The sequence below is a fragment of the Sardina pilchardus genome, chromosome 4 (genome assembly GCF_963854185.1).
Source record: "Sardina pilchardus chromosome 4, fSarPil1.1, whole genome shotgun sequence".
In the NCBI taxonomy this organism is placed as follows: domain Eukaryota; kingdom Metazoa; phylum Chordata; class Actinopteri; order Clupeiformes; family Clupeidae; genus Sardina; species Sardina pilchardus.
In genome coordinates this window covers 31,949,883-32,235,030 of record NC_084997.1, presented here as the reverse complement: position 1 = coordinate 32,235,030, position 285,148 = coordinate 31,949,883, and the positions used below count along the sequence as shown (strand labels likewise).

Below are 285,148 nucleotides of genomic sequence, written 5' to 3'. Positions count from 1 at the left end.
TGTTGCGCGCACACACACACACACACGCACACACATATTTGTGACCGTTCCACCCGCTCGCTCTCACACACACACAGACGCACTTCAACATAATTGCATAAACACTCACAAACATATTTTCATGGCTGTGGCCCCACCCTGCTTGACTGGAAGTTAATGGCACACACAAATCTACTGTGACTGCAGGCTCATATACGTGCATTTGGTCTCATAAAATGTGTCAAAATGTTTCCTCTTCTTGGACAAAACACTGAGCCACAAAGAAGACTCTACAACTACACACACACACACACACACACACATACCACTGAAACTGCAATAATGCAACCATTCATTTTCCTGTTCTTCTATGTTTAGAGATTGACAGAGAGAGACGTGTGTTTGTGTGTGTGTGTGTGTGTGTGTGTGTAGTTGTAGAGTTTTCTTTGTGGCTCAGTGTTTTGTCCAAGATGTGTGTGTGTGTGTGTGTGTGTGCGTGCATGCATGCATCCATGTGTGTGGCAAGGCTATGTCCTACTGAACTAACATGCTCTATAGCAGCATGTTCTTGGCCGCGGACTAAAGCAATATGTATCCATGTCCACAGTAGTGTAAGGATGACAAGGCTGGAAATACCAAGTGAAAGCCATGCTGCACACACAGAGGGATGTTTTGCCAATGTGTCACAATGGATGAGATCTCGATGGAAGATCTAACGTGTGTGTGTGTGTGTGTGAGCGTGCGCGCGTAACATATGGTGTGTATATTTGTGTGAGTGCGCATGTGTGTGTGTGTGTGTGTGTGTGTGTGTGTGTCTGACAGAGAGAGATACAGAAAGTATGTGTGTGAGAGCAGGATGGTAGTGTTATTGTTGCAATCATAATGGAAGTGATTCTGACATGTAACACTACCCAGACCAAGCTGTGTCACAAGACACAATATAAAGTGACAGAGCACAGGATTTGTATGTGTGTGTGTGTGTGTGTGTGTGTGTGTGTCTACATGTGTGTGCACTCTCTTTAACCAGACAAAGCTGCAGAGCTGACATTAATTTCCTGCCGAGGGGCTTCAGTGTGTCAGAGGAAGGACCAGGGAATGTTGATGTTTTTAGCACCATGCAGGCTCACCAGATAGCCGAGGAAAGGGCCCAGGGAATGCTGGTGTATTTACCGCCAGCCTAGTCAGATATTCCAGCAAGGGACCAGGGAATGCTGGTGTATTTAGCCGCAGGCTAGTCAGATATCCCAGGAAGGGACCAGGGAATGCTGGTGTATTTAGTGGCAGGCTAGTCAGATATCCGAGGAAAGGGACCAGTGAGGGAATGTTGAAGTTTTCAGCACCGGGCTCGTCAGATATCCAAGGATGGACTGAGAACAACTAAGTGGCTTGAACACTCGGACTGAAGTTGAGCCTTTTTGCTGGGCTCCAGTAAGGGTGCATGTCCAAACCCACTGTGGGAGTTTGCATGGCAGGTTATCTGTACGTCTGCATGGGTCAAGAACCAGCCATTATGTCATGTTTAGCATAGCAGTAGTTCTAGACCCAACCTGAATACTAGCTAGGCCTACTTGTGTTATGGGTGTCAATTAATTGTCAGTCGGATAGATGATGGTGTCTGGGTTTAAGTTTGATTCAGCTTTCCAGGTTATTTAAATGTACTTGACACTGAACTGTATTCTGTGAAATTTCAACATTAACTGGAGCTGACAATTTTGTGTCAGTGTGATTAAACAGCCGTGACTGGTCGCAGCCTTCAGAGCGGAGGTGAAGACGTGTGCAAGCGGCGTGGGAGGAATACTAGGCCTTCTGATCTGGATTGCGCTGGTTTGGCCCAAAGTCACAGGCAGTGGGAACGCATGTTGCAATCTCCTGGCTATTCCCTAAAGAAAAATGGTCTCGTAATCACTGACTGATGAAAATGCTGTATAAACAAACACGGGATCGTTTACTGGTGCTGGTGTTCCCGGGAGTAATGCGAGAGAGTCAGTTTCGGGAATATCAGGTGCATGTTTGCATCATTTGTTGCAAGACACGCAGAACGTGCCTTTCATCCAGTCTTACTGTACTCACAGACTTCCACCTGAGAGTTTCGGTTTCTGGAAACATCCACGTCTATGGACGGCAAAAAAAAGCCACATCAGAGGAGGAAAATGATTAATGAGTTTTCATAGCTGTTTCTTGGAGCCAGGCCTCTTAATGAGGGGATTCTAGAATCTTCCGGCTTCCAGAATGCAATTAGGACTGAGAAAAAAAGGGTTTGCTGTTTTTGTGTGGGTTTGATCTAATGTCCCGTGCGCCACAAGTGATGCGCTTCCTCGGCCCCTGTCCGAGCTCCACGGGTCACAGAGGGGGCGGGGACGAGCGGTCGTCACGGGAGCGGCCGTGGAGTCTCCGAGGCCCTTTTCTTTCCCAGGTCCTCTCACAAAGAGACGCAGACACAACGGGGAGAACCTGGGAGGCTTTCAAATGTGCTCCTCGCCTACTCTCTCACTGTTGATTTTTTCACTCTTTCTTTCTCTCTCTCTCTCTCTCTCTCTCTCTCTCTCTCTCTTTCTAACTATCTCTCTCACTCTCTCTCCCTCATGCAGATACAAATATACACACACATTACACCCACACACACACACACACACACACACACACATACACACACACATACACACAATGAAATATCAGCTCATCATACAGTACCTATTATACATCTCTTCCTTTCTCTTTCTGTTTTTTTTCTTTCCCTGCTCTTTCTCTAATTCCCCCCTTTTCCCTCTCTCATTCAGACCCAGACACACACTCTCTCCATCTCTCTCCCTCTTCTTCCCTTTCTCTCCCTCCTCTTTCTGTGACAACTTCTCTCTCTCTTTCTCTCTCCATCTCGCTCTGTCTTTGCACACCCATTCTTTTCTCTCTCCCTCTCTCTCTCTATCCCTCCTTTCCTCCCTCTCTCTCTCTATCCCTCCCTTTCTCTCTCCCCACATCTTTAGATGCGGTGGTCAAGTTCTGGACACATGTAAGAAGCCAAAAACTGTTTCCAGATTTGTACGGCCGGCCTCATGCACTCACTCCTCGAGCTCCAAGGTGGCCCTCTCTCCCTTTCTTTCTTTCTTTCTTTCTTTCTTTCTTTCTTTCTTTCTGTCTCTTCTGTTCTTCTCCCCCCTTTTTCTTTTCTTTTGTTATTGTTCTCCCCCTTCTTGGTTATTAGAGCTGGTTAGCCTGTCATTATGGGCCTGAATTGGAGCCCAGCCACCACACTCATCAACGTGGGCCTGCTCTTGTCATTACAGCCTCGTCTCTACACACACACACACACACACACACACACACACAGATACCTACACACCGCACTCATCAACATGGGCCTGCTCTTGTCATTACAGTCTCGTCTCTGGTGTGGTCTGCAAGTGAGTGGCCCTACAGTCCAGCTCTCTCTCTCTCTCACACACACACACACACACACACACATATACACTCACCTACACATACACATACACACTAGCATACATAAAGACACATGCTTTTATGCACACCTGCACAAACTTCACATGTACAGTATGCATTCGAATAAGTACATACACATACAGTCTGTGCATGTGCAACACACACATGCAGAGACACACATTCATCAAAGACAACAGACAGTTACAGATGATTGTGCACACTTGCATACACACACACACACACACACACACACACAGAGGCACTCCAATACAGACACATTGTATCACACACACACACACACACACACACGCTCCAATACAGACACATTGTATCACACACACTTTGATACTGAAGTGTACATGTTTAAGCTCAAACAGGAAAGGACATCTACTGTACACAAACAATCACACATCTACTGCCCAACAAGAAAGAGAGAAACAACAAGCATGCACTATACACACATGTGCACAAGCAAAGGCAGAAAAAGTCTCTCTCACACACAAACACACACACACACACACACACACACACACACACACACGTGAGGCTTTAGCTCCGCATTGAAGCTCCAAATTCTTGTTAAAAATTCAGTCGGGTCATGACATCCATAAAAAAAGAACCCACTCCACTCCCCTGGACCCTTTTATCCGCACAGGCGGCCCGACACAGAACTCAGAACTCCAGCCGGTTCCACGTGGACTGAAATGAGTCCTGCCACCCCGGAGAACCACGGAACCATGGAACCAGGGAACCAGGGTGTTTGGGGGGCCAAGATCTGGGAGTGACTGGGAAGGATGGTGCCACGGGATGCATGTTGTGTCTCCCCCTTTGCAAGTGTGTGTGTGTGAGTGTGTGTGTGTGTGTGTGTGTGTGTGTGTGTGTGTGTGTGTGTATGTGAGTGTGAGTATGTGTGTGCAAGTATGTGTATGTGTGTGTGCAAGTATGTGCTTGTGTGTGTGTGTGTGTGTGTGTGTTTGTGAGAGTGTGTGCGTGTTCATTGTGTGTGTGTGTGTGTGAGGTACATGAATGGCACTGGTTGTTGAACTCAGTGGTGAGGACAGGCCGCTACACTCAGGATGAATAATTGAGGATGGGAGAGGGCACAGGCAGAGGCAGGGTTGGGCGGAGGAGCAGGCAGAGGAGCGGGTGGTGGAGGAGCGGGTGGAGGAGGAGCAGGTGGAGGAAGAGCGGGCGGAGGAGCAGGCAGAGGAGGAGCAGGTGAAGGAGGAGCAGGTGAAGGAGGAGCGGGTAGAGGAGCGGGCGGAGGAGGAGCAGGTGAAGGAGGAACGGGTGGAGGAGGAGCGGGTGGAGGAGGAGCGGGTGGAGGAGGAGCAGGTGGTGGAGGAGCGGGTGGAGGAAGAGCAGGTGGTGGAGGAGGAGCGGGTGAAGGAGGAGCAGGTGGAGGAGGAGCGGGTGGAGGAGCGGGTGGAGGAGGAGCAGCTGAAGGAGGAGCGGGTGGAGGAAGACCGGGTGGAGGAGGAGTGGGTGGAGGAGGAGTGGGTGGAGGAGGAGCGGGTGGTGGAGGAGCGGGCGGAGGAGGAGCGGGTGGAGGAAGAGCGGGTGGAGGAGGAACGGGTGGAGGAGCAGGCAGGCAGATTGGCGCTATGCCGCCTCTCGGCTCACTGCTGCCGCGCTGCTCAGTTGCACTGTGGGGAGTCCAGACCTGCTCCTGAGAGCTGTCTGTCTCTCTCTCTTTCACTCACTACTGCTCTCTCTCTCTCTCTTGCACTCACTACTGCTCTCTCTCTCAAATTCAAATTCAAATTCAAAGGTAGCTTTATTGGCATGACTCATTAAAGCAGTGTTGCCAAAGCAGACATATAACAATACAAACAGATACAATATCTGTTTGGAAACAATCAACACATAAAAATTAAGAAAGAAAAGAAAAAAGAAACTTACTAAATACTACTAGGTTTATACTACTGCTCTCTCTCTCTCTCTTGCACTCACTACTGCTCTCTCTCCCTCACCTCTATGAAGGGTCAAAGTAACAATAATTAAATATAAAGTAAATTACAAAGTAAAATGTCATGTAAGTCATATCAACAAGTATCAAATTTAAATATATCAACGATTATTAAATGTAATCTAATTTAAAGTTTAAATCAATGTCATTTGAATTTTGAATTACATTAAACTTTAAATCAATTGAATAAGAAGTTGAATTAATTTGAAGTCATATATCACATTTACATTTGCCTGTTGTTCTCATTTTGAATAAGACTTAAAATTTCAGCCTCATGCAATTCCGTGCGCCACCATTTAATTCGAACGCCTTTACTTCAGACTTTGGACTTTGGTACTTCAAGGTTGTACTGTCACCTGTCAATCATGCTATGTCCCCCGCCCCCCGCCCATCCACTGAATCTGAGTCGATTTATCAGTTCTTTAGTAATAGTTTCCCCCACTTCATCACCATCACTAGAGCCTTCGTCCTTCGTCTGACGCTGGGTTTCCACAGAGCATGTCACCATGCGAGATCTTCTACTGTCTTTGCGCGAAATACGCCTGCTAAAATTTCACCCAGGGGGTGTTGTCCAGTTGTCACACACCTAGCGTTTCGGCTCAGTGGTCAACAGGTTAGCTTAGTGTTTAGTGGTTAGCTTAGTGTTTAGTTAGCTAGACAGTCCAGTGCTTCAGATTACATTCAGGGGTTTATTTAGCCCAAGTATGTTCAAGTGGCATACACACAAAATTCCGTTTGAGTGTTTTCATGTTGACAACAATTCATAATTTACAGAAACACCACAGTTCATATCAGCGTGCTAACTATCTAGTCGCCTAGCTTGTTATGTGTTTTCAATTGGTTATAATGGGTCAACAAGCTAACAAGCTAACAAGCTAACCTTCAATGATAGTGTGTCCTGAACATTTGTTTAGCATATAAACAATAAACCGTATCAAAATAAGCCATTAAAAGTGGTCAAGAAACCTTTATTCACATTTAATATTTCCAGTTACGACCTCCGGAGCCACCGCCATTGATTTGTTTTTTTTGTTACTCCCACCTCTGTGTACAGTGTACAACGTGGTGATAATTTCGCCCGGAGTGAGTGAGTCTTCCTAAAGACCTGATAAATCAACTCAGATTCAGTGGATGGGCGGGGGGCGGGGGACATAGCATGATTGACAGGTAACAGTACAACCTTGAAGTACCAAAGTCCAAAGTTTGAAGTAAAGGCGTTCGAATTAAATGGTGGCGCACGGAATTGCATGAGGCTGAAATTTTAAGTCTCATTCAAAATGAGAACAACAGGGAAATGTAAATGTAATGTATGACTTCAAATTAATTCAACTTCTTATTCAATTGATTTAAAGTTTAATGTAATTCAAAATTCAAATGACATTGATTTAAACTTTAAATTAGATTACATTTAATAATCGTTGATATATTTAAATTTGATACTTGGTGATATGACTTACATGACATTTTACTTTGTAATTTACTTTATATTTAATTATTGTTACTTTGACCCTTCATACACCTCTCTCACTCTCTTTTTTTCTCTCTATATCTCTCTCTCACTCACCTCTCTCTTGCTCTCTACATCTCTCTCTCCCTCACCTCTCTCTTTTACTCTTTTTTCTCTCTACATATCTCTCTTCTTCTTCTTCTTTTTCCCTTTCCTTTCTTCCTCTTACTTACATTTAAAAGGAAAAAAAGCATACACTTGGCTGTAGTCTCTCTCTTTCCTCCCTCTCACTTTTTCCTTACATTTCTCTCTCCCTCACCTTTCTTTCTCTCTTCTTTCTCTCTATGTCTTTCTCTCTCATGTTCTCCTTACATTTCTCTCCCTCAATTCAATTCAATTAGCTTTATTGGCATCTCTCTCTTTCTTCATCTCTCCCTTGTTCTCACTGCATCTCTTTCATTGCCAACCGCTCCCTCTCTTTCTTTTCCTCCCTACCTCTCTCTCTATCTCACTACATGACTCACTGAATTCTCTCCATCTCTGTCTCCCTCTGCCTTTCAATCCCTTCAGCTTTCTGTCTTTCTCACTTTTCCTCTATCATTCTTTCCCTTGTCTTTCTTTCTATTCCCCACTTCATATTTCTTTCTGTACATGTATTATACTCTCTCTCTCTCTCTCTCTCTCTCTCTCTCTCTCTACCCCCCTTTCTCACTCTACATCCCTCTCTTGTCTATAAATCTTAAAAGCTTTCTCTCCCATTTTTCTTTCATTCTCTCTGTCTATTCTCCATTTCCTCTCTTTATCTCTCTACTCATCTCTTATCACCGATTTTGACTCCTTGAACATCTCCATCTTTGGTTTCCCTGAGAGCGGAGCCTTGCTCGTTTCTGGCCCAGGTCTGACCCAAATCAGTGCCCGAGTTGGCTGCTTCTATTCAGGCTTGACAGATCCACTCACCCCCTCTGGGCACAATTTGATTGGAGCCTCCCGCGACTTTCAAGAGCGCAGAAGTATGTGCTTTATGGCCTAAGTGTGACCCAAGTTTTATGGGCATCCATGTGTTTTTTTTTTCCAGCGCTGAAAACTACACTATCTTAGTGGCTTTACTGACAGGAATTTCCTGTCCGTGTTACGGAGTAGGAGTCATAATGACATCGTTAACCAAAAGCCTCGACTTTGGAAATACACAGATATTGCCGAGACCACAAACTATTTAGTGGAATAAACTAAAATTACTTGTGTTTGTTTGAGAGGATTCTTCTCACTTCAACCGAATACTTCCCTCCGCAATTCCCTCCCCACCGTCTTTTAAGAGCCGTACGCGGTTTTGAATTGGGTCTCCCTTTATTCCAGTAAATGAGGATAGAAATGCTCCGCTGGCGTCTCCTACTGAGCACAACGCACTACTGTTAATTCCACCAATGAGCCGTGTTGAGTGGCTGTCCCGTCTTTTCACAACTCGCATATGTTTTTTTTTTTTTTTTACAATGACCGACCGGTGCTCGCGGAGATGTCCAAGAGGACAACGCAGCTTTTGGTCTTATCAATTTATGACACAATGACATGCTTGGATGTAGGACTTGAAAGACACTTGCCGCGGGACAGGTGTTAATTGCCTTAAAGCCTAGACGGCTTGTAGTGTATTCAGATTTATCAGATGACTTGTGAATGCAATCTAATGTAGCTCTTAACTCCTTTTCACGTAGAGATTTAATTATATCTCAGTTGTGGGTAATTGTGCGTAACGGGAAAATAACATAATTATCCATCTGCGGCCGGCTAATCATGTGGAATTCCTACTTCTTAACGCCACATAATTAAACCAGATTTGAAAGCAAAACTTCCCAACCGAAAGCGCAAAGGCTGTGTGGTGTGTTGAAATAGCATCAAACAGAAGTTATGTTGCGCGTCATTGATGTGATATAGCCTGCGTGTTTATTTTATGAACTGAGGCGACCTGAAATAAATGTGTTTCAGATGCTGTGTTTGAGAATATCAGACAAAAAAAACTTACCCAGGTATATTCCGTCCATGTGTCCACATCTCTTCTTGGTCACGTTAAAGTCCACGTAGAAAAGCACAACCGGGTGTCCGAAACTTTCTCCGGGACTTGGGTCCAGTACAAGCACGGCATCATGAGTGGCTGCGCCGGTGAATAACTCTTGACTTCGTTTTCCGTCCTTCAGAGCAGAACCTACGGAGTAAGTGTTCTGTTTGGGCGCTGGAACCTCAACGGAGTAGGAATCAGGCAGGATCGCCAAGACTTTTTCCGAGTTGGACTCGGACACATAAACGGCCACGGAGCTTAGGTGGAGGTGAGACAATCGTTTGCACTCACTCTCCGACAAAGACACTCGCCGGCACAGGTTCAGCTTCAAGTACTGAAAGCCAGTCTTGACCCAGCGATCCAGCCGGCTGAACTTCACTTCAGACCCTCGATATTCCCCAAAGAATAAGGCGAACCCCAGGAGAGACACGCAAACCCACTGAATCTTCATGCTTTGGCTGTCCAAGAAATCTCGAGCGCCAGAGGCCAGCACAGCTTTTCCCTCCTTAATATTAGATTAGCCCACTTTGTAAAAAGGTTACACAAAAGCTACCCTTTTTTCCCCCAGCAAGTGAGAACAGTGTCAAAGTTTGTGTTTAAGCCGTTAGCCTGCAAACTCTCCGCGGGACGCTGCGTCGACCGTTTCGGGATGTCTTATCAAGTTGGAGAGATGCGGCTCTCTCTTCATTAGAGGGACTTCAAAGGGGTCAGGCTCGCATCCAGATGGAGGATAATCTGCAACAGTGACTCCATCCCACAGGCACCGACATGCCAGCGAGCGCGGGAGGGGGACGGAGGGAGGGGGAGGGAGGGGGAGGGGGGGGGGGGCGGGCGGGCGAAGGGCCAGTGGGGATAAACGAGGGTGGGGGGGGTGTCTAAAGAGGAGAGAGGGCAGGGAGGGGGGACTAGAGTGTGACGTGCAAGGGCCGGACTACCTGTTTTTACCTCTCTGCAGCGCGTGCTTCACCTAGAGGTCGCCCGCTGGTGGCTATGACTGCGCGCGCCGTACAAGGGGCCACATGGGGAGCCGCACGCTCTCCAGTCAGTGACGCTTGAGCACACGTCGGCCAGGATGGCTCCGTTTCCTGTTAAGCAGTCATTCATTCTGCACTTTAACATATTTATTGCCAATCTAATGGAAATAGTCGTGAAGTTTTTTTTAAAGGACAACTAAAGTCGAGGATATGTCGACTAATTGTCTCCAGAGCAGTAAGTGGGACATTTCCTACACGCGTTCCTGAAGTGCGCCTCTCTTGATCAGGCCTGCCAGAGGGATTGCAAAATAAAGTGGAATTTTCTTTTTCTTTTTTTAAATAGTGCGGGTTGTGTTTGATCCTCGTGGCAAGGCTTGCATGTTGTAGCCTATTCTCTCCACGACCATGATCGGAATTAAATGAATAAAAGTATTTTGAGCTGTGCATGCTCAAGGCACTATTTCAGCCCAGCGACTGTTGAGCTTTTCAAGAGAAGAATTTCTGCGATTAGCTTATCAAATGGCTCCATCAACTACTCGTACCACGAGCACAATAAAACCAAACCATGTTTAGTAAGAATTTATAAATAGCTCTTTTCTACTGCTCCGGACCATTCCGACTATTGACACAGTTGACCACCAGAGGGCGGTATTTGTAGATATTTGTAAACGCAATTATTTACATGTACAGTTTTTTTGCCTATTGCTTACTCGCTTTTTGCATAACTTGGCTCATTTTGTCCAAACTCTACATACAGCCAGAGCCAATAAGACATAGCACTTGGAGATAAATAACTCATATTTTTGCTAAAATGACACTGCATCAAACTTAACAATCCTTTCTAAAAATGTCATTATTGCAACAAACCACAAGCACCGAATGACTCTATCAAATAAACAGCAACACATTGATGTGCTTTGTACAACTCTGCAGTCTTTGTGTTTCTGTTTTTATTGTCATTTTCTCAGAGTAATCAGCTGACATTTTTGCAACAAAAGTGTTTACAAAAAACAAACATTCTTACCGAATGAAGAAAAAATATAATCACAGTAATCAATGCGATACTGTGAGTGAATGCACTCTAAACAATAAAAAAAAAAAGCAACAAAACAAAAGTGAAAAGAAAAAACAATTACAGGAGAAAATGCTATTGAGTGTGTCGGGGGTGGGGCGTTATGGATCCTGCCTTCAGTTCAGATCTGGCCACAAGTCCTTGTCATGTTAGACAATAGGGAAAATATGCAATATCCCAAAATGCCATATCCACCCTTGAAATGACCCCTGCTCAATGTCTCTGCATGTTCCCTCCATTGCTTGCAAAAGAAGCATGCAGGTATGAGGCTGGTTGTTAAACGTTTCAGTGGCACACTAAAGCTATATTCGATAGGCTTTGTAAATGGGAAGTAAAGGGACAATTACATAACCCTGTCAATGTAGAAGTACACACTTACAGATACAACTTACAGAGGCTTTTAAGGCAGTTTCTCGGATCATCTGACCCAGACAGTTCCATTGAGTATTTTAGCTAGTTCAGATTTAAAACTACTCCTGGACAGAATAGAGATGATTTAATTTTTGGAGCTGACAGGTGCAGAATGCTGTATTAATCATGTTGGATGCTGTAGTTCAACATATGTCCACATGAAGGCGTAAGAGTTCTATTTTCCCTGCTCCCACTAGGTTTAACTGTTCAGACACATTTAAAAAAAACTGTTTTTCAAAACTGTACACACAAAACCTCAAATTGCTCACACAAAATGCAAAAGTCCTCAAACCTCCAACAAAATGACACACAACATTCAAAATATCATCAACACATCTCTAAAGCATCTTTATCATTCGCCTCACTTTTGTCATAACATGACATTTTGATTCATGTACATACTGTTGCTGTCTTTCATGGGCGTATATGTATATTTCATGAAGTAAGTAATATTGAACCCAAAAACAAATTACTTTTCCCAAATAATTTGCTGTTTTTAATGCAGTTTTCTACAGCCAACAAGACAAAAGGAAGCAAAATACAGTTAGACGTATATATTCATAAGCCTTTAAATCATTTGAACTGCAGAAACAAACAGGTGCATCCCTAAGGCATTTCCGGGGCAAAGAAAACAACATTGAGTTGGTAACTCAATGTTACGATGAAAAACACGTTACGATGTAAAGCCAAGGTCTTGTAGAACATTGCACTTGTGTGTCAATGATGAGTCAAAATGTTGCTTTCTGTGCATGCAGCAATTTGCTCTTGCACTTCACGACCTTCATAATGCCCAGAGGTCAGGTCATAGAGGTCAGGTCATGACCTCTAAATCAGGGCACGTAATGCATCAAAGGACCAGCTCCATCTCTGAGGGTTCTGCAAGCCAGGAAGTGTGCACAGGAAAATCAACTAACATCCAAGCCCCTGGATCATTGAGCCCTATGGGAACAAGATTAGAACAGTCAGTTTTAACATCACTAGTTCAGAGAAACATATAATCCAATAAATACCAGGATTCAACATGCAATACAATCAATGTAATAGAAAAGTCTAAAGACCATGTGGGCCTCACCTTGTACCACGCCCACACTTTCATGGGTGACACCTTTGTTTCCCCAATTGCATGTTGGATTTTTAACAGAAGCCTTCACTCGGACTCTGTCCCCCACCTTGAATCCTGTAAAAGGAAGAGAAGTTGTAACTGCCATTCATTATTATTCTACCATTTTTAAACTTATCCATGACATAAATAAATAATATTATTTTACATTATAACATCTTATACCACACACTGATTTGAATATGATTACTACAACTATAGGGGAGTATAGAGAAACATACGTTTATTTTAGTTGTTTTGATCAAGATTCAAATATTAATATAAAGTATTGTGGTAAAATAATAAAATAACTGAATCATGGATGTGGGGGACATCATATACATTTTCCTCCCCGTGCTGCACATGGGTGGTCAGGTCACATGACCAGCTGCCATGTCTCATAGTGTTGTGATTGGTGGACCCATAGCCTCAGGTTCAGCTCTCTGATTGGACGACACCAGCACACCTCAGAGCCAGGCTGGGAGTCCAGCTCAGGGTAGTGGGTGTAGTCATGGAGATAATGGAGGTCACTAGCGTAGTGCTGTACGGTGTACAAACCTCTCTCTGGGCTCAGGGCAGTGGGTAGTCATGGAGATAATGGAGGTCACTAGCGTAGTGCTGTATGGAGTACAAACCTCTCTCTGGGACGACACTTTTTTGATGGGGACGTGTGGGTTCACTAGTCTGATGGGAGTCATGGCTTGTAGCTTTGTGATCTGTGAGTAATAAGAAAACATATATGATCTGATCATAATGAAAACTTTTCTATTGGCATTTGCATGTACAGTAAGAGAACAAGGGCCATTTCTATTTACAGTAATGCATATATTATAACAACCAGGGGCATTTCTCAATGGCAAGTGTACTTGTCTTAGGCATGAAACGAATGCCAACATAATCTAAATAAAACAGACAACACCGTAAAGGTATTGAAATATGGAGAACAAAACAGTTTCACACAGATGACACAACATCTCAGGGGCATCTCACCTGCATTTAACCTCAACACCATGTGTTCTATCTCTTTAAGGGCCGGCCTCTTAATATCAGTTGAGAGATGTGGAGTGAAAGTTACACTGGAACGGATCTTTGATACAGATGAAGTGCAGCAGGCATCAAAGCTCTATGGAGATACACACACATCATCAACATAAGAATGCACTCAGTTTCTGGAATAGTGAACATGCCCTCTAGAATCTTCTAGCCTAGAGCTATCTAGAAGTAAGATAATGTATGTAATCATACAAGAAGTCTAGGGGTTCTAGCCCACATTAATCACCAAAAATCAAACAAGACCTTGCTAATTGTACTGAATTGTCATTTTAGGACATGGTCACTCACACTAGAACACTGAGCAATTTCAATGTAATATTACAGTCACAGAGTTTATCGTTCCTCTTACATCTTGCTAACTCAAACAGCCTGACATTGTAATGTTACCTACAAACACCTACAAAATGACTTCAGTGTTGGTGGCTTTACCTGGAGGAAATCAACAGGATCCTCTTTCTGTAGAAGTTTCTCCATGTCAGCATCTCTGCTCTTCAGTTTAGTGATCTCCAGCTCCAGCTGCTCCAGGAGTCCTTCAGCTCGACTCACCTCTGCTCTCTCCTGAGCTCTGATCGACTCGGTCACCTCAGAGCGCTTTTGCTCCATGAAGCTGATCAGCTCAGTGAACATCCTCTCAGAGTCCTCAACAGCTTCCTGTGCAGAGGCCTGATGGAAGATATAAAGGTCATACCAGCCTGACTTGGTTTCTTCGTCCATACAGTATCTAATTGCATTATCAAAGTGAAATGACTAAACAGCTCTTGTAAACCTATGAATAAACAAATAAAACAGTAGTGTTCAATAAACAAGAGCCATGTTGAACAGTAGGCCTCATTCCCAACAAACCTCACACTTTATCTCTGGAAGATGAATGCCTGACTTGGTTTTTCTTTGTCCGTATCAAGTTAAATTACTTAACAGCACAAAATAACAAATCAGTAAATCCATGTGTAACAGTAATGTGTAACGTGTTAGCAGTAAATAAACATGAGCCATGTTGAGCAGTAATAACCTTTAGCGTTAGCAGTAAATAAACATGAGCCATGTTGAGCAGTAATGACCTTTAGCGTTAGCAGTAAATACACATGAGCCATGTTGAGCAGTAATGACCTTTAGCGTTAGCAGGGCCTGATGGACCTCATGCAGCTCCTTCATTCTCTGCTGGATCTGTGTCTGGTTCTCCACCTTCGTCTCCAGCAACTTCTTCTATGGAGAGATGCATACACACCAATGTAGCTAATTATATTCCAAGCATTCATGATAAGTCATGGTTAATTTTCTGGAGACGTCAACCATAAAGTTCCATACGTATAATAAAAACAGAATCAAATGAACAATGTGTTGTTGCTAATGTCAACTGTAGGGGTGATCGGGGTTGCTTGTCACATTGACACACAGACTATCTTAATGGCACTTTGGTAAAATGTTGATATCAAACTGTTAGCCTTTGATAGCTCACTCATTTGGACCTGCAATTTTGCTGATCAGACACAAAACATTGAGATGAGGAGACAGTTTCAGTTCATGGGTCAGAGAAAATTTTCATGTTGGTGTTGTTTTTGTATTGAGAGCTTATTAGTCATTTAAAAACAAAACACTCATTAAAAAGCCAAAAGTAGGAGCTTTCTTTTGAGTCATCTTTTAGTTATCACGTTAAAGCCATGTGGCAGCTAGCTTCACATGTTTGTCAAGAAGTCAGTTGGGGATGGTTGTCTCATAGCTCGCGGGGTTAGTTGTCACCATTAGAAATTATTCTTTTTTATTATTATTTTGATGAATTTGTCTTTTCATTATTCTGCCTTGTGTGTTTATAAACCATACATACCTATTATGTACTTAACTTTTAAACTTTTTTTAAATTACTGCCATTTTATGCTTTTATTACAGTGCATGAAAATGTTCTTCCGAGGCAACTTCTTCTTATTCCTCTTCTTCTAACACGTTTAATACAGCTTCAACCGTTTGAACAGTTTCAACGTAGCAACTGATTGCACCTGTGGCCTATCAATTGCTTTCTGCTCAACTAGGCCAGCTCTCTCCATTCTACAAGGATATAAGGCACATTCCATCTAACTTTCTATCCATTCATCTTATCTACATTATGGGTACCTCTCATTTGGTCTTGTATGCACACTCCCTTCCTTCCTTGATTCTCGTCCTCACTGATCTAGATTAAGAATGATGGGGCTGCAACAATGGGATAGTCTATCCATTGTTAGTTATCAGTGGGAACGCCCCCTCGAGGATCAAGCATCGAGGATCGAGGAGAGATGTTGAGAGGCACCCTATGTGTTTTAACTATAAATGTTTGCATTTTCATGCACTAGTAATTCCTTGGAATTGCTTTCTAGTTTTGATTACTTTTGTTCAAACTCTTTGTTCAAAGCACATTGAATGACCCCTGTGCTTGAAATGTGCTATATAAACAAACTTGACTTGACTTGACTAACCTGCCTCTCGGTCCGTTCTGCTACAGCTGAGACCGTTTTATGTCCACTGTGGTCATCCATTGAACACAACAAACAGATTAACTTCTGGTCAGTGCGACAAAACACCTCAATGATCCTGTCATGCTGAGAGCAGATCTTCTCCTGTAGCTGTGAGGTGGCGTTCACCAGCTTGTGCTTGCTAAAGCGAGGCCCTTCATAGTGAGGCTGAATATGAACTTCACAATAGGAAACCAGGCATGTTAGACACGACTTGATGGCTTTATGTTTTCTCCCAGTGCAGGAATCACACTCCACATCATCTGGTCCGGCATAGGAAGGAGCCTTAACATCAGACTGCAGTTCAGTCTTCTTCAGCTTCTCTATAACTTCAGTCAGCATTGTGTTTCTGCGTAGAACAGGCCTTGGGGTGAAGGTCTCTCTGCACTGGGGGCAGCTGTAAACACCCTTCTGGTCTTCTTGATCCCAGCAGCCTGTAATGCAGTTCAAACAGAAACTGTGTCCACAGGCAACAGTCACCGGGTCCTTCAGCAGATCCAGACAAACACAACAGCTGAACTCATCCTGAGACACGGGAATAAAGGCCATTTTACCCTCTCACACAGACACACACCTGATCTATCTACCTGTAAAGGGGAACTTGGGGAAGGTTTCATTTCACTGGAAGTAGGCATGTGACTTCCTTGTTCTGTGTGGACCCACCTCTTAAAGGCACAGAGTTAACTTCTCTCATTTGGTCGATCACTGTAATAGATACATCATTATTTTACCATGTATATTTGCGCTGACTGTCTACAATAAATGAAAAACAAGTTACCAAAAAAAAGGGACAGAGCACAATTACAAAAGCTCTCTAATCTATTCAATCTTGATCTAGTTCAGGAATCTCTTTTCCATCACCACACATTCACAGTAAACCCAGTAAACAAGTCAGAGGACATCTACATAATAATATAAATATAAAGTCATTGTCTAAATAATGATATAAATGCATCTCATCTTGCCTTAAGGAACCTATAGCCCATGGCAACATGTCCAGCATTGTTGGGCTTAAGGGTTAATTCCAAAGAACAGGTTCATAAACCTATCTAGTTATCTTCGTGATGACTGTGTTGTGGAGGTTACAGTAGTTTGTTCCAGAGTTCAAAGTCAGCATGGTTAGTTATTATGGGAGGAGCACACGAGGAGCAATGAAGACAACTAATTGACTGGTGCAAATGTATTCAATTTACAGACTCAGTGGTCTAACTGTTTAGTCTATGTATGTTACTGCATATTGCCTACAGTCTTTGAAATGTCACGGTTCTCACAGCTGGAAAGTTATTGGCCAAACAAGACGCAACACCTGAATGTAGTGAAGTGGATCCTGTAGTTCCGCATGTGTCCACATGGAGGTGTAAGTGTTATCATTTTGTTCCCACTGTATTATCAGAAGTAGCCGCCCTACAGTACACACACAACAATCCTCTCCCTGGTGTGCACACTTCTCAGTGTTTCCTATACTCTTAACTCTTAACTCCAAGTCTAGTCAAAGTTGTTTTAAAAACAACACTACCAAACCACAACCAAAGTGCTGTAAGCTATACAATTGAATGTTTAGAAACCTGATAGGCAAGCAGGTGATCAGGCATCAAACATGTGTAAAGACGCTAGTAAAGATCACAGTCCAAACACACACGAGCAGGAGGAGCTGTAGAACAGCAGCAGTGAAAGCAGTGAGAGCTCGTAGTATACAGTACTGTAGTAGAAAGAGCTTGTAGTATACAGTATTGTAGTAGAAAGAGCTCGTAGTATACAGTATCGTAGTAGAAAGAGCTCGTAGTATACAGTATTGTGGTAGAAAGAGCTCGTAGTATACAGTATTGTGGTAGAAAGAGCTCGTAGTATACAGTATCGTGGTAGAAAGAGCCCGTAGTATACAGTATCGTAGTAGAAAGAGCCCGTAGTATACAGTATTGTGGTAGAAAGAGCTCGTAGTATACAGTATTGTAGTAGAAAGAGCTCGTATATACAGTATCGTAGTAGAAAGAGCTCGTAGTATACAGTATCGTAGTAGAAAGAGCTCGTAGTATACAGTATTGTAGTAGAAAGTAATCAACATGAAAAAGAAAATATGAGATAATAATCTCAGTTTAAGGCATACATGCAGTCTAAACGTGCATAAATTGGACAAAAGTGGTTGCCTCTTCCTCGAGGGCAGATCTTTCATTATCTGCCATCCAAAAATGTCATCACACTACCACAATCACCTCATAAACATGATATATCATTTTGATCACGTAGTAGCCATCCACCCACCTCCTAGATATTTATATTTCAAACCATTCAATACTAATTTGCATTTATTACATACAGGTGGTTCACATTACTCTTGTCATGTTGTATCTATTCAATTCTATTCTATTCTGTGCATCAACTTGTCATTTGCTCTCTCCAGGTCATGACTTTATTATAAAGGTCATGTGACCTCTTGTCATGAGTGAGGACTATTCTGATGTGACCTCTTGTCATGAGTGAGGACTATTCTGATGTGACCTCTTGTCATGAGTGAGGGCTATTCTGATGTGACCTCTTGAGTGAGTGAGGTGTATTCATGCTGGGGCAGACAGGTTGTAGGCATATTAGAAATATCCTGTGGAGTAGCAGAACATGACAAGAAATGCTATTATTTGAGAGCACCCGAAAAGAGGAGACAATAAGAGAAAAAAATGTATATCAATATTGAGTCCTCCTTGGATGCAAGTGCAGGTTTGTTTATTGGCAGTTTATTGAACTACAAATATGGCTTTCACACTGAAACCAGCAGGGTCACAGTTGAACACAAAGGCACTGAGAGCAACACCAACAGCCCCAAGGCTACCTGCACAGGGGATCCCATTGGAGGGCATATAAAGGTGAGCTCATGAGTCTTTCACTGTGCTTCAGGTGGGGACCTACATCAGCAGGTGAACCAACAGGAGATCAGTAATCTGGACACACCAATGAGCTGATGTGGACTGGGAGCGCCATGTGATGTCACTGCGAACGGCATGTGATGTCACTGGGAACGGCATGTGATGTCACTGGGAACGGCATGTGATGTCACTGGGAACAGCATGTAATGCTGTCGTGAAACTCCATCATAAAGTTTCTTGAAAAATGGTCAAAAACTGAACAGTTCACTAGCTGCATGCCAACAAACCTGCTATCAAAAAAAACGATTGCTGACTGTTGCCAGAATTTGGTTTCCCTCCTCAGGACAAAGCTACTGAGTGGAGAGCCTGGGTAGCTAATGTAAACGATGGGTGTGTCAAAATCAGTAATGAACCTGCATCATGTTGCACTTCACAACCTTCATGAAGCCCAGAGGTCAGGTCATGACCTCTAAATCAGGGCATGTGAGGCATCAGAGGACCAGCTCCAACTCTGAGGCTAGTGCTATCCAGGAAGTGCTCTCAGGAAAATTAACTACATTGAACGAAGTACCGAGCATACATGTATCTATGGAAACAGGAGAGAACACACAGTCAGTTTTAACAACATTAGTTCATAGTAACGTATAGACACCAATAAATACCAGTGTTCAACATGCATTACACTCAGTCATGCATGAGGGCTTCAGAGACAAATCTAAACACCACGAGGGCCTCACCTGTTATCACACCCACACTGCTGTGAGTGACGTTTCTCCCGCCACTCTTTGGAATTTTAACAGAAGCCTTCAATCGGACTCTGTCCCCCACTCTGAAGCCTGCAGGAGAAGGAGAATGCAATGCAATGAGAAGGAGCTGAAGTGGTCACCCCTGACCAGCTCAGAACAAGATCTCTGCTCAGAAGCTTATCGATAAACATGATCATACTTCATTAATTAGCATTTGCCCTGGTTAAATGTATAATTAATATTATTTAGAGATAAAGGGGAAATGTTAAACTACACAAATTGATTGATAAAACATAACTATTACAGTTGATTATTAGAGGAATACAGAGAAACAAACATGTATTTTCAATTATTAAATAACATTATTAGTTTTATTTCTACAGTAGTTATGTCGATCTAGATTCAAATATTAAAAGACTAAAATAGCAGACATGTTCAGAAATGTTATGGTATTATAAACGAAACAGAATCATGGGTGTGGAGGACGCCATACAATTCTTCCTCCCCATGTTGCACATGGATGGTCAGGTCACATGACCAGCTGCCATGTTTCACAGTGTTGTGATTGGTGGACCCACAGCCTCAGGTTCAGCTCTCTGATTGGACGACACCAGCACACCTCAGAGCCAGACTGGGAATCCAGCTCAGGGTAGTGGGTGTAGTCATGGAGATAATGGAGGTCACTACCTCAGTGCTGTATGGTGTACAAACCTCTCTCTGGGATGACACTTTTTTGATGGGGACGTGTGGGTTCACTAGTCTGATGGGAGTCATGGCTTGTAGCTTTGTGATCTGTGAGAAATAAGAAAATATGATCTGATCATAATTAAATCTTTTCTATTGACATTTGCATGTAAGAGAACAAGGGCCATTTCTATTTACAGTAATGCATATATTATAACAACCAGGGGCATTTCTCAGTGGCAAGTGTACTTGTCTTAGGCATGAGATGAATCCCAACATAATCTAAATAAAACAGACAACACGGTAAAGGTATTGAAATATGGAGAACAAAACAGTTTCACACAGATGACACAACCACCTTGAGGCATCTCACCTGAATTTAACCTCAACACCATGTGTTCTATCTCTTTAAGGGCCGGCCTCTTAATATCAGTTGAGGAGAGATGTGGAGTGAACGTTACACTGGAACGGATCTTTGATACAGATGAAGTGCAGCAGGCATCAAAGCTCTATGGAGATACACACACATCATCAACATACGAATGCACTCAGTTTCTGGAATAGTGAACATGCCCTCTAGAATCTTCTAGCCTAGAGCTATCTAGAAGTAAGATAATGTATGTAATCATACAAGAAGTCTAGGGGGTCTAGCCCACATTAATGAGGGAGATCACCAAAAATCAAACAAGACCTTGCTAATTGTACTGAATTGTCATTTTAGGACCTGGTCACTCACACTAGAACACTGAGCAATTTCAATGTAATATTACAGTCACAGAGTTTATCGTTCCTCTTATAGCTTGCTAACTCAAACAGACTAACATTGTAATGTTACCTAAAAACGCCTACAAAGTGACTGCAGGGTTGGTGGCTTTACCTGGAGGAAATCAACAGGATCCTCTTTCTGTAGCAGTTTCTCCATCTCAGCATCTCTGCTCTTCAGTTTAGTGATCTCCAGCTCCAGCTGCTCCAGGAGTCCTTCAGCTCGACTCACCTCTGCCCTCTCCTGAGCTCTGATCGACTCGGTCACCTCAGAGTGCTTTTGCTCCATGAAGCTGATCAGCTCAGTGAACATCCTCTCAGAGTCCTCAACAGCTTCCTGTGCAGAGGCCTGGTGGGAGATATAGGGTCATACCAGCTTGACCTGGTTTCTACGTCCACATCTAATTGCATTATCAAAGTAAAATGACTAAACAGCTCTCGTAAACCAATAAATAAACAAACAGATAGTAATGTTCAACTAGAAATGCAATTCCAAGGAATTACCAGTGCATGAAAATGCCAAAAATTAAATGTACAATATAATTTGTAGTTAACACAAATAATATAAAAAAAGAGAGATGGGGTAAAACTGAGCGAATGAGGATTGACCACTGATCTATAAATAGGTAATTGAGATTGTTAGGTGTTGCTAAGACATGGTTGCTAGGTTGACGTGGTTTAATAAATGTTGATAGGCAGATAGTTTAATAGACATAGTTTAAGGGCTGTGTAGAGGTAGACAGTTTAATGGATGTTGATAAGACAGATAGTTTAATGAATGTTGATAGACAAATAGTTTTATGGATGTATAGGAAGATTAATGGATGTTGATAGGAGGACAGTTTAATGAAGGAATACATAGTTGGAAGTAAATGGATGGAGAGAAAGTGGAAATGGAAAGTTGAATTGAATGGAAAGTGGTCTTTGTTAACATTACTAGGGTGATTGCGATGATTTCTATATTGTTGCAAGGGTAATTGAGATAGCTGTTAGGTTTATCATAGGGTATTCATAGTGGTTACTCTGCTATGTAGGTTGCTAAATTAGGTGGAGGTTCCTAGGTGGTAATTGAATCAGACATGAGTGTTGATAAACAGAAGGACAATTTCCAAACTGATCATATATAGATAACACACCAGCATGGAGCTCTTGAACAGTCCAAAGGCAAACTAGGCTTAGTTTATTTTATAACCTACTGTAACATCGATATTATGTTGTGATATGAAGTCATGCATTTATGGTTAAACCATGAATGGTTGTTTTTTTTTGCTACAATAAACTCTGCAATTTAGGATGAGAGCACGAGGGATCACAGCAAGAGATAATTTGAGTAGACAATATGCGTGGATAAATTTACTTTTTTAGAAATGGTGAAATCTTCAGAGGTCATTCTTTTACTGTCTATCATGCAGGCTCACATTGCCTACGTTAAACATCATAATTGTATTGCATTATCGTGACTGTAGAAGAGCTAGGGTGTGCATTGCACACAAAAATCACAGTTAGGCGACGCCGACGTTATTGGCTGAATGATTAGGTCTATATTTTTCAAATTGATAAAATATTCAACGGTCATTTCGGCAGGCTGTGTAGCCGAATTACATTGATATCATATTGTGATATCCTCTTTATTGTGTGTGATGTTACGTGAGTTCCTGAAATAGTTGTGTCCATGGCTCTGGTTGTGTCCCTTTAAGGGGAACTTAGGGGTGGAGTTTTAGGTACGTGTGTTTGCGTGTGTTTGTTTGAGCAGGTCGGAGTCGGAGAGTGAAGGAGTTGGACTGAGAGGTCTGTTAAATGCTCTGTTAAAAGCGTGAGTTGTGGCTAAGACAGCAACTCGGTTGTGATATAAGCTACTTGGTTGATAAATAAAGCACTGGAAATTTCCCTCAAGTGTGACAAAGTGTCTGAAGTATTACAATATTCATCCTGGCTGTAGCCTAACTTTAGATGAAGCAGGCTATGAGTTTCACAATAGGCTATTAACGGTGGTAAACATTTAAATGGTATGCCTAATCGCCTGCCAAAAGACGGGGATCAACACCGGGAGTTGACATTGATTCAGTGAAGACATTGATTCATATGCCAGATGTGCTGCCAGATGTGGACTTATAATGGCAGAAACAAGCTCGGACCAGTCCAAGTTGTTTGTTGCCTACATAGCCTGCTAGTTAGCGAGACAGTCTAGTGCTTCAGATTATATCCAGTGGTTTATCTAGCCCAAGTATGTTCAGGTGGCATACACAACAATCCGTTTGAATGTTTTTATGTTGACAACAAGTCATGTTCTACAGAAACACGATAGTAGTTCATTTCAGTGGGCTAGCGATTTAGTTGCTATGTGTTTTCAATAGGTTAATGGGTCAACAAGCTAACAAGCTATCTCTACCGTTAGAGAGCTTACGTTAACCTACAATGATCTGTGTGTCCTGAACACATTTATGTCGCATATAAACAATAAACCGTATAAAAAATAAACCATTAAAGGTGGTCAAGAAACCTTAATTCACATTTAATATTTCCAGTTACAAGCCCCAAGGTCGCCGCCATTGTTTTCTGATTTTTTTTGTTACTCCCGCCTCTGTGTACAACGCAGGCTTCTGATTTGCTCTGAGTGGTTCACATTTGCATAAAGATTCTATGATGTCATGATCACAATGTTAAGTCTATGGGGAAATTTTAATAGTTTTTATTTAATAGTTCAAAAAGTATAAAAGTTACAAAGTTGAAAAGTCATACCAACCCGATCCATTAGAAGACCTACGTTACAGAGTTTGAATGAAGTTTCTAAGTTAAACGGTTGAAGAGAAATTGCTTGCAGAAAAAGTGGTAAGCGGAATAATAATAACTAGAAATGCAATTCCAAGGAATTACCAGTGCATGAAAATGCAAAAAAATGTAGATATGGCTACTAAGGTGTAGCTAGGGTAAACATGGTGGTTGCATAGTTTAAAGAGAGTTGATAGTGTTAAGGTAGACATTTTAAAGCTTAAACATTCCTGTTCTAACTTAACTAATAATTTCTAACAGGTATTCTAAAATGTTAACTATGCTAACAATGCTAACCAGGTTGATAAGTTAACTTAGCTGATGATTTCTAGCAGTAATGCTAAAAAATGCTAACTATGTTAACTATGCTAACCACGTTGATTAGCTAACTTAGCTAATCATTTTAGCAGTTGTGCTAAAAATGCTAACTATGTTAACAATGCTAACTATGCTAACAATGCTAACCAGGTTGATGAGCTAACTTAGCTAATCATTTTTAGCAGTTATGCTAAAAATGCTAACTATGTTAACAATGCTAACTGTGCTAACCATGCTAACAATGCTAACTTGCTAGTGAGGACTTTTATTTTGAAACAGTAGTTGCTAGGGTATCCATGGTGCCCACTATCAAGAATAAAGAAGTTACTGTAGTATAATCATGTTGGTTGCTATGGAAACTGTCAAAAACGCTTAATTTTAATGGTTGCTATGTTGGTTGCTAGGTACATGGAGGATTCATTTAGTTGACTGGAGGCATAGTTGATGATAAATGACAGTTGGAATGGTTGAACAGTTAAATAGTTGAGTAGTTTCAGTGGTTAAATGATTTAATAGTGTATTATTGCAGTGAGGACTTTTATTTTGAAACAGTTGTGGACAGAGGAAACAGTTAACAGGATATGTAGTCTTCACAGAGAGATTGTATGCTTAAAGCCTGAGAGAGAGAGGGCTGCTGCAGGTGGGGCTGGCCACCTGGCATAAGATTCTAATTGCTCAACGACCCGATTGTGATGTCATAGAGGCCAATGTTAAGTCTATGGGGAAATTTTTAATAGTTTTTAATTTATAGTTCAAAAAGTATAAAAGTTACAAAGTTGAAAAGTCATAGCAACCCGATCCATTAGAATACCTACGTTACAAAGTTTGAATGAAGTTTCTAAGTTAAACGGTTGAAGAGAAATTGCGGTTAGAAAAAGCTGTCAGCGGAATAATAATAAAGAAAACTAGAAATGCAATTCCAAGGAATTACCAGTGCATGAAAATGCAAAAAAATGTAGATATGGCTACTAAGGTGTAGCTAGGGTAAACATGGTGGTTGCATAGTTTAAAGAGAGTTGATAGTGTTAAGGTAGACATTTTAAAGCTTAAACATTCCTGTTCTAACTTAACTAATAATTTCTAACAGGTATTCTAAAATGTTAACTATGCTAACAATGCTAACCAGGTTGATAAGTTAACTTAGCTGATGATTTCTAGCAGTAATGCTAAAAAATGCTAACTATGCTAACATTGCTAACTATGTTAACTATGCTAACCACGTTGATTAGCTAACTTAGCTAATCATTTTAGCAGTTGTGCTAAAAATGCTAACTATGTTAACAATGCTAACTATGCTAACAATGCTAACCAGGTTGATGAGCTAACTTAGCTAATCATTTTTAGCAGTTATGCTAAAATTGCTAACTATGTTAACAATGCTAACTGTGCTAACCATGCTAACAATGCTAACTTGCTAGTGAGGACTTTTATTTTGAAACAGTAGTTGCTAGGGTATCCATGGTGCCCACTATCAAGAATAAAGAAGTTACTGTAGTATAATCATGTTGGTTGCTATGGAAACTGTCAAAAACGCTTAATTTTAATGGTTGCTATGTTGGTTGCTAGGTACATGGAGGATTCATTTAGTTGACTGGAGGCATAGTTGATGATAAATGACAGTTGGAATGGTTGAACAGTTAAATAGTTGAGTAGTTTCAGTGGTTAAATGATTTAATAGTGTATTATTGCAGTGAGGACTTTTATTTTGAAACGGTTGTGGACAGAGGAAACAGTTAACAGGATATGTAGTCTTCACAGAGAGATTGTATGCTTAAAGCCTGAGAGAGAGAGGGCTGCTGCAGGTGGGGCTGGCCACCTGGCATAAGATTCTAATTGCTCAACGACCCGATTGTGATGTCATAGAGGCCAATGTTAAGTCTATGGGGAAATTTTTAATAGTTTTTAATTTATAGTTCAAAAAGTATAAAAGTTACAAAGTTGAAAAGTCATAGCAACCCGATCCATTAGAATACCTACGTTACAAAGTTTGAATGAAGTTTCTAAGTTAAACGGTTGAAGAGAAATTGCGGTTAGAAAAAGCTGTCAGCGGAATAATAATAAAGAAAACTAGAAATGCAATTCCAAGGAATTACCAGTGCATGAAAATGCAAAAAAATTTAGATATGGCTACTAAGGTGCAGCTAGGGTAAACATGGTGGTTGCATAGTTTAAAGAGAGTTGATGGTGTTAAGGTAGACATTTTAAAGCTTAAACATTCCTGTCCTAACTTAACTAATGATTTCTAACATGTATTCTAAAATGTTGACTATGCTAACAATGATAACCAGGTTGATAAGTTAACTTAGCTGATGATTTCCAGCAGTAATGCTAAAAATGTTAACTATGCTAACAATGCTAACCATGTTGATTAGCTAACTTAGCTAATCATTTTAGCAGATGTGCTAAAAATGCTAACTATGCTAACAGTGCTAACCAGGTTGATTAGCTAACTTAGCTAATCATTTTTAGCAGTTATGCTAAAAATGTTAACTATGCTAACTATGCTAACAATGCTAACTTGCTAGTGAGGACTTTTATTTTGAAACAGTAGTTGCTAGGGTATCCATGGTGCCCACTATCAGGAATAAAGAAGTTACTGTAGTATAATCATGTTGGTTGCTATGGAAACTGTCAAAAACGCTTAGTTTTAATGGTTGCTATGTTGGTTGCTAGGTACATGGAGGTTTCATTTAGTTGACTGGAGGCATAGTTGATGATAACTGACAGTTGGAATGGTTGAACAGTTAAATAGTTGAGTAGTTTCAGTGGTTAAATGATTTAATAGTGTATTATTGCAGTGAGGACTTTTATTTTGAAACAGTTGTGGAAAGAGGAAACAGTTAACAGGATATGTAGTCTTCACAGAGCTATTGTATGCTTAAAGCCTGAGAGAGAGAGGGCTGCTGCAGGTGGGGCTGGCCACCTGGCATAAGATTCTAATTGCTCAACGACCCGATTGTGATGTCATAGAGGCCAATGTTAAGTCTATGGGGAAATTTTGAATAGTTTTTATTTAATAGTTCAAAAAGTATAAAAGTTACAAAGTTGAAAAGTCATAGCAACCCGATCCATTAGAATACCTACGTTACAAAGTTTGAATGAAGTTTCTAAGTTAAACGGTTGAAGAGAAATTGCGGTTAGAAAAAGTGGTAAGCGGAATAATAATAACTATAAGAAGCCTAGGAAGAACAGTACAGTGCATTTGCATGCACTGTAATAATAAGAAGACTAGGAAGAACAGTACAGTGCATTTTCATGCACTGTAATAATAAGAAGACTAGGAAGAACAGTACAGTGCATTTTCATGCACTGTAATAAGAGGAATAAGAAGTCTAGGAATAACAGTACAGTGCATTTTCATGCACTGTAATAAACAAGAGCCATGTTAAACAGTAGGCCTAATTCCCAACAAACGTCACAGTTCATCTTTGGGAAGATGAATGCCTGACTTGGTTTCTCTTTGTGCGTATCAAGTTAAATGACTTAACAGCACAAACAAAAAATAGTTAATCCATGTGTAGCAGTAAATAAACATGAGCCATGTTGATCAGTAATGACCTTTAGCGTTAGCAGTAAATAAACATGAGCCATGTTGAGCAGTAGTGACCTTTAGCGTTAGCAGTAAATAAACATGAGTCATGTTGAGCAGTAGTGACCTTTAGCGTTAGCAGGGCCTGATGGACGTCTTGCAGCTCCTTCTCTCTCTGCTGGATCTGTGTCTGGTTCACCACCTTCGTCTTGGACAACTTTTTCTATAAGCAGATGTAGACAGACTGACACAATATGGTACATTGTGTAGGCTATTCATAATTTAAGGGTCCTATAGAATGGATGAATTGAGTATTGCACTGTGTTCTCTGATGTTAAAATAGTATATATTCAACTTTGATTTTAAAAAATGAACTCAATTGCAAGTTTACAAGACTAATTAAAACCATATATTTAGGCTAGGTATTGAAATGGTCTATTTGACTAAATGGCGCCCTCTTTGGCAACCCCAATTGAACTTCAATGGCTTTGCGAGGTCTGACATCACAAGCAAGCAGTTTTGCTGAATCGCCCATTTTTTAGTGTCTATTTCTAAGTTCAAGATTTCCATATGAAGGAGGGCACCACCATGTCTCATGTTCATGATAGCTCTTTGTTTATGCACAACCTCTCATAATTCATGAAAACCAAGAAAAAAAATATTTCCATTCTAGGTCACCTTTAAGTCATGGTTAACTGTCTGGAAGCCATAAAGTCAAATGTGAAGTGTATTTTACGTTACTCTTTGGCTTTATCTGTTTATCACTTGGGCATCTAATAATAATAATAATAATAATGATAATAATAACAATAATTAGTTCACAAAGAAAATGTATGTCCTTAAAGGTTGGATATTTATACCTTTTTTATTTAAGGCATTGAGAAGATCAATTTCCAAAAGATGATTTTATATTCTTCTTTTTAGTCAACTTTAGCATGTGTTCTCACTGTATTTATTTTGTGCGACGAAAGCACACCCATCCCATTACTGTGTCTGAGAGGGGGAAGAGTGAGTGAATATGAGAAAGGCAGAGATACACTTACCTGTTTGTCAGTCCGTTCTGCTATAGCTGAGACAGTTTTATGCCCATTGTGGTTGTCCATAGAACACATAATACAGATTAACTGCTGGTCTGTGCGACAAAACACCTCAATGATCCTGTTGTGCTGAGAGCAGATCTTCTCCTGTAGCTGTGAGGTGGCGTTCACCAGCTGATGCCTGGTTAGTCCAGGCACTTCATAGTGAGGCTGAATGTGGACTTCACAATAGGAAACCAGGCATGTTAGACACGACTTGATGGCTTTATGTTTTCCCCCAGTGCAAAAGTCACACTCCACATCACCTGGTCCAGCGTAGGAAGGAGCCTTAACATCAGACTGCAGTTCAGTCTTCTTCAGCTTCTCTATCACTTCAGTCAGCATTGTGCTTCTGCGTAGAACAGGCCTTGGGGTGAAGGTCTCTCTGCACTGGGGGCAGCTGTAAACACCCTTCTGGTCTTCTTGATCCCAGCAGCCTGTAATGCAGCTCAAACAGAAACTGTGTCCACAGGTAACAGTCACCGGGTCCTTCAGCAGATCCAGGCAAACACAACAGCTGAACTCATCCTGAGACACAGGAATAAAGGCCATTTTACTCTCTCACACAGACACACACACACACTGTAGGAACTATCTGAACGATCTACCTGTAAAGGGGAAGGTTTCATTTCATTGGAAGTGGGCATGTGACTTCCTTGTTCTGTGTGGACCCACCTCTTAAAGGCACAGAGTTAATTTCTCTCATTTGGTCGATCACTGTAATAGATATGTCATTATTTTACCATGTATATCTGCGCTGACTGTCTACAATAAATGAAAAACAAGTTACCAAAAAAAAGACATAGAGAACAATTACAAAAGCTCTCTAATCTATTCAATCTTGATCTAGTTCAGGAGTCGCTTCTCCATCACCACACATTCACAGTAAACCCAGTAAACAGGTCAGAGGACATCTACATAATAATATAAATATAAAGTAATTGTCTAAATAATGATACAAATGCATCTCATCTTGCCTTAAGGAACCTATAGCCCACGGCAACATGTCCAGCATTGTTGGGCTTAAGGGTTAATTCCAAAGAACAGGTTCATAAACCTATCTAGTTATCCTCGTGATGACTGTGTTGTGGAGGTTAGTTTGCTCCAGAGTTCAAAGTCAGCATGTTAATATGGGAGGAGCAGACAAGGAGCAATGAAGACAACTAACTGACTGGTGCAAATGTATTCAATTTACAGACTCAGTGGTCCAACTGTTTAGTCTAAGTATGTTACTGCATATTGCCAACAGTCTTTGAAATGTCACGGTTCTCACAGCAGGAAAGTTATTGGCCAAACAAGACACAACACCTGTATGTAGTGAAGTGGATCCTGTAGTTCCGCATGTGTCCACATGGAGGTGTAAGAGTTACAGTAATAATTTTGTTACCACTTATCAGAAGTAGCCTACAGTACACACACAACGGCCCTCTCCCTGGTGTGCACTCTTCTCAGTGTTTCCTATAATCTTATCTCTTAACTCCAGGTCTAGTCAAAGTTGTTTTAAAAACAACACAGTTGACCAAAGTGCTGTAGGCTACAACTGAACGTTTAGAAACCTGATAGGCAAGCAGGTGATCAGGCATCACACATTTGTAAAGACGCTAGTAAAGATCACAGTCCAAACACACAACAGCAGGAGGAGCTGTAGAGCAACAGCAGTGAAAGCAGTGAGAGCTCATATACAGTATCGTAGTAGAAAGACTGCGTATGCAGTCTAAACCCTGCATAAATGGACAAAAGTGGTTGCTTCTTCCTCGAGTGCAAATCTTTCATGATCTGCCATCCAAAAATTTCATCACACTACCACAATCACCTCATAAACAATTGATACATAATGATACATTATTTTGATCACATGGTAGCCATCCACCCACCTCCTGTAGATATTGATATTTCAAATGTTGCATTATTCAAAAGCAACTGAATAGAGAGAACAGAATAACAGAAAAAAGAAATCAGAATTGAATCTTCCTTGTTGGATGCAAGTGCAGGTTTTGTTTATTGACAGTTTGTGGTAGAAATGTTGGATCCCTCACTATCAAAATGTTATACAATAGAAGTTTAATACCAAGTTCCTATGTATTCAATTCTAATCTGCATTTATACAGGTTGCTCTTGTCATGTTGTATCTATTCTATTCTAATCCATTCTACTCTATTCTATTCTGAGAATCAACTGTATGCTCTCTCCAGGTCATAACTTTAAAGGTCATGTGACCTCTTGTCATCAGTGAGGGGTATTCTGATGTGACCTCTTGTCATGAGTGAGGGGTATTCTGATGTGACCTCTTGTCATCAGTGAGGGGTATTCTGATGTGACCTCTTGTCATGAGTGAGGGCTATTCTGATGTGACCTCTTGTCATGAGTGAGGGCTATTCTGATGTGACCTCTTGTCATGAGTGAGGGCTATTCTGATGTGACCTATTGTCATGAGTGAGGGCTATTCTGATGTGACCTCTTGTCATGACTGAGGACTATTCTGATGTGACCTCTTGTCATGAGAGGACTATTCTGACCTCTTGTCATGAGTGAGGGGTATTCTGATGTGACCTCTTGTCATGAGTGAGGGGTATTCTGATGTGACCTTTTGTCATGAGTGAGGGCTATTCTGATGTGACCTCTTGTCATGAGTGAGGACTACTCTGATGTGACCTCTTGTCATGAGTGAGGGGTATTCTGATATGACCTCTTGTCATGAGTGAGGGCTATTCTGATGTGACCTCTTGTCACGAGTGAGGACTATTCTGATGTGACCTCTTGTCATGAGTGAGGGATATTCTGATGTGACCTCTTGTCATGAGAAGACTATTCTGACCTCTTGTCATGAGTGAGGACTATTCTGATGTGACCTCTTGACATGAGTGAGGACTACTCTGATGTGACCTCTTGTCACGAGTGAGGACTATTCTGATGTGACCTCTTGTCATGAGTGAGGGGTATTCTGATATGACCTCTTGTCATGAGTGAGGGCTATTCTGATGTGACCTCTTGTCATGAGTTAGGGATATTCTGATGTGACCTCTTGTCATGAGAAGACTATTCTGACCTCTTGTCATGAGTGAGGACTATTCTGATGTGACCTCTTGACATGAGTGAGGACTACTCTGATGTGACCTCTTGTCATGAGTGAGGACTATTCTGATGTGACCTTTTGTCATGAGTGAGGGGTATCAGAGCCCCTTTAGGGAGAGCCGGTCCACTTCCTATTAACTCCATTGTACCGGATTGTTCATGCAATCTGTTGAAATTCCGCTAGGGGCGTTGCCGAGCAAGTGATAAATGAATTGTGGTCTATGGGGCTAAGCGGCTAGAACTCGTTTTTTTCACAGTTGACAACTTCATTTCTTAATGTACATTGTCGTAGTAGCTACCTGAGTATAGGTTTTCCACTGGAAATGAAATAAAAAGTCACTCATGTCCTTTCTGCTTTTCATAGGATGGGCCGTTTTCCCTGTAACATGCTAGCATTTAGCTCATGGATGCTCGCGACAATCGCGACCGATTACGACCGTCGTGAAGCTGAACCTTCTTTTAGGTCTATGGCCGTAAAGTGGTTCGCTTGTGTCACGTGACATGAAAACTTTGAAAGGGTTTTTAGGAATAACAACACATATTGAAAATTGTATTGGTCAGCTGATTGTCAAGTCAAGTTATCCTGCATCGCATGCATTAATGCAATTTTAGGAGAAAAAATTATATAACGAGAAATGTGGTACTGGGGGGTTCAGCTCCATTGCTACCCATTCATTCATCACTTGCTCGCGATCGCCCTCTAGTTGCAGTACCATGCGGAAGTATTTCGCTAGTGGTCCTTCTCCCCTTATTAGACATTCTCTGGGGGTATTCTGATGTGACCTCTTGTCATGAGTGAGGGGTGTTCTGATGTGACCTCTTGTCATGAGTGAGGGCTATTCTGATGTGACCTCTTGTCATGAGTGAGGACTATTCTGATATGACCTCTTGTCATGAGTGAGGACTATTCTGATGTGACCTCTTGTCATGAGTGAGGACTATTCTGATGTGACCTCTTGTCATGAGTGAGGGGTATTCTGATGTGACCTCTTGTCATGAGTGAGGTGTATTCATGCTGGGGCAGACAAGTTGTAGGCATATTAGAAATATCCTGTGGAGTAGCAGAACATGACAATAAATGCTATTATTTGAGAGCACCCGAAGAGAGGAGACAATAAGAGAAAAACAAATCAGTTTTGAGTCCTCCTTGGATGCAAGTGCAGGTTTGTTTATTGGCAGTTTATTGAACTACAAATATGGCTTTCAAACCAGCAGGGGCACAGTTGAACACAAAGGCACTGAGAGCAACACCAACAGCCCCAAGGCTACCTGCACAGGGGATCCCATTGGAGGGCATATAAAGGTGAGCTCATGAGTCTTTCAGTGTGCTTCAGGTGGGGACACACATCAGCAGGTGAACCAACAGGAGATCAGTAATCTGGACACACCAATGAGCTGATGTGGACTGGGGACGGTATGTGATGTCACTGGGAACGACATGTGATGTCACTGGGAACGACATGTGATGTCACTGGGAACATGATGCTGTCGTAAAACTCCATCATAAAGTTAATTGAAAAATGGTCAAAAACTGAACAGCTCAATAGCTGCATGCCAACAAACAGAACGATTGCTGACTGTTGCCAGAATTTGGTTTCCCTCCTCAGGACAAAGCTACTGAGTGGAGAGCCTGGGTGGCTAATGTAAACGATGGGTGTGTCAAAATCAGTAATGAACCTGCATCATGTTGCACTTCACGACTTTCATAAAGCCCAGAGGTCAGGTCATGACCTCTAAATTAGGGCATGTGAGGCATCAGAGGACCAGCTCCAAGTCTGAGGCTCGTGCCCACCAGGAAGTGCACTCAGTAAAGTCAACTAACAGGCCATTAGAAATCCCCCAAAAACCGATCTCTATGGGAACAGGAGAGAACACAAAGTCAGTTTTAACATCATTAGTTCATAGTAACGTACAGAAACAAATAAATACCAGGGTTCAACGTGCAATACACTCAGTCATGCATGAGGGCTTCAGAGACAAATCTAAACACCACAAGGGCCTCACCTGTTATCACACCCACACTGCTGTGAGTGACGTTTCTCCAGCCGTTCCATGGAGTTCCAACAGAAGCCTTCACTCGGACTCTGTCCCCAACCCTGAAGCCTGCAGGAGAAGGAGAATGCAATGCAATGAGAAGGAGCTGAAGTGGTCACCCCTGACCAGCTCAGAACAATATCTCTGCTCAGAAGCTTATCGATAAACATGATCGTACTTCATTAATAAGCATTTTACTCTGGTTAAATGTATAATTAATATTATTTAGAGATAAAGAAAACATTTTAAACGACACAAATTGATTGATAAAATATGACTATTACAGTTGATTATTAGAGGAATACAGAGAAACAAACATTTATTTTCAATTATTAAATGATGACACTACTTATTTTGCTTCATTTCTACAGTAGTTGTGTCAGTCTAGATTCAAATATTAAAAGACTAAAATAGCAGACATGTTCAGAAGTGTTATGGTACTATAAACGAAAGAGAATCATGGGTGTGGAGGCCATCGTATAAATCTTCCTCCTCGTGTTGCACATGGATGGTCAGGTCACATGACCAGCTGCCATGTCTCAGAGTGTTGTGATTGGTGGACCCACAGCCTCAGGTTCAGCTCTCTGATTGGACGACACCAGCACACCTCAGAGCCAAGCTGGGAGTCCAGCTCAGGGCAGTGGGTGTAGTCATGGAGATAATGGAGGTCACTATCTTACAGGGGAGCTACACCAGACGTGTAACTGAAGCGTTCCGTTCGCAACGCGTAAAATCCATTTTAGAAGATGGGTCTATTTTTTCGAATGTACGCGCCACTGTTGCGTCTGGTGTAGCTACTTCCTTTGACTACAGTGATAATTAACTGCTGCGACCGGCTGCAATACGCGTCTCGAACGGAACGCTTCAGTTACGCGTCTGGTGTAGCTCCCCTGTTAGTGCTGCATGGTGTACAAACCTCTCTCTGGGACGACACTTTTTTGATGGGGACGTGTGGGTTCACTAGTCTGATGGGAGTCATGGCTTGTAGCTTTGTGGTCTGTGAGTAATAAGAAAACATATATGTGACCATTCAAAGCGAAATCAGTCGTTTTGCGCACAACGTTATTTTGAGAAAATCAACAATAACAAACTTCCGGGTTAAAATGTTGAATTTCACGTTTTCGCATAATTCGACTGTATACAGTCTACAGTTTCATATCGTGAACGCATTTCACGGAAAAACATACGTTTTGACTGTTAAACCCGGCGAAGATTCAACACATTTACTGTCATTCCCGTTGTGCACGCGCCGCTTAAAAAGGTGATTTCTCCTCTTCTGGCATATTGTGACAGGAGAACCATGTCAACTTTGGATGCTGTTATCTTAGCGATAGTTTGTGTAATACCCTCGATATACATATCGTTGGAAAGCTTAGTTTATGGCCGTTCACGTGAGCACAATAACTTAATTTAATACATTTTACCGAAACGACTGGTTACGCTTTACAGGGTCACATATGATCATAATGAAAACGTTTCTATTGACATTTGCATGTACAGTAAGAGAACAAGGGCCAATTCTATTTACTGTAAATGCATATATTAGAACAACCAGGGGCATTTCTCAATGGCAAGTGTACTTGTCTTAGGCATGAGATGAATGCCAACATAATTCAAATAAAACAGACAACACTGTAAAGGTATTGAAAAATGGAGAACAAAACTGTTTCACACAGATGACACAACCACTTTGAGGCATCTCACCTGCATTTAACCTCAACACCTTGTGTTCTATCTCTTTAAGGGCCGGCCTCTTAATATCAGTTGAGGAGAGATGTGGAGTGAAAGTTACACTGGAACGGATCTTTGACACAGATGAAGTGCAGCAGGCATCAAAGCTCTATGGAGATACACACACATCATCAACATACTAATGCACTCAGTTTCTGGAATAGTGAACATGCCCTCTAGAATCTTCTAGCCTAGAGCTATCTAGAAGTAAGATAATGTATGTAATCATACAAGAAGTCTAGGGGTTCTAGCCCACATTAATGAGGGAGATCACCACAAATCAAACAAGACCTTGCTAATTGAATTGTAATTTTAGTACATGGTCACTCACACTAGAACACCGAGCAGTTTCAATGTAATGTTACAGTCACAGAGTTTATCATTCCTCTTACAGCTTGCTGACTCAAACAGCCTAACATTGTAATATTACTTACAAACACCTACAAAATGACATCAGCGTTGGTGATTTTACCTGGAGGAAATCAATATGATCTTCTTTATGTAGAAGTTTCTCCATGTCAGCATCTCTGCTCTTCAGTTTAGTGATCTCCAGCTCCAGCTGCTCCAGGAGTCCTTCAGCTCGACTCACCTCTGCCCTCTCCTGAGCTCTGATCGACTCGGTCACCTCAGAGCGCTTTTGCTCCATGAAGCTGATCAGCTCAGTGAACATCCTCTCAGAGTCCTCAACAGCTTCTTGTGCAGAGGCCTGGTGGGAGATGTAAAGGTCATACCAGCTTGACTTGGTTTCTTCGTCCACATCTAATTGTATTATCAAAGTGAAATGACTAAGCAGCTCTCGTAAACCAATGAATAAACAAACAGACAGTAATGTTCAATAAACAAGAGCCATGTTGAACAGTAGGCCTCATTCCAAACAAACAGTTTATCTTTGGGAAGATGAATGCCTGACTTGCTTTCGCTTTGTCCATATCAAGTTAAATGACTTAACAGCACACAATAACAAACAGTACACCCATCTGTAACAGTAAACAAACATGAGCCATGTTGAGCAGTAATGACCTTTAGCGTTAGCAGGGCCTGATGGACCTCTTGCAGCTCCTTCTCTCTCTGCTGGATCTGTGTCCGGTTCTCCACCTTCGTCTCCAGCAACTTGTTCTATGGAGAGATCAACACACACCAATGTACTGTAGCTAATTATATTCTGAGCATTCATGATGAATCATGGCTAACTTTCTGGAGACGTCAACCATAAAGTTCCATATACGTATAAGGAAACCACAGAATCAAATGAACAATATGTTGTGGCTGTGTCAAGTGTATTATAACTCTCTGGCTATATCGGTTTAACACCTGAGTATATAACACTTAATAATGATGATGCTACTACTACTACTACTACTAATAATAATAATAATAATAATACACTTAATAATGATGATGCTACTACTACTACTAATAATAATAATAATAATAATAATAATAATATATCGGATGACATCAGGCCCCAACTGTTTTAAATGTAGACTTGAGTCCAAACTGTTCTGTGGATGCCTTTCGCCAACTGATCAAATGCACTCCCTGTTATCACTCAGTTACACATTATGAATTTGTCTTTTGATTATTACGTGGTGTGCTTTATGTTTTTAAGAGTTTTGCATTTTACGTAATCTTATCTATTTATTATTATACTTCACTTTTCAAGCTATTTTTAACTATTGCCATTTTAAGCTTTTATTTATGATTACTCTTTGCTTTTGTCTATAAAGTACATTGATTGACCCTTGTCCTTGAAATGTGCTATATAAACAAACTTGACTTGACTTGACTAACCTGCCTCTCAGTCCGTTCTGCTACAGCTGAGACAGTTTTATGTCCACTGTGGTCATCCATTGAACACAACATACAGATTAACTGCTGGTCAGTGCGACAAAACACTTCAATGATCCTGTCATGCTGAGAGCAGATCTTCTCCTGTAGCTGTGAGGTGGCATTCACCAGCTTGTGCTTGCTAAAGCGAGGCCCTTCATAGTGAGGCTGAATGTGAGCTTCACAATAGGAAACCAGGCATGTTAGACATGACTTGATGGCTTTATGTTTTCTCCCAGTGCAGAAATCACACTCCACATCATCTGGTCCGGCATAGGAAGGAACCTTAACATCAGACTGCAGTTCAGTCTTCTTCAGCTTCTCTATAACTTCAGTCAGCATTGTGTTTCTACCCAGCACAGGCCTTGACGAGAAAGTCTTTCTGCACTGTGGGCAGCTGTAAACACCCTTCTGGTCTTCTTGATCCCAGCAGCCTGTAATGCAGTTCAAACAGAAACTGTGTCCGCAGGGAACAGTCACCGGATCCTTCAGCAGATCCAGACAAACACAACAGCTGAACTCATCCTGAGACACGGGAATAAAGGCCATTTTACCCTCTCATACAGACACATGCATGAACTATCTACCTGTAAAGTTGGGAAGGTTTCATTTCACTGGAAGTAGGTGTGTGACTTCCTTGTTCTGTGTGGACCCACCTCTTAAAGGCACAGAGTTATTTTCTTTCATTTGGTCGATGATTCTTGAGATTAGGGACAAAAGTGCTTTTGAAAAGTGACCAACAAAAAATCTATACTACATTAATTTGAACTGGCTATCTTCATAAACACATGTCTCATCTAACATACCATGAAAAGACACAGGTTTTTTATTAAACCATTTTTTATAAAAAGTGACATTTACTCACTTAGGGACTTAGCATTTGTCAACTCCGTCAGACACATGAAAATATGTTGTTGTGTGTGTTTGATCAATTGAACAACACTGTTAAGTTTTTATGTGTGTAGAAATGGTGTGCCTTAGCAAGGTTTAGTGAAAATTTGCATTGCATACACTTTTAATATAATTTTACATTGTTTTGAAGTGAGGCTTTTTAAATTATCTTAATTTAGTTGACTATTTTTTCATTTTTAATATATACAGTCAGTGGTTTTGTGCACACAAGACACTGATGCATGTAGATACATTGGTGTTTTAATGTATGAACGCACTCAATTGAAAAAAAGAAGCATACATTTTTTTATATAAATGAAAAACCTCCATCTTACGGTGTTGACACACAATTGACGGTGTTGACAAACTAATCGAGAATCGAACTAATTAAAGATATTTACCTAGTTTTGACATGGCAAAGGGAGAGAGTATCAAGGGAAAGGGTATCTACAGGGCCTCAGGCAGGTAAGTTCTTTGATTTGCTTCTATTTCTTTCAGCAAGTAAGTAAATACATAGATAGAGTTTTATCGGCCATTTCTGTCTTCAATGTAGAGCCAAGTAGATATTTTTATATAATAGTTATATAATAGTGATGGGCAAGCTACTTAGAAGATAGTGAGCTAAGCTACCAGTTACTCTATAGTAAATGCAAGGTAAGTTATAACTTTCGCAAAAGTAGTGTACTACATCAGAAACTACGGAATTTATGTAATTTACAGAAGCTATGTAATTTACAAAACAATGAACATTAACCAATAAAGCTTCACACAAAGTTAGTCACCTAGCCAACATAATCAGCATAACAAATACAGTAACTTAATTACCTTAATTTTCACATGTGGGCTATAACATATATTCAGTTCAAAAACGATAACCAAAACCAATTTGAGAAAAACAGGCTCCACATAATAGTGAAGAGAAGGTAGGGCCTACTGAGAGAGTGTGCATATGTCGCCCACGGAGAGTGTGCATATGTAGCCCAAATTAGATTTTGTCATTTCTTAAGTTTGCAGGATAAACGGCAAACTAACTTTTTACTACAAGTCAAGCTTTTAACTCTAAGCTTCACCTCTTGATTATCCTAGTTACATTCTACTTGGCTGAAATGTTGGTGCTATATCTAAAAGTACAATTCAGTTTATCTTTACCATGAGCAAGTTAAAACGAATGCAACCAATTTTGACAGCCTATTTCATAGACTTTACTCAACAAAACCACTACCACCAACATCTTAGTACATCAAGTACAATTTTGTTGCTTCATCTCTGGCTTGGAAAATTAGTTTGTCTTTCAAGTTTATACAGAATATACTGTAGCCTAAATGATACATTTATGGGTGGCCAGAAAGAAGCTCTACTGTGAGCTCCACAGATGCTCTGGAAAATGTAGCTTCTGTAAAAGCTACTGCACTACACAGTAAAACAAAATAGCTAATCTATTGAAAAACAATCTGCTTCAGAAAATAGTTACGCCATCAAGCTACTGAGAAATGTAATTAAGCTAGTAGCTTCGCTACAAGTAGTGAAGCTACTGCCCATCACTGATAGTTTGTCTAACCTGCGGGACTTGGGTATTGGACAAGAGATGATGAACATGCCTATGCTCTATGAAGTCCATAACATCAGGGGCTATGACATATCAGGAGCTCCTTGGTCTGGCTTGCTTGGAGGGTCCAAGCTGTCCCCGTCAGTTTCAGAGTCTTTTACTGGACAGAAACAGACATCTCTCCTCCCATATTTAGGGTGAAAATTGGCCTGTAGAAGGCTGGACACAGTTTTCTGTGAATATCTTGAGAACTGCAGGGCCTAGGGGTCATGTCAACCCATTCCATAACCACTCATTTGATGTTTAGCGCCACCTAGTCAAAACTGCATGAAATTTGAAGTGTAGGATCTTGATGACACCCTCTGAATGTATGCCAAATTTTCTGTCATTTGGTTCATGGGGGACCATACAATAAATTCATATACGTACATTTAGTCACTATGCACACGCATACACACACACACACACACACACACACACACATAAAGATACATGCACACACATGCAGGCACACACACGCACACACACTTACAGACAGGCAGACACACACAAACATAAACACACACAAACACAGACAAGCAGACACACACACACACATGCACATACATACATACACACACACACAGGTACGCACACACTCACAAACATGCACGTACACCCACACACACACAAACGCACGCACAGACACACATGTACACACAGACACACACACATATGCACATAAATACATACACACAGGTACGCACACACTCACAAACATGCATGTACACACACACACACACACGCTTAAAAACAAAGACACACACATCAACTCACATACAGTACATACACACAGGTACGCACGCACTCACAAACATGCATGTACACACACACACAAGCATAAACACAAAGACACACACATACACACACAGTAGACAGGCAGGCGTACGAACGCACACACAGACCTGCACGCACACACACACACACGTAAACACGCTCTCGCACGCATGCACAAACACACCCGGTTGCGCACACACACACACACACACACACACACCATTACCCACACACACTCATAAGTGAACATACACACACACACACAGACACAAAACACACACAAATGCAGGTAAGCAGACACACACACACACACACACACACACATCCAATTACCCCCGCCACACACACACATACACACAAGTGAAAACTCACGTACAGAGAAGCACACATACACAAAAGCAAGCACACACACACACACATTTATACATAAAAGTTGCAGTAGGGGATGGAGTAGGAGATGGAAACAAATTGACAAGTATGATTTATTTTTGCGGAGAGATTGTGCAGGACTGAGTGGTGGTCATATTGTGTACCGCGATGCGGTACATCTAGTTAAAGTTATTATTTGGCATTTGGGTATATTAGATATTTCTGAAGTCAATCAACATGCATACTTTTCAGTATTATCATGTTTTGCAGTTGTTATACGTTACTTAATGAGTATTTGGGAGCACTTTTCCACTCCATCAGCTTACATGTCAACACCGTCAGACAAAATATCTGACAGAGTTGACGCCTGATGGAGTTGAAAAAACAACATGTTTTTTTTTACTTACTCATGTGTAGTAGATGGTAGCCGTTTTGATTTTCCCCAGTTGCTAGCTGCCACTAAACTAAACCAAAATACCAACTTTTATTTCAAACTTCTTGATTGAATTCATCCCTACTTTGAAGACAGAGTTGACACAAAAAAGCTGTGACCGCAAGGTTTTCAACTTGTTTGCTGAATATTTACATTTTTTAAAAACTAGCGAGACCATGTGTTGGACTGCTGCATCCATCAACAGAAAGAAGTCTAAGGGGGTCCTCAGGGTTAAAGCTGACCAAAATATGCCTGATTTATTTTAAATTTGAAAAATATCTGACGGAGTTGACATAAATTGAGGACAGATTTTGAAAGGCTGTTGTTAATGTATAAATAATGCAATGTTCACTTCAAGTATTTTGTGATATTTTACTAAGTCATCCAATTAACCTCATAGTCATAATTGTGCATTCTGGGCATTTTAAACACTTTATTTTTGTAGTTTGATTCTGTCACCTTTACGGAGGACGAGTTCATTTACATGGGCTTTCATAGTACAGTGCCAGTATTTTATGAATTTACTATGAAATAATATAAATATATACAAAACTAAGGGTCTAAACATACACAAATCTTTCATATCTATCTTTTAAAGCCTTTTTAAATTAAATTATTTATTGTTTTTTAAGGAAAATTGCAACATTTTGATGGGGGACGTCTTTTGTCCCTTATCTCAAGAATCAGTGATATACGTCATTATCTTACCACACATATCTGCGCTGACTGTCTACAATAAATAAAAAAATAAGGGGAAAAAAAAGGCATAGACCATAATTACAAAAACTCTAATCCATTCAATCTTGATCTATTTCAGGAATCTCTTTTCCATCACCACACATTCACAGTAAACCCAGTAAACAAGTCAGAGGATACATAATAATATAAATATAAAGTCATTGTCTAAATTATGATATAAATGCATCTCATCTTGCCTAAAGGAACCTGTAGCCCATGACAACATGCCCAGCGTTGTTGGGCTTAAGCGTTAATTCCAAAGAACAGGTTTTTAAACCAGTCTAGCTATCCTCATGATGACTCATGGTTGTGTGTTGTGGAGGTTAGTTTGTTCCAGAGTTCAAGTCAGCTTGGAAAGAGCACACGAGGAGCAATGAAGACCACTAACTGACTGGTGCAAATGTATTCAGTTTACAGACTCAGTGGTCTAACTGTTTAGTCTATGTATGTTACTGCATATAGCCTACAGTCTTTGAAATGTCACTGTTCTCACAGCAGGAAAGTTATTGGCCAAACAAGACAACATCTGAATAGAGAGCCGAAGTCACGCCCTTCTACTTCCGGTCTATGGGACCTATTTTACGATTTTTTATGCATGGGAGTCAATGGAGAGATAACAATTATTTTTTGGTCCCGTTCGAGTTGGACCGTGCATTTCACATATGATGTGTGGGAATTTAAAAGATAATTTTTCACATTAATAAAGTTATGTTTTTCATTAGACTTTAAAAGTTATCTAAGTTTTGTGCGAATCCGTTCAGTGGACTACATTTCTCGTCTCAAACGATGCACGTCACCAACTGAGCCACCAACTAGCAAACGAGAGGCTGGCTAGTTAGCTAGCTATTATGCTAGTTAACGGTTACATCTTGCTGCCAGCTAAGTCACTTAACAGTAGTGTCTGTACAGTCTATGAATGAAATACAACTTATCTGATGTGTTTAATCCTCTGACTCATGATATTTTCATCGGCAAGGGGGAAGCTCAAATAAGACCTGTTGCTGGCGCCCGTGGCTGTGAATTGGTCTAACGTCACTAACGCGACTGATGTGTTTGTAGTCATTGGAAACACGACCTTTCACAATGTTGTAATTCACTAGTTATGACATACTTTTCAAATGTCTTTACATGAAAAATTGTCATTAAAATTGACAAACATCATATGGGTAATTCAAGGCACAAGACAATCGGGACCAGAAAATAATTTATATTTCTCCATTGACTGCCATTGAAAAAAAATCCAAAGATAGGTCCCATGGAGGCAATCGGAAGGGGCGGGACTTCGGCTCTCTATGTAGTAAAGTGGATCCTGTAGTTCCGCATGTGTCCACATGGAGGTGTAAGAGTTATCATTTTGTTCCCACTGTATTATCAGAAGTAGCCTACAGTACACACACAACAGTCCTCTCCCTGGTGTGCACACTTCTCAGTGTTTCTTATTCTCTTAACTCTTAACTCCAAGTCTAGGCAAAGTTGTTTTAAAAACAACCCCAGCAAGCAAGCCCGCGCGGGCCCCTTGTAGGCTCACTGTGGGCTGCCGCTGGGGCCCCTAGCGGGCTGCCCACGGTGGGCCCCTGAGGGCTTGCTCATCGGCAAAGCGCTGGGCCCGCAGTGCTGGCCCCGCAGGGGCAGCCCTCACTTAGCCCTAATAGCCCTAACTAGGCCCGCACAGGCCCCTATGGGCTGCCCTCATCTAGCCCTAAGCCCTCTCTAGGCCCACGCTCAAAAGCGTGGGCCCTGTAATGGCCACGCATGGGCAGCCCACATTGCCCTCTCTAGGCCCATACTCAGCATTGTTATTGTTTTTCCCCTCCATGTTCGTATTTTATTTCTTTTAAAGTTTATTCATTCATCTTTGTTTAACACATTGAACTGCCTCTGTGTATGAAATGTGCTATATAAGTAAACTTGCCTTGCATAACTGTTAAAAAGAAAATTACAATAGTCCAGAATTCAAAGAAATGTAAGTTTATTGTGTTAATATACACACTATATCTCTAAACATTTAATATGAAAATCACCTGAGACAAGTATTAGCTTTAAAATATAAATAAATACATATGAAACCTTCAATATTAAATCACTTTAATGGTCATGAAATATATACAGTGCCCTCCATAAGTATTTGAACATATGCTAAAGTTGCCTAAAAAGAGGAAAATAAAATCATCTTTTGGAAATTGATCTTAAAGGGATATTCCGCCATTTTTGGAAATACGCTCATTTTCCACCTCCCCTCGAGCAAAACAATCGATATTTACCTTGTTCCCGTTCATCCAGCCATTCTGTGAGTCTGGCGATACAACTTTTAGCTTCAGCCTAGCATAGATCATTGAATCGGATTAGACCATTAGCTTCTCGCCTGCTACAGGGCCGGCCCTAGCCCATTGGCTGCCCAATAGGCCAGTCAATCTAGTGTTTGACCCATGACTAATTGCAATAGTAATCATTCCAAGATTTTTGTGATCCCTAGGTATATCTAATTAACATATACAAAATCTACCCATTTATATTTAGTGGAACATACTTTTTTCAAGGTCAAAGGTAGCAATTTCCAATGCATTTTGCCATTGGGATTTACTAGTGAAATGGGTAAAATTTGAAACTATAGATATCAAATTGAAACTTTCACAGTTGTTTACTCACATTATGACAAAGATTTTTTGTATTGCAAATAGTCTGAAATGTGATGTTTAGATATGCAAATGAGACCAGTTTTACCTAAATATGCAATAATTTGCATATATTTCTAGAAAACTAAATCTGAACAATAGGTACAGTCAGCTTCAAAATAATTGCTGCATTTTGCTACTATATTGGATACCAAAAGCCTATGCAAAGGGAATATTAGATATTACTTCATATCACCTCAGAAATGAGGAAATCAAGTCAAGCCAAAATCAATGCGTTTCAATGGAAGTACATTATACAAATGATTGTCAATGATATGGTATGATGGAAGTATCTCAGTGCATGCAACTCACTTGATATGTTGTCTAAAGGTCAATATCTTCCTTATGTGACTTGGCATGCATTGAGATACTTCCATCATACCATATCATTGACAATCATTTGTTCTATAATGTACTTCCATTGAAACGCATTGATTTTGACTTGACTTGATTTCCTCATTTCTGAGGTGATATGAAGTAATATCTAATATTCCCTTTGCATAGGCTTTTGGTATCCAATATAGAAGCAAAATGCAGCAATTATTTTGAAGCTGACTGTACCTATTGCTCAGATTTAGTTTTCTAGAAATATATGCAAATTATTGCATATTTAGGTAAAACTGGTCTCATTTGCATATATAAACATCACATTTCAGAAAACTTGCAATACAAAAAATATTAGCCTTAAAGGGATAGTTCGGATTTTAAGACACGAAGTTGTATGGGTTCCCTGTCAGCAACGTAGTGCATCAGCACTGACTTACCCCCGACAGCGTCCTGTGAGCCGAGATCCAGCCGGTTTTTGATCGTTTTTGATGCCGGACTATTTTCTTCAGCAAGTTTCTGGGGTCACGAAAGTAAAGTGTTTTTCTTCTCAAAACCATATGCGTTCAACAGAGTGATATATTTGCACCACAAAAACGTTGTCCAGCTGTCAGTAGCGCGCAGTGATAGGAATCGCGAAAATAAGTAAGTGATAACGAGGTTTGAATTTTTCCTGGACAACGTTTTTGTGGTGCAAATATATCACTCTGTTGAACGCATATGGTTTTGAGAAGAAAAACACTTTACTTTCGTGACCCCAGAAACTTGCCGGACTACTTTCTTCAGCATCAAAAACGATCTAAAACCGGCTGGATCTCGGCTCACAGGACGCTGTCGGGGGTAAGTCAGTGCTGATGCACTACGTTGCTGACAGGGAACCCATACAACTTCGTGTCTTAAAATCCGAACTATCCCTTTAATGTGAGTAAACAACTGTGAAAGTTTCAATTTGATATCTATAGTTTAACATTTTACTCATTTCACCTGTAGTAAATCCCAATAGCAAAATGCATGGGAAATTGCTACCTTTGACCTTGAATAAAAGTATGTTCCACTAAATATAAATGGGTAGATTTTTAATATGTGATGCAGGAGGGTTTAAGGATCAATAAAAAGTATGAACCATTACTATTGCAATTAGTTTAAGTTTTGGCCCTTTTTTGAGCTAGATTGACTGGCCTATTACAGTAAAGGAGATTCAATAAGTCAAAACACAAGAGGGTCATTCCACGTCAAATCAACCAGAGCGCACGCACTTGCGTCTCAAAAAAATCTGAAAAAAAAATACCATTTGTACCTATGTTACCCAGGAGACACTCTGTAAAATGTTTTTGTGCTAAGATCAATACTTTCCAAGTTAGACAGTTTTACGGGGGGAGGGGGGTGTCAATTTTGCTCTGCCTCTTTTGTTTGTCAAAGTTCATAAGCTCATTGCTCAAGAACTAGAATTTGTAGGAGGCTCAAATTTTGGAGGCTGGTGCATAAATTGGAATAGCATGCAGTAAAATCACCACGAGTGGTCTGGATCATCCTGGATGGTCATAGCAGTCCCTCAAAGTTGATCAACATTTTATTGGAGTTCTTGGCTGGGCTCTGTTTAGACTTACAGAATACATATTTTTACTCAACATAGGCTGTTGATTTTTTCCCCCTTTTTGAGATCAGTAGAAACACTCTCAGAAAAAGAAGAAAGAAATTCCATCAGGGACTGAACAGCAGACCTCACAAGTTTGAAAAATAATGTTGGATCTCATATTCAGAGCACCCTAACACTTGGTGGGAATATACAACGATTTTTTAAATATTTTGTTCTTTAATCTGCATTACCTCTTCTTTTTAAAAACACCAATTTGACTTGTCTTATGCAAATGTTTCTTTTTCATTTCCCACCCTGAGCATGGACAAAATGCAAAATGCAATCTGTGACAATGAGATCCGAAAGTGTCCTGATTTGACACGGAATCAACCATGTGTTAAATTCTCATGAGGCAGACAGCCCCACATCATCACATACCCTTCACTTAACCTAAAGATTGGTATGGTGCTTCTTTTTTTTTTTTTTTTCAATTAGCCTACTACCTGGTTTGATTTGCATTGAGCTCAATGAGCATGAAACCAGCTAATAGACCAACTGAAAAAACACCATGCCAATCTCTAGGGATGGTGAAGGGTATGTAAGGATGTGGGGTTATTTTAATTGCAAAGGCCAAGGGAACTTTTTTAGGGTGCATAGTATCCTGGATCCATGAAATAATAAAAACCTGCCTGCCTCTATGGGAATTTAACACATAGGGGTTCAAATACTTATGACGCCTGTATTTTAAGGAAAACATTTATCTATTTACGATACATTATTCATTAACATGTGTCCTTAAATGTTGGATATTTCCTCATTTTTGTATTTACAGTAAGACATTAAGATCAATTTCCAAAAGATGATTTTATATTCCTCTTTATACTCAACTTTAGCATGTGTTCAAATACTTATGGAGGGCACTGTATATGAAATGAATAAATAAATAAATAACAAAGGTATAACATGTGTTCCCCCCAGCAATAACAAATAACAAATACAGTACACCTCCGCAATACATTTGTTACATTTGCCCCCCCCCCCCCCCCCCTTAGCTCACGTTAGCATCAGGGTTTCTGTTTTGCTGTAGTAACCTCTGCCGTCGTCCGCCACCCTGGTCTCTCGCGTTTCGTAGCCATGACTTAATTTCTTTTTCAACATTAGATGCCTGTGGCATCTCACCAACAAATCCAACTCTCCTCACAGCATCTGAATGGGTGTTAAAAAATAGCAACGCTTTACTTGAGGTTTTCGACAGAGTGACATGAACCTGTCACTAACATGACACATCATCATGAACATGTAATAACACTTGATGACATTACATTGGCATTACATGGTTTCTACATTCTTATACTACTTTTATAGTAAGCACCACTGGGGTCGTTATCTGCACGTTGGAGGAACATCATTCCACTGTCAACTGGACAACTACAGAATTTCTTGATGGTTTCAAGTTGTATTCATTTATTTATTTTTAAATCATGTACTCCTGTCCTGCAGAATGTCAGAGCAGTATTCCAAGCCATTTTCATAAAATTATGAAATATATCTAAAGGCAAATTTGGCTGTCTATGTTAAAAGAGAATGCCGGTGTAGCTATAGACTATTCTGGAAAATGAACAAAGACTGCATATGCATAATAATTTGGAATGCAGTTTGCCGGGGAGCAGAATTTCAAGCAGACGTTCAGGCAGGCCGGAGAAGACCGCCTCCTAGTTGTAGCTAAATAGCCAAATCGCTGTTTTAAACCACAGAAAGGCTCAAAGTCAGCCTGATTACCATTGACTTTCAAAGGCTCTGCGAGACTTTAGTCTGACCAAGGGCCTGTGCTAACACGGTTTCTCCAGAGCCCCTTTAGGGAGAGCCGGTCCACTTCCTATTAACTCCATTGTACCGGATTGTTCATGCAATCTGTTGAAATTCCGCTAGGGGCGTTGCCGAGCAAGTGATACATGAATTGTGGTCTATGGGGCTAAGCGGCTAGAACTCGTTTTTTTCACAGTTGACAACTTCATTTCCTAATGTACATTGTCGTAGTAGCTACCTGAGTATAGGTTTTCCACTGGAAATGAAATAAAAAGTCACTCATGTCCTTTCTGCTTTTCATAGGATGGGCCGTTTTCCCTGTAACATGCTAGCATTTAGCTCATGGATGCTCGCGACAATCGCGACCGATTACGACCGTCGTGAAGCTGAACCTTCTTTTAGGTGTATGGCCGTAAAGTGGTTCGCTTGTGTCACGTGACATGAAAACTTTGAAAGGGTTTTTAGGAATAACAACACATATTGAAAATTGTATTGGTCAGCTGATTGTCAAGTCAAGTTATCCTGCATCGCATGCATTAATGCAATTTCAGGAGAAAAAATTATATAACGAGAAATGTGGTACTGGGGGGTTCAGCTCCATTGCTACCCATTAATTCATCACTTGCTCGCGATCGCCCTCTAGTTGCAGTACCATGCGGAAGTATTTCGCTAGTGGTCCTTCTCCCCTTATTAGACATTCTCTGGTTTCTCCAAGCGCTGGTTGACCCACCTCCTTTAAGTGCCTCGATTTGCTACTGGTCGATGTCAGAAAGCGGTTTGCCGAGTTTAAACCAACAACAACACTCTTTCCTCTGCCTTGAACACGCCTCTACCCAGAGCCACTGCTCAAAGTTGATTGGTTCTCGACCAAAGGGGACAGTTCCGCAGATTTCGGGAACTCAGAAATCCTTCCCGATTAGCAGTTGACCAGACCAGCGACAGCAAAAGCCGAAGGTGTTACGTCACTGGGACGGCGTGCCAGGCTAGCTCAAAGTAGTCCCACTCTTCGTTGACAGTATAATGACATTTCCAACATTTAAAAAGAGGGCTGAGGCAAAACAACGTATAATCACGTTTTAACACACCTGGGGCCTCATGTACAAAGCTTGCGTACGCACAAAAATGCTGCGTACTCTAAGTCTCACGCTCACGTCCGGATGTACAAAGACTGACTTGAATGTGAGAATGTGCGGTCCTCCACGCAAGCTTCATGCCTGGCGTACGCACATTTCCAGTGTGTATCGTCAGTTGGCGACACATAGAGGCAATGCAGCGCAACAACATTAGTTGATCACGAATCAAGGCCTTTATTTGCACAGCATATTAAAAATAGCACTTCGAAATAGGCATATGTTTCTAGATAATTGGCCATGCAACATGCGTTAATAGTACCAAACTATGCAACAGCCTATATCTGCAATTAAAACTGTAGTCTTATCAGAGGATATCAAGAATTAGGTAGCCTAATGTGAAACGTATAGAGATAATGCCTATATTTAGTTCCATACATGATTATTCTCTTGCTTATCAAACATTTCAGATTTCGAAGAGCTTTCCTTCCTCGAAATCTGTGATGAATGTGGTCGGCTTCACGCATATGTCCATGTCTAAAACATTTTCCGGGTGTTTTAACATATTTCCGACAGTTTTCAGTAAAACAAAAAACAAATGGGACAAGATGATCCGTGTGAATAGCTTAGTGCGAATTGAAGCAATTTCCCTGACTGACTGCATAGGCTACTTTGACTTTCCTCGAGTAAGCATTCACATTATTGTTGTAACACTTGTGCAAAATATAGGAATATGATCCAGAAATCGTCGTGGCAAAGCGTGGATAAACTTACTATGGGTGCGCGATGCGTGTTCTTACTCGGACACGTGTGATTTAATTACCTTTTAATTATTGCAGTTATTTTGTAATGCTTGAAATGCCCAACAAACCGCGTTATGTGAACCTTGTCACTTGCAGACTGACCAATGAATCTGCCACGGTCTCTGACCCTTGTAGCCACTGCCACGCTCTGCCTCTACTGTTTTTTTTTGTTATTAATTACAGATGATAAAGACGTAGGCTACTGTCTTTACCATGTTGTCTGATAAGAGCACTTCTACCTCGCAATCGCTGGTAATAAACGTTTAATACTTTTTCGATTTGATTATATAAATTATTACATTTTGTAGCAGGTTCAAGAACGGATGGATCCACAAATGATTTTTTTCTCTTATTAATATCGTGGGATAAGGCGTTTTGCCTTCGCGGAGGTCTGAGTTTTCGAGTGGCCTTCTAGTTAGCATATTAAAATGAGTGTGATTGAGGGAGGAGAGGGGGTGGAGTATAATGCTCATGCATGTGCGCTTAATTTCACGTTATTTGGGATGTACAAAGGAAAGCTGCGTGGATTGCTGCGTACGCATGGTTTCATACATCTGAATTTTTTTGTGCGTACGCTTCTTTCCAGATTTTCGCGTACGCAATGTTGTAGTAAGAATTCCATGCAAGTCTTTGTACATGAGGCCCCAGATCTCTCATTTACTCAAGAATTTAGAAAATTAAATAATAATAATAAAAATAATACCACCGAATGACAAGGTGTATAAGGTATACAAGAAATACACTATATTGGCAAAAGCATTCGCTCACCTGTCTTGACTCACATATGAACTTCGGTCACATCCCATCCTTAAAGGAATATTCCGCCATTTTTGGAAATATTTTCCACCTCCCCTTGAGCAAAACGATCGATATTTCCCTTTTTCCCGTTCATCCAGCCATTCTGTGAGTCTGGCGATACAACTTTTAGCTTCAGCCTGGCATAGATCATTGAATCGGATTAGACCATTCGCTTCTCGCCTGCTAGCATCATGCTTAAAAGTAACTAAGATTTCCGGTAATTTTCCCATTTAAAACGTGTCTCTTCTCAAGTTAGAGTGCAATAAGACCAACTGAAAATGAAACCTGGCATTTTTCTAGGCTGATTTGACATGGAACTACACTCTCATCTGGAGTAATAATCAAGGGAAGTTGCAAACGTACCATGGGCACAGTGATATCACGCACTACTACTGCTTGTTGCCTATGGGGACTATTTTCAGATATCACTGCGCCCATGGTACGTTTGCAACTTCCCTTGATTATTACGCCAGATGAGAGTGTAGTTCCATGTAGTTCCAAGCTATGCTAGGCTGAAGCTAAAAGTTGTATCGCCAGACTCACAGAATGGCTGGATGAACGGGAAAAAGGTAAATATTAATTGTTTTGCTCGAGGGGAGGTGAAAAATTAGCTTATTTCCAAAAATGGTGGAATATCCCTTTAATCCATAGGGTTTATGATGACATCAGTCCACCCTTTGCAGTTATAACAGCTTCAACTGTTCTGTGAAGTCTTCCCATAAGGTTAGGAGTGTGTTTCTGGGATTTGTTGACCATTCTTTCAGAAGTGCATTTGTGAGGTCACACATTGATGTTGGATGAGGTGACTGGCTCTCAGTATTCATCCTAATTCATCCCAAAGGTGTTCTATTGGGTTGAGGTCAGAACTTTATGCAGGCCAGTCAAGTTTATCCACACCAAACTCTGTCATCCATGTATTTATGGACCTTGCACTGGTGCACAGACATGTTGGAACAAGTAGTGGCCATCCCCAAATTTCCCACAAAGTTAGGAGCATGGAATTGTCCAAAATCTCTTGGTTAATGCTGAAGCATTCAGAGTTCCTTTCACTGGAACTAAGGGACCAAGCCCAGCTCAGGGACGGCCCCTTCCTGTTCCAACATGACTGTGCATCAGTGCACAAAGCAAGGTCCATAAAGATAGATAGATAGATAAAGGCATGAATGACAGAGTTTGGTGGGGATGAACTTGACTGTCCTGCACAGAGTCCTGACCTCAACCCGATAGAACACTTTTGGGATGAATTAATGTGGATACTGAGAGCCAGTCGCCTCGTCCAACATCAGTGTGTGACCTCACAAATGTGCCACTGAAAGAATTGTCAAAAAATCCCAGAAACACACACCTAAACTTTGTGGAAAGTCTAAGAGTTGAAGCTGTTATAGCTGCAAAGAGTGGACTGACATCATAATAAACCCTATGGATTAAGGATGGGATGTGACTGAAGTTCATATGTGAGTCAAGACAGGTGAGCGTCAGGGTCCGGTTCGCCCTGTCGGTCCTTATTTTCCCGATAATGACCAGCGTTCTATACATTATCCCTTACGTATATACAGCAGTGAAAATAAGTATTGTACATGACACATTTTTTTTCAACAGTTATGTCTGACTGGACTACTGACATGAAATGTATTAACTTAAAAAAATCTACACAAGTAAAGAAATCAGAACTTTAAACACCCAAGTAACGATTACCGGTGTAACGGTAAACAATGATTAAAAATGTTGACGATAACAATTACCGCTTTCATTTCAAATATCATAATTATCACGGTTGATTACCACGGTGTGGAAACTGTGTGTTTAATCTTTCCCAGCTTTACCCAAGGCTGCTTTTGACATAGGCCTGGTAGGCCACAATGAAACAAAACTAGCATTTACCAGGCATTTCCTGAAAAGGCATGTAGACTCTTCCCTGAAGAAAAGCGGCAGTCCTTCCAGGGCTATCCTTCTCCTATGTGCTGTGATATCTGCCACCTGCACATACTGTAGATGGAGATACAGAAAGAATGACAATATTTGACACAATTCCCAATTGTTGTTTAATTTAGCTATAGACTGCATCAGTTACAGGAAATTCCCCACGGGAAATTTGTTGGTTTAGGTTGAGATGGTCACTGTACTATCAGCAGGAAAAAGAACAAGAACACTTGGTACAACATATACTAAATAGCAGACCAACTGCTAAAGTATTACAAAGCCATTGTAATTTTTACTCTTAATTCATACATGATGCAGTTTACAGCCTATGCTTGTGGACAGCCGTGGCCTACTGGTTAGGGCTTCGAGCTTGTGACCGGAGGGTTGCGGTTCCATCCCCGACCAGTCCACGGCTGAAGTGCCCTTGAGCAAGGCACCTAACCCACCTCGCTGTGCTATGTGTGTTCACTAATTCGGTTAAATTGGGTTAAATACAGAGAACGAATTTCCCTCACAGGATCAAAAAAGGATATATACTTATATACTTCATGAGACTCAATTACAGCATACAGTTGTGGGTTCTGTTCTGTTTATGCCGATGAAACGGCAGTAAGTCTAGAGGGGAAAAATTGGGCATACACTGACTGCCAAATACCTGACTTGTGTTGAATGATGATGGCTCGGTGATGCAATATGGCATCTTTGCTTCCTCTGGAAAACATGCAGCATGTGTAGGGGAAGATGGATTCATTAAAATACTTAGGGAGTCCTAAGAGAGGATTGGAGGCCATTGCCCATTAGGAATGAGCTAAGATGCATTTGCAACAGGTTAAAACACATATGTACTCTTCCAAATATGAAAGACACTTGTTATGAAGGTGTTGAATAAGTGTGAGACTGCACTAGTTCTTTTTTGGTGTCAACTTGTGTCAAATTGAGAGAAAACACTTGTTGAGCTATTTAAATTGTGCTGGTTTGATTTGCTTACTGAAAACATTGAAAGTATATGAATTTTGTAACATTTGCAGATAACCTGATCAAATGTTCCTGTTCTATTGCCTATGCACTTGACCATGACCAGATATTTCCTTTAAGCTTATAAACAATGTGCAAAAAATACATAGATAGACAAATAGATATACACAGACATGCAGAGAAATACATTAATACTTGCCTCATCATTGAGAAACAGAGCAGGCCATATTTGACTAATTTCTCTGATATGGGAATCAACCTCCACAACATCTTGATGGCAAAGAGAAAGGTGGACTGCATCACTCTAGGACTGAGACAAGAGGACAACTTATATTTCTGTAATCGAGTAAAAGTATAAACAACTGAAAGTATATCAATGTTGCATTCGGCTATTGCCACAAATGTAGCCCATCGTCGGTCGTTCCTCTGTTCAAATAGCAAGTTCGACTGCAGAGCTGAACACTGTCCCAGATAAAAGTATTCCAAATGCTTCAAAAGGTAATCATCAACAAAGTTATCCCTCAAACAACATGTAACCTGCGTGCGGTCCAGTCCTGCACACTCCGTGCTTGATCCCGTCAACCACATAGTGGCAGTTGTCACTGACTAGCACGACCATATATGGCTCTATTGATGTCTAATAACGTTCAACACAGTTACCTTACGTTACCAGATGGTAGCTAGCATACAAAGCTACAGAAACGCCTCCGTTGTTGCATGAGTGAATGTTTTAGGAACAACATGTTCATTAGGGAAACAGTCAGTGACAAAAGATTAAATCTTACCACAACATATCAAGCTAGTATTAACATTAGTTGAGTTGTATAAAGAGTTGAGTTATGGCTAACAACTAGACATAGCTAACTATGGCTAGTTATTAACAGAATTTGGCTAGTCAAATGATTATTTCTTAATCATAATTAATCAACACGACACGGAATGTTCAAGACTGTCATTTAAAACAATGAATACTGTATAGTTTGATTAAATGTTTTACTTACGTTTAAGTATGTAGTCGTTCGTTTTCGAAAGATAGTTTCAAATGTTGTTTGTCTGTGTGAAGTCTGCCAAATCCCTGGCCGAATCAAGCGCACGTGAAATCCCATTGATAAACAAAATGCGCATGCGCCAATTTCATGTGTCTGCAGCAGATTTTTGCACTGATAAAGTAATCAAATGTTGAAGTAGTCAACTGAATTCTACAAGTTTGCAACAAGAAATTACAAAAAATATAATGTAAGTGTTTTTTCCACCTTAGTTCACCACGTCTTTCTGATTATTTGAGATAATTACTTACAAACCTTATTTGTCAAAACAAATGGCAAGGATTTTGTGAAGGATCTTTACTTAGACCCCTTTAAGAATCATTTTATCAGACTTGAAATTTGGTAGATTAAAGTGCATATTGTGCCTATAATCCTATATTGAAAAATAAGGCATTTTCAAAGATGAATGAATGTTACCACCATAGATTACAAACCATTTTCATCTTAACAACAATCTTCCTTGTCATTCTTAAAAGTCCTTTAGGTTTACATAAACAGTCTTCATGAGGAAAATGGTATGATTTACAAGCATTTCTTTTAAATAAATAAAACACATACTATACATTTGAAGGGGGAACATATACCTGGCGGCCAGCACCATTCAATAGACAGGTAGACACAAACCAATCAATACACAAAACAAGACAGACACCAAGCTATATTAGCTTTGCTATATTAGCTTACAAAAATTTAGTTTGTAGATACATTGTTTTTGTGCTACAGATAGCTACAGATACTGTAAGTCCCTGAATTCTGGTTCCAGGTATTTTGAACTATTCTTCCATCCAAAATGTCTCCAGTTTATTCACATTTGATGACTACTGAGCATGGATAGTCTACTGTACTTCAAATCAACCTATACATTGAGTATAATATATTGAGTAATCTCATTGGTTAAATTTGACTAATATATTAGTACCATATGGAAACAACCTACCATTGACTTTGTTTAATTATAACCAATATACTATGGTTATTGCCTGTGCTTACACAAAGAAGCCATGAACATTAAAAAAGGTATTTATTTATCTACGTTGTAAAAGCAACCATATATCTTGTACAGTTTACATAACTTCTCATTAACTCATTCCAAACATCACTATACAAATTCAAATGTGTCTGAAAGAAGAACATTGTACGTAGGCCTATCATTATTTCATGGTCATTTTTTGACCTGGTTTAAACTCAACTTAGACTCTTTATGCAGGTGAGTAAAACATAAAACACTACCATTTAAAGCAGCCACAATGTGCTAATATGCTTAAGAAAATACTTGCATAATAGGTGACCAACAGTAAATATACCTTCCCATGAATATTTGACAATGTTCGCAATCGAGAACAAAATGTTTATTGCTTTCAACTAAGCTTACGTTGTGCTTAAGAACAACATAAGAACATTCATGTTTGGTTTCACACCATAGTGAATGGAGAGGAGAATATATTGTCTTTGGTGTGGTGTAATGAATCATGCAGCAATATTTTGGAGAAACATCCATCTTTTATGGATGAAATGACGTGTGAAGAAGAATATCCTTTATAGGACAATAAAGACTCTATATCTCCAAAAACACTCAGCAATCTTACAATGGTTTGTTATAACATCAGAAAATTAGACACACAGCCTTACAACTGGGTGGAATAATGTGTGCCATTAAAAAGGCAAGAGTCTAAAAAGACACCAAAGTTCACTCTGGCAGAAAGCCAGCATATTGTTAATGTTCGGGACAGGCTTGTGCAAAATACTAGCCTAGAAATCTAGACGCCCCTAGCGGCAGCAAATCTAATTGGCTGCCCGGGTCAGTCTAGGAACTCTAGCTTGGGAGCTGGGCATTGGCAGAATCACCAGACTAATCACATCGTGTACAGTCGATGGGCGGGCTTAACATAATAGACCTCTGAAGTTCGCCTACAAAAAAGCTGGCATCTTTAAAATTCGGTATCTGCCGATTTTTCCTATGGGAAAATAACATGGGAATTTTGAATTATCGCACCTGTTAAACTCTCGCGGGGACGATAAAGTCTTAAATGCAGACGTTTTCCTGAACACACTTTTGTCCTCTGCCTTCTTGTGCATACTGTGATCTCCGGTAGGCCTACGTGAAGTCAGCACACTTTCATTTTTGCTACCCCAGAGCTAACTTAATGGCAAGTTGCATCGCAAGTTAGCTCTGGGGTAGCAAAAATCAAAGTCTGCCGCCTTCGTGTACCGGAGATCACAGATTCCTATCGAAGGCAGAGGACAAAAGTGTGTTCAGGAAAACACCTGCATTTCCGATTTTGTCATCCCCGCGAGTTTAACAGGTGTGATAATTCCAAATCCCCATGTTAATTAACCATAGGACAAATCGTCAGATACCGTAACTCCTTATATGGGCAAAGATGGTAGCTTTTTTTGTGGGCAAACTTCAGAGGTCTATAGACCTCTGAAGTTCGCCTACAAAAAGGATCCAAAGCTGCCATCTTTGCCCATATAAGGAGATCCGGGAGTTAATTGAAGCTAACTGCCTATGGCAAGTTGCATTGTAAGTTAGCTCTGGGGTAGCAAAGATCAAACTGTGCCGTCTTCACCTACCGAAGATCACAGTATCCACTAGATGTCAGTGGACAAAACTGTGTAGCGAAAAACGTCTGCATTTCCAATGTCATCATCACCGCGAGAGTTTAACAGGTGCGATAATTGAAAAAACCCATGTTATTTTCCTATAGAAAAAATCTCAAGATACCGGATCTCCTTATTTGGGCAAAGATGGTGGCTTTTTTGTAGGCGAACTTCAGAGGTCTATGGTGACTGACATGCGACCAGAAGTTGCAACGGTTACACATCATGCTACTTTAAAACAAGAAGATGATTCGTTTAGCGTTATCCTATTGCGTGGAGAAGGAATTTGAAAGACAACTGTTTATCCCACCCCTCCGATTGAGTCCTGCCTAGGGTTATCTTGATGTGGGTCTGGCTGGTCAGGCTTAGCCTGATTGCCATCGACTTTCAAGGCTCTGCGAGACTTTAGTCTGACTAAGAGCATGTGCTAAACAGTTTCTCCAAGCGCTTGGTAGACCCGCCTCCTTTAAGTGCCTCGATTTGTTACTGGTCAATGTCAATGTCATGTTTGCCGAGTTTAAATCAATAACAACTCTGCCTTGAACACGCCTCTACCCAGAGCCGTTGGAGCTGCTCAAAGTTGATTGGTTCTCGACCAGAGGGGGCAGTTACGCAGTTTTGCGGAATTCAGAAATCCTCCCCGATGAGCAGTTGGCCAGACCAAAGCCATCGATATCTCAAAGTTGCGACAGCCGTTGACTTCCATCTTAAAGCCAGATTAGAGCGGTCACGTGGTTAGTGGGTAGACTCAGTAGTTCCCTCGGTCCCTGGTTTACTACGGGATTGACAGCAGCGATCGCATTAATATTTACGGTAAATACTCGATGAAAATTACTGTAAACTGCATTTCCACATACATATATATTACTCAATGAAAATGCATTATTATGCACACGACTATAAGTCATGTAGAAAAGTCTTAATATAACACCTGAGATATTCATCCATTCTCAATGGAATAGTTCCCGGATGTGCCGCCATTGTTTGTACACGGGAGTCAATGGTAGTGTCGCAACTTTGAGATATCGATGGCTTTGGGCCAGACCAGCGACAGCAACGCCGAAGGTGTTAGGCTACGTCACTGGGAGGGCGTGCAAGGCTAGGTCAGGCTAGCACAATTCAGAATTGAATTGAGAATGACTTATAAATTCCAATTCAATTCTTGAGTTTGAATATGAATTGAGGTCAAAAACAGGATGTAGAATTACAATTCAAATTTAATACAGGAAGTAGAATTTAATTCAATGAAAGTCATGTACATAATTTAAGGAGTTTCCTGTTGGGCTTTTTCCAGTAGGACTAATAGCCTGTTTGATTTGCATTGAGCTCAATGAGCATCAAACAGGCTAATAGGCCTACTGGAAAAAGGACCATGCCAATCTCTAGCTATGGTGAAGGGTATGTGATGATGTGGTTTAATGTTTACTCATTTTTTTTATTATTTTTTGGTTATCAGTAGACAATGGCCCTTATTTATCAACAGAGCGTAGAAACCAGTGTATATATCTGAGCGCAGAAATCATCTTACGACGGGGCTCACGCGTGATTCATCAAACTTTCGTATCACTCCAATTCCAGCGTAAGAATAAACGTGTGTTGATAAATGTGGCGGCTGGAAACAAGGTGATATTTAAATATCACACCCCTGTATTATGCTCGTTTTAATGGCCTCGCCCCTAGAATTTGCGATATGAAGGTGCATTATATGTCCAAAAGAGATCATCATGATCTCGAGCCACAGTGACGTCCAGCTAAACCTTGTTAATTTTAACAGCTAGAAGCTGTCATGAAGGAAGGCGGAAAACTAGAGCGATTTAAGTGCAACAGACTTTATTTTCGCAGAGAGAACACATCATACATACATTCATTACAAAACCTTACGACACTGAAATTTGCCCTTTGAAAATAATTTAAAATATATAATTCATGAATGTTGCGTTTGCCAAAGAGAATATAATCATCTCCTATATGGCTATCCTAAGCCATAAAATGTGTCAATATAATATGCTACATTACAGCAAATAGGCTGCACATGTACAGGAAAGGTGTTATGTCCGAGATAGTCCATCAATTCAGCACGGTGCTATGCTGCCTGAAACTTGCGTACGCGAGTTCAGGCTAGATGTGAGATTTGAGCGTTTAGCACCGATCACGTTTACATTGATAAATGCTGTAGCCTACTTTGCGTGGAAACAAGCGTACGCTGGTTTTACGCCTGTTTTTGGTCGTACGCACGTTTCATAAATGAGGGCCATTGTTAGGCTAATTCACTATCTCAAGACTCGTCATGGATATAACACGTTTTTTTTACAGTCTATGGTGTGTGTGTGTGTGTGTGTGTGTGTCGGTACGCAAGCTGAGTCAGTAGCCTATAAGTTAGCATCTTTGAGGTTGCAATGCAACTTCCCATTGCCAACCAACTAAGTTGCTAACAGGTTAGCAAATATGGTTTTGGGAAAAGGATTCAGACACTTTCAAGAACAACCAGACAGACGACATCTGGGTTGCCAACTCTCACGCTCCCGCCGTGACACTCACGATTTCAGCATCAATCTCACGCTCTCACGCAGACACAAGAAATGTCACGCCAAAATCCATTCTTCTTTTTCTTCAACCCGTTCATAATCAGTTGGTGACTAGACCACAGCAGATCATAGCCTATTGTAGACAGAAGACGAACTTAAGGCATGTATAGGCTATAGGCTCTTTAGATCAATAGCAGGTATAGGTATAATATCTGTCTACAACGTTCTCAGCGCAGAGAAATTATTTGCGGCGGGCAAAGTGCAAAATGCGCACCATTCGTTTCTGTCGGATTGCTCACGAAGTTCACACTGATATGAATGACACTTGACAGAGCGCAATCTTTCTGATGGCAGTTAATGCAATTAATGCAATTAATGAAGCCATTCAGTAGCCTATTCCAGTTTTTAAATTGCAATAGGCCTACATTTCTACTTGTTCTCCAACTTCAGGCAGTAGGCACTGACAGTAACAAAGTTATGTCCGCTTTGTTAACTTGACAGCGAGCGAAGATATTCTATTCTGTCAAAAGTAGGGCCACTGCTGATGAGCTATTCAACATTCTCAACAATTACCCTAGTCTACCTGGCAGAACATGACATCAAATGGGAAAGCTGTGAGGGACTCGGATGGCGCACATACGATAGCAGGTAAAAGAAATGGCCTGCAGACCGTGATAGAGGGGGTAGCGCCCGATGCGCAACGGACGGACTGTTTCATTCAGGGAAGCGCTCGCGTCAGGGCCTGACCTGACCTGACTGAAATTTTGAACGAGGTTGTGCTTCATTTAGCCTATAACACAATGGTAGCCTATAGTTGGCCCTATTTCTGTAATTTTGGAAATCATCTTTCTTGAAGCAAGGATTAACACCTTGTCAATGACAAAAACTGACGATATTGGTCATTGATTTAGATTTTTATTTTCTCTATTTCTGAACTGATATTTAGGCCTATCTGTAGCCTAACTGTTACTGAGGTATATTTAGCAAGTGACGTTATGTCAATAAATTTGACAATTTTGAGCTTGACCTAGGCTACTACTTTTTTAGAGTGATGATGATGGACAGGTGGGGGTCGAGAAAGCCCCCTTGATCAAAGTGGGGAATTGTGCTGATACCTTTTGCAACCCCCCCCCCCCCCCCCTAACTTCACAAAATCTCACTCCAGCCAACCACCCAAAGTTGGCAACCCTGCATCTCTGCCTCCTCACCAAAGGCAGTTGAAAGTTGCTGCATCACTTGGTGAGGGAGGGCTGCTGATATTGAGACTTGAGGTGACCGTATCGGTCACCCCGATATCCCCTTCCCCAACAACACACGTGACTGTTTGTAGGCCTTTTTTGTTTCCAGAAAAGGTACATGTTATGCTACCTTGGGGCTAAAGCTCGATCAAAGTACATGCCAAAATGTGAAGGCCACCTTAGAAAACAAAAATAGCCCCCAACCATTAGGCTATCCCTTTTTCTGACATTGGCTTTCAACTAATACAGATAGCCTAAGTAGACTATTCAACCAAAAACATTGATTGATGAATAACCAATTGATTGATTATGAGTAACATCTTGGTTAAAACCAGAATGTCTAATAAGGGACGGGCTCTGGTTAAAACAACCAATGCTGGCTTTACCAATGATATTAGTATTTGAACAATCTGTTTTTAGAGTGTAGAGTAATATCAGGGACAGAATATCAAAATATTCACTGAACGATGCATACTGTATTTTGTTTTTGGTTTGCAATGCCTTTGTACATTGGTTGGTCAAAAAAAAAAAAAAAAAATCCTATGAGTGAGGGCTGCCCACAAAAAACCTGCATGGGCCCAATGGTACAAAAGTTCCTCTGGGCCAGAATGGGCTAGCCCACACTGGGCCAGCAGGGGCTTTCTGGGGGCAATCAGCTAATTGTGGGCTGCCCAAAGAGAGCCCACAGAGAGCCCAAAGGTTTGGTCCTGACCTGGGCAAGCCCACGCTGGCCCTGCATGGGTTTGTATGGGTTTGGCCCTAGCCCACACTACCCGAAGAAATACCGCATGGGCCCCATATGGGCCCCGCAAGGGCGTGTTTGCTGGGACACTACCAAAGTGCTGTAGGCTACAATTGAATGTTTAGAGACCTGAGAGGCAAGCAGGTGATCAGGCATCACACATGTGTAAAGACGCTAGTAAAGATCACAGTCCAAACACACCAGAGCAGAAGGAGCTATAGAGCAGCAGCAGTGAAAGCAGTAAGAGCTCGTAGTATACAGTATTGCAGTAGAAAGAGCTCGTAGTATACAGTATCGTAGTAGAAAGAGCTCGTAGTATACAGTATTGTAGTAGAAAGAGCTCGTAGTATACAGTACTGTAGTAGAAAGAGCTCGTAGTATACAGTATTGTAGTAGAAAGAGCTCGTAGTATACAGTATCATAGTAGAAAGTAATCAACATGAAAAAGAAAAGATGAGATAATAATCCAAGCTTAAGGCATACATGCAGTCTAAACACGCATAAATGGACAAAAGTGGTTGCTTCTTCCTCGAGTGCAAATCTTTCATTATCTGCCATCCAAAAATGTCCTCACAATACCACATTCACCTCATAAACACCATGATACATTATTTTGATCACAGAGTAGCCATCCACTCACCTCCTGTAGATATTTATATTTCAAATGTTGCATTATTCGAGAGCAACCGAGAACAGAATAAGAGAAAACGACCAGAATTGAATCTTCCTTGTTGGATGCAAGTGCAGGTTTTGTTTATTGACAGTTTGTGGTAGAAATGTTGGATCCCTCACTAACAAAACATTATAGAAGTTTAATACCAAGTTCCTATGTATTCAATACTAATCTGCATTTATACAGGTTGCTCTTGTCATGTTGTATCTATTCTATTCTATTCTGTGAATCAGCTTTTCATATGCTCTCTCCAGGTCATGACTTATATAAAGGTTTTATAAAGGTCATGTGACCTCTTGTCATGAGTGAGGACTATTCTGATGTGACCTCTTGTCATGAGTGAGGTATTCTGATGTGACCTCTTGTCATGACTGAGGGGTATTCTGATGTGACCTCTTGGGTGAGGGCTATTCTGATGTGACCTCTTGTGTTGAGTGAGGGCTATTCTGATGTGACCTCTTGTCATGAGTGAGGGGTATTCTGATGTGACCTCTTGTCTTGAGTGAGGGCTATTCTGATGTGACCTCTTGTCATGAGTGAGGACTATTCTGATGTGACCTCTTGTCTTGAGTGAGGGGTATTCTGATGTGACCTCATGAGTGAGGGCTATTCTGATGTGACCTCTTGTCTTGAGTGAGGGCTATTCTGATGTGACCTCTTGTCATGAGTAGGGATGTAACGATACACTCAACTCACGACTCGATATGGATCACGATTTTTTGTTCACGATACGATTTTATCACAATTTTTTTTTTATATTGATGCTGTTTGAAGAGGTTGCTCCAAAGAAAATCAAATTGCACCACTCCCTCTCCTTCCAAAGTATTACCTCCTACACCTCTCCTCTTAAAATAAATGGCAGGCCCTACTCTGCCCTGCAAAGCAAAAAGGCAGTAACTATGCAGAGTGCAAACTGAAAAAAAAAAAAAACATTTTAAAGTTATGCTGTTGCTTAGCCTTATGGTTGTAGTTAATGTAGCAGTTATTGGAGGTTTATTTTTTTTTTTACTTTACATTAGCTTATTTTTGGTACTCAATCTTCATAACAACTTTAATGTCATGAAAATTATAATAACTAATTTTCGACCAAAAATGCAGTTACTGCCTTTCTGCTTTGTAGGGCAGCACTGTTATATGCTACATCATTATAGTTGTTCAAGTGCACACACTAAATGGAGAGCTAGGATTAAAATTCAGACTGTGCCTTTAAATAGGCAACTTTTTCCATCTATCAGCACAATATGCTACAGTAAGCCATTTCCACTAAAAAAAATCAGCTCAATATTATGTGCAAGACTGATGTTTACCAAGCATGCAAACGTGTTAATCTCTTAGCACTATCGTCATACGTTTTCTCATAGTGAGATGGCTATCCCGACATATGTTCTGATTTACATGGGGCGCACGGAGGTGAACGGCGGGACAAACGCGAAATGACAAGGTGTTAACTAAACAATTGAGTAGACCTAAGGTCGACAGGCTTTGTGGTTAAAACGATGAAAACCAGTAGGTTAGTCTGTCACAGCTAACTTCGTTCAAGCACAGTATCTTAGACTAGTTTACACGCGCAGAAATTAAAAGTCAATATCAGCATCACAAGATTGCTGTCATTATCGGAAAATCCAGACACGTCAAACTGGACGCGAACGCGTGGCAAAAACAAAACAACTTAATAAATGATGTCTTTTTCAAACCTTGAAAACACCACATTAAAATCCAAGCATTTTCAAGGATTTCAAGCACCCATACGGACCCTGACACACTCTAGTTCAAAGTTGTTGCATACCGTCGTCTTCCCTCGTTCTGTGCCCTGTACCTAGTGACATAAGTCACGTGACTCATCGCGATTCATTTTTTCTATCAACCGGTGCGAATCGTCACGCATTTGTATCGATTTTTATTCGTGTCACGATGCATCGTTACATCCCTAGTCATGAGTGAGGACTATTCTGATGTGACCTCTTGTCATGAGTGAGGGGTATTCTGATGTGACCTCTTGTCATGAGTGAGGACTATTCTGATGTGACCTCTTGTCATGAGTGAGGTGTATTCATGCTGGGGCAGACAAGTTGTAGACATATTAGAAATATCCTGTGGAGTAGCAGAACATGACAAGAAATGCTATTATTTGAGAGCACCCGAAGAGAGGAGACAATAAGAGAAAAACAAATCAGTTTTGAGTCCTCCTTGGATGCAAGTGCAGGTTTGTTTATTGGCAGTTTATTGAACTACAAATATGGCTTTCACACTGAAACCAGCAGGGGCACAGTTGAACACAAAGGCACTGAGAGCAACACCAACAGCCCCAAGGCTACCTGCACAGGGGATCCCATTGGAGGGCATATAAAGGTGAGCTCATGAGTCTTTCAGTGTGCTTCAGGTGGGGACCTAGAAAAAATAATAGAATATATACTTTTTTGATCCCATGAGGGAAATTCAGTTCTCTGCATTTAACCCAATTTAAACAAATTAGTGAACACACAGCACACAGTGAACACACAGTGAGGTGATCACACAACCCAGAGCAGTGAGCTGCCTGCCCAACCAGCGGCGCTCAAGGAGCAGTGAGGGGTTAGGTGCCTTGCTCAAGGGCACTTCAGCCGTGGACTGGTCAGGGATCGAACCGGCAACCTAGGCCACGGCTGCCCAACCAGTAGGCCACGGCTGTAGGTGGGGACTTACATCAGCAGGTGAACCAACAGGAGATCGGTAATCTGGACACACCAATGAGCTGATGTCACTGGGAGCGGCATGTGATGTCACTGGGAACAGTATGTAATGCTGTCGTAAAACTCCATCATAAAGTTTCTTGAAAAATGGTCAAAAACTGTACAGCTCACTAGCTGCATGGCAACAAACCTGCTATCAAAAACACAATTGCTGACTGTTGCCAGAATTTGGTTTCCCTCCTCAGGACAAAGCTACTGAGTGGAGAGCCTGGGTAGTTAATGTAAACGATGGGTGTGTCAAAATCAGTAATGAACCTGCATCATGTTGCACTTCACGACCTTCATGAAGCCCAGAGGTCAGGTCATGACCTCTAAATCAGGGCATGTGAGGGATCAGAGGACCAGCTCCAACTCTGAGGCTGGTGCCCCCCAGGAAGTACACTCAGGAAACTTAACTACAATACACCAAACACTGATGTCTATGGGAACAGGAGAGAACACAAAGTCAGTTTTAATATCATTAGTTCATAATAACGTATAGAAACCACTAATAAATACCAGAATTCAACATGCATTACAATCAGTCATGCATGAGAACTTCAGAGACAAATCTCAACACCACGAGGGCCTCACCTGTTATCACACCCACACTGCTGTGAGTGACGTTTCTCCAGCCCCACTGTGGAGTTCTAACAGAAGCCTTCACTCGGACTCTGTCCCCCACCCTGAAGCCTGCAGGAGAAGGAGAATGTAATGCAATGAGAAGGAGCTGAAGTGGTCACCCCTCACCAGCTCAGGACAATATCTCTGCTCAGAAGCTTATCGATAAACATGATCATACTTCATTAATTAGCATTTGCCCTGGTTAAACATATAATTAATATTATTTAGAGATGAAGGAGAAATATTAAACTACACGAATTGATTGATAAAATATGACTATTACAGTTAATTATTAGAGGAATACAGAGAAACAAACATTTATTTTCAATTATTAAATGACATTTATTTTGTTTTATTTCTACATTAGTTATGTCAGTCTAGATTCAAATAATAAAAGACTAAAATAGCAAAGACATGTTTAGAAGTGTCATGGTATCATAAACAAAACAGAATCATGTCTGTGGGGGACGCCATGTAAATCTTCCTCCCCGTGTTACACATGGATGTACAGGTCACATGACCAGCTGCCATGTCTCACAGTGTTGTGATTGGTGGACCCACAGCCTCAGGTTCAGCTCTCTGATTGGACGAAACAGCACACCTCAGAGCCAGACTGGGAATCCAGCTCAGGGTAGTGGGTGTAGTCATGGAGATAATGGAGGTCACTACCTAGGTGCTGTATGGTGTACAAACCTCTCTCTTGGACGACACTTTTTTGATGGGGACGTGTGGGTTCACTAGTCTGATGGGAGTCAATGCTTGTAGCTTTGTGATCTGTGAGTAATAAAGAAACATATATATGATCATAATGAAAACTTTTCTATTGACAGTACAGTAAGAGAACAAGGGCCAATTCTATTTACAGTAATGCATATATTAGAACAACCAGGGGCATTTCTCAGTGGCAAGTGTACTTGTCTTAGGCATGAAATGAATGCCAATGTAATCAAAATAAAACAGACAACACTGTAAAGGTATTGAAATATGGAAAACAAAACTGTTTCACACAGATGACACAACCACCTTGAGGAATCTCACCTGAATTTAACCTCAACACCATGTGTTCTATCTCTTTAAGGGCCGGCCTCTTAATATCAGTTGAGGAGAGATGTGGAGTGAAAGTTACACTGGAACAAATCTTTGACACAGATGAAGTGCAGCAGGCATCAAAGCTCTATGGAGATACACACACGTCATCAACATACTAATGCACTCACTTTCTGGAATAGTGAACATGCCCTCTAGAATCTTCTAGCCTAGAGCTATCTAGAAGTAAGATAATGTATGTAATCATACAAGAAGTCTAGGGGTTCTAGCCCACATTAATGAGGGAGATTACCAAAAATCATTGCTAATTGTACTGAATTGTCATTTTAGGACATGGTCACTCACACTAGAACACTGAGCAATTTCAATGTAATGTTACAGTCACAGAGTTTATCGTTCATCTTACAGCTTGCTAACTCAAACAGCCTAACATTGTAATGTTACCTACAAACACCTACAAATTAACTTCAGTGTTGGTGATTTTACCTGGAGGAAATCAATATGATCTTCTGTCTGTTGAAGTTTCTCCATGTCAGCATCTCTGCTCTTCAGTTTAGTGATCTCCAGCTCCAGCTGCTCCAGGAGTCCTTCAGCTCGACTCACCTCTGCCCTCTCCTGAGCTCTGATCGACTCGGTCACCTCAGAGCGTTTTTGCTCCATGAAGCTGATCAGCTCAGTGAACATCCTCTCAGAATCCTCAACAGCTTCCTGTGCAGAGGTCTGGTAGTAGGAGATATAAAGGTCATACCAGCTTGACTTGGTTTCTTCATCCAAATCTAATTGCATTATCAAAGTAAAATGACTAAACAGCTCTCGCAAACCAATAAATAAACAAACAAACAGTAATGTTCAATGAACAAGAGCCATGTTGAACAGTAGGCCTCATTCCAAACAAACAGTTTATCTTTGGGAAGATGAATGCCTGACTTGCTTTCTCTTTGTCCATATCAAGTTAAATGACTTAGCAGCACACAATAACAAACAGTACACCCATCTGTAACAGTAAACAAACATGAGCCATGTTGAGCAGTAATGACCTTTAGCGTTAGCAGTAAATAAACATGAGTCATGTTGAGCAGTAATGACCTTTAGCGTTAGCAGGGCCTGATGGACCTCATGCAGCTCCTTCACTCTCTGCTGGATCTGTGTCCGGTTCTCCACCTTCGTCTCCAGCAACTTGTTCTATGGAGAGATCAACACACACCAATGTACTGTAGCTAATTATATTCTGAGCATTCATGATGAATCATGGCTAACTTTCTGGAGACGTCAACCATAAAGTTCCATATACGTATAAGGAAACCACAGAATCAAATGAACAATATGTTGTGGCTGTGTCAAGTGTATTATAACTCTCTGGCTATATCAGTTTAACACCTGAGTATATAACACTTAATAATGATGATGCTACTACTACTAATAATAATAATATAATAATAAGTGGTTGACGTTAGGCCGAAAAAAAGTTTTTGAAAAAAAATTCAGATATTATGCATGGAAATCACTTAAGGCTGGCTTACATTGCACGATTTTGGTCTGTTTTAACAGTCGGCGACTAAATTTCCACAATCGGGCGGAAATCTTGGGAGTTGTACTGAAATCGCAGCGCGCTCCCGTCATCTAAATTGTTTAGTGTAAGGTGCCAATCTTAGCTGTTTTAAGTCCGTCGGAGTCAGTCTTTTTCTAGTTTTGCCGTTACGACAATATCAAACATGTTTGATATTATCGGAAGTCTTTTCAGTCGTGGCTCATGCAAATAGTGACGTGAACATTAAAAACCAATAGTAACCTTGCGCGAAAATGAAACAGGAAGGGGCAAAATAGGCGACAGCTGTAGCCTTTATGATTATTTGTTATTTCATTTCTTATAATTTATTAGTCGGCTGTTCTACGTGACAGAACAACTCTATACTGGATGTTTGCATGCGTGGTGGACGATGTGCGGGATGCCTCTTCGGGTTTAACTGGGTAACCTATTCCTACGCACCTGTCCCCACAAAAGAGGTGTGTAAAAGCGTTTTGTAAACCCTCTATAGTATAACCATTTATATCACCATTGATATACTTAGTATTACTGTAAGTCATATTAAGTATTAATAACACACTCTATTTCTCTTCCCTTTCCCCTATACCTCACCTGTGAGGTAAACCATCACCAGCCATCAACCATCTCTGTGCCTGTCCCTCATCACACCTGAAGTCACATCCCTCTGACTGCCCTACCATCGCCATTGCCTTCGCCATCCCTATGACTGCCCTAACATCGCCTGCTGTGGTTCCCTGCCCGAATCTTTGGCCCTCGGATCCCAGCGACCCATCACCTTCAGAAATAACTAATGGATTACTAATGGACAATTTATTCCCTACACTGGACTATTTGAACTTTCATTGTCATTGTAACTTTCAAACTACAAATGACTGTACTGTAACTGACCCAAGGCAGATGGGTTGGGCCCTTGAGTCGTGGGTCTGTCTGAGGTTTCTTCCTATACGTATCTCCAATTCTAGGGAGTTTTTCCTTGCCCCTGTTACTCATGGGCTCTCTTTGAATGTCTAACACTCTGTAAAGCGCCTTGAGACATGTGTAATGTATTGGCGCTCTATAAGCGACATTAAATTGAAATTGAAATTGAAATATATCTGTTAGTGATGTCACACATCAAACAATGCTGCAGAAACGCGAAAAAATTACTTTGATATGAGTAGGCTATCATGTGATTTCCTGTGAATGATGACGTGTAGCCTATTGCACGATGGAAATAATTTGAAGGAATCTAGCAGCAGTCTTGTAAATAGTGACCCACAGTCTTTGCAAAATCCTAATCTGAGACTGGCCTGTGACTAAAAACTCAATGAATTGTCTCTAGATGTGAGAGGGTCTGAGACTGTAGTTTTTCAAAAATCTTTTCCAAATCTTTGCAAAGTCTGGCAATGTAAGGTAGGCTTTAGTTATGTTGTACTGACTCTCCCATTCCCAAAATATGTATGATCTTTTAGAATTTGTATTGGAATTCATATTTATTCACTAATGTCTTGTGTTAGTGACTAAAATTATCATATGGTGTGACATGAAAGTTATTGTGTGTAAAACTATGATGGGGTATATATTTTTTTATGTGAGTCAGTGTATCATAATCTTCTATCTTTACTTCATCAAGATCTAGCATTTCCTTGTGGAAATGTATTATATTTTACAGTATATTTATTCATCAATACACAAAGTAAGGCATTTGTCCCTAATCTTTCAATAAACTTCATATTAATTTGGACATATCTTGATACAAAAGAAATGAAATGCATACAATGTTTGCTGACCCTATTTCCTATCTGTTACATTCAGATTTGTATGATTTAGACTCCGAAAGCCTTTTTATTTTCATAATTTCTTGATGTTTCTTGATGTCACACCAAATGATATGGTGTCACACCATATGATAAATTACACCAAATAACAATCTGTTAACGCAAAAATGTGAATATATGCATTTCACAAACAATAAATCACAGTTTAAGACAAATATATCACATAAAGGATCACTGTTAAAAACTCAGAACTTTGTAAAACAGAATTCCACCAGATATTGTATAGCACTTGGGTAATAGGTGCCACATATTAAATAATAAATGTTAACAAAATGTTAAATATGTTAAAATATGTATAACACTAAACTATTAATTAAACATATGTTTGAAAAAAACATTATTTATGTAGGAAAATACAGATTATATCATATAGTGTGACAAATAAATCATATGGTGTGACAGCAAAACCCCATCACACCATATGATATGGGGTCACTCCATATGAGGTTTCATGCACTTAGCAGAACAATGAGTCTTGAGGCTACATGCTAGGACCAAAATCATATGCTCACTTTAACATGGTAACATAGATGTAAAGGTAATTTTGACCAAAAAACTATTTACTTTTGAAATTTTCCTGAAAAATGGGTCACACCAAAAGACAGCGAAAAGTGGAACTGAGATAGGAGTGCTGGAAATACTTGATTTATTGAAAGAAATATGAGAGATAACTCAACACGTAAACTTTCAATGTCCTTCTGAGAAGTTATTATACTTCCTGAATGAGGAAGGACCCCCTATCCCTAAAGGTCTCCACACAATTGCACATTTAAAAAACATAATTTAGGGTCACACCATATGATATTGATTTTTGGGACAAAATGTTTTTGTTTATGGCTTGTTCAAAAATATTATACCTGGACTTTAAACACTACAGACTTACAAGTAGACATCTTTAGTATTCATTGTATTTAAGTAATGGGAAAATATATTAATTAGATTTTTTTTTTATTAAAAATCAAACTTTATGAAATGGGCTCGGGACAGTCACGCCATATGAGCTTTTCCTGGTTTGGCTGAAAATTTTGAGAAATAGGAATATGACTGGCATGAATGGTCCATATGTTCATATAAAGGAGGTTTTTCTGAACAATAAAACCACATTTATTTGCAGATTAGACATTTCTTTACTTCAGTTTGACACTCTGGACCAAAAAAAGGCCATGTCATGTCAACCACCCACATACACTTAATAATGATGATGCTACTACTACTACTACTAATAATAATAATAATAATAATAATATATTGGATGACATCAGGCCCCAACTGTTTTAAATGTAGACTTGAGTCCAAACTGTTCTGTGGATGCCTTTTGCCAACTGATCAAATGCACTCCCTGTTATTACTCAGTTACACATTATGAATTTGTCTTTTGATTATTACGTGGTGTGCTTTATGTTTTTAAGAGTTTTGCATTTTACGTAATCTTATCTATTTATTATTATACTTCACTTTTCAAGCTATTTTTAACTATTGCCATTTTCAGCTTTTATTTATGATAACTCTTTGCTTTTGTCTATAAAGTACATTGATTGACCCCTGTCCTTGAAATGTGCTATATAAATAAACCTGACTTGACTTGACTAACCTGCCTCTCGGTCCGTTCTGCTACAGCTGAGACAGTTTTATGTCCACTGTGGTCATCCATTGAACACAACAAACAGATTAACTTCTGGTCAGTGCGACAAAACACCTCAATGATCCTGTCATGCTGAGAGCAGATCTTCTCCTGTAGCTGTGAGGTGGCGTTCACCAGCTTGTGCTTGCTAAAGCGAGGCACTTCATAGTGAGGCTGAATGTGAACTTCACAATAGGAAACCAGGCATGTTAGACACGACTTGATGGCTTTATGTTTCCTCCCAGAGCAGAAATCACACTCCACATCGTCTGGTCCGGCATAGGAAGGAGCCTTAACATCAGACTGCAGTTCAGTCTTCTTCAGCTTCTCTATAACTTCAGTCAGCATTGTGTTTCTGCGTAGAACAGGCCTCGGAGTGAAGGTCTCTCTGCACTGGGGGCAGCTGTAAACACCCTTCTGGTCTTCTTGATCCCAGCAGCCTGTAATGCAGCTCGAACAGAAACTGTGTCCACAGCTAACAGTCACCGGGTCCTTCAGCAGATCCAAACAAACACAACAGCTGAACTCATCTTGAGACACGGGAATAAAGGCCATTTTACCCTCTCACACAGACACACACCTGAACTATCAGCCTGTGAAGTTGGGAAGGTTTCATTTCACTGGAAGTAGGCATGTGACTTCCTTGTTCTGTGTGGACCCACCTCTTAAAGGCACAGAGTTATTTTCTTTCATTTGGTCGCTCACTGTAATAGACACGTCATTATCTTACCACGTATATCTGTGCTGACTGTCTACAATGAATAAAAAAATAAGTAAAAAAAAAAAATACAGAGCACAATTACAGAAGCTCTAATCTATTCAATCTTGATCTATTTCAGGAATCTCTTTTCCATCACCACACATTCACAGTAAACCCAGTAAACAAGTCAGAGGAATCTACATAATGATGTAAATATAAAGTCATTGTCTAAATAATGATATAAATGCATCTCATCTTGCCTTAAGGAACCTATAGCCCATGGTAACATGTCCAGCATGGTTGGGCTTAAGGGTTAATTCCAAAGAACAGGTTCATAAACCTATCTAGTTATCTTCGTGATGACTTTGTTGTGGAGGTTAGTTTGCTCCAGAGTTCAAAGTCAGCATGGTTAGTTATTATGGGAGGAGCACACGAGGAGCAATGAAGACCACTAACTGACTAGTGTAAAGGCATTCAGTTTACAGACTCAGTGGTCTAACTGTTTACTCTATGTATGTTACTGCATATAGCCTACAGTCTTTGAGATGTCACGGTTCTCTCACAGTTGGAAAGTTATTGGCCAAACAAGACACAACACCTGAATGTAGTAAGGTGGATCCTGTAGTTCCGCATGTGTCCACATGGAGATGTAACTGTGTGTTCACACCGCGGGCGACTTGAGCTTCCAAAGATTCCGGAAGTCATTCATTTTCAATGGAAGCCAGCTTCTCTCAGCTGCCATCAGCGACCAATCCGTCGGCGTCGCGTTTTGGGCGTCTTGAGCGACCAGAGAAAGTTGAAAGTGGTTTAACTTTATGGTAATGAGCTATGACGCGGTTCAGCGACCAAACGACTTTCAACGAACATAGAATGCTACTACGTAAGAGCGGCCAGGAGCGGCCAAAGCTTCCCAGCTTCCCACGGCGTCCTTTACAGGGCGTCCTGAGCGATTTTGGAAGCTCAAGTCGCTCTTGGTCTGAACACACAGTAAGAGTTATAATTTTGTTCCCACTGTATTATCAGAAGTAGCCGCCCTACAGTACACACACAACAATCCTCTCCCTGGTGTGCACACTTCTCAGTGTTCCCTATACTCTTAACTCTTAACTCCAAGTCTAGACAAAGTTGTTTTAAAAACAACACTACCAAACCACTACCAAAGTGCTGTAAGCTATACAATTGAATGTTTAGAAACCTGAGAGGCAAGCAGGTGATCAGGCATCAAACATGTGTAAAGACACTAGTAAAGATCACAGTCCAAACACACAAGAGCAGGAGGAGCTGTAGAGCAGCAGCAGTGAAAGCAGTGAGAGCTCGTAGTATACAGTATTGTAGTAGAAAGAGCTCGTAGTATACAGTATTGTAGTAGAAAGAGCTCGTAGTATACAGTATCGCAGTAGAAAGAGCTCATAGTATACAGTATCGTAGTAGAAAGAGCTCGTAGTATACAGTATCGCAGTAGAAAGAGCTCGTAGTATACAGTATCGTAGTAGAAAGAGCTCGTAGTATACAGTATTGTAGTAGAAAGAGCTCGTAGTATACAGTATTGTAGTAGAAAGTAATCAACATCAAAAAGAGAAGATGAGATAATAATCCAAGTTTAAGGCGTACAGTCTAAACATGCATAAATGGACAAAAGTGGTTGCCTCTTCCTCGAGTGCAAATCTTTCATCATCTACCATGCAAAAATGTTATCATTTTTTTATTACAATTAAAATGATTATGATCACATAGTACCCATCCACTCACCTCCAGTAGATATTTATATTCAAATTTTGCATTTTTCGAGAGCAGAGAGAGAGAGCAGAATAAGAGAAAAAAGATCAGAATTGAATATTCCTTGGTGGATGCAAGTGCAAGTTTTGTTTATTGACAGTTTGTGGTAGAAATGTTGGATCCTTCACCAACAAAACATTATAGAAGTTTAATACCAAGTTCTTAAGTATTCAATACTAATCTGCATTTATTACATACAGGTGGTTCATATTACTCTTGTCATGTTGTATCTATTCTATCCTATTCTGTGCATCAACTTGTCATTTTCTCTCTCCAGGTCATGACTTTACTCATGACCTCTTGTCATGAGTGAGGGCTATTCTGATGTGACTTCTTGTCATGATTGAAGTATTCTGATGTGACCTCTTGTCATGAGTGAGAGCTGTTCTGATGTGACCTCTTGTCATGAGTGAGGGCTATTCTGAAGTGACCTCTTGTCATGAGTGAGGACTATTCTGATGTGACCTCTTGTCATGAGTGAGGGGTATTCTGAAGTGACCTCTTGTCATGAGAGGGCTATTCTGATGTGACCTCTTGTCATGAGTGAGGGCTATTCTGATGTGACCTCTTGTCATGATTGAGGTATTCTGATTTGATCTCTTGTCATGAGTGAGGGCTGTTCTGATGTGACCTCTTGTCATGAGTGAGGGGTGTTCTGATGTGACCTCTTGTCATGAGTGAGGTGTATTCATGCTGGGGCAGACAAGTTGTAGGCATATTAGAAATATCCTGTGGAGTAGCAGAACATGACAAGAAATGCTATTATTTGAGAGCACCCGAAGAGAGGAGACAAGAAGGGAAAAAAATGTATATCAATATTGAGTCCTCCTTGGATGCAAGTGCAAGTTTGTTTATTGGCAGTTTATTGAACTACAAATATGGCTTTCAAACTGAAACCAGCAGGGGCACAGTTGAACACAAAGGCACTGAGAGCAACACCAACAGCCCCAAGGCTACCTGCACAGGGGATCCCATTGGAGGGCATATAAAGGTGAGCTCATGAGTCTTTCAGTGTGCTTCAGGTGGGGACCTACATCAGCAGGTGAACCAACAGGAGATCAGTAATCTGGACACATCAATGAGCTGATGTGGACTGGGAGTGCCATGTGATGTCACTGGGAACGGCATGTGATGTCACTGGGAACAGTATGTAATGCTGTCGTAAAACTCCATCATAAAGTTTCTTGAAAAATGGTCAAAAACTGTACAACTTACTAGCTGCATGGCAACAAACCTGCTATCAAAAAACGATTGCTGACTGTTGCCAGAATTTGTTTTCCCTCCTCAGGACAAAGCTACTGAGTGGAGAGCCTGGGTAGCTAATGTAAACGATGGGTGTGTCAAAATCAGTAATGAACCTGCATCATGTTGCACTTCACAACCTTCATGAAGCCCAGAGGTCAGGTCATGACCTCTAAATCATGGCATGTGAGGCATCAGAGGACCAGCTCCAACTCTGAGGCTAGTGCTATCCAGGAAGTGCTCTCAGGGAAATTAACTACATTGAACGAAGTACCGAGCATACATGTATCTATGGAAACAGGAGAGAACACACAGTCAGTTTTAACAACATTAGTTCATAGTAACGTATAGACACCAATAAATACCAGTGTTCAACATGCATTACACTCAGTCATGCATGAGGGCTTCAGAGACAAATCTCAACACCAAAAGGGCTTCACCTGTTATCACACCCACACTTCTGTGAGTGACGTTTCTCCCGCCACTCTTTGGAATTTCAAAAGAAGCCTTCAATCGGACTCTGTCCCCCACTCTGAAGCCTGCAGGAGAAGGAGAATGCAATGCAATGAGAAGGAGCTGAAGTGGTCACCCCTGACCAGCTCAGAACAAGATCTCTGCTCAGAAGCTTATCGATAAACATGATCATACTTCATTAATTAGCATTTGCCCTGGTTAAATGTATAATTAATATTATTTAGAGATAAAGGGGAAATGTTAAACTACACAAATTGATTGATAAAACATAACTATTACAGTTGATTATTAGAGGAATACAGAGAAACAAACATGTATTTTCAATTATTAAATAACATTATTAGTTTTATTTCTACAGTAGTTATGTCGATCTAGATTCAAATATTAAAAGACTAAAATAGCAGACATGTTCAGAAATGTTATGGTATTATAAACGAAACAGAATCATGGGTGTGGAGGACGCCATACAATTCTTCCTCCCCATGTTGCACATGGATGGTCAGGTCACATGACCAGCTGCCATGTTTCACAGTGTTGTGATTGGTGGACCCACAGCCTCAGGTTCAGCTCTCTGATTGGACGACACCAGCACACCTCAGAGCCAGACTGGGAATCCAGCTCAGGGTAGTGGGTGTAGTCATGGAGATAATGGAGGTCACTACCTCAGTGCTGTATGGTGTACAAACCTCTCTCTGGGACGACACTTTTTTGATGGGGACGTGTGGGTTCACTAGTCTGATGGGAGTCATGGCTTGTAGCTTTGTGATCTGTGAGAAATAAGAAAATATGATCTGATCATAATGAAATCTTTTCTATTGACATTTGCATGTAAGAGAACAAGGGCCATTTCTATTTACAGTAATGCATATATTATAACAACCAGGGGCATTTCTCAGTGGCAAGTGTACTTGTCTTAGGCATGAGATGAATCCCAACATAATCTAAATAAAACAGACAACACGGTAAAGGTATTGAAATATGGAGAACAAAACAGTTTCACACAGATGACACAACCACCTTGAGGCATCTCACCTGAATTTAACCTCAACACCATGTGTTCTATCTCTTTAAGGGCCGGCCTCTTAATATCAGTTGAGGAGAGATGTGGAGTGAAAGTTACACTGGAACGGATCTTTGATACAGATGAAGTGCAGCAGGCATCAAAGCTCTATGGAGATACACACACATCATCAACATACGAATGCACTCAGTTTCTGGAATAGTGAACATGCCCTCTAGAATCTTCTAGCCTAGAGCTATCTAGAAGTAAGATAATGTATGTAATCATACAAGAAGTCTAGGGGGTCTAGCCCACATTAATGAGGGAGATCACCAAAAATCAAACAAGACCTTGCTAATTGTACTGAATTGTCATTTTAGGACCTGGTCACTCACACTAGAACACTGAGCAATTTCAATGTAATATTACAGTCACAGAGTTTATCGTTCCTCTTATAGCTTGCTAACTCAAACAGACTAACATTGTAATGTTACCTAAAAACGCATACAAAGTGACTGCAGGGTTGGTGGCTTTACCTGGAGGAAATCAACAGGATCCTCTTTCTGTAGCAGTTTCTCCATCTCAGCATCTCTGCTCTTCAGTTTAGTGATCTCCAGCTCCAGCTGCTCCAGGAGTCCTTCAGCTCGACTCACCTCTGCCCTCTCCTGAGCTCTGATCGACTCGGTCACCTCAGAGTGCTTTTGCTCCATGAAGCTGATCAGCTCAGTGAACATCCTCTCAGAGTCCTCAACAGCTTCCTGTGCAGAGGCCTGGTGGGAGATATAGGGTCATACCAGCTTGACCTGGTTTCTACGTCCACATCTAATTGCATTATCAAAGTAAAATGACTAAACAGCTCTCGTAAACCAATAAATAAACAAACAGATAGTAATGTTCAATAAACAAGAGCCATGTTAAACAGTAGGCCTAATTCCCAACAAACGTCACAGTTCATCTTTGGGAAGATGAATGCCTGACTTGGTTTCTCTTTGTGCGTATCAAGTTAAATGACTTAACAGCACAAACAAAAAATAGTTAATCCATGTGTAGCAGTAAATAAACATGAGCCATGTTGATCAGTAATGACCTTTAGCGTTAGCAGTAAATAAACATGAGCCATGTTGAGCAGTAGTGACCTTTAGCGTTAGCAGTAAATAAACATGAGTCATGTTGAGCAGTAGTGACCTTTAGCGTTAGCAGGGCCTGATGGACGTCTTGCAGCTCCTTCTCTCTCTGCTGGATCTGTGTCTGGTTCACCACCTTCGTCTTGGACAACTTTTTCTATAAGCAGATGTAGACAGACTGACACAATATGGTACATTGTGTAGGCTATTCATAATTTAAGGGTCCTATAGAATGGATGAATTGAGTATTGCACTGTGTTCTCTGATGTTAAAATAGTATATATTCAACTTTGATTTTAAAAAATTAACTCAATTGCAAGTTTACAAGACTAATTAAAACCATATATTTAGGCTAGGTATTGAAATGGTCTATTTGACTAAATGGCGCCCTCTTTGGCAACCCCAATTGAACTTCAATGGCTTTGCGAGGTCTGACATCACAAGCAAGCAGTTTTGCTGAATCGCCCATTTTTTAGTGTCTATTTCTAAGTTCAAGATTTCCATATGAAGGAGGGCACCACCATGTCTCATGTTCATGATAGCTCTTTGTTTATGCACAACCTCTCATAATTCATGAAAACCAAGAAAAAAAATATTTCCATTCTAGGTCACCTTTAAGTCATGGTTAACTGTCTGGAAGCCATAAAGTCAAATGTGAAGTGTATTTTACGTTACTCTTTGGCTTTATCTGTTTATCACTTGGGCATCTAATAATAATAATAATAATAATAATAATAATAATAATGATAATAATAACAATAATTAGTTCACAAAGAAAATGTATGTCCTTAAAGGTTGGATATTTATACCTTTTTTATTTAAGGCATTGAGAAGATCAATTTCCAAAAGATGATTTTATATTCTTCTTTTTAGTCAACTTTAGCATGTGTTCTCACTGTATTTATTTTGTGCGACGAAAGCACACCCATCCCATTACTGTGTCTGAGAGGGGGAAGAGTGAGTGAATATGAGAAAGGCAGAGATACACTTACCTGTTTCTCAGTCCGTTCTGCTATAGCTGAGACAGTTTTATGCCCGTTGTGGTTGTCCATAGAACACATAATACAGATTAACTGCTGGTCTGTGCGACAAAACACCTCAATGATCCTGTTGTGCTGAGAGCAGATCTTCTCCTGTAGCTGTGAGGTGGCGTTCACCAGCTGATGCCTGGTTAGTCCAGGCACTTCATAGTGAGGCTGAATGTGGACTTCACAATAGGAAACCAGGCATGTTAGACACGACTTGATGGCTTTATGTTTTCCCCCAGTGCAAAAGTCACACTCCACATCACCTGGTCCAGCGTAGGAAGGAGCCTTAACATCAGACTGCAGTTCAGTCTTCTTCAGCTTCTCTATCACTTCAGTCAGCATTGTGCTTCTGCGTAGAACAGGCCTTGGGGTGAAGGTCTCTCTGCACTGGGGGCAGCTGTAAACACCCTTCTGGTCTTCTTGATCCCAGCAGCCTGTAATGCAGCTCAAACAGAAACTGTGTCCACAGGTAACAGTCACCGGGTCCTTCAGCAGATCCAGGCAAACACAACAGCTGAACTCATCCTGAGACACAGGAATAAAGGCCATTTTACTCTCTCACACAGACACACACACACACTGTAGGAACTATCTGAACTATCTACCTGTAAAGGGGAAGGTTTCATTTCATTGGAAGTGGGCATGTGACTTCCTTGTTCTGTGTGGACCCACCTCTTAAAGGCACAGAGTTAATTTCTCTCATTTGGTCGATCACTGTAATAGATATGTCATTATTTTACCATGTATATCTGCGCTGACTGTCTACAATAAATGAAAAACAAGTTACCAAAAAAAAGACATAGGGAACAATTACAAAAGCTCTCTAATCTATTCAATCTTGATCTAGTTCAGGAGTCGCTTCTCCATCACCACACATTCACAGTAAACCCAGTAAACAGGTCAGAGGACATCTACATAATAATATAAATATAAAGTAATTGTCTAAATAATGATACAAATGCATCTCATCTTGCCTTAAGGAACCTATAGCCCATGGCAACATGTCCAGCATTGTTGGGCTTAAGGGTTAATTCCAAAGAACAGGTTCATAAACCTATCTAGTTATCCTCGTGATGACTGTGTTGTGGAGGTTAGTTTGCTCCAGAGTTCAAAGTCAGCATGTTAATATGGGAGGAGCAGACAAGGAGCAATGAAGACAACTAACTGACTGGTGCAAATGTATTCAATTTACAGACTCAGTGGTCCAACTGTTTAGTCTAAGTATGTTACTGCATATTGCCAACAGTCTTTGAAATGTCACGGTTCTCACAGCAGGAAAGTTATTGGCCAAACAAGACACAACACCTGTATGTAGTGAAGTGGATCCTGTAGGTCCGCATGTGTCCACATGGAGGTGTAAGAGTTACAGTAATAATTTTGTTACCACTTATCAGAAGTAGCCTACAGTACACACACAACGGCCCTCTCCCTGGTGTGCACTCTTCTCAGTGTTTCCTATAATCTTATCTCTTAACTCCAGGTCTAGTCAAAGTTGTTTTAAAAACAACACAGTTGACCAAAGTGCTGTAGGCTACAACTGAACGTTTAGAAACCTGATAGGCAAGCAGGTGATCAGGCATCACACATTTGTAAAGACGCTAGTAAAGATCACAGTCCAAACACACAACAGCAGGAGGAGCTGTAGAGCAACAGCAGTGAAAGCAGTGAGAGCTCATATACAGTATCGTAGTAGAAAGACTGCGTATGCAGTCTAAACCCTGCATAAATGGACAAAAGTGGTTGCTTCTTCCTCGAGTGCAAATCTTTCATGATCTGCCATCCAAAAATTTCATCACACTACCACAATCACCTCATAAACAATTGATACATAATGATACATTATTTTGATCACATGGTAGCCATCCACCCACCTCCTGTAGATATTGATATTTCAAATGTTGCATTATTCAAAAGCAACTGAATAGAGAGAACAGAATAACAGAAAAAAGAAATCAGAATTGAATCTTCCTTGTTGGATGCAAGTGCAGGTTTTGTTTATTGACAGTTTGTGGTAGAAATGTTGGATCCCTCACTATCAAAATGTTATACAATAGAAGTTTAATACCAAGTTCCTATGTATTCAATTCTAATCTGCATTTATACAGGTTGCTCTTGTCATGTTGTATCTATTCTATTCTAATCCATTCTACTCTATTCTATTCTGAGAATCAACTGTATGCTCTCTCCAGGTCATAACTTTAAAGGTCATGTGACCTCTTGTCATCAGTGAGGGGTATTCTGATGTGACCTCTTGTCATGAGTGAGGGGTATTCTGATGTGACCTCTTGTCATCAGTGAGGGGTATTCTGATGTGACCTCTTGTCATGAGTGAGGGCTATTCTGATGTGACCTCTTGTCATGAGTGAGGGCTATTCTGATGTGACCTCTTGTCATGAGTGAGGGCTATTCTGATGTGACCTATTGTCATGAGTGAGGGCTATTCTAATGTGACCTCTTGTCATGACTGAGGACTATTCTGATGTGACCTCTTGTCATGAGAGGACTATTCTGACCTCTTGTCATGAGTGAGGGGTATTCTGATGTGACCTCTTGTCATGAGTGAGGGGTATTCTGATGTGACCTTTTGTCATGAGTGAGGGCTATTCTGATGTGACCTCTTGTCATGAGTGAGGACTACTCTGATGTGACCTCTTGTCATGAGTGAGGGGTATTCTGATATGACCTCTTGTCATGAGTGAGGGCTATTCTGATGTGACCTCTTGTCACGAGTGAGGACTATTCTGATGTGACCTCTTGTCATGAGTGAGGGATATTCTGATGTGACCTCTTGTCATGAGAAGACTATTCTGACCTCTTGTCATGAGTGAGGACTATTCTGATGTGACCTCTTGACATGAGTGAGGACTACTCTGATGTGACCTCTTGTCACGAGTGAGGACTATTCTGATGTGACCTCTTGTCATGAGTGAGGGGTATTCTGATATGACCTCTTGTCATGAGTGAGGGCTATTCTGATGTGACCTCTTGTCATGAGTTAGGGATATTCTGATGTGACCTCTTGTCATGAGAAGACTATTCTGACCTCTTGTCATGAGTGAGGACTATTCTGATGTGACCTCTTGACATGAGTGAGGACTACTCTGATGTGACCTCTTGTCATGAGTGAGGACTATTCTGATGTGACCTTTTGTCATGAGTGAGGGGTATCAGAGCCCCTTTAGGGAGAGCCGGTCCACTTCCTATTAACTCCATTGTACCGGATTGTTCATGCAATCTGTTGAAATTCCGCTAGGGGCGTTGCCGAGCAAGTGATAAATGAATTGTGGTCTATGGGGCTAAGCGGCTAGAACTCGTTTTTTTCACAGTTGACAACTTCATTTCTTAATGTACATTGTCGTAGTAGCTACCTGAGTATAGGTTTTCCACTGGAAATGAAATAAAAAGTCACTCATGTCCTTTCTGCTTTTCATAGGATGGGCCGTTTTCCCTGTAACATGCTAGCATTTAGCTCATGGATGCTCGCGACAATCGCGACCGATTACGACCGTCGTGAAGCTGAACCTTCTTTTAGGTCTATGGCCGTAAAGTGGTTCGCTTGTGTCACGTGACATGAAAACTTTGAAAGGGTTTTTAGGAATAACAACACATATTGAAAATTGTATTGGTCAGCTGATTGTCAAGTCAAGTTATCCTGCATCGCATGCATTAATGCAATTTTAGGAGAAAAAATTATATAACGAGAAATGTGGTACTGGGGGGTTCAGCTCCATTGCTACCCATTCATTCATCACTTGCTCGCGATCGCCCTCTAGTTGCAGTACCATGCGGAAGTATTTCGCTAGTGGTCCTTCTCCCCTTATTAGACATTCTCTGGGGGTATTCTGATGCGACCTCTTGTCATGAGTGAGGGGTGTTCTGATGTGACCTCTTGTCATGAGTGAGGGCTATTCTGATGTGACCTCTTGTCATGAGTGAGGACTATTCTGATATGACCTCTTGTCATGAGTGAGGACTATTCTGATGTGACCTCTTGTCATGAGTGAGGACTATTCTGATGTGACCTCTTGTCATGAGTGAGGGGTATTCTGATGTGACCTCTTGTCATGAGTGAGGTGTATTCATGCTGGGGCAGACAAGTTGTAGGCATATTAGAAATATCCTGTGAAGTAGCAGAACATGACAATATGCTATTATTTGAGAGCACCCGAAGAGAGGAGACAATAAGAGAAAAAAATGTATATCAATATTGAGTCCTCCTTGGATGCAAGTGCAGGTTTGTTTATTGGCAGTTTATTGAACTACAAATATGGCTTTCAAACTGAAACCAGCAGGGGCACAGTTGAACACAAAGGCACTGAGAGCAACACCAACAGCCCCAAGGCTACCTGCACAGGGGATCCCATTGGAGGGCATATAAAGGTGAGCTCATGAGTCTTTCAGTGTGCTTCAGGTGGGGACCTACATCAGCAGGTGAACCAACAGGAGATCAGTAATCTGGACACACCAATGATGTGGACTGGGAGCGCCATGTGATGTCACTGGGACCGGCAAGTGATGTCACTGTGAACAGCATGTACAGTAATGCTGTCGTAAAACTCCATCAGAAAGTTTCTTGAAAAATGGTCAAAAACTGTACAGCTCACTAGCTGCATAGCAACAAACCTGTTATCAAAAAACGATTGCTGACTGTTACCAGAATTTGGTTTCCCTCCTCAGGACAAAGCTACTGAGTGGAGAGCCTAGCTAATGTAAACAATGGGTGTGTTAAAATCAGTAATGAACCTGCATCATCTTGCACTTCATGACCTTCATAAAGCCCAGAGGTCAGGTCATGACCTCTAAATCAGGGCATGTGAGACATCAGAGGACCAGCTCCAACTCTGAGGGTAGTGCCCACCAGGAAGTGCACTCAGGAAAGTCAACTACATTCCAAGAAGCATAGATCACTATGGGAACAGGAGAGAACACAAAGTCAGTTTTAACATCATTAGTTCATAGTAACGTATAGAAACCACTAAATAAATACCAGAATTTAACATGCATTACACTCAGTCATGCAAAACGGCTTCAGAGACAAATATAAACCCCATGAGGGCCTCACTTCTTATCACACCCACACTGCTGTGAGTGACGTTTCTCCAGCCACAATTTGGAGTTCCAACAGAAACCTTCACTCGGACTCTGTCCCCAACCTTGAACTCTGTGACAGGAGAAGGAGCAGAAGCTGTTAAACCCGACCAGCTCAGAGCAACATCACTGCTCGAATACTGATTGATAGTCATGGAGATAATGGAGGTCACTAGCTCAGTGCTGTATGGTGTACAAACCTCTCTCTGGGACGACCACCCTGAACCCTGTGACAGGAGAAGGAGCAGAAGCTGTTAAACCCGACCAGCTCAGAGCAACATCACTGCTCGAATACTGATTGATAGTCATGGAGATAATGGAGGTCACTACCTCAGTGCTGTATGGTGTACAAACCTCTCTCTGGGACGACACTTTTTTGATGGGGACGTGTGGGTTCACTAGTCTGATGGGAGTCACGGCTTGTAACTTTGTGATCTGTGAGTAAGAAAGAACTTTGTAAGAGAACAAGGGACATTTCTATTTACAGTAATGCATATATTAGAACAACCAGGGGCATTTCTCAATGGCAAGTGTACTTGTCTTAAGCATGAAATGAATGCCAACATAATCTAAATAAAACAGACAACACTGTAAAGGTATTGAAATATGGAGAACAAAACGGTTTCAAACAGATGACACAACCACCTTGAGGCATCTCACCTGAATTTAACCTCAACACCTTTTGTTCTATCTCTTTAAGGGCCGGCCTCTTAATATCAGTTGAGGAGAGATGTGGAGTGAAAGTTACACTGGAACGAATCTTTGATACAGATGAAGTGCAGCAGGCATCAAAGCTCTATGGAGACACACACACATCATCAACATAAGAATGCACTCAGTTTCTAGAATAGTGAACATGCCCTCTAGAATCTTCTAGCATAGAGCTATCTAGAAGTAAGATAATGTATGTAATCATACAAGAAGTCTAGGGGTTCTAGCCCACATTAATGAGGGAGATTACCAAAATTCAAACAAGACCTTGCTAATTGTACTGAATTGTCATTTTAGGACATGGTCACTCACACTAGAACACTGAGCAGTTTCAATGTAATGTTAGTCACAGAGTTTATCGTTCCTCTTACAGCTTGCTAACTCAAACAGCTTAACATTGTAATGTTACTTACAAACACCTACAAAGTAACTTCAGTGTTGGTGATTTTACCTGGAGGAAATCAATATGATCTTCTGTGTGTAGAAGTTTCTCCATGTCAGCATCTCTGCTCTTCAGTTTAGTGATCTCCAGCTCCAGCTGCTCCAGGAGTCCTTCAGCTCGACTCACCTCTGCCCTCTCCTGAGCTCTGATCGACTCAGTCACCTCAGAGCGCTTCTGCTCCATGAAGCTGATCAGCTCAGTGAACATCCTCTCAGAGTCCTCAACAGCTTCCTGTGCTGAGGCCTGGTGGGAGATGTAAAGGTCATACCAGCTTGACCTTGTTTCTTCGTCTATATCTAATTGCATTATCAAAGTAAAATGACTAAACAGCTCTCGTAAACCAATAAATAAACAAACAGATAGTAATGTTCAATAAACAAGAGCCATGTTAAACAGTAGGCCTCATTCCCAACAAACGTCACAGTTTATCTTTGGGAAGATGAATGCCTGACTTGGTTTCTCTTTGCGCGTATCAAGTTAAATGACTTAACAGCACAAACAAAAATTTTTTAATCCATGTGTAGCAGTAAATAAACATGAGCCATGTTGAACAGTAATGACCTTTAGCGTGAGCAGGGCCTGATGCACCTCTTGCCGCTCCTTGTCTCTCTGCTGGATCTGTGTCTGGTTCTCCCCCTTCGTCTTGGACAACTTTTTCTATAAGCAGATATGTAGACAGACCGACACAATATGGTACATTGTGTAGGCTATTCATAATTTAAGTCACGGTTAACTGTCTGGAAGCCATAAAATCAAATGTGAAGTGTATTTTACAACTCTTTGGCTTTATCTGTTTATCACTTGGGCATATAATAATAATAATAATAATAATAATAATAATAATAATAATGATAATAATGATGATAATAACAATAATTAGTTCACAAAGAAAATGAATGTCCTTAAAGGTTGGATATTTACCTTTTTTACATTGAGAAGATCAATTTCCAAAAGATGATTTTATATTCTTCTTTTTAGTCAACTTTAGCATGTGTTCTCACTGTATTTATTTTGTGCGACAAAAGCACACCCATCCCATTTTACTGTGTCTGGGAGGGGGAAGAGTGAGTAAATATGAGAGAGACAGAGATACACTTACCTGTTTCTCAGTCCGTTCTGCTATAGCTGAGACAGTTTTATGCCCGTTGTGGTTGTCCATAGAACACATCATACAGATTAACTGCTGGTCTGTGCGACAAAACACCTCAATGATCCTGTCATGCTGAGAGCAGATCCTCTCCTGTAGTTGTGAGGTGGCATTCACCAGCTTGTGCTTGCTTAAACGAGGCACTTCATAGTGAGGCTGAATATGAGCTTCACAATAGGAGACCAGACATGTTAGACACGACTTGATGGCTTTATGTTTTCTCCCAGTGCAGAAATCACACTCCACATCGTCTGGTCCGGCATAGGAAGGAGCCTTAACATCAGTCTGAGGTTCAGTCTTCTTCAGCTTCTCTACAACTTCAGTCAGCATTGTGTTTCTACCCAGCACAGGCCTTGACGAGAAAGTCTTTCTGCACTGGGGGCAGCTGTAAACACCCTTCTGGTCTTCTTGATCCCAGCAGCCTGTAATGCAGTTCAAACAGAAACTGTGTCCGCAGGGAACAGTCACAGGGTCCTTCAGTAGATCCAGGCAAACACAACAGCTGAACTCATCCTGAGACACGGGAATAAAGGCCATTTTACCTTCTCATACAGACACACACATGAACTATCAACCTACAAGTTGGTATGGTTTCGTTTCACTGGAAGTAGGCATGTGACTTCCTTGTTCTGTGTGGACCCACCTCTTAAAGCCACAGTCCACAATTACAGAGGTGTGTGCCAGGGGGTCAGGATTTGACTGATTAGCTTCGCCGATTAGCAAAGCACTTCCTCGTCGCCATTTTCCAGAAATACATCATGTCCGGTGCCGTTTTCCCTGCGTTTTCCTCATGCTGATTGGTGGCTGTTCCACTCTCAGCTCATGCACGAGCTTAGTGTGGGCACGAGCTCTCCTTCTGTACCTTGCGTCAATCGGTAACCTGGCACTTAATTGGCTAAGTAAAACGGCACCGGAAACAAGCCCCTTGAAACGCCATGTTGAAGCCTGAAAAAATCGTTCAATTTTGGCAATTTTCACTAGCCTAGCATTCCCATTGAAATGAATGGGGGCGGGACTTCACTTTCTCCAGTTCTTATAATACCTCCATGGTGTGAGCACAATTACTATTTTATGTTGATCTGTATGTCAGGGAACTATTGTCCTGAAGAGAATAAAGAGAGGTACGATCCTGTGACTCGTGACATTTTGTAATCCAAACAATGCACTCAACTGTGGTGCGTGTGTGTGTATATCTCTGGGAATATTTGAATCATATCTGTAAAGAAATTTGTGTGTGTGTGTGTGTGTGTGTGTGTGTGTGTGTGTGTGTGTGTGTGAAATATTTTGCTGTGTGTGAAATGTTTTATACACTGGAAGCACTTACTTCTTTTTGGATGTCACTGTCACACTGGAAAAGAGTTATATTTAATGTAATGTGTTGTTGCAAAATGAGAAGTGAAGTTCTCTACATTGGCTGCAAAGCTAATGCACTATTATGAAATAATATAATAGAAAATATTACATTTCAGCAAGTATAGAAGAATGGGGAAACAAGATGCTCACAACAATTTATTTTAAAAAGGATGTTTTATAGCCATTCACATTGAAACCCATTTTGTACAGAGACTTCATTAATACAAACAGGTCCATCTTACATGAACTCCCCATCCAGCCTGCAAGTCACCCAAGGAGATGCTGACCCTCATTTATCAACCAAGCCTAGAAACAAGCGCAGATCTGCGACTGCGAGCAGGAATAATCTCACGGCGGGGCTCACGTGTTCATTTATTCTGATTCCAGCGAAAGAGTGTGTTGGTAAACGCCTCCAGTCGTGGCGCGACTGGCTGGGGCACCTGCACCGCATGCCGGCGACCCGGGTTCGATTCCCGCCCCGTGGTCCCCTCCGGATCCCACCCTACTCTCTCTCCCACTCGTTTCCTGTCACCCTACACTGTCCTATCTGATTAAAGGCATAAAAGCCAAAAAAAATATCTTTAAAAGAGTGTGTTGGTAAATGTGGCGGCTGAAAACAATCATACTTTATACATCACACCCCTATGCTCGTTTTAGATTTTACAAGCATAGTTGAGACTTGATGTGAGGTTCGGGCATACCCATTTACAAGCATACAGTAGTTGAGGCTTGATATGAGATTTGGGCATACCCATCACTCATGTTCAAATTGCAGCAATTTACTCTTATAGGCTGGTAACGACATGATCCCTACTGACATTTTCTTATTTTTAACCGTCAATACCAGACACCGGATCTGACTGTATCTTTCTGGTAATGCTATCTCTATTTATTTACCCACCACAGTGTCGGGGAAGTTGACCAAATTCACCCGCCAGTACACAAATTCACCCGCATTTGCCTGGTGATGGGTGTTAATTTCCATCCCAGAGATGAACCATCACGTGCTGGAGATTAGTAAACTGGACTGGAGGCACCAATTATCTGAAAACTGCTTCATGAAGCTTAAAAAATTAAAAACTGTACAGTTCATTACCTAGAAGCCAACCGACTTGCTTACAAAATTCACAAAGTGCTATCACAATTTGATTTCCTTCCTCCACCATGTGGCTTTTTGACCATGCAGCACCAAAGATCATTAAGGGCGGAGCAAGATACTTCGTTGTAGTTCATGTCTATGGGTACAAAACGGGGATCACTTCCTTTGCATAAGGGAGTGTGTCATGCCCATAGACTTCAATGGAACAGTTGTTGCCTCTGCCCCCCCCTTGCGATTCGGGTTCCAGGAAGTGGCTTCTCATGAAGTATCTTGCTCCGCCCTTAATGATTCTTGGCAGCACTTTGCTCTTGCTCTTTTTTTTGCCAGTTTGCAAACAGAGTGCATTACCGCCATCTGCTGGACTGAGATGTGATGACAAGTGTACCCAGTGTCCTCACTCTGATTTACCATAGACCTCTGAAGTTCGCCTACAAAAAAAGAAAATAAGGAGATCCGGTATCTTGAGATTTTTTCAACTGGAAAATAACATGGGGAAATTTTATTTTGCACCTGCTAAACTCTCGCAGGGATGAAGAAATTGGAAAAGCAGACGTTTTTCGCTATACACAGTTTTGTCCACTGCCATCTAGTGGATACTGTGATCTTCGATAGGTGAAGACGGCACACTTTGATCTTTGCTACCCCGAAGCTAACTTACAATGCAACTTGCCATAGGCAGTTAGCTTCAATTAACTCCCGGATCTCCTTACATGGGCAAAGAAGGCAGCTTTGGATACTTTTTATAGGGCGAACTTCAGAGGATGAATAAGGCAAATTAAGCCACAGCACAGGTCAAAGAGGTCAGGTCATGACCTCCAAATCAGGGCATGTGATGCGTCAGAGGACTAGCTCCATCTCTGAGGGGTTTGCCCACCAGGAAGTGCACTCAGGAAAGTCAGTTAACATGCAACTAGATGGACCATTGAGCCCTATGGGAGCAGGAGAGATGACAGAGTCAGTTTAAACATCATTCATTCAAAAAAGCCTTAACGTGACTAATAGCAGGATACTCAGTCATGCATGAGATCTATTCAAATCTAAAAACCATGAGGGCCTTACTTGTTATCACACCCACACTGCTGTGAGTGACTTTTCTCCAGCCGAACGATGGAGTTTTAACAGAAGCCTTCACTCGGACTCTGTCCCCAACCAAGAAACCTGTGACGGGAGAAGGAGCTGAAGTTTTTACCGTTGATATCTCTGCTCAAAAAATGATCATTAATTCTGATTTTACCATGGTTAAACGTATAAATAATATTAATCTACAGATAACAGAAACATAATTTGTATACCACACATGTTTATTTTATATAATATGATTATTAAAGTGGATTATTAGAGGTATCAAGGAAACTGGCATTTCTTTTTTAATTAGTTAAAGGAAAAAGGCAGGAAGGGTTCGAACTCTGAAAAAATAGTAGACAAAGTCTTTGCTGAAGAAGATTTTACTTAGGGTGAGCAGACGTTTCAGCCATTAGGCTATTCTCAATGCTCGCACTGAGTCAACCACAGACATGCAATTAACAAAAAACATTGTGTTAATTAAGTTTTGCTATCTATTCTAGAGTCAGGTGCAGCTCTCCGATTGGACGACACCAGTACACCTCAGAGCCAGGTGGGAGTCCGACTCGGGACAGTGGGTGTAGTCATGGAGATAATGGAGGTCACTAGCACTCTCAATTTGTAGGCATGAAAAGAATGGCAACATAATCAAAATAAAAAAGACGAAACCGCAAAATGCTGAGAAATGAAAATACGCAGTACAAAAATGTTTCACACATATCATGCGACCATCTTGGAATACCTCACCTGAATTTAACCTTAACACCTTGTGTTCTATCTCTTTAAGGGCCGACCTCTTAATATCAGTTGAGAGATGTGGAGTGAAAGTTATACTGGAACGGATCTTTGACACAGATGAAGTGCAGCAGGCATCAAAGCTCTGTGGAGATACCCACACATCATCAACATAGTAATGCACTCAATGTCCGGCAAATCAGTGACAAGAGGGGAAGACTAAACTGAAACTTATTGTGATACACAGAAGCAGCAACACCTGCAAATGTCTAAAGATGTAGTTGGGAAAAATGCATGTGAAGCAATGTTAGGAATCTCTGATTGATAAGGCTGGGCCAATGATTTCAGAGTCAGTGCCCGTCACAATGCAAGTGTTTTAAGCATTTCCCAATCGAGAGTCACCAGACTCTATTTACTTTTGTGAAAGAGTCTGGATTTTCCAGGATAAACTCGACCAGCCTAACATTGTAATGTTACAAACGCTTACAAAATGACTTCAGGGTTGGTGGCTTTACCTGGAGGAAATCAACAGGATCCTCTTTCTGTAGAAGTTTCTCAATCTCAGCATCTCTGCTCTTCAGTTTAGTGATCTCCAGCTCCAGCTGCTCCAGGAGTCCTTCAGCTCGACTCACCTCTGCCCTCTCCTGAGCTCTGATGGACTCGGTCACCTCAGAGCGCTTCTGCTCCATGAAGCTGATCAGCTCAGTGAACATCCTGTCAGAGTCCTCAACAGCTTCCTGTGCAGAGGCCTGATAGGAGATATAAAGCTCAATACCAGCCAACATCATAGTTTATTTTTGGGACGATACAAAATGTGTAAACCCACAAATAAACAAACAGTACACCCATGTGTAATAGTTAATAAACAAGAGCCATGTTGAGCAGTAGTGACCTTTAGCGTTAGCAGTAAATAAACATGAGACATGTTGAGCAGTAGTGACCTTTAGCGTTAGCAGGGCCTGATGGACTTCTTGCAGCTCCTTCTCTCTCTGCTGGATCTGTGTCTGGTTCTCCACCTTTGTCTCTGACAACTTGTTCTATAAGCAGATGTGCACGGACCAATAACACAATGTAGATTAATCTATTGTGCGCATTCATAATTTGAGTCATGGTTAACTGTCTGGAGACGTCAACCATAAAGATCCATATGTAATAGAAAACACAGAATCAAGTGAACAACATGTTGCTAGTGTCAAGTGCACTGCATATCTACGGTTACAGTATATTGGTTTATCACTTGGGCATAACAGTAAAATAATCATCATCATCATCATCATTGTCATGAGAAGAGGAAGAACCAAAACAGTAAGCTTCATCATGCTTTAGTGTTTTCTTGATTGTTTTTTAGATTACAATACCAATACTTTGCATATTTATTTTGTCTGAGTAAAGCATACTTGCATTCCATCCCATTCTGCTGTTCCTGGGAGAGAGGGGGAAGAGTGAGAGAATGAGCGAGAGAGAGAGGGAGAGAGAGAGCGAGGGGGAGAGAGAAAGAGAGAGAGAGACTAACCTGCCTCTCGGCCCGTTCTGCTACAGCTGAAACAGTTGCATGTCCGTTGTGGTCATCCATGGAGCAGAGCATACAGATCAACATCTGATCTTTGCGACAAAACAACTCAATGATCTTGTTGTGCTGAGAGCAGATCTTCTCCTGTAGCTGTGAGGTGGCATTCACCAGCTTGTGCTTGCTTAGTCCAGATACTTCATAGTGAGGCTGAATGTGAACTTCGCAATAGGAAACCATACATGTTAGACACGACTTGATGGCTTTATGTTTTCTCCCAGTGCAGAAGTCACACTCCACATCCTCTCGTTTGGCATCAGAAGAAACTGTGACATCAGACTGCAGTTCAGTCTTCTTCAGCTTCTCTATAACTTCAGTCAGCATTGTACTTCTGCGTAGAACAGGTCTTGGAATGAAGGTCTCTCTGCACTGGGGGCAGCTGTAAACACCCTTCTGGTCTTCTTGATCCCAGCAGCCTGTAATGCAGCTCAAACAGAAACTGTGTCCACAGGGAACAGTCACCGGGTCCTTCAGCAGATCCAGACAGATAGAACAGCTGAACTCATCGTGAAATACAGAAGCACTAGCCATTTTTCCGTCAGGTATACAGACAAACACACACACCAGACAATAAGGAGAGTGACAGTATTTGTTTTGCCTGGAGCTTGAAATAGGCAGAATGAAGGAATGTAACTTCCTGTTTCCGAATGTTAAAGGAACATTACACAGTTTCAGAAGTACAGCAATAACAACTTCAGTTGATATTGATAACTGTATTTTATTATATCAAAAGCCTTCCCACTACTTGACACTAAAAAGTAACCCCTCTAAACAAGTAATTCCATCTATAAATAATTTAGCAGAAATAACATTCATGTAAATCTTGCTCAGTCACCCCTTGCTCTAGGGTGAATTTGAAAATCAGGTTCATCAGGATTCCTGGGTTGGCAATAGGCGCATGATGTTTCATAGCTACTGTGTCAGGTATGTTCCAGAATCAAAGGTTAAATGTAGCCACAAGCGGCAATGGCGGGCCCATTTTGGAATCCAACAATGCACTCACATGTCAAATGCACATATCTGTTGTGTGTGCTACTGGTTTTTGCAAGTTTTATACATTGGAGACACTCATCATTTTTCCACCAACAGTAGATTTCACTATACCACGGTCCACAAATATGTATGTAGGACAGGTACACGTAAAGAGGTGTTTCCAAGTAACCAATTTATGGCATACATTTTGTGGTGTACAATGCAATAGTTGACAAGTTAACCCAAAGACTGCTTTCAGCCCACCCACATTGACACCATTGACATATTCAAGGTTAATGACCTTTCTGATGACATATGAGCAAATCCTGGTTTTAGGTGGACATTTAGTTTTTTTCCAATATAAGGTAACCTGCAGGGACTGTAAAAAAAATAACAAAACATGATCATTGCTTACAACCATATGTGATAGGACAAGACCAAATTGCCATAATCGGGGGGTGGGCCATCAATTATGTCCATCAGGTGTTCAGGTTCACAACACTGCTTCTTCTAAAGGGCATGCATGGGTGCCTCTCATTCATCTTTTATACATCCTCCCTTCCTTCCTCGGTCCTCGTCCTCACTGATCTACACAAAGAATGATGGGGCGGCAACAATGGGATAGTCTATCCAGTCAGTGTTAGTTATAGATCAGTGGGAACGAGCCTGGAGGACCGGGCATCGAGGAGAGAGGTTGAGAGGCACTCCATGTTTGTGAATGCAGTAACATGGACTGCGGCACATGTTGGTGGCAGGCGTGTAGTCTGGCCGGCTTTTGGGGAGTTTGTAGAGAGCCTCAATAGTGGAAACTGGGCTTGGTGATTTGTCTCACTTTCCCGTGGTAAAGGGTGTTCCATTGGAGGATCATAAATTCTGAGTGTGGGCTCAAAATGCAGCCCCACAGGAAGTTGGTCGGCTGCTGTTTCAATGCGTAACTTCTGCTCTGTCCACTGCCGTCTAGTGCAACGATCAACAGGGTAGCAACGATCAAAGTATTATTGTGGAGGCCCTTCTGGTTCCATTAGCGGGGTCTATTGTGGAGGCCCTCCTGGTTCCCTGTCCCTCATTTCTTTGGAGGCTGGACCCTCAATCGTCGGGCTGATGATTTGAAAAAAGCCGGGGTAGATTGTGATGGGCCAAGATAGTATGGTGATTGAGTTAGCAGAAAAGTAAAAAAGTTATGGTTGGATTTTAAAGGGATAGGTTATCAAGGTCATATAGTTCATAGATTATTCCAAGTATTTACAGTCCCTTTTGTCCTCTGCCTTCAAACTTTACCACATTAAAGTAGAACATCTGTAGTGCACAACAGAATGTATTAGACAATGAATGAATACATTAGATGAAGACTTTATTCTTCACAGTACAGGTCGCACAGATATCACACAAATGTTGTAATAAAATTAATCTGTCACAGGCCTAAAAGAGTTGTGAAACAAGCAGGGGCCTATGAATATATTCATAAAAAGTTAGTGAACAAAACGCACAACAGATAGTAGACAAAGAGTTTACTTGTCCAGACTAAATACATCACAGAAAAGTGTTAAAGGGACACTTCACCGATTACCATCAAGCTTTGTATCTTTAGAAAACCAGTCATGTTTTTGAATGCCCGTGCATCATTCCGTCAGTTTGCCTTGAGATGGGAGAAATACGGATTTCAATGTTGGACATCCTGCTTTCAATGATGTAAAAATCATCATTTTACATCATTGAAAGCAGGAAGTCCTATTCATGGGTTTAATTGAAATCCGTATTTCTCCCATCTCAAGGCAAACTGACAGAATGATGCACGACCATTCAAAAACATGACTGGTTTTCTAAAGATACAAAGCTTAATGCTAATCGATGAAGTGTCCCTTTAAAGAGACCCTATGCAACATTTTCATAGTCATAAAATCGCTTAGAAATCGTTGTTTTGCTTGAATGACCAGTTTTATCGAAAACAGTAATATTTTCTCCTGCCCCCAGTGTCCCTATCTGCTGACAAATATACACGCTAAAGCTGTAGGGAAGCTCTGCTGACAAATATACACGCTAAAGCTGTAAGGGAAGCTCTGCAGAGAAATATACACGCTAAAGCTGTAAGGGAAGCTCTGCAGAGAAATATGCAAGCATAAAAAAGCAAAAGCAAAGCCGGAGATGAAATCGCCAATCCTGCATAGTTTCTCTTTAACTGTCTTTTTTCTGCTGGCAATAACGATGGTTGTCGATCTCCTCGATATCTTGTGCGTCCGGCTGTCCTTGTGTCCCTTCAACAGTGGCTGCTGGTGTGAAGGAAAATGACAAGAGTAGATGTTTAGCCTTGTGCTTCTGCTTTGACACTTCTCAAACCTTGTGAATTGATTCTTCTGTTAGAGATTAACCTAGTTCTTAATGTCCTTTTTATTTGATTCCTCTGTTCCAGTAACTTAACTTGTGTACAGATGACAACTCATGTGCAGTGTGATGATAGAAATGCATCAGCCTTACATGATTAAGAACCATTTTAACTAATAGACAATCATGGGCCCGAGTTCGGCAGCAATATAGGTAACAGGAAACAACTTCAAGACGGGGACTCTGAAATGGGTGAGACCTCTGCTCTTTGCTCTTCTGATCTTTCCATCTATTTTTTATTAATTAACTCAGCCATCTTTGTCCATCTGACTTCGCTCTGGCTACAGTATGTGCAGAGGCGGCAAAAGACACTATCAAACTCACACCCGGTGTGTTACAGTAGATAGCATTTTTCAACCTATAAAATGAAAACAAAGTAAAAGAAAAGTAATTTGGGTCTATACAGTATTCAAACCACATGTAAAGTCAAAGAGGCTAGTCTCACCTGAGTTGTCCATAAATGTGACACCGTAAACCTGACCCCAAGTCATCTAGAGGAAAGACACACACACACACACACACACACACACACACACATTTTATCCAAGCACAGATCAGATGTTTCATTTCAAATGCAGAGGGCGAGAGAGAGAGAGAGAGCATTCTGCAGCATTGTTAAAAGTCATGTAATAAGAGTATAATTTGTCACTTAATTTTTGAATGGAGGCAATCTATTCATTAATACTCACATTTTTACAACTCCCAGGATTGATACTGGAAGTGTCACCTGTGAATGAAGCAAGTGATGAGAGTGAATTGGCTGCAAATGAAGAGTGGAAAGGATTTCAGATGAGCTTTTGAAAATGTACTAACCGATATCATGGTTGGCATGTGATGGTCTGAGCAAGATAGGGAAAGAGAAAAAAAGTGATATTTTGCAGTAGTTTCTGGGTTTTCTTGATGAGTTTGATATGTGTGGTGCTGCATTGGTGAGGTTTTTTTTTTTTTTTAATATTTAGATTTTATTGCTTTTTCACAATGACAACACAAGACAAGGACAAAGACAACAAGAAAGTACAAAACAGAGACAAAATACAAAACAAAGACAAGGGGAGGGAAAGTTAGCTGCAGTTAAATACACATTATGTATACATTAAAGTTCTCATATAGTCCAAGGGGCTTTGCAGAGCACTAGGCCTCTCTAGTAGATTGAGAGTCAAGGCAGCCTGTTCCATAGCAAGGATGTCCATAAAGTCATTTTGCCAGAGTTCTATACTGAAGCAGTTGTTTTTGTGTTCCTTCCAATTAAGAAGTATAGTCCTTTTTGCCACCAAGAAAGCAAGTGCAAAAAATGTTCTGTATACTCCTGGACTGTATACCTTCAATATTGACTCCAAATAAGCACACAATTGGACAGAGTGTAATCTCAGTATTGAGTATAGATGTTAAATCACTGACAATATCTTGCCAAAATTGTTTGACAGCAGGACAATTCCATAGCATATGCACTAGTGTTCCCACCGAACCACAACCATGCCAGCACGTATTTGACACCAAGGGATCAATTTTACTCATTATTTCTGGGGTCATGTAGTATGCCCTATGAATTATTTTAAACTGGATCATTTTATACCTGACACATTTTGAAATGGTTGTACTGTTTCTAAGTGCTGCATTCCATTGTGATTCGGAGATAGGCAAACCCATGCCACGTTCCCATTGACATTTAGTTTGTAAGTTTGTACATGGGTTCATTGCAGACAGTAATTTATACATAGTAGACACAGTGCCTTTTCTTTTTATGGCTGCTATTAGTTTGTTCTCCAAGTCTCTGTGCATCCCCAGCTGTATACCCTTGGACAACAATGATTTCATAATAGAGTAAACTCGATTGTATGTTAAAAAATTTAAATCGGTCAAACCAAACTGTGTTTTTAAATGATTGAAGGTTATAATTGTCCCATTGTCTATAATTTGTCCCACGTGGTTTACGTTATTTTGTTGCCACATTCTGTCTCTAAGTGTTTCACCACCGGCTTTAAACAAGGGGTTATGCCACAGTGGACATGAAGGTAGTGAGTATCCATTAAAAGATAGACGCTTATGTAGGATGGTCACTATCTCACATGAAAACGTCAACACTGGGTTTTTCAATCTAATTTTAGAGGGGTTGTACCATAAACTTGTTGCTGTCAATTCATTATTATATTTTGATATTAACTGTTCCTCCAACCAATCCCAGCTTCCAATCTGTCTCTCTGTATTGTATGCCCATTGTAAGGGATATCGTGAATTAAATGCAATATAGTACTGGTAGATGTCTGGTATAGCCCCATTCCACCACTGGACCGTTGTTTGGTTAGTTTTTTCTGGCTAATCCTAGGTTTTTTATAATTCCAAAGGAATCCAAAAAGTATTTTGTTGACTTCCTTAAACCAGCTTAAGGGGAACTTTAGTGGGATAGAAGATATTAGAAAAGTCAGCCTAGGTAAAAGATTCATCTTGATTATTTCCGATCTGCCCCAGAGAGATAAAGGCAGAACGGTCCATCTCTTGGTGTCCTCCCTCATAGTCTTTAATAGATCTGGAGCATTTAACTCAACCATTTTATCAATAGGGGCCTGGATCTTAATTCCCAGGTATTTCATTCCTTTTAATTGCCAGCTGAAGGGGGCGGTACCTAGATGAGATTGAAAAGTTGAGTTGTTAAGGGGGATGGCTTCACTTTTATTATAATTCACTCTATAACCAGAAAATTTACCAAAATAGTCAATGATTTTTAACACCTGTGGAATTGAATGGCATGGTTTCGATAATGTCAATAAAATATCATCCACGAAAAGATTGGCTTTGTATTCATAATCACCGACTCTAACACCATATATTTCCTTTTGAGCTCGCATTGCGCACGCCAGTGGTTCAAGTGCTAGAATGAATATTAGAGGGCTCACAGTACAGCCTTGGCGGGTAGAGCGATGAAGTTCAAAAGGACTGGATTTAATGCCATTTGTTTTGACAGAGGCAGTTGGCTTAAAGTACAGTGCCCTGATCCAATTCATGATGAAGGGGCCAAAGCCATACTTCGGTAGAGCATAAAACAGGTATTTCCATTCTACTCGGTCGAAGGCCTTCTCGGCATCCAGCGACACAGCTATCGCCGGGTGCCGAGAGGTCTCCGCCACATACATGATCTGAAGCAGCCTTCTCATATTGTTGGACGCATAGCGGCCTTTAATAAACCCTGTTTGGTCAACATGGATCAGAGAGGGAATTACCTTTTCAATTCTCATAGCAAGAACCTTGGCGAATATTTTGTAGTCCGTGTTTAGGATGCTCAATGGTCTATAATTACCCATTTGGAGATGGTCTTTGCCTGGCTTTGGTATCAGGGATATCGATGCCTGTCGCATGGTTAATGGCATGGATTGGGTTGAAACAATGTCATTAAATAACATTTTCATGATGGGGGTTAGAGTGCCATGGAAGCACTTAAAGAATTCGCTACTATAACCATCATCTCCACAGCACTTTCCAGTAGATAATGATTTAATAGCTAGTTGGATTTCGTTTTCCGAAGTTGGAATATCAAGTGAAACTTTTTCGTGCACAGAAAGAGTTGGAAGTTCAATATCTTTGAAAAAGCGGTCCATTTCCTCTTCACTCCCACAACATTCTGTTTGATATAATGAACTATAAAAGTCAGTGAAAGCTTCATTGATATTAAGCTGATCAGTAACTAAAGCCCCATTGCTATTGTAAATACTTGAAATTGCTTGGCGGTTTTCTTGTTGTTTCAATCTAAGTGCAAGCATTTTACCTGCCTTATCACCAGATTCATAATGTTTACGACGCAGCTGGAATAATGCAAATGCGTTTTCTTCATGCAATATAGCTTTAAGTTCTATTTTAGCACCATCAACCGCTATTTTTTAACTGGGTGTTAGTGGGGTCCATCATGTGTTTAGATTCTAGATCTTTGAGTTTGTTAGTTAGACATTGTTTCTTAACCATTCTCTCCTTTTTCTTAGCCGAAGCATAGCTTATGATCCAGCCCCTGCACATTGCCTTATAGGCCTCCCAAACAGTCTGAATAGAAACATCTGATGTAAGATTAATGCTGAAAAACTCTTGCGTTCTTTCCTCAATCATAGATACGAAGCCTTGTTCCCTTAGTAGCAAGTTGTTAAATCTCCATTGTTTTGTTTGGTTATTAATTACATTTGGAACAAAACGAGCAGACAGGGGAGCATGATCAAATAAAATAATGGGATGGATCTTACAATCAATTACATTGCCAACCAAACGGTGTGAAAACAAAATATAATCAATCCTTGAATAAGAAAGATGCGCAGATGAGTATTCACGATTGTCAGGGTTAACTGTGCGCCAAACATCAATTAGCGCATATGATTCTTGCAGTTCTTTCAGTGCACCAGACAAGGTTCTATCTACAGGGAGAGGGCGTCCAGACCTATCCACAGCAGCATTACTAACTAAATTGAAGTCACCAGCCATAAGGATGGGATAGTCTGCAAATTCAGCCAGCAAAATATTCATTTTAGACAGGAATGTATTTTGTCCCGTGTTCGGGGCATAGATGTTTACCAAAACACATTTTTCGTTTTGCAACAGACAGAATAGAATTAAGTATCTACCTTCCTTATCAGATATTTGCTTTATTAATTGAAATGAAGTTCTTTTAGAGATCAAAGTCGATACTCCTCTGGAGGCGCCATTACCTGGTGCCGAATAAACCTGTCCCACCCATCCTTGTCTCAACTTGGCTGATTCTAATGCATTCGTGTGTCTCTTGTAACATCGCCAGGTCACAAGACAAGGATTTCAGATGGGACAGGATTCCATATCTTTTTGTTTTATTGGAAATGCCATTTACGTTCCAGCTAATTAATTGGACACCATTAGAACCCATTATACATGTGCAACACTTCTAAATCATCCCTGCAGCTACATAGAGGGGTGCATTGGCGAGTTTGATGTGTGTGATGCTGGCTTGTCCTACCTTGAGTGTTTACGTCCCTCTGTGTGAAAGAGTGAAAAATAAATATTTCAACTAAAATTCACTTCACTAACCACATTCACGGATTATTCATGCACAGACAAACATAATGAAAGTACACAACAACCATCACTGTGCCGAGCTGCCTTTAGACACACTTACTGAGATGGAGAACAGAGGCTAGGAGGAGTCCCACGAACAGGCACGCTCCAAATCCCAACAGAACACTCCGCAACTTCCCATAAGCACTGGCAATCATGTCACCTGCAAAGAAAAGGGTGTATAAGGCATTTGTTAAAATGGCATTAATATATTGTGTATGCCATTTATGCAGAGTTTTGTAATATCTGCATGAAAATCAATTGCCACGTAAAGCAAATACTGTATGAAGGCAATGTTATGTGCAATGGAAGAAAAGCCATTAACATGCTCTTAATGGCAAACTTGACATAGAAACCTCTACTGAACCATGACTTACAGAAGACTTATAACACATACAAAACTGCACACCCAGTCAACAAAATATTTGATTGATAATGCATCCCTAAGAACAAAAAAAACAAAAACAGAATGGGCCTTTTACTTGTGGCAGCAGGTCCTGAATCATGAGGATGCCCTGCAGAAAAAGGATGAGGATCAGGATGTCCTGTAGAGAGGAGTGAGAGAAAGAGGAGGGGTCAAATCATGGGAGAGGAAAGTGGGAAGTTACAGTAAAGTACATGTAACTCACATTTTTACAAATGGATTCGGATAAAGGGTTCAGCTTGTGTGTGTGTGTGTGTGTGTGTGTGTGTGTGTGTGTGTGTGTGTGTGTGTGTGTGTGTGTGTGTGTGTGTGTGTGTGTGTGTGTGTGTGTTGTCTCAGAGCAAAACAAAAAGAGAATTCAAAATGATGCATAGCCTGCAAACATCAAAACAATCAACCAGGACTTTTCATGGTTCCCGGTGTGTCGCAAAGTCTGACAACTGAATTCATACATAGACCAGGAAAAAACTTCTCCACACATGGAAAGCACAAATTATTATCTGTTTTTACCATAAGCCTCATAATCCTCCTCAGCATAATCACGCAACTCTTCCATCATCCAACCTTCACCCTCCTCTCCCATCTCGTCCTCCTCTTCCATCTCGTCGTCCTCCTCATCTGGAGAAAAAGAAAAAAAAAAGACAAACTTTAAATTCACAAAAAGCTGATAGTATTACCAATGCACAGATCATGACAAGTTAACAGATAATGCTACCAGGTTGCTACCAATGTTCCCTGTGTGTTGTAAAGCCCGACAATTCAATTCATACATAGACCAGGAAAAAACCTTCACACATAGAAACACAAGTTATTTTGTTATTACCATAATCGCCCCCCTCAGAGCAGCACTCTGGGGGGAAAAAGGGGGAACATCTGAGAGGGGGCCGTGGGATTAACACATGGAACGAGAAAGTGAGAGTTTAAAGTACACTATAATGCCACAAGTGTTCGCTCACCTGCCTTGACTCACATATGAACTTGAGCGACTGTGACATCCCATTCTTAATCCATACTTAATATGACGTCGGTCCACTCTTTGCAGCTATATCAGCTTCAACTCTTCTTCTGGGAAAGAAGCGGATTTGTGAGGTCACACTCTGATGTTGGACGAGGAGACTGGCTCTCAATATCGGCGCTAATTCATCCCAAAGGTGGTGTTCTGGGTGGAGGTGAGAGCCAGTCTCCTCGTCCAACATCAGTGAAGCTGTTATAGCTACAAAGGGTGGAGCGACGTCATACTAAACCCTATGGATTAAGAATGGGATGTAGCTAAAGTTCATATGTGAGTCAAGGCGGGTGAGCAAATACTTTTGGCAATATAGTATACATGTACACACTGTGACGTAGTGGTCTGCGCAATGCCTGTGTGCATGTGTGTGTGTGTGCATGCACACACTCAAAAGGTACGCTATTTACCCTCTTACATTTACTTTATCAAAACTTTGAAGTTGTCATATCAGGGCAAATGCTGTATTATTTCTGAAAGGTACATCTGATAGCTTTGCTAATTAAAGTGTACTGTGCAGGTTCAGGTATCTTTGGTAACTGTAGAGCTCTCCCTAGAGTCACAATATATGTACATTTTACTCTGCCATTGTAAATAGCCTATTTCTCCTGACTTGTCTTCTTGAAGTCGCATGGCTGATTTCCTTGTTAGCAGCTGTGCTGTATGGCTATGCTAGGAGAACAATTCCTCTATTGCAAGTTCATTTACCATCAAATTGGCCTCGTAAAGGTTATATATTAAGGTGTAAATGCATTGTGTACCATTTAAAGGGATAGTTCGGGTTTTAAGACACGAAGTTATATGGGTTCCCTGTCAGCAACGTTGTGCATCAGCACTGAATTACCCCCCGACAGCGTCCTGTGAGCCGAGATCCAGCCGGTTTTTGATCGTTTTTGATGCTGAAGAAAGTAGTCCGGCAAGTTTCTGGGGTCACGAAAGTAAAGTGTTTTTCTTCTCAAAACCATATGCGTTCAAAAGAGTGATATATTTGCACCACAAAAACGTTGTCCAGCTGTCAGTAGCGCGCAGTGATAGGAATCGAGAAAATAGTGCCAGTGATAACGAGGCTTGAATTTTTCCTGGACAACGTTTTTGTGGTGCAAATATATCACTCTTTTGAACACGTATGGTTTTGAGAAGAAAAACACTTTACTTTCGTGACCCCAGAAACTTGCCGGACTACTTTCTTCAGCATCAAAAACCGGCTGGATCTCGGCTCACAGGACGCTGGCGGGGGGTAAGTCATTGCTGATGCACAACGTTGCTGACAGGGAACCCATATAACTTTGTGTCTTAAAACCCGAACTATCCCTTTAACTCGCTTGTTTCGGACAAAACCATAATTCCTCTGTAATTCTTCCTAACATAATCGTGAACCTTGAATAGGTATCACAACATCACGGCACACCAAAAACTGCTATAAACAAAATACTTGTCCTGCATGTCATATAAGACAGTGAAACTTTAATCATAAACCCAGAATATATTTTAACAGATGGAAAACATATTTACCTTCATGAAGCATTCTCATAACTTTGCCTTTTTTCGTAAAGCCTAAAGAGAGGTGTGAGAGGAGAGGCAGGGGTTAAAAATTGTGACAAGGTAATGTTTCATGATTCTTGCCAGATGTCTTCGGGCCTGGGTGAACAATTCCCCTATTGCAAGTTCATTTACCAACAAATTGGCTTTGTAAATATTATATTAAGATGACAATCTTGTTGTTGTACCAACTTACTTGTTTTGGACAAAAATGTGATGCTTTTTCTATACTCTCTTTCTATGTAGAAAAAGGAAGATGGTGTGAGAGGAGGGGCAGGAGTTAAAAATTGTGACAAGGTAATGTTTCATGATTCTTGCCAGATGTCTTCGGGCCTGGGTGAACAATTCCCCTATTGCAAGTTCATTTACCAACAAATTGGCTTTGTAAATATTATATTAAGATGTCAATCTTGTTGTTGTACCAACTTACTTGTTTTGGACAAAAACGTGATGCTTTTTCTATACTCTCTTTCTATGTAGAAAAAGGAAGATGGTGTGAGAGGAGGGGCAGGGGTTAAATATAGAGAAAGGAAAGTAAGAAGTTATAGTGCGTGTAATACACATTCTTACAAATGGATTCAGATATAGTGTGTGTGTGTGTGTGTGTGTGTGTGTGTGTGTGTGTGTGTGTTTTCCCAGAGCAAAACAAAAAGAGAATAAAATAAAAAAATCCATAAATTACGCACAACCTACAAACATCAAAGCATCCATCAGTAATTATACAATTAACTTAAAGCACTGGTCCCTATACAATCTTTCAATGAATAGTCAAGCACCAGCATCATCAGCAGACTTGTCTCCCTCTTTGGGTTTGTTGGCCACTTGGGAGTCCTCGCCCTCAGGTTTGGTGACCACCATCGAGGTGAGTGGGGTCACAAAACTGTACTTGAGAGAGAGATCGAGGGCCTCCTTCCTCAACGCCTCCTTCTCCTCGCCGGTCAGCACCAACCTAAAAACAAACAACCCAGAGCAGTAGATCAAATTTCAATTTCAATTTGATTTCACTTATAGGGCGCCAAAACATTACACATGTCTCATGGCGCTTTACAGAGTGTTAAAACATTCAAGGAGAGCCCATGAGTAACAGGGGCAAGGGAAAACTCCCTAGAATTGGAGATACATATAGGAAGAAACCTCGGACAGATCCACGACTCAAGGGCCCAACCCATCTGCCTAGGGTTAGTTACAGTAGAGCAAGTCATTTGTAGTATCAGAATGTTCAAATAGTCCAGTGTAGGGAATACATTGTCCATTAGTACATTCAGAAAGTTATGGGTCGCTAGGAATCCGGGCAGGGAACCCCAGCAGGCGATGGTAGGGCAGTCATAGGGATGGCGATGGTAGGGCAGTCATAGGGGTGGGACTTCAAAACAGACTGGCGACACTCCCATCAGAGACCGTGGAAAAAAAATGGCAGCTTTTTTCCCATGCCAGTTTACAGGTTATAGATGGGCGTTTTGGAACCATCAACAGCCAGTCTCTTGGTCAGTAGTCAATGAGTTAATTGATTATATTCTCCGGCATCCAGAAATATACACCCCCCCCCCCCCAACACACACACACACACACACACACAGAAACATTGACACACGTTCACCATCCACTCACTCCTTCTCCAGAAGCTGTTTGACTTTAAGGCAGGCCCATAATCTCTGGAGGAAGTTCTCAAAGCCACTCATCTCTGCAGGCAGTTTGTCATCGTCAATGGGCTCGACGCCACTGTATGTCACCTTGCTGTCTGTCTGCCGTGGAGACATTTAGGGATTATATTTAGAAACACAGACAGTAAACGGAGAATGCTTCTTAAGGTGCTCATGTCACGTGGTAAAATTGAGAAGGAAGGTATGGATGAAAAACGATCAGTTTCATGAGACTAAATCAAACGGGCTGGAAAGCTTACCAATTCCCCTATCAATGGTTTAAACCATCATGGTAACATATCAAAGTCATCATTTTGGTATCGTGACACTAACTGCGTAAGTGTTTACAGGTTCATGTGACATGATGAAATTCAACATGAGTATTGAAAAATGTCCAGTCCGGAAGTGGGCTTGGAAGCTTACCGATATCCCGATCACCTCTGTACTGAAGTCATTGATGTCAGTGATCTGTCCAGCCACCACAATCTCAGAGCCATTGTAGTAGTAGCTGAAGCTGGTTTGGGTCAGGTTTGCGGCACCTCTGTAACTCATCTGCACGCTGGTCAACAGAGGGACGGCGACTTCCTCATAGAAACCCTGTTCAGGAAACAGGTTAGTGGTATGAAGACGTGTCCTCCTAAGGCATCAACATATACAGCCTGTGATTGCATAGAATGCTGGAAATTCATATTAATGATGTATTTTTTTTTGTGTAAATATTTTTCTTCCTTGACCAACATTAATATCTGCACCACATCTTCAGCTATTAGAAATGGCCGCAGGTGTCCTTCAATATGAATACACTGTGTTATGTTACAACCACCAAGCTCGTTTGTGGTGATTGAAACATTAGGGAGACCACACGTGGATAAAGTGTTAACAAAAAAATATCTATTAAAGTAAATATGTATAAAAACATGAGGTGCAGTCAGCATAAATGAGATGGTAAGAAAGTATAGTGTTGTGTCAATCAGAGTATGTGCAGAATCCTCAACGAAAGACAAAGGTGACGCATGCATGGAGAGAGAGGGAATCATCATCTAGCTTTATTTGTCCGTCGGTCGAACATTTACAGTGCGACTTGTTTGTACCTTCAGCTGAAGAGCCGCATCCGACTCCTCGTAGATCCTACGTGCCACTCCATCGTTCTCTTGGGCCATCTTCTGCAGGAACTCAAAGTTCACGTCAAACCCAAAACCCAGGCAGTACAGAGGAAACCTCTTCCCAATGGCCTCTCTCACGTTGGATTGGATTCTTTCTGGTCTTGTTTCACCTGTCATAACAAAGATACACCATCAACGTGCTCCAGTTTTCAGTTGTTGACCTTAAAGAAACACTATGTAGTTTTATAGTTTTAGCACTATTAAGCTTAAAATAATGCCTCAGTTTCATGATACGTTGACTTATTGGCTTCAAGAGGTGTGTGTGTGTCCTGACCTGAAGTGGGATCGCCATCCGTCAACAATATGAGGATGGACGCTGCATCTTCTTTGTGAGATTTTTTGATCATCTTCACACCTTCCAACACGGCAGCATTTATATCTGTAGCTGAAGAGGATAGAACATATCTCTCTTTTAGATATGTGAAATTGCACTTGAAAATACTAACGTTTTACTAATTCGTTATTATCTATTTTGTTTTAAAAGGAACGCTGCCATGTTTTGTTGCATGTTGGAGCCCATCTTACCTCCTCGTTCTGTTATTGTTCTGACAAATTCTTTCGCCTTTTCTAGGTTCTGTTCGGTTGCCCTGACGAGTTCACGTTTCCATGGTGAAATTCTATCATCAAAGCAGATCAGGCCAAAATGGTCGTCTTCAGCAAGATCTCCCAAAATCTTCAGTAATGCTGTTCGAGTCTACAGTAATATCCAAATGTATGAGTTTGATATTTGTAACATTACTGTAATGCAGTACGGGAGGAGCAACTCTGATTACTGTATTGCAAAATCAAAATCGAAAGCCTGAACCAGTGTACATTTTCTGTGGCTATTCATTCAAATGTTCACAATCAGAAAGAGAAACTGTCACCTAAATTGTATTAAATTCTTAAAGGTGCTCCAGGCGATGTTGGGCAAGCTCGCTACTCCCTACCCCTCCCTCCCTGTGCAATTGAAACTCTCTGGAACACTGTTTGTTACCTCCGCCAAGGAGGTTATGTTTTCATCGGGGTTTGTCTGTCTGTTTGTCTGTTTGTTTGTTTGTTTGTCTGTTTGAAAGCAAGATTACTCAAAAAGTGATTGATGAATTTCGATGAAATTTTCAGGGAAGGTCTGAAATGACCCAAGGAAGAAACGATTTTGGAAGTGATCCGTATCACCGTCTGGATTCAGGAGACGGTTATGTTTTTCGTGTGGCGGTGTAATGGCATTGTATGGCCACGTGGTGGCGATCCGAAAAGTTTAGGTTCAAATGTATGACCACCAAGGAAGAACAATATAGGCGGAGGTCTGCGCTCTCTCGGTGCTTTTCTAGTTATGTGTTTTGTGTTTCTATGTTTTGTGTGCAGGTTGCACCAGTTTGTTTTTGTTGCCGTTTGTGGAGTCTGGGCTGTCTAAAGAAACCGTATTTTTAACAGTATGTTCAGGGGACAGCAAGCTACCGGATAGTGAGGCGATGTTTGCGGTACGTGACAAAAAATGTTTTAGCTTAAAAACGTGTGACATCGCTCAGAGCACCCTTACATTTGAACACTAACATGCACGCACGCATGCGCACACGCGCACACACACACACACACACACACACACACACACACACACACACACACACACACACACACACACACACACACAAGCTGGCTATTTCATTCATGTATTTGTCTTGTTAACATATAGACACATATTGTACACATGTACAGTGGCAGCTGCAGGTATAGGTTCATGTACCTGCTCGATTTTCTTGCCAGCCATAGATCCACTTTGGTCAACAACGAAGACCACATTCTTGGGAATGCGTGGAAGACCAGTAGGTGCGAAATAATGTACAAAAAACCCACCATACTCCTTAAGGAGACATAAACAAACAACAAACAATCAACAAACACACAGTGAGAATGTAGTGCACTACCATGCACTCTTCATATCATTATTACAGTATATGAAGATGATGAAGTAACTGCTGACCATGCTGCTATAAACTATATGATAGTATATACAGTATAGCAGATTTCATGCATTATCAAACGGGTTGATTGTCATACTCTTATATCTCCCTTAGAATGTGGCCTCTCAACATCAAAGATAATCTTAAGATCACCACTAAGTCCATTCTCTCCACAGCCGTCACATGTGATCTGCTGGTCTTGTGTGGGGTAGAACTTCACCCATGCCTACATAAAAAAAACAATTATTGAGTATACCTTCTCGTCCACATGGGATTTTGTGACAGAAAATGTATATTTTTAAATAATAAGGTCTTGAGACTTCATACAGTTAGGAACACAATTATTCATAAACTGGAAAGTACTGATTTAATGTTGGTTTTCTCTTAAACTGAACAAACATATTGCCACATGCTAAAATGCCGCATGCTAAAAGGTTGTAAGTCAACTAAGCGCAACATTTACGGGAAGAGGAGCCGTCTTTATGCCGCATCGTGCGTCTAAAAACGAGGCGAAACATTGCCGGCCTGGTACCTCGTACCGCGAGTGTTTACACACAAGTCAGCATATTGAATAGCCAGGAGGCAGGACCAAAAAGCAGCATGAAGGGCAACGTGCCACACTAGGCGTGAGCAGTAGCCTTGGCAACACATGGGCACGACGGCATGAGTTTGAAAACACACACAGCTTTGGCATGCGTAGCGGGGCATTTTGCCATATTACCCCCAGAACCTTTGACAACATAAAATAAAATGTGGTGCTGTTGGCATGTGGCAGTGTCATTTTCAGTCAGAATAAACATGTTGGTCAAGATAGAAGCACCATTAAATCAACATTTACCAGGGGTATAAACAATTCTGTTCCTAACTGTAGGTCTATACTAGGTCTATACTACTATAATCTCAACACTAATTTAACAAATCAACAATGAGAAAGAGCAATCCTCCGGTTCAGTTGCATCAGCAGGCTTGAATGGGAAACGGCATTACCTTTTCATCCACATGTGATTTTGTGATCGCACTGCCCAGGTCATTTGTAGCCAAAGAACCCTCCACCTGTAGAAAGTTTATGCCAGGCTTCTCGTACAAACTGACATCAATCTGGTGAAACCGCATAAAGGGGAAAATTCAAACAGTGTATTTTACAGTATACAAACCTAAAGAAACAAATGATCTCTCTCTCACAAACACACACACACACACACACACTCCACTACTTCCAGTGGTATTGTTCACACAGACACACACCTTGAAGTCTTTAACAGGTTGGCCAGGTTGGGCATTGATCAGCAGCTCATAGTTGCCAAGACGACGCTGCAGCAGTTCCTCATAGGTGAGTTCAAAGGTCACCTTGCTGTGAGCAGCGACGGACACTGATGTTTTGAAGTCCTCTAAAGTCCTGCCTACAGCGCTGGGGATGAGAGGACAGTGGCAACTTTAAAAACACAACCACACTGCATGTAATATCAAAGAGAATTAAACAAATAAACTCCAAGAATAGCTTTAAATGAAAACATTGGTGATTTTTCACATACTGCATATCTGTTTCTTCTTACCACACACCATACAAACACACACTCATAGTTTATGTATATATATATATATATATATATGCTGTAAGATGTCAGATAGATATGTAGATGCTGGTTGGTGTGTTGGCTGTAAGGGCGAACCTGACCAGTCCCCCACTTTGGCCTCGTGATACAGCCGTATTGTACTGCTGCCTGGCCTCTTCCTTTGGCTTGACCACTCCGTCATAAATCCTCCCATCAATAGTCCTGATGAAGGGCAAAGAGAAAACGACAAATTGAGAAAAAGACACAAAAATATACAGGCATATAATTAGTGTATATTACAGCTGACCATGCCAACAACTGCTGGATCATACTACATTCGCTCATTTATTTGACAATGTTTTATACCAAACCCACATTCTGAATTTGCTGATGAAGGCTCTTTTCGGGATCTTGACATGGAAGTCGATCTCGGTTGAGTTGTCATTGCGATTGAACACATGGCTGGTGATGACTGTGATGGCATAGCGACAGGTCACAGTAGTGTTGACATGGAAACTGTGGATATCCCAATCGCCCCTCTATCAGAAACAGCAATAATCAACTTAAATAATGGTTAATCAGTGGCTTGAGTGCATGGCACATTCCACACATTGACTGACGTGTGTCTGTCTATGTCAAGGGTTCTCAAATGTTTTGGTTCTATTGACCCCTTGTGGTGGAGAAAATATTCCGAGGACCCCCTCATAATCGTAAAAAATAAGCATATAGCATTTGTGTTCTCTGAAGTTGTGGCCAGGCTATCCTGTGGCAAGTGTGTAACTTCAACTTTAGATTTTGCATCACTTGACAACATGGTCTGATTCAAACATTATCCATGTTCATCAACTAGCTACTGTAGTTGGCAAATAACCCATCTACATGTAAGCCAGTGATTCTTAAACTGGGTGTCACCAGAAATATGAGAGGGGTCGCAAAATTATTTGCCAGACAAAATGTTTAAGAACCACTGATCTAAATAGTAGGGACAGTTATTTGCTAACTGATTCAAGATCATTGTTAATGTGGGTGGGAGCAAATATACAGTTGACTCATTTCATTAAATAAGTAAACAACTTCATCATTTAATTTATAGTATGGCCACAGCCATGGCCTACTGGTTAGGGTTTCGGGCTTGTAACTGGAGGGTTTCCGGTTGGACCCCCGACCAGTCCACGACTGAAGTGCCTCACTGCTCCCTGGGAGCGCCAGCGAGTCCCTGGGCCACACCCAGGGCCAAGCCTTTGTCCCTGAGTAGCGGGCGCTACGACTGACGCATGTACCTAATTTCATAAGTTTCCACTATGGGAGCCACCTCAAAAAAGGTAAAGTAAGGTCCCAGGAAAAGAGAGGAAGAGGAAGAGGAAGAAGAAGAAGAAGAATCCTTACAAAAACAATGGGGCTTAAGGCCCAAGGCCGTCCCAGCCCTGTGCACCATCGGTGTTCAGGTCCTAACAAGAAGTTGGAACCTGGAAGCTGCCAGTTGATTCATGTTTTTTTCTTTTTCCCTGAAATGTTTACAGTGAGTGCAGATATTGCACTGTGTGAACAGTTTCTACGATATTGGAGTGGTTTAAGAGGTTTTAGAGGATGCCAAATTCAATTCTGGCATCAAATGGTAATTCTATAACAGGTTTTGTGCGTGTTTTTTTTTTTTTTTTACAGCAATTTCAGACAAAATATTAGGTTATGTTCATGGTAAACACAATAATGTTGCTCTTTGGTGTGAATGTTGATAACGTAAATTTGTTTATTTTTGTGCGAGCTCTTGCAAGTTGTAATACCTATGTTGTAATACAGTAGCTATGTCATAGTCTAGTTTTTATAGTAGCCTACTTGAAACATTTAAAAATGTATGGAAAACTTAATCATAATGGAAGTAGTTTCAACCAACTAATGTCTTCCTTAAAGCGAACTCATAGGCTACTGTATCGAACAAGCTAATAATTGATACGATCATTTTTGGTGCAATTTAACTCAGACACCCCAACTTACTATCAATTAATCAGTAGGCTATAGCCTAGTATTGGTCCACATGAACTTACCGTTTGAGGCTGACTAGTCGCGATTTGCAGAAAAAATAATAGTAGAACGGTTGCTTGTCTACCCATAGTGATCCTTCGAGATGTCGCAGACAATGTTCCCTTCTTTTCTCAGTCTTAATATATAGCCTTGATGCCTTACTGTTGCAGTGGTGTCAAGATATCAACACATTTCATCATGAGGTTTCTAACGTTTTACGCACTGAGCGAGGTGGCTCTGTCTGATAGGCGCTTACCCATTTTCCACGTCGTACCAAAGTTGCATTGGCTGCCTGGATTTTCGTGGGAAATAGGACTCATTCGTATCAATGCGGTTGATATCGACAGACCAACTAACAAAGATCATTGATTAAGCAACTAACTAACAAACGCTTCAACAACTAAAGATTGCACAGCTTTATGAACCGGATGAAGTTGTAGCATGTGACGCTCGAATCAGTGTAACCAAAGTCCCTCTCCTATATTTGTCTCTGGTGTAACAGGCTTCGACGCACAAATGTTTCGAAACGTGGTTCAAGCAGCCATCTCATGTGACCACTGCTTAGAAATATCGTTCAAAATGTCCATGTCGTGTGCTACGTGCTACATGAACCATCGGTGTCGGCAGCAAGTTATATGTGCTTCTTACTTCAGAAATTGGAACCCGGTTAAAAATGCTGTGGAGTTAAGTTTCGATTCCACCTTAAATGTTTCAATTTTCTACCGCCAGAGGGCAGTGTTGACCGCATGCATTCACCGGCCAAGCAGCAGCAGATGAACGGTTACTCTTCACAGACTTATATAACTAGGCTATATTAAGTTATATACATAGTTATTATAGTCCCTCTATATTTTTTTCTTCTGGTGACTCCATTGTCGAATCCTTTGGTAAATTGGGGCAGCCGTGGCCTAGGCTACTGGTTAGGGCTTTGGGCTTGTAACCTGAGGGTTGCCGGTTCGATCCCCGACCAGTCCACGGCTGAAGTGCCCTTGGGCAAGGCACCTAACCCCTCACTGCTCCCAGAGTGCCGCTGGTTGGGCAGGCAGCTCAGTGCTCTGGGTTGTGTGATTCACCTCACTGTGTGTTCATTGTGGGCTGTGTGTTCACTAATTTGGTTAAATTGGGTTAAATGCAGAGAATTTCCCTCACAGGATCAAAAAAAAGTATATATTCTATTGTCATCTATGAAATATATCAGTAGATATTTCACTTCAGATTATGAAGAAGCCTTTCAGCACTGAAATTGTTGGTTCATATCACCCAAAACTAATTTGGCGTGACAAATTCCACCACATATGGTTACTAGCCTACAGTCCCTGGGGGAGGCCTAGGCCACCGTCTGACCCCTAGCTGACCTCTAGAGCTGCCCTTCACCCTGGGCAGCCTGCAAACAGCCAGCCACCGCCAAGGCCTCATCCTAACCATGACCCTAACTTGACCTGTGAGGCCTGAGGTGTGGGAGAGTGTTTGCAGGCATAATTACAACATGATATGAAATGATGTGTCTGAGTCTGAGAATGGGTTGATGCCTGTGCAACTTTCAGACATGTAGGCCTACTGTAACAACCGGTCACAGTGAGTCATCGGCTGATCTCTCTTCTTGTCACCGCCCACTTTTTGAGTGCAGTGTTGTTGTACTGCTATTACTGCTATTACTGCAGACTGACCAAGCGTTGTTTGTGGTTCATAAGTGAATGTGAATGGCGACCAGGGTCATTCTAGCGTAGGGTGACCAGACGTCCCCGGTTTCAGGGGACAGTCCCCGTTTTTTGGTTGCCTGTCCCCAGAAAAACTACCAATGTCCCCGCTTTTTGAAGATAAAACCTATGTGTTTTGACCCCAGCCGTGGCGCAACAGGCTGGGGCACCTGCACCGCACGCCGGCGACCCGGGTTCGATTCCCGCCCCGTGGTCATTTCCGGATCCCACCCCAGCTCTTTCTCCCGCTCGCTTCCTGTCATTCTCTACTGTCCTGTCCAATTAAAGGCATAAAAAGCCCAAAAAATAACCTTTATAAAACCTATGTGTTTTGATCAGATTGACAGTCAAACTGAAAATGTCCCCATTTTTTCCACTTTTTTGGAATTATGTCCCCGGTTTTGGTCTCGGACATCTGGTCACCTTATTCTAGCCTAAGTGCCTTTGGGTGGGCTGGTAGAAATTTTGGGTGGGCAACATAGCAAAGCAGTCAAATAGGATTAAAATGGACATAAACACAAAACAATTTGCTCTACCTGGCTTGAGTTGCTACAGCCAACAGCCTAAAATACGTTATAGGTGTCTATTTTTGTAGTTTAAACACCAATAGCCTTCTTTTGGAGCAAAACAATATAACTGAGTAAAAATCCCAGAATATTGAGGAAGATGATCAAGTGCAAGATGAGTAACTTGGTTTCTAACACACTCACAATACACTTCCCCTCATACCTAGCCTGGCACGCCCTCCCAGTACCATCCTCAAGTTTCATGAGAAGTTTAGTCATCCAATCAGAAACACGACGGACTGGTTATGTGGTTGCTCAACATTGCTCAATATGGCCATGCTTTGACTATGTCAGAGATTTGTCTCCACCTTGTACCGCTTGACAAGTTCAGTTGTGACTTTTTGAGTGCATCTTTGATATAGTATTTAGGTGATGAGATGCAACAGGCAGGTCAGTATATTGATCAGTTGATAAGGTTTGCAGTTAGATAGGGTCAGAGCCATATGAGAATGCTTATCTACGACATTCTAATTTCAATTTGTGTATTTGCTGAAAGATAATCCATAAAACAATGTTCAATTTAACATATTTCCACCTACTGGATTTTCATGGACTTTTACCATGGTGTTTTAGGTCGCCAATTGAAATATAAAAAATAAAAAATAAATTATGTTGTAAATAGTTTTGGGTCAGACCTTAGTTTGCCTGGACTAGCCTATTCATTTTTGGGGGGCTGTATTGATTTAAGCCTATAATGTGATGAGCCCATGCACCAGACTCGGGGACAACAAAAATATGAACGCCTTCCAAGGATTAATTAGAAGGAGGGGTTAGGGAGGAGGCTGGACAATAACAACATAAACTGTAAAAGGCTGCACCCAGAGAACTTACTGTAATTGCCCACCCACTTATCTTTCTTCATATCAGAAGGAGATATTTCTTCATCAAACACTGCCGGGGTGACGGTCTCTGGATCACCATGGGTACACTGGTAGCCTCAATTATTTTCTTTTTTTTGCAAGTCGGAGGAAGTCAACCCCATAAGGTAAATGTGCTCCATTATTCTTCCTGGTGGGTATTTCGAAAGCAACTACTGTGGGCTAGCCTACATTGATTTTTATTATGCGGACAAACTGAAACTAAACCTTGCGTTATCCTGTTGCTGGATAACCTACTACACGAACGTCGTCTAATGCTTCCTAGCACTAGCACATGTTAAAATACGGTTTGAATGTAAGCCTACTGTATAAGATGTGGAATAACTGGAGGACCTATCGCGTATTCAGCATGCGAAGTATTTCATTCGTTCTGCCATAGCGACTGTTTACTACTGTACCTGCGCCATATGGCTTGCTTGCTTCCACTGTTTGCTCAGCCGATTCAAAGGTTGTGGGGCATAGGCTAGTTCACGGGCTCACTTGCCACACCTTGCAATTTCTCATGCAGAAATATTAGCCTACTACTAGTGCAGGCGTAGGGATACGAGAAGATTTCTCAGGGTTCAAAATTCATTTTACACGACCATCACTCTCGACTGTCGTGGCTGCTTGCGCAACTGCAGCGTTGTTGGTGTTGTTGACCACACGACTGCAACGTCGCACTCGTTTGTGCGGTTTAGTAGGCTACTGTTCATCAGAGAGGGGTAGCCTATTTCTCAAACGCAGAATAAAGACATCCAGATAAGGGCTTAAGCGAGGCTTGATATAGCGTTGTCTGTCATCCTAGGGTTGCCAACTTTCTCAAATCCAAATCAGGGCCGTAGTTTGGACCGCTGCCAGCAGCCTGATCGTTGCAGCCAGCAGTCCCGCGGCCCTTGCGGTCCACAGGCGCAAAACTGAAAGTTTGTTGTGGCCCTCGTTTGGCGAGGCTGTGATTGAAATACGGGACAGGAGCTGTCAAATCAATATTACTCATAATTCGGGAAATCCTGGGTAATACGGGACGGTTGGCAATCCTAGAGTCCTGCCCAACTCGTTAACGTCAATCCAGAATGAATAATAGGAGCACCGGTGTCACGTTATCTGGATAAATATTCTTTAGTCTCTTGACTTCCATCGAACATTGGCTAAACAAAACGTCAATTATGTGCTTAAAACGAACGCTGCTAATTTTACTGTATATAATAAAGTGCACTGTAAAAAGAGTTCAGTCAACTCAGTTAAAGTAAGGTAGGCTAACTCATTGCCTTGAGTGGTTTAAGTAAACTTAAGAATGAGTAGGCCTAAATAACACTTTAATCAAATGAGTTAAATTAAATAATGAGAATAACTCAATTATGTGCCTATATGCATTTGTCTTTGGGTTCAGTGGAACTTCACACCTTACCAAAGAATGTGCACTTGTCTTTAGACTCTGCGATTTCTTCGCCTTGCGAAAGAGCCCATGCAACCTCTTTTGTCTCTGAAAAACTTGCCTTGCAAAAGAGGAAGTGCTTGTCAGTATGGTGTTTGTTGCAAGGGCCCCTTTTCGACGGCTTTAGGATGTAAAGGAGTGATGCAAAGGAGAGACTTTCTCTATTTGGACCAAAATCCTCGATCAGTCTGGGGTCAACAAGCGGAAGTATTTAGGAGGCTCCCCTTAATCTAGTCATTTTTTTTACAGCTGACCTTATTACCTGCAATCACACTTATAATAATGTGTCTTCTCACTTTTCGGAGAAAATGGGCTATGATTATGGCAGCTGTTAGCTGTGACTATGGTTACTGAGGTTGACCTCCGGTCACAGAGACAGCATCGCAGACTCGATCAAGGGACCACAGAAGACATCACAGTCACAATAAAACCTAACCATAGTATTGTTTCTCCAGTGACAGACCTTTATAATTTATAAGACAACCAGTATAAACCTAAATTATTATAATCATGAATTCATAAAAGGTCAAAAATGACCTCTTGTAAGTACACGCCTGCTTTCGATAAGTTAAGTAAGTTGTTTACATACAACAAAATTAGTTTAATTTACTAACAGTGCAAAAAGATAATTTTTCTCCAAGGGTGAATCTGCATATTATGCATAACATTCAGATTTTAATTCTATTTATAACAATTTGTACTCAGCTTTTACATAAGTATATGCATTAAATATCCCTGTGTGTAGTATATGGACCTTTTTAAAGGCCCCCAAGCTTTTATTTTTCAGAAATACAACTGTTAAATGAAGCCTACAGTAGTTTTGTGACCGTTACGGTGCATAGGACTTTACTTCTTAAATACACAGCTGAGTTCGCTATTCCTGTGTGTGTGTCAGTGCATTGTGCAGTAGGTGTTTTGCCCATAAACAGTGTCATAGCCTCGAGCCCTGGTGAAGGGACCCTTTTTGTACTCATTCAGTGGGCTTGACGCCCGAGTCTATAGACCTATTGCATCCTGCCACGATCAAGTGGTTGTGTATTCCGTGTTCTTCTTTCTGGTGACTTCTCTTTGAAGTCTTTGAACTCATTGAACTCTTTGACTTCTACAACATACAGTACACATTTTTTTCCCTTTATACTTATTCTAAGCACATTCCAATGAACATGATATCTATAAGCTTAAAGGTTGGGTATGGAATTTCACTTTTTTGACCATTTTTGCAAAATCACTTGAAATCCTATTTCTAACCCACTTACAGCCTCTGAGTTGGAAGCACCGTATCCGGGTCGCCGGCGTATGATGCAGGTGCTCCAGCCAGTTGCACCACAGCTGGGGCCTATTCAGTGTAAATTTAGCATATGACATATGCAATAGATGACCTTCCAAGATGCACCTTTACATTTTGATGCCCTTTTTAAAATACACAGCAGAGGGGTGTTTGGGATATCTACAGTTTCCACGTCAATTCCACTGTGACGAGTCGCTATGCCATCACAGTCATCACCAGCCGAGTGGCCAACGGACATGAAAACTCAACCGAGATTGACTTCCACGTCAAGATCCCCAAAACGGCCTTCATCAGCAAATTCAGAATGTAGGTTTATGAAACGTTTGCCAAGTTAAAGAGAGATGTGTGTAGTGAAACCATTTTGTCTTTGTCATTATTATATTGCTCATGTTTTCTCTTTGCCCTTAATCAGGACTATTGATGGGATGATTTATGACGGAGTGGTCAAGCCAAAGGAAGAGGCCAGGAAGCAGTACAATACAGCTGTATCACGAGGCCAAAGTGGGGGACTGGTCAGGTTTGTCCTATAAAGCCAACACACCAACCAGCATCTACATATCTAATATATACTGTATGCCTGTAGCATTCACGTTTATTTTTTTTAAAAAGGCTTTAATAAAGTTTGTAATATGTGATACAATAATGTTTCTAATAATAGTATTTATAATAATAGTTCTTGCACGATAGCACAATGCACCATGGCCATTTTGGCTTTCCTCAGGGCTCAAAATGGGGTGAAAAATCAGGAAGTAGAACAAGGTATAAAAACACTCATAGTGAAGAATCTCTCACAAGTCAGGATTTTATTTTCACTTTATTTCACTTTAAGATAATTCAATCACTTTGGTTAAATTGTTACATGCAGTGTGGTTGTGTTTTTAAAGTTGTCACTGTCCTCTCATCCCCAGCGCTGTAGGCAGGACTTTAGAGGACTTCAAAACATCAGTGTCCGTCGCTGCTTACAGCAAGGTGACCTTTGAACTCACCTATGAGGAACTGCTGCAGCGTCGTCTTGGCAACTATGAGCTGCTGATCAATGCCCAACCTGGCCAACCTGTTAAAGACTTCAAGGTGTGTGTCTGTGTGAACAATACCACTTGAAGTAGTGGAGTGTGTGTGTGTGTGTGTGTGTGTGTGTGTGTGTGTGTGTGTTTGTGAGAGAGAGATCATTTGTTACTTTAGGTTTTTACAGTACTGTATATACTGTAAAATACACTGTTTGAATTTTCCCCTTGATGCGGTTTCACCAGATTGATGTCAGTTTGTACGAGAAGCCTGGCATAAACTTTCTACAGGTGGAGGGTTCTTTGGCTTCAAATGACCTGGGCAGTGCGATCACAAAATCACATGTGGATGAAAAGGTAATGCCGTTTCCCATTCAAGCCTGCTGATGGCAAGGCTTCACCACACATGCAACTGAATTGGAGAATTGCTCTTTCTTATTATTGATTTGTTAAATTAGTGTTGAGATGTTCTAAGTATAGACCTACAGTTAAGAACAAAATTGTTTATACCCCTGGCAAATATTGATTTAATGTTGCTTCTATCTTGACCAACATGTTTATTCTGACTGAAAATGACGCTGCCACATACCAACAGCACCACATTTTATTTTATGTTGTCAAAAGTTCTTTGGGCAATATGACAAAATGCTTCGCTATGCATGTGTAGCAGTGAATATATACAGTGCCTTCCAAAAGTATTGGAACACATGCTTACAGACAGTTTAATCCATCTTTTGGAAATGGATCTTAATGCCTTTAATGAAATATTCAACCTTTAAGGACATCAATTTTCTTTGTGAATGAATAATGTATTGTAAATAAATAAATGTTTTCCTTAAAATACAGGGGTCATAAGTATTGGAACGCCCATGTTAAATTCCCAGAGAGGATTTTTATTTTTTATTTTCAAAGGCCAGTTATTTCATGGATCCAGGACACTATGCACCCTGATAAAGTCCCCTTGGCCTTTGGAATTAAAATAACCCCACATCAACACTATACCCTTCACCATACTAAGAGATTGGCATGCTTTATGTCAGTTATTAGCTGTTAGCTAATTAGCTGGTTTCATTCTCATTGAGCTCAATGCAATTCAAACCAGCTACTGTAATTAGCTAACAGCTTATAACTGAAATAAAGGCATGCCAGTCTCTTAAAATGTATGTCCTTGAAGGTTGAATATGTCCTCATTTTTCATTTAAGGCATGAAGATCAATTTCCAAAAGATGATTTTATATTTAACTTTAAGCATGTGTTCCAATACTTTTGGAGGGCACTGTAGCCTACTTCTGCTATACATGCCAAAGCTGTATGTATTTTGAAAATCATGCCGGCGTTCCCATGTGTTCCCAAGGCTACTCCTCACGCCCAGTGTGACACGTTGCCTTTCATGTTGCTATTTTGGTCCTGCCTCCTGGCTATTCAATATGCTGACTTGTGTGTAAACAGTTGCGGTATGAAGTACCAGGCCGGCAATGATTAAGGGCGCTTTCACACCACTAATTCAATGATTTGGTCTGCTTCAGGCAGTGAAATTGTTATTATGTAGCATATAGACTACAGTGAGGTCCGCTTTCACACCAGAAAAAGAACCAAAATTGGCCTGATTGATTTTTCCTCAATGTTTATCTTCCGGTAGAAATCGGCGCCAATTTTGACTCACTATTTTGACCTACAATCTATGGTTTGGACCCCAGTTCGCGTTCTCACCAGAGGGACCGCACCAGAGGTCGACTTTTGGTGCGGAGTCAAGCGGACCGAGACCTCCTCTTTTTGGAGGTCTCGGTCCGCTTGTTTTGGTGCGCACCCGAGTGCGATTAATGCTTTCACACCAACGAAAACGAACCGAACTAAGAGGTTTTGGTACGAATGGACTGTTTGGTGCGCACCAAACGATGTTGGTGTGAAAACACCCTTAGACACATGAACACTCTTCCCGTAAATGTTGCGCAATCTCAATCAAAAACAGCTAGTTGTCTTAGCATGTGGCAGATCCATTTTCAGTTTGAACAAGCATATTGACCAAGAGAAAACCAACATTAAATCAGTATTTGCCAGTTTAGGAATACATTTGTTCCTAACTGTATGAATAAATTTGTTCCTAACTGTATGAAGTCTTAAAACCTTATTATTTAAAAATATACATTTTATGTCACAAAATCCCATGTGAATGAGAAGGTATACTCGACAATTGTTTTTTTTCTCTTTTATGTAGGCATGGGTGAAGTTCTACCCCACACAAGACCAGCAGATCACATGTGACGGCTGTGGAGAGAAGGGACTTAGTGGTGACCTTAAGATTATCTTTGATGTTGAGAGGCCACATTCTAAGGGAGATATAAGAGTATGACAATCAACACGTTTGATAATGCATGAAATCTGCTATACTGTATACTATCATGGTTTATAGCAGCATGGTCAGCAGTTACTTCATCATCTTCATAATAATGGTTTGAAGAGTGAAAGTGAACAGCATTCTCACTGTGTGTTTGTTGATTGTTTGTTGTTTGTTTATGTCTCCTTAAGGAGAATGGTGGGTTTTTTGTCCATTATTTCGCTCCTACTGGTCTTCCACGCATTCCCAAAAATGTGGTCTTTGTGGTTGACCAAAGTGGATCTATGGCGGGCAAGAAAATAGAACAGGTATACGACTCTATACCTGCAGCTCTGAGGCTATATGACAATTAATGTATGTGTGTTACATCTGAAATAATGAAAGTGCAATGCTATTTTGAAGAACAGACACACTCACACTACAATAATATTATCTCCTCATGTTACTGCACATGCACATTACCGTAAATTCTTTATTGTTGTACCTACACATTTGGATGTTATTATAGACTCGAACAGCTTTACTGAAGATTTTGGGAGATCTGGATGAAGACGACCATTTTGGCCTAATCTGCTTTGATGATAAAATATCACCATGGAAACAAAAACTTCTCAGGGCAACCCAACAGAACCTGGACAAAGCGAAAAAAATTGTCACAACAATAACAGATCGAGGAGGTAAGATGGGCTCCAACATGCAACAAAACATGGCAGTAGCCTATCAATTTTAAAACAAAATAAATAATAACGAATTAGTAAAAAAACGTTAGTATTTTTAGAGTGCAAATTCACATATATGAAAGAGAGATATGTTCCATCCTCTTCAGGTACAGATATAAATGCTGCCGTGTTGGAAGGTGTGAAGATGATCAAAAAATCTCACAGAGAAGGTTCAGCGTCCATCCTCATATTGCTGACGGATGGCGATCCCACTTCAGGTCTGGACACAAAAACACCTCCTGATGCCAATAAGTCAATTAAATCGACTTTAAAGGCTTTCTTGTCAGGTTAAACAAATTCATAGTGTTGCTTTAAAGGAGAACTATTCAGGGTTTTTTTTTTAGCTTAATATACCTTAACAAAAAAGCTTCAGAGTGATCGTATTCTTCACCATGCCCCAGAGAAAAACGCAAACGCAAAATGCTCTCTCTGCTTTGCCGTCTACAGGTCTTTGCCAAGAGTAGGCTATGTTGTGGTCCATTCGCTATTAAAATGGCATCTTCTCTTTTTCGTGGCCACACTGCCCATGGCTGCTTAACCTGACCGAAGAGCGAGCTCTCCAATTTGAGATCTTTGACAATGTTGCGGAGGCGTTCGTGCACCAGGCAACAGTTTGATTGACGTAAGACTAAGCCTATCGACTACTGATTTTATTGCTTTTCTCTGAACTATTGGACATAAGTTAACACTACGCCTATACGTTAGACCGGCACATCCGGGAACTTGACTCGCGAGAAACGTTCCAGCCCCTTTTTGGGGGAAAACGAACAGGGGCTATGTCCAGAAGTCAAGCGTGCACGCTGGGCAGCGTGCATTTTCCGGAAGTTACGTCAGAATAGACTGTCCGAAAGTCAAGCGCTCTCACTAGTGGGTACTTAGTTTGGCGTGATTTCCAAGCGTGCATCGATGCATCTTTTTTGGCCTCAGATATCCCATAATCCATTGCGCAGCGCAGATCAAGCTCCACACGTCATGCAAATCGTCAACACACCCCCCTCCCCGAGTCAGGTGACGCCAACCAGTTAGTGCTGTCCAAATGTAGGTAGGGACGCACACTGAGGAGCAAGCTAACTAACACCTACTGGGAAGAAGGTACTACCCAGCGTGCACGCTTGACTTCTGGACACAACCAACGTCTCTCATTAACTCCAATGCAAATTAGGGTCAATAAACTTAATTCGTACCGAAATCGTAAGGGTAAATGATAACAGAAAACACAGCGAATCAATAGGACCACTCAATATATTACCACTTTGCTGGTTGTTGACCGTGAAAAATATGTTCAAAAGCTTAATTCAATCAAAGTAAAAACATGTCCCTTCGGTCTCCCGAGTAGCCTGCTAGCAGTAGCAGTGGCCAGTGTCATACCCAGACATACTCTTATCTCATTGAATCTCCAGTTAAATAACTAAATTGTTTTCCTGTATTTTTGGCCTCTTATTTTAATTGTAATGTTGTGTAGTTGACTGACAGGCTTGGATGTAAAGTATGTTCATTAGATAATTCCAACATATGATAATTTCTGTCATAGCCGATAGCCTAGCTGCTAGTGTTAGCCAAGTGTTAGCCTAGATTTCCGTTTTCGTTGGTCTGATTTATTTTTCGTGTAGCCTAATGTTAGGGGTTCTTAGCTTTGTGGTTGGTACACCCAACCACACAGCAACTTCTCGGCATGTCTGTCTACCGCGAACACTGATCTATAAATAATAAGTTATTCGTTATAGATCAGTGACCGTGAACAACACCCGTTCACTTTGGCTTGTTTCAGGCTTGTTCTGAGGGCTTGTTTCCCCCAAAAAGGGGCGTGGCGCAAACAACCTGCTCTGTGTGACGCGGGTCCGGTCGAACGTATGAACGTATCTGTGTATTTATTTTCAATTGGCCAGGGTCGAATGAAAAAGCGGGACAGATGCTCAATTTGCGTGAGGCTGGACAAAGGGTAAAATTGCTGTACAGTACAACGTAAAGCGGGACAGGTGGTCACCCAGTGATTGGAAAGGTTATGTCTTTTTGGGGGGTTGAATGGCTGTTGTTTCGCTTCCACCTAGCGTCTGTGAGCGGAAAAAACACCCTTACAACTTTGGGCCAGCGGGCCAGCGCACGGACAAACAGTCTCTCGCAGCCTCGCGATCATGTACATGAAAATGCAGACTGATGGATTGAGGAGTGTTGTAAAAAATTACACGCTGAAGCTGTAGGGGACGGTCTGCAGAGAAACCTGCAAGTGTAAAACAAGAAAACGGCAAAGAAATCCTGCCAAACCTGCATAGTTTCTCTTTAAGGTAAACAACCCAAACGTGGAGCACCTTAGGCCTACAGTACATTGACGGTGCATCTTTGTTATGACAGGTGAGACGAGACCAGAAAGAATCCAATCCAATGTGAGAGAGGCCATTGGGAAGAGGTTTCCTTTGTACTGCTTGGGTTTTGGGCTTGATGTGAACTTTGAGTTCCTGCAGAAGATGGCCCAAGAGAACAGTGGAGTGGCACGCAGGATCTATGAGGCATCGGACGCGGCTCTCCAGCTGAAGGTACAAACAAGTCACACTGTAAATGTTAGATCGATGAACAAGAAAAGGTGGATGATATGTAATGTATTAAAGGAGAATTCGGGCCATTTTTTACAGAGCGTGTATCAAGGAGTACCCATCGATCGGGAAAAAAAGTGAAAACAATCGTTACTTCCTAATCCTGGCTGGCAGCTAAAACAGTCAACTCAGCTACAAAGTAGGGTTGTTCGATTTTTCCCAAAAATAAAATCCTGATTTTCTTTTCTCAAAATCCGATTTCCGATTACGATTAGGATTATTTTGTGAAATTACAAAAGGCAAGACATTATTTCAAATACTGTATGCTGTTTTTTATTGAACATTTTAATTTTCCCATTGGGATTTAAGTGCAAATCTTGCTCTTATTCAACAATAATAATTATTAATAATTCATTTTAAATTATTGATATTAAGGAAAAATGTTGCCACAAAATTCAACACTTGCAAACATAAGTACCATAATTACCCTACTTAAAGTGAAAATTTGATTTTACGATTTCACATTTTGAACATCGGTTTAACCACAAAATCGCGATTACGATTTAAAATCGATTAATTGCACAGCCCTACTAAAAAGCTATGGGGCCATTATCTAAACTGTGCCTCTGTACCTTCTACAGAAACAAAGGATATGTTGTTACAGTCATTAATATCAATATATAACCATTACAATGCTGAATCATACGTTTTTTGGAAGTACAGTAAACGTTTAGTCTCTGTTGAAATGGGATAAGAAAAGGGAAAATTGTAATTGCGATTATGTATTTAGGACGATGTTAAAAACGTGAAATTCGTAAAATCGATTTTACGGTACTTATGTTTGCAAGTATTGATTTTTGTCTCAGAGATGAAAATCATATTTTTTCAAGCTTGATTTATTTTGCAAAAAAGTTAGTTTTTTCACTTTATTCATTAATTTTTGGTTAATCAAGGGGATGAACACAACTTAAGATAAATTATGAAGTGAGGTTTTTCTCTTAATCCCAAAGCGATTGGTTTGTTTGCTTGTTTACAAGGGGTCCACATGAAAAGCCAGATGAAAAAAGTTCAATAATTGTTCCTAATATTAATCCCTTGAGGGATTTTCTGTTTAATAAGAGAAGGTTTGCGCTTGAATCCCAATGGGAAAATTATGGGGAAATTATCTGCAAAATGTTCAATATAAACATCATAGTTGGTGTAATTTCTTTGCCTTTTGTCATTTCACAAAATATTCGCAATTGAAAATTGAATTTTGAGGGAAGAAAATCAGGATTTCATTTTTGGCCAAAATGGACTTCTGGCTACAGGAAGTAACTGAGGGAAGCAGAGACAGTATGTGACAACCTAGGCTACACATACTGGATTTATACTGTTTCTTCACAATTACTGAGTTTAGTTGAACACACACGTTTTTGGACAGAGTGTGCGTTTCCATTAACCCTGACAATCTAAAATGCAAAATGAAAAGTGAGTTATGGCAATATGCAAATATCACAACAACTCATTATATAATCATATATATTATATAATATCACAAATTATGTGTGATCTAATGATCAAGGATTTTTTAGAGTTGCCGTTTAGAGGATATCGGTTGAAGTCTATTCTAGGCATGAACAAAATGTTTATTAAATGTTAAATGTTTATTAAATGTTAAACGTTGTCTCTGCCAAATGTTGTCTCTGCTAAGTATATCTGAAATGACTATCTTGAGAATATAAAACTCATATTTAATTGGATTGCATGACTTGATGGAAACATCGACCTTTCACATATTGTGCTTTGTCAAATGTTGACACGTATCACTTTCATTTTGCATAAAAATCAACCGCTTTCTTTACTTCTCTGTTTTTTACCCCAGTGCGAGACCATGAAATATACATTGTAAATAACAGGATTACATTCAATGATAAACCAATGTACAGTATGTGTACAGTGTACACATGTATGATTGAAGGTGTTCAGAATGTTTAAGGTTGTGCTGTATATTTTCTAGATACCCACCTTGTACCACTAACCTGTTTCCTGAACAGGGTTTCTATGAGGAAGTCGCCGTCCCTCTGTTGACCAGCGTGCAGATGAGTTACAGAGGTGCCGCAAACCTGACCCAAACCAGCTTCAGCTACTACTACAATGGCTCTGAGATTGTGGTGGCTGGACAGATCACTGACATCAATGACTTCAGTACAGAGGTGATCGGGATATCGGTAAGTTTTCAAGCCCACTTCCAGACTGGAAGTTTTTCAATATTCATGTTGAATTTAATCATGTCTCATGAACCTGTAAGCACTTAAAGCAGTTAGTGTCAAAATACCAAAATGACGGCTTTGTACCATCTGTATGGTACCATGACTATGACAATCTTGATACAGATACCAACATGTGGACCAATTTTGTCTCCTAAATCAGTAGGCCTGATAGAATGTGAAAACCTTAAGCCCGGCACCCACCGGACACGCCGTTCAGCGGTGTTCGGCGGTCTGGGCTTGACACGCAGGATTTTAGAATGGTTTTCTATCTCTGTGCAGCTGCTGCGCGCTAGACGTTTCCAGTGGGCTTTGCTCACGGAGTTCTAATTTGTTTATTGTCGCGGCGCGCCGTCTACGTGTCCGGTGGGCACTGGGCTTTAAACATCAATAATAGAATAGGCCTAGCTGAACATGTTTTTGAATATTTGTGATAGCTTTCTGCTTTTTTAAAGTGGGACATTTCTCAGAACATTTTTTTTGCCTTACAGTGGAAGTGCAAGGGGCAAGGTGCAGCGTGAAAATAAATACCTATTTTGTTAACCACAAGGCTCACAATAGTGTTACAATTCGATGGTAGTGCGGAGGAACTTTGAAAACATACAGAAAGGTTATTCAAAAAGACTGTTTATTATGAAGTCTGTAGAAGTTAGTGGCCCCAAGTCACTTACAAAGTTTACAATACTTTGATTTGTCTGTACTGTAGGGACCTCTCCTTGGTTAAAAAAGTACATTTTTGGAAGACAGGCCAGAACAAGCCAGGCTAATAAGTTGAGGAGTGGTCCCAAATTGACTGCTGCATCTATAAGCTAATTCTAAATGTGCTAAATGGGAATCTCCAATTTCCTTTTACCTTGCTCAAATGGTTGCCCTACCTTATAGTTACAATCATAATAATAATCATAACAGTATTTTGTATGTATATAGTATTTCAGGGATCTTGCTGGTGGCTAATGACCTTGACATTTTTGTTCAGTGTCCAAATGCAATGTTCCAAGGCGATTTCTTTGTTTCCCAAAATTCCAGAATCACTAAAAAAAAAAAGAACACAAACCCGGTTATCATGAAAATTGGCAGAAAGCTAAAGCAAGAGCAACAGGAGAATATCTTAAATGTAGAGCTCTGAATCACTGGGCAACTTCAACTTTCGCAGTGTTGCATGACTGCAATTGGCCTGCATGGAGATCAGCCATGACTAGACTAAGTTGTTTTTACTCTGTATTATTCCTTTAACAAGATCTCATAATAATCCCTGAGAATCACAATGCAATGTTGCAACCACAGACAAACAGCAAGGTGTACAAGATGTACAGTGATGTCTTGCCTGCTGAAGATGACAAACTGCCTGCAGAGATGGGTGGTTTTGACAACCTCCTCCAGAGACTATGGGCCTACCTCACTGTCAAACAGCTTCTGGAGAAGGAGTGAGTACATTTTTAGTTAAAACTTTTCAAGTCCCAATTACGAAACCTGGACCTCAGATATCGGATAATACCAAGTTCCAATAGCTGTGTTTGATCAGTGTTTAACATTAAAAACTCTGCCAATTTTTATAAAGATGTTTCTTGAGGTTACGGAGTACTGTCGATACAAAATGAAAAAAAAAAAAAAAAAACAATCCTACCTAGCTCAAGTTGCTGCAATAAACATGATTTGAAGCCCCCAGAGTGAAACTGTATATGTCTGACTTGAGCTAGGTAGTAACGTTTTGTTTTGCACTTCATTCTGACAGTTTGTTTCTATATCTCTCTGTAGTATGTTCGCACTGCTTCTGGCTAAATGTATTGATCTTCTGGCGCACTGCTGAGGCCTGATGGATTACATGCACACGTACTGTACTGTAGATGTAAACATGGAATAACATCCCCTTGAGTTAAACAATTGATTTTTACCTTTCTCCAGTTCATCCAGCCGCTTTCTGAGTCTGGCGATACCACTTTTAGCAAAGGCCCCTAGATCATTGAATCGGATTAGCCCATTAGCATCTCGCCCTGCTAGCATCACGTTTAAAAGTGACAGAGATTTTCGGTATTTTTTCTATTTAAAACTTGTCTCCACTCTAGTTAGAAAGTGTAATATGAAGTGTAAAATGAAATTCCATGCTGGTCACGATGTAGAGTAGGCTTGCCATCAGAGAAAAAATGTATGTCTCCAAATAGCCCTAAAATCATGCACAACCACAAGGCCCAATTCCATTACACCCCTTAAAGGGATAATCCGGAGTGAAATGCACTTTAGATCAATTTTTCGGACTATTGGGAGTACACACGTTGAGTTGACACCAAAATCATGTCATTCGGATGTATTTTGAGAAAGTTCGAGTTCACCGTTTTTAGCCAAAACTCGTTAGCCTGGAAGTGACCGGGGCAAGTCCTTTCGCCGCTACAAAACGCTATTTTTATACCTCTTCTACTGTTCCAACCAACACTACACTTACGTGGTAGTGAGTAGAGGGTCCCTAAAGCCAAACCGAAGTATCCCCACGTCTTTATATGGTCGGATAGAGAGTCCAGAATGAATTTAATCGAGTCAGTACCTTTCCGGAAATGTCACTGCTGCAGCTAGCAACGCGTTAACAACATTTTAATAACATTTCCGGAAAGGTACGGACTCGATTAAATTCATTCTGGACTCTCTATCCGACCACATAAAGACGTGGGGATACTTCGGTTTGGCTTTAGGGACCCTCTACTCACTACCACGTAAGTGTAGTGTTGGTTGGAACAGTAGAAGAGGTATAAAAATAGCGTTTTGTAGCGGCGAAAGGACTTGCCCCGGTCACTTCCAGGCTAACGAGTTTTGGCTAAAAACGGTGAACTCGAACATTCTCAAAATACATCCGAATGACATGATTTTGGTGTCAACTCAACGTATGTACTCCCAATAGTCCGAAAAATTGATCTAAAGTGCATTTCACTCCGGATTATCCCTTTAACTCTACCCCTTTCCACTACCCTCCGCTTTGCATGTTCACGTGTAGGGGTAGGGATGTCCCAATTTCCGTTAAGGCAGAGGGGTAGGGGAAAGTGGTAGGGCTATACCCCTCTAAACGAAGATTTTTCAGAGGCACAGAGGGGTATGAGCAATGAGTTTGAGTCATGTGCCCCCCCCCCCCCTTTTTCATTAACAGTTTGAGTGGAAGAAGTTTAGCTTAAAGATCTATAAGTACTGAAAGTCTATAGTAAGATTTTGTCTTAGTAGTTTATTCATCTTGGTCCCTGATTGCCTGATGAGACCTCTCTGCGCAGAGACAATCAGTTGTTTCTCACACACACATTTAAACCGTGCATCGTACCATAATAGCATTGCATCATTATATCATTACACCTTCTCTGCACACTGACGACTTGATCAATACAATGAGTCAATTAAGAACCTTTTTTGAGATCCACCTGTATGCAGATTGACCTAACCATAGAATGATATAGAACTGAGGTACTTTGGAAGGAATGTAATGTCCTTCCAAAGTTACTCTCCTTTTATCCTGCACCTGCAAGGTGGGATGTGCACACAGCTACTTTTCTTGAACATAGAACTGAGGTATTATATTACATAATAACAACATATTGGCCCAATAGGCCCTTGCCCAAAGCCCCATTGTCACCAATGCCCAATCCAGGCACCAGTGTCCATCTTGTGTTTGTGAGAATCTGAATTCCTACATGGTTTAGGTTGATGCTGACCGGCGAGGAGAAGGAGGCGTTGAGTAAGGAGGTCCTCGATATCTCCATCAAACACAGTTTTGTGACCCCACTCACCTCGATGGTGGTCACCAAACCTGAGGGCGAGGACTCCCAAGTGGCCAACAAACCAAAAGAGGGAGACAAGTCTGCTGATGATGCTGGTGCACGCCGCGCATATTATGACCTGCTTTCTGTTGCAGGTGAGTTTTTGGAAGGATTAAATAAAGAAATAAAGAAATAAATGTAAGTTATACATACAGTATAGTATATAGTAATGCATTTATTCTAATGTTTTTTTGTTTTTTTTCTTTACATGGTTAGGAGACGATGATGACTATGCTGACGATTTTGCCTATTCTGAGGATTATGATGATTATGTCGGTTTGTATCAGGACAAACTGGGTTGACATCCCAGTTCAAATCTTAGGACAGATTTCATTCCACTTTCAAGGGAGCAATGTTCTAAAACTTGAGTGCTTTTTTCCACCGATGGCGCTGAGCGCTGTGAACGCTGAACTTCATAGAATTTGTATTGAAAATAGCCGCCGTTGGCGCAAAACAACGCAATTGGTGGACAGGAGCAGTTTCATCTTCATATCCTCCTCCATAGTTACAACAGTACCTTTAAATTGATAGGATCAAGGAATGTGGAGGTCTATAGTGTCATATACAGGTTGTGATCATCATACCTTTTCTCAAAATCTCCTGTAATTTTGTTCTTCACCCCTAGGGCCAAGGCACTTTGTCCTTGCTAGTGATTTCGGTAAGCTTTGATTTTCCACATGAAAGATTGGCAGGAACTGATGATCTGGTGGTGTCTTTCTCTCCACTCAGGGCATCAGTGAAGTCACTGAGTGGAGCCAAGACATCCCTCACTATTTCTAAAGTGGTTATGTCTGTCCCTTGGCTTCGGGTGCCACTTCTCCCGGTCGTCATCCAGAACAGCAGAGACATCAGAGACAGCTTGCTGCTTCTCACAAAATCATGTCATAGATGGAACCCCATTGGGTGGGCTCATCATAGATCACTGCATGTTGTGACTGGTTGAAAGACTTTTGTTTGTCTTTGAGCAGTTTAGATATCTTGTTTGATAGCCTTTTGTTAGCCTGACACAGTCCTATGGAGCCAAATGCAGATTGTGCCCCAAACAGGGTATTCACGTGTGCTCACAGTCACAGAGACCTTGTGGTTGTTTGACGCATTATCTGCTGTAGTTCCAGCAAAATTGGCCATATCTAGCCCCCAGGAATCTGAGACAATTTCCTCTATCGTTTCCTTTAGTGTCTGCTGTGTGATCAGAATGCAGTGCAGAGCACCCTAAACGCTGCATCTCCCAGAACTGGACTGTTACAGCCATATAAATGTCCACAGTTCTGCTGGTCCAGAGCTCCGTGGTGCAGGAGAAAAATGTGTTTGGTGTAGGCCCAAGTTGTGCACTGATTATCCATCTAATGTCATTGTACATCTTGGGAATTTCATTATACATGAAAAAAATTCTCTTGACGCGTGAACGCTTTAGAAAGATCAAAGATCCTTCCACTAACCTTTGTGACGCATTGATCTGAAGATCATGTACTTCAAGTTTCATGAATATCAGACAAAATTTGTGACCTGTGAAAATTTAGTTTAGTTTTGTCTACAACCTAATACGGCGGAAGTTGACGTCATAGGGTGCATTGAAATCGGTTTGATTCAAGGATTCCAGCAGTATAGCAAAGGGTCAAAAGACATGTGCATTAACGCAACGTCCAAAACACTATAACACCTTGGCTAACTGCAGCGCCCCCTTTAAAGGGTACTTTTGTCTCGCTATGTGAAAGCATCCCTGAGGTATGGCCCTACTTCCTGTTTGGCGACTATGTGGGATAAAACAATAAAATTATGGAGTTAATATTAGCCCCCCTGGTACAATGAGCCTTGACCACACAGCAGGTCTATTCGCACGCAGTATGATGCATGACAAAAAAAAAGCGAAGAAGAATTCAGAAAGCTTTTCGCCACTAATATCTGTTCTGATGGATTTTCTGGTGGAAAAGTTGTGTTTTGTTTCCATAATCTTTGTTCAGTGAATACATACAAACATCAGTTCATTAGTGAACAGCAGTCTCATGAGACGGTCAGGTCTATGTGCTCAAAATTTGCCTAGAAACTCCCAACAGTATGTGAAGGCAGATAGATTAAGTGGTTAGCACAACGGTGTGGCACAGGGGAGTTCGGGGTTCAAATGCAATGAAGAAAGCAATTCTCAAGCCAGGGTGTAAATAGTACACATTATATATGCCAGGGGTACGAATAGCATCCGTATACTGGATAATGTATATCCGAATATACACTGATGCAAATAGCATGCATTATTTGTCCCAGGGTGAAAATCAAACATTCTAGAACAGAGCTCTATCAGTACTTACACCAGGGTGTAAACAGCACACATGGGCGTTTATACGAGTAACTGTGTCCAAACATTTGACTGGTATTGTACATCAGGATACAAATAATAGCAACCACAACAGATAGCATGCATTGATATTTATACCGGAGTGAAAATTTAAGCCTTTGCCTTCAAATGATCTTTCGGTGTTATCTCATTTATGCTCATGTCTGTGTGCATGCCTCTGTTCTATTTAGTAGCTCATAAAAAAAGCAACATTTAAAGTGTAAAAATTGTGAATTTGTGGCACCAGTGATATTTCAGGCTGGATGAAAGTTTGACACTGCATAAGTGTAGTTTCTAAGCGCAGCCTCTGGTTTACAGATCATCCAACTATCTGCCAACAGATCAGTATCGAGCTTAGCTTACAGTAGCTATTCCTCATTGACCTCAGCTAAATCTGTATGTAACTCGAGTGTTATAATGAATGACTGACGACATTTCTCTGAGCATATACAGTAGCTAAAGGTCATGTCAGTTTATGATGTACAATATTCAGAAGATCGGACCTTATCTTATACAATATGCCACACAACGTATTGTGTCATCTTGGTTCTTCTTACCAACCATCGGTAAGAAGAACCAAGAGGAAATTGTCAAAATGTTATGCGTGTGTGCGTGCGTGCGTGCGTGCACTGCCATCCCCCTTCACCATTACCAAATGTCATACCTTAATTTAACCATTTGCATTCTTTTGCTGTTGTTAATCCATCCCCTACTCTCCGTTCTTTTACAGGGGTAAAAAGTAGCAGTATGATCAGTGGTAGTAAGTGTCATTATTGCTTTGTGTTTGTATGGGATATTTAAAAAAATGTCAAACAGCAAGACCGACAGTTCTAGTAGCATTACTTGCATGCTTATCATGGCTTATGCACTACAATGCAATCGTTAAATGACACAGTAATTTTTTTGTTGGTCTAAAGTTCCATATATCTCTAAAGCCACGTCCTTCTCTATTTGATACAGATATCAATTAGTGTCAGATGCAGGCAGTAACGTTTGTGCTATTATCAAGCCCAGTGTTGTAACAAGGCTACAACCAAAGTTGACAGGGGAGGGTAATGGGTAGGGCTGTAGTGATATTACTGCTCTGTAGTGATATTGCTGCTCTACCATGTATGACAGGACAGTCCTAATATGTGTTCTGTCCATCATTGGTGATAGGCTTAGGAAGGAAACTAGGCATTAAAACAGATTCAATTTCATCTTTCATTATAATCTAGATTCAGTTTACAGCTCATGGATATCAAAAATCCAGTATCTCATAATATTACAGTAAAGAATTTATGGTACAGAAATGTCGACCTGAGTCAAAACAAACACGGGCAATGGTGTCCTGAGGCTTTCATCTCTGTCTGCACAAGACAATGGGCTTTCCCATGATATTCTAATGTTTTGAGATGCTTCTTGTATATACTGTACATAAATTGATTTTCACACATATATTACCAATGTCTGCTTACCTAAAATATAAATAATTCTATGCTAATGTTAATGTATTTGAGAGGCATTCCTATGAATGCTTTCTGACATCTTTTGTTTTTTCGCTTGTGTTAGGGGAGGATCATCATGGGCCATCATTGGTTTATGGTTTGCTGGGGTCTGGCGTGTGCCTAGCAGTCCTGGGGATCCTCGCAGCTTCAATTTTCTGGTTCAGTAAGTTCTCACTACATGCACTTTTTAAACAAACACCCTGTTCCTAACTGCAGGTGAAGATCCTTCATTACTGACAAGATAGAGCAACATAATGCTCTATGGAAGCAAAATTCGAACATTTCCTGTCTGCTTAAAGAGGCGTGTCGCAAAGACGTCATAGTGGGATATCGATCCCTGTCAGATTGGCAAGCAGTTCAGTTCGAATGTAGCGAAGACAGAACGCGGAAATGATCGAACGTTTGCGCCTCTCGCTCCGCTTTAACCCTGTCCTAACTGCAGGCGACACAGGCGACTGTTAGCAACAAAATCTGTTTGATTGCTTTGTTTTCAATTGGAATGGCCTATAGCAACTGGTATGCAAGCTACTTCTAGGGGGTACGTGAGATGCAAAGGGCTATTGCGGAGATGTGTCAAAATTAACTTTTCAAATCTTTTGTAATTAATATGTAAATAGTTTGGGAACCGCTGGTCTATGGCCTCATTCACACGAGCAAGCTAGTCGCGTATATGTCAGCTGTGTTACCAGTCTGTTTTCATTTTGGTACCCATGTTAACAGGTTAGACCGTTCACACTGCCTTTGTGCGATGCACAGCTGCAACTTCGAGTCATCTAGAAAATAGAAGTGGTCCGATGTTTTTAGTATATTTTGGGGGCTTTTTATGCCTTTAATGGATGACAGAACAGTGGAGAAAGACAGGAGGCGAGTGGGAGAGAGAGTTGGGGTGGGATCCGAAAAGGACCAGGGGGCGGTAATTGAGCCCGGCTTGCTGACGTACGGTGCAGGTGCCCCAGCTTTAGCATGTACAGTATGTTTTACAACACTCCTCATTCAGTCTGTCTGCCTTTTCATGAGCATGATCGCGAGGCTGGAGGCTTGTGGCACAAACTTGCATGCATGTTTTTTCCACTTCAACCCGAAATAAGTCAAATAACCAATCCAATGACTCCGAAGCTGATTAGTTAAGGCAAATTAAACCAAAAAAAAAAACCTTGCCTAGTTCACCTTTAAATCAAAGCAGAGCATAGATATGTTTCTGAAACGTGCCACAACTGGTGGAAAAGCAAACATTGATTAAGGTGGCGGCCATCTTTGATGGAACTGGGAGAAAATAGAACTGAAACTGCCCCTCAATATTTACCCTTCGTGTGCTGTATGACCAAGAGCTGCATGGTGTCACTGAGCAGTTAAGGTCTGTTTCCTCATGCGTGCCTGATTTTGTTGCTGAAGAACACTCAGGAAAGGTCATTTCATGATGTGTAGCTGTGAAGGTCTGATTGGTAGAGTGAATTACAGTTACAGTTGTTTTCTCTCTTTCACAGAGAGGCGCAAACACACAAGGTAAGGCAAGGCAAGGCAGCAGCATACATGCTAAAACTCACTGAGAGCTTTTGTTTGCTGCAAAAATGCCATTATTTTTTTTGTTTTTCATTATTTATTATTTATTTTCTTCTCCATTTCCGGCACAGACCACCACATGCTGACCACAGTAAAAGTCAGTAAATTCACAAACACTCTTTTGTTACACTCTTTTTTACTCTTGCTTTGACTCACTGTTTTCATTTGCTTTATTTACAGGTGCCTCTCCCTGTATGGGCCCTGTGAGTGTGAGTTGTGAAGATGTGAGTAACCAGACTAGATTGCATCTGTGAGGAAATCATCCGTGTGTTTGTGACCCTTTATCTGGCTGAACTTGGGGGTTACCAATGACAAGATTGCATCACATCTCTCTCTCTCTCTCTCTCTCTCTCTCTCTCTCTCTCTCTCTCTCTCTCTCTCTCTCTCTCTCTCATGAAATATCTGATCAGTGATTGGATAACACTCACACTGTATTTCTGTGTGTATTTATTCTAGCAGGGTGTGGAGAGTGTCACACTTATGGATAAATCAGGTGAGAATGGCCTCTAACATTTTTGAGAAGCATCATGAGGTCAAGGAAAGATATAAAGATGAAAAGTATCCTCATCAAGTTTGCATTTTGAAGAGATTGATTATTACATTACATTACATTACATTACTAAATGTATTTTGCCCCTCATTCAAGGCAAAGAGCTCAAAGCACTTCCCTCCTAAGGACTGAGGACTGTGAGTATGTTTAGCGTACTGATATCAAAACTCCATACACACCATTTTTACATATCCATTACTCACTGGCAATGACTACTTAATGAGAATGTGTATGTTGACAATGGCCGGGTTTCCCAAAATTGTTAAGAAGCTCTTAAGTGCTAAGAACTTCTTAGGAGCGTTGTAAGAATGTTCTAAGAACGCTCCTAAGAAGTTCTTAGGACTTAAGAGCTTCTTAACGATTTTGGGAAACCCGGCCAATGTCTGTCAACCCATTTGGATTCTAGGCTACTGTGTAATTGTCATTTCAATATTGATTCTTCTTTGTAATATTATGTATCTTTAAATGTTGTGTCAGTAGCAGTTACTGAACCTTGCTCTACTTAAACGTCAATTACCATAAACATATTCTTAATACCACAAACCATGGTCTACCTGTCTATTGTGTACACATTGTCATATTTGGACGCTTGCCTGCTAGATGCCAATGCGTAGTGTGCCAGTTTTGATGGGCTTACGCATGTGGCCACCACCAGTAATCTGCGCTAAGATAACTGTTTGAAATGGGTGCATAACATGGCAGTGTTGACCCAGTATTGGTTATAAGTGACACACTGGCCATTGACTGCCAATGGGCACATTTGTCTGTAAGGGATGTGTGTTTATTTTGTGATAATATACTAACCCTCCAATTATATTGTCCTCTTTTGTTAGACTTGCATGAAGATTCATTTTGGTCTGGAGAAGTAAGCTCTTTCATACATTGGTTTTGTTCATTAGCTTCTTACAGTAATTTCCTGTGTATTATCCACATTGTGTATAAGCCGCAGGACGGTGTTTTATGCAAGTTAACATAAACAAAACCATATTAATGCCATATTAACTGCCCCCGTGTATTAACCTCTTAGCTGACAAAAGTTTGCAAAATCAATGTATAAGTCGCGGCTAATATTGGGGAAATTACGGTATACGTTTTTATAGGCACTGCTGTTTCATAAAGCCTATGTAATGGTTGTTTTATTCTGTTTTGTGGGCCTTTGCATGCACAACATGCATTGCTACATTTTTGTGACAGCCTCATGCAGCCTCATGCAGTGAATATACGACCTGCGAATGTGTAAGCTCTGTATCATGGCTAATTCTGCTTTGTGACTGTACAACCACTGTATTTTGGCAACCTCTTCATTTTCTGAAAAGTACTTTGTGCCTTCTAGACATTACTGTGGGGACCAAGTATCATTGTTGTCAGACTTGTTGTAACTGTGTTGAGATGACCTTTTTTTTTAGTCCAGACACTAGACACTATTGATTATGACAAATCAGTTCATCATATTGGGAAGCCATGACACATTGACCTTTTACTAAGATACGACTGAAAGGAAAGGCCAACATGTCATACTAGTCAGGGTTCCTTTTAACAACCTTTAGTATTACTAGGAGTACCCTTTGTAGTAACATAAAAAGCTTTGTGAATATGGCCATCTATAGTCATTTTGCAACCACCCCCGCCATGTGCTCCCAAGAAATGTGCCTTCAGAGGTGTGGTATTGTGGCTTTAACTTGAGAAAAATAGTTTCAGTGCTTTATAAGGTGCCCCTTCAAACAAAAGGTCCGTAGAACATGTCTTTATAAATTATGAGTGCCCTTCTTATCTAGATTTGCAAACGTAATGCAACACCCGTGATGCTTTGTAATTGGCCTGTTTTTCTTTTCCATGCAAAATGGCATAAATATGTAGATGGTTCTGTACTGTGTAGTGTTTTCAGTTAACAAAATCAACATTTCACATTCATAAATGTGGCCTTATTCATGTTTAATTACCACCACCACCAGCACCAATTCAAAGCATACGTATTGGCTTAGAAATCGTCATTTACATATACTGTACAACATACTGTAGCTTGGGTCAGCTCTCCACATGCGCCTTTTTAAAATAATGGTGGCCAGCAAGGGACATATGCAACATACAGCTCAGTCTTTGGCGTCTGCATGCAAAGGAAAAACATTATCTTGGATTTATTTGCAGAATTTCCCCTCATTCAGCAATGTAGGCTAAGTTATGAACCCATTTTCTACAAGCCACATGTGGTCCTAACATTCTGACATTGAAATTGTATTTTCCAATGAAACAAATAAAGAGAAAGAATAACTTTGTCTGTGATTTGTCACTGCCTCAGCAAAGCTCTTGTGCACAGCCACTTGTTCTCAAAGATTCTAGATCCAGAGACCGTTGATAGACTAACCTACCATAGTTTGCTAGAACTAGTAGACTAACCACAAAATTACTGAACGTATGTTATATATTGTATGTATGTTTATGTATTGTTAGTTTGCAACAGTGTACAAGTTTAACCAAAGTCCTTAGCTACCCTCCCACCCTATAATGTGTAATTGTGAAGTTACACAATATAGCTTCAAATCTCATCTCAATCTGTCAATTTCTTTCCACTAAACCCACCAGAATTTTTTTTATCGAGGTGGGCGGGGCCCTCCTCATTTCTGTCCAACAGTGGCTCATGATGGACACAATTGACCCTTCCAGAGCCACGCCCTAAAACCGCCACTGGCCAATCGTGGCTTAGCAACCCGTAACTAGGCAAGCAAGGCCTGGCAAGCTTTCGAGTTTTTGCCATGTTAACCTATGGAGACTGCATAGCCTATGGGCCATTAAGGGCATTTATTTGGATGTGTGGTGCCCCCAAACACGTAAAAGCATGGTGAAATAACATGTTGAACTATATTGACATGATATAGTTTGAAACAAGTGTTTTTCTAACTTTGAAAATTCGCATTTTGCGTGATATTTCCATAACCGCGAGATACGTTTCACGATGGCGGCAAACAGTACTTAACAGACATTCAACGAGACGTATGTATAGCCCGTCAGCAATTCTGTCTAAAATAATACCCATTTGAAGTACCAATCATGTTATGTTGTCAAATATTGACGTTATGGGAAGTACGAAGCTTAAACGTTATGCTAGTTTTGCCCCCCGTCTGTTTCATTCGTACTAGCCAGGAGGAACTATCGAAAACAACACGTACCTTCGACTTTTGCTTAAATAACTCATGAACGGTTTTGTTCAGAGCTGAAAATGCAACTGTATTTGACAGAGGACAGATGTAGGTCGCTAGTGACAAAATATGAGCTTTCAGTGTGGTACGATGTCTTTGTAAATTACATTAGTAAAAAATCCCTTTTCTCCTCCATTGTAATAGACGTGCAGGGTGCGAAAGCTTGACAGGCGTAGCAACAGTAACTATGGAGGGCGTGACTTCTGTTGAATCCAGAGGATAGTGTAGAACTAGTTCCACAGGTGTCCACAAGAGGGAGCAAGAGTTATATGTATATCTTCCCATTCTATGGGTGCCTCTCAACATCTCTCCCCGATCCTCGATTCTCGATCCTCAAGGGGCGTTCCCACTGATCTATAACACTGGATAGACTATCCCATTGTTGCCGCCTCATTCTTTAGATCAGTGAGGACGAGGATCGAGGAAGGAAGGGAGGGTGTATAAAACACCATATGAGAGGTGGGCACCCTATGTCTTGCAATATGCACACTTCCCAGTGTGCATGCTTTATGTTTCTGTCTAGGTGTGTGTGTGTGTGTGTGTTTGTGAGAGAGAGAGAGATTATGACTGAATGATGGCAACAAACCTCACCAGCTTCAAGTATTCAAACAGAAGAGAGGCCATAGTTCTGTATCCTGTGCCTGGTAGCTCTCTGTCGTTGTCGTTATTAGTATAAGGCAAAACTCTGAGGGGAGCTAAAGACTTTAATTTGCTCATTGGAGGACACACATCACCATTTCTGAACAGCTGTGCACACTAAAAGGGAACTCTTTACAATGTGTAACACACAAACACTATATATATACTGTATTTAAGGTAGAATTCATTTTGTTTTAGAAATAAGAGGTGGGTAAACTATGAATTCTGTGATCACTGAAGGTGGACAGCGCCATGTGGTATCGGATTTTTAAAAAAAGCCCTCAAACTGCAAAAGGGACATGTACTGTGACATAGAATTAATATGGTTACAAAATGTGAATAGAGGAGTGAGGGCAAAAAATCAAAAACAGATTGTAGATGTGAACTGTGCTACTGTTCATAACATTACATACAATAAAAGAAGATGTTTTGTAACCAAAGGCATGTTTACATATCAGCAAAGTAGTTACACGGAGGGATAGTGTGGTTAAGTCATTATGAATCTTAATTGATCAAAAGTACCAGTTCCAGCTTAGATGAATTCCCATTTCCTGTCCATCCACGGCGCTCAGGAAAGTCAACGGTCACGTTATCGGGTCCTGTCAAAGCTGTCAACAAAGATTTGGAATTGCTCAAAATGTTATTAGTAATCGTTGTGTAGTATGTGTTTCACACAAAACACATGTAATACAGTGTGAGTGTGAATCTATGACACCCTCACCTGTTACCACGCCCACCCCATCGACAGTTATATTATAATTGTGGTCATAACCACAATTAATTCCTTGGTTGAAAGCTGTTGAGCCATAGCGTCTTCCAATTCCACCTCCAACTCCAATGTATGTGCAAGTCATGGATATGGTCTCAGGAGTCTTCAGTTTGACCGTGTCCCCAACCATGAAGCCTGTGACTAGGAAAAGAGCAGAGATGTGGGTGAATAATGTTTGAATAATGGAGGACTACCTTCACCTAGATGCTGGCTATCCTCAATTGTTTCTCTTCACCTCCAATCACAAATAGTGAAAAGCCACCACAATGGCTGTCTGAAACAGAGGGCAGCTGCCTGCTACCTCGCTGCCTTCAGCTGTCTAATGAGTCACTTGCTGTCGCAGGCATCAAGGTACCAGCTAAGAACTTATATTAGTTTAGGATGGCCTGGTAAGATAACCACACAGAGCACCGTTGCCAGGATACAGACCGCGGACTTAATCAGTGGGATTTGCAACAGAGATTCTAAAGACTCCTTGGTTGAAAGCAGCATGGAGGATACTGTATGGGCGCTGCCTACACAATCTGGCAAACAAAAACGACCTGCTCCTAGTCTTGTTGCACCTGCTTAATGGTGTTTGTTTGTTTTGACAGCTGTAACTGACTGTTTGAGACTATTTGTACTGTGTATTTATCTGTTCCTTTCGCTTATCTTGATGTAAAAGACATTGATTTGGCACTGTGTTGTGTCGTAGGAATACATTTGCCTCGCCCTGAACCTCTGGAGTGTTTTTGGACAGCATTTTTTCCTCATATCTCTATGAAGACTCAGTTCACTTTTGCCTCTCTTCTCAGTAGCCTGTGAAATTGTTTGATAAAACCTACCTTTAAGTACTGCCTGGTGGAACTCTTTTGTTTTCTCCCTCAGAGATGGAGCCACTGATTTCATCAGTTCATGGAAGGAAAACTGTGGCGTAAAAGTGACCTTGGCAAGGGTCTCAGATGAGGAAGTGAAGTGGGATTGGAAACTCTACAGGGAAGCAAAATGACATATCACCATGTGGGTTCTCAATGAAATACTAAGTGCCTTTTTTTTTATTTATTTTTTTTACAATTTTTGACCATTGCTTAAACACCATAGCTTAAACACATTTCTGTTTTTCACATTGTTTGCCATTCTGCAGCACACTTACTGCGAAGTTCTACACATGATTTCTTACATTATAACTTTGTTCAAAAGTGAAATCTCCTGTTGTCGTTGGAAAACACTTCTATTCAAAATGCAAGCACCTCTGGTAATTGGTAATATCCACACACATACCTGAAAACACTCATAGAGACTCAACACCAATCAGTCTGGGTTTACACAGTGTTTAAGGTATGCTAGTGCTACAAGACGTTTAACTATTGGGACTTTGGTCTAAGCATTCGTTCTTAGTAGTAGGCAAAAACTGTAAGTTACCTGAATGAAATCAACGGGGTCTTCTATTGGCTGAAGTTTCTCCATGTCAGCATCTCTGCTCTTCAGTTTATTGATCTCCAGCTCCAGCTGCTCCAGGAGTCCTTCAGCTCGACTCACCTCTGCCCTCTCCTGAGCTCTGATCGACTCGGTCACCTCAGAGCGCTTTTGCTCCATGAAGCTGATCAGCTCAGTGAACATCCTCTCAGCGTTCTCAACAGCTTCCTGTGCAGAGGCCTGATGGGAAATAGAGAGACTCAGATCATCCCAGTCCAGTTCACCTCTAATTTGGTAGACGGTGGTGAACATTCATGAACATGCTTTCCCTGAACAATTAAAGTTGAACAATTTAGTGTAAACAGGCCTGTTTACAAACTTGAACACACCTATTCACTCGTTTACCGTGATCTTTTGATTTGCTTGAGACATTACAAAACATTTTTTTTCCCCACTGGACAACATCCAATCCATAAACACACTTTGGGAACCTAATGCACCTCTACAATATGATACATGTACGTATACTTGTATGAGACACATTCACACACACACGTGCATGAGCAATGGTCATACAGTACAAGTCAAAGTGGACCCACATACAGTATAATGCTTACAACATACACACACACACACACACACACACACACACGCACACACACACACACACACACACACACACACAGACACACACAGACACACACACACACACAAATCCAATAACCATGTGTTTTGAAAGAGTTTACAACCATCATGTTCATTAGTCACCTGCAGAGCCTTCAGAGCCTGTTTCACCCCCTCCACCTCCTTCTCCCTCTGCTGGATCTGCGTGGGGTTCATCTCCTTCATCTCTAGCAGCTTTTTCTGTAGACAGATTGGATGAACACACACATACATCTCATATCTATGAAGACACGTACGAAGACAACCATAGGCAAAATGCTGACAAAAATATTGCTATTTTGACGGCAGAGCTAGCAAAGTTAGCCTGGCTAACGCCTCCCACTTCTCAAATGAGACGTGGTCTGGCAACCAGACGTTCATTTTCTCGTATTTGAAAAAATGCCCAGATCCGTTCATTGGGCGCCACGGATGTCAATCAAATGCGTCTCTGCATAGCTCTTCATGGTCTTGCTTTCTCCCCTGTTCTGTGATTGGCCTCCAACATTAGGCGAACATGGGGGCGTTAGTTTCCAGACTGCCTTAGCAGCGTGAAAGAAATCACCGCGCAAGGCAGTATGGGAAACCCAGGCTATAGCAAAGTGGCAGTCAAATAGGAATAGAGTTTTTTTCTTCTCAGTAATTTTGTGATAGGGTGAACAAAATCTTGAGAACTGTAGGCCAATTGTGTTTGTATGTTGATCTCAAGGGGCCAATCATAACTCATCCCATAACCACGCATTTTTTGTGGTATAGCGCCACCTAGTTAAAAATGAAAAGCAAAACATAGGTGTTACAATAAGAGGTATCTTTGGCTGACATGTTTACAACTGCACAAAACTTGACATGTTGGATCATGATGACACCCTCTGAATGTATGCCAGTTTTCATGAAATTCTGACCATGGAGAGTCATACAATGAATTAATTTGTGTACATTTAGTGTCTGTACACAAATTGGCATGTAGATGGTGGTGTTGAGTCTCTGTGTGGTTATGTGTGTATTCTCACTCTATTCAAATGGATTAATTTATTGCGGTGCTCACATGAGATACTGTCTTCTACAGGGTCACTCCAGGGGTGTGTCCTATCTCCTTTATCATATACTCTCTACACTGGTGATTGCCATATAATAGCCAGCACACAAACAGACACATCCTAAAATGTGCAAGCTACTCAGCTATCCTCAGTCTTTAAAATGGAGATGAACTTGATGGTCTCGTTTTGGATGTTACAGTGCACACGTACATTTTAATGTCACAAAAATGAAGGACATTATTTTCAGACGCAACCCTCCCCCATCTTAGATCACTACTATAAAGAGGTAAGCTGTAGAGGTTGTTGGGTCATATAAGTAGGCCTACTTGGGAAGTATAATTGATAACATGCTAGCGGATTTGCAAGAAAGGTGAACAGTCTTCGTAAAATGAGTTCATTCAGAATGGTACAGAATGGTTATATAATTAACAATCTATCCTTTTGGATATTAATGTAAAGTTGGTTATTACTGTAACACGTTATACTTGTAATTTTGGCAACAACTACTTTACTCATTCATGCCAATAAAGCACCATTTGATTTTATTTAATTTGATTTGAGAGAGAGAGAGAGAGAGAGAGAGAGAGAGAGAGAGAGAGTTACTGAACCAACCTGCTTCTCAGTCCGTTCTGCAGCAGCTGAGACAGTCTTATGTCCGTTGTGGTCGTCCATTGAACACAACATACAGATTAATTGCTGGTCCTTGCGACAAAATAACTCAATTATCTTGTCATGCTGAGAGCAGATCCTCTCCTGTAGTTGTGAGGTGGCATTCACCAGCTTGTGCTTGCTAAGGCGAGGCACTTCAAAGTGAGGCTGAATATGAACTTCACAATAGGAGACCATGCATGTAAGACACGACTTGATGGCTTTATGTTTTCTCTCAGTGCAGAAATCACACTCCACATCACCTGGTTCGGCATCAGAAGAAACTGCGACATCAGATCGGAGTTCAGTCTTCTTCAGCTTCTCTAGCATGTCAGCCATCATTGTGTTTCTACCCAGAGCAGGTCTCGGAGTGAAGGTCTCTCTGCACTGGGGGCAGCTGTAAACACCCTTCTGGTCCTCTTGATCCCAGCAGCCTGAAATGCAGCTCAAACAGAAACTGTGTCCACAGGGAACAGTCACCGGGTCGTTCAGTAGATCCAGACATATAGAACAGTTGAACTCCATTTTCCCTTCTCATAGACACACATATGCCGCTCCAAGGAAAATTAGAAAGGTTTTGTTTCACCAGAAGTGGGAGTGTGTTAAGGATTCTTCCTGGTTTTGTGTGTCTATGGGTGCCTTCCAACATGCCTCCTCGATCCTCGATCCTCGAGGGGCGTTCCCACTGATCTATAACTAACACTGGATAGACTATCCCATTGTTTCCCCCCCATCATTCTTTATGTAGATCAGTGAGGATCGAGGCATCGAGGAGCGAGGGAAGACGTATAAACGCTGCATGAGAGGCACCCTTAAAGGCACAGAGTAAAATTCCAAAATTCCCAGTTCATTGCAGAGTCATGCAGACAACTCTATCGAATCATAAACAGACATGGTTTCCCTCTACGGGACATTCAAGTTAACCTCAATGTACAAGAATTTAAATATTTCTTAAATAATACATAACAGTAAAAACAACTAGAAATGCAATTCCAAGGAATTACCAGTGCATGAAAATGCAAAAAAAAATATAGATAGATAATGTAGATATGGCTACTAAGGTATAGCTAGGGTAAACATGGTGGTTGCATAGTTTAAAGAGAGTTGATAGTGTTTAGGTAGACATTTTAAAGCTTAAACATTCCTGTTCTAACTTAACTAATGATTTCTAACAGGTATTCTAAAATGTTAACTATGCTAACAATGATAACCAGGTTGATTGGTTTACTTGGCTAATGATTTCTAGCAGTACTGTTAAAAATGTTAACTATGCTAACAATGCTAACTATGCTAACAATGCTAACCACGTTGATTAGCTAACTTAGCTAATCATTTTTAGCAGTTATGCTAAAAATGTTAACAATGTTAACTATGCTAACAATGCTAACCAGGTTGATTAGCTAACTTAGCTAATCATTTTTAGCAGTTATGTTAAAAATGCTAACTATGCTAACAATGTTAACTATGCTAACCATGCTAACTAGCTAACTTGGTACTGAGGACTTTTATTTTGAAACATTTGTTGATGGGGTATCCATGGCTGCCACTATCAGGAATAAAGAAGTTACTGTAGTAAAATCATGTTGGTTGCTATGGAAACGGTCATAAACGCTTAATTTTGATGGTTGCTATGTTGGTTGCTAGGTGCATGGAGGTCTCATGTAGTTGACTGGAGGCATAGTTGATGATAACTGACAGTTGGAATGGTTGAACAGTTAAATAGTTGAGTAGTTTCAATGGTTAAATGATTTAATAGTGTATTATTGCAGTGAGGACTTTTATTTTGAAACAGTTGTGGAAAGAGGAAACAGTTAACAGGATATGTAGTCTTCACAGAGAGATTGTATGCTTAAAGCTACGGGACTGTGCAACATCTAATTGCCCTGGGACTTTTCTCGGCCGTCTGATGCAGTCGATTTGGACTAAGTTGGCGTGGACTTGCTTTTATTATTTATTTATTTGATTTGTGTTTGTTTGCCTGTCCTATATCTTAATCCATGTTATTTTATTATATGTTAATTGTTGTTTGGTGTCTGTCTTTGTATGTCTTGGTGTCCGTCGGGTACGCAGGCGATTACGCCGCTCCGTCCGGCATCTTTTGTCTTGTGTCTTGTTATTTTGTAAATTTGTTTGTTCTTTGTTGCCACGGGTACGCTGGCGATTACGCCACTCCGTTCGGCACTGTCTGTGTATGGGTTCTGTGCACGTGAAATGCGCTATGTTTGTAGTGGTTGTCTAATGTCTGTCTTGATGTCTGTACAGGAACGCTGTGCGAATACGCCGCTCTGTCTGGCACCTGGCTATTTTGTGTCAGTTTAATTATTTGCTTTTTTGTATCTTTTTCTTTTTCTTGTTTTATTATTTTGATTATTGTTGTTATATGTTTTGTGACTCAGGGCATTGCTGTAAAAGAGCTTGATGCTCAGTCAATTTTCCCTGAATAAAAAACGGTTGATGATGATGATGATGAAAGCCTGAGAGAGAGAGGGCTGCTGCAGGTGGGGCTGGCCACCTGGCATAAGATTCTAATTGCTTAATGATCCGATTGTGATGTCATAGAGGCCAATGTTAAGTCTATGGGGAAATTTGTAATAGTTTTTAATTTATAGTTTAAAAAGTATAAAAGTTACAAAGTTGAAAAATACTTAGCAGCCTTCCCCTATTTAAGACCTACGTTGCGACGTTTGAATGAAGTTTCTAAGTTAAACGGTTCAAGCTGAATAGAAAAAATGAATTTGATCAGCGGAATAATAAGAAGAAGAAGAAGCCTTGGAAGAACAGTACAGTGCATTTTCATGCACTGTAATGAGTGCAACTTATCTAGGTATGATAACGATTCTTTGTGGGATGGAGTGTGTAAGGTAATTAGTTCTAGACCAAAAGAAGTCAGAAGTCAAGCTTTGAACTATGGAACAATCAGGACATGATTAGAGTACAACCGGGACAATTGAAACGGGGGACAAATGAAACACAAGACACCGGACTGTTCTAGCCCACTAAGTGTTAGTGTTTCCCATTATTTATTTCCAAATGTGACATGAAAGGAAACCTGGATTCTTTGTAGCCAAGTGGTCAAACAGAGTGGTCAGAGTGCCATATCCTACCTGTCTGAGAGAACAGAGTCCTGTATCCAGAGTCATCAGTGACAGAGGCATTCTGTTCATGTAAGTAATCCCCCCCAAAAGGGATGATGACATGAACTTTAGAGAATGAAAAAAGTGAGGGACTGCAACTGCAAAAATGATGGGGCTTAGACCGCAAATACCATACACTCATAAATTCATGCTGAGTTTGCACTATTGTGCTTCTTTTCAAACATCTCTCAGACTCTCTTCTTGGAGCCCTCACAGCTCTTGGGGGCCCTCTGGAGGCCACCAGGGCCCTAAGCAGGTGATAAGTTCAATTATTCATCAGGCCGACCGCAACGGTTGAAATCCATTTCCTGTTGACAATGTCAAACCCACAGTGCAAAAACGACTTTCTCAGCACTAACCTGACCAAAACAGGCACCCCCAAGAGCTGTGAGGGTATGTGTAACCTGCACTGCCAAACATGCTTGCTTGTCTAACCAAGTGTCATTAATCTTATTAAGATTACAAATCTAGTTATTACCTACGTCAATGTGGTCATGTTTTCATCAGGGTTTGTTTGTCTGTTTGTTAACAACATCACTCAAAAAGTTCGATGAAATTTTCAGGAAAGGTCTGAATTGACGATTACATTTTAGGAGTGATCTGCATCACCGTCTTGATCCAGGAGGCGGAACTTATGTTTTTGCTTGGCTGAGGTCTGCGTTCTTGGAGTGCTTTTGCAGTTGGTATTGTTTTTACCAAATGTTTAGCAATGTGTCAGTCTGCAGACTTCAGTGGGAGCTTGTTCTCGACAACCGCAAAGAGTGTCTCTCTCTCTCTCTCTTTGCATGCTATTCACATTACTGAACAGCTACCTCCAGCCTGCTAGCAGAAGATGGAAGGAGCACAGAGGTTTTTATCAGACAAGCATGAAGCTGTATCCATACAAACTCACACCCACAACTCACAATGAAATGAAACACAGACAACTGAGAAACTAAATGCAGGGCTCCCCCATCTTTCACAAACCGTCACAGTAAGATCTACAAAACACATCAAACTCATTCCTCTAGAGGGCGCTGTAGGGGGGATTCAGGACAGGGTTTGTCCCAGAGTTCCTCTCACTGTAGTCCTGCGGTCCTTCTTCAGGGATACATGAGTTCCTTCTGGTCGTCATGCCAGCAGAGGTGTTCACTCCAGCCATCTTCACTAAGAACACACAGAACAACGGAACCCTGTCTGTCTGTCTGTCATTTTCAGGAGCTCAGTCCCTCAAAAAGTGCATCATTTTCTATTCATTCTCCATTTTATTCTTGAAAAAGAAAAGTAGAACAAATGTCATTGTAGAATCCACATTTTGTATTTTGTGGTATTCAACTAGTTATGGGATATCCAGACTCGGATTCATAATCAGTGAATCGCAGTCAGATTCTGCTGGTTTAGTGTTGAATGTTCAAACACTGTCACATCTTATGATCAGAGTGAATAAAAACGCCATAAAATCGGGCATATGGAGGATTTAATATTTCTTAAATAATGTTTACTTTTGCAACAGCAACCAACACAATGTAGGAATTCCCTTTGCCTTTTTTCAATTTACAGAGTAACCATTAGAGCTAAGGAGGTACCCAATTGTACAGGGTAGCCATATGGAGGTACCCAATGTACAGGGTACCTATTCAGAGCAGAGGAAGTACCCAGAACTGATGAAATAGGTCATAGTCCAGGTTGTAAAATCAAAGTTAGCTGGTGTTTCGGACGCACATCTGTATTGGCAAAGACAATATTCTGCCTGATGTACAGTAAGTTTGAAACCATTATTTTAAGGTAAAAGGAACTTACTAGAACTTACTTGAGCTATTTAGCTACAGTAAATTCCAGCAGGCTTGATTTAACCACCGACAGCAGCGCTGTTGCCTGAATATTCTGTCTAAGTTGACAAAATACTTTCACCTTTTGTGTATGAGTTTGAAACAAAAATGAAACTGATGCACACTGCCATTTCCCTTTATTTTTTTTTTTTTTTTTTTTTTATCAAGTCAAGGGTCAGCAAGATCAGCAAGACACACAAAAGGCAATCAGGGAGTATTTTGATTCATCATCTAGGCTCACTTTGTGCAAGAGGCTTCCTATTGCCTATTTCCTATTTAATTGTTTCACTGGAACAAGTAATTAAGTCTTCATGGCAAAATGGCACCTTACTGCATTTATTTCCACACTGCTACTTTAACATGTACAACCTTATGTGTATAAGGTATTAGACACCTTAATTTCCTTCTGGATAAATAAAGTCTATCTATCTATCTAGCTATCTATCTGTCTATCTGTCTATCAATACAACTCCATGACCCTGAGCAATAAAAGTAATTTCCCCCTTTATATATAAACATGTTACACCTTGTAATGAGTTCCCTTTTACTGTGAAACTGCAAAGGTGACATTATAGAATTAATATGGTTACACTCTAAAAAAGTGAAAAAGAAATAAAGGAAATCAATTAAATTAAATTAAATTAAAAAATTGTTTGCCAATGTGAACTCTGCACCTCTCCATAATATTACATGAAATAAAAGACAATGTTTCGTAACCAAAGGGATATTATTTACTAGCCTGGGTATACCCATGTTGCCTTGCATGCAATTTCATTCCCGCTGCTAGGCTCGACTTTTGCCTGTATCTTAACCTATCACATGTACCAGTTCCAGCTCAGATGAACTCCCACTCCAATCCTGGTGCTCAGGGAAGTTAACACTCATGTAATCTGGTCTTGAATCTGTGAAAGAAAGCCCATGTGTTATTTGGAATTGCTCAATACAGATCTTTGCAACGGCATAAACAAATATGTGCGTTCCTCCTAAGACATTTCCAGTAGAACAGAAAGCAATATTGAGCTAATGTTAACTCGGAGACAAAGAACAATTTAAAACAGCATTGTGACGGAACTGCTATGAGTCTCGTCGATTTGTTTGGGGCTTGGCCACAGAGTCAGAGGGACAACGCAGATAAGATGAAAAATAATTCAATTTAATTGTAGGGCTTACCAAGTCAAAGTAAGCAAATCCGGGTGACAAAAAGGAAAAGTAATTTACGACAAAAAATAGAAAAATAGCAATGTAAATATGTAATAGCAAAAACTAGTTCTCAGAGTCACTAGGCCTATAGTCAAACACACGAGACAAGACTAGACTAGCACTGACAATGACTAACAAAGAGGTGAACATATACACAGGTGACCAGCACCATTCTTAATTACAGGTGAACACAAAATAAACAATTAACACATAATTCACAAGACAGACTCCGAGTCAAAATAATAATATTTCTCCATAAACTAATAACCAATTCAAATAAACATAACATAATAAACACATTCAAATAGGTAGTTACAGGGACAAATACACAAAGCAACTTGATCAGGATTGCCCTGCTCCCCCCCTTCCGCGCTACCCACATGAACGTGGCCAATTCCCCCGGAACACAATAAACAGTCCATTGTTCCCCGGCGGCACCCCTTTACTGTCGGACAGTCAGAAGTCGGAGAATGCAGCAGCCGCCGGTAACCAAACATGCAAACACTTTACACAAAAGTTTGTGCACCAACTTTGTATAAATAAAATGCATAGTTTTACTAATCTTATCTAGTCCATATATTTTGACATGAGTGACATTGATGAGAACGTTGAGTTTGTTCGTGTGCGTGCGTATGAAAGAAGTTCGTGCATTTGTTTGTGTGTGCATGTGTATGAAAGGAGTTCGTGCATTGTTTGTGTATGCGTGCGGGTGTATCCAATAGTTCGTACATGACATAAATCCATAGTCTGTGCCGACCAGGCGATAGATATGTGCGGTCACACTCGGGACCGTCACACACCCCCCCTCCTCAGGTCTCAAGCCGGCAGGCGGGAGAGGAAATCAGCAGTGACATTATCCCGTCCCGGAACATGGCTGATGGTAAAGCGGTAGGGCTGCATGGATAGGTACCAGCGTGTAATCCGTGCGTTGGAGTCTCGCATGCGGTCCATCCATTGTAGAGGCCGATGATCTGTCTCAAGGAGGAACTCACGGCCCAAGAGGTAGTACCTAAAGGCGTCAAGGGCCCACTTCACCGCCAGGCACTCCTTCTCGACCGTAGAGTATCGCACCTCCCTGGGATAGAGTTTCCGGCTGATGTAAGCCACCGGATGCCGATGTTCAGGTTCTCCTTGGAGGAGCACTGCACCTATGCCTGTATCCGAAGCATCAGTCTGCAACACAAAACTCTGTTCAAAGTTAGGACAGTATAGTACAGGTTCATTACACAGGGCGTTCTGGATGTCTTGGAAGGCCTTCCCGGCCTCCTCAGACCACTGGACATGGACAGGATCGCTCTTCCGTGTCAGGTCTGTAAGAGCAGCTGCCCTGACCGAGAAATTAGGTACAAATCTTCGGTACCACCCAGCCATACCTAAAAAAGATCGCACCTGCGTTTTCGTCTTGGGGAAGGGGCACTGGCGAAGGGCATCCAGCTTTTGTACCTGGGGCTTGATTACTCCCCCACCGATCACATACCCCAGATACGCCGTTTCCTTCCTGGCGATGGCACACTTGGTTGGATTGATGGTCAGGCCAGCCGCCTTGATCCGCTGCAGCACATCGCCCAGATGTTTTAGATGCTCGTCCCACGTTTTACTGTAAACTATGACATCATCCAAATATGCTGCCGCAAAGCCATTGGTTCCAGCCAGCACCTTGTCCATCAATCTCTGGAACGATGCTGGGGCCCCATGTAAGCCAAATGGCATTACAGCGAAGTGGAAAAGACCCCAGGGGGTCCGGAAGGCTGTTAGCTCCCTGGCAGAATCGCTAAGAGGGACCTGCCAGTAGCCCTTTGCCAGATCTAAAGTAGTCAGCCATCTTGCGGAGCCTAGACAGTCAATGATATTGTCAATTCTTGGTGTCGGGTATGAATCAAACTTTGAAACGGAATTCAAATACCTGAAATCAACGCAGAAGCGTAGACTCCCATCTTTCTTGGGCACCAATACAACCGGGCTGCACCATTCACTTGTAGACGGCTCAATGATGCCCATTGTCAACATCTGGTCGACCTCCTCCTTCAATGCCACCAGGAGACGCTCCGGGATGCGGTAGCTCATGCGACGGGGAACGGCCCCATCACACAACGTTATGTGGTGCTCTACCAGTCTGGTGTATCCTGGCTTCTCACTGAACAAGGCTGAGCTGCTGAGAGGATGGATGTCAGCTAACTGGGCAGGAGAAAGATGGTTAAGGTCAAGGGCGCCCTCCGATGGTACAGGTAGGTACTGCTCCTCCACCTCTTCCTCATCCTTCACATGCCGGATCATGAACACCTCAGCGCTCTCCCCTGGTCGCTCTCGCCACTCTTTCAGGAGATTGATGTGCAGCACTCGCCTGGAACCTTTCTTCCCCTCCTTGACGACCTCATACGTGGTAGATCCAAGCTTACGAGTCACCTGGTATGGTCCCTGCCACTTTGCCAGCAATTTGCTGGTATCGCTGGGCAGCATCACCAAGACCTTGTCTCCTTCTTGAAAGCTTCTGGCTTTGGCTCTTTGGTCGTAGTAGGTCCTCTGGCGTTGTTGTGCCTGTTCCAGATTCTGTTGGGCGAGCTGTGCCATACTCTTCAAGCTCTTCCTCATCTGCAAGACATAGGCGAGTGTGCTCTGGGACTGTGGAGCCTCCTCATCGCTCATCCAGGCTTCCTTCAGCAGGGACAGGGGTCCTCGTACGTCCCGGCCATACAATAATTCAAAAGGAGAGAACCCGGTCGAAGCTTGCGGGACCTCACGATAGGCAAAGAGAAGGTAGGGGATCCAGTTATCCCAGTCAGCACCAGATTCACTCACGAACTTGCGCAACATCTGTTTGAGGGTCTGGTTGAACCGCTCAGTCAAACCGTCGGTCTGTGGATGATAAGGTGTAGTCCGTATGCCCCTTATCCCTAACAGTGTATAGACCTGCTTAAGGAGCTTTGACATAAAATTAGTTCCCTGGTCTGTGATTATGGCCCTAGGGAAACCCACTCTGGAGAACAGCTGAATGAGACAGGTGGCCACCGTTCTAGCCTTCACTGCCTTCAAAGCAAATACCTCTGGGTACCTAGTGGCATAATCAGTGATCACCAACATATAGCGGTTTCCAGCTTTGCTACGCTCAAGGGGTCCTACCACATCCATACCTAGTTGATCAAAGGGTGTTCCGACTATGGGCATAGGCTCTAAGGGAACCTTAGGGGGACATCTGCTAGAGGTTTTCTGGCATTCTGGACATACCCTACAGAACTCAGCAATGTCTTTGCTCATATTCGGCCAATAAAAATGGCGACTAACACGGTCACTGGTCTTTTGTCTGCCTAAATGACCTGCCCAGGGGATAGAATGGCTTAACTCCAGGACTACTCCTCTGACTTTCTGAGGGGCTACTATCCTTGCCTCTGATCCACCCCCTTTATATAACACCCCCTTCCTGAGGTAAAACCCATGTCCTGCCTCCCCACTATCATCACCCCCACACTGTGCCCTCTCCTGAGCTTGCTGGTATAATGGCCCAATGTGTGGATCCTGCTGCTGCAGCATACTAATATCTTGGGGTATCTCTAAAGGCACCTCCACCTGTTCTGGTGACAACTCTTCTTGACACTGAGACGCCCCATACTGGAACTTTTCCTTTCTTCTCTGACTCTTAGCTTTCCTACCCTTCCCTGGCAGGGCCTCAATGTCAGCATTATAGAAAGGCAGGGCAGAGACTGGACTGGACTCAACTTCACTATTTGTAGCCATGGCTCGTGTTACAACCATGTTACAATCATTCCTAGCAGTCACCAGATCAAACAGAGTGGGAAAATCTTGGCCCAAAATCATTGGATAAGGCAAACTATCCACCACCCCAACCTCTAACAGATAAGTCTGCCCTAATACCTGCACATGTACACTAGCAGTTGGGTACGACCTTTCCTCCCCATGGACACACCGCAGCTGCGTCAGCACTGAATAGTTCCTAAGATTGGGTGGCACTAACTCTGAGGAGGCTAAAGACTGCATGCTTCCCGTATCTAACAGTGCACTAACCTCCCGCCCATTTACTTCTACAGCATGACAGTGGAGCGCTACCAGGTTCTTGGGAGAGCTGGCCCTAGGTACTGTGCATATGTTAGCTTGATTGGCTGGGTTGTTAGGACATTTTGGCTTTATATGGCCCTCCTGCCCACACTGATAACAGACTGGAACTCTGGGGCCACTAGACTTAAAACCAGGGCTCTGTTTGGACGGACCACCCCTATCACTCACAGACTTACCCTCACTGCTGGTCTTGGGTGGTGGAGGCTGCCAGGGAGGCCGGTTGGTTTCTCTGTTTCCTCTCCAGTGGGTGTATGTCCAGGGTTGGCCTTTACGCCGGGCCGCCACGAAGATGTCAGCCATCTTGGCTGCCTCCGCGGCAGAATCGGGGTCACGGTCCTTTATCCACACCTGGAGGTCAGGGGACAGCATTCGAAGGAACTGTTCCAGTATGATTACCTCTGCGATCTCCTCCTTGGAGTGCTGTTGGGGCTGTACCCATCTGTGGTACAGGTCTCGCAGCCGGACATACAATTCCTTCGGTGTCTCTTCCTCACGCACATTGGAACTCCGAAACTGCATCCGGTAGCTTTCCTGGTTGATGTCATACTTCTCTAGAATGGCCACCTTCACTTTATCATAATTGAGTGAATCCTCTTGGTCCATATTAACATAAGCAGCCCTAGCCTTGCCCGACAGGAGGGACACTAACCTTACTGCCCAGTCGGCTGTTGGCCACCGACACGCCATGGCTATCCTCTCAAACGTTACCAGATAGTGTTCAATGTCATCTGTGTCTTTCAAACATTGCATTCGAGGTTCCTTTTCTATCTGGCTTCTGACTTGACTACTTGCCCGGAGTGGTGCGGGATGGCCGTTCATGGCTGAGGACCTGGCTTGGAGCTCCGGACGGCTGTTCAGAGCAGGCTCTCCAGGATCTGGTGACGTCCTCTCGTGCACTTCCCGCTGCAGGAGACTGAACTGATGTTGCAGGGTCTTCCACCGATTCTCCTGTCGTGTAGCCTCTTGGTCCATAAGGGTGTCTCGGGCCTGTTGTTGGGCCATGTGGCTTCGGAACATATCCCGAAGTTCCTGCATCGACGCGTCTTCGGACACACTGGCTAATTCCGGCTCATCACCATCCTCGTCTTCTCTCCCGCTGGGGCCCGCCTTCTGCTGCACCGCGTGCACCTTCTTGGGTCCCATGGCACAAAAGTAGTCCACCAGAGGTGTATGGAAAAACAGCTCCAAAATGTAGGAAAAAGCCTCCAAAAATAGCCCAAAAAGGGACAGGGAAAAAAAAAAAAAAAAATCTGCTGCCCTCTATTGGCCAATCCCACCGCTGCCACCAGTTGTGACGGAACTGCTATGAGTCTCGTCGATTTGTTTGGGGCTTGGCCACAGAGTCAGAGGGACAACGCAGATAAGATGAAAAATAATTCAATTTAATTGTAGGGCTTACCAAGTCAAAGTAAGCAAATCCGGGTGACAAAAAGGAAAAGTAATTTACGACAAAAAATAGAAAAATAGCAATGTAAATATGTAATAGCAAAAACTAGTTCTCAGAGTCACTAGGCCTATAGTCAAACACACGAGACAAGACTAGACTAGCACTGACAATGACTAACAAAGAGGTGAACATATACACAGGTGACCAGCACCATTCTTAATTACAGGTGAACACAAAATAAACAATTAACACATAATTCACAAGACAGACTCCGAGTCAAAATAATAATATTTCTCCATAAACTAATAACCAATTCAAATAAACATAACATAATAAACACATTCAAATAGGTAGTTACAGGGACAAATACACAAAGCAACTTGATCAGGATTGCCCTGCTCCCCCCCTTCCGCGCTACCCACATGAACGTGGCCAATTCCCCCGGAACACAATAAACAGTCCATTGTTCCCCGGCGGCACCCCTTTACTGTCGGACAGTCAGAAGTCGGAGAATGCAGCAGCCGCCGGTAACCAAACATGCAAACACTTTACACAAAAGTTTGTGCACCAACTTTGTATAAATAAAATGCATAGTTTTACTAATCTTATCTAGTCCATATATTTTGACATGAGTGACATTGATGAGAACGTTGAGTTTGTTCGTGTGCGTGCGTATGAAAGAAGTTCGTGCATTTGTTTGTGTGTGCATGTGTATGAAAGGAGTTCGTGCATTGTTTGTGTATGCGTGCGGGTGTATCCAATAGTTCGTACATGACATAAATCCATAGTCTGTGCCGACCAGGCGATAGATATGTGCGGTCACACTCGGGACCGTCACAAGCATTAAAGTTAACGTCTAATTAATTTAAATGTCAACGTATCAGCGTTGTTTTTTAACATTTCACCCAGAAATTCTCTAGGAGCAGATGGGAGTCTATACGATTGGTAATCATATCTTTGTGTACATACTGTCATGGAAAATGAATTATAAATGTAGGTCTCAATGTAAATGAATGATAAATGTAGGTCCAAATGTCCAAATGAATTATTTACACATACAGTATAGTCCAGCATGTTTTACAGTGAAATGAGTAAGTGAATAAGGACCTCACCGATTACCACGCCAAGACCATTGACAGAGATGGTATAATTGTGGTCATAACCACAATTATTCACAACTCGTCCAAATGAAGACTGAGGAGCTGGAGCAGCTGAAAAAGCTCCTGTACCAAACCCCCCGAAACCAAATGTTGATGTCGGATATGCACGACAAGTCTTGGAGATGCTCCCAGGAATCTTCAATCTGACTGTGTCCATGGCCATGAAACCTGTGACTATAAACAAGCAGAGATGATACTGTATATGTCAAAAATGTCTGGTTACAACTCTCACCTACTACTTAGGTAATTCTCACGCCTCACCTGTTCCTGCAGTTACACACAGTTAAAACATGTAATTTGCTAAGCACAATATCTATTCAGATTCTCAGACCTTGCCTATGTGCTTTGTTGTCTGTTTTGGTTTTTTATGTTTTGTTTAGCATGTGTTTTTTACAACTCTGTTTGTGCCTGGTGCTCTTCGATCTTCTGCTCTGTGCAGGCGCTGCGTGCCCCTGATGTGAGCGTTGGCCTGCTCCTATACTGTCGCTCTGCTGAACCTGCTAAATGGTGTTTGCAGCTGCGCCTGACTTCCACTATGTCTGTGCGGTATGAAGGTATATTTGGTGCAAAGGTCACGAACACATTTAACTGCTGATTTCGCATTCGCACACTAAAGTCACAAATGTGCAACCGTAAATTTTAAGTTGTACATATTTTTTTCATACTTTGTTAACACAAAATAGGGCTACGGGTTCACAAATTCGTTTTACAGGTTCACACATCCGTTTTACAGATACACGACTCCTAACCTGTGCATCTCAACGTCCTGGCCTCATGCCTTCGAGACTTTTGCCCCATTTACACTGCAACGATTGGGGCAAAACACATTTGCACATCCGTGTTTCATAATCTGAGAACATGCACAACATTTGTGCATTTGTAAACCCAAATGTGAACTACCCGTAATTTTCCGACTATTAGCCGCGGCTTATGCATTGATTTCGCTAAATTTCTTCAGCTATGAGGTTAATACAGGGGGGCAGTTAATATGGTGTTAATATGGTTTTGTTTCTTTTAACTTGGATAAAACACTGTCCTGCGGCTTATACACAATGCGGCTTATATGCGGGAAATTACTGTAATGCAACAGAAGTTGTGCATCTGTGAAATATTGTCTCATTCATAAAATTCTATAGATCGCTGTGATCATCGAGCATTTTCTTGCACGACTGCAAGTCAATTGATACAAGTGCTCGAATCTCCTTTGTCCTCATTTGTGACTTCAGTGTGCGAATGCGAAATCTGCAGTTAAATGTGCTCGTGACTTTTGCACCAAATATACCTTCATAGTGCGGAGACTATCTGTGCCTCCTATACTGATCTGTTCCTTTTGCTTTTCTTTACGTAAAACATGACCACTTCGCTCTGTGTCGTGCTGCCTCGCCCTGGACATCTGGACTGTTTTTGGACTGTGGATTTCCTTCATGCCTCCATGAAAGGACTAAATGAAATTCGAATCAGCTCTCTCTTGTCTCTCAGTCCTGGTTTGCCTCTGGTCTCATTGGCCTGTAACATCATTAAAAAAAAACTTACCTTTAAATATTGCATGGTGGAATTCTTTTGTTTTCTCTCTCAGAGATGGAGACACTGATTTCATCACTTCATGGAAGGAGAACTGGGATTTAAACGTGACCTTGGGAAGGGTCTCAGCCATAGACAAGGAAGGGAAGTGGGACTGGAAACTCTACAGGGGAACAAAGGCACAGATCATAGACCATGTGAACTCTTGATGAAGGAAGCGCTCTCTAGACCCACACTGTCCTAGACTGGGGCCCTGTTTACACAACAACGCTTGCGTTTTTCTTTTTACCGCTTTCACAACTTTAACAATACAGGTTAAAAAAAACCTTGCGTTTACACACAAAGGTGAAATGCAAAGTTGGCCAGAAGAAACACGCCTGTGGTTGGCTATGCAAATGCCTTTCCTCGTCAATGAGCGCGCTTAATTAACCTAAAACCTAAATAGCAATGTATGTCAATCACACTCTACATCGTAAAGTATATGTTGCACAACCATTGAGAGCTAATGCACAGTATTGCTTTTCAGTTTCGGTCTTGTAATGTAGTTGTATATATGGCCCCCTAGAATAATATCTAATGTCTATCAGAACTGGCCCGCCGGTATTTCGCAGGCACTGTTAATATACTGTAGGCTGACATTCGCCTTACATTATTTACTGAAAAGTAAAGGAGGCCAGCGTGCCAGTAGCTATTGTGGTATCAGACACTACATATTATCTAGGGTATTTTATTTTCTTAGGCTGCGCAAAGCACAAGGCAGTCTGTGGGGCAGTCCTGGATATTGTTGTGCATTTTGATTACAGTATGTGTTCTTCTAGCAGGGGGAAGTGGTGGATTTAAAAGTAGCCTAGACTATTTGGCGCAGGTTATTGTTAATGCGCTGTCGCTGGTCGTCGAGATCATGCAGAATTGTTAACATTTGTTCCAGCATTGTCAACAAAAGCAGCAGTGCAGCACACACACGACTCTGTGATCCAGCATTGTTGTCAAAGACCTGTCAAAGGTCTAGTCAGGTGAGGTCAAGTGCGGGGGCTGGGCTAGAGGTTCGAGGTGGGGCTATGTCGTCATAAAAACGCCAGATCTGCATTTACACGGCAAAATGAGTTTTGAGTTGTCAAAAACTTTGGAAGCCGTTTTCAAAAACGATAATTTTCAGCCTCCGAAACTTCGGCGTCGTGTAAACGCAAGGCGTAACCGATGAAAAAAAAAACACAGTTTTCAAAAAAACTTTGTCCTGCAAACAGGGCTTGGGTAAACCCAGCCCGATCTGCCGGCGATTGGATTTCACCCTGCAGCTCAGGCTGGAAACCTGAAGGTTAATCTCTCCTGCTTACTTTCCACATTTATGGGCACCAGACAAAAACGGGCTTATCCTCCAAACGCACCTAGATCGTTGGTCTGATTGAAGGACTAAGTGTACAGAGTCATTTGACTATGTCTATTGATCTCGCCTCTTGTGCAAGAAATACAGTGCCGACTCCCCAGACTAATGTTCAATCTCAAAGCTTGGTCTGGTGATAGCCAGGCTACCACTGTCCCTTAATTTGTGTAAGAATAAGAGCCATGGGCGTAGATTTGGTGACCTAAGGACATGTCCACACCAATATCAAATGACGACTGAAATATCTATATCCTCACCAATATTCAGGTTGAAACCAGAAAAAAATGCCTCATGCAGTAGGTACATAAAGAGTTAAACAATTTCCCACTTCGGTATTGCCTCACAAAATACGTCTTTGGTCTGTTTTTTGATTGGCTAAGCTCCCTGTATATGCTCTCGATTCAAAGTTTTTGGCTCACTTATGGCTGTCGATTAGAGAATGTCGGGCAAGAAAAGAAAAGTGGAGGACATCAGAAGGTATTTCAAGAAACAAAGTGTAAGTCATAAAATTATGCTCATGGAGTTACATGGACGTTGAAATTAACCAAACGTTGGGCGGTGTCCCCACCAAAACTCAGACCAAACCTCAGCCCTTGATAAGAGCCATGTGTTAGAGTTAGATAAAAGTGCAAGAGTCTGCATAGGACAACATACATGTATTGCAGAAAGCAAGTCTGGCAAGTAATTAGTCTCCATAAATTAACCAAAGACCGGTTGAGTTACCTGAATGAAATCAATGGGGTCCTCTATTGGCTGAAGTTTCTCCATGTCAGCATCTCTGCTCTTCAGTATATAGATCTCCAGCTCCAGCTGCTCCAGGAGTCCTTCAGCTCGACTCACCTCTGCCCTCTCCTGAGCTCTGATCGACTCGGTCACCTCAGAGCGCTTCTGCTCCATGAAGCTGATGAGCTCAGTGAAGGTGTGATCAGTGTACATAACAGCTTCCTGCACAGAGACCTGACGGGAGATGGGGAGGCTCATTTCATGGCATCTGAATTTCAACTACTGTAGTTCATATTCTAAATATTATGTTCTAAATTCTATAATTTTTCATAGTTTGGCTGGTCCTGCGACTTATAGTCAGGTGTGACTTATCCACACACACACACACAGAATAGAATAGAATAGAATAGAATATATCCTTTTTTGATCCCTTGAGGGAAATTCAGTCTCTGCATTTAACTCAACATTATCATCTACAGCCGCAAGAGGGCGCTCTAGGCTTGTTGAATGAGATCGGGAGCTTGGTGAACTTGCGACAGGTCATTTTCTCGTGGGCCTACTTCAGCCCAAAAATTAAAACTATTAAATATTGTCATGTAAATGCACAAGTTCTGCGCACTGTCAGTCAGAGATTAGGGCCTGCACTCTAAAACACGCGTGCATAGTCTCCTAAATATTCCTCACCTTTTATCTAGACAAGCATGAAATCATTTGAAAACAAAACTCACAGCCATGGGTTATTTTGAAAATGATGACTTTCTCTTAAGCATTGTCCTAACCGTTAAACAAGGCAGATATGACAAGGGATTTCAACAATATTTACAGATACTGTACACTGTAACACCATGTCCTAATAAGATCTGGGCGAGTGACTGTCTTGTACATCCGTCTACACTAAATCCACTAAATACTGTATGCCATTCAAATAGCAGAGAAACGCAAGCGACAGGAAAAAAATAGAAACGGAGCGTTCAACAGTTCTCTCAAAATGTGGCGTTGCATCGTGCTGCCCACTCGCGTTGATGCAGTCGGGATAGTCCAATTGAGAACAATGCAATTAAACGGATTTTATGGTCAAAAATTCCCATAAACACACTCCTTGAATTTCCCCTTGGGGATCAATATCAAGTATCAATCTATCTATCTATCTATCTATGTATCACTCCTAAACCTGGTGGAAAGCCTTCCCAGAAGAGTTGAAGCTGTTATAGCTGCAAAGGGTGGACCAACATCATATTAAACCTTATGGATTAAGAATGGGATGTGACTGAAGTTCATATGAGTCAAGGCAGGTGAGCAAATACTGTTGGAATACTGTTTATAGCCTCTGTCTGTTCTTGGTCTTGGATTTTGTGAAATTCATTTCTAAATAAATTAGACTTATAGTCCAGTGCGACTTATATATGTTTTGTCTTTTTTCTCTTCATGAGGCATTTCTAGACTGATGCGACTTATAGCCTACTTTGGTATGATTATTGTCCGGAAAATACAGCATCATGTATGCATCTATGACATATTAGCTGTGTTCAAAATACTCACTCGTTCACTATATTGACACACTCTTGCTGTGTACAGAATTCTCGTAGAGGTCATACAGGACACACACACACACACACACACACACACACACACACACACACACACACACACACACACACACACACACACACACACACACACACACACACACACAGCATAACTACACAGACAAAAGAGCCATATTCACATATGCCTACTACATGCACACAAACAAAACAACACGTGTTACAAATACGTTGTTTACAGCAGCCATGTTTATCAGTCACCTGCAGAGCATTCAGAGCCTGTTTCACCCCCTCCAACTCCTTCTCCTTCTGCTGGATCTGCCTGGGGATGTCTCCCTTCAACTTCACCAGCTGTTTCTGTGGACGCAGGGACATCCCATACCTTTAGAGAACATGTGCACAAAGTACAAAGACAACCATAGGAAAAATACTGACATAAGCTTTGATATTCAGACGCATAGCTATTGGCTGTGCTGTGCTGTGCTGTGCTGTGCTGTGCCGTGCCGTGCCGTGCTGTGATCACTAAACAAAATAAGGCACCACATTGAATGATGGGCTGAAATCTGGAAATAACAAAATGTAGGAATTCCACTTTTCATAAATGAAGTACTGAATAACCACTGATAGCTATACCACAATTTTCCAACTATTAGCCACGGTTTACACATTGGTTTGGCAAAATCTATTAAGCTACTGTATGAGGTCAATATACAACAAAATACTGTATCCACAGCTAACTTGATGTGTTTTCATGCAAACAAAACAGCCTGGGGTCAATTCTCGCCGGAGTTACACTTTAATATGGTATTAATAATATACTGTAGCTTTGTTTTTTTTTTAACTAGCATAAAACACTGTCCTCCTGTGGCTTACACACAATGCAGCTAAAACACAGAAAATTACTGCACAAGACATTAAAATAAATTGAGTACTGAATAACCATAGCTATAGTCTATGCACAACACATTTGCTTGTTGACTTTGTCCACCATTATTGTGTGTGTGTGTGTGTGTGTGTGTGTGAGTGTGAGTGTGAGTGTGTGAGAGAGAGAGAGAGAGAGAGATTGAATAAACCTGTTTCTCAGTCCGTTCTGCAGCAGCTGAGACCGTCTTATGTCCATTGTGGTCATCCATGGAACACAACATACACATTAACTGCTGGTCTGTGCGACAAAACAACTCAATGATCTTGTCGTGCTGAGAGCAGATCCTGTCTTGCAGCTGTGAGGTGGCATTCACCAGCTTGTGCTTGCTTAGACGAGGCACTTCGTAGTGAGGCTGAATATGAGCTTCACAATAGGAAAGCAGACATGTTAGACACGACTTGATGGCTTTATGTTTTGTCCCAGTGCAGAAATCACACTCCACGTCGCCTGGTTTGACGTCAGAGGAAACTGCGACATCAGATCGGAGTTCAGTCTTCTTCAGTTTCTCTAGCATGTCAGCCATCATTGTGTTCCTATAAAGAGCAGGCCTCGGAGTGAAGGTCTCTCTGCACTGGGGGCAGCTGTAAACACCTTTCTGGTCCTCTTGATCCCAGCAGCCTGTAATGCAGTTCAAACAGAAACTGTGTCCACAGGGAATAGTCACCGGGTCCTTCAGTAGATCCAGACATATAGAACAGTTGAACTCATCCTGAAACATTGAAGCACTCGCCATTTCTCCTCAGAAACACACACTTGTGGCTAAGAGCAAAGCTAAATAGGTTTCATTTCACCAGAAGTGGGAGTTGCTTCATCAGTGTGGGCACAAACCTTAAAGGCACAGAGCTAAATAGCAGATGTTTACAGAGAGTAGATACATGTTTTAATTGAATCAGTGAAAGAAACTCAGCATACATCAGTAGGAAAATATACATTTTGGAATTCCTTTGAATATAACAACCATAGTATTGTAACAGTAGAACAATAGTGACAGTAGAACAATAGTGACAGTAGAACAATAGTAACAGTAACAATAGTAACAGTATTTCCATTAATCATCTAGTGTTTCGTTGCTATATGGTGCAAATACATTTTATGTTTGTGATTCTACAGTATGTGGTTGTTTTATCCAAGTCTATTTTGGAAAACGTCATAAAGAGAAAAAAAAACAATTCCGCTGACAGACCATCAAAGCACCTCCATTAAAACAACAAGCAAGCAAACATCCAAATAGTAATGCAAATAGAATTCTGATAACTTCCCATCCATACATTACGCACCCATAGCCAAGACCAAACAGATGTGTTAACTAAGCTCTGGCGAATAGTATGTTTCTTCCTCTAATATGCTTCTGCATAGTCATGAGTAGTGTGGAAGATCTTTTTTTTTTTTTAACTTCCAAAGTAAGTTACAGTATGATTAGTTGTGCAAGGCACCACCAAGATCACTAATTGGCCGGAGAAGTAATTCTCTTTGTGGTCCTCTACCTGCTTATTATTTGCTGTAAGTCATCTGATGACCGATCCCTCACCACCACACTGCATTCTGTTGAATGGAGATCCGGTATCTTGAGGGGTTTTTTTCTATGGCAAAATAACATGGGGATTTTGAACTATCGCACCTGTTAAACTCTCGTGGGGACAAAAAAAATGGAAACCACCACATCCTGTTTAGGGTTGAATGGATGAGTTCACTAAAATGACACAGGGTCTAACAAGATGAACCAACTGTATGGCATCTACTGTCCACAATTACTCCTCAGTCTGATCAGATACGATAAAATCATTAACCAGCATATTAAGGAATTGGGATTTTTATTCATTTAAGTATAAATACAAAATCCTCATAACAAGGAAATATTTTATATTCAACAATTTTATTGGGTATGTTTCATAAAGCAAGATGAATAATATCTCCATTGAAAGTTATTTTGAAAGTCTCTTCTCATTTGACTGGTAAACACCAACAACAGCAATTCATAAACTAAAAACTGGACCTAACAAAATGGTGACATTAGTACAGATACAGTAAAATGCAATACACATCAGGTGAAAATAAATTCAAGAGCAACTAAAGTCTTACTGATTTAGAGGCAAAGAGTCCTCAAATACAACTCCAAGGTACAAGAACATTTCATGTCAACATTGCAAATACAAGTACAAGTTTCCTCAAACTGCAAAGCTGACATGCAATATTGTAAGAAATAAGCTAAAGATGTGCGATTTCTAAACTATAGTATATTAGATGAATAAACATTATATTAATAAATGGTTTGTAACAAAAGGTACATTTACGTAAAAATACTAGTAAAACATTTGCCCAGGGATGCTGCGGTTTTGTCAAAAATCATTGTAAGAACACTTACAACTATAAGTGATTCCGATTTCTAATGCATTGCTAATACCAGTTCCAGCTTAGATGAGCTTCCCTTCCAGCCAGAGTGATCAGGAAAGTTGAAAGTCATTGAATCTGTCTCTGTCAAAGCTGAAAGGATCAATGTGTCATTGGAATTTCACATTATCATAATATGTACACTTGGTAATGTTACCATTTTAAATAGCATTTTAAATAGTCACCACAGAATCATGTCCATCTGTTATAGCATGTAGTGATTTAAGTGTAAATCTATAAGGGGCTTACCTGATACCACGCCCACACCACCAACAGTGATGTTATATTTGTGGGAGCCGTGCGGACAGTAAAGGAACTTTGAAATGGTCTCAGGGGTCTTCAGTTTGACCAGGTCTCCCTTCATGAAGCCTGTGACTAGAAAAGGAGCAGAGACAGTCATGTGTGAATAATGTCTGACTAACAGAGACCTTCTCTGCTGCTCTAGTGCTGTTGTGTCTCCTGCACTAATCTACAATCTACATGCCTAGCAGGTTCCTCATCAGATACCTACAGTTACAAGCCAAGCCATGCTAAACCATCCTGACCAGATTATCTCTTCAGATACCTACATAAATTGATTTCAAGCGTAAACAGAGCCTGAGGGGCTAAACTGGATTGTTTTTGTTCATATCCTCCTCCTGCCAATATGTCAACCATCTGATCGTGGATTACTTGCTCATGTCTTTATATAGTGAATCTTGGGACCAGTGGGGTATTCTACGAATTTCATGAACATACCCAGGCTTTCTTTGGATAACATGGGTCGATAAATATGAAAGTCGCAATCAGAGTTCACGAAGAGAGGTATCACGAAACTCACTCACGGGTGTATTTGTCAAACTAGGCTTTCAGCTCAGATCTGTGTGTGTTCTCGTGGTTTAGGTGACTTAGGCCAATCGTGAAACGTGGAGATGCACAAGACCACCTACATTTTAAAAAAAGAATACTTCCGCATTTATAATCTATGGTGATAATTTTTAGTGTCTAACCTATAACATAAAAAAAAAATCGATGGTCATCAGATATTGTATGGTATGCATGTCCATAGTAGGCGGAGCTGCACCTGTAAGATGTATGACAGAATCTCACGTGTGAGATAACTTCGATTTGAGCTATAACTTAGCGCATAACCTGCTCCCGACCAGGTTTAGTTGCGAGCATAAGATACCATGGTGATACAGCGACGCTAAAACAAATCCACTCCCGTATGACATACCCTGGCTCTGAGCGCAACATAGGCCTACCTCGCTAACCCACTAATCGAGGTTCACCCCACAGAGTGCCTTGCCCACACTCATCCACTAACAGCGCTGTTTTCAGGATAGTGACGGTATTCTAAAATGTCAGCTTTTACATTGTGATCTTTGTAAGGTTTCTGTCTCTTGCTGCATCTGCTCAATTAGTTCCCCTTTATTCTGCAGTCTATACCTGGTGACCCCTTGGATCCACCTTCCAAATTGAACCACCTGTGCCAAACATCTTTGCACAATTTAAATACTGAACAATTTTCTTTTGTTAACTTTTAGCTTTCATAAGACTACTCTTTTAAAAAAAATCTGAAAAGTGTTTATCTCAGTGTAATACATTAGCTACCTTTACGGCAGGGGCTCCTGTAACATTTAATTCCAATTTCAAGGTTTCTTTTCTTTGAAATCTGTTTTATTTTTCTTCTTCTTAGGCCCATCCTTTTTATTCTCTCTCTCTCTCTCTCTCTCTCTCTCTCTCTCTCTCTCTCTCTCTCTCTCTCTCTCATGGGCCTATGATGCATCACTCTGAAGACACCTACCTTTAAGTACTTCCTGATGGAACTTTTTGGTTTTCTCCCTCAGAGATGGGGACACTGCTTTCATTATTTCACTGAAAGAGAACCCTGATTCAAAAGTGACCCCAAGAAAGTCCTCAGATGTAGAAGCGAGATGTTGTTTGAAACTCTGCAGGAAAACAAAGGGACAGAAAATATACCATGAGGGCTTAGGCCACACTTAGGTCACAATCCATTTTTTTTCACTTGTCACTACAATACAACATGCACACTGAACAATCATCGGAATTCATGCAACTTTCACATTCTTGCTTGACTTTCATCAGAATTTTGTGCTGGCAGAATTCCAAACATTTCACTGGAGCACCATAGAAGTTTGGAGTTCGCTCTACTGTATGATAGGTGTTAACCCATCACTCAGTCAGTCAGTCAGTCAGTTGAGGTGCATGTTGTGTGTGTGTGTGTGTAAGTTTGTTGTTACTTTGTGCATGCGGGTCAGTTCAGGATCTATCACCAGCCCTCACTGGGGTAGGATTCTGATATTGGCTAAATTTGATTTTAATTTGATTTTATTTTGATTTTAGCGCAATGGTTAAGGAGCTGGGCTAGCATATAGTAGCCTGAAAGGTTGTGAGTTCAATTCCCAGATTTCACTGTTAAGGCCCGTTCACACCAAGAACGATAACGATAACAATAACTTTAAACAAATATCGCTCTCGTTAATATTAATGACAACGTTCACACATAAAATATAACGATAACGACATGAAGAAGAATATCGTTGTTGATCACTTTCAGAGCGATTTTGAGAACGATAAAAAGCTAACAGCCAATCAGAACCCATAATATTCTAGCCACCACATTCATTAACATGAGGAGAGACTTTTCTTATCGTTGGCCAGTTTGGACGCATTTATTGTTATGGTTATAATTATCGTTATCATTCTTGGTGTGAACGGCCCTTTAGCCCTTGAGCAAGGCACTTAACCCCAAGTGGCTCTGGAGACAATGGCTATTGTAATAGGCTACATTTGTGACCCTTCAAAGCGAAATCAGCCGCTTTGCGCACAACGTTATTTTAAGGAAAATCCACAATAAACAAACTTCCGGGTTAAAATGTTGAATTTCACGTTTTCGCATAATTCGACAGTAGGCTCTATACAGTCTACAGTTTCATATCGTGAACTAATTTCATGGAAAAACATACGTTTTGACTGTTAAATCCGGCGAAGATTCAACACATTTGCAGTCACTCCCGTTGTCCACGCCGCTTAAAAAAGGTGATTTCTCCTCTTCTGGCATATCGTGACAGGAGAACCATGTCAACTTTGGATGTGGTTATCTTATCGATAGTTTATGTAATACCCTCGACATACATATCGTTGGAAAGCTTAGATTAAGGCCGTTCATGTGAGCAATAACTTAATTTTGTAAATTTTACCGAAGCGACTGGTTTCGCTTTGCAGGGTCATATTTGACAAATGTAAGTCCAGAATAGAAGTGTCTGCTAAACTGATGAAATGTAAATGTAAAAAGGTGCCATCAGCATCTGGGACTTTCGCCAGTGGTCCATCCATTGCAGGTACCTGTAGGAAGTCAACAGGGTCCTCCACTGGCTGAAGTTTCTCCATCTCAGCATCTCTGCTCTTCAGTTTAGTGATCTCCAGCTCCAGCTGCTCCAGGAGTCCTTCAGCTCGACTCACCTCTGCCCTCTCCTGAGCTCTGATCGACTCAGTCACTTCAGAACGCTTTTGCTCCATGAAGTTGATAAGTTCAGTGAACATCCTCTCAGTGTCCTCAAGAGCTTCCTGTGCAGAGGCCTGATGGGGGATACAGAGACTTGTGTCATCTAATTCCCAGTTATTTTCAAGGGGGGTGTGAGAAAGCGTGCTTGAGGATGAATGTTTATTCATCACTACTCCTGCAAAGTTCAGGACTACTTCAAGAATCTCCAGTGCTGCTGTTCACTGGGTGTTTGACTAGGATAATTGAATTACACATATTTGAATCTACGGTCATTCTAACAGAAGAGACAGCTCAGGCATAGTCAGAGTGTAGCAGCTTGTTCTTTACAGCTCGAGATTTACAAGCTCTTCTGGGTTTCTCTGAAACTGAGTGTTAACTGTTTTGGGTGTTAAAGGTAGGGTATGGAATGAGCTTTGTTGGCCATTTTTGCAAAATCACTTGAAATCCTATTCCTAACCCACTTATAGCCACTACGTTGGAAGCACTGAAATGGAAATTAAACACGTCAATCATCTGCGGAACGGGCAGGGCTCGAAAAACTCCAGCCAATAGAATTCCTCACCCCATACCATCATTTCACAGCTCGTTCGTCAATCTAACGTCTTCCTCCTCTTCCTCCTCCCCACCGCGCGCGACCCTTTCGAAAGCTGGTGACCGCGAGTCAGTGCTGAAACGAAACCAACTGCCTGCTGCCTCACGTCCATGTTCCCCTCTTGTTGTATGTGTCACTTCATTTCTATACAAACTAACTAAGGCAGCGGATACCTACGGAAACTCAATCACCCACGCAATAAATAAGCTATGTAGCAAAAATTACATTTTACCGTGACACGAAGAGTGCTGTAAACATGAAATCGAAACTTAACAGCTTGGAGCTACGGTGGAATAGGCGAACCAACGGGCCAGCACTAAACTCGGATATTTCAGGAGATAATCGCCCTGGTAAGATCAAACCAGATTCTGTTCAAATATACACACCTATGGCTACTGAACCATATGTACTACAACCCGTTGGAGGTGAATAAAGAATGTAATTGGGGAAGTTGATGTGAGTGATTGTATGGAGACTAGAGCTCATAGTGCTGTAGACGCCAGGCTGGCATTTCATTTAGCCTGGCTCGCTCTCGCGCTGCGCATTTGAATTGTCGCTCGTGCATGAAGGGCGGGACTTGAGGTTGTATATGTTCAAACTCTGCCGTCCGTTTTGCTAATTCCGTACCCAACCTTTAATCGGGCCCTGTGGTCGGGAATTTTGGCCCGAAAGGAAATAAACAGTAGGTGTGCGCACAAAGTTTAGGACTACTTCAAGAATCGCCATAGAGCGCTGCTGGTCAAGCAGGTGCTTATATAATCGTTATATGTTGTCTTTTGTGTTTTAATCATTACTTTTACCTTTAAACTACAGTATTACCCTTTTTATGTGTGTTTTTATTATTATTTTTAAACACTTTTAATGCTTTTTTTTTTGCAATTTTACCTTACCTGGGTTATACTGTACGTGTGTGTGTCACACCTGAATGTGATTACCTCCGCCAAGGAGGTTATGTTTTCATCTGGGTTTGTTTGTATGTTTGTCTGTCTGTTTGTTAGCAAGATAACTCAAAAAGTGATGGATGGATTTTCCAATTTTCAATTACATTTTCAGGGAAGGTCTGAAATGACCCAAGGAAGAAATTATTACATTTTGGGAGCGATCCAAATCACCGTCTGGATTCAGGAGGCATATATGTTTTTCAGTAGGTGTGCACGCAAAGCGCAATGTATAACCATTCCATGTTGTTTTTGTATGTGTTTTAATTATCTTATTTTTTAAAACACCTTTAAACTATTACCCTTTTATGTGTGTTTTTATTATTACTTTTCAAACACTTTTAATGCTTTTATGTAATTTTACCTTGTGTGTTTATGTTTCCTCTTTTTTTTAAATGTTTCTTTGACCATTGCCCTTCTATGCTATTCCTGTTGGCTTGTGCTTATGTAAAGCACATTGAAAGACCTCTGTGTATGAAATGTGCTACATACAGTAAATAGATGTTTTGACTTCTAATGTCCTTTACCATAGTATAATGACTAAACAGGTCTAGCAAAATAAATAAACTGTAGTTTAGCCATGTGCAAGAATAAACAATTAATGAGCCATGTTGAAAAGTATAAATAAACAGACTGCAAATGACTGGATGAACAGTAATGACCTTTAGAGTTAGCAGGGCCTGATGGACCACTTGCTGCTCCTTCATTCTCTGCTGGATCTGTGTCTGGTTCCCCACCTTCATCCCCAGCAACTCTGTCTATGGATAGATGCACACAGACCGACATAGAATAGCTTATTCTATTCTGTGCGTTCATCATTTGAGTCATGATCATTACAAATATCCAGAGGCATCAACAACCCTAAACTTTAATGTTACTTTTCAGAATTATTCTCTGATTAAAAGGTGTGCATGTGTGGGTGGGGAGGGGGTGACTAACCTGCTTCTCGGTCCGTTCTGCACCGGCTGAGACCGTCTTATGTCCGTTGTGGTTGTCCAAGGAACACATCATACAGATTAACTGCTGGTCTGTGCGACAAAACACCTCAATAATCCTGTCATGCTGAGAGCAGATCCTCTCCTGAAGCTGGGAGGTGGCATTCACCAGCTTGTGCTTGCTAAAGCGAGGCACTTCATAGTGAGGCTGAATATGAGCTTCACAATAGGAGACCAGGCATGTTAGACATGACTTGATGGCTTTATGTTTTCTCCCAGAGCAGAAATCACATTCCACATCGTCTGGTCCGGCGTAGGAAGGAGCCTTAACATCAGACTGCAGTACAGTCTTCTTCAGCTTCTCTATAACTTCAGTCAGCATTGTGTTTCTGCGTAGAGCAGGCCTTGGAGTGAAGGTCTCTCTGCACTGGGGGCAGCTGTAAACACCCTTCTGGTCTTCTTGATCCCAGCAGCCTGTAATGCAGTTCAAACAGAAACTGTGTCCACAGGGAACAGTCACCGGGTCCTTCAGTAGATCCAGGCAAACACAACAGCTGAACTCGTCCTGAGACACAGGAATAAAAGCCATTTCTTGTTCACAAAAGGACACTCAAGCTACAAGCTAAACGGGCTTCTAAGAGCTAAAATGGTTTGGTTTCATTTCACCAAAAGTGGGCGTTCCTTCCTGTTTTTATGTGAGCTCAAACCTTAAAGGCACAGTACAAAATTGTCTAGACTAAACATTCCCAGTACACACACTATTGTCATAAAGAGGCACGGTGGACATAGAGACATTCAAGTCAAACTGCAACAAGTAATGTACTCCTAATAGTTATCAATCAACCACATTTAACAAGTAGGCCTAAACAAGAATGTACTACTACTCATCAAAGTGAAGCAAAATCATTATTGGTAGGATTGCAGCACATTATATATTATTATGTTGGCATTCTCCTCTTACTCTAATTCACCAACTCCAAAGTTTTCCAGTAGACTAAAGTCTTCCCCAACTCAGGCCAGTTTAGACAGATATCAGTACCCTTTCACTAACACAGATCTATTCAATCAGATTGCCTAGATTAGATCTTCTGTTAGAACTGCAGATAATTGCAAGACACTGTAAATGTATAAATGCTAGCCTAGCTCACAATTTTCTCACCACTAGATCAATAGCCAGGAAAATCCAGAACCTGTTAATCTTTCAGATAGTCTAGCCACGGATAATGAAAATGGCTCAACTCAAGGGGTGGCACCAAGCATACATTTGAAAATCTCATAGCACATTGGATAACACCACGACCAATTTTTACTCTTGACTGATTCCAGACTTCGATGCAATTGGATAACACCACAACCAATGTTTACTGACTTCCAACATTGCAGCACTGTCGTCATCTGTTTAGCTTGCCTCTGTCCTGCCTCTATTAGATACACCGATGTGATTGGTTTTCCCCGTCATCTGTTTAGCTCGCCTCTGTCCTGCCTCTATTAGATACACCGATGTGATTGGTTTTCCCCGACTCAAGGGGCAAAAGTAACGTGCATCATTGCTTGTCGCCAGAGTATCTCAGAGACAATTCATATTGTGCTCTCGCAAGAACTCTGGATTTCCAGGGTACTAGATCAGATCATGGGAATGGAAATATTAAGGCCCTCAAAAAATCAGACATTTAAATCAGTTGTATTGTTTATTAATTATTTCAAAATGTTGTCACAACTGAGACTACAACACTAAATGAAAACTGAATGCTTTGTAGCCAAATACTTCATTTGTGAGTAATATTGAATACATTATAAGTCAAATATAACTCTAATTAACACTTTTAATTGTGTCCTATTAACTGATATTTGAGTTGATTGAGTTGAGTTGAATTTGGTACTCATGCTAGGGTGACCACCTGTCCCGCTTTACGTTGTACTGTACAGCAATTTTACCCTTTGTCCCGCCTCACGCAAATTGAGCATCTGTCCCGCTTTTTCGTTCGACCCTGGCCAATTGAAAATAAATACACAGATACGCCCACAGGCGTAGTGTTAACTTATGTCCAATAGTTCAAAGGAGAGCAATAAAATCGGTAGTCGATAGGCTGAGTCGTACGTCAATCAAACTGTTGCCTGGTGCACGTACGCATCCGCAACGTTGTCAAAGATCTCAAATTGGCGAGCGCGCTCCTCGGTCAGGTTAAGCAGCCATGGCCAGTGTGGCCACGAGAAAGAGAAGATGCACTTACAGCGAATGGACCGCAACATACTCTTGGCAAAGACCTGTAGACGGCGAAGCAGAGAGGGCATTTTGCATTTGTGTTTTTCTCTGTGGCATGGTGAAGAATACGATGTGAAGCGACATGGTGCAAGTGAGTCCTACAAAACTAAAAAAACACTCTGAGAGCGCAGACCTAGGCCAAGCGAAAACACAACCGCCTCCTGGATAACTCCCATTTAATCGTTTGTTCCGTGGGTCATTTCAGACCTTTCCTGAAAATCCCATCCTTAACTTTTTGAGTTATCTTGCGAACCAACAGACAGACAAACAAGCCCCAATGAAAATAACCTCCTTGGCAGATAATAAAAAACACATCAAAGAAACATGCAAATCATAAAAGATTCTGGTTTACCTCTTTGCACTGAAATAGTTCAACTTTCTATGCAAGCCTCAACTATACATGTAGACTATAGGCTGAACTTATTTGGTTGAACTTAGGCTAGGTGGGTCTAATATTTTTTTTGTGTGTTGTACAGTATTTTAAGAATTTGATTCACTGAGTGCATTCTTTCAGCTGCATAATGCCTGGTCCCTTGGACAGCTGACAATTTTGATAATCCCAATAAAGATGAGATGTTGCAAAATTAATGTTTTGTCTTTTAGCCTAGGTAGAGTCTTAATCTTATGTCGGTAGATTAAAAAAAATGTTGCTTGGTAAATTAGATCTGGCAATATATCTTAAGTTTAAAGTTATTACTACTGTCCCACATTGTCCCTCTTTACCATGCTACTTGTCCCACATTTTGTCTGACTGGAGGTGGTCACCCTAACTCATGCACATCAGGTTGGTTTTAGTGACTGGAATACACATAACTCATCCAAGTGCACTTCAACCTGAAAACGGAACACTTTATAATAGATTTTATATTGATATATTCAGGGCTGTACATTAACAAGGGGTTCCTTTTCATATTTATAATGTTGCAAAATGGCGACAGAGGCTGATTAAATGACGTAGTCAATCGGTTAATGATGTAATGCAAGTTTTTAAGCAGGGACTTTCTGTTGAATCCACGGGGCAGTGAGGCAGTGAGGCAGTTCCAAAGGTATCCACATGAGGGAGTTAGGGAGTTGTTGTTCCACTCCCTACCAGTCCATAGGAATACTGTGTACGTACAATTCCTGTGGCTGGTGTGCATTAGATTCACACTTTTAATGTTGCACAGAACTGATATTTGTTTGTGAGGGTCTTACGAGAGTGTTTTCATGGATGTTAGATCATGGAAGGACTGGCCATCTGGCATACCGGACATTTTCCCGGTGGGCAGTAGTGCATGTTTTTTCATCTACATGCACTATATTGCCAAAAAGTATGTACTCCTGCCTTGACTCACATAATTAATTAATTTATGAGAAAACCACAATATTGCCAGTACGAACATAGGAAATAGGGCTAGCTTGGAATAGGGACTCAACATTTTTCAGTGAAAGTCTACTGGGGCTACATGCCCAAGTTTCATGTGCCCCGGTGTTACGTTGTCCCAGGAATCGTTTACCAAAAATTCAGGAAGTAGATGACAGGAAAAAAGAAGAAGAAGAAAAGAAAAAAAACTTTGACAATCATTATATGACCGCTACGCTAGCGGCTTATTTTCCAAGCAGCACCCACAGATCAGGCCCCCTCTGTGCTCATGGGAGCCTTGACCACATTAAGACAAGTTGACATTATGACAGACCTCTCAGAGGAGGAAAAGTTTATTGACTCTAGCATTCAAATTTTATCCAACAATCATTCCTAACACAAAATATCCTCCTTTCAGAAAGCATCAAAAGACACAGTGGAAGGTATCAGAGCTCTGTCATCATGATGGGGAAAGTGGCATATTGTACTGAAAGATCATAGAGTCAAATTTAGATGTGGGACCGAAACCCACAAAACGAGTGACAGGCAAGCCAAAAGCAGAAGTCAGCACGAGTAATACTATTCACTGACGGTTCAAAAAAGGAAGGTGAAAAGCTGATTTAGAAATTTGGTAACAAAGACAGTTTCAAAACAAAGTAAAAAAAACCTCCATCATGCCCAAGACTGGGCAATAATAGTAAAGCTACGCAAGAAAAAATCCATACAACTAAAGCATGTAAACAGCCACACACACTTACAGGATTTTGAGCACATATGCAGAAGTAGTTTAGCTGAGGAGAGAACAGACTAACTTTTCTGCTGCTGGTACTAATTTGTGTCTTTCCTGAAACATGGAAAAAAATAAGGGTTTATGCACATCCCCACAGGAGAATATGACCAAAATTCACAATGCAATAGGACATAGTAGACTATGATGAACACACAATTGGTTAAACAAAAACAGGATACAGATACTGTAAATGGTTTAAACCCGATATTTGGAGAAATAAAAGCAAATTGCCGAAATTGTGCTAACAAAGGAGGGGCCCCCATTCCCATATACAGTGCTGTGGGAAAAGTATTTGCCCCCTTGCTAAAGTTGACTAAAAAGAGGAATATACTGTAAAATATTTTTTTGTAAATTGATGTTAAATTGATCACTGGACTCCAATTTACTTTTTTTTCAGTTAGCCTATTAGCTGGTTTAATTTGCATTGAGCTCAATGAGCATCAAACAGGCTAATAGGCTAACTGAAAAACAAAACACCATGTCAATGTATGGTGAAGGGTATGTGATGATGTGGGGTTATTTTAATTCCAAAGTCCAAGAGAACTTTATCAGGATGCATAGTATCCTGGATCCATGAAATAGCTGGCCTTTAAAATAAAATTCTGCCTGCCTCTATGAGAATTTATCATAATACTATAACATACTTATGCCTACTGTATTTTAACAGCCATTGAGCCTGTATGACAAATGGATGTTGATGCCACTTGTCTGTATGTTTATATGTCTGTCTGTTTTGTTTTGGTTGTTGTCTGGAGGTATCAGCTGTAGTTGGTGTTTGACTAATCTTTTAGACTCTTTTCAACTGTAGTCAGGCCTATTTAAAAATGAAAATGGTCTATTCATCATTTATCTGTTTTTTAAATTCTTAAATATCGAAATTGATATCCCATATTGATTGGGCTTTAGTCTGTCTGTCTCTCTCTCTCTCTTCTCTCTCTCTCTCTCTCTGTGTGTGTGTGTGTGTGTGTGTGTAAATGGCTGTTGAATATCTTAAAATACTGTTGGAAAACAGTTACTGTAAATGGCCTTGATATAGACGCATCTTCGCATCCACAACATTTCAGTCTTTTTTTGGACACACATGTGTTCTTCTTCACGTCTGATGTGCTGTAGTGGCACGTGAAGCTGCCCTGAGAGGAACACATCCAGAAAGTGTGTGTGTGTGTGTGTGTGTGTGTGTGTGTGTGTGTGTGTGTGTGTGTGTGTGTGTGTGTGTGTGTGTGTGTGTGTGTGTGTGTGTTTGTGTGTGTGTGTGTGTGTAAATGGAAACAGGTCTTCCCATCTCCAGGCCCAGTGCCCCCTTGTCTAAAGTGAGACAGGTTTTCTGCACAGGCGGCAATGCTACAGTAGCAGCACTTCTATGCAACAACTGTATGCACTTACACAAGTAGCAATGCTAGCAGCACTTCAACAACTGTATGCATTTTATCTACACAAGTAGCAATGCTAGCAACACTTCAACAACTGTATGCACTTTATCTACACAAGTAGCAATGCTAGCAGCACTTCAACAACTGTATGCACTTTACACAAGTAGCTATGCTAGCAGAACTTTCTCAACTGTATGCACAGTGCACTTTCTCTGCCAAGGGGTATTGTCTACTGTTCTACTGTCTGCTGGGTATGTTCTATTGTCTGCTGGGTATGTTCTACTGTCTGCTGGGTATGTTCTACTGTCCTACTGTCTGCTGGGTATGTTCTACTGTCTGCTGGGTATGTTCTACTGTCTGCTGGGTATGTTCTACTGTCCTACTGTCTGCTGGGTATGTTCTACTGTCCTACTGTCTGCTGGGTATGTTAATTGTCCTACTGTCTGCTGGGTATATTGTCTACTGTTCTACTGTCTGCTGGATATGTTCTCCTGTCTGCTGGGTATGGTCTAGTTCTACTGTCTGCTGGGTATGTTCTACTGTCTGCTGGGTATGTTCTACTGTCTGCTGGGTATGGTCTATTGTTCTCCTGTCTGCTGGGTATGGTCTAGTTCTACTGTCTGCTGGGTATGTTCTACTGTCTGCTGGGTATGTTCTACTGTCTGCTGGGTATGGTCTATTGTTCTACTGTCTGCTGGGTATGTTCTACTGTCTGCTGGGTATGTTCTACTGTCTGCTGGGTATGGTCTACTGTTCTACTCTCTGCTGGGTATGTTCTACTGTCTGCTGGGTATGGTCTATTGTTCTACTGTCTGCTGGGTATGTTCTACTGTCTGCTGGGTATGTTCTACTGTCTGCTGGATATGTTGTACTCTCTGCTGGGTATGTTCTACTGTCTGCTGGGTATGTTCTATTGTTCTACTGTCTGCTGGGTATGGTCTATTGTTCTACTCTCTGCTGGGTATGGTCTATTGTTCTACTCTCTGCTGGGTATGGTCTATTGTTCTACTGCCTACTGGGTATTGTCTATTGTTCTGCTGTTCTACTGTCTGCTTGGTATGGTCTACTGTTCTGCTGTCTGCTAGGTATGGTCTAATAATTGTTCTACTGTTCTACTGTCTGCTGGGTATGGTCTACTGTTCTGCTGTTCTACTGTCTGCTGGGAATTAACTGTTCTACTGTCTGCTGGGTGTGGTCTATTGTAACTGTCTGCAGGGTATTGTTTGTCTGTTTTTCTGTTTATGATGTCTGTTCTTCATGTAATTTACGTCTGAGAGTTGTACCAAGACATATTCCTATCAACTTCTTGACATGACAACACATTTCTTGAATCTTGAATCTTTATTTTTCTTTTTTTTAAATTCAAGCAGACTCTCAAAAGCTGGTTCATGCTTTTATATCTAGTCAATTAGACTATTGCAACACACTTTTTTGCTGGACTGACCAAACAGACTCTAAACAACTCCAGCTTATCTTATATGCAGCAGTCAGAGTACTAACCATGTTTGGTCATTCCATGTTTGTTGTGCTATTCTCTGTCTATTCTCTTGCTTGTCTCAAGATAAAGTTCACATATTTACAGTACGTATGTTGTGGTCAGGGTCTGCTCTACATGTGCAGGATATGGTAGAGGATGGTGTGTGTGTGTGTGTGTGTGTGTGTGTGTGTGTGTGTATGAGAGAGAGAGAGAGAGAGAGAGAGTGTGTGAGTAGCTGTCTGTGTGTGTGTGTGTGTGTGTATGTGTGCGTAGGTGCGTGGTAGAGGGCAGTGTGTGTGTGTGTGTGTGTGTGTGTGTGTGTGTGTTTGTGTGTGTGTGGTAGAGGGCGGGGGGTGTTAGCGGTTCACTCCTGCTACTGTATGTAGGACAGCTAGTGTGAAACCGGCTCAGCTTTCCAGAGACCTACTAGAAGCATATTTTTTTCCTACAGGGTTTTCAGAACTAGAACATCACGGAAAACAAGCCAAAGCACATTGTTAATTAAAACACACATACACGCACGCACACACACACACACACACACACACACACACACACACACACACACACACATTACAAAAACACCCCAGACATTTTTCACTACAGCCATTTTGACATGAAATAGTACAGGGTTTCCCAACCGCAGGTGACCCTATTTTTATGTAACGAAAATGTAACGTTGTGAGAGAGAGCACATCTCATCCAATCATGTATGAGAGAGAGCACATTTCATCTCTACTGTAGGCCTAACATCCAGTTAAGAGTTGTCATGCTGTGAAAGGTCTTCTGAAATGTATGAAATGATATAAAATGTATAAAGTTGTATAAAAGGTATGAATTGTATGGCTCCTATAAGTTCACTTCTGTTGCACCAATCAAAAGACTAACAAGAGTCTGTCCAATGAGCATCAAGCTCGCCAGAGTGGTCATCGTTTCTCAGCGTTGCCATGTGAACAGCACAATCGTGGTCCAGTAATGTCAAGTCAAGTCACATTTATTTATAAAGCGCAAAGTGCGCACCCAAAGCGCTGCACATGCAGACATCAAGACATAACAGATGAATAAATGACAAACAAAAACAAAATGCTGGACAGAGCGGCGTATTCGCCAGTGAACCCGTGCACAAACATTTCGACAGGAAACAAACAAATGAACAAACGCTTCACATAGACAAACAAATCACTCAATAAGTCCAAAAGGCAACCACCAAGGCTGCTAGACTCAGTGACGTGCGGTCAGGGTGAGTAAATTTCATTTAAAAAAAAAAAAGTGTGTGGCGGAATAACATTGGGAGCACTTAGACGCTGCGCAGTAATATCCACACTCCAAAGTGAAACGGAAAGTGCAAGAGTGAGGATATTACTGCGCCACACAATATAGTTATCCCTCTTACCTGCTTATAAATGCACCATGTTTTATTTTGTCTCACCATACTTGCTCGTGTAACTGTATTTTAATAGGGAAAACATGGAGGTGTTTGGTAGCTCCTAACTTCATCTCTGTTTTGATCCTACTGGCTGCATTGGGCTAGCTAAGTGCTATCAAAGTTGCGCCGCGCGCTAGAGCCAGTGAGTGCACGCATTGAAAAGTGAGAGGTATGTATTAACTCGTCTTGATTAAGGGAATAACATAGTTTAATATGAAATAACGGTGAAGTGTTCCTTTAACTGTGAACATATAGAAGCAGTTAGATTTGTTGTCTACTGTAAAGTTGGTGATGTCACTTACGCCCCTTTGCTTCTCAGCCCTCACGCAACCCGACATGTAGCAATCACAATGAAGGCAGTGCTACAGCCTCGGAGCCAGAGAGCAACGAGTGGGGGGGCTATGAGCATCGACGGGGGGGGCACCTGTCGGGGGGGGGGGGGGGAAATACCTCAAAATATCTACTACAGAGCACTCTGTTTGGAAGGCACAGAGACCTGTTTGGGGGGGGCCTGCACCCCTATGGCCCCCCCCTGACGCCGAGCCTGCAGTGCTACATTGCCATGATGGTGGCTACTCGCCCCGTTACAGTCCCAACCAAAACGTGGGACTGTAAATATGATAGTGTTGAGCTCAGTGGGCCCTGTAAAATAACTCTATAGGCGCTGTCTAGACGGGCAAGGCAGACTATACAATGGGTGCCTCTCATGTAAAGTTTATACGTCCTCCCTCGCTCCTCGGGCCTCGATCCTCACTGATCTACATAAAGAAAGATAGACGAAGGGATAGACTATCGTTGTTGCCGCCCCATCATTCTTTATGTAGATCAGTGAGGATTGAGGCCCGAGGAGCGAGGGAGGACGTAAACTTTACATGAGAGGCACCCATAGTCTGCAGTTTAGATCACGCACTGACTGGCTGCTGTTGTTAGAAAGGAATGTATGGCCTAATCCTATGCAATGCCAACCTGAAACTCCTGAACTGGCAAGTAGGGTTTTTAGCCACCCGGAGTGACACCGGTTACACTGCCACTGCAATTAGTCAGTATGTGCAACATGCTTACTGCACCACTCTGCCTGAGTGTCAGGAAGAGAAAATCTTGGTCAACCAAGAAAAAGGGAAGTGGACCCCTTACAATGACATTGACCTTGGTTACTGGATTTCACCATGGTGGTGCAAGTGGAACAGGACCTGCTGAATCCCTCACTTGTGCACCCACTGAAATAGACTGGGCCACAACAGGGACAAAGCCTAGGATAGCTGTGACCAAGACAGAATATAAAGGTCAGATGAAGATTAAGCTAAATGGTCGGAAAATGAGATTGAATGCTGATGTCACCAAATATGCCACTCTAGATGGCAGGGTCTGCTCATTAAAGTTGATAAGGATAGGAGCAGGCTTCACTCAAGAGTTATATTATTTTTAGAGTGCTGACTAAATTATACGCTACGAAAAAGGGCGCACTATGCATACATAATCACCATTTATTCCGCAGATTTATTTATGCATAGTGCAGCCTTTTTTCCTGTTTTTCAATTGCAGGGTCTGCTGATTCCCATGCTATATGTGCCACTCCACTCCCATGTTTTTTCAGGCCCAGAGGAGGATGAGAGGAGAGGATGAGTCAGAGCCTTTAAATGCGTCTGGAAGAGCAGGACAGAGATCTATCAAACCCCAAATAGGGTTAAAAGGACATCAAAAACCCCAAAAGAGGAACAAAAAATGTTCACACACTCCCAGGGTTGTTGCTCATGATGACTACAGTGAGCACCTTACTGGTATAACCGTGGGTCAGCGTGAGGAACTGCCTAGAGAGTGTCGACACCAGAAATACAGTAGAAAGTTATCAGACAGTTATAGATTAAGAATAGGATGTGACTGAAGTTCATATGGGGGTCAAGGCAGGTGACTCAATACTTTTGGCAATAGGGCCTATAGTGTACATTATATTAAAAAAATGTGATTGATGTGGATTGAACCCACAGACTAGCATAAAATAATGACAGGTCAGGTTCAGGTTCTCACAACAGGACCCAAGCGCAAGACTCAATATAACAAACACATTTACTGCTACAGATTAACGTACAGCTACAAGCAGACAGAGGAACAGGGGAGTTAAAATCAAAGCCTTCGATATAACAAAGTTGTGACACTTCCATTGACTCCCGTGAACAAACAATGGCGGCACATCCGGTATGTCAGGGTCGTTGAAAGGAACTATTCCATTGAGAATGAATGAATATCTCAGGTGTTATAATAAGACTTTTCTACATGACTTATGGTTGTGTGCATAATAATGCATTTTCATTGAGTAATATATATATGTGGAAATGCAGTTTATAGTAATTTTCATCGAGTATTTACCGTAAATATTAATGCGATCGCTGCTGTCAATCCCGTAGTAAAACCAGGGACCGAGGGAACTACTGAGTCTACCCACTAACCATGTGACCGCTCTAATCTGGCTTTAACATGGAAGTCAACGGCTGTCGCAACTTGGAGATATCGATGGCTTTGGTTAAAATACACAGACTGATTAACAGAATGACAGGGGAATGGATTAAACCAAGCAGACAGAGGAACAGGGGAGTTAAAATACACAGACTGATTAACAGAATGACAGGGGACTGGATGAAACCAACAAGACAATAACGGGGAACAGGTGAGGGCAGAAAATGGAGGGGAAACTAACAAGACAGGAAGTGCAGACCATATAAGGAAAAGGGCAGAGACAAGGACAGATGACAGGTGAGCACATGGGAACAGCAAAAGAAAACAAACACAGAACCATATACAAAATAGCCACCAGAGTGCCAAATGTCAGTTCAGTCCAGTTCTGATCCTGACAAAAGCATATTTTTTTTTAATCCTTGAAGTCCTGAGAGTATTTCAGTTTCTGTCATTTGTGTCTGTAATGTTCTCTGATGCCACAGGGCATAAAGCAAGTGCAGGCGGAAATGGTTGAAAATGTTGTTTTTGTTGGCTCAAAGAGCTTCAGTGACCTCTATGTTTGTCAGAGGGCTTCACCAATGTGCCTGAATAAAAGCTTGGATGTACTCTTTAAAATTGTACCACTCAATATTATACAATACTGACAAGTGTCTTAACCAGGATATGCATCACAACTAGAATTTTCCCAGCCAGATGGTAGGCTACCGGTAGCTGGTCTGGCCCATGGACTAATAGGCCTTCTAATTTGGCTATCATGGTTAAGTTTTACAGTTGCCAGCCATGTAACACTGGCATTCCTGCATAGTTGAGTTTCCTCTCAAACAAAGTCTTCCTTTAACCTGTGTTAACTCAGACTAAAAGTCCAATAGATGTAAATCTACAGAGTCATTTTAGCTGTTCGCGGTATTACGTCGTCAGATTTTGAATTAGTGCGTAATTTCATTTTATTTTTTCCATCCGTAATTTCGTTTTATGTTTTTTCCGTCCATACAGAATGTGTCGAATTTGTGTGGATAATGCTTAAATTGACATGCATTAGCCTACTCATGAACTTGATGTTTTCATTCGTATCCCTTTGTCTCACTTGAAAACACTTGTGAAAATGTTCATTTCTGGCGCTATATATAGGGGCGGAGGCAAAGCAGAGCGCTCGTACTGTAGGTAGGGCCTTGAATATTCACTGTTAAATAGTCGCTGGAAACTCCATCCGTTCGCATTTGTGCCTTGTCGATTTTTTTTTAATTTTGCGCACCGCTGTAATGGAGCTTGACCCTCTGCTTCAGAAGCCAACTGCCAGTGCCAGCACAATCCAGACCCCTGACCTCAAATCCTGGATTAAGAAGAATATCAAGAAGAAGGAATGCTGCTTCTACGTGCAGACTGAGAGGTGCGTTGTCTGGTCTGCAGTCTTTCCGTGTGTGTGTGTAAGGCTGGGATTATACTTGCCGTTAGACCAAGCGTAAGCGTATGCGCCCGTGTGCGACCTGCTGTGTCCTGTGTACAGACTCGCTGCAGCATTACGCACCTTACTGGAGGTCTTCACCAGGGGGAGACGAGTAGCCTAATATCAGATGTGGATGTGGCCATGTGCCATTGTTTACTCTCATGATTGCCCCCAGCTTTGATGTCGATAATGCATCTTGCAGTCACTTTGTTTTGGCAATGATCGCCCCCTACTTTCTTGTCAGTATTGCATCTCGCGGACGCGTCGTGTTCGCTTGCGACGACGTGCACGACCGACGCACCAAACGACCGCAAAATACGCGAGGCAGCCATGATGCGTACACGAACGCGTTGTCTACAGCAAGTCTAAACGTGCCTTAAAAGTAGCATAATGGGTTGGGTATGACATGAGACAAAAACCGCGCGTGTGTGTGTCTCAGGGGCGCCGGAACGAGTTTCAAACTTCAGGGGCCAGATAACGATCGCGTGCTGACATTCTCTCTCCTGCCCAAACAAAATGTGTAGGTATACTATACGCCTATAGTTCGTGATCCTTCTAATGTTGAGCAAATGCAAACAGTTGGGAAGTTAAGGTCAACTTGGAGTGAATACACAGATATCCTCTACTAGTAGCCTAGGGATTAGCCACACACCTGCGCCACTGAATAATAATTTTAGAGATAGGTTGTGAAATCGTTCACATTTTAAAGCAACACTAAAGCAATTTTCCTCTGTTGCGCGCACTCTGTCTGTTTATCCAGCAAACATGTCCACAGATAGGTAGGCCTAATAGTAGCCTAGGCTATGTTGCATGTTTTATGAAAGTATGATGTATTGCGACATCGAGCAAGTCAAATTTGTAGTTTCCCGATAGAGATAGATGTGTATAGTTAAGATGTAGTTATAGCCGATAGAGGGCCGCGAAGTGAAAGCAGAACTGCCGTTCACCCTTTAGGAGTTTGAACCGCTGAATGATTTTGGAATCATTGCTTTATAGGTTAATGACAACCACCGTCTCTCGAAAGCACCAAATTAATCCTCCCCAAAGTGACGAAGAGTTGCAGACTTGGGTATGAATAGGCCTATCACACTTTTAGAAAAGGATAGATGAAGGCAATGAGGAAAAGGCGAGGTTAGAGTTGAGAGAGTTGTGTAGGCCTATTGTGTAAAAGGAAGAGCACGCAAATGACGTAGGCAGGCTACAAGTAGGCTAAACTGCATGATGATGTCCACACGAAATGCAGCCTATCAGCCAGTTTCTTCTGAGCTTTGCTGGGGACGCCATATAAAGTTCATTATCTAGGGGCGCTTTCATACCCATTTTGTTCCGAATCACGGGCTGAATCGATATAAATTCGTCCATTGTCCTTTGAGTTCAGTTCGGATCGTTTCATGTTCACAATGCCAACAGTTGAAGCGGAACAAATGTAAACAAACACACGTGAACTTTTCTCCACCCACATACGTTCTCTGATTGGTCACATTTTGACAGTTAGCTAAATGGGTTTACCAACCGATCATACAACTAACTAACTGTCGTAGCAATTATTTTGCTGGCGTAGGCCTAGCCTATCAACAAAATGAGAAAATAGCCTAAAGCGCTTACACCGGATGAAGGAGAAGCCCATAGTTCTAATAGATGCATACAACCAACAACTCTCTCAACAACAAATGTTCAGAAGACGGATAGGTTACGTAAAAGAGGATACAGTTGTAGCACAGGGAAACAATCCCTCTCCTGAATGTAGCCTGCAGCCAACATCATTGGATGTCAATTAGGCCCACAAATTGTTTAAGGGGATGGTCATCTGGCGGCACTCTACTGACAACGATGCATGTATGTAAGGAGAAGAAGCATGAATAAAAGTTGTCTAGTTGTACAGTAGGTTGTGTTAGTGGGGTACGAATTGTAATTCCGTAGGATTTTTTTGCTAAAATTGATTTTTTCGTTTTATTTGCTTTATTTGGGGTCCTACTGTTGAAAAATGACGGGGTGCAAATTTTCTGACCCCGTTTTGCCTTTCCTCTGGGGGGCGCTTTCTCACCTTGGCCAGGATACTGACTGCAATCATACATCTACTAATAATGATCACATTTTCACAATCTTGGTGTCAATTTAGGGGTTATTGAGGATGCTGAGTCCATTTATGACAGTTTCATTGTGATCAGAAGTTGTTATGACTCATTTTTACATAACATTGCAGTAATAAAGGCAAATCCAATGGGGCAAAGTCGTCAAACAGTAAGTGAGCTCATATTTTGGGAACGCTTTGATGTATGTTAACGAAACTTGGTCACATGACAACTGACCCCCTCCCAAGGGTACACAACAAATTTGGTGTAATTTGGCCAATGGGGGGCGCTATAATTAGCAAACCTGCGTTTAGAGGTTACAGTAGATCATGATGATGTTGGGTTAGCAAAAAAAATCCAATGGCTAGTCATACTCTTCATACTCATATTGATGATCATTGCAAATTTTACCCACTCATTATAAACAATTGCCCATTTTGGATTTTTCTGAAAGAGAAACTAGATCATCAGCAGTCACAACTTTGTTTGGCCCCCTCATTGCTGCTTGCCAATTTTTGTCAAAGATAACTATTTCAACACAAGATATGTCTTTTAATTCTGTCTAATGACACAAAGCTGAGAATCACATTGCTAAGATACAGACAGAAGATACAAGAAGACAAAATTATCAAATGATGCCATTTGTAATGGATGGCAGCTAAAAATCGTTATGTAAAAATGTATGAAAATCAATATCGGATGAAATGAGAAAATGATCTTTTTCTTGTAAACAACTTAAGTGTGACAAGCAGTATGACACAAAATACCCAGAAATGTTTCACTATCAGTAAACTGAAGAGTGTGTGTTATATGAAAGTCTCAATTTCAATTTGAAATTTGGAGCAAGAAAATCTAAACCGAGAGATGAGAGGAAAAATCACATGTAAAATTCTAGCTCTCTAAATAAGGTGGTTCTTCAAATCCAAAGGATAGGAGAAACCCTATGAGCCCTAGGCTGTTTTAAGGGCATTTCCACTACCTTTAGTTAGAAGCATTTATCCTGGTTATTGTAAGTGCCATTCACACATGCTACATAATACAAGAACCATGGTGGAGGGATACTTTGGAGCTGAGCAATTTACAGAAGTATGTGGTGTGTGCCTTACAGAAATAAATGGCAATTTTGATTTAGTGATGAGAAATGATTTTTTGACACTTTTTGTGCTCCATATTTGTGACACGAGCTGATCTAACCTGACTTGTTTGCGTGGCACACATTACGTGCACACATGATGATTCTCTATAATAACTTTTTACTGCATCGCAATGAACAAAGTAAAGGCAAAAAAGTGTTTATTTGTCAAACAAATTTGGATGCAAATGAATTGGATACCATACAGGAATTTGCTAGGATCTCAAAACTGGATTATGAATGTGCCTTGCCATAGAGAAACACATGATAATGTTGGATTATGAACATAAGCTATTATGCCACAAAAAATACACAAAAACATGTAAGTGGAGCTAAATGAAGTTATTATTGTGCTGTCACTTCGTCTCTTGCATGACCTAGAAGGTTGTATGGTATCTGTGGATAGCTCTGTGTCTCCTCTTTCATCTGACATGTGTGGCATAGCTTTCTGATCTTTGGTTCAAGAGTAAATAAAACGAGAGTAATGGTAGCCTAAGCTATATGACATTATTATTTGTTTGTCACTTTGTCTATTTTTATAACACAGAAGGATGTATTTGGTATCAATGGAAAGCTCTGTTTCTCCTCTTTCATCTGACATGCGTGCATGTCGTCCCGGGTTCGTGAGTAATTCAAGCGAGAGTAATGGATGTGCGGGTGAACGCAGAGAGCAGTATAGACTATAAATATGATATACTTTGATTTAATTTAATGAAGTGTTTAGTCTCGTTGGAAAGCCCCAGTTCTGCTCTTTCGTGTTATAAAGGCTTCATCTCGCTGCAACTAATAATTGCGGAGCAATGTAACAGAGAAGAGTGGGAGTGTTTTTTGACGGACTTGGTCAATAGGGCTCATAGGGTTAAAAGGGATCCATTACAAATGGCATCATTTGATAATTTTGTCTTCTTGTATCTTCTGTCTGTATCTTAGCAATGTGATTCTCAGCTTTGTGTCATCAGACAGAATTAAAAGACATATCTTGTGTTGAAATAGTTATCTTTGACAAAAATTGGTAAGCAGCAATGAGGGGGCCAAACAAAGTTGTGACTGCTGATGATCTAGTTTCTCTTTCAGGAAAATCCAAAATGGGCAATTGTTTATAATGAGTGGGTAAAATTTGCAATGATCATCAATATGAGTATGAAGAGTATGACTAGCCATTGGAATTTTGCTAACCAACGTCATCATGATATACTGTAACCCCTAAACGCAGGTTCGCTAATTATAGCGCCCCCTAGTGGCCAAATTACACCAAATGTGTTGTGTACCCTTGGGAGGGGGTCAGTTGTCATGTGACCAAGTTTCGTTGACATACATCAAAGCGTTCCCAAGATATGAGCTCACTTACTGTTTGGCGACGTTGCCCCATTGGATTTGCCTTTATTACTGCAATATTATGTAAAAATGAGTCATAACAACTTCTGATCACAATGAAACTGTCATAAATGGACTCAGCATCCTCAATAACCCCTAAATTGACACCATGATTGTGAAAATGTGATCATTATTAGTAGATGTATGATTGCAGTCAGTATCCTGGCCAAGGTGAGAAAGCGCCCCCCAGAGGAAGGGCAAAATGGGGTCAGAAAATTTGCACCCCGTCATTTTTCAACAGTAGGACCCCAAATAAAGCAAATAAAACAAAAAAAATCAATTTTAGCAAAAAAATCCTACGGGACCATTATTTCATGACAATTCGTACCCCACTATGTCCTCTTGTATAGAGTACAGAAGAAAAATACATGTGTGTGCTTAAACTTGTCTGGACAGGCAGAACTACAGGGCCTTAGAATTCTCCTCCAAGCACAATGAGATGCCTGAGCTATATTGCACAATGCCCCCAAATATTTTACATATTTTAAATTCTAAGCCATTCATGCACCTCTGTGTGTGAACTTTAACCCAATTTAGAGGCAGATAAGCACAATTTAGAGGTGCATAGACGCTATTTCCCAGCCCCCAGCCCAATAAAAGCCTGCCCTGCGGAACACTAGAGATTTATATGATTACAAATATAGCTGGAAAAGTCAATAGGTCCTTAATGTTCATAACCATAATCATGGCCTGTAGGCCTACAAGAAGCCGTGTGGAATCTTGTGTCAGATAAGGTCTGATCTTCCTAATGTTGTGAAGTTAACCCTATGAGCCCGATGCAAAAGCTGTTTTCAGACAGGTTTTGCGCAAAAAGTCATTTTTCATCACTAAATAAAAATTGCCATTTATTTCTGTAAGGCACACACCACATATATCTGTACATTGCTCAGCCCCAAAGTATCCCTCCACCATGGTTCTTACAGTATATTGCCATTTCCAGGGCAAACAAACTGTGTCAGGCCTGCACAAACATGAAAGTCATGTTGAGCTGTCAGCTTGCTGTGGTGAGATACACGTCAAAATGTAAGAATTTGTATAGTATGCTTTTTGTATTTTTATTATTTGAAAATCAAAATCAAATCAATGCAAGTATTAATACATGATATTGAGGCAGATCTGGGTAGACAGTGCTGAAAAAAACTATATGTGGCCTGTAGGGGTGGCACGGTTGTTGAAAAATGCTCCGAACCGTGCGGTTCGCATGTCACGGTTCGGAGTGTGTGTTCGTCGTACGGTCCTACGGTTCAGGCTAGTTATGGCATGCGCAATTGATTCCCATATGTGACGACGTGTTTCCCTTACGTGCGAGAGTTTTGAGTGCTGCGCGCAAGGTTTTAGAAATGGCAAGTGCGAGAGATCATCCCTAGCGTGGTCAAACTGATGCACCTGACCCTGCTCGGGTGGAAGCATGTTCTTCCGCAACTGTAGACTATGCGTGCAACTTTACCAAACAGTAGAAGTAAACTCATTCTCCTTGGCCCGCTCTCGTGCGGACACCCGCCCTCGACATGCACATTAATCCAAATAGAACATTCACAATCGTGAACTCAATGACGCACAGAAGACGATTAGCTAAATTACTGTTAAAAACGGTTAGCATCAGACATTTGATAAAATCTCCTGCATTCAAGTTGACTGACCATCTCAATACCAATGTTTTCAACTCCAAGGCTTAAAAGGGCCTGTCCCAAGGAGAAAAAGTAGCCTATTAGCTTACCTTGAAACTAAAACACACGTGGGGAAACTGAACAGTCCAACCAGTAGAGTATGATGAGCTTAGCCTGCTACTTTGTTTACAATATTTTGAGGCTTCAGCCAGACAGCTGAATTTAAGAGGTGGAGTTATAGGCTATAATCTGCATAAAGTTTGCTGTTATGAATATCAGACATGTCAGTATATAGAATGAATAAATAATTACATAATGTGTGTGTGTTTCAAATAAAGACAAGCTTTACATCTTGATAAAAAATTACATGATAACTATTCTCTAAATAGCCTACTCTAGCCTAATTGTGGATGATTAAGCTATGTGCGGAAATATGTTTCTGGAGTGTTAAAGAGTAGCCTAAAAGAAAAAATAACAAGAACCGCACCGAACCGAAAACCGTGACCCTAAACCGTGATACGAACCGAACCGTAGATTTTGTGAACCGTGCCACCCCTAGTGGCCTGTGTGAATGGCATTTGACCAGGATAAATGCTTCTAACTGAAGGTAGCGAAAATGCCTTTAAAACAGCCTAGGTCTCAGTCATAGGGTTAACCGATTACCCGTGAAGCTAGGTCACAACACCAACTGTCCGCAACTGTCATATTCTTCAGATGGCAAACAGCAATCAGCAAAATAAGAATCAAAACCTGATGTATGATAAATAAAGAGCTGACGGACAAACTGCTGGTTAGTAAAACCATGAGTTTTGTAAAGTAAATAGCTGATGGACATGAAGTTAGGAAAAGCCGAGTTATGAAGAATAAATAGCTGATGAAAAAGCAGAATGTTTCTCTGACCACAAACACTTGCTGTGGCCTCTTTTTAAACTGAACTGTGTTTCCCTATTTGTACTATTGCCTACATACACTGTACATAGAAGGTTAGAAGGTTGCCGCCACCTCTGTGGGGAAAAACATGCTAATATCACACATGAAAGTCAATGGGCTAACTTGCTAGCAGAACACAAATGTTTTCCCCCACGGGGGGTGTTTCAGCCATGGTAACCACGGTAACTGGGGGCTGTAACCACGATTATGACGAGATGCCGTCTGTAAGGAGATACTTACAGGTGCAAAAACACCTCCTCACCATCTGCTAGCTGCCTGTCCCCTGAACACACTGTGAAAAAACGTGGCCTCTGTAGACAGTCCAGGCTCCACAAAACTCCCCTCTGTTTTGCATAGGGGAAGTCGTTACATCCGTCATAGCATAAATCCTCATGTCAAATCCATTACAGTTTTTTCAGTCGCTAACAAGTATTTGTTCAAACATTTGTCACATTTTCAAAACTTTAAACACACAGCATCAGCCTTTTGTGGCCATACCATTCAGACTTTTTCATGTCGTTTTCTACTATTTGCAAATGTTAACACACAACATCCCACAATAGCAAAAACAATATTATAAACCTATTATAAAAACCTCTGCTTCTGCAATGATATCAGTTCAAAAACAATATACAGTGCTGTGAAAAGTTTAATGCCTTAATTAAAAAAAAAAGGTAAAAATCCAACCTTTCCGGACACAAATTTTCTTTGTGAATGAAGAATGTATCGTAAATAAATAAATGTTCTTCCTTAAAATACAGGGGGCATACTGTAAGTACTGTATTTGCCCCCCTATAAATTCCCATATAGAGAGGGGCAGATTTTCATTTGTAATGGCCAGTTATTTCATGGATCTGTGCATCCTGAAGTTCCCTTGGCCTTTGGAATTAAAATTACCCCACTTCATCACATACCTTTCACCATACCTAGAGATGTGTTTTTATCAGTTAGCCTATTAGCCTGTTTGATGCTCATTGAGCTCAATGCAAATCAAACCAGCTAATAGACTAACTTATCGCTAATGTTAGTGATTTAAAAAACTGTAAGTGGTTGTAATAGTGCCCTATAGTGAGAATGAACGATCCGGGTGAACCTGGTGGATAAGCCTGTTTGTAACAGACCTCTGAAGTTCGCCTACAAATAGGATCCAAAGCTGCCATCTTTGCCCGTATAAGGAGATCCGGGAGTTAATTGAAGCTAACTGCCTATGGCAAATTGCATTGTAAGTTAGCTCTGGGGTAGCAAAGGTGAAAGTGTGCCGTCGTCACCTATCGAAGATCAAAGTATTCACTAGACGGCAGTGGACAAAACTGTGTAGCGAAAAAGGTCTGCATTTCCAATGTCATCATCCCCGCGAGAGTTTAACAGGTGCGATAATTGAAAATCCCCATGTTATTTTCCCATAGAAAAAATCTCAAGATACCGGATCTCCTTATTTGGGCAAAGATGGTAGCTTTTGGTAGGCGAACTTCAGAGGTCTATGGGAACCCTGAGCATATGTTGCCGTGAGCACTTACCACGGTGCCACAGACCTGCCCACTTTCGGCAGCTGTAGAACTACAGGGGCTTAGCTTTCTCCTCCAGGCACTTTGAGATGCCTGAGCAATATTGCACAACGCCCCAAAATATTGTACATATTCTACATTCCAAGCCATTCATAGCTGTCTGAGCTTTAAACAGAAACATGTTATGAATGGTGTGTCTTCACAATTAAACAAAAATTAAAGGAGTCCTAGAATTCAAAACCACATTCACCTTGTTCCTGTTGAATTTAGGCTGCGAGCAGTGTCCAAAGGACAACACCAAAGACTTTACCGCGTCCCCCGCCTGCTTTCGTATGCAAATTGGGAAATAGAAACAGCCTTGTTGAAATGCTCCAATCTGAACAGAGCTCAGATAACACATAATAGGCGCCCATCCCCCTTTAGATACACCCCTCGGCCCCTCTCATTTGCATACCTTCGATTAATAATTCTTGTTAAACTGCTCTTACGATGCTAGTATCTAGATATGTGGTCTATGGCAGAGACGTTGTAATGCCAGCGTTATTACAGCTAACTTTGGAGAGTTACTATACTAAGAAATGTACTGATAAAATTTACCAATCTAACACATTCATTCTGTTGGGGAATCTGCTGCACTTAATCTTCGTCAGAACCTTCTTCTGACTCGGTTTATACATGTACGGCTGTATTCCTTATTTAAATCCATTGTTGATAGCTTTATCAAAGACTTTGGCTTTATTTACCAGCAGTAAACGTAGTTTCACTTTGCTCTAGCTTCAGACCGGTGGATTGAGCCAATCAACTTTCAGGACATATCGGCCAATAGACCAATCAGCGCGCATCTCATTTGAATATTCATGAACTTGCTGAGTGGGCGGGAAAAACAAACTGTTTCATTGCAAGGCTTATTTATGACCTTGTATTAGGCCAGGGCTATTCAACTTCAGTACCAAGAGGGCCGGATGGAAAAATCACTGGGTTTTCAGGGGCCGCATGAAATAAGACGCCGCAAAATAATTGTATTCAACAATATTTGATAAAATCAGAGTAAAATTCAGTTCAATTCAATTGAATTTTATACACTGGCATAGAAACTAAGAACATAGCCTATTATCCATATCCATAAAAAAAATCTTCTCAGACAGGTGATAGGCTGCCACACAAACTATACAAGTATTTGAAAACACCCAGGCTAACCATAGTATTTCATACCTGATGTCTGATAGCTGCCATGCATCAGTGGGAAAAATTGCAGTGTTGATTTAACTAGCCTAGCCTACTTCAAGATAATTAGGCTCATAACGTGTTTCAAACACACACAGTAGCCTACAGCACCAATCTCTCAAATATACTTAGCATTGAATTTAAAGAAAAAGTAATGCCAGCTCTGCCTCTGTTTATCTATTTCATATGGAAGCCCGTTTCCGCCACTTGGTGGAAAAAAACTGGCAGATACTAAGTCATAATTATGAGATGCAAAGTCGTAATTATGAGATAGAAAGTCATAATTATGAGATAAAAAGTCATAATTATGAGATGCAAAGTCATAATTATGAGATAGAAAGTCGAAATTATGAGATAGAAAGTCATAATTATGAGATAAAAAGTCATAATTATGAGATAGGAAAGTCGAAATTATGAGATAAAAAGTCGAAATTATGAGATAGAAAGTCGTAATTATGAGATAAAAAGTCGAAATTATGAGATAAAAAGTCATAATTATGAGATAAAAAGTCATAATTATGAGATAAAAAGTCGAAATTATGAGATACTTTCTCATAATTATGAGATGGTAAATCATAATTATGAGATTATAATAAAGTCGTAATTAAGATTATAAAGTCAAAATTTTGACTTTATTGGTTGGTAGCCTGCCTTGACCTCGCATCACTTCCTTCCCGTTCAAAACTGTTGCCGGCAGTGTTGCGCACGTTCACACTCTTCAGTAGCCGGCCTACCTAAATCTAACAAGTTAGGATTATTAAAACAATATTTGAGATGGGAAAGTGGTGCTAAATTTCCATAAACTTTATTCAGTGAACGGGTAAAGCCGTCCGTTTGTAAGCAAAATCAAGAAATACGATCTTTTAGTTCTGTTTACCGTTACCTAGCAACCCCAACAACAAGTGAATGAATAATTAGTATTCTTCTATTCCATTTCAGCAGGGCGTAGTGCAGCGGGTTATTGGTCGGTTAACCATGCCGGAGATGTAGGGTTCGATTCCCAGTAGACCTGCTGCTTTTTGCATGTCAAAGTACGATCGATAACTCGATAACTAATATACCTGTCATATATTATAGGTTCAAAAAGCACAAACTCTTATTTGCCGCAAGGCAACGTCATCTAAGAAAAAATAAGTAATCGATCATACTTTGATATGCAAAAAACAGCAGGTCTACTGGGAGTCAAACCCCACATCTCAGGCATGGTAAACCGATCATTAACCCGCTGCACTACGCTCTGTTAGATTTAGGTAGGCCGGCTACTGAGGAGTGTGAACGTGCGCAACACTGCCGGTAACAGTTTTGAACGGGAAGGAAGTGATGCGAGGTCAAGGTAGGCTACCAACCAATAAAGTCAAAATTTTGACTTTATAATCTTAATTACGACTTTATTATAATCTCATAATTATGACTTACCATCTCATAATTATGAGAAAGTATCTCATAATTTCGACTTTTTATCTCATAATTATGACTTTTTATCTCATAATTATGACTTTTTATCTCATAATTTCGACTTTTTATCTCATAATTATGACCTTCTATCTCATAATTTCGACTTTTTATCTCATAATTACGACTTTTTATCTCATAATTATGACTTTTTATCTCATAATTTCGACTTTCCTATCTCATAATTATGACTTTTTATCTCATAATTATGACTTTTTATCTCATAATTATGACTTTCTATCTCATAATTTCGACTTTTTATCTCATAATTATGACTTTGCATCTCATAATTATGACTTTTTATCTCATAATTATGACTTTCTATCTCATAATTACGACTTTGCATCTCATAATTATGACTTAGTATCTGCCAGTTTTTTTCCACCAAGTGGCGGAAACGGGCTTCCATAATTTCACGATTTCTTACCGCCAAAGATTCTAAACTTCGAGCCTGCGCAAATCACAAACGATAACATTCCCACGAGTGGAGTGAAGATGGCTCTGTCTAAAGAAACGTCTAATTGACAACGAGAATCGTTCATTTTACCCTCTGCAACAAGTACGAGACTTTCATGTTTATTGTGCAACGAATCCATCGCTGTAAAGAAGAAATATAAAGTCAAGAGGCAATTCTCTACAAACCACAGCTCCTTCACTAACTTTCCCGAGGGCTCGGAGGAACGGAGACCGGGTATGATTGTAACATTTTTGATTTGCGCACGCTCGAGGTAGAATCTTTGGCGGTAAGAAATCGTAATTTAATCAACATTTAATGATATCATTTAAACTAGTTACACATTTGGAAATGTCAGTTTGTGTAGTGATGTGCTGTGTTCTCTGAGTGAAGATAACTGGAAGAATTAGTCTGGCCAATAGGGGCGGGCCGACAGTGCGCTACTCGCCAATCATATGAAGATCTATGCACACCCGTCAAAGCGAGTTCATTCTCATGACGAGACACGCGGGCCACAGGAAATTTGAAGCGGGCCACATCTGGCCCGCGGGCCGCTAGTTGAATAGGCCTAGCAGTGCTCCTGGGGCGTTTTCAGCCCCACAAATTTACATATGACATTATTTAGGCTCAAAGATCAATTTGTAATGGTCAAAAAATGCGTTCTATGACTCCTTTAAGTGAAATAGTGAATATCTAATAAATTGACAGCTATTTGTTAAAATAGTGCTAAGCCAACTTGAACAACTATAATACTGTGCAACTATAATACTACTGTGCAACAGGCATAGCTGTCAACATTTTCAACATTGAAAATAAGGGAAATTTCCTGGGTTATTCACACAAAATACCGGCAAATTTCAACATTTATCTTTCTGTTGCTGTCCCTCTGCTGACAGCAAGAATTCGTACTACAAAACTGCTGCATTAACTACGTTATAACCACGAGTTGTGAAGCTAGTTCTAACGTGACTTTCCTTACAGATTGATGTCAAATCGTGCTCTCACAACAACCCGAAAAACTGTCAGGGTTGACAGCTATTGCCGCAGGGTGATCTGATTAGACCATCAGTAATTGAACAAAATCGTATGTGGAAAAAAAGTGTGTGTGTGTGTGTTTGTGTGTTATGAAGAAGGGAAGAAGTGAAGCAGAGCACTCAAGTAACTTTAGAGCAACACGTAAACAAATATCTGGCATTTAAAAAAATAAAAGAAATAAAAATCTGCTAGCCTCTATGAGAATTTTACACATAGGGTTAACATACCGTAGGCATTCAAATACCTCAGTATTTTAAGGAAAACATTTATTTATTTATTTTCATTTATTTTATATACATTATTCATTCATAGAAAACTGGTGTCCTTAAAGGTTGGATATTTCCTATTTTTTTTATTTAAGGCATTAAGATAATTTTCCAAAAGATAACAATTACATGACAACATGACATCAACATAAACAATATAAACAGAGAGGGCTAAAATGTGGTTAAAATATTTTAATTTGAATATGCCTACATGTTATAATTATTTAAAATGTAATCGCTTAAATCACAGGCGTCAGAGTCAGTGGTCCTTAATGGAATAATTCGGTATTTTACACTTTAAATGTGGCCTGCGTGAGCTTTAGAGGTCTGCTACAGTTTGTGGCCCACGAGAGCTTAAAAGGTCTGATACATTTTTTGCGTATTGGCAATACATAACAATACATGGCGTATTTTGCAAAACATAACAACCAAAAAACATGTCATGCTGCTACCCTTTGCTCTTTTCAACTTCTCAATTTTGGAAGTTTTATACCGATGCTAAGGATTTTGTGACTGGTGCAAATCTTTCAAGTTACATCTTGCCCTTGTACGGCAGCCATGTGCTGATGTGGCCTTCGGTGATAATGAGTTTGACGCCCCTGGCTTAAATGTATCTGTGTACCTGTATTCTGAATACCATTGCATGCATGTGGTGAATCAGGTCATAGGAGGGCGAGGATAAATTTATTTGATGACTACAGTTGTTACAGTGTGGAGGATGTCAGCACTGTTGCAGCCCTTTTGCAGCAGACAAATAAGTTTAAACAAGAGACAGGGGCAGTACTACCATGTTACTACTATGATCTGAGCAGCTATCAGGACATTGATTTGCTCAAACACCTGTCTAATTTTGATTCTCTCCCCGTACTATTTATGTCACTGTGGTGCTTGCAGAGAAGGCTTTTGTAAATGTGGCTACCCGAAAGACGACCATGTTGAGGATGCTTTCAAGCCAGAGAGGTTTCTGGGACAGTCCTGGGAAGAACAGAAGCACACGCATGAGGTTGCCACTGACGCCTTTGGGGACATCGACTTTGGAGGCCTCGGCCAAAACAAGAGCAAGGTGAACACGTTGGCCTGTTTCAGTCTCCGCTTTGTGTTAATTCAGTTGCACTTCTGACTTCATTCGCCTTTTTTGCATGCTTAAATACAAATGGTTTGATTGCACTTTTTTTCATCTGCCTTAAAGCCTCCCTTGGCAGGATTAGCTATATTTCCCCTCGATAAAACACATGGACTTGTTTACAAGCTAGCGAAACGGTTAGCATAAGTTCAGCAGAACAATGGATGTACAAGGTAAGAAAGAATTTAAAACGAGTTTCTCACTTCTCTTACCGGGACGATAAGTTCAAATGTAGCAAGGTTGGTTTTCGGCCTGGGGATGCTAGAGGGAGCGGGGTAAGTCACCATTTTCACTGGAGCAGATAATTTAATCATCCAAATGATTTCTAAACAGGTTTATTAAGTTGAAATAGTTGCCAAGGTCTCCTTTAATTCATACTCATTGCAAACAATTGTTTAACACTCTGAGGTCCTGCCTTTCAGACACTAGGAGGCAGTCTGCTATACCTTGACATTTTTAAGTTTTTTATCTAACTAAAAACATCTTTGCAAAAGTGACACCTATATATTCAAGAAGATCTCAACAATAGTGATATGTGAGTAAAGTGGATGTAATGAAATTAAACACAACTATAAATATAGCCGCAAGCGGCGATGGCAGGCCCGAGCACCTGCGGTGCGGACCTCGGAATCTAACAAAGCAACATGTGTGTGTTGGTGGGCATGTGCATTAGCAACACACAAGCCCACCAAATTTGGTCAATTTTCGTGAATGTATATGTCAACCACAACAGAACACGCTAGGTGGCGCTATAGAGTCCCTAAGCCACACCCTAGGCCAGAGCTCTGTCTCTGACTAGCGGCAGCAAGAACACACAAGCCTACCTAATTGTCATGAATGTATGTGTCAACCACAACAGACAATGTGCTAGGTGACGCTATAGAATCCCTTAGCTACACCCTAGGCCAGAGCTCTGTCTCTGACTAGCGATAGCAATAACACACAAGCCCACCAAATGTGGTACATTTTTGTGAATGTATGCGTCAACCACAACACGGCAGAGCGTTCTTAAGCCTTCTTTAATCATTATCTAATATTAAAGAGGACATAGAATGGATGAATTGAGTATTGCACTGTGTTCTTTGATGTTAAAATAGTATATATTCAACTTTGATTTAAAAAAAAAATAAACTCAATTGCAATTTTACAAGACTAATTAAAACATATTAAAACAATTAAAACATATATATTTAGGCTGGGTATTGAAATGGTCTGTTTGACTTAATGGCGCCCTCTTTGGCAACCCCAATTGAACTTCAATGGCTTTGCGATGTCTGACATCACAAGCAGGCTCTTTTCTAATTTGCCCATTTTTAGTGTTTATTTTTAAGTTCAAGATTTTCATATGAAGGAGGGCACAACCATGCCTCATGTTCATGATAGCCCTTTGTTTATGCGCAACCTCTCATAATTCATGAAAACCAAGAAAAAATGATTTCCATTCTATTTCACCTTTAAGGAAAGTTTCAGATCTATTAACCATGGTGTTGTCACACACACACATTGCAAATTAGTTGCAGGATTGTGGTGCCTTCTCTCATCCTCAAGTTGGGTTATCCTCTGTTGGCCTCCTTACCACCATTGCACAACATGCATACACACCTACAATATATAACCTGAATACAATCATTATACACATGGTCTTTTCTTTATCTTTTACTTTGCATCAAACTGTCATTCTTGACTCATTTCAACTCTGCCCATTTTATTTTCACGAAGTTCACTCAGGAAGGGAGAGAATGGGGCTCAGATACAGAGAGGCATGGGGGAAGGGGAGGAGGTGAGTGTGTGTGTGGGGGGGTGAGAATGAGGGGACCATGGGGCTAAGATAGAGAGAGAGACAGAGAGAGAGAGGGAGGGTAGATACAAATGGGGGAGGGGGAGAGTGTGTGACATGTAAGGCTAGTATAGCATATGTTGTGAGGATGAGAATTGGGTCTGCATTGTCAGTCCCCAGTTTAATCATAAACATGACTTTCTATTGCATGGCAGGTTAATATATTATGAAATGCACGTCTGATTGGTAATCCATATTTGACATCTTACCCATTGTGTTGATGTAGTGTACTGTAAATCTTGCATATATATATACTGATTTTTTTAATATTAATATTAGGGCTAGGACTCGATTAAAAAAAAAAAATTGAATTAATTAGAGGCTTTGTAATTGATTAATCAAAATTAATCACATTTTAATCGCATATAAATATTTGACCTGAGAACAGTGAGAAGTAATTTTTTTCACATGGATTTTTAGTATACCATTGAATAATGACTGAATACATAATATAAGCTTAAGCAACACAAATATTGTTTAGTCTAACAGACCAGTGCAATTTTTGCCATAAAGTGTAGCAATACCATATTTACAAATATTACATTTCAGAAATTCAGGTAGCCTATAGATAGACTTTTTTTTTTATTTTTTAAGTAAAACACAATACTGTGATATCCTGTTAATTGTGTGTGATGTGTTACCTGTTACCTTGAGTTGAGTTCATGAAATTATTGTGTCCCTTTATAGTAGGGGGGATTATCAACAAAAAAGGGAAACTGGGGGTGGAGTTTAAGTGTGTGCATGTGAGCTTGTGTGTGTGTGTGTGTGAGTGTGTGTGCGTGCGGTTCCGAGAGTGAAGTTGGACATAGAATTAGGTGCGGCGAATTACTGTTATTAGCGTGAGTTGTGGCTGTAACAGCAACTCGGTTGCTATTTGTTTAATAAATAAAGAAATAAAGAAATAAATACAAATACATAAATAAATAAAAAGCGTAAAATCCAACCTTTAATTCAAGTTCATTTATTCAGAAGGGAAAAAATCCCACATTAAGAAATAATTATTTTACATCAAATCATGTGTGCCACAATTATTGGCGCCCCTGATGTTAATGCTTTGTACAACCCCTTTTTGCTAATAAAACAGCACCTAATCTTCTCTTATAATGTTTCACAAGATTAGAGGAAACAGAAAGAGGGATCTTCGACCATTCCTCTTTGCACAAAATCTCCAAATCATCCATGAAGACCAATCTTCAGCTTTCGGGCAGAGGCCACCAGATTTTCACCAAATTTGGTTTTTCATCGTAATATGATATTAAAAACACTTGGTAAAATTGTATCTTTCGCAATGTAGAGACACACACTGCTATCATAAAGCAAGAGTCATGAACTAGCAATGGAGGTAGGAGAACAGTTTCAAAAGACGCCGTAAAAACTTTTTTGTATATATAAACAAGCAACTGTGCTGACAGAGAGTACTCTTGCGTGAACACATACAGAGTCTATAGGCAAGATTTCGAGGGTGTGCTCCAATTTATTTAGCTCTCTCCTTTTATTCACTTCAATAGGCTTGAGCAACAGTTTCCTGCTGATTACGGCCAAAGCTGGCTACCATCCTAAATTAAGTTTTAAACCTTTGTTCCTCCTTTGTTTAAACCTTTGCTCTTGTTGTTTTTTTCCCCATGTTGTTCAGATTTCAACAGTCTTTGTGTTGCACCTGCAGCTTATGTGTTACAGGATGTGGGCAACAGGGAGGGAAAGTGAAAACCAGCGCCCCAAGTGGTTGCGTTCCTATCGAAGAGCAGCTCCAATGTTAAGTCCCATAGACCGACTTTTCAAAAAAATACTACGCAGCTATACCAGCGATCTTATCCACCAAAAATATTTTTCAGTCGGCATACTGTAATAATCTACTAACTGTGAAAATATCAGACTCTATTTCGCCTTATTTAAAAAAAACGTAATTGCTCGTTTCATTTCATAAATGGACTACAACTTCAAGTGACGTGACACCCTTCGACGACGTTACTCACCTAGCATGGTTTGTTTATTAGCCTGTTAGCTAGTTGGTTAGTTAGTAGACAATCACACTTACTGCCAGCTCTTGTGTGAGTAGGAGCACAACACAAGTTATCCCAACATAAAGGTAATTACCACGCGGTTTACATCGCTCTCTGTTATTACAAAAATATGATAAGCAAGTTAAGCAAATTGCCGTTTTGATCAGTTGGAGATGGAGCGCCCAAACTGGTGACGTCAAATGCTACTGTAGCTAGCTACTGTAGTTCGTTATCACCATGTTACAAACAAACTCAAAACAATTAAACTGATCCTAAAAAATAAAGTATGACCACTAGAAGCAATAGAGCTGACCTACATGGATAGCATATTGAAGGCATTTAACTAACTTCCGATCGTGGGCCGAGATATATTTTTTCTAAAAGAAAATCCCATCCACTCCCGCTAGCCTCTAGGAACGCAACCACCAGGTGGCGATGAGATTACTTTCCCTCCCTACTGCTACGCTGCTTTCTAAAACGGATAGTTGCGGTCCTTGATTGTGATTGGCTGAATCGTGTTCGATGCCGTTGTATCCACCTCTTTCCTTAACCCGGAAATATGTATCGTTGCGATGGTTACGATACTGTTTTCAACTTCCGTTCATTCTGTTAACATGTGCGTTCTCCATAGCAAACTAGGTTATGCCTCAACTTAGATTTCGTTCGAAATGTTGACAATTCTGCCCTCAGCATGTATATACTGCATCACATATAACCGATATAAAATAGAAAAGTTGACTTTTATATGCGTATGTTAAGCGCATATGATATGTTAAGCACCGTAAACCGTCACGTTAAAACAGATACAATGCAGCTTCGCCGGAAATAGAAAACCGTCTCGGTGTCATGGCGACCCCCATTGTTGGCTGCGGAATATCGTGGATACAGTATATCACGATAAACACACACCTTGACCGCATTTCGTTCTATAGTAATGCGCTAGCACAACTAGCACAAAAGTTAGAGTGGCTGCGTCTTGTTGCATGGCAACCATTCCTATGGAGGGAATATATTTCTTGGCGGAAGAATGATTATCACTTGTTACTTTTTCATTGCTGTACCTTTGTTTCATGAAATCTTGCTAGATCGACTTAGTAACCGTTTTAGAAAAGCAATAAGCAATAAGCCACTCGAGTCCGCTTCGCGTCGTGCCTAACAACACCCCTTAGCTGTTCGATTATACAGTATAAAGCACCTCTTGGTGCCTTATAGCCTACTGCCTCTTGGGGCTTATTACTTTTCTAAAACAGTTATTAATTCTGAGTCAGAACCAAGAAGCGTGGTTAACCCTAGGAGCGCTATATTTTCCTGACTACCAGAGCTGCCATGGGCAGCATAATGCAATGTTTTCATGGGCGGCATTAGAGTTTTTTGGTATTAACATATTCATTGAGAAAAATGTAACTGCATCAAAAGACACATGTGGCATAGTTGAGAATGTTGTGTGCGTGTTTGTGTGTGTGTGTGTGTGTTTCAACAATTAAAAAACTTCCCTTAAAACAAATCTTGAATGTACAAATTAATGGTGAGCCTATCGAACAAGTACCAGAAGTGAAATATCTGGGAATAATTATAGACTATCAGTTGAATTTTAAAAGTCATATTAAGAAAATGTGTAAATCCATTAAGGTCAACTTGGGCTGTTTTAGGTTGATAAGAAACTGCCTGACTTATGACTGTGCTTTTATTTTTATGAATTCTATGATTCTTTCACATATATCTTTTGGTTTAACCACATGGTCTCAAGTTCACCAGTCATCACTTAAGGCCATAGAATGTCTGTATAACCGAACCCTGAAAGTCCTGGACAAGAAGAGAGGTACCATCACTGTAAAATTCTAACTAAACACAAGATTTTAAGTTTTGCTAATTTCATATCCCTGCACTTTGTTAAACTGGTCTTCAAATGCCTGAACAACACTGCCCCTCTACCCCTTTGCAAAACAATAAAACAGCAAAGTAGTAGATCTACCACCCGAGCAGCATCAAAAGGCAATTGTAGCATCCCTTTCCGTAGAACATCATTTGCCCAAACTGCCTTTTCTGTGAAAGGGGCAAAATTATGGAATTCTCTGCCAGACAACCTGAAATCAATTCCAACATTAGCCACCTTCAAAAAAAACACCAAATTGTGGCTCTTTCAGGAACAACAATGCAATCATTTTTAGTTCTTACACTTTGTTTTCTCTTGTACACTTTTTTTCCTTTTTCCATTTACTCTGTTTTACTCCATTTATTTACTATTTTTAAATGTTGCCAATCTGTATTCTATTTTTTACTCAAAAAGCCCTACTAGGGACAAGTGTTGTAAATTAGCGTCAGCTAAAAATGCTATGATGCATGCATCAGATGACTTTTTAAGCTTGTCTATGTTTTTGTATCTGTCCCTATCTAAATAAACCTTAATAATAATAATAATAAGGTCTGTGAGGCTCTCACAGCATAACAACAGGAAGCCCTTTTTCAGAGTATGTGTCTGATGTGAGGGCCCCTTTTCAGACAGGTTTGGGATGTAAGAAAGAGTTGACTTGTCTAGAGGCTCCCTTTATCTGAATTAAATGTCCTAATCTGGGGTTTGGGGTTAACAAGGATGGACTGACTGAGAGACTGTCTCTATCAGGATCAATTTCCCTATTCTGGGGTTGGAGGATTACAAGGTGACTCAATTGAGAGGCTCTGTCTACCTGCACCTGGTGTGTCACAGGATGTGGGCAACTGCTACGCTGCTTTGAAACTGCCACTTTGAAACTGCTGAACAAAACTACACCAGCTGTCTATTTTGTACTTTAGTTGTTACTAGTTTACCTGTTACTTTTTGCCTGTTTACGTTTACTCCTACACTGTTTCACCTATACCCTTGCACTGCTAATACCCAATACTATACATTATGTTTACCACACACACACACACACACACACACACACACACAAACACACACACACACACACACACACACACACACACACACATATATATATATATATACTGTACAGTCCCCTCCAAAAGTATTGGAACACATGCTAAAGTTGACAATATAAAATCATCTTTGGGAAAGTCGTAATGCTTTAAATGAAAAAAAAAGAGGAAATATTCAACCTTTAAGGACATCAATTTTCTTTGTGAATGAATAATGTATTGTGCATAAATAAATGTTTTCCTTAAAATACAGGGGTCATAAGTATTTGAACGCCTATGTTAACCCTATGTGTTAAAATTCCCATGGCTAGCAGATTTTTATCTGTTTTATTTTTTTAATGCCAGTTATTTCATGTGTCCAGGACACTATACATCCTGATAAAGTCCCCTTGGCCTTTGGAATTAAAATAACCCCACACATAATCCCACACATACCCTTCACCATACCAAGAGATTGGCATGATTTTATTTCAGTTAGCCTATTAGCTGGTTTCATTCTCATTGAGCTCAATGCAATGACTTTTCTCTGATTTTCTCTCCCCCAGCCTCTGGGACAGGACACCTTCTGTATTTCGTTCCGTTAGGGCTTGCAAAGTAATACACCCTTCATAATATTACTCACCATACGTCTGGCTACATCCACCTCGTCATGTATCTACATTTATTTACAAAACGTAATGTTGATTGCATAATTAGTCATAATTGGTCTGTCTTTAAATAGCAGAAGCACATATTTGGCAGGATCTTATTGGACCATTATGACTGGGATATTGTACCGGAGTACAGTTCTAAAGCGCAACTCAGCTAGCACAATGCTAACTGACCGAGCAATAGGTCCTAAAATACTATTTCTATGCCCCTTTACCCGCTAAACTTTGAAGGCCACTATAGAAATAAAGTTATAATTAGGGCTGGGCAACGATTAATCATTGTTTCCCTGATTAATCATGATTAATCGCATTATTATGCGTAAAACTCAATAATGAACTCAAAAGTAGTATATAGCACATGATTATTTTAAATGTGCTGCCATATGAATGAAAGTGCCATAGCATTTTTTCTGCAAACATTTAACATCAGCATTTTGTTTAAAGCTTATTGTACACGCACTCTTTTGGTAAAGCCTTTAACAGTGCGTGTAGTCAGATCTTTTCGTAATACTTGTTGTAATAAGCCTCTCGTGGCTGCTCGTGCTCACTGTCCTGACGGCTGCAACTTGTGCACTCATTTGTGCTTTTTAGCGGCATGTTCATCAGGTCCCGGAGCTGCCTGAGCCTCCATGTCAACAATGAATGAAAATGATCTTATTATCAATTCGCGCGAGTAGGCTATGCTACACACATTTCCCCCCTAAACATACAGGCAATGAGCAGCCTTGAATGAAAAGTTTTTAATGTAGGCTATCAGACAATAACTAGGCTACTCGAGACTCGGCTAGTAGACTATAATTTTCCGGACAATAGGCTAATGTCACGTAACAACGCAGAAAATGAGGGCGGGATTCGGGACAACTGCTTGTCATCATGACTGTTCCGATTTTTTCGGGATGTCTGGTCACCCTCCGGTGATAAGAAAATTCAAGTTTGCAGTGATTACAAATAACTTTGCCTCTGTCGATTGCGCCGTCTGAAAGAACTTTAAAATGAAAATGGCCATGTAAAAGTTTCGTTGGTCTATCCTGCTCCATGTTTGTTGGTTTGTTTAAATCTGCCAATATTGTTTTCCTTTCCCGGTTCCTGTAAGCGCGGCAGCAGTCGGCAGCCTGTAACCAGCCTGTGAGCAACAGACTTTTACATGATGTGCAAAAATCATAATCATAATCATAACTCAAATTCTTCTAAGATGCACTATGTAGTTTAAATGTAAAAGTTGTTCCCATTAATACAACACAAATGCCTACCAAATGTGGTTCATTTTCGTGAATGTATGTGTCAACCACAATAGACAACGCACTAGGTGGCAGCTCTGTCTCTGGGTAGCGAGAGCAGTTCCACATAGCATTCCATGTAGCTGCCAAATTCTTTAGTGTTTTAGTTTTAGTGTTTTAGAGTTTTAGTATATGCCAAGTTAGTGAAAAAAGCCAAAACGGTGCACGGGTAAGAAAAGGTCCACTATAATAATAATAATAATAATAATAATAATAATAATAATCTGAGCAAAAACAATAGGGCCTTGCGGCCGCTTCAGCTAGATATATCTACCCAAGACTTTTGAAGTTTGAATCATGAAAACATGGTGTTGGCTACATAAGAAGAACATTCAAAAATGTTATACAGTATTTTACTACAAATTGTAAAAAAGACTAAATTAAGTGGCTTACAAATGTCTCTTTCAAATGCAAATGAGTGGGCTTTATGAATGGGCCTGCTGTAGGTGAGAGGACCGAAAATCGAAAGACTTCCTTTTATTGTTTTTACAAACCACTATCGATACATTTTCTTTTAAAACATATTTGGAAACTTGAAGATTCAAGGTCACACAGAGATTCAGATGTGCGTTTGGAACCGTTTAGACTCCGAGTGTTAAATATGCATGCTAGTTTGTTTCATGTCTGCAAATCTATGTGCTCAGTAGCATGCACAAATTTATTAGTTGGTGTGTGTGCGTGTTTGAATGAACAGAGGCTTGTACATACATGTCAGCTTTTGCATTGTATTGTTGATTTGTGCAGTTATTCATAAAGTGTGTGTGTGTGTGTGTGTGTGTGTGTGCATGTGTGTATGTGCGCATACAGTATGTGCGCGTCTCCTCAGACACCCCCGCTGATGTTTTGTACCACCTGATTAAGAACCGCTGGGAGCTTCCAACCCCGAACCTACTCATCTCGGTCACAGGCGGGGCCAAGAACTTCTACATGAGGACACACCTGAAGCAGAAATTCCGCAGGGGCCTAATCAAAGTGGCACAGACAACAGGTCAGCACACACCTTTATCGACAGCAGCTGAAATACAGAATTTAACACAGCACATTACTTTTACACAGCAGGACAACAAGTTGACTAAAAACTGATAAAAAAAAATATCTGTTGGTGGTGAATGAATTTACAGCTCTGAAATTGCATTTTTGTAATTGCATTTGCAGACATAATCTGAACCTCCTCTCATCTGTGAAAAGCACAGGGCGCTAGTGGCGGCCTTGAACATTTTGTATGCTATGTTAATAGCAACCACTGCAAAGACGCACATAGTATGACTATATATACAGTACCTTTATTTTGTCTATTAGTTGAAAACACCTTCGACACCCTATTACACCCACATACACTCTCACAAGCAAACACACACACACACACACACACAGATAAGAGAAGCACACATGTACGCAAAAATAAACACACACTATGCACTCACTCGTTTACATACACCAATGTTGCAAGAGTAGGGGGCTGGAGTATAGGAGATTTTTGCAGGGAGAATGTGCAGACTCAGTGGAGGTCATATGTTGTACTGTTTTGGAGTGCATCTAGTTAGGCTTTCATTTAGGCCTACTTAATTAAGAAATAATTATCAGCTGTTAAATTGGCACATAGCTAATATTGACTGATAATATTGGCACACCAATTAATGAAATTATACATTTAAAAACTACTTAAGATTTCCATGCCAACTGCCATCAGAAGCATATACCCAAGTTCCAGCTCTCTCCTCTTGGATTATGAATACAAATATTTATATCTGGTATGGTTATAATAATGATCAGCCTTATAGGTGGTTGGGCAGGGGCCTGGATCATCACCGGGGGCACCCACACCGGAGTGATGAAGCACGTGGGGATGGCCGTGCGTGACTACACCCTCAGTAGCAGCGCTACCCAGGGGAAGATTGTGGTCATCGGGGTGGCCGCCTGGGGCACCGTGCACAATCGCCAGTCCCTCGTAAACCCTGAGGTATGGACGAACAAGTGCTAATATGGCTATAAGTAAGGAAGGACTCATAAACCATCTGACAATTTCTGACCATTTTGCACCAGCACCATCTGTATCTATATGTATCTATCGGTGTGTGCAGTAGATATAGCCTGACATTGTCATACTCAAAATTCTTCTAGCCTGGGTGCCAGCTGAACATACCCACAACATTTGAGGTCGAGAAGTTCGGTCTGGCATTGCTCTGTTGTGGTGGGTGCAACTATATGCTCGAACCAATCAAATTGTCATGGCGGGCTTTATGCGATGATGGACAAATGACCAACAGTGCCTTATCTATCACATCGTCTGAGCATGTTAGGTTGATTTTGTTTGCAACAAAAAACTTCGGCCAAAGTGGATATATGGGAAAACTCCGGTTTCACTTTCATCAAAGTAAAACAGCGTGTTTGCGTGACATGTTGTTCCCTCGTTTGTTTGAAATATTGTCTTAGATTTTGCTATCTTGTACAACACCCGATAGCAAAATCTACTGTAAGACAGCGAAGTATGCAGCAGGGTAGGCTATTTGGAAAACATTTCCCCTCCATTTTTTTAAAAATGATTCTGTTCAAACCGATGCTGCAAACATGCTATGAACAGCTGGGGAAGGGTGTCACAAATCCAACGAGCAAGCAGAGATTTCAAATATGCAAACATGTCACACAAAACTATTTACCTTGATGAAAATGGAACAGGAGTTTTCCCACATATCCACTTTAGCCTACGTTTTCAGAAATAATCGTGTGATAACCAGTGATAAACACCTCTGTTTTTGTGTAGGCCTAAATGAAAGGCCAAACTGCATGGAAATAATATGCGTTTGTAGCCACAGTGTTTCTGTTGCAAACAAAATCCAGAACTTCCTGACCTCAGAAGTTGTGGGCTAAGTTTGGCTGGCACCCAGACTACTGTAGATATACTGTACATGCCACACACACCCAGACTACTGTAGATATACTGTATACATGCCACACACACCCAGACTACTGTAGATATACTGTATACATGCCACACACATCCGTCTCACTGTCTTATCACCCAGACTACTGTAGATATACTGTATACATGCCACACACACCCAGACTACTGTAGATACAGTATACTGTATACATGCCACACACGACACATCCGTCTCACTGTCTTATCACTCTGCCTGGTTGTCTATTTTTCTGTTTGTTTGTGTAGGGCTATTTGATTGCCTGTCTCTCTGTCCTCCTCTCTCCAGGGCTGTTTCCCTGCCCACTACACGCTGGACAAGCAGAGCCAGGGCCAGCTCTCCTGCCTGGAGAGCAACCACTCCCACTTCCTGCTGGCGGACGACGGCACGCACGGCCACTACGGCGTGGAGAACAGCCTGCGCAGCCGCCTGGAGGAGCATCTGCAGTTGCAGAAAGCTGCAGTTGGCAAGTCTGGCAGATAGAGGGGGCTCTTTTGAACATTTTGAATGTATAGATAGAGGCGGTTAGAAGGTTGCCGCCCCCCTCTGTGGGGGAAAACATGCTAACATCACACATGAAAGTCAATGGGCTAACTCGCTAGCAGCACACAAATGTTTTCCCCCACGGGGGATGTTTCAGCCATGGTTAACACGGTAACTGGGGGCGGTAACCACGATTATGACGAGATGCCGTCTGTATGTATACAACTATCATGCCCCTCCTCCACTACCACCGAGCACCCTCCTATCGAGTTTGTGCTTGTTAGTGACTGTGATTTACAGTCAGATCTGCGAATGATCATACAGCCCTGCGCTTATTGGACCAGGAGAACCAGGGGCGGTTGATTTTTGCAGAACAAGTAACGGGCTCTAGAGGCAGCAGCAGCAGCAGCAGCAGCACTGCGTTAGGCCGTGGCCCTGTTTGATCAAATGCTGACACAGATTTGAGGAGGGGAGGGCCTTTTGTTTTCACTCTGTTGTCTTGTAGCTTTTGTCATGTGAGGAAGATCCTTTTGTCTAACCCAACTATATAACTTAATGCATTTGGTGAACACTTTTCTCCAAAGTGATTGACAAAATACATTACATCTCCCCAATATGCAAATGGTTTTTAGAGTGTGTGTGTGTGTGTGTGTGTGTGTGTGTGTGTGTGTGTGTGTGTGTGTGTGTGTGAGAGTGTGTGTGTGTGTGTGTGTGTGTGTGTGTGTGTGTGTGTGTGTGTGTGTGTGAGGTATGTGTGTGTGTGCATAAACCACCACCCTGCTGGTGTCATGTGAGGAAGATCCTTTTTGTCTAACCCAACTATATAACTTAATGCATTTGGTGAACACTTTTCTCCAAAGTGATTGACAAAATACATTACATCTCCCCAATATGCAAATGGTTTTTAGAGTGTGTGTGTGTGTGTGTGTGTGTGTGTGTGTGTGTGTGTGTGTGTGTGTGTGTGTGTGTGTGTGTGTGTGTGTGTGTGTGTGTGTGTGTGTGTGTGTGTGTGTGTGTGTGTCGGTGTGTGCATGTCATGTCTCTTCCAGAAAATAATATGAAGATCCCTGTTGTGTGTGTGGTGTTGGACGGAGGACAGGACACTCTGAATGTAAGAGCCTCTGTTTAATATTTTTGCATATTAACTTAATTTACCTTATAGGGGCATCAGGCATCTTATTTATCAATTACATCCATTATAATGTGCAATGTAAGTAGTTTTAAGTATTAAGTTATGTTAGTAACTGTGTGTGTGTCCATCTCTGTTCTAACAGACCATCTGCAACGCCATGCGGAGCGGAACCCCATGTGTGGTTCTGGAGGGCTCGGGCCGGTTGGCTGACGTGATCGCTAACGTGGCCTGGAAGCCTAAATCGCAGGTCACCCCGGTTCAGATCCAGAGGCTCATAAAGAGGTTCTTCGGACAGGAGTACGAAAGCTTCTCCAAGGACAAAGTCAACGAGTGGACCAATAAGGTAGATCAGAGGAGTATAGTGTCATACGGTTGGTCATATTATTGGTCATGTGTTATTATTGGTGGTCATTTTGTCATTGCTGCATTGCCAGCAAAACAGCAGCACCTCGGATTGGGAGTTGAGCGTGCTAACAATCCAGCTAAAAGCCCAGGCTACTAGCTTTCATGCTAGCAGCACTCTTGAGGCGTTCGGGAGTGAGGTTTACCAACGTTCCACACGCACAGCTAACCTGCCATCTGTTACACAGGCTCTTGAATGTTTGCTATTGGTGGATGTTCAGTTGCAATTATGATTCAGCATTAAGGGCTGTTCACACCAGGAATGATAACTGTAACAATAAAAGCGTCCACACTGACCAACGATAAGGGAAGTCTCTCGGAATGTGATGGCTAAAATTTGATGGATTCTGATTGGCAGCCAGCTTTTTATCATTCTCAAAAAAATCGCTCTGAAAGTGATCCCCAACTATATCGCTCTTGATGTCGTTATCGTTACAGTTTATGTATGGACGACGTGGTCATTCATATGAGCTAAAACAATATGTTTTGCCGTTATCGTTATAGTTATCGTTCTTGGTGTGAACGGCCCTTAACACTCTAGCATGTTCATTAGTATCATGGTACATACACCTCCCTCTGAAAAAGTCTCTGAAAACAAGGACAAATAAATTAATTTAGAAGACAGACACCTTCATCATTGGTCTCAGCAGCGGAAACTTTAGGTAAGATATGTTAAATACGGTGCAATATGCAATATACAGCATGGGATTCAAACTCCGAGTCTTGGAATTGTCTACATAGGCTATTGCTTCAGTTAAGCAATGGAAGCACACATTGTACATGCATGTGTAAGTACTGTACACCTAACTATGAAACGGTCTCACAGATCCAGAACATCATCAGGATGCCACATCTCCTGACTGTGTTCCGTATGGAGAAGAACAAGAACAGTGACCTGGACGTAGCTATCCTCCAGGCCTTCCTGAAAGGTGCCTATCCCTATCTCACCCTGCGCTGGCTTAACACCTCATGTCTCACTCAAATGTGTATTTCTATCCCACAAGTCAACAATTCAGAGCATTTGAATTTGAAATCCTATACTTCAATTTACACTCAAATATTAGCTAGTCACGTTAGCTGTAATAGAGACTACATAACAGTGTTAGAAGGAGTTTTGGTGTAAAGCATATTGGTGTAAAGTGGTTCTCAACCTTTTTTGAGCGCCCACTGCAATGCATGTAGATGTGTGTGTCCCTTTGTGTATAATTTGGGTGTGCACCTTTAGCATCCAGGACAGAGGAGAATACGGGATGGGAGAAGCAGCTGAAGCTGGCCATGAACTGGAACCGCGTGGACATTGCTGAGAGAGAGATCTTCACGGCGGAGAGCCAATGGCAGGTTGGCAATGTGCCATTTCATAAATAAGGCCTTTTTTTGCAGTGCCTGAAGCAGCTGTAGAGTGCCTGTTTAATATTACACTTCACCTTTACTATTTAAAGATGTCTGTCAGTCTTTTAGCTTTAAACGTTGACATTACGTTTGTCATGTTCAATCTGTTGTTACTATTTAATTCAATTAATTAAAAAAAAATGGAGGTCACAGCAGAGGAAAGATGTAAGTCATTCTACATGTGCACTCCCTAGGATTCTAACCCATAGCCTTGGTGTTGTTCACACATAACTCAATTAACCTAGTTAAGTGATGGGAACACATCACACCTACAGTATAATGTGCTTCAACATCATGAAACAGTAATATCATTTTTTTCTTTTTTTATCAGAATCCACTTTTTAAAGTAGCTTGGAGGGCACCATGCCTTTTTTTGTTCATCTCCCTCATGACAATATGAACTTCAGCATGTCAGCATGGCCCCATGGATTTTTTGTTGTGCCTCTCTTCACTCTGCAGTCTAGCGACCTGCACAACGCCATGTGCTTTGCCCTGGTGTCGAACAAGGCGGCGTTTGTGCGGCTGCTGCTGAAGAACGGTGTGAGCATCCCCCAGTTCCTGTCCAAAGACGAGAAGCTGCACGAGCTCTACGCCAACATGACCGACTGCCTCTTCCTCAAGCGGCTGCAGGGCAGCAAGGAGCACCAGCAGGGGCGGGTGTTGGCGGCGGTGGCCGAGGTGGTGCGCCAGCTACTGGGTAGATTCACACAGCCCATCTACATCTCCTCACGGCCATCCGCGGAGGAGCACGTCAATGTGACTAACGAGGACCACAACACTGTGACTGTAAGTCTGAAGTATCTAGAAATAAATTAATTAGCACCCTGGAGTCTAAGGCCCATTCAGAAAACCCACTCAATTAAATTTGCATTTGAAAGAGCCACTCACTAAGTGACACATTTAGTCTGACTTTTTTCCAAGTGGCTTATTGCTTTTCTAAAATGGTTACTACACATGTTTGCCAAGATTTCATAAAATAAAGGCAGCAACGAGAAATGTAATGATTTATTTATAGATAATCATTCTTCCAAGAAATACAATATTTCCTCTATCAGAATGGCCAAGCAGAAAAGGTCCTATTTACGTCCAAATGGGGTCATGAATGATTAGACATCCAAATAGCAGACCTAGTGTGCACATTATGCAGTCGTCCAGAATTGGTCTGGGACCAACAGACGCAATAAAGACATGATCTGCACGTCTATCAGATGCCTAATGTTTAGTGGGGAGGTTATCCACTAAATATGAAGCTCTGAGGCCCTGCTTTTAGAGTTGCGTAAGAATTTGCAGAGGGCGCACCAAAGAACAGATGCATGACAGGGATAATGTAAAAGATTAAGGTAGATAAGGGTAAAGTTAACGTTAATGATAAGGGGCAGTATTTAGGCCACTGAACTTTTTGAAAGATGTGCAGAATGATGAATGGCTGGCTAAACTATAGTCATACATTTATACGCAACATTTTTATAAAATGGCCCCTGGTGCACACCAGAAACTTGTACATATTCCTTTAGGGATTCCATGGTTTCAAGTGTATAAAAAAAACTGTTAACTGTCTTGTCCCTCAGAGAGACCCTGGGAGAGACCTCTTCCTGTGGGCCGTTCTGCAGAATAACAGAGAGCTGGCCCAGATTGCCTGGGAACAGGTACAGAATAACAGCAAACACACCCACAACTGTCAAATCAGTATACATGTAGTTCTTTATTAAACCTTAAGCCCAAGGGTGCCATGGGTGTGGCAATTAACAACATAAGGTGTGGTCTGGCGCATGATCCAAAAATCCCTATCCTACACACTCTAAAATAGTCTATAGTGAGTATGTAAAGCACATCTGAAGATGCACCGTCACAAGATGTAAGCAACATCCTTAGGATTTTGTATGCAGTCAAAAACATTATTAAGCGTTGTTTTTTTCAGGCTATGTTTTCGATGGTAACCCCTTGTCAGTAAGTAGTGAAATAATTAACTGTGTAGAACTGTTTTGTCGTAGACACCACGGTGAAGTTTCACTTTGCCTATGAGTTCAAATAATTGGCGAGTGCAGATGCATCTATGCCATGTTCTGATAGTCAGAACTATCAAGTTTAAACTTAAGGATGTTTCGCCCAAAACACACACATGACTGATTAAAGGGAAACTATGCAGGATTGGCGATTTCAACGTCGGTTTCACTTTCGCTTTCTGTTTTCGCTCGTTTTATGCTTGCATATTTCTCTGCAGAGCTTCCCCTACAGCTTTAGCATGTATATTTTACAGAAGTCCTCAATCGGTCAGTCTGCCTTTTCATGAGCATGATCGAGACTTCACATGAGACTTCCTGGACCATGGGTGCGTGCCCGATGATTCCTGAAATTGCAAGCGTGGTTCTACCACTACAGACCACTAGGGCGGCCCGAAATAAATTCATTTGACCGGTAATGACTCATTTACAGTAATCATATATAACAGCATGAAACAAATTGAAAAATGTTGCACAGTTTACCTTTAAGAAACATAAGAACAGCACTTTTGCACCCAGCGTTTGATCACAAAAGCATGCCATTAAATTAGTGATTGGGGACTGACCACACCTTTATGTAATGTCTATAAGCTTTGCGCCTCTGACCATTCATTTCTGATCGCCAAAATAGAGCCCACTCACAGACTTAAATGAACTATCTCTGCTATCTTTACTGTCTGTATGTTTTATTTGTCATTAACCTTTTGGGTAAGCTCACAGTATTAATGGAAAAATTGTGCCTGTTTTGACAGTGTAGAGACAGCACAGCTGCTGCTTTGGCAGCCAGCAAAATTCTGAAGAAGCTGGCCGAGTCCAAGAACGACGACGAAGATGATGCCAACCGCATGATAGAACTTGCCAACCACTATGAGAGACAGGCCATTGGTAAGCATGTGTTTTCAGTCTTTTGCGTTTCACGCTGGTGAGCTCCTGCTTCATGCCCACTTTAGCATTGTGCTAGTCCTACAATAGCATGGCTGTTTGGGGAGCTCGTGATGCAGAAGTCGCTTCCTCTGAGCTGCATGTTTCATTTTAGATGTGAAATCTATGACCAATGTAAACTATTTGGTTTAATACGGTTCATGAGCCTCTTTAAGGCAGTTCATTGACATTTTTTAATGGAACAAAAATATGAAACAGAAAAAGAGGTCATCCTAAGTATGAATGTGCAGCTAATGTTATGCATTATATGTCTTGTTAGGGATAGAGGGAGTTTTCCTAATCAGTGAATAGTGTGCTAAATATAGTAGAAATTGACATATTTCTGTAAGATATTAAACATAGTTACTCCATTCTCTTCTTATTCTCTCCCTTTCTCTTCCTCCTGTCTCTTGTCACTCACAACCACACTCACACACATACGCACTGGTATCCCAGGTGTGTTCAATGCGTGCTATACCAAGGATGACCAGCGAGCCCAGAAACTTCTGATCCGAATCTCACCATCTTGGGGAGAAGCCACATGTCTACACATGGCAGTACGGGCGGAAGACACAAACTTTATGGCACATTCAGGGGTTCAGGTTTGCCTCTTTGTCAGGGTGTATGTGTGTGTGTGTGTGTGTGTGTTCTAGCATTAGGCTGAATATTTTTGTATCCAAGCTATTTGTAACTAACAAAGATAGATAGATAGATAGATACTTTATTGATCCCCAAGGGGAAATTCAAGTAACAATGTCGAAATCAGCGAACTTTGGATTGTTTTGCTCACCATCTTTCATGATCTGCTAAGCTATTATCTCTTTGTCGAACTGTCATTGCAAAAATATACGAGAGACTGCGCAACGCAGTTGACGTGTGCTGTTCACTTGTCATTTTGGAAGTGAGCTAATGTTGGACAGAGCAACATTTAGCCTACTAGGTAGGGCGGGCCTACCACTGACTCAGAAAGTGTGATTAACTGTCAGTCAACATGCCAGCCAAAGAGGATCTTTGCAATAATTGTAAATCAGAATGAATTCTGAAAAAAATTATTATAGGCCTAATATTTTTATTTAGGTCTTAGGCCCACAGAAACGGTATAGTGTGAACATGAAGAAAACTGAGGCCCCATCAGAGCTGAAGTGCACCAGAAAGAGATCTGAGTCCTCTTTCAAATGAACTCACAATGGAAACGTTTCCCAGATTCGTTAAGAAGCTCTTAAGTGCTCCTAAGTAGCCTAGAAATCAAGAAGCCCCTAGCGGCAGCAAATGTAATTTGGCTGGCGGGGCAGTCTAGGCACGATCCATAGAGCCAGGGAGCTGAGAACTCGAAAAACCAGCGGGCCAATCACAGCGTGTATAGAGTCGGTGGGTGGGCTTAACATAATGGTGACTGACACTCCGATTGTCTACGGTGAGTGTCCAGACCCTACATCTTGATGTGGGTCTGGCTCGTCAGGCTTGCTCCTAAGATGATTTTAAGATGACGAATCTGGGAAACGCGGCCATTGTGAATACAAAATGAACTGAGTCGCTTTTAGTGGACTGAGTTTGGTTCTTTTAAAAGGAACTGTATGTGAAAATGCACTTACTTTAAGAAATAGGTCTCCCGGGATGTCTGTGGCCTGCTGGTCTGACATAAGGTCGTGTTTCTGCCTCAGGCTCATCTCACCCAGATCTGGTTTGGAAAGGTGGCTGTGGACACCGCTCCGTGGAAGATACTCCTGTGCATGCTGTTCTTCCCACTCATCTACACTGGCTTCATAACCTTTAGGCAGCATCATCGGCGGGCCTCAGGGGGCCAAGCCCATCCAAAAATGTCAGTTCTGTCCGACTGTGTTCTCTCCATACAAACATGAAAAAACATCCAAATATTGTTACAGCCATTATTGAGATTAAATTCATATTGAATACTGATGTTGAACACTTATTCAACATAAAACATGAATGACCAATAAAAACAGACCTGTCAACCTGTACACATTTTGCATAACAGCCACGCATTTTCACATCAGATTGCACCGGTACGATTAATTACTTAAAGAGGAACTATACAGGTTTGGCGATTTCTTTGCGTTTTTCTCGTTTTACGCTTGCAGGGGTCTCTGCAGAGCTTCCCCTACAGCTTTGGGTGTGTGTATATTTAACAACACTCCTCAATCGGTCAGTCTGCCTTTTCATGAGCATGATCGCGAGGCTGTGAGACCTGTCAGAGGTTTATTTCTGTAGCCCTCTGTAGCCTAACACAGGCTATGTATAATAGGCCGCTGACAATGAAGAAGTTTGATGTGTGTGGTAAACTATTTGTTTCTTAGCAGAAGCCATGAAATGGTAATGGTCAACACATTTAAGCATAATTTAGCCTATGATGTTGTTATTGTTGTTGCGTTGCCTCGAGTTCACGTCCAGTTTGACATGTCAGGATTTTCCGATAATGATAGCAATCTCATGCTGATATTGACTTTAAGGCAGATGTAGCCTGAAAGTGGACCTAGTTGAATTATTTGCTTTGTGCTGCTTGCTACTGGAGATTGTTTGTTTGTTACTTTACTGAGAGACCTCTGCTCCTCCAGGGAACCTCAGGACAGTGGCCAGAAGCCGCTGAGCTGCCTAACCAGGCTGACGGGCTTCTACTTAGCCCCACAGGTGAAGTTCTTCTGGAACATCGCCTCCTACTCTGGGTTCCTGTGGCTCTTCTCCATCGTGCTGATGATCGACTTCCAGCCTACGCCGTCATGGAGGGAGTGGCTGCTCTATGTGTGGGTGATCTCTTTAACGTTTGAGGAGGTCAGACAGGTAAGACGTAAGCAAGTTGTTTCTTTCGCTCATGTTGTTTCTGGCTTCTCTTTATCAGTAAATACAATGTCAGCATGCACTCAAACATATAATCAGCCAATACTATGAGTTATTAATTTTCCTGTGTACTGAGTCCCACTGATCTCATTTTATCTACGTTGTGCTATGTGCGCCTTAGCTTTTTGATGATCCGGATGGATTTGGGTTGCGAAAGAAAGCCAGGATGTATATGAATGACTTATGGAACATTCTAGACTTGGCTTCCATCCTGCTCTTCATCGCTGGTCTTGCCTGCAGGTTGGATTTGAGTCTCAGATTATTATTATTCAGCAATATTACCTTTAAATATCACTAGGTATCATCTCTGTCACTACCCGAAATCCTTTGCTCTCCCCTGCAGGTGGACCAGCAGTGCATTTTACGTGGGAAAGGTCATCCTCTGCATGGACTTCATCATCTTCTGTCTGCGACTCATGGCCATCTTCACCATCAGTAGGACCCTGGGCCCAAAAATCATCATTGTCAAAAAGATGGTGGGTATCAGAACTGGCTTAAAATATGGAATAGACAAGGATGTCACACATTGAGCAAAACTGGTGCCCAGAGATTTCAAACAAATGAGGGAACATCACCTCACAATGCTGCCCCTGTATGCCCCCCCCCTAGAACCGCCACTGACAATGCAAAAACGCTGTTTACCCCTGTTTAGCTAAGGGCGGCAGTGGCTCAAGAGGTAGAGGAGTCGCCTTGTAACTGGAAGGTTGCTGGTTCGAGCCTTGCAAGACACTTTGCATGGCAGCCTCCGTCATCGGTGTGTGAATGTGAGGCATGATAAAGTGCTTTGGGTACTCGCAGAAGCCGATAAAAGCGCTCTACAAATGAGGTCCATTTACCATCTTAGATGCTAAAATGTAGCACCAGACAAATGTAAAACCAGAGTTGGAGTTTTCAAAAATAACCATTTTCAGTGATAAAATCTGTTTTTTTGTGTAAATAAAAGGCCGAACCGCATGAAAATATATGTTTTTCCTACGTGTAAACTGGGCTTAACTTTCCTTTATCTCTGAGTGACAGCCGATGGCTCATGTTTGTCCCTCTCTCCAGATGATGGACCTGTTCTTCTTCATGATTATGCTCAGTATCTGGGTGGTGGCCTACGGGGTGGCTAAACAGGGCATTCTGATCCACAACGAGGAGAGACTGGACTGGATCATCAGAGGAGCTGTGTATGAGCCCTACCTCATCATATTCGGCACTGTCCCAACCAATATCGACAGTGAGTCATATTCAGATGATTTAAGCACACAGCTATGGGGAAGGTTGCAAACAGAGTATGCAAAGGAATGGATAAAGCATATACCATAGTTTCCCAACTATTACCCGTGTCTTACACATTGATTTTGCAAAATGACTTCAGCTATGAGATTAATACGCAAGGACAGTTTATAGAGTATTAAAATGGTTTTGTTTCTTGTAACTTGCATAAAACACTGTCCTGCAGTATATACACAATGTGGCTAATGCAGAGGAAATTATTGTACGTAGCTAGGCTGTTCATTATCAACATTATTCATCCAGCAAATTGCTACACATGTAGATTTTTTAGTTTTTAACAGATGGACATGTGCTACAAATGTGAAAATGATACATGTACAAAATGTACTCTTACCATCTAGATGCGCAGTTTGACATGTCCACCTGCACTGTGAATGGCACTAACCCTAAGCTACCAAAATGCCCTGTGCTCAATACCAACCAAATGCCAGCCTTTCCCGAGTGGCTGACCATCATTATGCTGTGTGTTTACCTCCTCTTTGCCAACATCCTGCTCCTCAACCTCCTCATTGCCATCTTCAAGTGAGTTCACTCTTCTCATCACACACACTGCACACACTACACACTTTGGCCGGGTTTCCCAGAATCGCTAAGAAGCTCTTAAGTGCTAAGAACTTCTTAGGAGCGTTCTTAGAACATTCTTACAACGCTCCTAAGAAGTTCTTAGCACTTAAGAGCTTCTTAACAATTCTGGGAAACCCGGCCTTTGTCTGTTGGAAGACTCTGATATTGGCCGGGTTTCCCAAAATCGTTAAGAAGCTCTTAAGTCCTAAGAACTTCTTAGGAGCGTTCTTAGAACATTCTTACAACGCTCCTAAGAAGTTCTTAGCACTTAAGAGCTTCTTAACAATTTTGGGAAACCCGGCCATTGTCTGTTGGAAGCTTGTGATATTATTTCCTTGAGAGATTTAATTAAAACATTGTATTGATGGATGTTATGAAAAGGTACACTGTGTAACATTTTGAGTTGTCAACATTTGCCATTCATAAATGGGGCCCTCTCACCAATGCGAGTTAAATAATGATTACAGTAGTAGTGGAAACCGGATAGCCTTGCAAACTCCTATGGCCTCGTCTTTGTTGCCTTTATGATTTCCTTTTCAACGTTTCTCATATTATATATTATGAGAAGATACACAATGACACGCTAGCCGAACTCTTTCTCTTGTGTGCACAAGATGAATTCCCAATGAAATGGAGTAAGTAAAGTTACATCTGCTATGTGGTGGAGATAGAGAGGACCCACTGTGAACATTTCTCGACAAATAGTGAAACGCAGTTTGCGGTAAAACTACGTAATGGCTAGATGTAGGTGCCCCCTCTGTCCTTTGGTGCGCTACACGCAGTGTGTGATGCACGTGGCACTGGCAGCACTGGGCATCACACACAATCAATGACAATGAAATGGCACACAGAATTATATTCATATTTTGTTATTGCTTATTCAGAGAAAAGTTGTATGTTTTGAGTCCGGAACAGGTGCCAGTAATTTTGGTGAGATAGCTACCATAGTTCTAATACATGCTATAAATGAGGCAGCAATAATGGTTTGGTTGCAATATGGTGTAGTGTACCTGTTATGTTGTGTAGTGCACTTCAAATAATGCATTGACACAGCTGCGTTTGTTAAGCTGCAAGTCCATTCAAACTGTGCATCTCGTAACTTGTACACTTGATCACTATTGCATTCTGGGAAATGCAGTTCAATTAACTAGTACATAACATCACAGTACCTTTGAGTAAATTCCGTATCTCGCTGCCTGTCTCTCACACAATCATGGGGCTTTGACTATTTCTGTTACAACAGCTACACATTTCAGGAGGTGCAGGACAACACAGACAAAATCTGGAAGTTCCAGAGGCACGACCTGATTAAAGAGTACCACAGTCGCCCGGCTCTGCCCCCTCCCTTCATCCTCCTCAGCCACCTCTTCCTCCTGTTCAGGCTCTTCGTCATCCGCCTCCAACCCCAGAAGCACAAGCAGTTCAGTGAGTGCAACACTCACCTGGTAACTTTATTAACCAATCAGATGCTTTTATGTACAGTTACGTACAGTATAGAAGACTGATGTACTTCAGCTGAAACAGAAAACCAGCAAAAAAAAAAACCTGTTATTTTGGCAAATCAGGCTAATTTCTCAGCACTTGTTTCTACTTCACAAATGTGAATTAAGCAATAAATCAATAAATCTGTCATCAAGGACTACGCCAAAGCCATTGCCAACTGTCTGTATACAGAAAGGCTTACCGGTACTTGTGCCTGTTTCTGTGTAGGAAAACGGCTGTCTAAAAGTGAGGAGGAGGAGTTGATGTCATGGGAGGCCATCATGAGGGACAAGTATGTGGCTACCCAACGCCAGAAAAAGAGTGAGAGCATCGAGCATCGCATCCAGGACATCGCTGACCGGTAAGGTGCTGTGTCCACCAAACGCGTTTTTTGCGCCAACGGCGACAATTTTCAATGTTAAGTCTATGTAGCTCGGCGCTCACAGCGCTGAGCGCCCTCGGCGGAAAAAAAAGTCGGCGCTGACCGTTTTTTGTTGCAGCGCTCAGAGCGCTCAAAGGTGAAATCTGTTCAACTTTTAGAACAGCGCCGGTCTCGTCAATGGCACTTCTCGTTATAAACCGTCACTGGTTTTGGTAACTTAGCAACAATAAACACTTATCGAAGCGCCGAGAGGAGGAGGTTTTGGGCGCTCTGGCTGTAAAAAACGCATTTGGTGGACACAGCACCTAATGCTCCCACAAAACCAAGAGGAGAAATGCTCTCTGGACACGGACAGCAGAGATAGTGCTATTCTTCTGGCATAACTCATGTATTCTTATCAGTCATATTTGATTAATGTTTTGACCAAGTGGCATGAATCATTTAACACCAGACAGGTTGTTTTATGTGTGGTTGTGTCTGTTTGTGTGTGTGTGTGTGTGTGTGTGTGTGTGTGTGTGTGTGTGTGAGTTTAGGGAAATAAGAATGAGAAAGTGTGTATGGGTGTGTTTGTAAACCTGTGTGTCTCTCTCACAACATGTGACAAGTCTGACAGACATTTCAGAGGGACCTATTTGATGACAGCTTTTTTGTGTGTACTCTTCAATCTTATGTCTTAGTAGTTTTAGCGGCCAGCGGCCCTCAGATGAGTTGTTGTGGCTTGCTCCGCAGGGTCGTCTCCGTGTCCGAGCTGCTGGAGAGAGAGCACCATCGGGACACCACGGCAGAGCGGCTGGTTCAGCTGGAGGAACAGGTTCAGAGCAGTTGATTCTCTTCCCTTTTCCTTAGAATAAATAAACAAGCGAACAAAGGGGCAAATAATGCATGCCCCGGCCACAAGCATGAATTCCCTCAACTTTTTTAATGTTCCTTGTATTGCAGGTCTCCCAGTCCGCTAAAGCATTGCAATGGATCATGGAAGCCTTAAAAGCCCAAGGTTACCAATCTAAAGAGGAGCCTCCTTCCATGTGTGAGTGAGGTGGCTTTAGACTGCCTCCCTCCTAAATCAAATACGTGATTAACTGAAGCCAGTAAGTAAAGGTCCTGGTGAGAAGGACTTCTCACTGCCTCGCACTCACGGTTCAGGAAGAAACCTTGGGCAGATCCACGGCTCAAGGGGCCAACCCAACTGCCTGGGGTCGTGCTAGTAGAGCAGGACAGGCATGTGTGATGTCTTGGGTGGAGTGGTGGTGGGACAGTTAAAAAAGGGGGGGTAATAGTGGTGTACTGTATGTATGTAGGAGTTGGACGGTTAAGGGGCAGTGTATGTGTGTGGGGGAATTGTGCATTTGTCAGGGGGAGTGGGCAGTGTGTTGCACGTATGTGGCTTAATAAGATGCTGGTAAAGGGCAGTGTGTGTGTGTGTGTGTGTTGGGGGGAGCAGTGTGCTGTGTGTGTGGGGCAGTGGCATACTGATGATTCAGAGGTGGTGGGCAGTGTGTTGTATGTATGTGGTGTGGCTTAATACGATGCTGGTAAAGGGCAGTGTGTGTGTGTGTGTGTGTGTGTGTGTGTGTGTGTGTGTGTGTGTGTGTGTGTGTGTGTGTGTTGGGGGGAGCAGTGTGCTGTGTGTGTGGGGCAGTGGCATACTGATGATTCAGAGGTGGTGGGCAGTGTGTTGTATGTATGTGGTGTGGCTTAATACGATGCTGGTAAGGGGCAGTGTGTGTGTGTGTGTGTGTGTGTGTGTGTGTAGGGACTGCTTGTTGACACAGGTAGTTGTGTTTAAAGGGGAGGGTGGAGTGGGGCTATGCGCCACTGATGGGTTCAGGTTGATTTGTTTGTAATACCCCACCCCTCAGACCACATCCTACTGTATGTCTGTGTCGACATTTTTGTAATTTAAACCAAACGTTATTAACGCTGGCAATCAGCAAAACCTAAACCTTTTTTTTGAGCAAATAAAACCGTTTACTGAAGCCGGCCAATATTTGTCATCGTTTGTGTCTATCAAATATCTAAGAGATTTTACTCACTGAAGCTGGAGTTTTCCACCTCTGGTTATTTATGAGTTGCATCTTGATCGTTGTGTCCTTAAATATATAGCCTAGTTAGAGGAACAATACAGGCGGAGGTCTGCGTTCACGCAAACTCACACGGACACACACATACGCTGACAAAGGAAGTTTTTTTTTTATGGAAACTCAACTGTGTAGGTTTATGGGGTTTCTTGGGAATAAGCACTTGCTGTCTTGCTAAGGTCATGTAAGGTAGTGCTTGTGCAAGGCAGATTGTTCCAGAATCAAAGGTAATATTGCTGCAAGCAACAACAAAGGGCCCAAGTAAGTAGTTCATCAAACTATAGCCTCACACTTGACATGTGCACCAGATGCACACACACCTGATATGTTTACTACATTTCATGACTTTTTAGATATTGAACAGTAGTCCCATTCACACACACCTGATATGTTTACTACATTTCATGACTTTTTAGATATTGAACAGTAGTCCCATTCACACACACCTGATATGTTTACTACATTTCATGACTTTTTAGATATTGAACAGTAGTCCCATTCACACACACCTGATATGTTTACTACATTTCATGACTTTTTAGATATTGAACAGTAGTCCCATTCACACACACCTGATATGTTTACTACATTTCATGACTTTTTAGATATTGAACAGTAGTCCCATTCACATGACACTTAAGCCCGGCGCCCACCAGAAGCGGCGTTCAGCGGTGTTCGGCGGTCTGGGCTTGCCGCGCAGGGTTTTAGAATAGTTTTCCATCTCTGTGCGGCTGCTGCGCGGCAGACGTTTCCAGTGGGCGATGCTCCATTGAAAACAATGGAGTTCTATTTTTTTTTTCGTGGCGCGGCGCGCCGCTTACGCTTCTGGTGGGCGTTGGCCTTTAGACTGCACTAATTGGAATAGACACTTCATATCATTGGTTAACATGGGGTATGATCTATTCCATCAGATGCGTACCAGTGCTCTAAAACATTTTGATCGCAATAGTTATTCCTGCTTTGTTTTTCCTTGAGGAATAAGCAACCTGATTGATCGCATACATGGCTGTTCAGTTGGAAAATAAGAATGGGATACACCACTCCTATTCCGCTTAAAATTCAACCGTTCATGTGTCATTTTTATTCTGATTGAGCCAGTGTTCCGATTCTGATTAAAAGTGTCCAGGTAAACGGGGCCACGTATCAATAAATGGGGAGGTTATTGTCCAATGTTTAAATTGGACAATATATTGGACAATATTGTCCAATGGTATTAAATGGATCCTCGAGTGTTGACGAGAGTACATAATGTGGATGTGGATAATACAGTGTACATTTTTTTTTTTTTTAAAGGTTATTTTTTGGGGGTTTTATGCCTTTAATTGGACAGGACAGTAGAGAGAATGACAGGAAGCGAGTGGGAGAGAGAGCTGGGGTGGGATCCGGAAAGGACCATGGGGCGGGAATCGAACCCGGGTCGCCGGCGTGCTGTGCAGGTGCCCCAGCCAGTTGCGCCACGGCTGGGGCCAATACAGTGTAAATTTTGAATGTTAAAAGTTGCAATTGGTGAATGAACTCTTTTGACAGGTGGATAAACAATATGAGGTGGATAAACTATGCTTACTTGCGTTTAGGGTTCCGGGTTCGATTCCCGCCCCGTGGTCCTTTCCGTAGCCCACCTCTACTCTCTCTCCCATTCATTTCGTGTCTCTCTATACTGTCCTGTCAGATTAAAGGTATAAAAGCCCCCAAAAATATACTTATTTTTACACACATAACTGGTAGATTCCCTACTAGCTTTCCTCAAGGGACAAATGCCTTCAGTAGATCCAGGCAGACTGGACTGCTCAACTCATCCTAAAAGGCAGAAACACTAGCCATTTCTCATTCTGACAGACACTTGTGGAGCTACTAGGAAAGTTAGCAAGGCTTTGTCTCATCATGGCATTATGGAGTGTTTAAGTTTCTTCATGGTTTTTTTTAGACTCAAGCCAGACACCGTGAGATTGTAGAAGTCTGGAAATTCCCTAATTAATCTTAGAAAACTGAGTCATGAAGCAACATGGTTTCTGAATACATTAACTCTATTCAATCAACAGGTTAACAAACATGCAAATATACAATTTTACCATGTTTTATCTGAATCCTGATAGATTTTTGTATGACAGTGAAACCTGTAAGGGCTATGACGTTGTATGAGGAAAACGAGAAAGGGGCCACTTTCAAGAGTAAATCATACAAGTTTTGTATATAAAACTGCTGTCAGTATAAGTTTTTTCTATTTCTTTTTCATATGGGTATAGTGACCTAAAACATACCTGGATCCCTGTAGGGTTTATAGAGCAGCTTATATTGATGACTGTGGAGGGCATCTTGTTTCAGAATAAAAGTCGATGTGACTGCTTTCTAATGCAGAGAAAACATGTTCAATATAATAAACCACTGAAAATAGTGTCAAGGCAATGGCTGAACTGTGAAGCTACATGTAACATTCTTCAAGTACCATTTTGACTTTCTAAGTGTTGTCTTTTCGTCATATCATTCAATCAAGTCCATCCATAGCTTTTTGAGTTTTCTTGCAAACAAACAAACAAACAAACTAAAAAACACTCAGGGCAGACCTCCACCTTCTTCCTTGGTTGTCATACATTTGAACCTAAACTATTCAGATCGGTACCACGTGGCCATTACACCGCTATGCGAAAAACATAGCCACCTCCTGAATCCGGACGGTGATACGGATCACTCCCAAAATTGGATTGTTTCTGGGTCACGTCAGACCTTCCCTGAAAATTTCATCGAAATCCATCCATTGCTTTTTGAGTTATCTTGCTAACAAACAGCCAAAGGACACACAGGGTATAACAGGATGAACCAAGTGTATGGCATCTACTGTCCACAATTACTCCTCTGTGTGATCATCAGATACAACAAAATCAGCAGTACAATATCTAGGAATTGGGAATTTTATTTGGAATGCTTCATAAAACGAGACCAATAAGATCTAAACTACATGTAGCTATCTAAAAGCTTCATATGTGACTTAACACCAACACCAACAATAGCAACTGGAATTAGTAAAACAGTTACATATATTGTACAATTCATTAGTTCCCTTACAATACACATCACATAGAAAATAATTCAAAGTATACTGATCAAGAGGCTATGAGCCTGCTTGACATACAACTCCATGACCAAGAAATGTTCATATAAAACTGCAAAGCTGACATGCACTAATGTAAGATTAAAGGGGTGTGCTCCATGTGCGTTATCGTTACTTTTCCCCACAGTTAATAAGAAATATTATGCACACTTTCTCCAGCAGAGGGGGAAATATAGGTAATCCTACCAAGGGGGGCTTTACATTTAGATTGCTCTATGTGAAGCAAACACAAAAGAGTCACAAAATAAACTAAAATGATTAAAGTTGCTTTTTACAGCTGTTATAATAAATGTCATTGTGTAAGTACATGAGTGATCTTGCACATTTTAATGTATTGCTGGTACCAGTTCCAGCTTAGATGAACTCCCCTTCCAGCCAGGGTAGTCTGGGTAATCAGGGAAGTCAGCAGTTATGCAATCTGAATATGAAGGTGTCATTGGAATACCATTATAAAATAGGCTAAAACCTGGTGCATTTCTAAGCAGGTAAAAGGGATAACTATATTGTGTGGAGGAATAATATTGGGAGCACTTAAGACTCTGCGCAGTAATATCCTCACTCCAAAGTGAAACTGAAAGTGCAAGAGTGCGGGTATTACTGCGCCACACAATATAGTTAGGGATGAGTGGTGTGATGACTGATGACCCTACCCATACACTACCACTACCCACCAGTTAAGAGTCAAAGGGATGAGTTCACTAAAAACATGACAGGACACCGCTGACAGCATCCGCTGTCTACAATAAATACTCCTCACTGTGGTTCAACAAAATCACCAATACAAGGGAACATTCAAGATTCAGAACATTTATTAGGAATGTTTCCTAAAGCTAGAGCAAGGAGATGTGAACTACTGTAGTTATTCAGGTGACAAAACTCAGTTATCTGAAATTTTCGGATTTGATTGCTAAACAACAACGATTCAATATAACAAAACTGTTACATATACAGTGAAATGCATTTGTTAACACGTCACATAACAAGAAATTCAAAATGAAAAATTAAAGTTTTATTTAAATGGGCCTACTGTACTTACTCCATGACCAAAGAACACGGTCATTACATTTTCCATCACATCACATTTCAAGTTTCCTTTTACTCCTAACCTGCAAAGCTTCACATGCACTACTGAAAGAATAATATTAAGAATGTTGTGTGCAGGAAGCAAACAAAAAGATAATTACTAGATGTGATTTTTGCTGCCATTTGACAACATTGCTCTAATAAATGGTTTGTAAGACGAGGTACATTTAAGCCTACATAAAGTAACAGCAAAGCATTCGGTGTGGTTGGTCAAAAATAAATGTCATCTTACTGTAAGTAAACAAGTGAGTGATTTTGACTTTTAATGTATTGCTAATACCAGGTCCAGCTTAGATGAACTCCCCGACCAGCCAGAGTGGTCAGGGAAGGTAACAGTCATTGAATCTTTCCGGGGCAAACCTGAAAGAATTAATGAGTTATTGGAATTGCACTTTATTTTAATATTTATGATTTCTAATGATGTGCTTTGGCAAACATTCTAATGGAAAATTAAATATAGCTTATTGCATTTCACACCACTGAATAATTTCCATCCATTATAATGTAAACACTGTAAAACTCAACTTGTTGTTTCAACATATACATGTACACATGTGTCCATGCTGCAAAAGAATTTTATGTCAAGACAACAAAGACATTTGACACAACACAACTTTAGTTTGTGTAACAGCTTTAGTTGATATAACTTCATACTGTACCTTTAGTTGATATACTGTAACTTCATAATGTACCTTTAGTTGATATAACTCGATGACTTTAGCTTATATAACTTCACCACTTCGTACACTGTAAAACATCACTACAGTTGATAAAAAAGCATCATGCCCCTTGTGAGGATTGAACTCACAACTTTCAGACCTACTGCACTAACAAGGCTTTACTTCACTGGACAACTAGGGTTGTGTACATTTGGTCCTTGTTCCTGCCTCCAGCTCAAATGTTACTTAACCCTTTGCAGCAGTGGCGGAACAACTGCACACAGGGCCCTGGGGCAGAGATGGTTGATGGGCCCCCCCTCCCCATACGCACCCATACGAAGTTATGAAGTTATATCAACTAAAGCCATCAAGTTAGATCAACTAAAGCGATCAAGTTATACAAACTAAGGTTTAGTTGCGTCAATAACAAGATTTATTTGAGTTAACTCAGTCTCCACTGTCTTTGTTGTCTTGACATAAAATTATTTTACATTTAACTAAATATTGTACAATTTATATGTAAAAAATATTTTACATTTTACTAAATATTGAACTTGAAACAACAAGTTGGGTTTTACAGTGAAGTGATGTAAGCGCCTTACCTGATACAACACCCACGCCACCAACAGTGATGTTATACTTGTGCGTGTACCCACATTTTCCGTAGAGGAACTTTGAAATGGTGTCAGGAGTCTTCAGTTTGACCAGGTCTCCCTTCATGAAGCCTGTGACTAGAAAAGGAGCAGAGGCAGTCATGTGTGGATAATGCATTACAAAACCTGCATATCTAATCAAGTGTTATTAGCCTTAAATTAACTAGTTGACATTGTTTATAATATGAACAGACTTACCTAGTGCTTTAAAGTAAGACTGTTTTTATTAATATTATTATTAATTTGCATTAATCAAATTTGAGTTGATACGATGTTGTTACGTCTGCCATAGTTAAAAGCCTAGGGGATATATGGCACCGTAACTCAAATACAAATGTTGGTGCCGAAGTAAGCTTACTGTTCAGTGATGCATGACAATTGGATGCACTGTAGTAATACCTTTATGCATTGCCAAGTGGAACTCGTTTGTTTTGTCTCTCAGAGATGGAACCACTGGTTTCATCACTTCACTGTAGGAGAACTGTGGTTTAAAAGTGACCTTGGGAAGGTCCTTAGCCACATATGGGTGGGTGAAGTGTGACTGGAAACTCTACAGGGAAACAAAGGAAGAGATCAGAGATTATACAGAAGTTTCCTCTGATGTCAACAAATAGAGAGATAAGAGCGTTAGCAGGTGCGTTAGATAAAGTGCATCTAAATTCTGTAGGAAAAGTATATCACAGAGAGTGACGTGAGAGAAGCCCCGACTTTTTGAGGTTCTCAATAGTACCCATGTTGTTATGGTGAGTAAACAACTTCAAGTACTTCAGTACTTCAAGGGTTCTGCTCTGTAATAACATTGAGCAAGCCAATCTAATTTCAGTCTCCATGGTTGCCCAAAGAGCTAGTGTTACCTGAATGAAATCAACGGGGTCCTCTATTGGGTGAAGTTTCTCCATATCAGCACCATCTCTTTTCAGTTCAGTAATCTCCAGCTCCAGCTGCTCCAGGAGTCCTTCAGCTCGACTCACCTCTGCCCTCTCCTGAGCTCTGATCGACTCGGTCACCTCAGAGCGCTTTTGCTCCATGAACTTGATCAGCTCAGTGAAGATCCTCTCAGAGTCCTCAACAGCTTCCTGTGCAGAGACCTGATTGGAGATTGATATCTGGTTATGTTCAATCGGATTCTCAAAGCCACAGAAATACAAAGCTGGATAATGGGTAGCCTACATCAAACATACTGTCCCTGACAGATGTGGCACATGTCCATAATTTCTGCACAGAACATCTGTCTTTCCCCACAGACGTCAAGGGGAAGAAAGAGTAAACAGCAGCCATAATTATTAGTCACCTGCAGAGACTTCAGAGCCTGTTTGACCTCCTCCACCTCCTTCTCCTTCTGCTGGAGTTGCTTCTGGTTATCCCCCTTCATCTGCAACAGTGTTATCTGTACACAAGTATAGCCTCAAATCATTCACAAGAAATTGTAACATCTGTTGAGTGCTTTAGCTAAGTTACGTTTAGCTTTTTGCTCTGTTGATGTGATTTTGACCTGACTGTATTAGGTGGGGTGTGATTGTCTCATATGTAGACTACTGCAGAACAGGAATCTAGTAAACCGTTCAGGATGGGCTGTGCAATTAATCAATTTTAAATTGTAATCACGATTATGTGTAAATCAATGTTAAAAATGTGCAATCGTAAAATCGATTTTTCACTCTAACTAGGATAATTGTTTTATGTTTGCAAGTGTTGAATTTTGTGGCAAAAGTTCAATCATTTATCTTAATATAAATAATTTAAAATAGATTATTAATTATCAATAGCCTATTGTTTTATATGAGCAAGATTTGCACTTAATTCCTAATGGGGGAATTATTTGAAAAATGTTCAATAAAAAAAGCACATTTGAAGCAATGTCTTGCATTTTGTCATTTCACAAAATAATCGTAGCCTGTAGCCTGGGTGTTCCCATACTGCCTTGCTAGCCAGACTATAGCCTAGGCCTAATCGTAATCGAAAATCAGATTTTGAGAAAAGAAAACCGGGATTTTATTTTTGGGCAAAATCGAACAGCTCTACGTTCAGGCTATTTAACGAAAAACAATGTGTTAGCCAACTTTAAATCTCCGCAAGTCCTATTTTAGTCTAGTACAAGGCGTAATGCGCATGAAACAGACAGAGGATCACTAACCTGCTTTTCAGTCCGTTCTGCTGCAGCTGAGACTGTTTTATGTCCATTGTGATCATCCATAGAACACAGCATACAGATCAATTTGCGATCCGTGCGACAAAACACCTCAATGATCCTGTCATGCTGAGAGCAGATCTTCTCCTGTAGCTGTGAGGTGGCATTCACCAGCTTGTGCTTGCTAAAGCGAGGCACTTCATAGTGAGGCTGAATATGAGCTTCACAATATGATACTAGGCAGGTTAGACACGACTTGATGGCTTTATGTTTTCTCTCGGTGCAGAAATCACACTCCACATCACCTGGTTCGGCATCAGAAGAAACTGTGATGGTAGATCGGAGTTCAGTCTTCTTCAGCTTCTCTATAACTTCAGTCAGCATTGTACTTCTGCGTAGAACAGGTCTTGGAGTGAAGGTCTCTCTGCACTGGGGGCAGCTGTAAACACCCTTCTGGTCTTCTTGATCCCAGCAGCCTGTAATGCATTTCAAACAGAAACTGTGTCCGCAGGTAGCAGTCACCGGGTCCTTCAATAGATCCAGACAGATCGGACAGCTTAACTCATCCAACACTGAAGCACTGGCCATTTTCCCCTTCTCAAACACAGACACACGTGCTGCTGGCTGTGGCTGCAAGGACAATTTGGTTTCGTTTTATCAGAAGTGGGAGTGTGTTCTAGCCTGAGTCTCGCCAGACCCTTGTAGTTCCGCCATGCTCCACCAGAGGCATTTCGCTGAGCTCCACACAAGGGTATGGGCTCGAGGGCAATCCAAACTCGTTCCAGTGATCAAAAAATGATCAACCAATCAGGAGCGCCGAAGCGAGTGTTTGATTCAAATAACAATGGCGGCACACAGCGAGGAGTCTTGTGCTGACATTGATTCTGCTATTTCAACCCTTTTTTTCGAATCTATCGAGTATTCATTCTTTAAAAGATTAACAGAGAATAGTCTTGAAGACATTTATTGGTGGCAAGGATGTTTTTACTCTTCTTCCGACCGGGTTTGGCAAGAGCTTGAAGAAGCCTGGTCGTCATTCAAGATAACAGGCAAGTGATTTATCAAATCACATGAGAGGATGTTTTACAAGGACCCGCCTTCATAAACATCTCCTATCGAGAAGTCCCAGATCCTTGTGTGAAGCAGACAGCGAACTACAGGATCTGGCGAAAGTCAGGTTAAGTGTGTTCAGGATTTTTCCTGAATTTGACACAACTCTTAAAGGCACAGCGCAACATTCCAGAATGTCTAAAAATGCTATAACTCTATCGGTTGCCAACCATTCTGTATAGTAACAGCCTATCGTATTTGACACTGATGCGGAACACGCTTTGTTTCGTATTTTTTACTTTGTTTCGTATTTTTTAAAGAAACTGCTCAATGCACGCACACACTAGGCTACAATGTAAAATACACACACACAAAATAAAACACGTTAGTGCAGCCAGCGTTTCTCAATGGCGTAGTTCCACAGGTGTCCACATGAGAGCCGGACAAAAATGATAATTTTGCATCACCCCCATTCTGTGCTTAGAAATATACACACACTGTAAGAATCTCTCTGTGTGTGTGTAAGACATTACGATTTGATGATGAGCACTAAAGTTCATCAGCTCTGGACTAGCCTACTCAAACAGTGCACCTCCTCACCATCATATTATCCCTTGAGAATCCTGTATATCTATGGGCCTACCAGTCTGAAAGGACATGTGCTGTATCTGCAGAAGACTGGCCAATCACTAAGAGGGGATGAAGCTAAAGGTGCATCTCAAAAAAATTAAATATCATGGAAAATGTATTTGTATTTCAAAATGTATTTCAAAAAGGGAATCGTTCATAGTCGAGACTCATTATATGAAGTGAAATATTCCAATATAGCCATTTTTATCTCAATGAAAACAGCTCATGAAAAATCAAATCAGTAGCCTAGCCTACATCAAAATCGTATAAAGTGGTAAGAAGAAATGCCAACCTTTTGAAAATAAATGAACTACTCATTAAGTTAACACAAAGTCTACACCCATGTTGGAAACAGTATCCCAATTGTGAGTCCCAACACTTTTCACAAACCTATACCTTTATCCTTCCAGGCCGAGGTCCGAGTCCTGTATCCAGAGCCCAGAGTAAGAAGCCATGTTCAGTGACAACTGGGGTCATGATATTCAGTTTGTGGGCCTCTACCTGCTTATTATGTGCTGTAAGTGATCTGTACCAGTGATCTGGTATTTCTGCTAGCGTTCTTAAGGGCTTCTTAACGAATCTGGGAATCGTGGCCATGATGAGGCCGAGACGAAGAGGCCAAGACGAAAGGGTCTTTTGAACAGGATGAACCAACTGGCATCTACTGCCTACAACAATTACTCCTGTTATGTGTGGTTCAACAACATTACCATTACAAGGGAACGTTCAGCATTCAAATTTATTAGCAATGTTTCATGGAACTAGAGCAAGGAGATGTCCATTTAAACAATATCCTATTAAGCTTCCACAGATTACACTGGACGACAACAACAACAACATATAAATTATTTCCCTTACAATACACATCACATGAATAGAAATTCAATGGAAAACAGTCTTCTTGAAATACAACTCAATGACCAATGAACACGGTCATTTCATTCATCACAAATACTAAAAAAAAAAAGTGTCCTTTTTAGTGTACAACGGCAAAGCTGACATGCACATGGCATTAAATTCAGATTGGTGTGCTGTATGGAAAGCAGAAAAGAGTGACAAAACCAGAGACACACATTTACATAAACAAAACATTTTCCATTCTGTTTAGAGGAATATTGTGGTTTGGCTGGTCGAATATAATGTCACTGTGAGTGTACCTGTAAGTTATCCTGAATTTTAATTAATTGCAAATACCAGTTCCAGCCTAGATGATCTCCCCAACCAGCCAGGATGGTCAGGGAAGATAACAGTCATGTAATCTCTCCCTATCAAATCTGAAAGGATCAAAGCGTTATTGGAATGGCACAGTAATCTTTATGATTTGGAAAATAATGTTCTTTTAGCAAATTATGAATGGTTTATTATTAATGATAATTTATTAAATGCTAAACCACTGAATAATTTCTTCAGGATAACTACTATCCTGAAGTGATGAATCTATAAGGGCCTTACCTGATAGCACACCCACACCACCAACACTGATATTATATTTGTGGATGCCGTATGGACAGTAAAGGGACTTGGAAATGGTGTCAGGAGTCTTCAGTTTGACCAGGTCTCCCTTCATGAAGCCTGTGACTAGAGCAGGAGCAAGACAGTCATGTGTGAATAATGTCCGACTAACAGAGACCTTCTCTGCTGCTAGCTGTCTCCCACAACTGGGATACTGCTAATCTACATGCCTAACAGGTTCTCATCACCTGCATTTATAAAACAGATTATTTATTCTGTTCATCATGCTAAATCAAGTCTCTGTTAAATCTGTCTACTTTCAATATTATGTATTTCTGGAATTATCTTGTGATCCATCTTGTACTTGACCTGTGATCTTTGACCTGTAACCTGACAAGTCCAGGGATCTGGGTTTATCGGAGACAGTTTGTGCTTTTGGCCAGTCAATTCTGTACATTCACCTCTGCTTCTAGGTCCATATTTACTGTACCTCTGGTCTCACTGTTTGGTGACACATAGGAAAAACAACCTACCTTTGAATACTGCCTGATGGAAACATTTTGTCTGGTCTCTCAGAGATGGAGACACTGATTTCACCACTTCACTGAAGGAGAACTGTGGCTTAAAAGTCACTTTGGGAAGAATATTAGCCAGAGATGAGGAAGTGAAGTGGGACTGGAAACTCTACGGGGAAACAAATGGGCAGATCAGATGAAGACGTAATATGGAGAGCTCTGCAAATACTTTGACACGTCGACTGTGTTATGTGAAGTGTAGGTGCACCTAACTTCTGTCGGAGGTCTGCAATCCCCTGCTTTTACAAGAGTTTTTGCTGTGAGTGTGTAGTAGATGGGAGAACATTAACTCTGTCATGTTAGAATTGTCCACTAGGTGGCAGTATCAGTTCAACTAAAACACAATGTAGTAAGTAGCTCAGGGCTGTGCTGTAGCCTAGTAGGCTAGTAGTATTCAGAGACTGCTAGGCTGATGTATTGCTCCAACAAGTGTTCTAGTAAACTTCAGATAATGACTACATGATGGGCGTTTTTCCACCAAAAACTAACCTGGTGTTGAACTGGTGCCGTTCAGAATTCTTTGAACCGTGGTGCTATCTAGTGAACCAGCCCGCATTTACACAGTTCTGAACCGAACCAAGGATGAGTCATCAACAATGGATGGTGCATGCAAAAGCAAAAGTTAATGAGATGCATAAACGGGAGAGTGATATGACCAGTTCTCCCACAAAAAACGGCAGAAACTAGCCGTTTAAAATGCTAGTCAACGTCTGCAGTGTAATGCTAGTTGAATCGTTTTGTTTAGGCCTACTCATGGCAACAGTTGATATGGACGGAAAACTCATGCTTTTAGCCTTGTCCCCACTGAATGGCACGACACGCCCACTCCGGTTCGCAAGAAAAAACAAGTATTTTTTGGTTCGACTTCCGAACCAAGGTGCCACGTTCCAACCGGCTTTTGTTTGGTGGAAACACGACGAACGGTTCAAATGTTGGTTCGCGAACAGGAACGGAGCTGGTTCTCTGTCAGTGGAAAAGGGCCTGATGTGAGCCTGTCCTTTACTAATATCAAGGATATTACAGATAGCAGGTGTAACACATCTTATTCTGGTGAGCCCCTACATCAAAGGATCTTCTGAGCAAACATTGAATTATGTAGAGTTGAGTCTCCATACCTTAAAGGGCTGGTTACATTACCTGAATGAAATCAATGGGGTCCTCGATTGGCTGAAGTTTCTCCATGTCAGCATCTCTGCTCTTCAGTTTAGTGATCTCCAGCTCCAGCTGCTCCAGGAGTCCTTCAGCTCGACTCACCTCTGCCCTCTCCTGAGCTCTGATCGACTCAGTCACCTCAGAGCGCTTCTGCTCCATGAAGCTGATCAGCTCAGTGAACATCATCTCAGAGTCCTCAACAGCTGCCTGTATGGTGGCCTGAAGGGAGATTCATGTCTGATCATGTTCAATCTGAAAAAGATTCTAGCCTGGCCATGCCCACCTAGTAGATCTACTTTAAGGAATACTTGAATGAGTCTGGTTTCAACCAGGCTAAAAGGATTCCCCTGTCCACAGAAATCTATACATCAAGGGTACATATCAGATAGATAGATAGATAGATAGATAGATAGATAGATAGATACTTTATTGATCCCCAAGGGGAAATTCAAATATATCAAAAAAAAAAAAAAAAAAAAAAAAGAGTAAAACATGTTACAGCAGCCATGTTTATCAGTCACCTGTAGAGACTTCAGAGCATGTTTCACCTCCTCCAACTCCTTCTCCTTCTGCTGGAGTTGCTTCTGGTTATTCCCCTTCAAATGCAATAATGTTTTCTGTGTGGATAGATGTACACAGGACATTTACAAGGAATTACAATTACAAGTACTGGCAATGGTAAATACTGTTAAAAATCTATACAGGTGTACACCATACAGTATGTTTCAGAGAGAGCGAGAGACTAACCTGCTTCTCGGTCCATTCTGCTATAGCTGATACAGTCTCATGTCCTTTATGATCATCCATTGAACACAGCAGACAGATTAACTTCTGATCATTGTGACAAAACACCTCAAGAATCCGGTCATGTTTTGAGCAAATCTTCTCCAGTAGCTGTGAGGTGGGATTCACCAGCTTGTGCTTGCTAAAGCGAGGCACTTCATAGTGAGGCTGAATGTGAGCTTCACAATAGGAGACCAGGCATGTTAGACACGACTTGATGGCTTTATGTTTTCTTCTAGTGCAGAAGTCACACTCCACATCGTCTGGTCCGGCACAGGAAGGAGCCTTAACATCAAACTGCAGTTCAGTCTTCTTCAGCTTCTCTATAACTTCAGTCAGCATTGTGTTTCTGCGTAGAACAGGCCTCGGATTGAAGGACTCTCTGCACTGGGGGCAGCTGTAAACATCCTTCTGCTCTTCTTGATCCCAGCAGCCTGTAATGCATTTCAAACAGAAACTGTGCCCACAGGTAAGAGCCGACGGGTCCTTCAGTAGATCAAGACAGATTGAACAGTTCAACTCATCCAACACTGAAACACTGGCCATTGTCCCCTTTCTTAAACACACATGTGCTAGCCTGGAAACTAGCCCATGCGTTGGAGGGCAGGATATTCGGTCTCGAGTCATTCCATTGGGCGGGATTTATATGACAATGGACAGATAAGCAGTGTAGCAGTCATCTATGTCACTACAAAGTTTTGTCCTCTGCCTTCGAGTGGATACTGTGATCTTTAGCAGGTGAAGACAACTTTGATCACTTTGCACACTTTGATCGTTGCTATCCCAGAGCTAACTAACAATGCAACTTGCCATAGGCAGTTAGCTTCAATTAACAACCGGATCTCCTTATATGGGCAAAGATGGCAGCTTTGGATCCTTTTTGTAGGCGAACTTCAGAGGTCTATTGGTTATGATAAATCGCTGCGGCTGGAGAAGCAACATGATTTGTTTTATACAAATATATCGCTACAATATTGACAACGCAATGACTTGAACAGATGAACAGAAACCGTGGTTAAGGCAGTTGACATCCTGAAATATTGTGGGCAGGATAGATTTGGGTTGGCTTTCAGACTAGGCTAAAGCATGCTCCATAATGAAATCCACATGATGTATTATCAGATGCTAATTCTTTTCACCTGAGGTGGGGATGAGATTAGGATTTGCCTGTTTTTTTTAATGGGCACAGCTCTTAAAGGCACAGCGCACAATTCAGACATACCTACTCCTGGGGTGGCTCTCAAACACTCTCCTCGATCCTTGAGGGGTGTTCCCACTGATCTATAACTGACACTGGATAGACTATCCCATTGTTGCCGCCCCATCATTCTCCATCTAGATCAGTGTATAAAACACCAAATGTCAGGCAGTTATTTTCCTATTCAAGTTAATGGGGAGGCATGCAGGAATGGGTGGGATATGCACTATTGCAATATGTATACATATGGAGGACTCTTTGGGTGCCCCTCATTCATCTTTTATACATCCTCCCTTCCTTCCTCGGGCCTCATTCTCACTGATCTACATAAAGAATGATGGGGCGGCAACAATGGGATAGTCTATCCAGTCAGTGTTAGTTATAGATCAGTGGGAACGAGCCTGGAGGATCAAGGAGAGATGTTTGCATTCAATGTGCAGATCAGGTGGTGCCATGTAGGTATTATAAGAACTGGAGAAAGTGAACAAGTCCCGCCCCCATTCATTTCAATGGGAATGCTAGGCTAGTGAAAATTGCCAAAATTGAACGATTTTTTCAGGCATGGCGTTTCAAGGGGCTTGTTTCCGGTGCCGTTTTACTTAGCCAATTAAGTGCCAGGTTACTGATTGACGTAAGGTACAGAAGGAGAGCTCGTGCCCACACTAAGTTCGTGCATGAGCTGAGAGTGGAACAGCCACCAATCAACATGAGGAAAACGCAGGGAAAACGGCACCGGACATGATGTATTTTAGTCAGGGAGCCATGGGGTCAGACCTGGTTTTGTCGGGGGGGTTTTTTTGCAGAATCTAGTAGACTAGGGGTACCTCTTTAAGATTTAAGAGGGTGCCCGGTGATATCCCTTGGGCAATTTCGTATATTAAGTCTTTCTTGTCCAATGTGTTGACTATAAGGCGGATATACTACAGGTGAATAGGGTAAAAAAATTAACAAGCAGATATCACTATGAAACTTCACCAGTTGATTACTTAGATCAATATGAAAAATAAATGTATTACAAGTTTTCTGAAATGTAATGTTTGAATATGCAAATTAGGTATGATGTAATTAAATATGCGCTGATTTGCATAAACGTAAAAAGATCAAATCTGAACATTGGACAAAGCCAGTTTCAATTTTTTTCTTTTCATTTTGTTGACATAAGAGATGAAAAGTATTTTAGAGAGGGAATTATGGATATCTCATTTAGTTATTCAGTAAATCAGAAAATACTATACCAGCCTTTAAAAAATCAATTTTCGCCATGTTTTTTGGAATAAAATGTCATGTAAATCAGGCTAAGAATCATATATCAACAAACCCCTCAGCAAAATCCTTCTAAACGTGGTTAGGTATAAGACTGAAAAGTTTGGTGTATGTAGATGCTTGTGAAGTGGAGATTTTGTTCTCCGAGTGAGAGAGGAAACTCATCCATATCCGCCTTATATTCAACACATTGGACAAGAAAGGCTTAGTGTACAACATTGCCCAAGGGATATCACCGGGCACCCTCTTAAATCTTAAAGAGGTACACCTACTCTACTAGATTCAGCAAAAAAAAAACTTTAACTGACAAAAGTGAAGTGTTCCTTTAAGGTTCTCGTGAGCTTTTGGCAGACCAGACCAGTCACTAAGCCATGGGGTCAGGTTGCAACCAACCCAGGTCAGACCTGGTTTTGTTGGTTAAAGTTTTTTTTTTGCTGAATCTAGTAGAGTAGGTGTACCTCTTTAAGATTTAAGAGGGTGCCCGGTGATATCCCTTGGGCAATTTTGTATATTAAGCCTTTCTTGTCCAATGTGTTGAATATAATTTAAATTTCAATTTAATGTCGCTTATAGAGCGCCAATACATTACACATGTCTCAAGGCGCTTTACAGAGTGTTAGACATTCAAAGAGAGCCCATGAGTAACAGGGGCAAGGAAAAACTCCCTAGAATTGGAGATACATATAGGAAGAAACCTCAGACAGACCCACGACTCAAGGGCCCAACCCATCTGCCTTGGGTCAGTTACAGTACAGTCATTTGTAGTTTGAAAGTTACAATGACAATGAATGTTCAAATAGTCCAGTGTAGGGAATAAATTGTCCATTAGTAATCCATTAGTTATTTCGGAAGGTGATGGGTCGCTGGGATGCGTGGGCCAAAGATTCGGGCAGGGAACCACAGCAGGCGATGGTAGGGCAGTCATAGGGATGGCGAAGGCAATGGCGATGGTAGGGCAGTCAGAGGGATGTGACTTCAGGTGTGATGAGGGACAGGCACAGAGTTGATGGCTGGTAATGGTTTACCTCACAGGTGAGGTATAGGGGAAAGGGAAGAGAAATAGAGTGTGTTAGTATTACTGTAAGTCATATTAAGTATTAATAAGTATATCAATGGTGATATAAATGGTTATACTATAGAGGGTTTACAAAACGCTTTTACACAGCTCTTTTGTGGGGACAGGTGCGTAGGAATAGGTTACCCAGTTAAACCCGAAGAGGCATCCCGCACATCGTCCACCACGCATGCAAACATCCACCCACCCACCACGCACGCAACATCCACCCACCCACAATGCCCCCCCCCCCAGGCGAACCCACACACCACCTCTGAACCACGCGTCGGAGCAGCACGGCCGAGCATTTTAATATAAGGCGGATATGGATGAGTTTTCTCTCTCACTCGGAGAACAAAATCTCCACTTCACAAGCATCTACATACACCAAACTTTTCAGTCGTATACCTAACCACGTTTAGAAGGATTTTGCAGAGGGGTTTGTTGATATATGATTCTTAGCCTGATTTACATGACATTTTATTCCAAAAAACATGGCGAAAATGGATTTTTTAAAGGCTGGTATAGTATTTTCTGATTTACTGAATAACTAAATGAGATATCCATAATTCCCTCTCTAAAATGCTTTTCATCTCTTATGTCAACAAAATGAAAAGAAAAAAATTGAAACTGGCTTTGTCCAATGTTCAGATTTGATCTTTTTATGTTTATGCAAATCAGCGCATATTTAATTACATACCTAATTTGCATATTCAAACATTAAATTTCAGAAAACTTGTAATACATTTATTTTTCATATTGATCTAAATAATCCACTGGTGAAGTTTCATAGTGATATCTGCTTGTTAATTTTTTTACCCTATTCACCTGTAGTATATCCGCCTTACAGTCAACACATTGGACAAGAAAGGCTTAATATACGAAATTGCCCAAGGGATATCACCGGGCACCCTCTTAAATCTTAAAGAGGTACCCCTAGTCTACTAGATTCTGCAAAAAAAAAAACTTTAACCGACAAAACCAGGTTCACCTAAATTATGGCATTTGGCTCCCGGACTATTTCTGGAAAATGGCGACGAGGAAGTGCCTTGCTAATCGGCGAAGCTAATCAGTCAAATCCTGACCCCCTGGGTGGTGCACTCATGAGTGTGAGCAGATATTGAATAGGCGTGTTCAAGTTCAACTCCAAATGACCTTTTGCAGCAACGAGAGCTGCCGGTGGCAGCAGGGGAGGGGATACAAACGCTGCTATGAAGTTGTACACTCTCTACTTCCCATAGTCTAGACTTGACCATGTGACGAATCACGAGGCACGGACCCGCACGGACTCTTGTGGATATGAGGAGGCATCTAAACACCTGCACACACGTCAGGGATGTAAAAGCCAATTAGGGCAAAGACCTGACGTCAATACAATACAATACAGGCGGAGGTCTGCGCTCTCTGAGTGCTTTTCTAGTTTTTAATGGTTTAAAGGTATACTATGCAGGATTGCATCCTCGCTTTCACTTTTCATTTTCGCTCGTTTTATGCTTGCATATTTCTCTGCAGAGCTTCCCCTACAGCTTTAGCGTGTATATTTGACAAAACTCCTCAATCGGTCAGTCTGCCGTGCCTTTTCATGAGACTTTACATGACACTTCCTGGAGTAGAGCATGGGTGCGTGCCCGGTGTCTCCTGAAGTTGCAAGTGTGGTTTTACCGCTACAGACCACTAGAGCGGCCAAAAAAAACACCGTTCGACCGGTAATGACCCATTTAATCATATATAACAGTATGGAACGAATTGATTAACTGAAAAACGTTGCATAGTATACCTTTAACTGTTGTGAAGATTACTAGACTAGATTAGATCATTCAACTTTATTGTCATTGTGCAGTATGAGCATCAAGCAAAGATTTACTTTTCCTTTTCACCACAGTCATATATGTGTTTAAAAGGTCTTTATTGAGTTCAAATAGCTGAACAAATCAATTGTGTTCGCTCGCGAGCTGTGCTCACTGACAATTTCCTTTTTCACATTTCCCTTACCTAACCTACAACAAGCGCACGCATCAGTATTAACAATGAAAGAGTCTTCGTTGACGGAAATGGAGGGTAATCTGTGATTTTGTTTAATATTGACATGACAAAGAACTGCGAATGTAACAATATTGTGCGAAATCATAATTGTCTGCACTGAACATTAGAACCAAAAAAGCCCCAAAAAAGAAAGAAAGGAAAACTGGAACAAACATAGAAATGAATTCTAAAGGCTCCTCCCACAGACGTCCGCCATACTGGGGTTGTTGGGGAAAATGGGAAAAAAAGTGTGCATTTAATTACTGTTGTACACCTGTATGTTTTACCGTTTTCTTTGTCCACATTAATGCTACATTTTAGTATGTGCATGTACATTCAGAGCCAGTTTATTTGCTTCATCATATGAGGTAGTTATGTGCCCAGAGTTAAATTATTTGAACTACTTTTACGGTAACCTGAATGTCAAGATCAATGTCTGTGTGTGTGGGGAGAGAGTCTGCATGTAACCCACTCTGTTCAGTTCACACCCACAACTGCAACTTTGAACTGAACTCCAAGGTGTGGCAGCAGGGAACAAGGAACTGGTCTGGCAACTAAGGCTGGCTTTACACGACAACGCTCCCGGGTGAAACCAAGGGGGCAGCGAACGTTCTGAGAGTGTAGACAGTATGGCGGCCGCCATGCTAACGAGAAGACCGTGGCTAGCTGGCCATTCCATTGAATCCTATGGGGCGTAAGCGCCACTTTGACATCAAATAACGTTACAGCTGAACCGTTTTAAGCCTTTATATGAACATTTTCTATTGTCGGGGTACATACTACATTGTGAAATTGACATAATAATCTCGTAACTGTCTTATCGGCGGAGTAATTAACGTTTTTCGAAAGTCAATGCTAAAGTGTTAAAGGCGCATGCGTCCAGCGAGAGTAAAGCGTCGCCATAGGTCAGACTCCGTGCCTACGTCACATGTACGACATCTGAGCCTGCGCAGGAGACCTATGACGGAATAAGAAGACCTAAAAAAACCGTTGAAATTTGCTTCCTCGGTCTCTGCTGCCGTCTACGTGATAGCTCTGTCCATATCTTTTACTGTCTATGGGTGAAACCGACAAAATATTTTATCAGATGTGCCTTTCGTTTAGACGGCGACAGCGTTTTTGGGGCTTGAAAACGCAAAAAAATGAACCCACCCTCCAGAGTGGAAATCTTAAAAACGCTCTACCGTCGCGTTCCCGTCTAAAGGGTTGACAACGCAAAAGTGTGCTCTGAGCTGCTCACGCTGGCTATCCTCGCATACGCGTTGACGTCATATACATGTGTAGTACAGCCAAAAAATAACAAACATGTCAATTATTTCCATCAGTCAGACATTCAAGTGGCCTTAGCTGCTTTGATAGCTATTCAGGAGTCCTTTCAGCAAATAAGCAGAGTAATTAGGCTACTGATATATGTGACCTTCCACGGCGAAATCAGTCACAATGTCCAAATTTTCAAAATCAAAGTTATTACGTTTTCAGGAAGGGGCATAATCAACCTTCAAAACGATACCTATATCTAATGAATTGAACGTCATATTACTGAAATATAAACATTCAAAGGAGTTGAGTTCATCCTGTCATGCCAATAGAAAAACGGAGAAATCTGCCTTTGAAGTTAACCGTCGGCTCAACACTCACGAACGCTTTGTAAGGTCGCCGCTATTACAAGATTTACGGTACTTGTATCAACGACACAGCACGCGGATGGCTTGGTGGTTGTCGATGAGTGCATTTACCGTAAAGCGGCAAAAAACGAGACGCCTCTAACTTCCTGCTTCCTCTAACTTTCTCACCTCAACAAACTCACGTTTTTAGACTACAAAAGGTCAGTTTTTCGGCGAAATGTATTCACGGCCGTACAGTGTAGACCTCCCACTGTTTCAAAACACTTACAAAAAAAATTCCACGATTTTAGCACAAGTGACATAAATGGCCATTTTTCTCAGAAACGCCTGTTGCGACAAGCGACTGGTTTTGCCGTGGAACGTCACATATCAGAACAGAGAAGGCGAATTAAACACTTGTGATCCAACGTCGTTTGCAACAATAGCTCGACCTCCTCGTCTGTCCAGACAAAGTTGTCTGTCTTGCCTCGGTTCTTAGCCATGCTTTGGTTTTTGACGGTGGGCTATTTTCTTTTAAGTCTTATGGCTATTTCGCGCTACTACGGAGAAAAGTAGAAGGAAGTTTCAACGCATGCGCGCGCTCTTGGTGTTGTTGTTTGGCAGTGCTCCACAGTATCACCTAGCCACCTGGCATGCATACTACATAAAATTTCACACACTTTTGCGTCACCGTGTGCATGCAGATTTCCACCCTAAGACGCTCGTCTAAACGCGAAATAAAAAGAGGGAACGCAACGCCACTTTTGCGGATTGTGTTCAGATCGTTGTCGTGTAAAGCTAGCCTAAGACCGACCAATCAGAATCCTTCTTTACCTTAGTCCCTCCCTTTGACTCCAGCACAGGGAGTGAAGTTGTGTTGATTCTCTGTCCTAGACGCTCGTGTGGGAAACAGCAAACTTAGAACCCTCTTTACCAAGTTTGGACTATACTGCGGAAAACCATGTGAGTTTAAACTGGTGAGGCTGAAAATCTTTTGGATCTAAGCGTGATACAGTGAACAGTTTGAGTTTGAGTTCGAGTTTGGCTCTGACACGTCTGCTCAGGCTGCTGAAAGTGAAAGTGAAGCTGCAGAAAGAGCCTCAAGAGAAAAGAGACTTCACTGCAGAGAATAAATGGCTTCTAAACTAGAAGAGGATCTCACTTGTGCTGTGTGCTGTGACATCTACAAAGATCCTGTCCTGTTGACCTGCTGTCACAGTGTGTGTAAAGCCTGTCTGCAGCAGTTCTGGGAGAGCAAAGGACACAGAGAATGTCCCTACTGCAGGAGGAAGTGCTCAAAGGAACTATATCCTCGTAACTTTGCATTAAGGAACTTGTGTGAGACGTTCGTACAGGAGAGAAATCAGAAAGATTCTGAGGTGCTCTGCAGTCTGCACAGTGAGAAACTCAAGCTCTTCTGTCTGGAGGACCAACAGCCTGTGTGTGTGGTGTGTAGAGACTCTAGAAAACATAAAAATCACAACTTCAGTCCCATAGATGAAGCAGCACAGGACCGTAAGGTAAGAAGCTATTCAGGTAATACATGGTCAAAACTTCCATGTTCACCTATTCTCTTACAAAATGACTGTGTTTACAGTCACCCCAGAAGCATTCTTATATGACAGTAGATGGTCCTGTCTAGCTACAGTAACTTTTCTAACAACATCCAATATGCAAAAAGCTGCACAACATCCAGACACCTGAGCTGAGATACTCTGGTCCTTTTCCTCTTCACTCCCACTCCGTCACATTAAGGACTCACAGCTTCTACAGCAGCACTTAAAGCAACACGATGCAAACATTTAAGCTTCTTTGTGTGTCCCTTGCCGAAGCAACACGATGCAAACATTTAAGCTTATTTGTGACCTTCCACGGCGAAATCAGTCACAATGTCCAAATTTTCAAAATCAAAGTTATTACGTTTTCAGGAAGGGGCATAATCAACCTTCAAAACGATACCTATATCTAATGAATTGAACGTCATATTACTGAAATATAAACATTCAAAGGAGTTGAGTTCATCCTGTCATGCCAATAGAAAAACGGAGAAATCTGCCTTTGAAGTTAACCGTCGGCTCAACACTCACGAACGCTTTGTAAGGTCGCCGCTATTACAAGATTTACGGTACTTGTATCAACGACACAGCACGCGGATGGCTTGGTGGTTGTCGATGAGTGCATTTACCATAGATATATATAGAACCCTAGATACCACAATGGGGTCCCGAACGTACGTCTACGTCGCCGCCATATTGGTGGGGACATTCAGTTGAAAAAATGAATGGCAGTTAGTAGCTGTCAAAACATAATATTACAATGCCTGCTTTCTGTGCTGCCTGGGGTTGCTCAAATTGGCGACCGTTGCAGACCCGAATCACTTTTCACCGGTAAAACCATATTTTCTCCCTTATAATATCTATATTAATAGGCTATGATACATTATTGTCAACATATGAACCATTAGCCGTTATGTCGCACTGGTGCTACTGTATGTTCTAGCCTAGGCTACTTTATGCTAGCAGTAGTATAACAACATAATAACCGTATATCTTGTCTTCCCAATGATCTTCATAATTGTTAATACCATCCATATTGCAGTAGCCTTTATAGTTGTGAAACAATGGTTGTCTTTATACTTTAATAATAAATTAATTGTCTGCGCCTATTATAGGGACAACCGTCGATAGTGTTGTTAGCTGTGATGGCACACATAATCCGCTAACCAAAATTGAGTTGTCTCTTCTTCATGTAGTTATAGCATGGCAAGGCTACTTTGCCTAATTTCTCTGAGTGTTGTCTTCTTTAAAAAGGCAGGGTAAAAACACTTCCAGAGGCTCTCCAGACACGTATCGCTATAACAACGTTTGCATTACTGTTTTGCATATCAGCTAGGCTAGCTATCTACATGGTATTCCTCTGGTCCAAAGGGTTTGTTTATTTTTCAGGCAAGACAATTAACTCTTTCCCGACGTTGCAAGCTTGATGTGTGAATGGCTAACTCAATGGCTAAATTAATGTAACTTAATGTCGTTACTTTTGGTGTCGTGGGAAGAATTCGCCCGATAGTACTAACACAGTGAAATCAGAGTTACTGTAAGTGCAGGTCACAGCAGGTGTGTGCGTGCACGCTATATGCAAGCAATATGCAGGCATCTAGCACGGTGTTAGCCTACACAGAGCAGTTTATGATCTGTTTTCAGAGTGAGATCATTGGTGCCCGATCGTACTGTAACACCTCTGGAAGAAATGGGTCTTAAACCTGTTGGGATGTAGGCTACTCTCACGAAACGTGTTGGCTATACTCTCCAATCATTGTGGGAAATCTGTAGGCTACTGCTACAGAAATGTAGGTTTATCCAGTCCTGCTCTGAAGGGTGGCTACGGGAACTGTACAAACAATTCAAATAAAGCTTGTAATCGTGGTGATTCACTCAGTCCAACATTTTTTCTCTGATGGCGTAATGCTACCGGGGGTGCATTCTCCCTTTCACGCTACACTGTCGCGTTTAAAAGCGATACTGATGCCACGACCGGTCTGGGTTTTCTGAATTAGCCTAGGCTACAGGCTGCATTTATTACAGAAAATCGAGTGACATAGCAAGTAGGTCTATACCTATTTAGAGACAGGAGCATAGGCCTACTTACCGTGAAAACAGCTGTCGCTTCGTAGTCTGCGCCGATGCACATAAACGGTAAAAGTTTTTAAAGCCTGGAGCCTCCTCTACCCTATCCGCACACGGAACATGTCAGTGTTGTAAACACAAAATACAACTTCAATAGAGACAAGAAGATAGGCTAGGTTGACAGGACATTGCCTAGGGCCTAGGCCTACGCCTCAAATTATGCCCTGTCTTAGGCGAAATCTCTGCCTACGTGCGTTTGGTGAGACATTTCTTTTGGTGCGGCATACCAGTAGGCTATCAAAAGCAGAAGATTTTTGGTTTTTGATTTGGGGTTTAATTTACTCTTGGACTGTTTGATTATGCTAAATGTTTGGACCGATATTGGACACTGCAATAAGGGGGATATTTGATGCTTCACCAATCATGTTTCATTAGAAGAAGCTTGTGAATTTCAATAGAGATACAACCCCTCTAATAATTAGGCTATAGGTAAAAAGGACAAATAAGAACACACAAACAAGCATAGGCTTCGTGAGGTATGAAGGTATCCTTGAAAAAAAAAAAATGCACCGCTCTTATAGCCTACTTCCACAGAGCAAACGTGCGTGTCTTAACGTCTTGAAACTTTCTGAGAACTTAGCCTACAGTCCGATCAAACTTCATTCAAAGGCAGTTCATAATTCAAATGAAATTGCTTTCTAACGAAAAAATTGAAACTTTGGCTTTTAGAGCTCCATTGAAGCGCATCTTATTTTCAAAAAGATATACGACAGGCCTGGCTCACATCGGAGGTTGCTTTCGGTTTGAGATCCAGTGAGTCCTGGGCCACTATATGCCACCTAACTTTTTTGCCGTTGCAAGTTGCAGTAACTAAAACAAATTATTAAAAATGACTAGATAGGCCTATATGCAAGTTGGACCAGATAGAGTTTGCTGTTTCACTGATTTGACTTGGGCTTTGACGGCAAGCGACTGGTAGATTAAGCTACTGTAATGACTGATGATGGGTAGCGGGCGGGTGTGGATATCAGTTGTTGAAGGAAAAAAAAAACATTGCCTCGTGCATTATTGCGGGTGCAGATGATACAGCCTGCGGTAGGCTATGCCTATTTCTTTCATTCACATAGCATAGGCTATACCTACACTACAAAGCACCGATTTTTTATTTAATTTTTTTTTTTTTTTTTTTACATATTGCTGTCTCTCCCTAAATGTATATTATCACTCAAAAACAATTTGTAGAGATTTCTTACTTTTAGGGCTTTTTTTAGCTCATAAAACCTGCCCACACCTTATTCACTTCTATTCATTCACGGGGAATGTTGTCCCCACCAATATGGCGGCCGCGTTGACGCATTCCACCTAATAGAACTCACGGACAATGGGGTATCTAGGGTTCTATATATATCTATGGCATTTACCGTAAAGCGGCAAAAAACGAGACGCCTCTAACTTCCTGCTTCCTCTAACTTTCTCACCTCAACAAACTCACGTTTTTAGACTACAAAAGGTCAGTTTTTCGGCGAAATGTATTCACGGCCGTACAGTGTAGACCTCCCACTGTTTCAAAACACTTACAAAAAAAAATCCACGATTTTAGCACAAGTGACATAAATGGCCATTTTTCTCAGAAACGCCTGTTGCGACAAGCGACTGGTTTTGCCGTGGAACGTCACATTTGTGTGTCCCTCAACGCAATTTAGTGCTAAGTCAGAACCCAATCAACAACGTTTATCCCCTTATGAAAAAATCCTTTAGAATTCCAATCAGAGTTTGGAACCAAAATCCTAGGATTCCTATAGCAACTGAGTGTCAAGCATACCCCTTGTGCATTGGCAGTGTCAGAGACATCGTTCTCTGTGTCGGCTGTTTGAAGCTCTTACGTTGAGGTAAAGGAACTGCATTGCCTCAAACATCAAACTCAAACAGTTTCCAAAACACTCCTAAATTGCCTTTAAATTATTGACATACATTTTCCATAGGAAATAGTAATTTCATGTTTACTTTGTGTTTACCTTAAAGCAACAATATGTAACCCTGTTACCTTAAAACAATGGCTTCAAACTAAGTTTGATCGTACAGCCAAAATAGAGAGAATAGCATCTCGGCCATTGTCACTTGCTCTGAAAGCCTGAAAGGAATGTTGATGGACCATCCCAGAGAAATGGCCCTTTTAATTTCCGCTTTAGGAACCCTTTAGTGTCATTCCTCAAAGCACAGGGAAGACTGTGCTAATAGACCCATTTCGAAAATGCACATTCAAAAGTAAACGCCACTCAAGTTCTCACATAATGGGCCTTCAATATCTCAAATATCTCTTAACGAGTATTATGGGACTCTTCATCTGGAAATAGTCAAATGTACTTTATCTACTGTTATCTTTTCTTCTCTGTGGACTGGCATCTGGTCAGTGTGTTTTTGCTTTGTTCTGTCTGATTCATGGTTTTATCTCAAACATTTTTCATGGTCCTGAAAGGGATATGAAAAGTATCAACTCTAGGCTAATATGTTGTTTGTTCATTCCAGGAGGAGCTCAAGATCAAACTGCAGCCTTTACAGAAGAAACTGAAGACCTTTGAAGAAGTTAAACTCATCTGTGACCAAACAGCAGCACATATGAAGGTGAGACCAAATAATCTGAAGAGTGGATCGCCTCAACTGACTCTTGAGTCCACAATTAAATTGAATCAATACATGTTTCGTGTTGTATTTTGTTGTATTTTAGACACAAGCCCAACACACGGAGAAGCAGATCAAGCAAGAATTTGAGAAGCTTCACAAGTTTCTACGAGATGAAGAGGCAGTCAGGATAGCTGCAGTGAAGAAGGAAGAGAAGCTGAAGAGTCAGATGATGAAGGAGAAGATTGAGAAGATGAGCAGAGAGATCTCATCTCTTTCAGACTCAATCAGAGCCATAGAGAAGGAGATGGGAGTTGATGACATCACATTCCTGCAGGTATGGACCATTTAGGCTACTGTCTTGTATAATTGTGATGAAGAAAAGTTAGACTGAAACACGCAGAAAAGTTTCTTTTCACTATGACAGAATGGGAGGGCAAATCCAGTAGCAAAAATCCACACAATCCAGATACTGTAATACACGATTGAACAGAGCTAGGCAAACAATCCAAAATCACACATCAGAATTGTAGTCAGGTCACAGAACAAGGTCAAGAATTACTATGTGTCGTTTAGCAATAGGCTTTTCCAGCAAGGTACCTTGAGAAGAAACAATATACGAACAAATAGAGAGATACCCGCTCACTGTTATATACTGTAGGGTGCCTCTCAACATCTCTCCTCGATCCTCGATCCTCGATGCTCGATCCTCGAGGGGCGTTCCCACTGATCTATAACTAACACTGGGTAGACTATCCCATTGTTGCTGCCCCATCATTCTTTATCTAGATCAGTGAGAACGAGGATCGAGGAAGGAAGGGAGGGTGTATAAAACACTGCACGAGAGGCACCCATAAGCTCCCATAATGCTCTATTAGGGTCCAGAGTATTTCATTAGGCTTTGGCAGAAACAATACCTCACGCTGAGTGATTAGTTAATTAGTTGCTAGGTGACGGGTGATTAGAACTCTGACTCTGGTGAGGCGGAGCAGGACTGGAGTGGGTGTGGTCAACACAGCCGACTGGACAGAGAGGGCAGGGGTCACTGGGCTTTAGAAAGAAAACTCTGCTGTATAGTATATATTGAACTGCCCATCAACTCCTGTCTGTCAGAATAATGGCAAAACTTCACCTGTATTCAGCAGCCTACCATTGGCAACTACTACAGCAATCAGAATGAGAAAATGTCTTTCGAAAAGGAATATCTAACGAATATCAAACCTTCTGCTAACTTTTGCCTGCTGTGTGTTAGATCTGCTATAAAAAAAAAAAAAAGCCTCATTGTACAAAGCACCATTTTACTCATCATCCAGTGAGTGATTATGATGGATAGTAGATCAGATTCAACTCCTGTCTGTCAGATATGAAGTTTCTTTCTGGAGCATCAGTGTCCAACATGAAGCTCAACAGTTCAACATCAGACATGCACATTCATGCCACATCATGGAATCATTGTGGAATCTGTTGGTGTTATTTTGGAGAGAGAAACACTAAGATGAGAGAGCAGCAGAAGGCTGAATGAATGTGGATCTGATCACATGATCAGTGATGACTTCAGAACGTCATTGAGTCTGACATGATGGTATAGTTTGTGTTCTCACTGCCGTCTCAGTGACTCCAGTTCTTGGGTAATGTGTTCAGAATGCAGGGCTGTCTCTCTAGAGCGGGGTCTCTGTCTCATCTAAGGAGGAGGAGGACGAGGAGGAGAATAGCTTTGTAGTCAGTATGCTGTCAGCTGTCAAATGTTTAGTCAGCAAATAAACAACAGGGTGGTGATGGTCAGGGAACTCGGCCCAGCCAATCAGAAGTCAGAAGGTGGTGGGTTTGATTCCTGGTTACTACAGTTGTGTCCCTGAGCAGGACACTTAACCCTGAGTTGCTCCAGGGCGACTGTCCCTGTAATCTGTCTCTGCAGGTCACTCTGGATAAGAGTGCAGCTAAATTAATACATGTACATGTAATGTGAGGACTGCAGGGCTGAGAGAGTGTGTGTGTGTGTGTGTGTGTGTGCGTGTGTGTGTGTGTGTGCGTGTGCGTGTGCGTGTGCGTGTGCGTGTGCGTGTGCGCGCGCGCGCTGTCTGTCTGTCTGTCTGTCTGTCTGTCTGTCTGTCTGTATGCTTGGTACAGGACTTAACTACTGAATCAAATAAAGAAACACAGAACAAAATGCATTTATCCTGTCAATAACAAATCTCAAGATACTGTAAGATTCTAGAGCATTTTGTACAGTGTGGATGTGTTAGAAGATTGATAGCATTACCACCTGACAATCTGTTGTCCCTGGTTAAATTCCAAGTTTGGTTCACTATCTTTAGAATGCGGGTCAATCATTTTACAGTTTCCAGAAAGACCTAAGTATAACAATAATGGCTGATATATTATTTATTATTATTTCTTATTTTCCAGAGCTACAAGAGCACAGTAGAAAGGTGAGTGATCTGCCTCCTGTCTCTCTTTCTCTTCTCTGTGGTTCTGAACCCAAACCCACAGTAGCACTGACTCCTGAATGTTATTCCAGAGCCCAGTGCACACTGCAGGATCCAGAGAGGGTTTCAGGAGCTCTGATCAATGTGGCAAAGCACCTGGGCAACCTGAAGTTCAGAGTCTGGGAGAAGATGCAGGAGACTGTTCAGTACAGTGAGTAGTCTGCTGTTTCCACATCACCAAACACACATAAGCAATGTTAGGAATGAGGAGAGGAGAGACTGTGCTACTGGGATAGATGATACAGTTACATTTGTCCAGGGGTTATTAGCAGCTTAAAGCTGCCTTTGTTTACAAAACAGAAACTCAAACCATCAGACACATTACACACACTACACACTGTCCCTGTGTGATGTAAGACATGTGGGAGTGGGACAGAGTGGAAGTGTGTGTGATAAGTGGCTGTGTGTGTTTGTGTGTGAGAGAGAGAAAGACAGAGGGAGAGAAAGAGAGAGGGGTGATCAGAAGTATATGTGAGTGATCAGTATCTGATAAGAGAGAAAGTGTGTGTGTGTGTGTGTGTGTGTGTGTGTGTGTGTGAGATATAGTGAGATTGAGAGTGATCAGTATACCTGATTAAAGAGAGAGCGTGTGTGTGTGTGTGTGTGTGTGTGTGTGTGTGTGTGTGTGTGTGTGTGTGTGTGTGTCAGGGGTGGAAATTAAAATTTGAAAATGTGACAATCTATCAGCCAATAGCAGATTTCTGGTGAAATTAACCAGCCACTCTCACATTTTACCAGCATTTGGCTGGTGGCTGGTGCTAATTTCCATCCCTGGTGTGTGTGTGTGTGTGTGTGTATTCGTTTAGTACTAGTGTTTGTCAGTACTAGTATTTCTGATAGTGTGTGTGTGTGTGTGTGTGTGTGTGTGTATGTGTGTGTGTGTGTGTGTGTGTGTGTGTGTGTGTGTGTGTGTTTGTGTGTGTGTGTGTGTGTGTGTGTGTGTGTGTGTGTGTGTGTGTGTGTGTGTGTGTGTGTGTGTGTGTGTGTGTGTGTGTGTGTGTGTGTGTGTTTGTGTGTGTGTGTGTGTGTGTGTGTGTGTGTTTGTGTGTGTGTGTGTGTGTGTGTGTGAGAGAGAGAGAGAGAGAGCTAAGTGCTAAGATACTAAAAATATGTCACTGTTACTACTTCTCCTGCCATTACACTTGGTAACACCACTATTAATAATGACCATCATTCACATCCTCATCACACACCACTCAGTGTTCAGCTCATGTGTGTGTTCTTTCTCTCTGCAGCTCCTGTGACTCTGGATCCCAACACTGCAAGCTCACGACTCATCCTGTCTGAGGATCTGACCAGTGTGAGATATGATGATGAGAAGCAGCAGCTTCCTGATAACCCAGAGAGATTTGATAAGTATACCAGTGTCCTGGGCTCTGAGGGCTTTAACTCAGGGACTCACTGCTGGGATGTGGAGGTTGGAGAGAACACATGGTGGATTGTGGGTGTGATATCAGAGTCTCTCCAGAGGAAGGGAAATTATCTCTCCATGAGTGGACGGTGGAGTGTGTGGTACAAAGATGGTGCTGCATATGGAGCACTTGCTCCTCCTCATGCCTCCACTCGCCTCACAGTGCAGCAGAAACTCCAGAGGATCAGCGTGCAGCTGGACTGGGACAGAGGAAAGCTGTCGTTCTCTGACCCTGATAATAACACACACCTACACACTTTCACACACACGTTCACTGAGAGAGTGTTTCCATACTTTTGGACTAACAGAAATGTCCCTCTGCGGATGTTACCAGTGAAGGCCTCAGTAAGAGTAGAGCAGCACAGTTAGAGCTGATACTGACTCTGAACCAGGGATGACATACTGAGAGGAGACTATGAAGAAACAAGGCCATTTAATAAACAGTAAAAAAATATGTCTCATTGTGTGGATATAAATGTTAAAGGTATGCTAATGCCCACTTCATTTAACTTGCTGTATATACTGCACTCTGCCTAGTTTAGTTTGTATAGCCTACCACAGTAATATTGTGGGGTTTAATAAAAAATGATTGGTAAATGATTAAGGACAATAAAACATTGAAAGCATTAACCGTTTCATAGGCTATTTGTGTTTAATTTCCTAACCTTTTTTTCATCAGTCATTTATGTAAACACCTTCATCAGATATGAGGTCAGTTTCTGTGAGAAGTGCTTCTATCTGTATTTCACTGTTGTCACCACCACATCAAACACTTCAGTGAACCATAACAGAATATCTGAGAGGGATTTCTGGTAGGCTGTCCATAGACAGAATTTTTAAATTGTCCCTTATTTTATCATCCTCTTACAGTAACTGTGTTCTTATCAGCAAGTCAGGAATGTGTTCAAAACCACATGCCCAATACTGACACATGGTGGTTATTTAACTGTAATTACACTGCAGACTCAAGGATCTCATAGAATAGGGATTTCCAACCGGTGGGTGGTGTCCCCCTGGTGGTTGGTGAAGGTGTTGCTGATGGTCCTGACCCTGCATGTACAGTAATGTAGTTGTTATGTGGAGGTCACTGTTTCCTATTCAGTGCTGGTCCTCAGGATGCTTCCTTAGTCCCATAGAGCAGGATTCTTAGGGGGTATTCACACCTGCCTTGTTTAGTTCGATTAAAACGAACTCAAGTTCGTTTCTTGCTTGGTTCGGACCTTTTTGACTGGTGTGAATACAATCACTCGAACTCTAGTGCGGACCAAACAAGCGGACCGAGACCCAGCTGAGGACGTGGTCTCGGAGCGGTTCCTATCGAACCCTGGTGCGGTTCGTTTATGGTGTGAAAGCAGACCGACCTCGATCCGACCCAGTTCCAGAAATCTACCTTTTTTGGATTTGACGAGCTCCCGTAGTTTTTGCGCATTATGGGAAATGTAGGATAGCTCCGTGACGCACAACAGCTGTAAGCAGCAGTGGGCTAACGCTTTTTTGCCAACAATAATTTGATTTTGCATCTCCTACCCGTTCCGTCTTCCGTAGGCCTGCTGTTAGCATGTTGGACACACATGAGAGCTCTTCTCAGCTGTTTTGTTGCACGTCTTCGTCGTTGCAAAATTACGAGCATGATACTGTTAAACTTGCATCAAACGGTCTTGACGCTCAAGCACTTCTGCAAAGCTGTAACTGAATAAACTATATTGCTAGGATAATAACGAGTACAGTACGCAAACATATAGTAGGCTATTTACGTGGGCCAACTTTGACTTTGGCTTCCTATTCTTCACCCCACCTACACGTTTACCAGCCAATGGTTGAACGACCTTAGCACATGTGCTTTTGTTTATAAATTCTGGTCCGGTTGCAATTAATCACGGTGTGAAAGCGAACCGCACTAAAAAAGAAAAAAAGAAAAAAAAATTGGTCCGGACCAAATAAGTGAACTAACGGACCTTCCTGGTGTGAATACGCCCTAGTCTCTGTTCTGGGTCCCAATCAGCTGGAAACTGCTGTCATAGAGCACAACCTGATTCAGTCCCTGATGTGCTGAACAGCAGTAACTCCACCCTGTTGAAGGGTTTGGTGTCTTTAAACTGCAGATCAGGGAGTATTAAATGTGTTAATTACACACACACACACACACACACACACACACACACACACACACACACACACACACACACACACTGACACACACTGACACACAGAAGTTTTTATGATATTCCAAACGAACACCACGGCTAGCAGCCACCAGAGCAGTATCTATATGGCTCTGGCAGCCACAACTGCAACATTGTTACTAGCGCTGACTGGAGTCCGAATCATTGGTTGCAACTTTAGAACGATGTGACCGGCCACCCGGCGTCCTCTAGTTTTGTTTGTCTCAGATGTACGCTGGTTTCTACGCTCGGTTGATAAATGAGGGCCACTCTGTTTGTGCAGCACTCTGATGATGTGTGCTGAGAGCACTGAGATGCTAAAATGGCGTCTGCTGTCCAGGGGCCTCATTTATAAAACTTTGCGCAGGATGTACGCCAGAAGATGGCGTGCGCTCAAAACTCAGAAAGTGCGTGCGCACAGAAATATTCTGATTTATAAAATCGTGCGCACGCACGTTCCACGCCAATTTCCCTTTATAAATCAAGCTCTACTCTACATTTGCGGCACCTGTGCGTACCTCAAGACACACCCATAATTGCTTATAAATATTCAGCGAAACGCCCTTAATGAATATTGATGTCTGTGGACAACATGCCAAAAACAGCGGGAAAGACAAAAAACGCAACTTCATTGACTGTTTGTGGGTTCATAAATGGCGTGAGCAGCCACCGTTTCAGCGGATATCCACTGTCACCTACAACATAACTTGAATGAGTAAAGGGTGAATGTTTAGAAATGGTCGAAAAATTGCTACAAATTCTTTTAGGATTTACACACAGGATTTAAACACGATTCGCCCGCACCTACAGTAGAAGCCACCATCGCGCACAGCTCCAGCATTCAGTCTGCGCCCAACGCTGCTACAGTATGTCTCAATATGAATCAGGCCAACATTTGTGAGCAACATGTCCGTGTCACATATATAACTTGGACATTGAGGGAATGAAAATGCTTCCTGTTAACAAAGGCACATTTATTTTCACTCGGTGGTCTTATAGCAATATGATAGCAGTCAATAGCACGGATCACATTTGGGAAATTAGACTGCGTTTTTATTTGCCTGTTCACCATGTAAGGAAAGTTGATGTAGTTTGGTGATGAAGCAGTTACACCTCCTAACACGTCTGGCAAAATTCGGCTGAAGGTTGGCTATTCCAGTCCGGTCAGCCAGTTCTCGATTCAGCCAGTGGCAAGAAAGCCGATGCAAGTCAGCACTTACTGTATATAGCCTACCATTTGCAAGCTAACAAGCAACATGTTTGAGCCTTGATTATTGACAAATAACAAAACATGCATGAAAGCCATAAGTGGATAATTAACAAAACATACATAGGCATAGCCTATCAGCATGTCTTTCTCGCATCAAACAAGATGGATTTTTTGACGGGCGCACGAAACAACAATCAACCACGTTTTAGATTTTAAACAGGATTAGGTTAAGGCAGTTATGTCATTGATGCGCGTCATTGCGCGATGTTATGCTTGTGTTAAACTTCAATTATTGAACCAATTTCGGGTCGTTGTACCTGTTTCCTCCTGAGGTCGCAGTTTCTGCTTTTCCCTTTTTTGTGCGTACGCATGGGTCAGAGCTTGCGTGGAGGTGCGCACATTTTCCCGTCAAGTTCACGTTTTATAAATACCAAAGCTTGCGTAGAACGAGGCGTACGCATTCTTTTGTGCGTACGCATCGTTTATAAATGAGGCCCCAGACCTGTCAAATTAGGAGCGTCATGGCATGAAAAACATGATTTAGAGTACCTCTTACTGTTGAGAAACTGATATTGTATTATTATGTTCTGTTTTTATTTGCATTTTACACCACTTGTGTAGAACAAACCCTCATACAGGCCCAGAGTGGACACAAGGAAATCTCCACAATTTCAATTCAATTTCAACTTACAGTTTTTTCCAATTGCTAACACACTAAAATGACATTCATAGCACAATTATTCAAACTGACACACAGAGAGCAACACATCCTCTCAAGTCTCCAAAATGTTTAAACACATTTTCAGCTTTACACACATTTTGCAATGCAAAATGGCACTTTTTGCATACTCTGAACACGGTTCTCTGCATAAGACACAAACATCTGACATAAAGTCACATGTTTGCAGTTTCAAAACAATGCCATCCAAGATAACACACATGAGCTAATTGACCAATACGTGTGCCACCTAGCCAAACACCTCAATGCTTAATTTATACCACTTCCATCAGGACGTAAGCACTATGAAAAGACCACAGGTAAGGTAAGGCAAGGCAACTTTATTTATATAGCACATTTTGTCCAGCAGGGCAACCCAATGTGCTTTACAAAGATAAAAACAATACAGTAAAACCATTGAACAACGAACACCTTTTTTACAACAAAAATGGAAGACGGAGAGAGAAGAGGGAGAGGGGAAGGGAGCGTCCAATGTAAATATACTTGCTGTGCATATGTTGCACTGACATGTTTGGTGAAAAAAAAAAGTTTGAACAGCATGCATCTCTGCAAATATTTATGTGCACATAAAGAATGTTCTACAATTTAAACTATTTTAGTATTATGGCAAAGCATACTAAAGATAAGAGTGTTTTTCATTATGACCAACAGTGTGTTTGGTTAGACAAAAATCTTGTGAAAGAAGAATGAAGTGTGTGCCATGGGGTGCAAAAGTTTGATTTTGGTAATGTTATATGCCGTTTTGGTTGCAGTGCTTCATTTTGCTAGGTAGATTAAGGTATTTTGCAATTTGGGGTGTGGTTTTGTGAATTGTGTGTGAATTTTCAAAATTGTGTGCAAGTTTTCAAAAATGTGTTTTAGCAATTGGAAAAAACTGTAATGTCACTTATAGAGCGCCAAAACATTACACACATGTCACTTATAGAGCACCAAAACATTACACATGTCACTTACAGAGCGCCAAAACATTACACATATGTCACTTACAGAGCGCCAAAACATTACACGTCACTTACAGAGCACCAAAACATTACACATGTCACTTACAGAGCGCCAAAACATTACACATATGTCACTTACAGAGCGCCAAAACATTACACGTCACTTACAGAGCACCAAAACATTACACACACATCACTTACAGAGCGCCAAAACATTACACACATCACTTACAGAGCGCCAAAACATCACACACGTCACTTACAGAGCACCAAAACATTACACATGTCACTTACAGGGCGCCAAAACATTACACATGTGTCACTTACAGAGCACCAAAACATTACACATGTCACTTACAGAGCGCCAAAACATTACACACATGTCACTTACAGAGCGCCAAAACATTACACACATGTCACTTACAGAGCGCCAAAACATCACACGTCACTTATAGAGCACCAAAACATTACACATGTCACTTACAGAGCGCCAAAACATTACACATGTCACTTACAGAGCACCAAAACATTACACACATGTCACATGTCCAATGCTATGCACCACACACATCACTGGTGTTCGTTTTTGACAAATTATGATTTTGTGTGTGTGTGTGTGTGTGTGTGTGTGTGTATGTGCGCTTGTCTTTGTGTTTGACTGTGTGTGTATGTGTGAGTATGTGTGTGTGTGTGTGTGTGTGTGTGTGTGTGTGTGTGTGTGTGTGTGTGTGTGCGTGCATGTTTCAAAATACTCTAAATTAGATGGAAGAAACCATGTTACATTTATTGGAATACAACTCCCCACCATTGCTCCCTTTCAGTAACTCAGAGATGTTAGCATGTTAGCATTTTATAGACAGCATCATTGAGTGCGTTTACATGGACATTAATATTCCGAATATGGACCTTATTCTGAATATTGACAATATTCAGAATAAGGTGTTTACATGAGTTATTAAAAGAATACTCCGTTCATATCCCCGTTTACATGACACGCAGCATACTCTGATTAAGGAAAGTTCTAACGTGCCTTCCCTGAATGTTTCCATAGTAACTTTATCATTAGCTATGCTGCCACATAGCCTACTGTATGTCGCTACTATGCTGTCTAACGTATTTCTTCCTCGCTTCAAAGTGTAGCCTACCTTCTTCTTCATTCATTCATCTTTTCTGAGGCCCCGCTTATAAATAACTTTGAAAAGTTTGCCGCCAGAAGTTCTTTTTCGTTTCTTTTACTGTCGCGACAGAAAAATACCATGGGCCGTCAAACAGTTTGTTGTTATTTGCCATAATGCTGTGTTTAATTGTCGCGAAACACCGTGAATATTCCAATAGAACGTCATTATTCCGAATAAGGTGTTTACATGTCTAGAATGCACCTACATAACCAGAATATGATCGGAATACTCCACCTATTTTATTCCGGTTATGCTTATTCCGAAAATGACCTTATTCCGGTTAAGGCAATCGGAAAATGATGTTTACATGGGAGTATCTTATTCTGAATATGGTCTTAACCAGGTTAATATCGGAATATTAATGTTCATGTAAACGCACTCATATTCAGAATAAGATACTCCCATGTAAACATCATTTTCCGATTGCCTTAACCGGAATAAGATCATTTTCGGAATAAGCATAACCGGAATGAAATAGGTGGAGTATTCCGATCATATTCTGGTTATTTAGGTGCATTCTAGACATGTAAACACCTTATTCGGAATAATGACGTTCTATTGGAATATTCACGGTATTTCGCGACAATTAAACACAGCATTATGGCAAATAACAACAAACTGTTTGACGGCCCATGGTATTTTTCTGTTGCGACAGTAAAATAAACGAAAAAGAACTTCTGGCGGCAAACTTTTCAAAGTTATTTATAAGCGGAGCCTCAGAAAAGATGTCGAGAATGAAGAAGAAGGTAGGCTACACTTTGAAGCGAGGAAGAAATACGTTAGACGGCATAGTAGCGACATGCAGTAGGCTATGTGTCAGCATAGCTAGTGATAACGTTACTATGGAAACATTCAGGGAAGGCACGTTAGAACTTTCATTAATCAGAGTATGCTGCGTGTCATGTAAACGGGAATATGAACGGAGTATTCTTTTAATAACTCATGTAAACACCTTATTCTGAATATTGTCAATATTCAGAATAAGGTCCATATTCGGAATATTAATGTCCATGTAAACGCACTCATTGAGTGCGTTTACATGGACATTAATATTCCGATATTAACCTGGTTAAGACCATATTCAGAATAAGATACTCCCATGTAAACTTAATTTTCCGATTGCCTTAACCGGAATAAGGTCATTTTCGGAATAAGCATAACCGGAATGAAATAGGTGGAGTATTCCGATCATATTCTGGTTATGTAGGTGCATTCTAGACATGTAAACACCTTATTCGGAATAATGACGTTCTATTGGAATATTCACGGTATTTCGCGACAATTAAGCACGGCATTATGGCAAATAACAACAAACTGTTTGACGGCCATGAAATGTCTTTCTCTCGCGAGCGTTTGGCGGCAAATTACTGTATGAGCGATACTGCTACAGTTTCCGTTGCTGCTAATGTTACTGTTACCGTTATTGTTACCTATGATTGTTACCGTTACTGCTAGCCTACAGCTGCAAACTGCAGCTACCGCTAAAGAAAATGTCTGGACCTGTGAAAAAGTTACACTTTTGGAGCGAGGGGGAAACTATCGTCATGATAAGGGTTTTAAAGGAAATGGACATCATGAAATATTTGGATGGACGAAAACACAGAAATGGAGATATGTTCAAAAAAGTTGCTGAAAGGATGAAGGAAGAGGGGTTTGTGCGATTGCCGGAGCAGATACGAAATCGGTGGAAGATGTTGAAAACTGGGTATTACGCTGCAAAAAAACAAAACGCCACAAGTGGATCTCATCCATCTAACTTTCAGTTTTTTGATCTGATGGACGGTATTCTTGGCCACAGACCGTTGTCGAATATGGACGACAGCGGGGTGGACATCGGTTTTGATGTAACGATGGACGATGGTAAGTTTAACTGCTTGTGTGAAGTAGTCCTAGCCTAGCAGCTAGCCAATAGCCAGTATGTTTTGAGCATAACACTGGAGTCAATTAGGTCTGCTTATTTTCGTTTATGTCATCAAGATGTCACAGAAGATGATGTGAACGACGATCTATCAGCTTGTAGCAGTACTGACATCACTGAAACGGAACAAGCAGATCCCGTCATTAACCCAGGTGATTTATTGTGGAAATTGTGGGGATCTGATTGTCAATGATAAACATGGCTGAATGACCTCTGACATCCTCCATATATCACACACACACACACACACACACACACACACACACACACACACACACACACACACACTTGACTGCCCTCCTACCCCACCTCAACTCCCCCACTTCACTGCATCATAGAAAAGCCACACTCCAGACAACATACAGCCCACCAACCCACAGTAGGCTATAATCATAAGACACTGCCACCCATATGCACAATAGGTGAAGGAACTGACAATGTCACTGCATTCTTTACATTAGTAATCATTATGCATGTGTCCAATGAAACATCCTTGTATCTTTAGGCCTATACGTTTCTGTCTTTTACTGTTTAGGTCAGTCCCACAAGAGGAGGAACTCGAGAGCTGCAAGGCCAACATCTCACCAGCAGTTCATCTTAGAAATGCTTGGACAGCAAAACCAACTCATGCAAGCCCAGATTCAACAGTCAGAGGAGAGGGAGGAGAGGCTTTTGACTGCTCTCATGGAGAGTAACGCCCGCTCCAATGAGAGGATGATCTCTATGCTGGTAGAGGGATTCAGAGGCGCCCAGCCCCAGCACCAGCCCCAGCACCAGCCCCAGCACCAGCACCAGCCCCAGCCGATGTTTGCATCTTTTCAGGGGGACATTGACTATGCCCGCACATTTACTCGCTTATAGCTATTATATCAGTTTAGTGTTAAGTGTTTATTGAATGTTATGTTTGTTTAGGCTAATTAAAATTCAAATAATTTAACTTGAATAAATTAGCACATTGTGTTAAATGTAGCCTATTTATTACCTTTTATGTAAACCAAATTATAATATTGATTGATTGTAAATAAATAAATAAACAAACAACATATTTTCAAGGAAAGTATTTAGAATTTATTTACAAGAAACTTCTCCGTAATGGAAAATTTGCAGCCAGGTACTCCGTTAGTGCTTTTCTGATGTCAGCAGCACTGGAATCGGCGACTTGGTTCTGTGGGGCTCCAAGAGGTTGAGGTAAGGCCCCATTTTCAGATGCTAGGCCTACCACTTCGACCGAGGTAGGAGGGACAGTGTCTTTCTCACGCTCACAGAAGTTATGTAAAGCACAACAAGTTGTAACCATGTAAGGCGAAAAGGTAAAGTGGAAGTCACTCCGTTTTAGGAGGACCCTCCATCTAGACTTAAGCCTTCCAAATGCCATCTCAACTGCTGTTCTGGCTGAGCTGAGGTGGATGTTGAAAGAGTCCTCTTCAGGCGTTAGGGCCTGAGAGTGAGTGTACCCTTTCATTAGCCAGTCCATCAGTGGATACGCTGGATCCCCAAGTAGGAAATAGCGTACCGGTTTCCCTTGAATCACCTTTGTACCCTAAAAATCATACAAAGAGTTAGTGTCACCTTAAGGAATTGGATTTAATCTAATCAGACTACACTGAACTGAATGATAGGTTGTTACTTTTGGGAGTAGATGGGCCTTTTTGAAGAGCTGTGACTGCCGCAACACATTGGCATCATGTGCACTACCAGGAACCTTGCAGTTTACACTCCAAAAACTGATGGGGATGGAAGGGGAGAATTATCAGTACCACACATTGATTTATTTTTTATTTATCATAGTAAACTACATATTTTGCTGGTTATTTACGCTAGGTCAACGTTTACTTTAACCTACTTACCAATATTTATCATCCACCACTGCCTGTAAGACGTACGACGGCCATCCTTTCCGATTCACAAAATCCCTGTACCCGTCTGTTGGTGGCAGTATAGGGATGTGGGTGCCGTCAATACAGCCAATTACCTGGGGGATGTGGTGCGTCCTCTCAAAACGTTCAGCAATCCCATGAGCCTCCTCCAGATTCGGCACCTTTATCAGATCCTTAGCTACATCTGATACCATTCCTTTACAGAACATGTAAACGATTTTTTTTACCGTTGATTTATGCACGCCAAATTGATTGGCAATGATGTGGTACTCTGCGCAACTAGCTAGTTTGTATAGAGCTATTGCCACTCGCATCTGCAGCGGTATAGGTGGACGAACAGTGTTCTCCTCCGGACTCATGGTCCCCTCCATTTGAGTGCATAACTTGCTAAATGACCTCCGTGACATCCGAAAATTGCGCCTCCACTCTTCATCCGTAGACTCCTTCAAAACAACCCTTTCCCACCAATCTTTGCTACGGACTTCCATCCAAACTCGACGTGGTCTTCTGGGACTGCATAGACTCAACTCCGTGATGGTGATAGCAGAAGCCTGTTGCATTAGTTGTATCCTCCTACGTCTATTGGCTTTTATCACAGCTAAAATTAAAATCTGAAGGATTGTTTTTTGGATAAAGAGAAAGAAAACCGAAATCATAGTAAACGGGACCATGGTTAAGCTGATGCTGATGCTGCAGGAGCGTTGTTATGGAGATTACGGTTAGGCCTCTACTTCGAGATAATCACGGGGCATTCTATAGAACCTTAGAATAATCTTTTAATCAGTCTTCATGTAAACAGGGAATATGAACGGAGTATTCTTTTAATAACTCATGTAAACACCTTATTCTGAATATTGTCAATATTCAGAATATGGTCCATATTCGGAATATTAATGTCCATGTAAACGCACTCATTGAGTGCGTTTACATGGACATTTATATTCCGATATTAACCTGGTTAAGACCATATTCAGAATAAGATACTCCCATGTAAACATCATTTTCCGATTGCCTTAACCAGAATAAGGTCATTTTCGGAATAAGCATAACCGGAATGAAATAGGTGGAGTATTCCGATCATATTCTGGTTATTTAGGTGCATTCTAGACATGTAAACACCTTATTCGGAATAATGACGTTCTATTGGAATATGCACGGTATTTCGCGACAATTAAACACAGCATTATGGCAAATAACAACAAACTGTTTGACGGCCCATGGTATTTTTCTGTCGCGACAGTAAAAGAAACGAAAAAGAACTTCTGGCGGCAAACTTTTCAAAGTTATTTATAAGCGGAGCCTCAGAAAAGATGTCGAGAATGGAGAAGAAAGTAGGCTACACTTTGAAGCGAGGAAGAAATACGTTAGACGGCATTAGATTGGCCTACAGTAGGCTATGTGGCAGCATAGCTAGTGATAAAGTTACTATGGAAACATTCAGGGAAGGCACGTTAGAACTTTCATTAATCAGAGTATGCTGCGTGTCATGTAAACGGGAATATGAACGGAGTATTCTTTTAATAACTCATGTAAACACCTTATTCTGAATATTGTCAATATTCAGAATAAGGTCCATATTCGGAATATTAATGTCCATGTAAACGCACTCATTGTAGCATTATCTGTCCCACCATATGAGTAGAACATTAATCCAAATGGGCAAAGTCTGAGTGGTATCAGCAGAACACAGGTACATCCAGGTACTTCAACCTGAACATGAGCTGTAGCAGGACTGACCAATCAGAGTCCTCTTTCCCCAGAGACCTTTGCTCTGACTGGATGAGGAAGTGCAGGTGAGACCGTGCTGTTAGTTCTCCCGTAAATAACAGACACCACTCTAGTTTATAATTATGTATCGGATGGATTACTGAGTTTTGTGAAAAATATACTGACACTGTTTAGAAGATTTGACTGGTACTTGTGAACTGAAAAAAAAACACAATTTGTCAAGGTTGGGGAAGCAAGACAAGACATTAGGGGACAAAATGGCGTCAATGCCAGAAGAGGATTACTGCTGTCCTGTGTGCTGTGACATCTACAAGGATCCTGTACTCCTGTCATGTAGTCACAGTGTGTGTAAAGTCTGTCTGCAGAAGTTCTGGGAAATCAAAGGATCTAGAGAATGTCCAGTCTGCAGGAGGAAATCTTCTAGGGAGGTGCTGCCCCCTAATCTGGCTCTAAGGAACCTGTGTGAGGCGTTCTTACAGGAGAGAAGTCAGGGAGCTGCAGCAGGATCTGAGGTGCTGTGCAGTTTGCACAGTGAGAAACTTAAGCTCTTCTGTGAGGAGGATAAACAGCCTGTGTGTGTGGTGTGTCAGGCATCAAAGAGGCATATCAATCACACCTTCAGGCCCATAGATGAAGCAGCACTTGACCGTAAGGTAAGAATCTACTCCCATGCTGTTGGTAAGATCAAAACATTTTAATTTATTTTCTTAAAAGATTAAGCACTGTAGTGAATGATTGTGAATGATTCAGCTGAGACGTCCAGCAGAAAATACTGTACCATCTCTCATATAACAGTAGATAGAGCTGCACTACCTCTCATATAACAGTAGATGGAGCTGTACTGCCTCTCATATAACACTAGATGGAGCTGCACTACCTCTCATATAACAGTAGATGGAGCTGCACTACCTCTCATATAACGGTAGATGGAGCTGCACTACCTCTCATATAACGGTAGATGGAGCTGCACTACCTCTCATATAACAGTAGATGGAGCTGCACTACCTCTCATATAACAATAGATGGACATTCTGCTCTTAACCCTTTCATGCGCAACGTCCACATACGTGGACAGTAACTTTAACTCTGTTTTCTACTTATTTATCATGTTGATATACACCAATCCACTTCAGGGCAGTTTTAGTAGGTCCTTGGCAATATATTAACAATATGTATCATCTTATATTGAAATATTGACTGCTTGATGACATCATCAATTCAACATGAGTGACAGTAATGGCCATATGCTGAATGCTCCAGGCATATCTGTAAAAAGCTAGTACTCAAGAAGGCAAAATCATGTAAAAAAAAATATTATGCTGTACAGGAGAGTGTGTTGAACAACTCTATGTTTTCAGAAATTAAATCGGATGTAAAATGGAGTCTGTAGACCCTAAAAAGCAACTGTCCACGTATGTGGACGTTGCGCAACAGAGGAGTTAAATGGCCAAAAATTAGATTTTGTAACTAGGACTTTTTTTTTTTTTTTTTTCAAATATGATTTTAATTGCTTTAAATTACAAAGAAACAAACATTTGGTAAACATATTTATAAATAATTACCTAATTACATGTGGTAATGCCAAGGTGGTATGGTAATATGGGGGTAGTAGAGGGTTGGGTGGGTAGTAGAGGGGTGGGTATGAGAGTACTAGAGGTGTGGGTGGATTAGTAATAGAGGGGTGGGTAGTATGGATGTAGTAGAGGGGTGGTTGGGTAGTGGTGGTAGTAGAGGTGGGTAATATGGGGGTAGTAGAGGGGTGGGTGAGGGTCGGTGAGCAATAATGGGGGTAGTAGAGGGGTTGGGCGGGTAGTATGGAGGTAGTAGAGAGGTGGGTGGGTAGTATGGGGGTAGTAGAGGGCTGGGTGGGTAGTATGGAGGAAGTAGAGGGCCATAGTTTCCACATTTTCTGTCATTACATTTTATCCTTTTTTACCCCTTTGTTGCGCACTGTCCACATACGTGGACAATAACATAACTTCTATATAAAAGCATATTTTTAAAAAATTCCAACTGATTTTCAATATTGGGCTCATATAGAGTAAAATCAATACTAAAAAAATCTAGACACTTTTTTTCATAATGCGTGCATGAAAGGGTTAAAACTGTTGACTGCCGACAACACTGTCTCCAAGAAAAAAGTCACTCATCACTGTTTCCATAGTTACCATTTCTAATATCTCTTCATGTGTGACACCCATCATGTGGTGGAGGATATTATGATGATGATGATGATTATCATTAAGTTACAAGTTATATACGTTTGCTTGGCTGTTGCTTGACATTGACATTGACATTTTTCAATATTCATGTAGCTACGCCTGTAACAGTATCTCTCAATGCAACATTTCCACTTTAGAAGAATGGCTTCAAAGTATCAAAAGGGGCGTCTCAGTCAGTGCTGCTGCAGGATGCTGGTATTGCACTGTGATGTCTCAGCCAATGGCAGTGTTTAGTTCTCTTGTTTATTGGCCGAAAACAAATTAGACCCCAATAAGGCACCAGAACTCAGTGGCCCACAACTGGCCCAGGCCATAAAGAGGAACAACTTCCTCAACAGGAAGTTCAAATCCCCAGGGGGTCCGCCCCCCTCTCGCCAGGCTGCCAACCATCAGCATGGGTTACACATAGCGTGGGCACTCTGGGATTGGCATCCGGTCGCTATACACTCTGAAACTTTATACCAAGCTGGAGAAGTGACCCTTTTGTCACTTTCCACTGGTTGATAAATTATGCTTAAAGGTTTTTGAAAAGTGGCATCAAGGGGTAAACACCACTTCCCAGATAATGGACATTCAATAAATGAGATTATGGGACTCTTGATCTGGAAATATTCACATATTGTCAGTGTTTATGTACAGTATATAAAGGAGAATTTCCGCATAGATCTCATGATTTCACTCTGGGGGCATGTTGATGAGCCGCTATGCTCATGCCCCCAGAGTTAGCGCTGTAGCTGCTTGGCAGCTCATAGTTGGAGAACCGATTGTTTTGGGGGGAGTTTGTAGCCTACCGACAGAACTCGGTGACCTCGAGAAACGAGATCTTTGTGAAATATTGCCGGAATTCTCCTTTAATCTACTCTCTGGTATCCCATGGCAACCCAACATCACTCCTGACTTTGTACACACAGATCTAGAGTGTGTGTTTTTGTTCTGTGGACATAGATTCTGCCTATTATTATATATTTTGTATAATACACATTTTCATAAGTACCATTTAGTCTTGTTGTATTGTCATTGTGTTCATGTTCCTCACAGGGATGAATAAACTATAAATATATAAATAAATAGGCTAAAGGCTAATTGTATGTTCATTGCAGGAGGAGCTGAAGATCAAACTGCAGCCCTTAGAGACAAAACTGAAGACCTTTGAAAAAGTTAAAGTCATGTGTGACCAAACAGCAGCACATATTAAGGTGAGACCTGACAGTTCATTTGAAGAATTGTGAATGGTTTCAAATACTGACTTACTGTATGTTTCATAATAAAAATGAATCCATAACCTGTGGTTGTTTTTGTAGACACAAGCCCAACGCACAGAGAGGCAGATCAAACAGGAGTTTGAAAAACTTCACCAGTTTCTACATAATGAAGAGACAGCCAGGATAGCTGCAGTGAAGAAGGAAGAGAAGCAGAAGAGTCAGATGATAAAAGAGAAGATTGAGAAGATGAGCAGAGAGATCTCATCTCTTTCAGACACCATCAGAGCCATAGAGAAGGAGATTGGAGCTGATGACATCACATTCCTGCAGGTATGGACCATCCACTGTCTATAATGAAGTGTGTTAGATCTGCTTTAATGGTTTAAAAATAACTCTGTTATATGTCGTTGACCACCTCATGTCACTCACATCATTGTATCAGAGACGGTTGAAAAAGCAAGGGTATTTAAGGATCTTTGTATCAACCACCATATTACTCATCATCATATGAGTGATTGTGATGGATAGTAGATCAGATTCAACTCCTGTCTGTCAGATATGAAGTCTCTGTCTGGAGCATCAGTGTCCAACATGAAGCTCAACAGTTCAACATCAAACATTCCCATTCATACCACATCATGGGTTGTGGAATCAGTTGGTGTTATTTTGGAGAGAGAAACACTAAGATGAGAGAGCAGCAGAAGGCTGAATGAATGTGGATCTGATCACATGATCAGTGATGACTTCAGAACGTCATTAAGTCTGACATGATAGTTTAGTTTGTGTTCTCAGTGACTCCAGTTCTTGGGTGATGTGGTCAAAGTGCAGGGAATCAAGTGTGGAAGGGAATCCAGGGAAGCAAGTGTAGAATCAGCAGGGCACTTAACTGGTCAGAGTGCAGGGCTGTCATAGAGCGGGGTCTCTGTCTCATCTAAGCAGGAGGAAGAGGAGGAAGAGGAGCAGGAGGAGGAGGAGATCTTTGTAGTCAGTGTCCTGTCAGCTGTCAAATGTTTAGTCAGCAAATAAACAACAGGGTGGTGATGGTCAGGGAACTTGGCCCAGCCAATCAGAAGTCAGAAGGTGGTGGGTTTGATTCCTGTTACTACAGTTGTGTCCCTGAGCAGGACACTTAACCCTGAGTTGCTCCAGGGTGACTGTCCCTGTAATCTGTCTCTGCAGGTCACTCTGGATAAGAGTGCAGCTAAATGCAAATGTAAATGTAATGTGAGGACCGCAGGGCTTGAAACAGGACATGTTGTGTGTGTGTGTGTGTGTGTGTGTGTGTGTGTGTGTGTGTGTGTGTGTGTGTGTGTGTGTGTGTGTGTGTGATGCACTGAATCAAATCATTTTGTGTGGGTGGGTGGGTGGGTGTCTGTGTGTGTCTGTGTGTGTGATGCACTGAATCAAATCATTTTCAGTGTGTGTGTGTGTGTGTGTGTGTGTGTGTGTGTGTGTGTGTGTGTGTTTTGTTCATACACGCCCAACTTCACAACCTAAAGGTTGTTGGTGATATTGATATGAATAGCATATGAACAGCCTTGTGGTGAGCACTTCGTTTTAGTAAAACAATAAGTCCATTTATAATGATGTGTGCACTCCACTCAACTAACGTGCTACTAAATCAAATAAAGAGACAGAAAGAATACATCTGTCCTGTCAATAACAAACCTCAAGATAAGAGTCCAGAGCCTTGTGTACAGTGTGGGTGTTGGAGGATTGGTAGCAGCACCACCTGACCATCTGTTGTCACTATATAATTAGTGTCTGTGTCACTCTGGATAAAAGCATATGATGAATACTAATCACTGTGCGTGTTACTTTACAATGATAAAAACCTTACAATTGACAAGGGGAGTCTGTTATTGTACAGGTTCTAAAAGATCAATAATGCCTGACATATTCCTTAATTTCTTATTTTCCAGAACTACAAGAGCACAGTGGAAAGGTGAGTGATCTGCCGTCTGTCTCTCTCTTCTCTGTGGTTCTGAACCCAAACCCACAGCAGCACTGACTCCTGAATGTTATTCTAGAGCCCAGTGCACACTGCAGGATCCAGAGAGGGTTTCAGGAGCTCTGATCAATGTGGCAAAGCACCTGGGCAACCTGAAGTTCAGAGTCTGGGAGAAGATGCAGGAGACTGTTCAGTACAGTGAGTAGTCTGCTGTTTCCACATCACCAAACACACATCAGCAATGTTAGGAATGAGGAGAGGACAGACTGTGCTACTGGGGTAGATGATACAGTTACATTTGTCCAGGGGTTATTAGCAGCTTAAAGCTGCCTTTGTTTACAAAACAGAAACTCAAACCATTAGACACATTACACACTGCACTACACACTGTCCCTGTGTGATGTAACACATGTGGGAGTGGGACAGAGTGGAAGTGTGTGTGATAAGTGGCTGTGTGTGTTTGTGTGTGAGAGAGAGAAAGACAGAGGGAGAGAAAGAAAGGGGGTGATCAGAAGTATATGTGAGTGATCAGTAGGCCTATCTGATAAGAGAGAAAATGCGTGCGTGCGTGCGTGTGTGTGTGTGTGTGTGTGTGAGATATAGTGACATTGAGAGTGATCAGTATACCTGATAAAAGAGAGAGTGTATGTGCGTGTGTGTGTGTGTGTGTGTGTGTGTGTGTGTGTGTGTGTGTGTTTGTTTAGTACTAGTGTTTGTCAGTACTAGTATTTCCGATTGTGTGTGTGTGTGTGTGTGTGTGTGTGTGTGTGTGTGTGTGTGTGTGTGTGTGTGTGTGAGAGAGAGAGAGAGAGAGAGAGAGATAAGTGCTAAGATACTAAAAATATGTCACTGTTACTACTTCTCCTGCCATTACACTTGGTAACAGCACTATTAATAATGACCATCATTCACATCCTCATCACACACCACTCAGTGTTCAGCTCATGTGTGCGTTCTGCAGCTCCTGTGACTCTGGATCCCAACACTGCACACTCACGACTCATCCTGTCTGAGGATCTGACCAGTGTGAGATATGGTGATGAGGTGCAGCAGCTTCCTCATAACCCAGAGAGATTTGATAGATATGGCAGTGTCCTGGGCTTTGAGGGCTTTAACTCAGGGACTCACTACTGGGATGTGGAGGTTGGAGAGAACACAGGGTGGGCTTTGGGTGTGATGACAGAGTCTCTCCAGAGGAAGGGAGACATATCCTCCAGGAGTGGACTGTGGATTGTGCTGTGTGCTGGTGCTGAATATGGAGCACTTGCTCCTCCTCATGCCTCCACTCGCCTCACAGTGCAGCAGAAACTCCAGAGGATCAGAGTGCAGCTGGATTGGGACAGAGGAAAGCTGTCGTTCTCTGACCCTGATAATAACACACACCTACACACTTTCACACACACTTTCACTGAGAGAGTGTTTCCATACTTCTGTACTGACATAAATGTCCCTCTGAGGATGTTACCAGTGAAGGCCTCAGTAAGAGTAGAGCAGCACAATTAGAGCTGATACTGACTCTGAACCAGGGATGACATACAGTACTGAGAGGGAAACCTATAGGAGTGGAGACTATGAAGAAGCAAAGCCACTTAATAAACAGCAAAAATATGTCTCATTGTGTTGATATAAATGTTAAAGGTATGCTAATGCCACCTCATTTAGTTGAAATGGTCAGCAGTTTTCGGTTCCTGGGTGTACACAGATCACCAGCTCCCTCTCATGGTCTCTACACTCCACGGTCCTGCATCCTCAAGACGGCACAGCAGAGACTGTTTTTTCTGAGGAGGCTAAAGAGCGTTGGGGTGGGAACAAACCTGGTGAACTTTTACCGCTGCATTATCGAGAGTGCACTGGATGCATCACAGTGTGGCTGGGGAACCTGTCTGCTCATGACTTGAAAGTGCTGTCCAGGACTGTCAGGACTGCATCAAAGATCATTGGGGCTGACCTCCCTCAGCTACACACTATCTACTCCACACATTGCCAGAGGAGGGCTGCATCCATCATCAAAGATGTCAGCCATCCAGCGCATTCCCTCTTCTCTCTGCTTCCCTCTGGCAAGCGCTAGAGCATCACCACCCACACCACACGGTTCAGATAGCTTCTTTCCGCAAGCTTTCAGAACACTGAATGGACATGTCACATACCATTAAGGCTTATTTATGCTTTAAGTATAGTGGTTGTGTCGTGTGTGTGTGAAATGACTGCATAATGTGTACATATATGGATAGTTTGGCTATGTGTGGTACTTTACATTCCTATTTCAACTCCCCTTATTTAAGCCCCCCCCCCTCCCTCTCACTTACTACTGTTTATTTACTCCTCCTTATTGCAACTGTGGCACAAGAGTTTCATTATACTGCAATGTATATGTGACAATAAAAACTTGAACTTGAACTTGAACTTGAACTTGCTGTATATGTACTTTACTGTGCCTAGTTTAATTTATATAGGCCTACCACAGTAATATTGTGGTGTTTAATAAAAACGGATTGCTAAAAACAATTAAAAGCATTAACTATGTCTTGTGTGTTATTCTTCACCATTTTTAAAAAGTCATTCAAGCAAAATTATCAGACATGAGGTCATTTTTTTGTGAGAAGTGCTTTCATCTGAATTTCACTGATGCCACCAGCACGTCACACACTTCAGTGAACCATAACAGAATATCTGAGAGGGATTTCTGGTAGGCTGTCCATAGACAGAATAAATCTACTTTACCACAACCCTTTTAGAATGACAGTGATTTCACATCGTTTGTATATTTTCATTTCACCTATTTCATAGAGCAGGGATTTCCAACAGGTGGGTGGTGGCCCCCTGGTGGTTGGTGAAGGTGTTGCTGATGGTCCTGACCCTGCATGTAATGTAGTTCTTATGTGGAGGTCACTGCTTCCTATTCAGTGCTGGTCCTCAGGATGCTTCCTTAGTCCCATAGAGCAGCATTCTTAGTCCCTGTTCTGGGTCCCAATCAGCTGGAAACTGTTGTCATAGAGCACAACCTGATTCAGTCCCTGATGTGCTGAACAGCAGTAACTCCACCCTGTTGAAGGGTTTGGTGTCTTTAAACTGCACTTGGCTCGTGTGTGTGTGTGCACGTGAACTGGGGTGGTTACTCACTATCAAACCCTTCCAGTTTCAAGTGTCACTGCAGATCGTTTCTTTCCCCACATTCATGTGCACTAACCTACATGTTGGGATAGAGCTGTAATTGTCTGACACTGACAATAACGCCCACTTACAGTGCACCCCCCTCATGCACTCTCTTTCTCTCTCACACACACACACACACACACTGAGAGAGTATTTACATATCGCATCTTACCATTGATGATACTTAAGTCAATTATGATTTATTTAAATGAAATATGCTGATTGAATTGTTAATTATTCATGGATGTGTCCGTAATCTGCTTATCATGGACCGCAGCCTTCACATTTATTTGCACCCCTGGTATGAGTGAAAAGAGACATTTAAAAATCTTTAGTGTTTTATTATTTTCACAATGAAAACAAAGAACACAAATCCAACATTGGAAGACAACACATTTATTTTGAGAGGAAAAAAATAATTAACAATAACAAAAAACGCATCCCCACAATTATTCAAGTCCTACAGATGTTACAAAGTATCACTAATTTATTAGTCAAGAGACGTTATCTGTTAAACAGAGGTTGTTGACACTGAATGTCATATGAATAACAATCAGTCCATTCTCTGTATGCTGAATGCAGCTTGAACCGAGCAACCAAGATCATCATGATGCTTCACATCCGAGCCCTGATCTCTTCCAGCTTCTGCCCTCCGCAAGACGCTAAAGATCTCTGTAGTAGGGTGGCCAGACGTCCGCCTTTAAGCCGGACGTGTGTGGTCAAAATTATTCCAAGACAACTGGTGTGAGACTGCAGCTTTATTCACGATACCGGGAGCATGTTACTCACATGAAGTCAAAGTAACAAGCCCACACATCTGTGGGCGAAGCCTGTTCTTATACCCTTAACACACACACACACACACATGGAAAATCACTAGATACACTTTAGTGAGTCTTTAACCACCTGGTGATTAACAGAGATAATAATGTTTCCAAGAACTCCTCAACCATGTTTGTGTTTGTGTGCCATGGGTTCACCATGGGGTCACCTCCACATTCCTAAGGCCAGGATGGCAACTAGAGTTAATTATACTGTATATGTAAGCCATAGTAAATGGTTAATACAATGAGAAACACGTGTATTTGTCCTCCTTTTTGAGAATGCTTGAAGAGCGGAGTTCTATAGGGCGCCAAATGTAACATGCCTTATTTTCGTGGACAGAGTGCTTGTTACACTGTAACGCCTTTTGTCCACGGATACACAAATTAGTTTACATTGTGTCCATGAAACACTTTCATTGCGCACCTGAACGTCATATGAATATGGATTGAAGAATTCATGCAAGCCCAACACTGCATGTGTTATCCTTTCTGACAGTACAGTTGAGGAGGACATGAGAAACTATTCCAGAGGAGCCACTGCATTAGATAAGAGCATCGTTTCCACAGCAACTGTCTGTCTGGATGCAGGATTCCTGCTGTTTGGTGCTTCTACTCTTCATCACTCTGATCACTCTGTCTGGATGCAGGAGTTCTGCTGTTTGCTGCTTCTACTCTTCATCACTCTGATCACTCTGTCTGGGCACAGGATTTCTGCTGTTTGGTGCTTCTACTCTTCATCACTCTGATCACTCTGTCTGGACGCAGGATTTCTGCTGTTTGGTAGCCTGGGTGTCCCCATCCTGCCTTGCGCGGTGATTTCATTCACGCTGCTAAGGCAGTCTGGAAACTATACCGCGCTAATTTTTGCCTGAGATAGGGGGACCAATCACAGAACAGGGGGGAAAGCAAGACGATGATGAGGTATGCATAGACATGCATTTGATAGACAATGAACAGATCTGGGCATTTCTTCAAATACGAGAAAATTAATGTCACGGTTGCAGACCACGTCTCACTTGAGAAGTGTAGGCGCTATAGCCAGGCTAGCTGTTTGGTGCTTCTAGTCTTCATCACCCTGTTCCTCTATCTGTCTGGACGCAGGATTTCTGCTGTTTGGTACTTCCACTCTGTTCCTCTGTGAGAAGCTCAAAGTGTCTCTAGAGTGCGTCTGTAAGGCCCAAAGATGGGACAGTATGAGCCACTGATGACCATGGACTAATATACATATTTACAAGCAATCCTGAAATGACAACAAATCATTTTGAATACATATCCCCACAGTAATCTAAATCACACATGCTAATATTCATTTTCCATATACTGACATCCCTCATGCTCCTAAAATTGATCTAAATCATGTATATACACAGTATATATATATGCTCTACGGAAGCCGCAAAAAGAAAAGAGATGAGGCTTACAGAATGTGATCAAAATGCACTTTTATTAAACTAATCACAAGCAAAGCCAAGTGGCAGAGGTGTTGAGTGTTGTGTAAATAAGCAAGATAAAATAAAATGATCTCTCACAGACACAGGAGCAGCTCCCTATGATGCCAGAACACACCTGCATGCCTGCACACCTGCATGCTGATAGAGCACATCTGCCTTAATGGGGGCAGCCGTGGTGTACTGGTTAGCGCATCGGGCTTGTAACCGAAGGGTTGCCGGTTCGATCCCCGACCAGTCCACCACAGCTGAAGTGCCCTTGAGCAAGGCACCTAACCCCTCACTGCTCCCCGAGCGCCGCTGGTTGGGCAGGCAGCTCACTGCTCTGGGTTGTGTGATTCACCTCACTGTGTGTTCACTGTGTGCTGTGTGTTCACTAATTCGGTTAAATTGGGTTAAATGCAGAGAACTGAATTTCCCTCACGGGATCAAAAAAGTATATATTCTATTCTATTCTATTCTATGTACCAGCATGCAATGTACCTATAAGCACCTGAACCTAGACGTGGGGGAGAATACAATCAGATTCAAAATCCCATTCACTCGCATTCGTCATATTCCCCAAAATCATCTTAATCAATCAAGTCAAATCAAACTTTTAACCTGCATGTCAAGATCTAAGCCTGTGTGGAGAAAGTCTGTGTGCAATCCACTGATCTGAGTCAGTGGGACATGCCTCCTCGATCATCGATGCTCGATCCTCAAGGGGCTTTCCCACTGATCTATAACTAACACTAACTAACATCTATAACTAACACCCCCCCCATTATTCTTTATGTAGATCAGTGACGATCGAGGCCCGAGGAGCGAGGGAGGACGTCTCCGTCACATACAGTTCACTGTAGCAGCAGTGAACAAGGAACTTGTCTAGCAACTAAGAGACTGACCAATCAAAATCCTTCTTTACCATAGTCACTCCCTTTGACTGACTGCCACCAGGAAGTGAAGTTGTGTGGCAGGTTGATTCTCTGTCCTAGACGCTCTCGTGGGAAACAGGGCATTTATAATCCTGTTCACAACGTGTGGACTACTGAAGAAAACTGTGTGAGTTTAAACTGAATCTGGTGAGACTGAAAATCTTTTGGTCTAAAGTGTGAAACAGAGAAGAGTTTGAGTTTGAGTTTGGCACTGACACATCTGCTCAGGCAAAAGTGAAAGTGAACCTGCAGAAAGAGCCTCGAGAAAAGATACTTTACTTCAAAGAATTTCACTTGTTCATTATGCTGTGAAATCTACAAGGATATCAGTCTGTGTGTAATCCACTGATCTGGACTCTGTGAGGTGCAGTTCCTGCCCACCACTGGGACTTTGATCTGAACTGCAGTGGTGTCATTGCCGTAGTGATCGGAGAACTAACTCCGCAAGTTTCTAGACTAGGGAGAGAGTGTGTTTAAATTGAAGCTGGTGAGGCTGAAAGTGTTTTGGATTAAAGTGTGAAACAGTGAAGGCTGAGATTGAGGGACGGACTTGTCTTCTCAGACTGCTGAAAGAGAGAGGAAAGCTGCCGGAACAGTCTTCAGGGGGAAAGAGACAAAATGGCTTCTAAACTGGAAGAGGATCTCACGTGTCCTGTGTGCTGTGACATCTACAAGAATCCTGTCTTTTTGTCCTGCTCTCACAGTGTGTGTAAAGCCTGTCTGCAGCAGTTCTGGGAGAGCAAAGGACACAGAGAATGTCCCTACTGCAGGAGGAAGTGCTCAAAAGGCATGTATCCACCTAACATGGCGTTAAGAAACCTGTGTGAGACTTTTGTACAGGAGAGAAGTCAGAGAGCTTCAGCAGGGTCTGAGGTGCTCTGCAGTCTGCACAGTGAGAAACTCAAGCTCTTCTGTCTGGATGACAAACAGCCAGTTTGTTATGTGTGTAGAGACTCCATAAAACACAGCAACCACCAGATACGTCCAGTGGATGAAGCAGCAGGTGCCCATAAGGTGAGCAGTTATCCTGATGAGTGTGGTGATTTGGGGATTTAGCAAATCAGTTATCCTGATGAGTGTGGTGATTTGGGGGTTTAGCAAAGCAGTTCTCCTGATGATTGTGGTGATTTGGGGGTTTAGCAAAGCAGTTATCCTGATGATTGTGGTGATTTGGGGGTTTAGCAAAGCAGTTCTCCTGATGAGTGTGGTGATTTGGGGGTTTAGCAAAGCAGTTCTCCTGAAGAGTGTGGTGATTTGGGGATCTAGTAAAGCTACTTGTTTCAGTTGGCATTATCCATGTGTACACACAGCACTGGATCCGGTGTGCCAGTTTGGATGGTGTGCATGTCAGATTGTAAAATTCAACAAGGCCCTACTTGTTAACGGGTCATTCCACCTCAATTCAACAAATGCCTTCTGCTTGACCATCTCAGATTTCCTTAAAAAATTTTACCACCTGAAGAGTAACCATTTAAACTGACTTAGCCAAAATATAAGATTGGTATACCTAATACATCCAGAGAAAAACGTTTTTGAACATGGTACCCCCCTTCTGATTTTTGGCACATTGGCGCCCTCATCTAAATCTGCAGCAACATTCAGATGTCATTATCTCAAAAAGTGTTCAAGCTAAAGACTTCAAATTTTCTGGGAATAATGATTGCTACCTATAGATTCCACATATTCATTCGTAGGCCGTATGTATTGATACTGACTGTGTTTCAATCTTGTGAAATCAGAAGAAAAATGGCAGATTTTTTTTCAACCCCCACATTGGGTGCTCCATTACACAATTTGTAAACAAAATGTTTGACAAATGGTTATGTCTCTCTACAGAAGTGTTTAAGCTGTCTTTGAAAAAGTAATTAAGAGGTGTCTATATTGCTTTTTTGTTGGAAGTATTGTAACACAAAACTGAAAAATAATCAATTTGGATGATATTGTATCTCCCCATTACAGAGGTATGACACGCTATACCAATGAATTGAACACATCTCCAGAAAGAGTATGAAATGGGCTTTCAGACTGTGAAATTTCAAGATGGTATTATGGCTGCAGTTATTAAAAAACATTTTTTTAAATATTGGTCTATTACAACAATTAGCGTTGCTTTTTGTGCTATTATTTAATGATTTCATAATCCTTGTCTTATTCCTAAGTATCAGATGTTTATGTCTCATACTGCTAAACATCTATATTTTCATTTACTTGCTGAGTGATGAACTAATAAAATATTTCCTGTATTTCTGAAATAAATTGCTGCTGTCACTATTTAATGCCACTAGATGTCACTGTTCATGGATATCAGCAATGTGTTGTTATAGTAGACCAATATTTCAAAAATAACATTTCAATAACCATAGCCATAATAGGGTCATTCCACGCCAAATCAACCAGAGCCCACGCACTTGCGTCTCAAAAAAATCTGAAAAAAATACCATGTGTGCCTATGTTACCCAGGAGACACTCTGTAAAATGTTTTTGTGCTAAGATCAATACTTTTCAAGTAACAGCCAGTTTTACAGGGGGAGGGGGGTGTCAAATTTGTTCTGCCTCTTTTTTTTGTCAAAGTTCACAAGCTCATTGCTCAAGAACTAGAATCCGTAGGAGGCTCAAATTTTGCAGGCTGGTGCATAAATAGGAATAGTATGCAGTAAAATCATTACGAGTAGTCTGGATGATCCTGCATGGTCATAGCAGTCCCTCAAAGTTGATCAACATTTTATTGGAGTTTTTGGCTGTGTTCTGTTTAGGCCTTCAGAAGACACATTTTTACTCAACATAGACTCTTGGGTTTTTTTTCTTATTGAGATAAGTAGAAACACTCTCCGAAAAAGCAATGAAGAGAAAAGAAAATCCATCAGGGACTGAACAGCAGACCTCACAAGTTTGAAAAATAATTTTGGATCTCATATTCAGAGCACCCTAACACCTTGTGGGAATATACAAAGATTTTTTTTATATGTTTTTCTATAATCTGCATTACCTCTTCTTTTTAAAAACACCAATTTGACTTGTCTTATGCAAATCTTTCTTTTTCATTTCCCACCCTGAACAAGGGCAAAATGCACCAAAGAGATCTATTGAGAGATTTGTTTTGTATAGAGTAACCACTAGGTGCCACTAAAATCACTGAATCACTGAAATTGCCGGGTGGGGACAAAACATATTGATCTCAATGGTGCATTTTGTCCATGTTTAGGGTGGAAAATGAAAAAGAAAGATTCGCATAAGACAAGTCAAATTGGTGTTTTTAAAAACAAGAGGTAATGCAGATTAACAAGAAAAATATTTTAAAAAATCTTTGTATATTCCCACAAGGTGTTAGGGTGCTCTGAATATGAGATCCAAAATTATTTTTCAAACTTGTGAGGTCTGCTGTTCAGTCCCTGATGGATTTTCTTTTCTCTTCATTGCTTTTTCGGAGAGTGTTTCTACTGATCTCAATAAGAGAAAAAAAATCAAGAGCCTATGTTGAGTAGAAATATGTCTTCTGTAAGCCTAAACAGAGCCCAGCCAAGAACTCCAATAAAATTGTGATCAACTTTGAGGGACTGCTATGACCATGCAGGATCATCCAGACTACTCGTGGTGATTTTACTGCATACTATTCCTATTTATGCACCAGCCTGCAAAATTTGAGCCTCCTACAGATTCTAGTTCTTGAGCAATGAGCTTGTGAACTTTGACAAAAAAAAGAGGTAGAACAAATTTGACACCCCCCTCCCCCTGTAAAACTGGCTGTTACTTGAAAAGTATTGATCTTAGCACATAAACATTTTACAGAGTGTCTCCTGGGTAACATAGGCACACATGGTATTTTTTTCAGATTTTTTTGAGACGCAAGTGCGTGGGCTCTGGTTGATTTGGCGTGGAATGACCCAATACCATCTTGAAATTTCACAGTCTGAAAGCCCATTCCATACTCTTTCTGGAGATGTGTTCAATTCATTGGTATAGCTTGTCATACCTCTGTAATGGGGAGATACAATATTATCAAAATTGATTGTTTTTCAGTTTTGTGTTACAATACTTCCAACAAAAAAGCAATATAGACACCTATTCATTACTTTTTCAAAGACAGCTTAAACACTTCTGTAGAGAGACATAACCATTTGTCAAACATTTTGTTTACAAATTGTGTAATGGGGCACCCAATGTGGGGGTGTGAAAGAAATCTGCAATTTTTCTTCTGATTTCACAAGATTGAAACACAGTCAGTGTCAACACATACGACTTACGAATGAATATGTGGAATCTATAGGTAGCAACCATTATTCACAGAAAATTTGAAGTCTTTAGCTTGAACACTTTTTGAGATAATGACATCTGAACTTTGCTGCAGATTTAGATGAGGGCTAACCTGACTTTCGCCAGATCCTGTAGTTCGCTGTCTGCTTCACACAAGGATCTGGGACTTCTCGATAGGAGATGTATTTCTGAAGGCGGGTCCTTGTAAAACATCCTCGCATGTGATTCGATAAACCACTTGCCTGTTATCTTGAATGACGTGCTAGGCTTCTTCAAGCTCTTGCCAAACCCGGTCGGAAGAAGAGTAAAAACATCCCTGCCACCAATAAATGTCTTCAAAACTATTCTCTGTTAATCTTTTAAAGAATGAATACTCGATAGATTCGACAAAACGGTTGAAATAGCAGAATCAATGTCAGCACAAGACTCCTCGCTGCGTGCCGCCATTGTTATTTGAATCAATCACTCGCTTCGGCGCTCCTGATTGGTTGCTTATTTTTTGATCACTGGCCCAGGGGTTTGGATTGCCCTCGCGTCCAGACCCTTGTGTGGAGCTCAGCGAAACGCCTCTGGTGGAGCATGGCGGAACTACAAGGGTCTGGCGAGAGTCAGGCTAGATGAGGGCGCCAATGTGCCAAAAATCAGAAGGGGGGTACCATGTTCAAAAATGTTTTTCTCTGGATGTATTAGGTATACCGATGTAATATTTTGGCTAAGTTAGTTTAAATGGTTACTCTTTAGATGGTAAAAGTTTGAAGCAAATCAGAGATGGTCAAGCAGAAATTTTCTCTAAAATCCGTTGAATTGAGGTGGAATGACCCTAACAGCCTCTGCCCTCGAGTACTGGAGATTCACATTTTCACAATGACCAGTGAGCGACTGAATTCTGAATAAAGCCTTTGCTGTTTTACTTGGACAATGTCCCTGTTTGTACAGCATTTTATATGTGGATAATGCTTAAGCAGACGTGCATAGGCTACATGAACCCGTGATGTCTGCATGTTTTCAGCATCTTTCTTGATAATTCTGTCGCTCACTGGGCTTCGTGAAAAGGTGAATCTCCAGCAGTGGAGGCAGAGCAGAGCGCTCTTAA

At 41.3% G+C, this 285,148-nt stretch overlaps 20 protein-coding genes and 1 long non-coding RNA gene across 31 annotated transcripts in view; 6 read left to right on the top strand and 15 right to left on the bottom strand.

The window, feature by feature from the left end:
* si:ch211-67e16.11 (uncharacterized) overlaps positions 1-9,367 on the bottom strand; it is a 28,477-nt gene extending 19,110 nt beyond the window's left edge. The window contains exon 1 of the mRNA XM_062535027.1: positions 8,845-9,367. Within this exon, the coding sequence (XP_062391011.1) occupies positions 8,845-9,328 (484 nt within the window). The 5' untranslated portion in view covers positions 9,329-9,367. The remainder of the gene's footprint in view (positions 1-8,844) is intronic.
* A 1,420-nt stretch (positions 9,368-10,787) lies between these two features.
* Positions 10,788-17,019, bottom strand: LOC134078866 (E3 ubiquitin/ISG15 ligase TRIM25-like). The gene is made up of 7 exons (XM_062535030.1): positions 15,934-17,019; positions 14,594-14,689; positions 13,916-14,149; positions 13,424-13,556; positions 13,069-13,149; positions 12,407-12,511; positions 10,788-12,273 (listed from the first exon to the last, which is right to left on the bottom strand). Exons 1-7 carry the CDS (start codon positions 16,516-16,518, stop codon positions 12,182-12,184), a joined length of 1,326 nt encoding a protein of 441 aa, XP_062391014.1. The 5' UTR covers positions 16,519-17,019; the 3' UTR covers positions 10,788-12,181.
* Positions 17,020-18,661: 1,642 nt separating this feature from the next.
* LOC134078867 (E3 ubiquitin/ISG15 ligase TRIM25-like) lies at positions 18,662-29,266 on the bottom strand. 2 transcript variants are annotated; one of them, XM_062535031.1, is made up of 7 exons: positions 28,676-29,266; positions 27,760-27,855; positions 21,132-21,365; positions 20,628-20,763; positions 20,282-20,362; positions 19,562-19,660; positions 18,662-19,410 (listed from the first exon to the last, which is right to left on the bottom strand). In XM_062535031.1, exons 1-7 carry the CDS (start codon positions 29,258-29,260, stop codon positions 19,316-19,318), a joined length of 1,326 nt encoding a protein of 441 aa, XP_062391015.1. In that variant the 5' UTR covers positions 29,261-29,266; the 3' UTR covers positions 18,662-19,315. The 2 variants fall into 2 exon arrangements, with proteins under 2 accessions (XP_062391015.1, XP_062391016.1); XM_062535032.1 differs by lacking the exon at positions 27,760-27,855.
* A 3,725-nt stretch (positions 29,267-32,991) lies between these two features.
* On the bottom strand, positions 32,992-37,976 carry LOC134078865 (E3 ubiquitin/ISG15 ligase TRIM25-like). The gene is made up of 7 exons (XM_062535028.1): positions 37,337-37,976; positions 36,566-36,661; positions 36,018-36,251; positions 35,519-35,654; positions 34,731-34,811; positions 33,785-33,883; positions 32,992-33,633 (listed from the first exon to the last, which is right to left on the bottom strand). Exons 1-7 carry the CDS (start codon positions 37,919-37,921, stop codon positions 33,536-33,538), a joined length of 1,329 nt encoding a protein of 442 aa, XP_062391012.1. The 5' UTR covers positions 37,922-37,976; the 3' UTR covers positions 32,992-33,535.
* Positions 37,977-47,795: 9,819 nt separating this feature from the next.
* LOC134077890 (uncharacterized) lies at positions 47,796-53,899 on the bottom strand. Its single transcript, XR_009938787.1, has 3 exons — positions 53,790-53,899; positions 53,096-53,200; positions 47,796-47,943 (listed from the first exon to the last, which is right to left on the bottom strand). It is a non-coding gene; the product is annotated as an uncharacterized LOC134077890 (long non-coding RNA).
* Positions 53,900-65,120: 11,221 nt separating this feature from the next.
* LOC134078868 (E3 ubiquitin/ISG15 ligase TRIM25-like) lies at positions 65,121-72,892 on the bottom strand. Its single transcript, XM_062535033.1, has 7 exons — positions 72,268-72,892; positions 68,400-68,495; positions 67,800-68,033; positions 67,305-67,440; positions 66,960-67,040; positions 66,237-66,335; positions 65,121-66,082 (listed from the first exon to the last, which is right to left on the bottom strand). The coding sequence occupies exons 1-7, from the start codon at positions 72,850-72,852 to the stop codon at positions 65,997-65,999; spliced, it is 1,317 nt and encodes a 438-aa protein (XP_062391017.1). The 5' UTR covers positions 72,853-72,892; the 3' UTR covers positions 65,121-65,996.
* Positions 72,893-75,446: 2,554 nt separating this feature from the next.
* On the bottom strand, positions 75,447-80,508 carry LOC134078862 (E3 ubiquitin/ISG15 ligase TRIM25-like). The gene is made up of 7 exons (XM_062535025.1): positions 79,606-80,508; positions 78,675-78,770; positions 78,026-78,259; positions 77,522-77,657; positions 77,176-77,256; positions 76,456-76,554; positions 75,447-76,304 (listed from the first exon to the last, which is right to left on the bottom strand). The coding sequence occupies exons 1-7, from the start codon at positions 80,188-80,190 to the stop codon at positions 76,210-76,212; spliced, it is 1,326 nt and encodes a 441-aa protein (XP_062391009.1). The 5' UTR covers positions 80,191-80,508; the 3' UTR covers positions 75,447-76,209.
* A 1,040-nt stretch (positions 80,509-81,548) lies between these two features.
* On the bottom strand, positions 81,549-87,586 carry LOC134077889 (E3 ubiquitin/ISG15 ligase TRIM25-like). 2 transcript variants are annotated; one of them, XR_009938786.1, is made up of 9 exons: positions 86,982-87,586; positions 86,444-86,539; positions 85,892-86,125; positions 85,390-85,525; positions 85,084-85,164; positions 84,930-84,956; positions 84,704-84,802; positions 84,385-84,548; positions 81,549-81,558 (listed from the first exon to the last, which is right to left on the bottom strand). XR_009938786.1 is itself a non-coding variant. In XM_062533530.1 (8 exons), the coding sequence occupies exons 1-8, from the start codon at positions 87,564-87,566 to the stop codon at positions 84,463-84,465; spliced, it is 1,344 nt and encodes a 447-aa protein (XP_062389514.1). In that variant the 5' UTR covers positions 87,567-87,586; the 3' UTR covers positions 83,726-84,462. The 2 variants fall into 2 exon arrangements, 1 of the variants encoding a protein (XP_062389514.1); XM_062533530.1 differs by lacking the exon at positions 81,549-81,558 and having other exon boundaries at positions 83,726-84,548.
* Positions 87,587-88,585: 999 nt separating this feature from the next.
* On the bottom strand, positions 88,586-93,425 carry LOC134077888 (E3 ubiquitin/ISG15 ligase TRIM25-like). The gene is made up of 6 exons (XM_062533529.1): positions 92,792-93,425; positions 92,220-92,315; positions 91,794-92,027; positions 91,291-91,423; positions 90,541-90,639; positions 88,586-90,410 (listed from the first exon to the last, which is right to left on the bottom strand). Exons 1-6 carry the CDS (start codon positions 93,374-93,376, stop codon positions 90,319-90,321), a joined length of 1,239 nt encoding a protein of 412 aa, XP_062389513.1. The 5' UTR covers positions 93,377-93,425; the 3' UTR covers positions 88,586-90,318.
* A 10,591-nt stretch (positions 93,426-104,016) lies between these two features.
* LOC134078860 (inter-alpha-trypsin inhibitor heavy chain H3-like) lies at positions 104,017-113,124 on the bottom strand. 3 transcript variants are annotated; one of them, XM_062535021.1, is made up of 15 exons: positions 112,562-113,124; positions 110,895-111,058; positions 110,637-110,741; positions 110,212-110,374; positions 109,954-110,064; positions 109,064-109,192; positions 108,750-108,866; positions 107,552-107,720; positions 107,301-107,411; positions 106,955-107,136; positions 106,287-106,460; positions 105,832-105,965; positions 105,000-105,172; positions 104,654-104,695; positions 104,017-104,238 (listed from the first exon to the last, which is right to left on the bottom strand). In XM_062535021.1, exons 1-15 carry the CDS (start codon positions 112,625-112,627, stop codon positions 104,153-104,155), a joined length of 1,926 nt encoding a protein of 641 aa, XP_062391005.1. In that variant the 5' UTR covers positions 112,628-113,124; the 3' UTR covers positions 104,017-104,152. The 3 variants fall into 3 exon arrangements, with proteins under 3 accessions (XP_062391005.1, XP_062391006.1, XP_062391007.1); XM_062535022.1 differs by lacking the exon at positions 104,654-104,695 and having other exon boundaries at positions 112,562-113,123; XM_062535023.1 differs by lacking the exons at positions 104,017-104,238; positions 104,654-104,695; positions 105,000-105,172 and having other exon boundaries at positions 105,828-105,965; positions 112,562-113,122.
* A 2,020-nt stretch (positions 113,125-115,144) lies between these two features.
* Positions 115,145-139,205, top strand: LOC134078858 (inter-alpha-trypsin inhibitor heavy chain H3-like). 5 transcript variants are annotated; one of them, XM_062535018.1, is made up of 24 exons: positions 115,145-115,191; positions 115,669-115,786; positions 118,521-118,687; positions 118,794-118,898; positions 119,290-119,452; positions 119,632-119,742; positions 121,601-121,729; positions 121,912-122,028; positions 122,229-122,397; positions 122,547-122,657; positions 124,789-124,970; positions 127,004-127,177; positions 128,501-128,640; positions 130,888-131,099; positions 131,221-131,280; positions 131,630-131,662; positions 134,064-134,093; positions 134,885-134,983; positions 136,305-136,323; positions 136,452-136,477; positions 136,561-136,604; positions 136,837-136,873; positions 137,027-137,067; positions 137,764-139,205. In XM_062535018.1, exons 2-23 carry the CDS (start codon positions 115,721-115,723, stop codon positions 137,053-137,055), a joined length of 2,223 nt encoding a protein of 740 aa, XP_062391002.1. In that variant the 5' UTR covers positions 115,145-115,191; positions 115,669-115,720; the 3' UTR covers positions 137,056-137,067; positions 137,764-139,205. The 5 variants fall into 5 exon arrangements, with proteins under 5 accessions (XP_062391002.1, XP_062391003.1, XP_062391000.1 ...); XM_062535019.1 differs by lacking the exon at positions 115,145-115,191 and adding an exon at positions 118,352-118,398 and having other exon boundaries at positions 115,704-115,786; XM_062535016.1 differs by lacking the exons at positions 115,145-115,191; positions 115,669-115,786 and adding exons at positions 116,014-116,035; positions 118,352-118,398 and having other exon boundaries at positions 136,840-136,873.
* A 1,775-nt stretch (positions 139,206-140,980) lies between these two features.
* On the bottom strand, positions 140,981-146,210 carry LOC134078859 (E3 ubiquitin/ISG15 ligase TRIM25-like). Its single transcript, XM_062535020.1, has 6 exons — positions 145,237-146,210; positions 143,696-143,791; positions 142,934-143,167; positions 142,357-142,501; positions 141,485-141,673; positions 140,981-141,371 (listed from the first exon to the last, which is right to left on the bottom strand). Exons 1-6 carry the CDS (start codon positions 145,795-145,797, stop codon positions 141,268-141,270), a joined length of 1,329 nt encoding a protein of 442 aa, XP_062391004.1. The 5' UTR covers positions 145,798-146,210; the 3' UTR covers positions 140,981-141,267.
* A 3,946-nt stretch (positions 146,211-150,156) lies between these two features.
* Positions 150,157-165,103, bottom strand: LOC134078855 (E3 ubiquitin/ISG15 ligase TRIM25-like). 2 transcript variants are annotated; one of them, XM_062535010.1, is made up of 6 exons: positions 164,272-165,103; positions 163,460-163,555; positions 161,655-161,888; positions 159,563-159,713; positions 157,982-158,203; positions 150,174-151,116 (listed from the first exon to the last, which is right to left on the bottom strand). In XM_062535010.1, exons 1-6 carry the CDS (start codon positions 164,854-164,856, stop codon positions 151,022-151,024), a joined length of 1,383 nt encoding a protein of 460 aa, XP_062390994.1. In that variant the 5' UTR covers positions 164,857-165,103; the 3' UTR covers positions 150,174-151,021. The 2 variants fall into 2 exon arrangements, with proteins under 2 accessions (XP_062390995.1, XP_062390994.1); XM_062535011.1 differs by lacking the exon at positions 157,982-158,203 and having other exon boundaries at positions 150,157-151,116.
* Positions 165,104-166,001: 898 nt separating this feature from the next.
* LOC134077887 (E3 ubiquitin/ISG15 ligase TRIM25-like) lies at positions 166,002-173,131 on the bottom strand. Of its 2 annotated transcripts, XM_062533527.1 has the most exons (6): positions 172,489-173,131; positions 172,212-172,307; positions 169,860-170,093; positions 168,298-168,442; positions 166,761-166,886; positions 166,002-166,604 (listed from the first exon to the last, which is right to left on the bottom strand). In XM_062533527.1, the coding sequence occupies exons 1-6, from the start codon at positions 173,071-173,073 to the stop codon at positions 166,507-166,509; spliced, it is 1,284 nt and encodes a 427-aa protein (XP_062389511.1). In that variant the 5' UTR covers positions 173,074-173,131; the 3' UTR covers positions 166,002-166,506. The 2 variants fall into 2 exon arrangements, with proteins under 2 accessions (XP_062389511.1, XP_062389512.1); XM_062533528.1 differs by lacking the exon at positions 169,860-170,093.
* Positions 173,132-184,824: 11,693 nt separating this feature from the next.
* On the top strand, positions 184,825-225,005 carry LOC134077886 (transient receptor potential cation channel subfamily M member 2-like). The gene is made up of 23 exons (XM_062533526.1): positions 184,825-184,990; positions 198,993-199,161; positions 208,709-208,889; positions 209,683-209,861; positions 211,108-211,294; positions 212,352-212,413; positions 212,577-212,777; positions 213,663-213,765; positions 214,062-214,174; positions 214,685-215,011; positions 215,794-215,871; positions 216,978-217,110; positions 217,603-217,748; positions 218,808-218,965; positions 219,720-219,942; positions 220,121-220,239; positions 220,343-220,475; positions 221,047-221,218; positions 221,619-221,799; positions 223,085-223,266; positions 223,552-223,684; positions 224,435-224,516; positions 224,645-225,005. The coding sequence occupies exons 1-23, from the start codon at positions 184,863-184,865 to the stop codon at positions 224,738-224,740; spliced, it is 3,486 nt and encodes a 1,161-aa protein (XP_062389510.1). The 5' UTR covers positions 184,825-184,862; the 3' UTR covers positions 224,741-225,005.
* Positions 225,006-229,745: 4,740 nt separating this feature from the next.
* LOC134078856 (E3 ubiquitin/ISG15 ligase TRIM25-like) lies at positions 229,746-234,031 on the bottom strand. The gene is made up of 6 exons (XM_062535012.1): positions 233,419-234,031; positions 232,576-232,671; positions 232,139-232,372; positions 231,684-231,834; positions 231,234-231,362; positions 229,746-230,332 (listed from the first exon to the last, which is right to left on the bottom strand). Exons 1-6 carry the CDS (start codon positions 233,998-234,000, stop codon positions 230,235-230,237), a joined length of 1,290 nt encoding a protein of 429 aa, XP_062390996.1. The 5' UTR covers positions 234,001-234,031; the 3' UTR covers positions 229,746-230,234.
* Positions 234,032-235,824: 1,793 nt separating this feature from the next.
* On the bottom strand, positions 235,825-239,678 carry LOC134078857 (E3 ubiquitin/ISG15 ligase TRIM25-like). The gene is made up of 6 exons (XM_062535014.1): positions 239,019-239,678; positions 238,793-238,888; positions 238,257-238,490; positions 237,078-237,228; positions 236,545-236,670; positions 235,825-236,366 (listed from the first exon to the last, which is right to left on the bottom strand). Exons 1-6 carry the CDS (start codon positions 239,598-239,600, stop codon positions 236,269-236,271), a joined length of 1,287 nt encoding a protein of 428 aa, XP_062390998.1. The 5' UTR covers positions 239,601-239,678; the 3' UTR covers positions 235,825-236,268.
* Positions 239,679-247,053: 7,375 nt separating this feature from the next.
* Positions 247,054-256,902, top strand: LOC134078853 (zinc-binding protein A33-like). The gene is made up of 6 exons (XM_062535009.1): positions 247,054-247,715; positions 252,345-252,440; positions 252,544-252,774; positions 254,844-254,866; positions 254,956-255,074; positions 256,159-256,902. The coding sequence occupies exons 1-6, from the start codon at positions 247,329-247,331 to the stop codon at positions 256,701-256,703; spliced, it is 1,401 nt and encodes a 466-aa protein (XP_062390993.1). The 5' UTR covers positions 247,054-247,328; the 3' UTR covers positions 256,704-256,902.
* Positions 256,903-263,887: 6,985 nt separating this feature from the next.
* LOC134078852 (uncharacterized) lies at positions 263,888-265,438 on the top strand. Its single transcript, XM_062535008.1, has 3 exons — positions 263,888-264,424; positions 264,542-264,634; positions 265,018-265,438. The coding sequence occupies exons 1-3, from the start codon at positions 264,055-264,057 to the stop codon at positions 265,341-265,343; spliced, it is 789 nt and encodes a 262-aa protein (XP_062390992.1). The 5' UTR covers positions 263,888-264,054; the 3' UTR covers positions 265,344-265,438.
* A 2,906-nt stretch (positions 265,439-268,344) lies between these two features.
* LOC134078851 (E3 ubiquitin-protein ligase TRIM35-like) lies at positions 268,345-274,972 on the top strand. The gene is made up of 6 exons (XM_062535007.1): positions 268,345-268,740; positions 271,410-271,505; positions 271,611-271,841; positions 273,434-273,456; positions 273,542-273,660; positions 274,424-274,972. Exons 1-6 carry the CDS (start codon positions 268,345-268,347, stop codon positions 274,963-274,965), a joined length of 1,407 nt encoding a protein of 468 aa, XP_062390991.1. The 3' UTR covers positions 274,966-274,972.
* Positions 274,973-279,835: 4,863 nt separating this feature from the next.
* LOC134078849 (zinc-binding protein A33-like) overlaps positions 279,836-285,148 on the top strand; it is a 10,156-nt gene continuing 4,843 nt past the window's right edge. Inside the window, exon 1 of the mRNA XM_062535005.1 lies at positions 279,836-280,818. Within this exon, the coding sequence (XP_062390989.1) occupies positions 280,423-280,818 (396 nt within the window). The 5' untranslated portion in view covers positions 279,836-280,422. The remainder of the gene's footprint in view (positions 280,819-285,148) is intronic.

What these genes read in the sequence shown, in the direction of transcription:
- LOC134078866 (XM_062535030.1), bottom strand. Translation starts at nt 16,518, where the DNA reads ATGGCCTTTATTCCCGTGTCTCAGGATGAGTTCAGCTGTTGTGTTTGT. An exon ending in AGGCCCTGCTAACGCTAAAG is followed by an intron (nt 14,150 to 14,593) that starts GTCATTACTGCT and finishes ATCTTCCATCAG; the next exon opens with GCCTCTGCACAGGAAGCTGT. An exon ending in ATCCTGTTGATTTCCTCCAG is followed by an intron (nt 13,557 to 13,915) that starts GTAAAGCCACCA and finishes GTATCTCCATAG; the next exon opens with AGCTTTGATGCCTGCTGCAC.
- LOC134078867 (XM_062535031.1), bottom strand. Translation starts at nt 29,260, where the DNA reads ATGGCCTTTATTCCTGTGTCTCAGGATGAGTTCAGCTGTTGTGTTTGC. An exon ending in CAGAACGGACTGACAAACAG is followed by an intron (nt 27,856 to 28,675) that starts GTAAGTGTATCT and finishes ATCTGCTTATAG; the next exon opens with AAAAAGTTGTCCAAGACGAA. An exon ending in GGTGTTGAGGTTAAATTCAG is followed by an intron (nt 20,363 to 20,627) that starts GTGAGATGCCTC and finishes TATTTCTCACAG; the next exon opens with ATCACAAAGCTACAAGCCAT.
- LOC134078865 (XM_062535028.1), bottom strand. Translation starts at nt 37,921, where the DNA reads ATGGCCTTTATTCCCGTGTCTCAGGATGAGTTCAGCTGTTGTGTTTGT. An exon ending in ATCATATTGATTTCCTCCAG is followed by an intron (nt 35,655 to 36,017) that starts GTAAAATCACCA and finishes GTATCTCCATAG; the next exon opens with AGCTTTGATGCCTGCTGCAC. An exon ending in AAGTGTCGTCCCAGAGAGAG is followed by an intron (nt 33,884 to 34,730) that starts GTTTGTACACCA and finishes CTTCTCCTGCAG; the next exon opens with GCTTCAGGGTTGGGGACAGA.
- LOC134078868 (XM_062535033.1), bottom strand. Translation starts at nt 72,852, where the DNA reads ATGGCCTTTATTCCCGTGTCTCAAGATGAGTTCAGCTGTTGTGTTTGT. An exon ending in ATCATATTGATTTCCTCCAG is followed by an intron (nt 67,441 to 67,799) that starts GTAAAATCACCA and finishes GTATCTCCATAG; the next exon opens with AGCTTTGATGCCTGCTGCAC. An exon ending in CAGTGTGGGTGTGATAACAG is followed by an intron (nt 66,083 to 66,236) that starts GTGAGGCCCTCG and finishes CTGTTCCCATAG; the next exon opens with ACATCAGTGTTTGGTGTATT.
- LOC134078862 (XM_062535025.1), bottom strand. Translation starts at nt 80,190, where the DNA reads ATGGCCTTTATTCCTGTGTCTCAGGATGAGTTCAGCTGTTGTGTTTGC. An exon ending in AAGTGTCGTCCCAGAGAGAG is followed by an intron (nt 76,555 to 77,175) that starts GTTTGTACACCA and finishes CTTCTCCTGCAG; the next exon opens with GCTTCAGAGTGGGGGACAGA. An exon ending in AAGTGTGGGTGTGATAACAG is followed by an intron (nt 76,305 to 76,455) that starts GTGAAGCCCTTT and finishes CTGTTTCCATAG; the next exon opens with ATACATGTATGCTCGGTACT.
- LOC134077889 (XM_062533530.1), bottom strand. Translation starts at nt 87,566, where the DNA reads ATGGCCTTTATTCCCGTGTCTCAGGATGAGTTCAGCTGTTGTGTTTGC. An exon ending in AGGCCCTGCTCACGCTAAAG is followed by an intron (nt 86,126 to 86,443) that starts GTCATTACTGTT and finishes ATCTCCCACCAG; the next exon opens with GCCTCAGCACAGGAAGCTGT. An exon ending in GGTGTTGAGGTTAAATTCAG is followed by an intron (nt 85,165 to 85,389) that starts GTGAGATGCCTC and finishes TCTTACTCACAG; the next exon opens with ATCACAAAGTTACAAGCCGT.
- LOC134077888 (XM_062533529.1), bottom strand. Translation starts at nt 93,376, where the DNA reads ATGGCTAGTGCTTCTGTATTTCACGATGAGTTCAGCTGTTCTATCTGT. An exon ending in AGGCCCTGCTAACGCTAAAG is followed by an intron (nt 92,028 to 92,219) that starts GTCACTACTGCT and finishes ATCTCCTATCAG; the next exon opens with GCCTCTGCACAGGAAGCTGT. An exon ending in CAGTGTGGGTGTGATAACAA is followed by an intron (nt 90,411 to 90,540) that starts GTAAGGCCCTCA and finishes CTGCTCCCATAG; the next exon opens with GGCTCAATGGTCCATCTAGT.
- LOC134078860 (XM_062535021.1), bottom strand. Translation starts at nt 112,627, where the DNA reads ATGGGTAGACAAGCAACCGTTCTACTATTATTTTTTCTGCAAATCGCG. An exon ending in CAAAGTGGGGGACTGGTCAG is followed by an intron (nt 110,375 to 110,636) that starts GTTCGCCCTTAC and finishes TCTCATCCCCAG; the next exon opens with CGCTGTAGGCAGGACTTTAG. An exon ending in AAACAGCTTCTGGAGAAGGA is followed by an intron (nt 105,173 to 105,831) that starts GTGAGTGGATGG and finishes GTTTGTTTTTAG; the next exon opens with GTTGGTGCTGACCGGCGAGG.
- LOC134078858 (XM_062535018.1), top strand. Translation starts at nt 115,721, where the DNA reads ATGGGTACACTGGTAGCCTCAATTATTTTCTTTTTTTTGCAAGTCGGA. An exon ending in CAGAGGTGATCGGGATATCG is followed by an intron (nt 127,178 to 128,500) that starts GTAAGTTTTCAA and finishes TTGCAACCACAG; the next exon opens with ACAAACAGCAAGGTGTACAA. An exon ending in GGATTATGATGATTATGTCG is followed by an intron (nt 131,281 to 131,629) that starts GTTTGTATCAGG and finishes CTTCACCCCTAG; the next exon opens with GGCCAAGGCACTTTGTCCTT.
- LOC134078859 (XM_062535020.1), bottom strand. Translation starts at nt 145,797, where the DNA reads ATGGAGTTCAACTGTTCTATATGTCTGGATCTACTGAACGACCCGGTG. An exon ending in CAGAACGGACTGAGAAGCAG is followed by an intron (nt 143,792 to 145,236) that starts GTTGGTTCAGTA and finishes ATCTGTCTACAG; the next exon opens with AAAAAGCTGCTAGAGATGAA. An exon ending in TGGGGTGGGCGTGGTAACAG is followed by an intron (nt 141,372 to 141,484) that starts GTGAGGGTGTCA and finishes CTTTGTTGACAG; the next exon opens with CTTTGACAGGACCCGATAAC.
- LOC134078855 (XM_062535010.1), bottom strand. Translation starts at nt 164,856, where the DNA reads ATGGCGAGTGCTTCAATGTTTCAGGATGAGTTCAACTGTTCTATATGT. An exon ending in ACCCCATTGATTTCATTCAG is followed by an intron (nt 159,714 to 161,654) that starts GTAACTCAACCG and finishes GTTCCCCTGTAG; the next exon opens with AGTTTCCAGTCCCACTTCCC. An exon ending in CCACCATGCAATATTTAAAG is followed by an intron (nt 158,204 to 159,562) that starts GTAAGTTTTTTT and finishes GCTTGTTTATAG; the next exon opens with TCACAGGTTTCATGGCCATG.
- LOC134077887 (XM_062533527.1), bottom strand. Translation starts at nt 173,073, where the DNA reads ATGGCTTTTATTCCTGTGTCTCAGGACGAGTTCAGCTGTTGTGTTTGC. An exon ending in ACCCTGTTGACTTCCTACAG is followed by an intron (nt 168,443 to 169,859) that starts GTACCTGCAATG and finishes GTTTTCCTGCAG; the next exon opens with AGTTTCAAACAACATCTCGC. An exon ending in TGGTGTGGGCGTGGTATCAG is followed by an intron (nt 166,605 to 166,760) that starts GTAAGCCCCTTA and finishes TGATCCTTTCAG; the next exon opens with CTTTGACAGAGACAGATTCA.
- LOC134077886 (XM_062533526.1), top strand. Translation starts at nt 184,863, where the DNA reads ATGGAGCTTGACCCTCTGCTTCAGAAGCCAACTGCCAGTGCCAGCACA. An exon ending in AGTCCCTCGTAAACCCTGAG is followed by an intron (nt 209,862 to 211,107) that starts GTATGGACGAAC and finishes TCCTCTCTCCAG; the next exon opens with GGCTGTTTCCCTGCCCACTA. An exon ending in CCCAGATTGCCTGGGAACAG is followed by an intron (nt 215,872 to 216,977) that starts GTACAGAATAAC and finishes CTGTTTTGACAG; the next exon opens with TGTAGAGACAGCACAGCTGC.
- LOC134078856 (XM_062535012.1), bottom strand. Translation starts at nt 234,000, where the DNA reads ATGGCCAGTGCTTCAGTGTTGGATGAGTTAAGCTGTCCGATCTGTCTG. An exon ending in CAGAACGGACTGAAAAGCAG is followed by an intron (nt 232,672 to 233,418) that starts GTTAGTGATCCT and finishes ACTTGTGTACAG; the next exon opens with ATAACACTGTTGCAGATGAA. An exon ending in CCACTTGGCAATGCATAAAG is followed by an intron (nt 231,363 to 231,683) that starts GTATTACTACAG and finishes CTCCTTTTCTAG; the next exon opens with TCACAGGCTTCATGAAGGGA.
- LOC134078857 (XM_062535014.1), bottom strand. Translation starts at nt 239,600, where the DNA reads ATGGCCAGTGTTTCAGTGTTGGATGAGTTGAACTGTTCAATCTGTCTT. An exon ending in CAGAATGGACCGAGAAGCAG is followed by an intron (nt 238,889 to 239,018) that starts GTTAGTCTCTCG and finishes CTATCCACACAG; the next exon opens with AAAACATTATTGCATTTGAA. An exon ending in TGGTGTGGGTGTGCTATCAG is followed by an intron (nt 236,367 to 236,544) that starts GTAAGGCCCTTA and finishes TGATCCTTTCAG; the next exon opens with ATTTGATAGGGAGAGATTAC.
- LOC134078853 (XM_062535009.1), top strand. Translation starts at nt 247,329, where the DNA reads ATGGCTTCTAAACTAGAAGAGGATCTCACTTGTGCTGTGTGCTGTGAC. An exon ending in AAGCAGCACAGGACCGTAAG is followed by an intron (nt 247,716 to 252,344) that starts GTAAGAAGCTAT and finishes TGTTCATTCCAG; the next exon opens with GAGGAGCTCAAGATCAAACT. An exon ending in ATGACATCACATTCCTGCAG is followed by an intron (nt 252,775 to 254,843) that starts GTATGGACCATT and finishes CTTATTTTCCAG; the next exon opens with AGCTACAAGAGCACAGTAGA.
- LOC134078852 (XM_062535008.1), top strand. Translation starts at nt 264,055, where the DNA reads ATGTCTGGACCTGTGAAAAAGTTACACTTTTGGAGCGAGGGGGAAACT. An exon ending in TGATGTAACGATGGACGATG is followed by an intron (nt 264,425 to 264,541) that starts GTAAGTTTAACT and finishes TATGTCATCAAG; the next exon opens with ATGTCACAGAAGATGATGTG. An exon ending in AGATCCCGTCATTAACCCAG is followed by an intron (nt 264,635 to 265,017) that starts GTGATTTATTGT and finishes TTTACTGTTTAG; the next exon opens with GTCAGTCCCACAAGAGGAGG.
- LOC134078851 (XM_062535007.1), top strand. Translation starts at nt 268,345, where the DNA reads ATGGCGTCAATGCCAGAAGAGGATTACTGCTGTCCTGTGTGCTGTGAC. An exon ending in ATGACATCACATTCCTGCAG is followed by an intron (nt 271,842 to 273,433) that starts GTATGGACCATC and finishes CTTATTTTCCAG; the next exon opens with AACTACAAGAGCACAGTGGA. An exon ending in TACAAGAGCACAGTGGAAAG is followed by an intron (nt 273,457 to 273,541) that starts GTGAGTGATCTG and finishes ATGTTATTCTAG; the next exon opens with AGCCCAGTGCACACTGCAGG.